The 288358-nt window shown below is 50.3% G+C and overlaps 1 protein-coding gene, 2 long non-coding RNA genes and 1 pseudogene across 4 annotated transcripts; 1 reads left to right on the top strand and 3 right to left on the bottom strand.

Moving 5' to 3' along the window:
• Positions 1 to 60986: 60986 nt before the first annotated feature.
• LOC140384710 (uncharacterized) lies at positions 60987 to 184504 on the bottom strand. 2 transcript variants are annotated; one of them, XR_011933129.1, is made up of 5 exons: positions 184393 to 184504; positions 178396 to 178664; positions 91042 to 91103; positions 68868 to 69028; positions 60987 to 61979 (listed from the first exon to the last, which is right to left on the bottom strand). It is a non-coding gene; the product is annotated as an uncharacterized lncRNA (long non-coding RNA). The 2 variants fall into 2 exon arrangements; XR_011933128.1 differs by lacking the exon at positions 60987 to 61979 and having other exon boundaries at positions 65626 to 69028.
• A 1767-nt stretch (positions 184505 to 186271) lies between these two features.
• On the bottom strand, positions 186272 to 187744 carry LOC140384711 (potassium voltage-gated channel subfamily A member 4-like). Its single transcript, XM_072466660.1, has one exon. It carries the CDS (start codon positions 187742 to 187744, stop codon positions 186272 to 186274), a length of 1473 nt encoding a protein of 490 aa, XP_072322761.1.
• Positions 187745 to 214051: 26307 nt separating this feature from the next.
• Positions 214052 to 223775, top strand: LOC140384940 (uncharacterized). Its single transcript, XR_011933234.1, has 3 exons — positions 214052 to 214178; positions 222226 to 222280; positions 223648 to 223775. It is a non-coding gene; the product is annotated as an uncharacterized lncRNA (long non-coding RNA).
• A 23082-nt stretch (positions 223776 to 246857) lies between these two features.
• Positions 246858 to 247891, bottom strand: LOC140384779 (putative nuclease HARBI1; annotated as a pseudogene).
• Positions 247892 to 288358: the final 40467 nt, after the last annotated feature.

Below are 288358 nucleotides of genomic sequence, written 5' to 3' on the forward strand. Positions count from 1 at the left end.
CCTATCCCTGCAACACAGTAACCCCACCTAACGTTTTTTGACACGAAGGGCAATTTAGCACGGTCAATCCACCTAGCCTGCACATCTTTGGACTGTGGGAGGAAACCGGAGCACCCGGAGGAAACCCACACAGACACGGGGGAAACTTGCAAACTTCGCACATTCAGTGACCTGAGCCGGGAATCGAACCTGAGTCCCTGGAGCTGTGAAGCAACAGTGCTAACCACTGTGCTACCGTGCCGCCCACAATTATGAAACCGGCTTAACCCACTCACGTCTTGGCGGTGAATGAAATTAGGTTATTCGATCAGCTGTCCCACATGGCGGCCATCATAACCATTTACGTTTCTCTCCATGAATCATCCAGCAGGGGCCATTGTACCATCAGATCAAAGGTTTGCCCCCTCCCAACACGAGATTCAGTGTCCAGCAGGAAGGAGATTTCTGTGAAGATAAACTCGCACCTCACAAATTCTTGATTCACCTCAAGCGTAGCAATTGGGTGAAATCGGAGAGAGAAAGCAGTCGAAGGAAGAACAGAATGAATCATCAGCATTAATGATGGGTTAAGCAGGAAGAATGGAAAAAAAGAGGGGAATTTAGTGAAGGAACAGAAGCAGGGGAAGGAATATCCCGCCATTACTCACGAGGCTGAATCACCTCACACATCATCAAGAAAAGAAAGCTGACTCAGGTCAAGTGACGAGTGGAATTTTCCAGCCATGCTTCATATGTTGAATGTAATACTGTCAGAGACTTTCCACAGAAAGGGGCCAGAATTAAAAAATAATTTCAGAAAAATCCATTCAAAAAAAAAGTTCCATTCTGTGGAGAAGAATGCTGATTAGGTCAAAGGGATCCTTCCAGTAAACCTCTGTATGTTCTTGTGAGGATTTGCAAAGAGAATCTGAGCACCGGTCATCGTTGCTATCATACTGAAAGATTGCACTGCACAGATATAGGTAGGTGGGTGAGCCAGTGGGAGGGCTCGGGTGGGCCGACAGACAGGCTGGCAGGCAGACAGGTAGGTGGGCAGCTAAGCAGGCAGGCAGGTTGGCAAGCAGGTAGGTGGGTGAGCGGGAAGGTGGGTAGGTAATTGTTTACTGAGAAATCATCAAGGCAGCAAGTGACAAATTATAACGACAACACAAAAAAATCATAATTAATGAAGTAGTCATAGGCAATCATTAAAACAAAGTATAGAAATGAAAGGATTGCTCAATTATGAATGTTCAACATACAAATAATTAAAATGCATTGCGAAGTGAGGGTCTCCTTAATTTACACAATGAAAACAAAAGGTCCACTACACGCTGTATTCTGTATTAAAGTTCATCAGGTTGTGTTAATTGAACTCACAAGTTTTTACATACTATTCATGAGTTTTGTAAAGTGGGGTATTGGACTATTTTAAATATATTCTTTTTTTTTAAAAATTAGAGTACCCAATTATTTTTTTTCCAATTAAGGGGCAATTTAGGGTGACCAATCCACCTGCCCTGCACATCGTTTTGGGTTGTGGGGGTGAGACTCACGCAGACACAGGAAGAATGTGCTAACTCCACGCGGACAGTGACCCTGAGCCGGGATCGAACCCAGGTCCTCGGCTCCGTGAGGCAGCAGTGCTAACCACTGCGCCACCGTGCCAGCCATTAAATATGTTCTGTATCTTTTCTCCTTAATTCCATCACACAATTACCGTTGTGCCGTGGTGGCAACAGTTAGTGGCAATGAGGGGTGGGGTTCAAGAGGTTTCTAGCCAAGTTCAGGCAGAGCTTTCTCCACCTTTCAGCAAGGGAACACATAGGCATTGTGCCAGACTGTGTCAGAGTAGCTTTGGTAGGGGTGAGACAAGATCACTCGTCTCAGAGATTTTGAGCTTGTCACATGCTCATTGATATGTCCAGCATTTCAGACAGGCACCATGCATTCAGCAATGGGTCTTAAATAATTATTAAACACAGTGAACATAGGAACATAGAAAATGGGAACATGAGCGGGCGGCACGGTGGCACAGTGGTTAGCACTGCTGCCTCACAGCGCCAGGGACCCGGGTTCGATTCCGGCCTTGGGTCCCTGGCCGTGTGGAGTTTGCATGTTCTCGCCGTGTCTGTGTGGCTTTCCTTTGAGTGCTCCGGTTTCCACCCACAAGTCCCGAAAGACATGCTGTTAGGTGAATTGGACATTCTGAATTCTCCTCTGTGTTTCCTCAAACAACTGCAACTGGCTTATGGGGCATGTACTAGCCCCATGTACCAGTCCCGTACCAGCCTCCCCGAACAGGCGCCGGAATGTGGCGACTAGAGGCTTTTCACAGTAACTTCATTTGAAGCCTACTTGTTGCGATTTTCATTTTTTCATTTTCATGTTTTCCCTATCAGAAATCCAACTCTGCCCAATCCTACCACAGTTTTCTCAGTGTTGAGTTATCGCTTTCTTTACAATAGATTCCAGCATTTCCCCGATTATTGACGTCAGGTCAACTGGGCTGCGGTTCCCTGTTCCCCTCTCCCTCCTCTCTTAATTAGTGGGGTGACATTTGCTACCTTCTGTGGTAGTCACCACTGATGTATATATTAGGTGATTTTTGATAAGGCCCTGTACTACAGGTACGGGGGTAGTTCCCTGCCTGCTGGCTCCGCCCAGTAGGCGGAGTGTACATATGTATGCTCCCCATACAGCAGCCATTTCGCCAGCTGCTGTCGGAGGCCACACATCTTTGTGTAATAAAGCCTCAGTTGCATTCAACTCTCGTCTTTGTGTAATTGCTCGTGCATCAATTTATTACACTAAAGTTTTCAGAAGATGGACCTCCACATCAAGCCGGATCGCCTGCAGCTGGACCCGCAATCAGGCAACGCCAAAAAGGACTTTGAACATTGGCTAGTCTGTTTCGAAGCTTACATCAGGTCTGCACCAGACACAATTCCGGAAGCTCAGAAGATTCAGATCCTCTACACGCGGCTGAGCTCCAACCTCTTTCCGCTTATCCAGGACGTGCCAAACTACGACAAAGCCATGGCGCTACTGAAAGAAAACTACGCTCAGCGGACTAACACGCTTTATGCCAGACACAACTTCTCCATGCGCAGTCAACTCCCTGGTGAGTCAGTAGAAGACTTCTGGCATGCTCTAATTTCCCTAGTCAGAGACTGTGATTGTCAGGCCATCACGGCCATGGAACACTCGAATTTGCTTATGAGGGACACTTTTGTTACAGGGATAGGGCCAGATTAAATCCGCCAACGCCTTTTAGAAGGGGCCACGCTCGACCTCGCGGCAACCAAAAAGCTTGCGTTCTCACTGATGGTCGCCTCGCGCAACATCGAGGCCTACACCCCCGGCCGCGTGGCCCAGCCCTCCTACGCATCGTGGACTCCGTAGACGGCCACCCCATCGGGGACCCCACTCAGCCAACCCCTCGCCTGAGCCGCGCGGCAGCCAACCAAACCTGGGGGCCCCAAATGTTACTTCTGTGGGCAGCCAAAACACCCCTGACAATGCAGCCCGGCCCGCAGCGCCCTTTGCAAGGCCTGCGGCAAGAAGGGGCACTTCGCGGCGGTGTGCCAGGCCCGTTCAGTCACCGCTAGTGTTCCGCCCACCCCCCCCCCCACCCCACCGTACGGCCAGTGGGCACCACCATCTTCCCCTCCTCGGACGACGTGTGGCCCGTGGGCGCCACCATCCTGTTCAACCCCTACCACGTGCGGCCTGTGGGCGCCGCCATCTTGTCCTCCCCAGGAACATCAAGCGCCGCCACCTTGGCTCCCCCACGGCACGTGCGGCCTGTGGGCGCCGCCATCTTACCAGGACCCATGCCCCCCGGGCACCCCATCGTCTGCCACCATCGACGATCAGCCGCGTCTTGCCTCGGTCACGATTGGCCAGTCTCGCCCACGCAACCTAGCAACCGCCTCTACAAACGTGAAAATCGAAGGGAACGAGATCTCATGCCTGCTGGACTCCGGGAGCACTGAGAGCTTCATTCATCCCGATACGGTAAGGCACTGCTCCCTAGCGGTACACCCCGCCAATCAGAGAATCTCCCTCGCCTCCGTGTCCCACTCCGTGGCGATCCGGTGGGACTGCATCGCCACTCTCACTGTCCAGGGCGTTGAGTTTACCGGCTTCCGCCTCTACGTCCTCCCTAACCTCTGCGCTGCCTTACTACTCAGCCTGGACTTCCAGTGCAACCTCCAGAGCCTAACATTGAAATTCGGCGGGCCCCTACCACCCCTTACTGTGTGCGGCCTCGCGACCCTAAAGGTCGACCCACCTTCCCTATTTGCAGACTTAATCACATATTGCAAACCCGTCGCCACCAGGAGCAGACGGTACAGCGCCCAGGACAGGACCTTCATCAGGTCCGAAGTCCAGCGACTGCTTCGGGAAGGCATCATCAAGGCCAGCAACAGCTCCTGGAGAGCCCAAGTGGTAGTGGTGAAAACTGGGGAGAAACACAGAATGGTCGTGGACTACAGCCAGACCATCAATAGGTACACGCAGCTCGACGCGTACCCCCTCCCATGCATATCTGATATGGTCAATCAGATTGCACAGTACCGGGTCTTCTCAACTGTGGACCTTAAATCCGCCTACCACCAGCTCCCCATCCGTAAGGCGGACCACCCATACACTGCCTTTGAGGAAGATGGCCGCCTTTACCACTTTCTCAGAGTTCCTTTCGGCGTCACCAACTGGGTCTCGGTCTTCCAACGGGAGATGGACTGAATGGTTGACCGGTACGGGTTGCGGGCCACTTTCCCGTACCTGGACAATGTCACCATCTGCTGCCACGATCAGCAGGACCACGACGCCAACATTGCCAAATTTCTCGACTACCTCCTTCAACATTCTGGGATGTAGATCATCAGGTCCAGAGGACTCACCAACTTTCAGTCCCATTCATTTCTCCAGTGCTACTTTCTTTAAAAAATACTGATTTCTTTCAATTCTCGATACTTCCTTATTTCTCTACTATTTCGAAGAGGGTTTTTTTGTGCCTTCCTCCATGGCGACAGAACCCATTTCCTTATTACTCATTATAAATTATCCTATCTCTGCCTGCAATGCATTTGTCTTTACTAATCTTTCCCTTTTTGCATACCTACGGAAGCTTTGACAAATGGTTTTTAAGTTTCTCACTAGTTTACTTTCATATTCTATTTTCTCTTCCTTTATCAGCTTCTTTGTCCTCCTTTTCTGAACTCTAAAGAGCTCCCAACCCTAAGACTTTCTTGGCAACTTTATGAAACTCTTCCTTTGACCCAATACAATCTTTAAACTTCCCTTGTTGGTCACAGTCAGATCTCTTTTGCTGTTTGTTTTTGCTGCCTCATGTATATTTGTTGTAAACCATACATTTAAAAAAAATTATTGTCATTGCCTGACCACCATCATACATTTTCATGTTGTTTTCCAATCTATCACAGTCAACTTTCCACTCTTATCTTTGTTTAGATTTAAGATCCTAAATTCAGATTGAACTGCATCACTTTCAAAATTAACGTAAAATTCTATTATGTTATGGTCATTCTTCCCTAAAGACTCCTTTACAACAAGATCATTAATTAGCCCTGTCTAGTTGCACAATATTAATAGCCCATTAAAATAGTCTGTTCCCTCGCTGGTTCCTCAATGAATTGTTCTAGAAAACAATTTTACATAATGTTCTAGGAATTCATCCTCCACAGTTTTGGTGCTAATTTGTTTTAACCAGTCTATGTGTCGACTGAGGTTCCCCATGATTACTGTATTGCCCTTGTTACATGCGCCCCTAATTTCCTGATTTACACCATGAGCTACATTATAATTGTTTGCTGGTCTGAAATCAGTCCACCAATGTTTACTGCCCTTTGCTATTTCTTAGCTCAATACAAACTGATCCTACATCTTGATCTTCCGATCTAAGATTCTCTCTTACTAATGTCCTGATCTTATCCTTTATTAGCAGCGCTACTCCACCTTTTTTTCCTTTTTGCCTTCCCTTCCTAAATTTTGAATACCCTAAAACATTCAATCCCCAGCCTTGGTCCCTCTGCCGCCACATCTCCATTACAGCAATGAAGTCATATCCGTTTAGTTTTGCTGTCAGTTCATCCACCCTGTTGCAAATGCTGTATGTAGTCAGATACACTCGGCTAGATTCTCCGTAGCCCGAAGCTGAAATTGTGTTCGGCGATCGGGCGGAGATTGGATTTCCATGTTGAAATTGGAGTCGGCGCTGTTTGTCACCATTTGACGCTGGTCCGCCATGCTCCACCTCTTCCAAACTGGCGAGTTCGTGACTCGCGCCGCGTGCCTTTTCTACAGCGTTGGCGCGTCACCAGCCGGCCCACCCACGATGCTCCGCTCCTGATGGACCGAGTTCCCGACGGCGCTGGCCGCGTGTCGTCTCAGCGGTCGGGACCCCGGCATGGCAGCTGAGGACTGTGTCCAGCGCCGCCTCACTCAGCCGGCATCCGTGCGGCCGGCCGGGGGAGGCTTCTGCTGCGGCTGGGGTGACTGGTGGGGGGGGTGGCCAGGGGGTGGGCTGTGGGGCCGCGGTTGGCAGGTTGGGGTCGCGCACGGCCGGCGCCATGTTGTACGGTACGACTGGTGCAGGACGTCAGCCGTGCGCATATGCGGCCCGGGACCCTGCCATTCTCTGATTGTTTTTGACGCGATCCGCAAGCGTTTCACGCAACGCCAATGCTAGCCCCTCACCGGTACCGGAATCGGGGAGGAGTTTTCGCCGATTTGCCTGTCGTGAAATACCATGGGACCCACGCCAGCATCGGCGCTTAGCCACAGGAATGGAGAATTCCGCCCACTGCTTTTCATTTTGCCTTTTTAAAATTTTTCCGTATTTCTGGCCCTATTTGATGCTGGCTTTTCATCTGCTGCCTTCCAATGTTGTTTATTACTTTTCATCCTACCATTACCAGATTCATTTCTCTCATGATTTTCATGTGAATAGGTCACTTTGAGATCCAGTGTGATGCTTGGGATTAAGCAGCTGTGAAGTCTTGCGTTTGTTGTCTTACCAGCGGGCAAGGAAACATCAAGGATGCTAATTACCTCTGCTACCTAGGGAGCAACATCTCCAGGGAGAACAGTGCAGAGATTGGCATCCACATGAGAATCAGAAAAACAGCATCTGCCTTCCAGCGGCTCCTAGTGCTCGAGGCATCCAAAACCGTCAACCCGGCCTTGAAGCTGCAATTCTTCATGTCCATAGTAGCATCAACAACAGTCAATGGAAGAGAACAGCAAGAGTGTCACGTAAGTTGTGCGTCTTCCACCAGTGCTGCCTCCGTAAGATAAAATATTAAAACATGTTGCTGTGCAGAGGGACCTGGGTGTTCTAGTGCATGAGTCGCAAAAGGTTGGTTTACAGGCGCAGCAGGTGATTAAGAAGGTTTTGTCCTTCATTGCTGGAGGGATGGAGTTTAAGACTAGGGAGTTTATGCTGCAATTGTATAAGGTGTTAGTGAGGCCACACCTGGAGTATTTTGTTCAGTTTTGGTCTCCTTACCTGCGAAAGGACGTACTGGCGCTGGACGGTGTGCAGAGGAGATTCACTAAATTAATCCCAGAGTTGAGGGGGGTGGATTACGAGGCGAGGTTGAGTAAACTGGGCTTGTACTCGTTGGAATTTAGAAGGAGGCGGGGGATCTTATAGAAACATATAGAATAATGAAGGGAATAGATAGGATAGATGCGGGCAGGTTGTTTCCACTGGCGGGTGAAAGCAGAACTAGGGGGCATAGCCTCAAATAAGAGGAAGTAGATTTCGGACTGAGTTTAGGAGGAACTTCTTCACCCAAAGGGTTGTGAATCTATGGAATTCCCTGCCCAGTGAAGCAGTGGAGGCTCCTTCATTAAATGTTTACAAGATAAAGATAGATAGTTTTTTGAAGAATAAAGGAATAACGGGTTATGGTGTTTGGGCGGGAAAGTGGAGCTGAGTCCACAAAAGATTAGCCATGATCTCATTGAATGGCGGAGCAGGCTCGAGGGGCCAGATGGCCCACTCCTGCTCCTAGTTCTTATGTTCTTATGTAAGACCTTGGGCATCTTAGGGAGAAATAAAATCACCGATGAGGAAGTGCTGCAGAGGACTGGGCACTGGCACGTGTGGGACATTGTGACGGAGCGAGGACTGATGCTGGCAGGACACATCCTTCACCTCACGGATGTACGCCCAGCCAGAGTGGCAGAGTGGACATGACCAGGTGGAAGGAGAAGACAAGGCCAGCCGAAGAAGACTTGGCGAAGTACATTTAAGGAGGACCTCCTAGAGCTGGAAGCCACCTGGGCTAGAGGGAAAGAGAGTACAATAGAGCGGAGCTGGTGACAAAGTCTTGCTGCTCATTGTCCTGCCTGGGGCCAGAGGAGCTAAGTCGAAGGGCTGATAGATCCTGCAGAAAAACTTCTGTGGTTTAACAGAGGAAAGCAAAAATAATGAAAATGTTGAAAATCTGAAATAAAGCAGAATGTGCTGGAAGTACTCAGCGGGGGCCTGCAGTGCCTGTGGAGAGCAAAACAAGAGTTAGCGTTCGGGTCGCGACCTATCATCAGAACTGGGAGAAAGCAGGAACGGAATCGCGTTTATGTAGGTGAAATGGGGGAGGGTGAATAAAGAACAAAAGGGACGATCTGTGCAGGCGGAAGCAAACTGAAGGTATTAAGTGACAAAAGAATTGGTTGTGCACAGCCAAATGGAACAAATAAAGAAACTAAAGGTGGGTCCAGAGGAAGTGTGAATGTCAGATTAATTAGAAGTTGCAAAGCAATAAGAACAAGGTAAAGGTTGAAACATGCAAAGCAAAGGAAACAAAATGGTGAAGCGAAGATTGCAATGTAAAACCGTTGAACTCAGTATCTAGCCTTGACTGTCGTAAAGTGCCTCATTGAAAGATGAGGTGCCGTTCCGCAAGCTTAATTGGAACACTCAATACAGGCTGAGGACAGAGATGTCAGTGTGACTGACAAGGTCGAGAATTAAAATGGCCGGTGACCAGATGCTCGGGGCCATGCTTGCGGGCTGAATGGAGATGTTCCACCAAGTAGTCACCCAATCTGTGTTTGGTCGTCCCAAAATAGAAAAGACCATCTTGAAACCATAAAAGGGCTGGTTTAGCTCAGTGGGCTAGACAGCTGGTTGGTAATGCAGAACAAGGCCAGCAGCGCGGGTTCAATTCCTGTACCATCTGAGAATTGTGAATTCTCCCTCTGTGTACCCGAACAGGCGCCGGGCTATGACGACTACGGGCTTTCCACAGTAACTTCATTGCAGTGTTAATGTAAGCCTACTTGTGACAATAAAAAGATTATTATAAAACGTAATTTTAGAATCGGCTGGCTGGAATCCCGAGTTGAATTTTTGAAGAAGAAACTAAAGCCACATGCCAAAGACTTGGAGACAGCAACCCAAGATGGCGGCACAATTTTCATTGCTGTACACCGATACCTTCCACATTCCAACGTCATCGAGGTGGAGACGAAAGCCTGGATTTGCACTGTGTCTGGATGACCTGGAAGTCCCTAAAGAATGGCAGATTGCTCCCGATTTATGGATTCATGACTCCATTCCTGGGCTGCCTGATTTTTGAAACTGCCATTTAATGGTGCAGGCTTGGTCCTGTCAAAGGTCCTCATTTGGCCGGCTCCATTGTGGAGATAGGCCCATCCCACTCCTCTACAATTCCCATGGCGTCGGCCAGATTTTTAATGAGTCATGATTGGTGTGGGTGGAAGTGTAGAGCTTGGTATGTGTGCATCAGGGATCAAGGGGGTGGGTGGGTGGGGGGCTGGGGCATGAGGTGGGGTGGGTGGGGCATAGTGAGTATTTGGACAGTGAAGGGCAAGGGCTGGAGGGTTTTTGTGTTCTTATTGTAACGGGGATGAAGTCCCACGACATTGAATCGATGTTTTTAGACTGACCCTGTGGCTGCCTCCAAGATCCCAGATAAACTGGCCTGATCTCAGCCCACTACCCGCCCCCCCCCCCCCCCCCCCCACATCTCCTGGCCCACGTGAACAAACCACACATCTACGAGCCCATTAGCACAAAGTCCAGAGACTCACCTGGATTCTCAATCGAGATGCAGACAAACCATTAGGCATAATCATTCAGACAACGGGACCCTGGCTGAGAGAGGGATTCCCAGACATAATCAAACTAAATTGCAATTGGGGCACCCTGGCCATGACTTTACTTGGATTCCTGGGCAGTTGGAGAGAGGAGGTCAGGTGAGAAGCCGACCTTTTGTGTGTTTTAAGCACCACCTTTCTCTGGAGACCAATCTGCGCCCTATGTAGAGGAACCGGCGCCTTTGCTCCGGCCTCCCATCGTTCTCTGGTCCCTGTGCCGGGAATCACATGGGCACGGATCATTGGTAGTCTCAGCAATCCCCCTAAGGCCCACCAAACCAGGGCCACGCTGGTAGAAACCATCAAAGACAACCCAAGGGCCTTCCCCAACCAACAATGCACTGCCTGCCCACACCTCATTTCGCCGAACCCCATGCCCCACCCCACAGAGACCTCTATAATAACGAGACACCCAGGGACCCCTAAAATAGGGAGACCCACCCAGGGACCCTTGTAATAGGGAGACCCCCCTAGGGACCCGTGTAATCGGGGTATCCCACAGTGACCCCTGCCTAATGGATCCCCCTCCACAGGGGCCCTGGGATGACCCCCTATCACAGGGGTCACCGAGGGCCCCCCCTATTACAGGGGTCCCTGGGTGGGGGTTGAGTTACCCCTGTACCAGAGAGTGGGGGGGGGGGGTGGCAGGCAGGCAGGCAATCCAGGGGTGGGGGCTGCTGTGCAGTGGGGGGAGAGGTCAGGGCCAACTTGCGGTGCGGGGAGGGGGGATGTCGTGGCCAATTTGCGGTGTGGGGGGATTGGCCAGCCTTGGGACCGCGCTATTGGGCCACCCACTCAACATGACAGCCCTCCAACGGGATTCCCTGGGAATCCCTCATATTCCATGCCTAGCATAAATTTGCATGGCGTGGATCACTGCATCCCACATTACAACCACAAGGAGATCGCAAAATTAGTGCAATTCAGCTGCGGCAGGAGAACAATAGTCTCTCAGACGGAGAAACCCACACATTCTGTTTTCTGATGTTAACATTCAAGAAAACCTGTCTGACTGCACCTTACATCATCACGGTGCATTAAACACTGAAACACACGCTGAGTTGGCAAGTATGTCCGTTTTAATTTTTAAAATCCTGTTGCGGTCAAACAAGGAGGGAAAAGAACATAGAACATACAGTGCAGAAGGAGGCCATTCGGCCCATCGAGTCCGCACCGACCCACTTCAGCCCTCACTTCCACCCTATCCCCGTAAGCCAATAGCCCCTCCTAACATTTTTGGTCACTAAGGGCAATTTAGCATGGCCAATCTGCACGTTCTCCCCGTGTCTGCGTGGGTTTCCTCCGGGTGCTCCGGTTTCCTCCCACAGTCCAAAGATGTGCAGGTTAGGTGGATTGGCCATGATAAATTACCCTTAGTGTCCAAAAATGTTAGGTGGGGTTACTGGGTTACCAGGTTAGGGTGAAGGCGTGGGCTTAAGTGGGGTGCTCTTTCCAAGGGCCGGTGAAGACTCGATGGGCCGAATGGCCTCCTTCTGCACTGTAAATTCTATGATTCTATGATTCTATGATAATCCACCGAACCTGCACGTCTTTGGACTGTGGGAGGAAACCGGAGCACCCGGAGGACATCCACGTAGACACGGGGAGAACGTGCAGACTTCACACAGACAGTGACCCAGCGGGGAATCGAACCTGGGACTCTGGCGCTGTGAAGCCACAGTGCTAGACACTTGTGCTACAGTGCTGCCCCGTTATGAGACTCCGAGGGGAGTCACTCGTCCTCACCTCCGCCGATCACAACACCACATTGGGAGCAGCAGATCGAGGATACTCATTTGAAAGAAGTCAACATAAGCAGAGGGTTTGGGCCTTTGCCAGCAGCACAAGTGGAGACATAGAGTTTTGCGTAGCATTCTACAGCACAGAAAGAGGCCCTTCAGACCATTGTGTCTGTGCTGGAAACAGGGCAGGTGGTACATTTCCTGTTTATGCGTGGTTAGGTAACATGGGAAGGTGTTGGGGTGACTTGAGGACTGGACTATGGTGACGGGGAGAGATGGGTCCCTTTGGAGTGCCAAAATGGAAGTGGTGGGGGAGATGGGTAGATGTGATGGAGGTGGCATCACATTGGAGTTGACGGAAAAGGAGGAGGATAATCCACTCGATGTGAAGGCCGGTGAGGTAAAAGGTGAAGGTGGGGGGAACCTTATCGTGGTTCTGGGAGGGAGGGGGTGGGCGGGGGGGGAGGGGGGAGTGGAATCCTTGATGCGAAAGGGAAGGCACCTCAGAATATATAATGCATAAAGTTGGCATTCTCTGGTAAAGTTACTTCAGCTTTGAAGTTGTGATTAACAAGCACTAATGACACCATTCTTTTTATGTATTATTAATTAGTATCTACCTGAAGGGTTTGCCACTTATAGATGAGCTGTGGTAAACATTACTACAGGATTACACCCACTGCATGACTCTAATGCTTATGAATAACTGAGTGATACATTTCAAAGGCAGATCACACAAAAACGGTGGCTCATTACAGACTTTGCGTCATGCTTCAGGAACTGCTTTGAATATTTGCCCTGGCCACCAATAATGTTTTTCAACCTCCTATTTCTCAAAATTCTTACCCGACGTACACACTGATGCCATCAGAAGCTGCCTTCTTTAACTTAAAGTGGCGTCCAACAATAAACGATCACAAATATTTACAGTGCGGTCGGTAAAACCGTTACTTACATCACCAAAGCGGCAGGAAATGTTAGGTTGTTGCAAGAAGCTAGCCGCTTTGACAGGTCAACATAGCGCCAATACCCCTACGCAGTTAAATAAGTGGACAGTTTCAGATCCCCATATGGCTGGTTGAATAAGAAATTTCTCATCCAATCTAGCACTGCGGATTTGAAAGATACATTGGGGGAGAATCAATTTCTCCTGTTGTATTTCAAATGCAGCAACAGAATATACCGAAAATAAATTGATCATTTCCTGGCAGCTTGCATTGGTGTAAGCAACTTGTCATCAAATTAATGTTTGAACCCCTGATGTAAGGCGAGCTGCCAATTGGTCTTCTGTCATATGTCTGTTTCAGACAGGAAACCATTCACACAGGGGACGCGATTCTCCGCTCCCGCACGGTTGGGAGAATCGGCTGGTGCGCCATATTTCCCCCCGCCGCCGGTCTGACGCCCTCCCGCGATTCACCCAAGCGGCGAGAACGGCCCCGTCGAGTTCTGCGCGGCGCAGGCCGGAGAATCGCCCGGGACACCCAAAATGGGGATTCTCTGCTACACCCGCTATTCTCCGGCCCGGATAGGCCGAGCCGCCTGCCCAAAGCGACGGCTTCCCGCCGGCGCCATCCACACCTGGTCGCCGCCAGCGGGAACAGCATGGGAACGCTGGAGGGGGGCGGCCTGTGGGGGGGGCGAGGGGGGTTCTTTCACCGGGGTAGGACTCAAAAGGGGTCTGGCCCGCGATCGATGCCCACCGATCGGCGGGCCGGCCTCTCTGAAGGAGGACCTCCTTTCCTCCGCGCCCTGCATGATCCATCCGACATCTTCTTGCGGGACGGCCTCGGGGAGGACGGCAACCACGCATGCGCGAGTTACGGCAGTTACGCGGCGCCGGCCGCGCCATTTAAGCGGCGCCGCCCGGCGCGCGCTGACGAAGCTGCTTTCGCGACACGCCCCCGAGTTTCTCGCGGCCCCGATCCTAGCCCATTTTCGGGCCCTGAATCTGTCGAGATCGGGGCCGTTTGGCGCCGTCGTGAACCTCGACGGCGTTCACGACGGCGTGGGTACTTAGTCGCGGGAGCGGAGAATCGCGTCCAGGGCTTTTAATGATCCTTCCTGCATAGTTAATGGGACATCATGGAATAGGAATGATCGGGGTTTTACATACAACTGCCCATCTTTCTTTCCATCTGACGTGACTGGCCTACTGGCGATACATCAGTCACTGCAATGTAACTTTTATTTCTCGTGTTTCAGGCACATCGCACTAATTTCACCGCAGTTGGCTGCATGTCTTCTTTTTCCCCTCCAGAGGTATCCATTTTTTAGCCACTTCAGGTTTACAGGCTGGACAACAGACAGCACAGGAGGAGAGTGAGCAATGGGATCACGGGTGTCAGCCAGGGCTCTGTGGTTATTGCTCTTACTTCTGAGTCACAGCTTCATTGCTTCAATTCCACCACAGGCTTCCAACACAAAAATTGAGGCTCCTAACTTTTTCCAGTGCTGAGGGAGCACGCCACTGTTGGGAGGTGCTGGCTCGTATTTTCATGTTTGTGTCGGAACGCCATCCCTATCCCTGTCATGTAGGATTTTCATGGCCCCGAGATGAGGCTGCGAGTTAGCAAGTGCATAATTGCAGTCTCACCATTCCACCGGCCACTTTAAACTCCCCTGCTTTTTCCATGGAGTTGGGTTCATTTTAGTAGGGGAAGTGGTCGACTGCATTTTCTAGCAGCCACCAAGCATGGGCAAGCCTAGCCTGGAGTTGACAAACTTTTGGCAGCTTTTAAAAGTTGTTGACAACTTTACATGGCATATCGTAATATATAATGGAATAGAAACATAGAAAATCAAAGCAGGAGGAGGCTACTCAGCCCTTCGCGTCTGCTGCGCCATTCATTATGATCATGCTGATCATCAACTTCAATACCTTTTCCCCCATATCCCTTGGTCCCTTTAGCCCCAAGAGCTATAATATGATACATATGTTAAATATGTTTGCAATATCGTAATCAATGATCATGCTCTACTTGGAGAAGTTGTGACCATTAAAATAATCAACATTGCGGAAGTGTTCAGATACTTCGAATACTTTATCCAATGGTTAAAATGCTCTTCTGCATTCAATAGCATTAAGATTACGATTTTAATGTGTCGATGTTGTCATAATTCAATCCTTTCCTGATCGACAGTCCAGACATTCATTTAGCTTTTTGACAGATGGCTAGCTGCTCCACTATTTCAAAAAGCTTTAATGTATTGATCTCCAGAGATTTTGTTACAGAAATGCTTTTAAATCACATCATGAATGCTCAGCTGAGCTCCAATTTTTTCCACTGGATTTACCTCAGCAGGGATTGTTATAAAGCTGTCAATGGGATTGTGAGCTTTGCTTTGATGTGCAGTTTTATGAGCTCCTAAGGAGATTAGCATTTTTTGAAAAGGTTTTTGAATGGAAGTTAGTTTTTTTATTTTGGCAGTTTTATGAGCATTCCAAAAATTTCCCAATAGGGCTCATGAGTTTAGTTCATAGTGGATACTGGTTGAGTGAGTTTGGGGTCACGGGTCAAGGGTCACATGTGGATATGTGGGTGGGGACATTGTGGGTGGAGTAGGCCTGGGGGTGTGGAGGGTGCCTGGTGGTGAGTTGGAGGTGAGGGCTAGGGTGCCTAATACTTATTTACAGACCTGAGCCAATGTCACAGTGAATGGAAGTGGGCGTACGAACCTGCCGGCCTCAGCATCCGCCCACTTCTATTCTCTCCTCAGTCCCCTTGTGACTGACCCTTCAACTAAGGGGAACAGCTGTCCCCTATCCACCCTGTCCATGCCCTTCATAATCTTGTACACCTTGATCAGGTCGCCCTTCAGTCTTCTCGACCAGCAAAAACAACCCAAGCCTATCCAACCTCTCCTCATAACCTAAATGTTGCATCCCAGGCAACATCTTGGTGAATCTCCCCTGCACCCCTCCAACATATTGAATTAAGAAAAGCAAACAATGCCAACCAGTCTCCAAATTGGGTGAAATAAAACCAATTATCTGTTTTGTTGGTTTAAAAAAGTGGTTAATACGGCAGTTGTGATCTGGCACATCAGAAGCAATTGCTGATGCAATTCATCCAATATGAACGTGAGATTAGTTTGTTGTCTCTTTATACACAGGGTGCACTGCGTCCTCTATCTAATGCTGGTGCAAAGTATTGATACACCTGGAACAATTTCTCATAAAGTGTATTAATAAAATACCTCACTTTTTTCCAGAGAGTTGCTTTTTAAAAATTAAAATCAATTACCAAAATAAATGAATCGAAGTACCTCGCCCATCTTAGCCATGTTTCTCTCAATTGAGCTTGTGATAAATTGAGCTTAAAGTCGTCTGCTGGTCCAGAATCTCATTACTATTGACTTGTTCAGTCCATTCAAGCTAAAGTGTTCCACATCTGTCTCTTCCTATTTCGAGTTCCGGTCAGATGGAGCTACTTTCTCTATCATTTGATTCCTCGGAATGCTTTATTCATGAATCACTCATCAATTCACTTCAGAATTCAGAGTATGAAATCAAAGGATTATAGGCTAGGGCACAGTAAAGGCCATTCAGACTGCCAATCCTATGCTGGCCCTTTGAAAGAGCAATTTAGCTCGTCCCACTGCCTCACCTTTTCACCGTCACCCTGCAGGTCTTTCACCTCAGGGTGCTTATCAAATTCCCTTTAGAAATCCCTGATTGAAGCGATCTACATGTTAGAATAAAGTAAAAAATTGAATTTTCAGATGCTTTTCTTGCGCTGAAGAGTTTGGCTGGGATCTGTCATGGTGGCGGAAATTCTTTTCCAGCAGAATGGGATCGGGTTTTTTTTGTAGCGCGCAATGTGTTTGGAATGATTTGGGTTACATATCGTAGATTGGAACATTAAACCTCCAGCCAGGTGGATGGTAAGGTAGGTGTCATCTGATTAGCTGCGCATTAAACATTGAAGTCAGAGCAAAGGAAAATCGACTGGGTGTGGAACAAACGGACAATCTGCCACTGCTTGTTTTCTGTTTCAGGTACAGTTTATAGTTCCACCTATATTGTGCTATTTACCTGATATTCGTCTGGTCACTTTACACATGTGTAACATCAGGGTTAATGATGCTGGGTGAATTCCACATTCTATACCTGTGGCTGGGAATTGCAAGGTAAGCTGCAAGGCTACGGACGAGTGCTGGAAGGTGGGATTTGAATGGGCAGCTAGTATTTTCAGCCGGTGCAGACACGATGGGCTGAATGGCCTCTTTCTGGGTCATCCCTCTCCTCTGCTTCTATAGAAATTACCTTGTGAGCAAATACGTGTTAGACATTCACACACGGCTGGCTCGATGGTTTAGCACACTGGGCTAAATCGCTGGCTTTGAAAGCAGACCAAGGCAGGCCAGCAGCACGGTTCAATTCCCGTACCAGCCTCCCCGAACAGGCGCCGGAATGTGGCGACTAGGGGCTTTTCACAGTAACTTCATTTGAAGCCTACTTGTGACAATAAGCGATTTTCATTTCACTTCATTTCATGAGGTAATGGGTTTGCATTGTTAATCGACCTCACAAACCACCCTCAATCTATTGAATTGGTCTGATTAGCAACCTGTCCACTCAGTTGATGGTTACAGGTTGCAGAGGGGTGAGGGCCAAGTTGCTTTGAAGTCTGGTTGATGTGTCCATCTCAGCAGTCAGGCTCAAAGGGCCGAATGGCCTCCTTCAGCTCCTATCTCGCATGTCCGTATGTTCCTGATGCTGAGGGATAAATTCCACGGCGTTCCTCAGTTTGTGAGTTTGTCTTGCACTGTGTGGAAATGGCATACAATCTTAGATAACATTTCACCTACAGATGTTCAAGTACAGATTTCAATCCAGGTGTCTTGTTATTCAGATTTAGAAAAATCTCATATCCTTTTTATCATTTGAATTCAAAGAAAATTTAGATTAGAAATATTGTGATTGAAGTCTGTTTTAAATATTATTCATTCTCGGGATGTGGATGTCGCTGGCGAGACCAACATTGATGATCCAGCCTTAATTGCCCTTGAACGGTTGGTGGTGAGATGCCTTCTTGAACTGCTACAGTCCATGTGGTGTAGGTACACCCACTGTGCTATTGGGGAGTTCCAGCATTTTGAGCCAGCCACAGTGAAGGAATGGCAAATATTTCCAAGTCAGGATGGCGAGTGGTCGACACGTGGCAGTGTCCCCATGTATCTGCTGTGCTTGTCCTTCTAGATGGTATTATGGGCCAGGGATTAGAAACTCCACAGTGCATTGGGCAGCACGGTAGCACAAGTGGTTAACTCTGTGGCTTCACAACGCCAGGGTTCCAGGTTCGATTCCCGGCTTGGGTCACTGTCTGTGTGGAGCCTGCACGCTCTCCCCGTGTCTGCGTGGGTTTCCTCCGGGTGCTCCGGTTTCCTCCCACAGTCCAAAGATGTGCAGGTTAGATGGATTGGCCATGATAAATAGCCCTTCGTGACCAAAAAGGATTGGAGGGGTTATTGGGTTATGGGGATAGGGTGGAAGTGAGGGCTTAAGTGGGTCAGTGCAGACACGATGGGCCGAATGGCCTCCTTGTGCACTGTATGTTCTATGTACTATGTACTATTTTGAAGCTCACTTGACCTATAACTTTTATGTAGAATTTGGCTGGGATGAGCACAAGAGCTTTCACTTCAGGTGTGATTCATATGACTTCATAGGTGTTTTTATCAAAACAAAGTTTATTATAAGAATATAGTTACCATATAAAAACACTTAGCAAGAAGTTGTTCTCTATTACAAACATGCAAAAACACACAACAGCTACGGTAATCCATGTATATAACGCTTAATGAATCCCCCTTAATAGCTGTTCCAATTCAATACAAAATCCAATAAACTGGAAACCCAGCACACTGTAATCTCACTTGAATGGTACTGGTCCTTTCCCTGAGATTCTGGTCCAGTTTACAACCAGCAGATTCAAAATTCCTTCTGGAAAGCAACTCTATCTTGAACGTTACCAAGGCAGTTTGCCACACCCAATGTGCTTTCAGTTCACCGGACAGCTGCAAAATAAAAACAGAGAAAACAGGGAAACACTGCTTTTTCCTTCTGCAGACCAAAGCAACAAACAAAAACACTAAACCCCCTCTGACCTGACATCCAGAGCCCAGCTCCACCCATAAATGACAAAGTCGTGCTACAAGTCATGTGATAAGACAAAACCTTTCTGAGAGGGACACTCACATGACAGTGGCAGACGTCATGGGTTTGGAAGATGCTACGAAAAATATCTAATATATAATATATTTTATATTAATATAAAATGCTACAAATCTGCTATATTAGTTTGAGCTGTTCCATCAATTATTTTTGTTTATAAGCTAAATCACATGGCCTGTTGGTGTTTCTTCTTCCACTATTCCAAGGCTGGAATAATTGAGAGGACTTGCTTCAATTCCATTGAGCCAACTTCAGGATCAAGATTAGAACCTCCGGCAACATTGCAATGCCTGACATTGGGGCAGAAAATTCTAGAATGAGGCCACTCATGCCAAACCCCGTTCGCTAGACTTTCCCCTTGAAAACCCTCTGCTTCAAAAATCTTAACTCCGTGGTAGTGCAGGCCGATACTGGTGCGACACAGGCGATCGGGCACCTGCGAACGTTGTGGCTTTAGTGGAGCAAAGGGCCCTTGGGCCGTTATAAACTCCGGTGCAGCGCGCAAGGGAGATGGGCATGCCACAGGGTATGCATGGGGTTCATTGAGATGATCAGCAGGAAATAACAAATTTTCAAACCAAAAATCAAGGACTTAAACAATCAGAAAGAGGAAAATTAAACAGGTCTATCATAGAATTTACAGCGCAGAAGGAGGCCATTCGGCCCATCGAGTCTGCACCGGCTCTTGGAAAGAGCACCCTACCCAAGGTCAACACCTCCACCCTATCCCCATAACCCAGTAACCCCACCCAACACTGAGGGCAATTTTGGACACTAAGGGCAATTTTGCATGGCCAATCCACCTAACCTGCACATCTTTGGACTGTGGGAGGAAACCGGAGCACCCGGAGGAAACCCACGCACACACGGGTAGAACGTGCAGACTCCGCACAGACAGCGACCCAAGCCGGAATCGAACCTGGGACCCTGGAGCTGTGAAGCAATTGTGCTATCCACAATGATACCGTGCTGCCCCCTAAGGTGAGGTTGGGATGGGGGGGGGGGGCGGTAGAAATTTGCCTGTGCTGTGCACATCTTCGCGTTTAGATAAAGTGTGGACGGGTGTGTACTTGTGGGCATTCTGGGCAGTCACCTAAGAGGAGACCCCGACAAAATGAGGCAATTAATGGAGTGGGCGCCGCTCAAACTTATTTCAGCGACCGCCAACGTAAAATACTTACTTATTTCTTCAGCCAGTCAGAGTTATCGCCCCTTCCTATCGCCTCTTCTTTCGGTGAAGCAAGCGGCACGCGCTGACAACTCGGGTACCGGTGAACAAGGCCCAAAGGCTCATTCCGGGGTAGCCTGGAGCCTCTCGTTTAAGCTGAGGAGAATCGAGCAAAGACGAATCGCTATTTGAAAACAGACCCAGGCTCATTTCAACCCCTACCGGTGCAGAGAAAACAAATCAAATAAAAATACCTTCTCCTTGAAACGTGTGAAAAATATTTGAAGACAAATCCATGCTGGAGCTATCAGATGAATCCTAAATCTGAATAAAACTTATTCATCGCGACGTTGAAACATTTAATTTGCATTTTTTTCAATGCTCCAGTTTAAGCCCAAACAAGCTAACCTAGCTACGGAGTTTGAGTTTGGCATGACCCAAACGGATCCAAATGCATCAGATTGAAAACTAATGGCAAGCAGCTGCAATTGCTATTTTCCCACAACAATGACCAGGGGTAACTTGGCTCTGATCCAGGTTCAGTGATATCAGGAGCACAAACTGAGACATTGGGCGGAATTCCTCCCGAAACATTTCTCCAACGGGAAATGAGGTGCGATTCCGACCAGGTGGATCAGCTCGATCCAGATCGCAACCCACCCACACGAAGAAGTCTTTTTGAGCCAGGAGTGGTTTGCGCTTTGGGACCCGAAGAAACCAGAAAGACCAGAGATCGGAGCGCCCTTTTTAAAGGGCGCCCTCATCTCAGAATAACACAACAGCATTCTAACCCCCCCCCCCCACCCAATTCAATCACTGGCAAGACCACCAGCCCTCACTGCAAGTGAGAAACATGCACCTAAGCCCACACCCCTTTAGGGTCTTCCCTTCATGCCCATGCCCTCTTCAGCAGCGCCCATCTTAGTTCCCCATTCCAGGATGCCAGCTTGAAGGCCAACATTTCAGTGACTGTTGCATGAGGATACCAAGATCTCGCTGAGTATCCCCCCCCCGGCCCCCCCACCAGTCCCCCCCCCCAGCCCTCGCGAACTCCCCCTGTAGTGTTAATGAGGCCAGTCCATAAGAGGGTCATTTAGCAATCTGGTGACAGTGGGGAAGAAGCTGTTTTTGAGTCTGTTCGTGCGTGTTCTCAGACTTTTGTATCTCCTGCTCAATGGAAGAAGTTGGAAGAGTGAGTAGGCCGGTAAGGGCATTGCCTCGAGCAGGACTACCAGTTATAACCCCAGGGGAAACGGGCAGGTGGAGAGGGAGAACGCGACAGTTCCACGATGGCTTGGGCTTCTTTTTCGACCGAGGAGTGTCGAATTTCAGAGGTGGTGAGGATGCGCGAAATAAATGCCACCGGTCTGCCTGCTTGGTTGAGGGTAGCGGCGAGAGCGACCTCTGATGCGTCGCTCTCCAACTGGAAGGGGACGGACTCGTCCACCGTGTGCATCGCGGCTTTGGCGATGTCCCCCTTGTTGCAGCTGAAGGCCTGGCGGGCCTCAGTTGCCTGTGGAAAGATGGTGGCCTTGATCCGTGGGTGGGCTTTGTCCACATAGTTGGGGACTCACTGGGCATAATATGAGAAGAACCCGAGGCACCTCTTCAGGGCCTTGGGGCAGTGAGGGAGGGGGAGTTGCCGGAGGGGTCGCATACGGTTAGGGTCGAGTTCTAGGACCCCGTTCTCCACGACGTAGCCGAGGATGGCTAGTCTGGTCGTGCGGAAAACGCATTTCTCCTTGTTGTAGGTGAGATTGAGGGTTTGGGCGGTTTGGAGAAATCGGTGGAGGTTGGCGTTGTGGTCCAGCTGATCATGGCCGCAGATGGTGACATTGCCCAAGTACGGAAATGTGGCCCGCAGCCCGTACTGGTCCACCATTTGGTCCATTGTTCTTTGGAACACCGAAACCCCGTTTGTGACGCCAAAGGGGACCCGGAGGAAGTGGAAAAGGCGGCCATCTGCCTCAAAAGCCGTGTAGTGGCGGTCCTCCGGGCGGATTGGGAGCTGGTGGTATGCAGACTTCAGATCCACCGTGGAGAACACGCGGTAGTGTGCGATCTGGTTAACCATGTCTGCAATCTGGGGAAGTGGGTACGCATCGAGTTGCATGCACCGGTTTATGGTTTTGCTATAATCAACAACCATCCGGAACTTTTCCCCGGTCTTGACGACGACCACCTGAGCTCTCCAGGGGCTATTGCTGGCCTCGATGACTCCCTCCCACAAGAGACGCTGGACCTCGGACCTAATGAACGTCCTGTCCTGTATGCTATACCGCCTGTTTCTGGTGGCGACTTGTTTGCAGTCGGCGGTGAGGTTCGCGAAGAGTGAGGGAGGGTCGACTTTTAGGGTTGCGAGTCTGCATATGGTGAGTGGGGGCAGGGACCCCCGAACTTCAGGGTTAGGCTCTTAAGTTGCATTGGAAATCTAGTCCCAATAGGAGAGGAGCGCAGAGGTCTGGGAGCACATATAATTTAAAATTTTCGTACTCAGCGCCCTGTATTGCTAGGGTTGCGGTAGTGCACCCTTGGATTTGCACCGAGTGCGATCCAGAGGCGAGGAAGACGGTTTGGTGCGCCGGGAAAATTGGGAGCGAGCAGCGTCTTACCAAGTCCAGGTCAATGACTCTCTCTGTGCTCCCGGAGTCGAAGAGGCAAAGCGTCTCGTGCGCGATTACCCGGACGGTCATCATGGAGTTCTGGAGGTGCTTGGGTCGCGACTGGTCCAGGGGGACCGCGCTGAGTTGCGGGTAGTCGGCGTGGTCGGAGGTGCAGGGGCGGCTCCATGATGGCTGCTCATGTTGATCGTACGCGTCGAGCGGCGTAGCAGATGACGTCCAAGATGGCAGCCCCCGTTGGTCGAGCGTGGCAGACGGTGAGGAGGATGGCGTCCAAGGTGGCGGCCCCCATGGATTTCACGTGGCTGGCCGTGTGGGGGAGGATGGCCAAGATGGCGGCCCCCGTGACTCGCACTTGCTGTGTGGACTGGAAGATGGCTGCTCCCACGGATAGCACGAGGCTGATGAGGGGGCGGAGTCGGCAGACACGCTGCCACGCTGCGGGGTCTGTGGGCCTGTGAGTCTGAGGATCGGGCCTGTGAGTTAGAGCTCTTGGACCTGGCCAGGTAAACTTTGGCGAAATGTCCTTTTCTCCCGCAGCTGTTTCAGTTTGTGTTACAGGCCGGGCAGTGCTGCCGGGAGTGTTGGGACTGGCCGCAGAAATAGCAGGGTAGCCCCCCATGTTGGGTGGGCGGCCTCACGGCACAGGCCTGGGGTAGTCTTTGGTCAGGGTGCACGAGGGGGTTGCGTGGTCAGCCGGGAATGTGTTAAGGCTCTGGAACGCTACTTCCAGAGAGGGGGCTAACTTTACCGTCTCATCCAGGTCCAGGGCCCCCTTTTCGAGTAGGCGCTGTCGCACGTAGTTAGACCGGACTCCCGCCATGTAGACGTCTCGGATGGCGAGTTCCTTATGCTGAGTGGCCGTAACGGCATGGTAGTTGCAGTTGCGTGCGAGGGCTTTGAGGTCGGGTAGGTAGTCATCTAGTGACTACCCAGGACGCTGGCGGCGAGTGGTGAGGATGTGTCACGCGTAAACCTCGTTCACGGGCCGTACATAGAGGCGTTCGAGCTTCGCGAGGGCATCTGTATAGGAGGAGGCTTCGTCAAGTTGAACAGAGATCCGATGGCTCACCCGTGCGTGGAGGAGGCTCAGCTTCTGTTCGTCAGTGACGGAAGGCGTGGAGGCCGCTGCGAGATCGGCCTTGAAGCATCGAAGCCAGTCCGAAAAAATTTCTTTCGCCTCAGTGGCCTGCGGATCGAGTTCCAGTCGGTCAGTTTTGAGGGCCGATTCCATAGTTGCGTTTAAGTTGATTAAATTGATGCAACCATCAACTCACTCGAGACAAGAGTAAAGGTAAACTGTGGCTTTAATCAACTTAGAACAGTGCCGGCCTGCGACTGACACAATACTGTGCGCCGCCTACAGGTCGACTGTTCTTTATACCCCCCTAAAGGGGAGGAGCCATGGGCGGAGCCCATACATGTCCCAACATGTTCCCCTATGGATGATGCCATACAATAGCCCATAGGTGGACCCCACAAGGGCAACAACATAGCATAGATACAGTGGTGTATTATTGGTACAATACATTCACCACAAAGATCATAGCTCAACTTCACTTTCCTGTCTGCCCCACATAACTCTTGATTCCCTCGTCGATCTGAAATCTGTCCAGCTCGGGGATGGCGATTGAGTATGGCGACATTGGCAATGAGGTCTGATCTGCTGAATGTAATGCTGCCAGAAAGTTTCTTGACCTGCCTGTGGGATTGATTCCTCAATTTCGGGCCAGGTCCCCAGCTGTTAGTGAGGAGGACACCGCAGGACTGACTGGGCAGGGCCTGCTTTCATCGTTTCTGATGTTTAGGTTGATGTCGGGCGGTCCGCCATGTTTCTCAACGTTTCTGCAGCAAGTCGACACAGCTGAGTTACTTGCTGGGCCATTGGGCCTGGAGTCATAGGTGGGTCAGGCCAGGTCAGGGCAGCAGAATTCCTTCCCCAAAGAACATTAGTGAACCAGCAGATTTATTAACTAATCAAAGTTAAATTCCAGTGGGGTTTGGAAAGGTAATCTGTGGATTATTAGTCCCAGATCTTTATCACAACCCCACTATCCCCAGGCTGAAACTGGGGAAACGATTTACTACGTGTCACAAAGATACACAATTCACAACATTTAATTTTTTAGCTGTCACATTACAGAAGTTACATAAGTCACACGTAACGTGTGAAGGTGGCACGGTGGTTAGCACTGCTGCCCCCCAGCGCCAGGGACCCAGGTTTAATTCCTACTTCGGGTGACTGTGTGGAGTTTGGACTTTCTTCCCCTGTCTGTGTGGGTTTCCTCCGGGTGCTCCGGTTTCCTCCCACAGTCCAAAGATATGCCGGATCGGTGGGGCTATGGGGATAGGGCAGGGAGTGGGCCTGGGTCGGGCGCTCTTCTGAGGGCGGGAGTAGATCCGATGGCCCAAATCGCCTCCTTCTGCACTGTAGGGATACCACAGTTCTTTTTCGCAGGGTGCTAAAATGCCTCAGCTCACATGGGCTGTGAATTAAACAAACCGTCCAACTTGAGCAGCCACCCAACCAGACACTGATCCCTGACAGCCCGGCCTCCATAACCAGTGGGCCTTGAGCTTCCAGACATCTCATGCCCTCTGGCTTCACAGTGCTGCCTGAGTGTGGTGGGTTCAGTCTGACTGCGCTCCTTCCCCCCCGCCCCCCCCCCCCCCCAGTCTTCAGCCATCATGAGACTGGGAACCACCCTTTGCCAGAGTCCCACAATAAGAACATAAGAACTAGGAGCAGGAGTAGGCCATCTGGCCCCTCGAGCCTGCTCCACCATTCAATGAGATCATGGCTGATCTTCTGTGGACTCAGCTCCACTTTCCGGCCCGAACACCATAACCCTTAATCCCATTATTCTTCAAAAAACTATCTATCTTTATCTTAAAAACATTTAATGAAGGAGCCTCTACTGCTTCACTGGGCAAGGAATTCCATAGATTCACAACCCTTTGGCTGAAGAAGTTCCTCCTAAACTCAGTCCTAAATCTACTTCCCCTTATTTTGAGGCTATGCCCCTTAGTTCTGCTTTCACCCGCCAGTGGAAACAACCTGCCCGCATCTATCCTATCTATTCCCTTCATAATCTTATATGTTTCTATAAGATCTCCCCTCATCCTTCTGAATTCCAACGAGTACAGTCCCAGTCTACTCAACCTCTCCTCGTAATCCAACCCCTTCAGCTCTGGGATTAACCTAGTGAATCTCCTCTGCACACCCTCCAGTGCCAGTACGTCCTTTCTCAGGTAAGGAGACCAAAACTGAACACAATACTCCAGGTGTGGCCTCACTAACACCTTATACAATTGCAGCAGAACCTCCCTAGTCTTAAACTCCATCCCTCTAGCAATGAAGGACAAAATTCCATTTGCCTTCTTAATCACCTGTTGCACCTGTAAACCAACTTTTTGCGACTCATGCACTAGCACACCCAGGTCTCTCTGCACAGCAGCATGTTTTAATATTTTATCATTTAAATAATAATCCCTTTTGCTGTTATTCCTACCAAAATGGATAACCTCACATTTGTCAACATTGTATTCCATCTGCCAGACCCTAGCCCATTCACTTAGCCTACCCAAATCCCTCTGCAGACTTCCAGTATCCTCTGCACTTTTTGCTTTACCACGTATCTTAGTGTCGTCTGCAAACTTGGACACATTGCCCTTGGTCCCCAACTCCAAATCATCTATGTAAATTGTGAACAGTTGTGGGCCCAACACTGATCCCTGAGGGACAATCTGCCCATGCAGCCTGGCATCTCACTGGACGCCACCCAGGGTCCTCACAGTCACCGCCAGTGGGCTGCCCCTGTGGAGTCACTCGCTCCTGCCCACTTTCCAGCTGCCACTCTGGAAGGGCAATTCCTCAGCAGTGATGCCACCTCCAACCCAGCAAGGAGGACATGGGAGGACATTAAGGGGCATTAAGACCTGCGGATCAGCCCACCGAGACTGAGACTGAACACCCCCCCGCCCTACTGGGCCCCCCCCGCAACCTCTCTGGTGCCCCCTCTCAAACTGACACCCTGGAGGACGTTGGCGACCTGAGCGTTTACCTCTGATATCTGCCACCCCCCCCCCCCCCACAGCGGAGAGGTCACCAGGTCCCCATTTTCTTATTTTTATAGAGCTGGTGTAAATCACGCCGCCGTGACGTCTCGCAGCGGCCGATGGAAGTGCAGTGAGGGGAGAAGTCCTGGGGGGGCCTCGCGAGCAAGATGCTAATGTATTAAATGAGGTTCCTGACCTTCCGTGGCGGGATCCTTGTTACATCACCGGGGAGGGAGAGTGGAAAATCGGGAAAGGGAAGCTCGTCGACAAGAATGGGGAAATGCGATTCCCGCTGTATTTCCGCCCGCTGAGGGTTAATACGGGCTGAACCCCCCCCCCCCCCCCCCCCCCCCCCCCCTCCATTGTGCTGAGTTTAGCTCAGTTGGCTGAACAGCTGGTTTGTGATGCAGAGCGAGCGGCTTAGGTTGTGCGACGTAGGAGACTATTGAGTTAAATTAAACAACAATCTAGTAGCTGGGGAAATCTGAGCCAAAAGGAGTTTCTATCAGGCAGGAAAATCTCCAAACCCCACTCGGCGCGGGAGCTGAATCGTGACTTGAGGATGGAAATAAGGAACGGGCTTAGTGAGCAGATCTGTCGAATTATGCTTGGCCACTCTTGTTCCGCGGACACAAATGGAAAATATGTGTCTGCGTTTGTGTCCAATCTGCTTGCCCATTAATCTTTGAGATTGGAATTAATCGCCGGAGCCATACCTCACTGCTTCGGATGCCAAGTTCTTGTCCTCCCACATTCCAGCGAGCACAAATAATTTAGAGTTTTGCAGAACATTTTCACACACAGGCCATTAAGTTCTGATTATCCTCATCTGCACACTGGATGTCAGCTGCCCGCCTGAACCACAGCTGCTCAGGGCGATAGGCGGGCAGCAGTGTTCTGTGCTGCAGTAGAATAGTCGCTGGCGCTCAGGTAAGTTGGAGAAGGGGGTGGAGGGAGGGGGGGTTGGCAAAGTGAGTTTGTGCTTTGATTTCATCTTAATGTCTGTAGTGACTCGCCGCCTGTCCAATTGTGGTGCATTCGGCATCAGTCACAACAGCATCCAAGTGCATTTATATAGCACCTTCGCGGCAGCAAACTGTCCCAGGACACCCGACAGGGACGCTGTCAGACACAATGGGAACCGGTGTGAAGAGCGGTAACCTGAAGCTTACTCAAAGTGAGTGATAAGTAGGCACTGCTCAAAGCAGGAGTACGACCCAGGGAGGTTTAGGGAGAAGAGTGTCAGAGGTTAATTTTAAGCCATCAAAGCACTCTGCTGAGCTGATGTCATTTCTTTGGGGAATGAAGGTTTTTTATGCCACTGAGGGGGAACCGCTGATTCTGGTGGAGTTGGGAGAGGATTCTTGCGAGGCTCATGACGCAGGCCACCGGGTCTGGCACATGATAAGCCACCCACCTGTTTCATGATTCCAGTCATTGGCGCTGGATGCTGAGGGAGAAATAAACTGCTCTCTATCATGATGACAAGTGGAACATCCACCGTGGGCAGTCCAAAAACGTATTTTAATCATTTTGGCCCTGACAATGGGCCAGGATTGGGGCCGCATCATCTACACGCGCCAGGCCTTGTCGCCCGCGTAAAAGCGGCGCCGCATACATGATGCGGCCGGCGCCGCATAACGGACGTCATCCGCGCATGCGTGGTTGCCGTCCTCTCTAAGTCTGCCCCGCAAGAAGATGGGGGACGGATCTTGCGGGGCCGCGGAAGGAAGGAGGTCCCCCTTCAGAGAGGACGGCCCGACGATCGGTGGGCACCGATCGTGGGCCACCCCACATTCCAGGTAAAGCCCGGTGCAAGATCCCCCCTCCCCCCCCCCACAGGCCGCCCCCCCAGCGTTCACGCACTGCCCACGACTGCAGCGACCAGGTGTGGACGGCGCTGGGGGAACCCGCCGTTTTGGCCTGGCTGCTCGGCCCATCCGGGCCTGAGAATAGCGGGGGTGCCGGAGAATCGCCATTTTCGGTGTCTCCGGCGATTCTCCGGCCTGCGGCCCGCGAAACTGGACCGGGCCGTTCCCGCCGCTTGGGAGAATCGCGGGAGGGCGTCGGACCGACGTCCCCGGAAATTTGGGCGGCCCAGGCGATTCTCCCAATCGCGCCCATGAGGTTTGCATATTGGCTGCATGTGTTGAGGGTTCTCAATTTTGGCTGGTGCCCCCACCTCAGACCCTGCGCGGGTGCGGCCCTGCTCCTCGCCAGTCAGCTCAGGGGCTCTCTCCATAAAGGGGATTAGGGTTTCCAGCTCCAGTGTGACTCCAGCAGGAGGTGCCCACGCACAGTGGTGGTGCTCGAGTTTTTCCCACAATGAGACACATGGGGGGCGAAATTCTCCGTTATCGGCGGAAACTCCGCCGATCGGCGCAAAAAACGGCACAAATCCCACTTGCGTCACGTCATAAAAATGGGCCGATAGTCTGCGGCCCGAAATGGGCTAGCAGCGACGTAACGGGATCCGCGCTGGCGCAGTGGTTCACGCCGTGCAGCGTCATACGCGCTGCACGGCGTGACGGCTCATAAGGCCGCGCAGCTCCCCCCCACCCGACCGGAACAGCCGACCGCAACACCCGACTTGATGGCTGGCCGTCGCTCAGCCCCGAGGTTCGAGTCACGCGATGTGGAGGCGCTCCTGGATGCGGTGGAGCAGAGGAGGGACGCCCTGTATCCCGGGCACGGCCGCAGAGTTGCCCCACGCCACAGCCGGCGTCTGTGGAGGGAGGTGGCAGAGGCCGTCACCGCTGTGGCCCTAACACCACGGACAGGCACCCAGTGCCACAAGAAGGTGAACGACCTCGTCAGAGCAGGCAGGGTGAGCGTCCCCCATATCCCCCATATCCCCCATATCTCCCATATCCCCCCTCCCCCATATCCCCCCTCCCCCATATCCCCCCTCCCCCATATCCCCCATATCCCCCCTCCCCCATATCCCCCCCTCCCCCATATCCCCCCCTCCCCCATATCCCCCTCCCCCATATCCCCCATATCCCCCCTCCCCCATATCCCCCCCTCCCCCATATCCCCCATATCCCCCCTCCCCATATCCCCCATATTCCCCCCTCCCCCATATCCCCCATATCCCCCCTCCCCCATATCCCCCCTCCCCCATATCCCCCCTCCCCCATATCCCCCATATCCCCCCTCCCCCATATCCCCCCCTCCCCCATATCCCCCATATCCCCCCTCCCCCATATTCCCCCCTCCCCCATATCCCCCATATCCCCCATATCCCCCCTCCCCCATATCCCCCATATCCCCCTCCCCCATATCCCCCATATCCCCCATATCCCCCCTCCCCCATATCCCCCCATCCCCCATATCCCCCCTCCCCCATATCCCCCCTCCCCCATATCCCCCCTCCCCATATCCCCCATATCCCCCCTCCCCCATATCCCCCATATTCCCCCCTCCCCCATATCCCCCATATCCCCCTCCCCCATATCCCCCATATCCCCCCTCCCCCATATCCCCCCTCCCCCATATTCCCCCCTCCCCCATATCCCCCCTCCCCATATCCCCCATATCCCCCCTCCCCCATATCCCCCCCTCCCCCATATCCCCCATATCCCCCCTCCCCCATATCCCCCATATTCCCCCCTCCCCCATATCCCCCATATCCCCCCTCCCCCATATCCCCCCCTCCCCCATATCCCCCCTCCCCCATTTCCCCCATACTCCCCCCTCCCCCATATCCACCATATCCCCCATATCCCCCCTCCCCCATATCCCCCATATCCCCCCTCCCCATATCCCCCATATCCCCCATATCCCCCCTCCCCCATATTCCCCATATCCCCCCCTCCCCATATCCCCCCTCCACCATATCCCCCATATTCCCCCCTCCCCCATATCCCCCATATCCCCCCTCCCCCATATCCCCCATATCCCCCCTCCCCCATATCCCCCATATCCCCCCTCCCCCATATCCCCCCTCCCCCATATCCCCCATATCCCCAAGTGAATCCAGCCCTAACCTTAACCTCGGCAATGCACGCGCAACCGATGGCGTGCATTCATATACCTGCCTAACACTGTTGCCTTTTACCCCTGCCACCACCCCACCCCCAGGAGAAGCGCGCACACAACAATAGGGAGCATGTGAGGACTGGAGGAGGGCCCGCTGATGAGAGGCCACTGACCGTACACGAGGAAAGGGCCCTGGAACTGGCTGGCGGACCTGAGGACCGGGAGGTTGCTGATGCAGAGGTCGGGGCCCCACGAGCAAGTGAGCCACCAACAGCCCGTCCCCATATCCCCCCTCCCCTATATCCCCCTCTCCCGTATCACCTGATCACTGCCTGATGTCTAACCATGCATGCTTCATTGTGTATCGCAGGACCAAACGTCCAGGCACCCATCCCCGCAGATGCAGACCGCCCGCAGGATGCCCCTCGGAGACCACGGGAGACGGAGAGACCCGCACCCTCCAGCATGCGACGCCCGCAGGATGCCCCTCCGAGACCACGGGAGACGGAGAGACCCGCACCCTCCAGCATGCGACGCCCGCAGGATGCCCCTCGGAGACCACGGGAGATGGAGAGACCCGGACCCTCCAGCATGCGACGCCCGCAGGATGCCCCTCGGAGACCACAGGAGACGGAGAGACCCGCACCCTCCAGCATGCGACGCCCGCAGGATGCCCCTCGGAGACCACGGGAGACGGAGAGACCCGAACCCTCCAGCATGCGACGCCCGCAGGATGCCCCTCGGAGACCACGGGAGACGGAGAGACCCGAACCCTCCAGCATGCGACGCCCGCAGGATGCCCCTCGGAGACCACGGGAGACGGAGAGACCTGGAGCAACAGGGAGACGACACCCCCGTCACGTGCGGGAGCGACCACCCAGCGATGAGGGGGGCAGCCACAGGCCCCCGTCACATCCGAGCCAGGACACCACTACCCAGGACACCACTATCCAGGACACCCCTACCCGGGACACCACTACCCAGGACACCCCTACCCGGGACAGCACTACCCGGGACAGCACTACCCGGGACAGCACTACCCAGGACACCCCTACCCGGGAAGACGAAAGACCGGACAGTGACTCAGAGTGGATGGGTGGAGACGAACCCCCACCCCAAAGTGCCATGGACTCAGAGTGGGACGAAGAGCACGACACAACGCCACTGCTGTCACCAACACCCTCCACCATCGCAGAAACACTCACCACGGTTGGGCACTTTAGTGATGAGGCGTCTGGTACACTCACTGGTGCGCACAACACAGCTGTCCCGGTACAGCAGGTGGAGGTAGGAGCAGCAGAGGGACCGGGCGGTCGGAGGGCAGCCCAGGCCAAGCGAACATCTGCCGCCCAGATGGATCCTGGGTTCCTGCAGTTACCACACCCACACATAGATCCGATGCAACCACCGACACGGAGACGAGCGAATAGGGTGACGGGTGGCTTGCGGCGGCTGCGGTCGCAGGTGGAGGAGTCCACCCGCGTCCAGGAGCTGGGAGTGGTCCCGGTCATGCGTGCCACCCAGGCTGACACCGCACGGGTGGCGTCCGCGGTGGAGGCAATGGGTGCGACGGTGTCAGACATGGGGAACGGTTTGCGAGGCCTGGGGCCTTCCGTGCAGGCGGCGTCTGTGGCCCAGGAAATGGCTGCCCTCTCACAGGAGGCCATGAGCCAGTGCCAGCGCCAGATGGCAGAGGCGCTCAACGCCATAGCCCAGTCTCAGCAGGCCATGGCCCAGTCTCAGCAGGCCATAGCCCAGTCTCTGCAGGCCATGGCCCAGTCTCTGCAGGCCATGGCCCAGTCTCAGCAGGCCATCGCTGAGGGCATCGGCGCCAGTGGCCATGTGCGAGCTGGCGTCGCACTGTCGCAGACAGGGTTCGACAACCCCCTGGGCTCCATGGCTGCAAACCTGCAGACCCCTGTCGATACCAGCACGGGCCTCCAGGACTGGCAGCGCCAGATGTCGGGGGTGCGTCGGATGGCCAGTCCGTTCGCATCCCCCACCCATGTAGAGGCCTGGGGGCCATCGGGCACCCCGAGGGAGGAGGAGGTGGTGTGGTCCGTCCCGGCTCCCTCTGTAGGGGAGGTCCCGGTACACCGCGACACCTCGGACTCCCCCCCTTCCGTCCCAGGTGCATCGGGTGGGCAACGGGCAGGACAGGCTGGCAGCTCGCCATCCCAGTCGCCCGGGCCGCAGCCTGGCCCATCTAGGCCAGGACGCCCCAGGAAACGGCCGCCAAAGGGATCCAGTGTCAGAGGGCAGGAATCACAGGAGTCCACCTCCAGTTCTGCTGTACCGTCTGGGGAACCACGTAGACGTAGTCAAAGGGCCCGTAAGGCCAAACAATTAGACACTGAGTAAGTTGGCACGGGTGCAGGGCACAGATGAGTTTTAGGCGCTAGGGCACGTGCATGAACTCCTTTGGTTATTAAAGTCAATGTTACACCTACCGAAGCTGCCTTTGTGCTCTGTCCAAAGTGTGCGGGGGTGTCATGTACGTTGAGCGCAAGTGTGTGTGTGAGGGGTGGTCTTACCTCAGCCCCAGGTGAGTCTGCCCCCTTCCCCCTGGGCCGCCATCAACATCCCCCGGGCAGAGGACGGGACCGTGCGCTGCAGTGTCACAGCCGCATGCAGGGATGGTCCGGGTGGATGGTGGTACTGTGGCCATGGGTCAGACATAGTCCAACGATGTAGAGCCAGGAGCTCATCGGAGGCGGGTTGTCATCATTCTCCATGGCCTGCGATAGACACGCGTCCACCCGCAACTGGGTGAGCCCGGCCCGTTGTGCCGCCGGTGGATCGGCAATTGGGAGTGGGGGGGTGGTGTGCATGCGGGTGGGGTGTGTGGGGTTGGGGAGGGGGGTGATGGTGCTGGGTGGATGGATGGGTGGGGGGTGTGGGTGGTCGGCTGTTGTCATGGTGTGCGGTCTGTGGCCATACTACCCGATTCCCACGCCCATCTAGTCAGTGAAGCGGGCGTCTATCAGTCTGTCCCGTGCCCGCTGGGCCAGCCGGTAACGGTGGACAGCGACCCGTCTGTGTCTACCCCGTCTGCCCTGACCATTGCCCCCATCCCCCTCATCTGGGGAGGACTGGGCCTCTTCCTGCTGCTCCTCCACTCCGCCCTCCTCTGCCTGCGGCACATCGCCCCTCTGCTGGGCTATGTTGTGCAGGACGCAGCACACCACAATGATGCGGCCGACCCTATCTGACCGATACTGGAGGGCGCCCCCAGAGAGGTCCAGGCACCTGAAACGCATCTTCAGCACGCCAAAACACCTCTCGATCACTCCCCTTGTCGCTACATGGGCATCATTGTAGCGGTTCTCCGCCTCATTGCGTGGCCTCCGTATAGGCGTCATCAGCCACGATCGCAATGGGGAGCCCCTGTCGCCCAGCAACCAGCCCCTCAGCCGGGGATGGCGTCCCTCGTACATGCCGGGGATGGATGACCGCGACAACACGAATGAGTCGTGTACACTGCCTGGGTAACGGGCGCAGACGTGCAGGATCATCATGCGGTGGTCGCATACCACCTGTACGTTCATCGAATAGGTCCCCTTCCTATTAGTGAACACGGCCCTGTTATCTGCAGGTGGCCGCACGGCGACGTGCATCCCATCGATCGCGCCCTGGACCATGGGGAACCCGGCAATGGCAGAGAAGCCCACGGCCCGGGCATCTTGGCTGGCCAGGTCCACGGGGAAGCGGATGTAGCGGTGCGCCATGGCATAAAGGGCATCTGTCACTGCCCGGATGCACCGATGCACCGATGTCTGCGATATGCCGGACAGGTCCCCACTCGGTGCCTGGAATGACCCCGTTGCATAAAAGTTCAGGGCCACCGTAACCTTGACGGACACGGGGAGAGGGTGTCCCCCGCCAGTGCCACGCGGTGACAGGTGTGCCAGCAGGTGGCAGATGTGTGCCACGGTTTCCCGGCTCATCCGGAGTCTCCTCCTGCATTCCCGGTCCGTGAGGTCCTGGTATGACTGCCGGGGCCGGTACACACGGGGCGCCCTCGGGTGCCTCCGTTGCCGTGGGGCCGCGACGTCCTCCTCCCCCTCCTCGTCCTGTCGGTCAGGTGTCCCTCCAGCCTGGGCGGCTGCCGCCTGCCCCTCTGCGGCAGCCTGCGCCGCCTCTCTGGCACGCTCCTCCTCCTCCTCCTCCTCCTCCTCCTCCTCATCCAGGGCAACATAGACATGAGCGGCTGCCACCACGGCGGCCAACATCGCTGGATGATCTGAAAACATGACGACCTGGTGGGGGGGAGGGGAACGACGACATGTCATCATTGCCCATATCCCCTCCTCCCCCCAGCCAGGTGGCATGGACCGCATGGGTCCAACTGTTGGAGGCTGGCACCTGGCCAGGTGGACCAACTCATTTGCCCTCCCATCACCCACCCCGGCACGGACCCCCTCCCCAACCCCCAACCTCCACCCCGGCATCGAACCCCCTCCCCAACCCCCAACCTCCACCCCAGCACGGACCCCCCCCCCAACCTCCACCCCGGCACGGAACCCCTCCCCAACCCCCAACCTCCACCCCGGCACGGACCCCCCCCCAACCTCCACCCCGGCACGGAACCCCTCCCCAACCCCCAACCTCCACCCCAGCACGGACCCCCCCCCCCCCCCCAACCTCCACCCCGGCACGGAACCCCTCCCCAACCCCCAACCTCCACCCCGGCACGGACCCCCCCCCCCCAACCTCCACCCCGGCACGGACCCCCTCCACAACCCCCAACCTCCACCCCGGCACGGACCCCCTCCCCAACCTCCACCCCGGCACGGACCCCCTCCCCAACCTCCACCCCGGCACGGACCCCCCCCCAACCTCCACCCCGGCACGGACCCCCTCCCCAACCCCCAACCTCCACCCCGGCACGGACCCCCTCCCCAACCCCCAACCTCCACCCCGGCACGGACCCCCTCCCGGCACTCCCCCGGAGCCCAGCCTACTCTAACCACCCCCCCCCCCCGCCGCACACACACACAAGCCGAGACACACCTCTCCTCAGGCAATCAGTCTGCGGCCACGCCATTTCCTGCCCAGAGCCAACCCCCCAGGCCGTCACTCACCTCCTCGCTGGTCGGCGTGAGCCTGGAGCACCGGGTCACGCCGATGAAAAGGAGGTTTGATTGACGTCGACGTGAACGATCATCACGTCGACGGGACTTCGGCCCATCCGGAAGGGAGAATATCGGCAGGCCGAAAATCGGCTGCCTTGCGCAGACCCATGACATTCTCCGCGGCAGCGGCGCCATTAACGCCCCGCCGACTTTTCTCCCTTCGGAGACTTCGGCGGGGGCGGGGGCGGGATTCACGGCGGCCAACGGCCATTCTCCGACCCGGCGGGGGGTCGGAGAATGACGCCCGGGGAGAGTGAAGTTGAGAATCCTGCCGGGTCCTGGCTACATTTTTCTCACCGATTTTAAAGTTGCGCCCGATCTGCAAGAAACGTCTACTTTCCCCGGACCCCCACGCCATGGAGGACTCACTCACAGGTTTTGTGGTGACCCTCCCCCCCGAACCCCACAACCACAGAGGTACCAGGGGGCACCCCTTCTCCACACCCCAGCGCGTTCATTGGCATACACACCCCTCTCCCACCAGACATCAGGGGAAGCTTCCTTTGCCCTGGCAGTGCCCACCTATTATCCCACCTCAGTGACTCTTGCTGTCCACTGGCACTACCAGGGTGCTGGGGCAATGCCCAACATCGGCGCTCCACCCCAGGACCTCCAGGTACCCTCACCCCCCCCCAACATGGTCACCATGACCGGTTCTCCTTTTCGAAAACCAGTAGTGAATGGCGCTGGCACAATCACGCCCCTGCGGGGCGACATTCCAAGCGGCCGGATGCACCGGCGTAAAGCTGTTGATATTGAAATGCACGTAACTTTATAGGAATCATAAATCAGGTCACCAGCGGGGGAGGGACAGAGGGGAAGATCTCAAACCGAGATCGCCCCGGCACAAATCTCGTTATGGCCCTCTCGCGACATTTAGCAGTCATAATGGGCTGTGCCCATGGCGAACGGACTGAATAATCGCGCCCTACAGTTTCCTGGGGTGAGGGAATCGGACGCAATCCACCATGAGCGCGGCGTGAAACAAGTGGCAAAAGCTTCTTGTTAAAGATTAGGAATACACGGTGGGTTTTCCTGCCATCAGCGCCGGCGGGATTCTCCCCGGTTTTGTCGCCGGGACCGACACTTTGAAAAAATATCGGAAAATTCCACCCGAAGTTTGCGATACGAAAAAAAAAGACCATGGGTAATAAATGAAAGACAGCAACAATTTGCATTTAAATAGAGCCTTTTTAATGTAGAACCCATTTCTAGCTGCTCTAAAAAGGGCGACGGGCGGGGGCGGGGGGAAGGTCAACCAAATAACGGACACCGAAGTATAGAGGGACAATCTGGGGTTTAGGGGGCTGGATTCTACAATCCTGCGGCTATGACCGCAGATCCATCTGGTCTTACGACCAGAAAGTCGGCGCCGCCCCCCACACCGATCCTCCGCCCGGTGGGGGGGGCTAGCAGCCACGCTGCGTAAAGCCCCCAACAACATGGTGCCGTCCGCCCGCAGACCCGGCCTGCCAAAAACTGCCCCCTCTCGCCACCCCTGGACCACTCCCCACCAGTCCCCCCAGCCCCCACCAAAGCCCCCCTGCCAGCTGAATGGCTCCCCCCCCCCCCCCCCCACCCACCGAATGTGGCAGTGCTGGACACAGTCCGCAGCCGCCACACGAGGTCCCCGAACGTCGTGAACACGCGCACCCCACGCCATCGGAGACTCCGCCCACTGGGGGCGGAGCATCGTAGGAGGGCCTCAGGTGACGTCCTGAGGCCGTCCATACGCCGTGCAGCGTACTCCCCGAGTACGTCGTCTTTGAGAGGGCGGTGCATCGCAGAAACGGCGCCGCCCCAACTTGCAGCCTAAACGTGGATTCTCCGGCCGATCGCCGAACGCGATTTCAGCGTCAGCATCGGAGAGACCCGCCGAGGAGATTGCGGGAGCAAGCTCCAGAAAGTGTGCCTGGATTAAATGAGCTGTATTCCCGTTACGCCGGCAGCACACCCATGCCCGGGGCTTTTCCGGCGGCGTGGGGCTGACCATAATGGGAAATCCCATTGGCCGGCTGGCGGGACGGAGAATCCTGCCCAAGAATCTTTCTATATTTGTAAGGCTGGGAGAGGTGGGGATAAGGTGGAACATACTCACGGGATCTGAAGTTGAGAATGGGGATTTTTGGTTCAACGAATTAGAGACAAAGAGCCAAGAGGAGTCAACAAGGTCAAGAATTAAGGTCTTAGTTCAGCACAAGATGCGCGTAATTGAGTTTTCGGCAAGTTGGAGTTTGTGAAGGGTGATGCGCAATCAATTACTCTCAAGACAAAGTGATTCATAACTGAAGGCTTTAATCTGCTAGAACTCTTCCCCAGCAGCTTCGATACAGAAAGTGAAGGCTGCTGGGATGGCACCGGTTCTTATACTCTGCCTCTCAGGGCGGGGCTATGTACAACAGCCAATGGTACACTCCTGGGTCTAGCCAATGGTCATCCACCTCTTAGGTACCGCAATACCTGGTACTACCACATTCACCCCCTGTTAAAAAAGAGCCCGGCGGGGGTGGTGGCCAGCGTTAATAGTCGCCTTTAGCATGGTATGACCAGGTATGGAGGTACCGTGATATCGAGGGAATTTACAAAGTGTTCATAGTGCAGCAATCAGTCGATCGGGTGGCCTGGTCGTCCTTCTGGAGCGTCTGGGCCTCGGCGGTGATTCTGATGAGGGTCCCGGCGGTTGCGACTCCGGGAGCGTGATGTCGTCCTCCCTGGCAGCTTCGTCACCCCTAGGCGGCGCTGTTGGGGCAAAAGGTGGACAGGGGGGAAAAGCGCCTGTAGGGGGCGTCAGTGTGTGGTCGGGCCTAGGCAGGAGCAGCAGGAGTACTGACCCTCCAGTCAGGTGCTGCGGGGAGGTTGGGGGTGGGGGCAATGGTTCGGGTGCGCGTGGGGCTCCAGCGGGCACCAGGTCCCGAAGGGAGACTCTGTCCTGCCGGCCATCAGGGAACGCTACGTAGGCGTACTGAGGGTTAGCGTGCAGCAGGTGGACCCTCTCGACCAACGTGTCCGACTTGTGCGCCCTCACAAGTTTCCGAAGCAGGATGGGTCCGGGTGTCGCTAGCCAGGTAGGGAGCGAGGCCCCGGAGGAGGACTTCCTGGGGAAAACAAGGAGACGTTCATGAGGTGTCTGGTTTGTGGTTGTACAGAGCAGTGACTGGATGGAGTGGAGGGCCACCGGGAGGACTTCCTGCCAGCGGGAGACTGGGAGATTCCTGGACCGTAGGGCCAGCAGGACGGTCTTCCAGACCGTTCCGTTCTCCCTCTCTACCTGCCCGTTTCCCCGGGGGTTGTAACTGGTCATCCTGCTCGAGACGATGCCCTTGCTGAGCAGGAATTGACGCAGTTCGTCGCTCATAAAGGAGGACCCCCTATCACTGTGTATGTATGCGGGGAAACCGAACAGTGTAAAGACACCCTGGAGAGTCTTGATGACGGTGGTTGTGGTCATATCTGGGCAGGGGATGGCGAATGGGAACCGGGCGTACTCGGCAATCACGTTAAGGAAGTACGTGTTGCGGTCGGTGGAGGGGCGGGGCGCCTTTGAAATCCATACTGAGGCGTTCAAAGGGACGGGGAGCCTTTATCAGGTGTGCCCTCTCTGGCCGGTAGAAGTGCGGTTTGCACTCCGCGCAGATTTGGCAGTCCCTGGTGACGGACCTGACGTCCTCGATGGAGTAGGGCAGGTTGCGGGTCTTGATAAAATGAAAAAAACGAGTGACCCCGGGTGGCAGAGGTCCTCGTGGAGGGATCGGAGGCGGTCCACTTGTGCGGTGGCACAAGTGCCGCGGGACAAGGCATCAGGAGGCTCGTTCAGCTTCCCCGGACAGTACAAGATCTCGTAATTGTAGGTAGAGAGTTCTATCCTCCAACCTAAGATCTTGTCGTTATTAATCTTGCCCCCCTGCGCATTATCGAACATGAAGGTAACCGACCGTTGATCCGTGAGGAGAGTGAATCTCCTGCCGGCCAGGTAGCATTGTGGATAGCACAATTGCTTCACAGCTCCAGGTCCCAGGTTCGATTCTGGCTTGGGTCACTGTCTGTGCGGAGTCTGCACGTTCTCCCCGTGTGTACGTGGGTTTCCTCCGGGTGCTCCGGTTTCCTCCCACAGTCCAAAGATGTACAGGTTAGGTGGATTGGCCATGATAAATTGCCCTTAGTGTCCAAAATTGCCCTTGGTGTTGGGTGTGATTGCTGGGTTGTGGGGATAGGTTGGAGGTGTTGACCTTGGTGGGGTGCTCTTTCCAAGAGCCGGTGCAGGCTCGATAGGCCGAATAGCCTCCTTCTGCACTGTAAATTCTATGATCTATGATCTATAATGCCTCCAATGTCGCACAGCTTCTACTATGGCCTGGGCCTCCTTTTCGACCGGAGAGTACGGGAGAAGAAAGCCACAGGCCTGCCTGCTTGGTTGAGGGTGGCCGCCAGAGCTACGTCGGACGCATCGTTCCAGACCTGGAAGGGGAGGGACTCGTCGATGGCGCGCATCGTGGCTTTTGCAATGTCTGCTTTGATGCGGCTGAAGGCCTGGCGGGCCTCTGTCGACAGGGGGAAGGTTGTGGACTGGATATGGGGTCGAGCCTTCTCTGCGTAATTGGGGACCCATTGTGCATAATAGCTGAAGAACCCGAGGCAGCGCTTTAGGGCCTTGGGGCAGTGAGGGAGGGGGAACTCCATGAGGGGCGCATGCGCTCAGGGTCGGGGCCTTTGACTCCACTTCACACTACGTAGCCTAGGATGGCTAGACGGTCAGTGCTAAACACGGATTTATCCTTATTGAATGTCAAATTAAGGATTTTCACGGTGTGGAAAAATTTGCGGAGGTTGGTGTCGTGGTCCTGCTGGTCATGGCCGCAGGTAGTGATTATCCAGATACGGGAATGTTGCGCATAAGCCGTCCCGGTCAACCATTCGGTCCATCTCTCGCTGGAAGACCGAGACCCCGTTCGTGACACCGAAGGGAACTCTTAAAAAGTGATAGAGCCGCCCGTCTGCTTCGAAGGCAGTGTACTGGCGGTCACCATTACGGAGGGGTAGCTGGTGGTAGGCAGACTTGAGATCCACCGTGGAAAAAAACCTTGTATTGCGCGATCCTGTTCACCAGGTCGGCTATACGGGGAAGAGGGTACGCATCCTGCTGCGTAAACCTGTTGATGGTCTGACTGTAGTCAATGACCATCCTATTTTTCTCCCCGGTCTTTACCACCACTACCTGAGCTTTCCGGGGACTGTTGCTCTCTTCGATGACCCCTTCCCTCAGCAGCCTCTGGACCTCCGACCTGATAAAGGTCCAGTCCTGGGAACTGTACCGTCTGCTCCTGGTGGCGACGGGTTTGCAATCCGGGGTGAGGTTCGCAAACAGGGAAGGCGGGTCGACCTTAAGGGTCGCGAGGCCGCAGACAGTAAGGGGGGGTATAGGGCCACCAAATTTAAAGGTCAGGCTTTGCAGATGGCACTGGAAATCCAGCCCAAGGAGGGTGGCTGCGCAGAGGTGCGGCAGGACGTACAGGCGGAAATTGTTGAATACCCTGCCTTGGACAGTGAGGTTCGCTAGGCAGAACCCCTTTATCTCCACCGCGTGTGACCCGGAGGCCAGGGAGATCCTTTGATTTACGGGATGGGTGACAAGAGAACAGCGCCTTACCGTGTCAGGGTGAACAAAGCTTTCCGTGCTCCCGGAGTCGATCAGGCAAGACGTCTCGTGGCCGTTGATGGAGATCGTCGTTGTAGCTGTTGCAAGCGTCCGGGGCCGACTTTGGTCCAGAGTCACCGAGGCCAGCTGAAGTAATTGAGGGTTCTGGTCGGGCAGCGTGTAGTCGGCTGTGCTGGGGGCCTGGGGCCCCATCCAAGATGGCGTCACCCATGGGTCACACATGGTGTCCGGGGATGAAGAAGATGGTGGCGGTGAGGGACAAAATGGCGGCACCCACCCGTCCAGCATGGTGTCCGGGGGGCAAAATGGCCGTGCCCGCGGGTCGCACGTGGCCTTAGGATAGGGGGGTGTCGGTGAGCGCTGGGCGGTAGGAGCCTGAAGGGGGGGTTGCCTATAGTCGCTGGAGACCGCGGCCACGGCGCGGGCCTGGCAGACCCCCACATAGTGGCCCTTCTTGCCGCACCCTTTGCAGGTGGCAGTGCTGGCCGGGCAGTGCGGGCCGGGCAGTGCGGGCCGGAATGATTCGCCAGCCCGCAGAAGAAACAGCGGGGTCCGGCGGCGTTAGCGGGCCGTCTCGCCGCGCAGGCTTGCGGGGTCAGGGGGAAGGTCTGAGGTGCTGCCGCTGCGGGATACCACGCAGCCCAGGGGGCCGCCGCGCAATCGGGTGCAAAGGACAGCGCGTTTATATAGGCAACATCCATGGAACCTGCCAGGGCTCGTGCCTCTGTAAGTCCCAGCGTGTCCCGTTCTAGGAGCCTTCGGCGGATATCGGGGGAGGTCATACCTGCCACGAAAGCAACCCTGATCAAAAGTTCCATGTGCTCGCTCCCCGAAACTGGCGGGCAGCCACAGTTTCGGCCCAGCACCAGCAGCGCCCGATAGAAGTCTTCCAACGTTTCTTCGGGGCTTTGCCTCCTAGTCGCCAGCAGGTGACGAGCGTAGACCTGGTTCACAGGGCGGATATAATGTCCTTCTAGCAGCTCGATCGCGGCAGCATAATTCGCCGCCTCCTCGATTAGAGGTTAGATCCCAGGGCTGACCGGTGAGCGTAGGAGATGCATCTTTTGTCCTTCCGTGGGGGTGTTGGCGGCCGTGTCGAGGTAGCCCTTAAAGCACACCAGCCAATGTTTAAAAATAGCGCGCAGAGTTGTCCGCGTGGGGGCTGAGCTGAAGGCACCCCGGTTTGATACGGAGATCCATCCTTCCAACTGAAGTTGTAGCAGATTAAATTCTTACGCAATCAATTACTCTCAAGACGAAGTGATTCATAACTGAAGGCTTTAATCTGCTAGAACTCTTCCCCAGCAGCTTCGATACAGAAAGTGAAGGCTGCTGGGATGGCACCGGTTCTTATACTCCGCCTCTCAGGGCGGAGCTATGTTCAACAGCCAATGGTAGACTCCTGGGTCTAACCAATGGTCATCCAGCTCTTAGGTACCGCAATACCTGGTACTACCACGAAGGGTGAAGGATAAGCATTGCTGACTAAAGCTTGAACAAGGGTTTGAGATGTAGACAGGCTAAGGGAACAAGTGAATGTATTGATGATGGGTCGGATATTCGAAGCCCGGATACCAAGATTCGAAGCTTCAACAGGATACCAAGGTGTTGGAAAGCCTGACTCAGTCTGAATGAGTGTCTACAAAGTAGAATGGAATCAATTGCAAGGGAATGGAGATTATGGCAAAAGATGGTTTCAGGTATCCAATGTCCAGTTGTAGTAAATTTTGACTCATCAATAATTTAATGTCGGCAGGCGGATAGGGCTGTGGGAACTGGTGAAGAGGGAAAAAAGGAAAGACTTGCATTTATATAGCCTCCTTCATGACCACAGGGTATCCCAAGCACTTGGCAGCCTTTAGAAGGGCAGGGCAGAACTTAAAAGGTATGACCAGGGTTCTGCCCATTGGCTGGAGAATCAGTGGGGAACCCCATGTCACTTCTCTCTGATAGGCCCAAACCCATTACCAGGCAACCAGACACCTACCTGGACAGAGTAAGGCCTCCCACCCCCGGGAGCTGTCGGCCAATTACATAGGGCCATCTTGAGGATTGTCACTGAATCCCCCTTTAGAGGTGAATATTAGTGGGATGGGGGGGAGTTGCAGAGAGGGGGTCAATTGTGATTGGCGGGGAGAGTTATGGGAGGCAAGGGCAGAGGGTTGGCCTTCCCTTCTCGATGCCGGGTTCCTCCGTCAGGCACAGAGTTCTTGAAAACCAGGTCCTACCCACCCCTCCAAAATAGGCCAGACGCAAACCTAACAGGGAGGACTAGACAGTCCTCCCGCGTGGCGATTTGCCTGCTGCTGCAATTGAATACCGGTGACTGCTGGATGATGCCCTCAAGTGACTCTTAAGTAGGCACTTAAGGGCCGCAACTGGCCTCTGGAAGGAAGGCAGCTCTGCACCGTTCCCACCCTGGGCTCGATCTGGGAGAAGCAGGAAAGTGGCGGCGTCCCCACCTCAAATCCTACCGCACGATCAAACGCCCGTCCCCATCTCCAAAATATCTGCCTCGTGACCCTCCAAAGCCTGTAAACCATCTACAAGGCACAAGACAGCAGTGTGATGGAATACTCTCCACTTGCCTGGTTGAGTGCAGCTCCAACAACATTCAAGAAACTTGACACCATCCAGGACAAAGCAGCCCTGCTTGATTGGCAACCCCTTGCACAAACATTCACTCCTTCCATCATCAATGTGCACGGCAGCAGCTGTGTGTCCCATCTACAAGATGCACTGCAGTACCTTCCATACCCACGACCACTGCCATCCAGAAAGAAAAGGGCAGCAGACACATCTTGTGGAAGTTTCCGTCAGAGCCATACACCATCTTGACTGGGAAATAAATCGCCGTTCCTTCCCTGTCGCTGGGTCAAAAATGGAATTCCCTCCCTAACAGCACTGTGGGGGTATCTACACCATAGGGCCTGCAGCTCCAAACCTCCTTCTCAAAACAATTAGGGATGGGCAATAAATGCTGGCCTAACCAGTGACACCCCCATCCCAGGAATGATTTTTTTTAAAGTCAGTGTTAGAACGGAGTTGAAGGCAAGCATGAAAATTGCATCTTAATAGTCCTCGGGCTCAAAGATGGCCATCAAGCTCTATCAATCTGTGTTTTATGTGCATTTATCTATATTTTCAAATCCATCTGTCATTTTTATCTTTGTCCGCTAATCCCTTTGATTGCCATCAATTATAATTATACTCATTGCTGTATCGATGCCTTGTCCTCTGATTCTGTCCACTTGAGCATCGCTGATGTCAATCATTCCACCATTGGTCGCTGCGCCTTAAGCTGGCAGCGCCCTCAGCTCTGAAATTTCCTCCGAAACCTTTGACCGCCTCTAACTATCTTTGCTCCTTTTCAACATCTTTCTTAAAATCGTGTTTTTGACCAAACGCTTGGTCACCAATCCTAATATCTCCCTACGTCTCGGTGTTGCATTTTGCTTTGTAACACTCTGTGAAGCAGGTGTTATTGTGTTTAAATGCTTCAGAAAGTTCTTCCTGCTGTCACCATGACTGGAAATTCATTTTTTTTTAAAATATATTTTATTGAAAATATTTGGTCAACCAACACAGTACATTGTGCATCCTTTACACAATATTATAACAACACAAATAACAATGACCTATTTTATAAACAGAAAATGAATAAAAAATAAATAACAAAAATGAAAACTAACCCTAATTGGCAACTGCCTTATCACAAGTAACACTCTCCAAAAATATAATTTAACAGTCCAATATATAATTATCTGTAGCAACGACCTATACATATTATACAGTATATATTAACAACCCTGAGAGTCCTTCTGGTTCCTCCTCCCCCCCCCTCCCCCCCCCCTCCCCCGATCCTGGGCTGCTGTTGCTGCCTTCTTTTTTCCATTCCATCTATCTTTCTGCGAGGTATTCGACGAACGGTTGCCACCGCCTGGTGAACCCTTGAGCCGACCCCCTTAGGACGAACTTAATCCGCTCTAGCTTTATAAACGCTGCCATGTCATTTATCCAGGTCTCCACCCCCGGGGGCTTGGCTTCTTTCCACATTAGCAATATCCTACGCCGGGCTACTAGGGACGCAAAGGCCAAAACATCAGCCTCTCTCGCCGCCTGCACTCCCGGCTCTTGTGCAACCCCAAATATAGCCAACCCCCAGCTTGGTTCGACCCGGAACCCTACTACTTTTGAAAGCACCTTTGTCACCCCCATCCAAAACCCCTGTAGTGCCGGGCATGACCAAAACATATGGGTATGATTCGCTGGGCTTCTCGAGCACCTCGCACACCTATCCTCCACCCCCAAAAATTTACTGAGCTGTGCTCCAGTCATATGCGCCCTGTGTAATACCTTAAACTGAATCAGGCTTAGCCTGGCACACGAGGACGACGAGTTTACCCTGCTTAGGGCATCTGCCCACAGCCCCTCCTCGATCTCCTCCCCCAGCTCTTCTTCCCATTTCCCTTTTAGTTCATCTACCATAGTCTCCCCTTTGTCCCTCATTTCCCTATATATATCTGACACCTTACCATCCCCCACCCATGTCTTTGAGATCACTTTGTCCTGCACCTCTTGTGTCGGGAGCTGCGGGAATTCCCTCACCTGTTGCCTCGCAAAAGCCCTCAGTTGCACATACCTGAATGCATTCCCTTGGGGCAACCCATATTTCTCGGTCAGCGCTCCCAGACTCGCGAACTTCCCATCCACAAACAGATCTTTCAGTTGCGTTATTCCTGCTCTTTGCCACATTCCATATCCCCCATCCATTCCCCCCGGGGCAAACCTATGGTTGTTACTTATCGGGGACCCCCCCAAGGCTCCAGTCTTTCCCCTATGCCGTCTCCACTGTCCCCAAATCTTCAGTGTAGCCACCACCACCGGGCTTGTGGTGTAGTTCCTCGGTGAGAACGGCAATGGGGCTGTCACCATAGCCTGTAGGCTAGTCCCCCTACAGGACGCCCTCTCTAATCTCTTCCACGCCGCTCCCTCCTCCTCTCCCATCCACTTACTCACCATTGAAATATTAGCGGCCCAATAATACTCACTTTGTAGATCCCCAAATTTCTTTCTCTGTCAGTCTGGCCTCAATAAAAGTTGAGATGGATTCGCACGTAAAAAGAAGTTATTTATTTAGCTTGCAAGCTTGATTCATTTCATAGAAATATAAGAGACATCCAGTTTCCTATATCCCAGAAAGCGAATGAACAAAGAAACAAAGGGATCTCTGCAAATCAATTCAAATGGTATCAAGTTTCACATACTCGACAGACATAGGTCAGCCTATGTCCCTCCTGACCTGTTCGATCTATTCTGATTGGCTCACTTCCAATCCCTTTCTCTGGCCCCTATCAATGCAGCATCACTCTCATAGACACACCTCTTCCTGCTTTTTCCATGCGGTCTCAAACCCCTTTGTCCCTAACTGCCAGAATCAAAGTGGCTTATTTCTACATTACATTAACTAGTATCTCTAAAGTAACTATTTTATATCACATTCGTCAACTTAGACTCGGTAGTGCCAGCCCCCCCCTATCCCTGCTACGCTGTAAGAATCCCTTCCTCACTCTCGGGGTCTTCCCGGCCCACACAAAACCCATGATGCTCTTTTCGATCCTTTTAAAAAAAGCCTTCGTGATCACCACCGGGAGGCACTGAAACACAATGAGGAATCTCGGGAGGACCACCATCTTAACTGCCTGCACCCTCCCTGCCAGTGACAGGGATACCATATCCCATCTCTTGAAATCCTCCTCCATTTGTTCCACCAACCGCGTTAAATTTAACCTATGCAATGTGCCCCAATTCTTGGCTATCTGGATCCCCAGGTAACGAAAGTCCCTTGTTACCTTCCTCAACGGTAGGTCCTCTATTTCTCTACTCTGCTCCCCTGGATGCACCACGAACAACTCACTTTTCCCCATGTTCAATTTATACCCTGAAAAATCCCCAAACTCCCCAAGTATCCGCATTATTTCTGGCATCCCCTCCGCCGGGTCTGCCACATATAGTAACAAATCGTCCGCATACAAAGATACCCGGTGTTCTTCTCCTCCTCTAAGTACTCCCCTCCACTTCTTGGAACCCCTCAACGCTATCGCCAAGGGCTCAATCGCCAGTGCAAACAATAATGGGGACAGAGGGCATCCCTGCCTTGTCCCTCTATGGAGCCGAAAATATGCAGATCCCCGTCCATTCGTGACCACGCTCGCCAACGGGGCCCTATACAACAGCTGCACCCATCTAACATACCCCTCTCCAAAACCAAATCTCCTCAACACCTCCCACAAATAATCCCACTCCACTCTATCAAATGCTTTCTCGGCATCCATCGCCACTACTATCTCCGTTTCCCCCTCTGGTGGGGCCATCATCATTCCCCCTAACAGCCTCCGTATATTCGTGTTCAGCTGTCTCCCCTTCACAAACCCAGTTTGGTCCTCGTGGACCATCCCCGGGACACATTCCTCTATTCTCATTGCCATTACCTTGGCCAGGATCTTGGCATCTACATTTAGGAGGGAAATAGGTCTATAGGACCTGCATTGTAGCGGGTCCTTTTCCTTCTTTAAGAGAAGCAATATCGTTGCTTCAGACATAGTCGGGGGCAGTTGTCCCCTTTCCTTTGCCTCATTAAAGGTCCTCGTCAATACCGGGGCGAGCAAGTCCACATATTTTCTATAGAATTCGACTGGGAATCCATCCGGTCCCGGGGCCTTTCCCGCCTGCATGCTCCTAATTCCTTTCACCACTTCTTCTACCTCGATCTGTGCTCCCAGTCCCACCCTTTCCTGCTCTTCCACCTTGGGAAATTCCAGCCGATCCAAAAAGCCCATCATTCTCTCCCTCCCATCCGGGGGTTGAGCTTCATATAATTTTTTATAAAATGTCTTGAACACTCCATTCACTCTCTCCGCTCCCCGCTCCATCTCTCCTTCCTCATCCCTCACTCCCCCTATTTCCCTCGCTGCTCCCCTTTTCCTCAATTGGTGTGCCAGCAACCTGCTCGCCTTCTCCCCATATTCGTACTGTACACCCTGTGCCTTCCTCCATTGTGCCTCTGCAGTGCCCGTAGTCAGCAAGTCAAATTCTACATGTAGCCTTTGCCTTTCCCTGTACAGTCCCTCCTCCGGTGCTTCCGCATATTGTCTGTCCACCCTCAAAAGTTCTTGCAGCAACCGCTCCCGTTCCTTACTCTCCTGCTTCCCTTTATGTGCCCTTATTGATATCAGCTCCCCTCTAACCACCGCCTTCAGCGCCTCCCAGACCACTCCCACCTGGACCTCCCCATTATCATTGCGTTCCAAGTACTTTTCAATGCACCCCCTCACCCTTAGACACACCCCCTCATCTGCCATTAGTCCCATGTCCATTCTCCAGGGTGGGCGCCCTCCTGTTTCCTCCCCTATCTCCAAGTCTACCCAGTGTGGAGCGTGATCCGAAATGGCTATGGCCGTATACTCCGTTCCCCTCACCTTCGGGATCAGTGCCCTTCCCAGCACAAAAAAGTCTATTCGCGAGTAGACTTTATGGACATAGGAGAAAAACGAGAACTCCTTACTCCTAGGTCTGCTAAATCTCCACGGGTCTACACCTCCCATCTGCTCCATAAAATCTTTAAGTACCTTGGCTGCTGCCGGCCTCCTTCCAGTCCTGGACTTCGACCTATCCAGCCCTGGTTCCAACACCGTATTAAAATCTCCCCCCATTATCAGCTTTCCCATCTCTAGGTCCGGAATGCGTCCTAGCATCCGCCTCATAAAATTGGCATCATCCCAGTTCGGGGCATATACGTTTACCAAAACCACCGTCTCCCCCTGTAGTTTGCCACTCACCATCACGTATCTGCCCCCGTTATCCGCCACTATAGTCTTTGCCTCGAACATTACCCGCTTCCCCACTAATATAGCCACCCCCCTGTTTTTCGCATCTAGCCCCGAATGGAACACCTGCCCCACCCATCCTTTGCGTAGCCTAACCTGGTCTATCAGTTTCAGGTGCGTTTCCTGTAACATAACCACATCTGCCTTAAGTTTCTTAAGGTGTGCGAGTACCCGTGCCCTCTTTATCGGCCCGTTCAGCCCTCTCACGTTCCACCTGATCAGCCGGGCTGGGGGGCTTCCTACCCCCCCCCCCCTTGTCGATTAGCCATCCCCTTTTTCCTGCTCCTCACCCGGTTCCCACGCAGCTGTACCTCCCCCAGGCGGTGCCCCCCCCGCCCATCCCCTCCCATACCAGCTCCCCCCTATCCCCAGCAGCAGCAACCCAGTAATTCCCCCCTCCCACCACCCCTGCTAGATCCCCCGCTAGCGTAATTACTCCCCCCATGTTGCTCCCAGAAGTCAGCAAACTCTGGCCGACCTCGGCTTCCCCCCCGTGACCTCGGCTCGCACCGTGCGACGCCCCCTCCTTCCTGCTTCTCTATTCCCGCCATGATTATCATAGTGCGGGAACCAAGCCCGCGCTTCTCCCTTGGTCCCGCCCCCAATGGCCAACGCCCCATCTCCTTCACCTCCCCTCCTCCCCCATCACCACCTGTGGAAGAGAGAAAAGTTACCACATCGCAGGATTAGTACATAAAACTCCTCTTTCCCCCCTTTTTAACCCCCCTCTTCGCCCCCCACATTCGCCCCACCACTTTGTTCAAACGTTCTTTTTAATAACCCGCTCATTCCAGTTTTTCTTCCACAATAAAAGTCCACGCTTCATCCGCCGTCTCAAAGTAGTGGTGCCTTCCTCGATATGTGACCCATACTCTTGCCGGTTGCAGCATTCCAAATTTTATCTTCTTTTTATGAAGCACCGCCTTGGCCCGATTAAAGCTCGCCCTCCTTCTCGCCACCTCCGCACTCCAGTCTTGATATACGCGGATCACCGCGTTCTCCCACCTACTGCTCCGAGTTTTCTTTGCCCATCTAAGGACCATTTCTTTATCCTTAAAACGGAGGAATCTCACCACTATGGCTCTGGGAATTTCTCCTGCTCTCGGTCCTCGCGCCATCACTCGGTATGCTCCCTCCACCTCCAACGGACCCGCCGGGGCCTCCGCTCCCATTAACGAGTGCAGCATCGTGCTCACATATGCCCCGACGTCCGCTCCGTCCACACCTTCAGGAAGACCAAGAATCCTCAGGTTGTTCCTCCTTGCATTGTTCTCCAGTGCCTCCAACCTTTCCACGCATCGTTTCTGATGTGCCTCATGCATCTCCGTCTTCACCACCAGGCCCTGTATGCCGTCCTCATTCTCGGCTGCCTTTGCCTTCACGACCCGAAACTCCCACTCCTGGGTCTTTTGTTCCTCCTTTAGCCCTTCGATCGCCTGTAGTATCGGGGCCAACAGCTCCTTCTTCATTTCCTTTTTGAGCTCTTCCACACAGCATTTCAAGAACTCTTGTTGTTCAGGGCCCCATGTTAAACTGCCACCTTCCGACGCCATCTTGGTTTTTGCTTGCCTTCCTTGCCGCTGTTCTAAAGGATCCACTGCAATCCGGCCACTTTCTCCTCCTTTTTTCATCCATATCCAGGGGGGATTCCCTTCTGGTTTACCGCACAGTGTTTTTAGCCGTCAAAATTGCCGTTGGGGCTCCTATCTAGAGCCCAAAAGTCCGTTTCACCGGGAGCTGCCGAAACGTGCGACTCAGCTGGTCATCGCCGCACCCGGAAGTCCCCTGACTGGAAATTCATAATATCACGGTACGGGCGGCACGGTATCACAGTGATTAGCACTGTTGCTTCACAGCTCCAGGGTCCCAGGTTCAATTCCCACGTGGATCATTGTCTGTGCGGAGTCTGCACGTCCTCCCCGCGTCTGCGTGGGTTTCCTCCGGGTGCTCCGGTTTCCTCCCACAGTCCAGAGGTGTGCAGGTTAGGTGGATTGGCCGTGCTAAATTGCCCTTAGTTTCCAAAAAAAAAAGCTTAGGTAGGGTTACTGGGTTACAGGGATAGGGTGAAGGTGTGGGGCTTGAGTAGGACGCTCCTTCCAAGGGCCGGCGCAGACTTGATGGGCCAAATGTAACGGCGCTGTAAATTCTATGATCACAGAAAGGACCTTCTTCATAACAGCAAAATCCCCAAAGCCAACCCAGGCCACAGGATCACATGAGCAGGCAGGTTCTCGCCGACTATTTCTAAGAATGCTCATTCCTATAATTCAATTCTCAGTTCCAGATGTTTCCAGTTCTTTATTTGATTGAGCTGGTGCGCACAGCATTAACAATCACCTCATCGTCCTCCAAATCCAGCGCTCTGAAACTGAGGTGGATGAAAACCTTTCTTGAGCTTTGCTACGCTTGATTCTTCTGCACGAACAGTGAAAATTAAATAATGTGCGTGCACCTATAATATTAATGCCTCTCAACAACCAGCATCCACTGCAATGTTCTCCCAGCTCATTTGCATACCAATACTATGTTTAAAGGTATCACTTCCATCGGAATCACAAGGTATATTTCACTTGCATCCTAAAGTTACAGCCTTGAATTTTAATCTCTCCCTGCCATCTAGGATGTTTGCAATGCTATTACTATTTTGATTCACTTAACTAGATTGTTTATGGCAGTTGATGTTGCATAGTCTTATTATAGTCAGTGTCAGATTGTTTGTAAGCAACATAGTTCATTAAATAATTGCATTAAAGAGGGAAAATGAGCAAATCGATCCCACTTTGGGCTCCAATTTCAGCCCGATGGAATTCTTCTTGCGCTATTTGCTATTTGAATGTTACGCCGTTGAGCTAGGCAACTCTGAAAGATTACTGATACATTCATGGTGGTTCTGAGCAAATTAAGAAATGGCAAATTTAATGAATCTGACTAAATGCAAAGTAGCACATGTTGCTGAGAGGAGCAAGAAACATATCGATACCCAGAATGGCAAAAACATTTGCGTATGATTGTTAATTATGTATTATTGGCATGAGGTTATTGTCCGGATTCATTCATCGCTGGGACGCAGTGTGTGCATTTGGTCTCAACAGATTACTAGCATGTTATTTGAAGTTTTGGGCAATATCCCATCAAGGAATATCGATACCTGGGAGAGGGTTCGAAAGAAAAGCAATGGCCATGATTCAGGGACTTGACTGAGTTGTGAAGATGGACCTGCAGAATTGAACTTGTTTGGTTGAAGGCAAAAGATGTCCAGAGATGAGCAACATTTGAAGAATGTGCAGGGTTACCGGGGAGACGACGAGATGATGACACTGGGTGAATTTCTCGTTCTGAGAGCCGGTGCAGACATGGCAGGTTGAATGGCCTCTTCCTGCACTGCAAGAATTCTGCGATTTTGACCCATACCTGCCTGGTGAGAACTAGGAAGACAGGTAGCTGCAGGAGTGGTCGAAGGCTTCCCACAGTATTCCTGATGAATTTGCATCGGCCATCATTTTAACCTCGTTAACTCTGGTCGTGCCCACCATAGGCTCGCGTGAACGCCAACGATATTTTGAAAGTGGTGGCCTTCTTACTTGGACCCGAATGCAATTAAATGACATCACTGTATGCAATTCTTAATCCTGAAACCATCATTGATAGCTGGCCGCAGAAAGCATGGGGTCAGAAGAGGCCCAAGTAAGTTGGATCTTTTTTTAAAGGACATTTTGGACTTCTGTCCTGAGTTTCCACTCGCAACCCTGATTCTCACCATACTCTCCTTGCTAGTGTAGGCCCAGTGCCAAGAAACCTTCTCTCCGGTCTCAAGGAGCATCGTCCTGTCCCCCCCAAAAATCCCACTCTAACCAGCCAGTCTCCTCGATGCTCCCAACATGTTTAGGCAGGAGTAAGCGTTTCAACATTTAGATGAGGTCCATGCCTCACAGCACCATGATCATAGCTACGTCCTACATGCTGTACTTATTGCCTGACTTAAAACCATGACTTGTTAATCAGTTTCTTAAGATGCTGAAGGCATTGATAATTGGGCCACAACTTCCTCGGAGTGGCAATCAGCAACGGATTGCCACCTCGTACCCACTTACCTGAGCTAAATTGTTTCAGTGCCTGTCTTGCCCAACCTTCCTGATTCAGGCTGGGTGAGAGGCAGGTAACGCTGCGGGTCCCTGGGACCTGCGTTGGAGTCTAAAAGAAGTGGAGTAAAGGAGGGCATGCCCCTTTTTTAGAGCACGTGCTGCCTTAAAGCAGGTGAGTTTAAATATCCCAATTAAAATAACAGGCCAGGGAGAAGGTAAGTGTCTAAAGTATGTTAATGTTAATGAGATTTGGGAGGTGGGGCGTTGGACGTGGCAGGGGTCGGCGTTGGGGGGTGGGAGTCAGATATCTGAGGGTTGGAGGGGTCGGACATGTGGGTGAGGGGTTCAGACTTGGGGGTTGGGGGTCTGGTCAGGTCAGGTTGTCGGGGTGGGGGGGGGGCGCGGTCAGGTTGGGGGAGGGGATGCGGGGAGGTGATGGAGGGCTGGGCCAGATCTGGAAGGGGTCAGGTTGAATCGGGGCTGGTTAGGTTAGTCTGTTCTGACGGGATTCAGGGGGTGCAGTTAGAGTATTTTGGGGGTGGGGGGTGGGGGGGGGGTGCGGTAAGTCCCATGCGGCTCCAGTTTGGGTATTTAAAATAATTACACTGAAGTTATTTGTGTTATTCATTTCCTTCTGACTCAGAATAACTATTGGTCTAAAACTAGCAGAAATATCTGAAGTTAGTGATTTAAATCACTTTGTCGGACCAGCTCAATTGTCCAGGGGAAATATACACTTCTGGACAATTGTCATGTATACCCTTAACTGGGAACGTGTGAGAGGGATTCCCAATGCATCTTTGGGGTGACCCCCATATCTGATGCTGGGCAGCCAGGAAGTTATATAACTATTTATTTCGCTTGCATTTTCAGTACTGAACTAGAGACACGACTATAAGAAGAGACCTCAACAAAATCCTTTGTCAATTAACTTGTTTCAAATGGTAGTATAGTGTAGATTTTCCAGTGCAGAAGGAGGCCATTGGGCCCATCGAGTCTACACCGGCCCCTGAAAGAGCACCCTACTTAAGCCCACACCTCCACCCCATCCCTGTAACCCAGCAACCCCACCTAACCTTTGGACACTAAGGGGCAATTTATCATGGTCAATGCACCTAAGCTGCACATCTTTGGACTGTGGGAGGAAACCGGAGCACCCGGAAGAAACCCACGCAGACACGGGGAGAAAGTGCAGACTCCGCACAGATAGTGACCCGAGGCCGGAATTGAACCCGGATCCCTGGAGCTGTGAGGCAGCAGTGCTAACCACTGTGCCACCGTGTTGCCCCAAAACGCCAGTGGAGTTTCTGGGTAGGTTGAAAGTTCCCCGAGGGGGAATTGAACCCATGACAGGCGGGGATACTAACCACTATACTAACGAGGAACTGAGCAAATATTGGTGTTGCAAAACACAAAGGCATTTTCGACTGGCAGGTGTGAACACGCTCAAGTATGTGCACAAACTATTTTACTGGTGTAACGGGAATAAGCAGGAAATCTGTTCTCTATTACTGCCATGTCTGAATTATTCATTATGAGAGGCAAACGTGTTAGCCGATGTAAGGATTGGTAAACTGACTCCACTCTTTAAGATACTTTACTCATAGTATCAAATGAAAGAACTCAACACCATAGAGCATTATTGTATTCAGTCTTGAATAACTGGGGTTATGAAATATTAATTTGAATTGTAATATAAAATTCCAACTTTTAAAGTGCAGATGGCTAAATATTTCAATCCAAATAATATGTCAATTGTCAATAGTTTCTTTGGAAAATGACTAACATCAGCTTTGGGGAACTTGCTGGAGTCTGTCATTAAGAAGAGAGACACTGTGCACTTGAACAGATATAAAGTGAGAGAGACAGCCTGGGTGGGATTCTTTGTTTTGGGGGCTATGTCCCCACACCGTCGTAAAGATTGTGGACTTTCATATTCCGAGCACTGCAGGGGGCTAGTTGGGACCAGGCGTAAATCTAGCAGCTTTTGCTGCAGATACGGGCTCCCGCACCTCCGGGTCGGAGGGCGCGCATGCGCACAGCGGCAGTCTTCAGCGACCGCGCCATGCTCCATGGCGGACTCAGACTGCGAAGCTGGACAGTGAAATTAGACCCCCTTCCCCCCGATCGGCCGCGCGCCCGACCCTGACCGCCCACACAAAACTTTCCCGGCCACTTTTAAGGTGCACCCCCTGCCCTCCGATCAGCCCGTCCCCAATCAGGGCGACGGCGGACTGAGTCCACAGCCGCCATGTCAGTTCCCCGACTGGCCAGATCATGAGTGGGCCACCCCATCGGGACTTCGGCCGGATGGGGGCGGAGAATGGCGGAGCTGGCCTCCGGCAATGGCCTCGGGTAGGTGCTGCGTGGTGTGGCGTTATTCCGCTTTTCGGGCCCCGGAGAATCGGGGAACCGGCGCTAGTCCTGATTCTGTGCAGGGAACTGGATTCTCCGCCCCGGCGCTGGCCACGATTTTGGCGCCGGGGTTTGGAGAATCCAGCCCCCTGGCTTTGTCTCGTCTGACAAACGTAGTCGAATATTTTGAGCAGGTCATAGAACATAGAATTTACAGTGCAGAAGGAGGCCGTTCGGCCCATCGAGTCTGCACCGGCTCTTGGAAAGAGCACCCTACCCAAGGTCCACAACTCCACCCTATCCCCATAACCCAGTAACCCCACCCAACACTAAGGGCAATTTTGGACACTAAGGGCAATTTAGCCATGGCCAATCCACCTAACCTGTACATCTTTGGACTGTGGGAGGAAACCAGAGCACCCGGAGGAAACCCACGCACACACGGGGAGAATGTGCAGACTCTGCACAGACAGTGACCCAAGCCGGGAATCGAACCTGGGACCCTGGAGCTGTGAAGCAATTGTGCTAACCACAATGCTATCGTGCTGCCCAGGTCCCTGACTAATAAAGTAAAAAAGGAAATGCCGGAGATGGTATCGAAGTGAGTTTCCAAAAGGCATCCAGTAAGAGATTATTTGGAAAGATGAAAGCACGCAATCGGAGGCAACCTCATGACTTGGGTTAAGTATTTGTTAGGTGACGGGAGAGGGCTGGATTCCCCAGCCTCCCAGCCCCGTGTTTCCCGGAGGCGTGCCACTCACTTGCGGAGGAATTCTCTGCTCCCGCCGCTGTCAATGGGACATTGAAGCCATCCCACGCCGTCGGGAAACTGGGCGGGCGAGGGTGCGCTGCCAGTGGGACCAGAGAATCCCACCGCCAGTGAACAGTCGGAGAATTCTGGCCTAAGATACATCGTCAGACAGGCATAACGTGGCATGTGGCGTCCCTCAGAGATCTCTACTGGAGGCTCAGACTTTACCATATTTACTAATGACCGGGGTGAAAGAATAGAAAGTTGTATATCCCGGTCATCAGATGACACTCAGGGTACAGGAACCAGAGGCCGGATGGCCTGAAATACTGGCGCAGGCAGGTGTTTCAGCTCTGCCATTCTGTGGACGGTGTGAAGACCTGAACACAGGTAGGCAGCATCAATCATTGGGATATGAATCTCTGCAGGAAGGATGGAACACCAGGCAGCAGGAGGAAGCTGGGATGGATCATTCAGGTAGCATTTCTGGCTGGGTATGATTGAAAATGCTTGTTTTTTCTTTTGCATGGTGTGCTGGGCTGTACTATCATTGGGGACGGCGATGTTCATGAACCCTCCTCCTCTGGTCGATTGTGTAATTATCCATCACCATTCGCTGGGAATCGGACCTGGGTCCCTGGTGCTGTGAAGCAACGTGCTAACCACTATGCTACCATGCCATTATTAGGTTGAAAGGCAACTTAGACTTTAGGAGCCAGAGGTGCAATTATAACCATCATTAAAAAACCTGGGTGATGCAATTTTATTTTGATTAAGGGGATTCCCTGGGGTGTTAATTAGTTTTCAGCTGGGTGAGATTATGTCAATGTGGAGTGGAGCTAAGGCATCAGGCATTTTGAGAAAGCAGTGTCGTTCTGAGCTGAATGAAGCTGTGTGCACAAGTGAGGTAATCTGCTCCCGCTGGAGGTTAGTTAAAGAGATTAACTGTATTTAAAGCAGTGCAGACTTGTCTGCAGACAAAAGGAGCTGAAACAAGCCAGTTAAAACAGCTTTTGAAGACACACAGCCAGAGTTTCTGCATGGTTCTGATCGGAGTCAGATCTTTTCTGTAAAGCAGTGTCAAGAGATCTCTCTTATCTGTAAAGCAAATATTCCTCTGTGCCATTGGTATTTAAGGTGGATTGATAGTTGAGATGTTTTTTCCCCTTGTTTAAGTGGGAATAAGGATAGCAATTAAGGATATTGTATTCACTGTATTGAGTAGTATTTTTAAGGGGTAATTGTAAGCTATTTTCAGTGTGATGTTAAAAGATTTTAATACCATATTATTAATAAAGTTTGTTTTAAAATACCATGTCCCAATTTCTTCAAAATAATAATATAATAATCTTTATTGTCTCAAGTAGGCTTACATTAACACTGCAGTGAAGTTACTGTGAAAAGCCCCTATCCCAATTTTTTCATGTAATCATTCCTAGAGCGAGACATCCTTTTCTCATAGTCTTAGAAAATTAAGATAAAATATTGGCATTTCTGTCCTGTATCCTAGCCACTGTTGGGCTCTATTCAGGGATTGTAATAAAAGTTCAGAGGGGAAGTCTGAAACAAAATAAGCAAAGCTCGTACGTGAAGACTGGTAGCTACAGGAAAGCAAATCCAAAATCCTTTGATCAGTATCAGCACATGAATAATAAGGGAATAAAAGGAGTGATTGGACGGTATAGGGACCAACAAGGGGATTTATGCATGGAGGTAGAGGACATGGCTGAGATACTAAATCATACTTAGCATTTGTCTTTACTAAGGAAGAAAATGCTGTTAAAGCCATGGGAAAAGAGGAGGTAGTTGAAACACTGGTTGGCCTAATATTTGACGAAGAGGTGGGTGGCACGGTAACACAATGGTTGGCACTGTTGCTTCACAGCGCCAGGGTCACAGGTTTGATTCCCGCTTGGGTCACTGTCTGTGCGGAGTCTGCACCTTCTCCCCGTGTCTGCGTGGGTTTCCTCCGGGTGCTCCGGTTTTCTCCCACAAGTCCCGAAAGACGTGTTTTTAGGTGAATTGGACATTCTGAATTCTCCCTCTGTGTACCCGAACAGGCGCCGGAGTGTGGCGACCAGGGGATTTTCACAGTAACTTCATTGCAGTGTTAATGTAAGCCTTCTTGTGACACTAAAGGTTATTATCTTTTAAAACATGATTACAGCAGTCAAACATAGTCTAATCCAGGTTTTTAACCCATACGCCACTAAATAATTATAATAGACATACGCTGTCACATCTTCTGCTTCATTTTGCTCTCTGTCACTTTCACCAAGGGTAGCTTTGTTTGACCTGCCTTTCCCCTTCCTAAAATGTACCGTAACTGTACCTGCAATATCTCCTCACTGTAATTTCCTTTATATCTCTCCCATTAATTGGCAGCCTATAGAATGCATCCAGTAATGTATCTCTATTTTTCTTAGCTCGGAAGAGATAGATTCTGTCCTTGATGCTTCCCGGACTAATTCTTTCTCCAACAGTAATACTCTCCCGAATCAATATTGCCTCACCTCCTCCTTGCTTTCCTTCCCTGAATATCCTATATTCAGACATGTTTGGTACTGTACCCAGTCTTGCCTTTTTGTGAGCCATTTATTACCACAAATTCCTATTCCCCTGTACTTACCTGCATCTCTAGCTCACCAACATTATTTACTACATTCCACGCGTTCACATAAAAAGCACCATAATATCTGGATTATGCATCTTAACATATTCTAAAACCTCATTGACGTATTGGCCACGTTTGCTGAACTTCATTGGTTTCCTTCTGACAATTTTAAAATCATCATCCTTGTTTTCAAAGCTCGCATGGCCTTGTCCATTTCTATCTGTGTGGCCTCCTCCAGTCTTACCAGCCTTCAATATCTCTGTGCCCCTCCAATTCTGATGCCCTGCACATCCAATGTTAATTGTCTTGCTTTCACCTTCCTTTGCCCTGGACTGAGGAATTCCCTCCTTAACCACCCCCCCCCCCCCCCCCCACCTTTTTCAAAGATGTTCCTAACAACCTACCCAATTGAGAAATTTTCCATCTTTCGTGATTTATTTTCCTTCTTGTGCCTTGGTGTCAATAAATGTCAAAAATGTTGTCAGAAATGTCAACTGCTTTTCTGAAGAGCCTTGGGATATTTTACCATGTGTCACGACAACAGGAAATTATGACTGAGACATCTAAGTATAACTTCACCAGCCAACCAAAATTGTATGAATTGTTTAGAGGACCTTTTTTCAAAAAATGCAAGAAAATACACTAATCAGAAATGGCTGCCACAAGATGTCTGGAATTGTAAGTGGACAACTGACATGTTGCTCATGGAAACTTTACACCTCGGGGTGTCAACACTTCAAAATGTACTTGTGAAAGGAATGGACAAGTGATCTGTATATTTATGAGTTTATCTCTCCAGCAGAGACCGAGCATCCATCAAGACAATGGGGATCTGCTAGCCAAAAAGGACAAATATCCAAAAGGCTCAAAACCCCTGTGAACGACGAAATAACCCCATCTCCTTTTGGTCTCTACTATCTGGAAATATGTCAAAAGTTTCTGAGATGAAACAACATAATGTGATTACTTGTTCTACAATAATGCCGAAAGCAGACATGGAAATCAACCTTGTTTAGAATGTACAGCGAGCAGGACTTCAAGGACTGGGTTTGCCAAGCAGAGGGAGAGGAACCTGGAGAATATGCTGCGGGAGCTGTGAGGAATCTCTCTCTCTTCTATATCTTCTATATCTACCCTCTCCAAGGAACCAGATAACTTCAATCAACCACGATGCTTAATCATCTGCACCTCAAAGACTCCTAACCGTATAATCTTTTAACCTTTGTTTGGACTCTTTAACTTTCAGTACTTCTGATACCTGTATGTGTGTGTGTGATGTGGCATTTTTATTGTTTTTCCCCCGGGATTAGTGGCTAATAAACTTGCTCTTTCCTTGACTCCTCTGAAAAGCTTCTGATTGCCTCCTTATTATTCACTGCACAGATAGCAAAAAAAAAAATACATCTGGATTTGGAAAAAGGCACCTGGGGGGGGAAAGAAAAATGTAAAAACCTTTGTTGTGACCGAGAAAGCTGAGTAGAGGGCAGCAACTTCATTGCTCCTCACCCGAGTGTGACATGTGTTTAATGCACTATATAAATGTAAGATGTTGTTGTAAACAGCTTAGGAACAGTTCTGGACGTGTTCCCTTTTTTCTACAAAGGATTTATTGCACGCAGTCCTTGACAGCTCATTTTTAATTATTTTATTTTGCATTGCACATATCCCTTTTATACAACATCTCTAATATTGCTGATTTTAATGCTTATAAACATGGAGATTTATTTTACTTTACAAAATAAGAGGGTTCCAAATGCCCACTTACAGTAGCACCCAAATAAATAAAACATTTGCTGTATTTACACATCTCGGCAGGCAATGAGAGTGGAAAACAAATTGCATCATGCAATGTAAAGCTCTCTCTCTCTCATGACTCATGTGGAGCACCACATACCAAGGGGAGAAGATTTCGTCAAACATATATAGAAAAGTGAAGATTTGGAATTTAGAAACAGTCCTGGTGATCCAGTACCTAAAATAATTTTGCAGCAAATCAAACACTGTCCAAACCATCCTCAAAACACATTCAAAATGTTCCTTATAATAATACACTACAGAATTTGTACATAATAATGAATATACAGAATTATTTATTACCATAGTATATGCTATTGTTTTGAGCTTTAGCATGATAGCCTTGTTTCCTGCAATTAAGTCAAATCATTATTTCATTTTATTTACACTGCAATTACCTCTGACTTTGTACAACCGGGACAACCCCTGAATGTAAAGTTACATTTTCCATGTAAACCAGGTAATATCTGTTTATCTACATTTGTGAAAAAATATATTACTTTTTCACTACACTACTTTTCTTGAATTCCTTTTTACAATATATATCACGTGATTTTGCACATAGCAAATTTCATAAGTAAAGCTTTTTATAATACATTTCTTTTAAAAAAAAAGTGACTTTGGTATTTTTGCCTCTTTTAATGATAAAACCTTGATCGAAAATTGCTTTCTTAAAGCCTGCAGCTCGCATGCTCTAATTGAGAAAGTGCGATGTAAAGTGATGCCTCACAGTCGACAGATTATTTCTGACTTCTTGGAAGGTTACTATAAGCAGTAAAATTAAACTGCAGGCGAAACCACATAACGTAATATCAAACCTGCTGAAACGAAAATACAAACAATAAGAATTAAACCCAAGTGGAACAATCAGTGCCGGCTTTGAGTATTACATCGATGCATGCATTCCGATAAATTGCTGGCATTTAGCATTCAAGGTTTAAATTATCCTGTGGTGTGCCTTTTAACAACTGCTTGAATAATATACTGCAGTAGCCTCTTCATCCCCTCAGTACTTACCACCAAGCTACTCTTAAAGTCCTCTGCCTCTTTACTCTATGCACGTGTATACGTAGATAAAACCTCTACAAGACTGGTTGTAAAAAGCATGTTAATTTTGTTGTTGTTTTGCTGTTCTGTCATTGGCCAATGTAATAAATGGTATTAATTACTATACTCATTTAATGATAATTTCAGGGCCCCCCGACAAGATATGGGACTGGATTTCACAAGGCACCAGATCCCCCACATTCCACTGAATAAGAAATTGGGTTGGGGACCTGCCCAGGCGAAGAAAGACTGTCCTGCAGCCAGTTCTTTTAAAATTCACTCATGGGATGTGGGCGTCGCAGGCTGTGCCAGCATTTATTGCCCATCCCTAATTGCCCTTGAGGGGGAAGTATAGAGTCAACCACATTCATAGATTATCATAGAATTTACAGTGCAGAAGGAGGCCATTCGGCCCGTCAAGTCTGCACCGGCTCTTGGAAAGAGCACCCTACCCAAGGTCAACACCTCCACCCTATCCCCATAACCCAGTAATGCCACCCAACACTAAGGGCAATTTTGGACACTAAGGGCAATTTATCATGGCCAATCCACCATCTTCGGACTGTGGGAGGAAACCGGAGCACCCGGAGGAAACCCACGCACACACGGGGAGGATGTGCAGACTCCGCACAGACAGTGACCCAAGCCGGAATCGAACCTGGGACTCTGGAGCTGTGAAGCAATTGTGCTATCCACAATGCTACCGTGCTGCCCTACATTGCTGTGGGTCTGGGGTCACATGTAGGCCAGACCAGGTAAGGACAGAAGATTTCCGTCCCTAAAGGACATTAGCGAACCAGATGGGTTTTTAAGACAATCGACAATGGTTTCATGGTCATCGTTGGACTTTTTAATTCCAGATATTTTATTGAGTTTGAATTCCATCGCCTGCCATGGTGGATTCGAACCCAGGACCCCAGATCATCATTCTGGGTCTCTGGATTACCTCCATTTGATGGAGGCGCGACTTCCACCATTTTGGCAGAGTCTTACAGCACCATTGTGGTGTGGGTGGGAGCAGAAAATGTGGCGAGCTGTTCAAAACTCCATCGACTTCAGTGGGCCTGTAGAATCCCTCTCTTTGGATGAGCTGGAGTGCGGGTGTTTTTTTGGGGGGGGAGACGGTGGTGGACAGGCTGGCTGGGGCAGGGGCCAAACAACCAGGAGGAAAGTGGCACATGGGGGGGTCCTCCGATAATCCCGGGAAGCCTATTAAAGAGGGACAACGCCACATCAACCCATGCAGGGGGGAACCTGCCAGGCTCACCGCTTGGCATGGGTCTCTCCGCAGGAGGATGAAATCCTTAAGTGGGAATTAATTGTCCACTTACGGACCTCAATTGTCCCACTGGTGGGTGGACGGCTGACAGACACGCCCCGCCACTGGTACAGCTGCGGATGGGGAAAAGGGTGAGCAGGTCACCCGTTGGATTTAACGCCCCCCCCCCCCCCCCCCCCCCCCCGCCCCCATCCTCAAACCACCAGTAATGGAGTGTTCAATCCAGCCTGTGGAGTTTAACTTCAGTCAAGCCAGTGTGAGCTTGGGTATTAGCGAAGAGGGTGAGACCAGCAGAAGTAGATAGCCTCATGTTGCTGTGCCTTTGCACAGTAGTTGCAAAGTGCCCACAACGCCTGTGAAGAAACATTTTTGAATTTTCGCATAAAAATTCACCAGGACAATTTAGCATTTTTTTTAAAAACGAAGTGCATTTGGAAACTGAGGTAAAAGTTTTTGTTTAAACTCTGCTGACAGCATGTGAGACTCAAGAAGATTCACGTCGGACTTCCCATGAGCTCTAGAAATCTGGGCGGCACAGTGGTTGGCACTGTTGCCTCACAGCGCCAGGGACCAGGGTTTGATTGCAGCCTCGGGTGACTGTTTGGGATTGCACCATAGAGTCATAGAGAGTTACAGCATGGAAACAGGCCCTTCGGCCCAACTTGTCCATGCCGCCCAGTTTTTATCACTAAGCCGGTTCCAATTGTCCGCATTTAGCGCTCTCTCCGTGTCTGCGTGGGTTTCCTCCGGGTGCTCCGGTTTCCTCCCACAGTCCGAAGATGTGTAGGTTAGGTGGGTTGGCCAGGCTAAATTGCCCCTTTGTGTCCAAAAACATGCAGGTTAGGTGGACCTACCGGGATTAGGTAGGGTCGGTGCAGACTCGATGGGGCAAGTAGCCTCCTTCTGCATTGTATGGATTCTATGGTATTTTACAAATCCAACTTGTTTTAAACATTTTGGCGTCTTCTATGTTATTAGCAACAGCAGTCCATATTTTGAACGAACTATGATCCAGTATTGGTTCAAAGCATTTTCAGAAATTGTAGAAATGCGTTTTAAAATGTGAAGGACAGAGAGCGGAACTTTCCGAAATAATGGCAGAAATAGGTGACACACCCAATTTGATAATTATGTGCACTGGAACATTCAGCCTGCAACAGTACAGACAGGCTCAAAGGGTCAAGTGGCCTACTCCTGCTCCTATTTTCTAAAGCACTTTTAATAAATATGGAATTGATTGAGATTAATGTTTATGGATTATGCTGTGGTGCAGAGGCACACTGCTATAACTGCAGTTATATTAAAGTTAAATGGTTTAGACTATGAATTTTGCATTGGCTAGATGATAAGTTAACAATACAGTGAAGTCCCACTGTTTGCCAGGGTTACATTCCTGCCAAACCTCGCAAACTGCAAAATGGACCATTTTTCTGAACGGGACTCAGTTAGATAGGTTCCAGCCGAGCGAGGCAGCTTTGGTTTGGGTAGTTACAGTACTCCACTGTGTTTCTCCTCACTGAAGCTGCTGAACCTGCTGTGTACACTCCCTGGGCTGGATTCTCCGCCCCGCCGCACAAGATTTCTGGGGCGGGATTTTCCCCTACCCGGTGGGGCGGGGGGTCCCGGCGTGATGCAGTGGCGGGAACCACTCCGGCGTTGGGCCATCCCAAAGGTGCGGATGTCTCCGCAACTTTAGGGGCCAAGCCCTCACCTTGAGGGGCTAGGCCCGCGCCGGAACGATTTCCGCTCCACCGGCTGGCGGGAAAGGCCTTTGGCCCCACGCCAGCCGGTGCCGAAAGGTCTTCGCCGGGCGACACGGGTCCACGCAAGCGCGGGAGCGTCAGCAGCTGCTGACATCATTCCCGCGCATGCGCAGGGGAGGGGGTCTCTTCCGCCTTCGCCATAGTGAAAACCATGGCGCAGGCGGAAGAAAAAGAGTGCCCCCACAGCACAGGCCCGCCCGCGGATCGGTGGGCCCCGATCGTGAGCCAGACCACCGTGGGGGCACCCCCCGGGGCCAGATCGCCCCGCGCCCCCCCCAGGACCCCGGAACCCGGCCGCGCCGCCTTGTCCCGCCGTTCAAAAGGTGGTTTAATCCACGCTGGCGGGACAGGCATTCCAGCAGCGGGACTTAGGCCCATCGCGGGACGGAGAATCGGCGGGGCTGGGCCTGCCGACTGGCGCGATTCCCACCCCTGCTGACCGGCGCAGCGCGATTCTCGCCCCTGCCGAATCTCTGGTGGCGGAGAGTTCGGGACACGGCGGGGGCGTGATTCACGCCAGCCCCCGGCGATTCTCCGACCCGGCGTGGGGTCGGAGAATCCCGCCCCTGGTTCAGCACGCCGGCGGGATGCTCCGTTTCGCCGGCTGGTCAATGGGGTTTCCCATAGTGGGGCAGCCCCACGCCGTCAGGAACTCCCCGCCCTGGGCTGCTGGCAAAATGGAGCATCCCGACGGAGGAGAATCCAGCTCCCTATTTTTGCTTCTCGTTTACGATTTCCTGCGCTGTCTGTTTTATTCGCAACACATATAAAGATCACAGTAAATGGAAAAGGGAAAAGACCAGGGCCAGCGAGGTGTAAAATATACCCCGGAAAATTTCACTCCGAACCATACCCGCTTTCCCCCTGAGGTCACTGAAATCAGCCAATGAGATCACATGAACCAAGGATTCCGGAGATTTATAAAGACACTTACATTCCGTATTATGTGATTTCAGCCCTTGGCAGAAACTAGTCCAGATCCTTCTGGAAGTATTCGGAGAGTCAACGCCTACCACACCAGCCTGTGTTATATTCCGGAACCTCACTATTTAGACAAACCTTACTTGAGCATTTGCAAACTCCAATTGTAAACTAAAGGATTTTTTACAAAAGAAATTAATGATGAACCTTCAGAAAAGAGGCCATTCGGCCCATCGAGACTGCAACGACCCTCTGAAAGAGCACCCTACATAGGCCCATGCCCCCACCCTATCACTGTCACCCACCTAAACTTTTGGACACCAATGGCCAATTTAGTGTGGTCAGTCCATCTAACCTGCACATCTTTGGACTGTGGGAGGAAACCGGAGCACCCGGAGGAAACCCACGCAGAACGGGGAGGAAGTGCAAACTCCACACAGACTGTCACCCGAGGCTGTAATTGAACCTGGGTCCCTGGTGCTGTGAGGCAGCAGTGTTAACCACTGTGCCACCCTGCCGCCCACGGATATCTTCGGGTAAATTAACTGATTCTGCGCTCAAGCTGTGTTTGAAAGGTGAAGAATTAGTGAAGAGGTTTAGACACTTCAAGAGCGGATAAGGGAATATCGCTCGAGCGGTGGATGACGTGGTATACAAAGTATGGGTAATTGAAAATGTGAACAAGGAAATCACGAAAGGCAGGATTTTACCATAATTAGCAGATTCAAATTTACATTTAACATATCGAAGTGAACTGTAAGTGAAGCACAATGGAAAGAACAATATCATGCGTCAGAAAAGAAGAAGGAAGGTTTACGATGCTTCTAGATGACTAAAAACCTGCATATTCTAAAGGACTCTTTTTGTCGAGGTAAATGAGGCCCAGCAAACCAAAGAGGGCCTTCTAACCAGCCTGCACTCACCCAGGCACCCACAGCACCGGCACCAGACTCGAACCCTACCCACCCTTGGCTCACGAAGATGAAAATGCTTTGAGAGTGCAATGACTTCACGAGTTTTGGAATGTGAAGTCAGGAAATGGCCCAACTCACAGTTCCCAATGCTGAGGAGAAAACTTGGCCCTGTATTTTAATCTCTTAGGACGGCTGAAAATCTTCCATGAGACCTTTTCTTAGCTGTGCCAAACAAGCTTCTATGGTCTTATCTCCAGGCCTTATTACCCCCTTAGTCCAAATGTGGACAAAAGAGCTGAATTCCAGAAGGGTTACGGAGGCTGCCCATGACACCAAGGCAGCATTGTTCAGAGAATGGCATCAAGGGACCCTGGCAAAACTGAAGTCAATAGGAACTTTGACTTCCTATTGGTTGGAGTCATATCTAATGTAATGATTGTTTTTGTTGGAGGGCCTATATTCTGAGCCCAGTACATCGCTGCATCGGTTCCTCAGGTTGCTGTCCTCATCCCAATTCATCCACATCTGCCTCATCACTGCCAGTGCATGGTGGCAGCAGTGTGTATCATTTACAAGATGCACTGTAGCAACTCGCCTAGTTCATAGCACCTTCGAAACCTGCGAGCTGTATCGCCTTCACAAAACAAGGGTGAAACAAGACACTTGGGAACACCGTCACCTGCAAATTCCCCCCTGACTCATTCAACACACTGACTTGGAACTGGATTACGGTTCCTTCACTGTTGCTGGCTCACGATGTTGGAACTCCTTCCCCAACAAATTTATGGACATGCCAATGCCACATGGATGGCAGTGGTTCAACAAGGCAGCTCTCCACAACCAGCTCGAGGGCAATCAAGGATAGGCAATGAATGCTGACTTTATCAACAATGTTTGCATCCCTACTAAAATTGGGAAAACCTCTGTAAGACTACGGAAATACTAGTAAGAACTGTACACTTGTATAAAAAAAAGTATAAAAGCAATTGCCATGGCGATATGGTATAACTGTAGTACAATATCTACAACTGAAACCTGTCACTTCCTGAAATATTTACACGTACGTATGAACTTTATCCACATATTGGGCATGTTTACATAATTGCATTCATGTATTTCTGTTTCAGGCATGGAATGCATGCATAAAGGTAATACAAAATGGAACAATTTAATTAACTCTGGGGTAGATTTGAACTATTCAATGGCTAACCAGTGGAAATATACCAGTGGGCTGATGCTGCGTTAGGCGGTCTGTTTCATTTTGAAGGGTGGACTTTGTCAACTTGGTGCCGGTGAGTAATGGACGGTAAATCCAGCCAGGGTCTGGATGGTGCAGCTTGCGAAGTGGGAGGAGCCTGGGTGGGCAGTGGCCCATATCGTTCTTGTGGAGCCAGGAGGGGCATCTCTGCTCGTCCTGGCTCCATAAACAGTTTTCAGAAATATCCTTCTTTGCGCACCTACTGCTATATCTTCTGATGCAATTGGGAGGCAGGTAAACGTCTGTCAAAATTGCAACTGGACTTATGTACGTCACATAATTGTGATTTGCATATTAAAAAGGGCCCCACCACCTCAAGCAGGTGAGCAGGCCAGCTGCCCACCAAGGATGGCAGTGGCCAAAGTGCTGATCTCAGCCGGTTTTGGACCATAACCACCCTGTTTATACCAGCTCATCAAACTTGGTATCTACCCTCTAGTTTTGGTAGCATTTTTAAAATGCTGTTACACCAGCAAGTCAGGAAGCAAATTCTTATGAAAACAACTGATGCCACATTGATCACTCACTAGCCTATTACATCAGGTTTTGTAATCTGCAAATTCCTCCTTTGTCCTTCTTACGATGTTGGTTAATTTGGTAAGAGTTTCATTTGTCTGTTGTGTCCGGTGTTGATGGTAGATTCCCAGTCTAGTTGATTTGTGCCATTGCTTTGAAGTTCATAGAATTCCTAAAAGAGATAGAAATACGATTGTCTTAGCAATGTAGGATAACATGAATAGAATGCATATTTTGTAGATCACCAAATCATGGCAGACTACTAATCCTGCCATAGTCTGGATAGCACTACTACTTATTACATAAATAATTGAGCATCAAGAGAGCTACACCCCAGTTTTAAAACTGCAGGTTAGCTCCATGGTATCTTTTCAAATGAAGTTATAGCTTTGTTCGTATTACATTTCTCAATGTATTACAATGCAGATAAACTATGTGACTGCGATTGAAATGCTAGAAAGCAAACTGCTTCCTTCAAGTTTATCGGTGGCACGGTGGTTAGCACTGCTGCCTCGCGGCACCAGGGATTCCAGCCTTGGGTGACTATCTGTGTGGAGTTTGCGCATTCTATTCCATCTTGACAAATACATGAATAGGATGGGAATAGAGGGATGTAATAGAATTTGCAGTGCAGAAGAAGGCCATTTGGCCCATGGACTCTGCACCGGCTCTTGGAAAGAGCACCCTACCCAAGGTCAACACCTCCACCCTATACCCATAACCCCACCCAACACTAAGGGCAATTTTGGATACTAAAGGCAATTTAGCATGGCCAATCCACCTAACCTGCACATCTTTGGACCGTGGGAAGAAACCGGAGGAAACCCACGCACACACGGGGAGAATGCGCAGACTCCGCAGTGACCCAAGCCGGGAATCGAACCTGGGACTCTGGAGCTGTGAAACAATTGTGCTATCCACAATGCTACCGTGCTGCCCCAGAAGTGTAGAAGGTTTTAGTTTAGACAGGCATCATGATCGGTGCAGGCTTGGAGGGCCGAAGGTCCTGTGCTGTATTGTTCTTTGTTCTTCTTTCTTTGTCCAAAACTAGCTGCACCATGCACCATGTTGCACTTCTTGAGTTCCCCATTCTCTCTGCTGCTTGACTTAAAGATACAAGTCCATTAAGCACCCATGGATCAAAATGATCATGGCAAAAATAAAGAACAAAGAACAATGCAGAACAGGCCCTTTGCCCTTCAAGCCTGTACCGGTCATGATACCAGCCTTGGCCAAAACCCTCAGCACTTCCTTGTGCCGTATCCCTCTATACCCATCCTATCCATGTATTTGTCAAGATGCAAAAAATGTAATTGATTAAAGTTGAATTGTCCCAGCAGCCATTGAACCCACGACCCCAGGGCATTAGCTGGGCCTCAAGGTGAGTAATGACATTACCACTACACTACCATCTCATCTCAGAAAGAAAGGAGAAATAAGGGAATCAGCAGCAAGGACCCTTCCACCATTGCTTTTAGAATGGCATTTTGCATACTAGCTCCCTCTAAATATAAAAATTTTAATTTCTCCCCTCATTCTTTTGAGTTTTCAATGTCGACAGGAAATACTCAGGGTTTACCAGTCTACTTGTTAACTCCACTGGGAGGCTGAAACGTGACAGAAATTCAGTCTCCGCCATTTCTGGGGTTTCTGACGTACTATATAACTAGACTAGTACTAGACGTACTATATTGGGCAGCACGGTAGCATAGTGGTTAGCACAATTGCTTCACAGCTCCAGGGTCCCAGGTGTGATTCCCAGCTTGAGTCACTGTCTGTGCAGAGTCTGCACATCCTCCCCGTGTGTGCGTGGGTTTCCTCCAGTTTCTTCCCACAGTCCAAAGATGTGCAGGTTAGGTGGATTGGCCATGCTAAATTGCCCTTAGTGTTGGGTGGGGTTACTGGGTTATGGGCATAGGGTGGAGGTGTGGGCTTCGGTAGGGTGCTCTTTCCAAGAGCCAGTGCAGACTCGATGGGCCGAATGGCCTCCTTCTGCACTGTAACTTCTATGATTCTATATAAGGAGAAGACACTCCATTTCCCCTTACAGAACAATTGTATTCGGGATTAGCAATTGTATTCATAAATGCCCCACCTTGTCAACCTGCCACTCGCCTGAGATCCTCAGTTTAAATCACCACTAGTCAGCTCTCCCCCTCAAAGGGCAAAACAGCCTATGGTCATCTGGGACTATGGCGACTTTATCTTTATTAGGGAACCAGACCCAGGATGGGTCTCGTACTCTGGACGCCTTGTCAGCCTGGCTCAAGTGGGATTCAGCCCTTAGCTGAAAGCTGGTATGTCAGGTTAGTTGATAGGCTTGAACATCCAAAAAAAACAATTGCATTCCTTTCTGCTTTAACCACTGCTTCTTGCAAAAACTAGCCATGGAAACAGACAAAGGTCAGCCTGAGTGCACCATGAGATGCGGGAAGGGAATTGAAACTTACAAAGGGGACTGAGTGATGTGCCATCAATGAACACAAAACAAGTAGTGAACATAACTGAGGCTTTAATAAACTAAACAGCAAGTCTCCTGGCCTCTGATCACGAACTGGGTTAGAGGCGGAGACCAGCCACTTTTATACCGAGCCCGAGGGGAGGCGGAGCCATCGGGCAGTGGTTTACCACATTACATGCAATACCGTAGTCGTTTACCACAATACACATATTATATACTACAGTGGTTTACCACATTCACCCCCTGTTAAAAAAAAAGAGTCCAGCGGGAGTGAAGTGGACTTAAAGATCAAGTCTGTCGGGGGCCTTGATCTTCCGCCGTGATCGCCTCAGTCCCGGCTGTGGTGTGGGCACCAGTGTCAAGGCCTGCGCGTCCGAGAGCGTGTTGTCCTCTTCTTCACCCAGTAGTTGAGTCGGTGGAGGGGGGGGGGGGGGCGGTGTATGGGCGGGGGTGGTGGTGATGGTCGCCGGTGGGCCTGCGGGTGACAGTTCATGAAGTAGCTAGGTAGTGGTGGAGGGAAATGGTGTAGGGTCGGGGGTGGTCGCTGGGGAACCTGCAGATGCCAAATCCCGGAGGGAGACTGTGTCCTGTCGCCCGTCATGATGTGCCACGTAGGCATATTGTGGATTGGCATGGAGGAGTAGGACCTTCTCGACGAGGGGATCTGATTTATGACTCCTCGCATGCTTCTGGAGGAGGACTTCCTGGGGAAGGCAAGCATACGTTTGTGAGGGGTCTCATTGGTGGCAGTGCCCAGGAGCGACCGGATGGAGTGGAGCGCATCGGAGACGACCTCCTGCCAGCGGGAGACTGGGAGACTTCTAGACTGTAGAGCCAGGAGGACGGCCTTCCAGACCGTCGCGTTCTCCCCCTCCACCTGTCCGTTGCCACGGGGGTTTTAGCTGGTCGTCCTGCTGGAGGCGATGCCCTTGCTAAGCAGGAACTGATGCAACTCGTCGCTGATGAAGGAGGAATCCCCATCGCTATGGATGTAGGTGGGGAACCCGAACAAGGTGAAAAGACTGTGCAGGGCCTTGATGACGGTGGCAGCGGTCATATCAAGGCATGGGATGGCAAAGGGGAATCGTGGGTATTCATCAACAATATTGAGGAAGTACACGTTACGGTCAGTGGAGGGGAGGGGCCCTTTGAAGTCGAGGCTGAGGCGCTCAAAGGGGCAGGAGGCCTTTACCAGGTGCACCCTGTCTGGCCGATAGAAGTGCGGTTTGCACTCCGCGCAGGCCTGGCAGTCCCTGGTCACGGTCCTGACCTCCTCGATGGAGTAAGGCAGGTTGCGAGCCTTGATAAAGTGAAAAAAAACTGGTGACCCCCGGGTGACAGAGGTCATTGTGGAGGGCCCGAAGTCGGTCTACTTGTGCAGGATAGGGCATCTGGGGGCTCATTGAGCTTCCCAGGTCGATACAAGATATCGTAGCTGTAGGTGGAGAGCTCGATCCTCCACCTCAGAATCTTGTCATTCTTGATCTTGCCCCGCTGTGTATTGTTAAACATGAAGGCAACCGACCGTTGGTCAGTAAGGAGAGTGAATCGCCTGCCGGCCAAGTAATGCCTCCAATGTCGCACAGCTTCTACAATGGCTTGGGCTTCCTTTTCGACGGAGGAGTGTCGAATTTCAGAGGCATGGAGGCTTCGGGATCAGAGGCCAGGAGGCTTTCTGTTTAGTTTATTAAATTGATGTGCCATCAGTGAACACAAGACGAGTAGTGAACGTAACTGAGGCTTTAATAAACTAAACAGAAAGCCTCCTGGCCTCTGATCCCGAACTGGGTCAGAGGCGGAGACCGGCCACCTTTATACCAGGCCCGAGGGGAGGCGGAGCCATTGGGCAGTGGTTTACCACATTACATGCAATACAGTAGCCGTTTACCACAATACACATATTGTATACTACAGTGGTTTACCACACTGAGGTGACCATAATTGGGGTCTGAGGTGGATGATACTGGATCCTCCAACCATCGGGAGTAGACAGGCACCAAAGGTGAGAGTTTGGGGGTGTGCTGGGATCCAGCATCCAGGCAGGCTATGGGGCCCTCATTGTCTGTCTGGCCACAGCTGCGGAAGGATTTCCCCTCCAAATTGGCAATGTTAATTTGGCCTACTGCCAGCTGAATGTTTGGTGGGCTGGGTAAGACCTCTGCTTTCACATCCATGCGTTATCATATCCAAGTGATCGTCAATCACTATATTCCAATCCAGAGTCTGATTATATGATTATCAGCTACGTATCTGGAATAAACTTCCAATTTCACGTTTCATGGTCGGGTTATTTTCCTTAAATCTCAAAGGGTCTGAGAGTGAGACGTAAACATAATCCTCGTGATGTACCATGACAGGAATTGAAATAACTACACACCAGTAACCTTGGGCCAATATGCAACACTTCGATGGTATCTTAATGTAATATGAATTTGCTAATAACTCTTGTTCACATTCATTTAGTTCCATTTATAATACACTATCAGTCTCAGATAGAAGTAATTCGACAGAACAGTGAAGCGGCAAATTCTTTCAGGTTTCACAGGCAAGTTCAAACAGCAAGACATTGTAACAGAGGCAGGACAACTGTGCATCTGGGCCACCTGTCAGTAAATAATAATTAGCACCTTTGGCTTCAACGGGTGAAGTAATGAAGAAACACTTGGAAGATACTGTACACAACCTGTGCTCTTTAGCAATATTAACAAGCTTATCATTTTTTGCAGTTTTTTAATTATTTCTAAGTTGCACTGTGTTCGTATATTGTTCCAGGACCCAACCTGGAAATAAATAACCCCCTCCCTCCTCACTGTTCAAGACCCCGGGTGGATTTCTTTCAATCTGTTATATTGGGCGGGATTTTCTGGCTGTTCACGTCGGTGGGACCTTATGGGCTCACCGACCGCGTACCCCTGCCGTGGGTTTTGCGGTGGCGATGGGTGGGTTCAACCAGAAACCCCGTTGATGATGGCGGGACCAGAAGATCCTGCCACCGGCCACTGCCGAGCCACCCTGCGCCGCTGCAGAACACTGCTCTGCACATGTCACACCAAACGCGGATTAAGGGCAGCACGGCAACACGGTTGGTGTGTTGCCTCCCAGGTGCCAGGGTGCATGATGTCTCAGATCGTGTTTTCGGGATCCTTAAGGGACAGGGGGAGCAGCTCCAAATCGTGGTCCACATAGGTACCAACGACATAGGTAGGAAAAAGGATAGGGATGTAAGGCAGGAATTCAGGGAGCTAGGATGGAAACTTAGATCTAGGACAAACAGAGTTATTATCTCTGGGTTGTTACCTGTGCCACGTGATAGCGAGACGAGGAATAGGGAGAGAGAGGAGTTGAACACGTGGCTACAGGGATGGTGCAGGAGGGAGGGTTTCAGATTTCTGGATAATTGGGGCTCATTCTGGGGTCGGTGGGACCTCTACAAACGTGATGGTCTACACCTGGACCAGAGGGGTACCAATATCCTGGGGGAAAATTTGCTAATGCTCTTCGGGAGGGTTTAAACTAGTTCAGCAGAGGCTTGGGAACCTGAATTGTAGCTCCAGTATACAGGAGGTTGAGAGTAGTGAGGTCATGAGTAAGGTTTCAAAGTTGCAGGAGTGTACCGGCAGGCAGGAAGGTGGTTTAAAGTGTGTCTACTTCAATGCCAGGAGCATCCGGAATAAGGTGGGTGAACTTGCGGCATGGGTTGGTGCCTCGGACTTCGATGTTGTGGCCATTTCGGAGACGTGGGTAGAACAGGGACAGGAATGGTTGTTGCAGGTGCCGGGGTTTAGATATTTCAGTAAGCTCAGGGAAGGTGGTAAAAGAGGGGGAGGGGCGGCATTGTTAGTCAAGGACAGTATTACGGTGGCAGAAAGGTCGTTTGATGAGGACTCGTCTACTGATGTATGGGCTGAGGGTAGAAACAGGAAAGGAGAGGTCACCCTGTTAGGGGTTTTATATAGGCCTCCGAAAAGTTCCAGAGATGTAGAAGAAAGGATTGCAAAGATGATTCTGGATAGGAGCGAAAGCAACAGGGTAGTTGTTATGGGGGACTTTAACTTTCCAAATATTGACTGGAAACGCTATAGTTCGAGTACTTTAGATGGGTCTGTTTTTGTCCAATGTGTGCAGGAGGGTTTCCTGACACAGTATCTAGATAGACCAACGGGAGGCGAGGCCATATTGGATTTGGTACTGGGTAATGAACCAGGACAGGTGTTAGATTTGGAGGTAGGTGAGCACTTTGGTGATAGTGACCACAATTCGATTAAGTTTACTTTAGTGATGGAAAGGGATAGGTATATACCGCAGGGCAAGAGTTATATCTGGGGGAAAGGCAATTATGATGCGATGAGGCAAGACTTAGGATGCATCGGATGGAGAGGAAAACTGCAGGGGATGGGCACAATGGAAATGTGGAGCTTGTTCAAGGAACAGCTACTGCGTGTTCTTGATAAGTATGTACCTGTCAGGCAGGGAGGAAGTGGTCGAGCAAGGGAACCGTGGTTTACTAAAGCAGTCGAAACACTTGTCAAGAGAAAGGAGGCTTAGGAAAGATGAGACATGAAGGTTCAGTTAGGGCGCTCGAGAGTTACAAGTTAGCTAGCAAGGACCTAAAGAGAGAGCTAAGAAGAGCCAGGAGGAGACATGAGAAGTCTTTGGCAGGTAGGATCAAGGATAACCCTAAAACTTTCTATAGATATGTCAGGAATAAACGAATGACTAGGGTAAGAGTAGGGCCAGTCAAGGACAGTAGTGGGAAGTTGTGCTTGGAGTCCGAGGAGATAGGAGAGATGCTAAATGAATATTTTTTGTTAGTATTCACACAGGAAAAAGACAATGTTGTCGAGGAAAATACTGAGATTCAGGCTACTAGACTAGAAGGGCTTGAGGTTCATAAGGAGGAGGTGTTAGCAATTCTGGAAAGTGTGAAAATAGATAAGTCCCCTGGGCCGGATGGGATTTATCCTCAGATTCTCTGGGAAGCTAGGGAGGAGATTGCTGAGCCTTTGGCTTTGATCTTTAAGTCATCTTTGTCTACAGGAATAGTGCCAGAAGACTGGAGGATAGCAAATGTTGTCCCCTTGTTCATGAAGGGGAGTAGAGACAACCCCAGTAACTATAGACCAGTGAGCCTTACTTCTGTTGTGGGCAAAATATTGGAAAGGTTTCTAAGAGATAGGATGTATAATCATCTGGAAAGGAATAATTTGATTAGAGATAGTCAACACGGTTTTGTGAAGGGTAGGTCGTGCCTCACAAACCTTATTGAGTTCTTTGAGAAGGTGACCAAACAGGTGACCTTTTCCTCACAAACCTTATTGAGTTCTTTGAGAAGGTGACCAAACACGTGGATGAGGGTAAAGCAGTTGATGTGGTGTATATGGATTTCAGTAAAGTGTTTGATAAGGTTCCCCACGGTAGGCTACTACAGAAAATACGGAGGCATGGGATTCAGGGTGATTTAGCAGTTTGGATCAGAAATTGGCTAGCTGGAAGAAGACAAAGGGTGGTGGTTGATGGGAAATGTTCAGACTGGAGTCCAGTTACTAGTGGTGTACCGCAAGGATTTGTTTTGGGGCCACTGCTGTTTGTCATTTTTATAAATGACCTGGAAGAGGGCGTAGAAGGATGGGTGAGTAAATTTGCAGATGACACTAAATTTGGTGGAGTTGTGGACAGTGCGGAAGGATGTTACAAGTTACAGAGGGACATCAATAAACTGCAGCGCTGGGCTGAGTGGTGGCAAATGGAGTTTAATGCAGAAAAGTGTGAGGTGATTCATTTTGGAAGGAATAACAGGAAGACAGAGTACTGGGCTAATGGTAAGATTCTTGGCAGTGTGGATGAGCAGAGAGATCTCGGTGTCCATGTACATAGATCCCTGAAAGTTGCCACCCCGGTTGAGAGGGTTGTTAAGAAGGCGTAGTGTGTGTTAGTTTTTATTTGTAGAGGGATTGAGTTTCGGAGCCATGAGGTCATGTTGCAGCTGTACAAAACTCTGGTGCGGCTGCATTTGGAGTATTGCGTGCAATTCTGGTCGCCGCATTATAGGAAGGATGTGGAAGCATTGGAAAGAGTGCCGAGGAGATTTACCAGAATGTTGCCTGGTATGGAGAGAAGATCTTATGAGGAAAGGCTGAGGGACTTGAGGCTGTTTTCGTTAGAGAGAAGAAGGTTAAGAGGTGACATAATTGAGGCATACAAGATGATCAGAGGATTGGATAGGGTGGACAGTGAGAGCCTTTTTCCTCGGATGGTGATGTCTAGCACGAGGGGACATAGCTTTAAATTAAGGGGAGATAGATACAAGACAGATGTCAGAGGTCGTTTCTTTACTCAGAGAGTAGTAAGGGAGTGGAATGCCCTGCCTGCAACAGTAGTGGACTCGCCAACACTAAGGGCATTCAAATGGTCATTGGATAGACATATGGGCGATAAGGGAATAGTGTAGATGGGCTTTAAAGTGGTTTCACAGTTCGGCGCAACATCGAGGGCCGAAGGGCCTGTACTGCGCTGTAATGTTCTATGTTCTATGTAGCACAACTGGCTAGCACTGTGGCTTCACAGTGCCAGGGTCCCAGGTTTGATTCCCTGCTGGGTCACTGTCTGTGCGGAGTTTGCACGTTCTCCCCGTGTCTGCGTGGGTTTCATCCGGGTGCTCGCGTTTCCTCCCATTGTCCAAAGACGTGCAGGTTAGGTGGATTGGCCATGATAAATTGCCCTTAGTGACCAAAAAAGGATAGGAGGGGTTATTGGATTCCGGGGATAGGGTGGAATGAGGGCTTAAATGGGTCGGTGCAGACTCAATGGGCCGAATGGCCTCCTTCTGCACTGTAGGTTCTATGTTCTAAGTGTCCGCCTTGCTCCATCCAGTTTGCAAATATAACCCTGATCGTCCAATTGCTTTTCATTTTAATTCTCCACCTTGCGTCTACTCTGATCTTTCTGCCATTGGTCTCCTGCTGTGTTTCAGTCATCATCAACCACATCAAAGAGAGTTAAGTGCATTTCAATTGCACCCCTTCACGCTTGAGTGATTTTGAAATGCAGAGCTGGAAATTGACAGCACTTAACTCTCTTTGATGTGGTTGATGTTTGCAAACATTATGGTTACAGCACTTAGAGTGAATCAGATGAATGAATCAAGGCTCACAGCTGTTTTGTGGAAGCAGTCAATCACAGCCCAGTACCAGAAATGAATGAATGGTTTGAAGCTAATGGATCTGAGGGGTTTAAACACAGGTCACAGTTTTTCTCTTTCCAGGAATGGACACTTGGCGCTACCACATGAGTGTTACAACTGTAATTTTCTTCACTGCACTGTCTGGACTGCCCTGTAGCTTCGAGACAGAAGTCTCTTTTTTGAGGGAGGGGTTATCTGGGGGCCTTTAGTTAGGGCGGCTCTGAGGGTGGGTCCCTTTAGTTAGGGGTCCGTGTGGGAGTTGCTTTAATTAGGAGAACCCCGTCCCTTTAGTTAGGAGGTTCCTTTAATTAGGAGATCACTGTCCCTATAGTTAGGGGTCTCTGGGGGGTGGGGGTTCCTTTAGTTAGGGGTCTCTGGGGGGGGGGGGGGTTCCTTTAGTCAGGGAGTCCCTGTGGGGCGGGTTCCCTTTAGGTAGGTGGTGTCTGGGGGGTGGGTGGGGGTAAGCATATCTGGCATTGTTGCAGGGGAGGGTGGTCCTCGGTGGACTTTGGGGCCAACCCTCTTAAGGGGTTACCCCCTTGGCCCACGTCGCGCTCCACCACGTCAGGGCCACGTTTGTCTATATCTGTTGCAATCCACGCCCATCTGATTCCCGTCCCAGAGGACCGGAAAATCACGCGAGCCCAGAGAATCTGGCGGCCGGCCCACCAAGTGGATGCATCCTCCCACTGGCGTCCGGCAAGAACCCCAATCCTGTTGCAAGCGGGGCAGTTGGAGCATTGCAGTCGGTTTGGTACCCGGCGCAAACCTCGGACGTCGTAAATGAACGTGATTGTCAATTCAGATTCTTTGGAACAAACTTCATTTGAGTAGGTGGGCTTGGCCTTCATAAACTTGTCTGCAGTACAGAAATACAAGATTTTAAAACTGTTTTTGAATTTCAACTGAAGTGTTCTTTCAAAACAAAAGTTACAGACACGACAATTCGTTGATCAGAATAAAATAAAAAATATGGTCTGGATTCTCGGCGTGTGTCCGCCATTGGAATTGTTGAACAGGTTTGAGGTTCCCTCAGCTTATTTGGATGAGAGTGGGGGGGGAGGCTACGGGATGAATGAGTTGACTAGCTATGGCACTGTGGTACTGGAAACCATTCGAGTTGGGGGAAGCACATAAGGATGGCAGTGGTAGTAGGGAACAGTATAGTAAGGATGATTAGACCCTCTCCAGTATAGAATGAGGCCATTCAGCCCATCAAATCTGCACTAACCCTCTGAAAGAGCATCCTATCTAGGCCCACTCCGCCACCTTATCCCCATAACTGCACCTAACCTGCACATCCCTAGACACTAAGGGGCAATTTATCATGGCACCTAACCTGCACATCTTTGGATTGTGGGAGGAAACCGGAGCACCCGGAGGAAACCCGCGCAGACACGGGGAGAATGTACACACTCCATACAGACATCACCCGAGGTCAGAATCGAACTGGGTCCCTGGCGCGATGAAGCAACAATGCTAACCACTGTGCCACTGTTTTCTGCATCAAAGAGCCAGAGTCCAGATGGCTGCGTTGCCTGCCTGGTGCCAGGATTCGGCACATCTGCTCCGAGCTGAAGAGGAATTTGCAGTGGGAGGGGGAGGATCCCGTTGTCATGGTCCACGTAGGTAATAATGACATAGGTAGAACATGGAAAGAGGTTCTGCATGGCGAGTTTGAGGAGCTAGGTACTAATTTAAACAGAACATCCAAGGTTATAATCTCTGGATTAGTGCCTGAACTGTGTGTAAATTGGCATAGGGCACATAAAATTATAGAGATGAATACATGGCTCAAAGACTGGTGTGGGAGAGGCGGCTTTCAGTTCATGGGCCACCTGCATCAGTGCTGGGGAAAGTGGGGGCAGTGCCGCTGGGACGACCCACATCTGAACTGTGCTGGGACCGGTGCTCTTACAAACTACATGACTAGGATGTAGAGCGGGCTTTAAACTAAATAGCGGGGGGGGGGGGGGGGGGGGGGGGATGGTTCTGGAGAGGGGATACGTCGGCTTACAAAGGATACAGGAGCACTGCAAGGCAGCTATTTAGGTGACGATACCCAGAGTGCGACAGCAAGGGACAGAGTGTACAAACAGTAAAAAAACACAGGAAACAGGGTCGGGGGAATGGTAAAAAAAATGTAAAATGAATTGGTCTTTACTTAAATGCACGTAGTATTCAGCAAAAGATAAATGCATTAACGGCACAAATTGAGGTTAATGGGGTTTATCTTATAGCCATTGCAGAGACGTGGTTACAAGGAGATCAAAACTGGGAACTAAATATTCAGGGGTATGTGAACCTTTGTACAGACAGGCAGGAAGGAAAGGGTGGTGGGTAGCTTTGTTAGTACGACATGGAATAAGTATGATAGAAAGAAATGATCTTGGGTGATGACGTGGAATATCTATGGGTGGAAATAAGAAATAACAAGGGGAAGAAAACACTGTGGGTGTAGTCTATAGGACCCCTAACACTAGCTATATTGTAGGACGGAGCATAAATAAGGAGATAATGAGGGCATGTAAAAAAGTACATTAACCATGGAGGACTTTACTCTTCATGTGGATTGGGAAAATCAAATTGGCAAAGGTAGCCAATAGGGAGAATTCATAGTGTATTTGGGACAGTTTCCTAGAACAATATGTTGTTCTCGGGCAGCACGGTAGCACAGTGGTTAGTACTGTTGCTTCACAGCCCCAGGGACCCTGGTTCGATTCCCGGCTTGGGTCACTGTCTGCGGAGAGTTTGCACGTTCTCCCCATATCTGCGTGGGTTTCCTCTGAGTTCTCCCTCGGTGTACCCGAACAGGTGCCGGAATGTGGCGACTAGGGGCTTTTCACAGTAACTTCATTGCAGTGTTAATGTAAGCCTACTTGTGACAATAAAGATTATTATTATTATTGTGGATCCAACCAGGGATCAGGCTACTTTAGATCCGGTAATGTATAATGAGGCATGTTTAATAAACAATCTCAGAGTAAACAGTGACCAAAACATGGTAAAATTTAGCCTGTACTGGTCATGATACCACCCTTGGCCAAAACCCTCAGCAGTTCCTTGTGCCGTATCCCTCTATACCCATCCTATCCATGTATTTGTCATGATGCCTTTTGAATGCCGTTAATGTATCTGCTTCCACAATCTTCCTTGGCAACGCGTTCCAGGTACTCACTACCCTCTGTGTAAAAGACCTGCCTCGCACATCTCCTCTAAACTTTGCCCATGGACCTTAAACATAAGCCCCCTGGTGACTGACCTCTCCATCCTAGGAAAGAATGCCTGCCCATCCATTCTATCCATGTCCCTCCTAAACTTATAGACCTCTATCAGGTCATCCCTTAACCTCTGTTGTTCTAATGAAAACAGTCAGAGTCTATTCAGCCTCTCCGCATAGCTAACACGCTCCAGGCCAGGCAACATCCTAGTAAATCTCCTCTGCACCATCTCCAAAGCCTCCACATCCTTCTAATAGTGTGGCGACCAGAACTGTGCGCAATATTCCAAGTGCAGTGTAAGTAGCAAGTATTCCAAGTGAAGAAGAAGGATTCTAAGAAGGAAGTTAAAATATTATTAAACTGGGCAGCCCTGCTGCCTCACGGCGCCGAGGTCCCAAGTTCGATCCTAGCTCTGGGTTACTGTCCATGTGGAGTTTGCACATTTTCCCCGTGTTTGCGTGGGTTTCGTCCCCACAACCCAAAAGATGTGCAGGGTAGGTGGATTGGTCACGCTAAATTGCCCCTTAATTGGAAAAAATGAATTGGGTACTCTAAATTTTTTTTAAAAATAGTATTAAACTGAAAGAGTAAACATACAACGTGCCAAAGATTAGTGGTAAGCCAGAGGAATGGAAAGTTTTAAAAACTAACAAAGGATGACCAAAAAATAATCATGAGGGAGAAGACAAACTCCTCGCAAGTAATATAAAAATGGACAGTAAGAGTTTATTGAAATATATAAAAAGGAAGAGAGAGGCCAAAGTGAACATAGGCCCCTTAGAGTGAGACTGGGAATATCATAATGGGAAGCCAGGAAATGGCAGAGAGTTAAAAAAATACTTTGTGTCAGTGTTCACGGTAGAAGACACTAATAACACCAAAAATACTAAATATTCAAGGAACAAAAAGGAGTGGAGGAAATAAATACAATAACTTTCACGAGAGAAAAAGTCCTAGGGAAACTCATGGGGCAAAAGGCCAACAAGTCCCCTGGACCTGGTGGGTTGTATCCTGAGATATTAAAGGAAGTAGCTAAGAGATAGTGGAAGCACTGGTAGTAATCTTCCAAGAATCCTTAAATTCTGAAAAAGTCCCAGAGGATTAGAAAGCTGCCAATGTAACACCCTTATTCAAAAAGAGAGGGAGACAAAAACGAGGTAACTATAGGTTAGTGAGCTTAAAATCTGTCATTAGCAAAATGTTAGTGTCCATTATAAAGGTTGTGATAGCAGAGCATTTAGAAATGCATAATACAATCAAACAGAGTCAGCATGGCTTCATGAAGGGGAAATCATACCTGACAAATTTATTAAAAATCTTTGAGGTGGCAATGAACAGGATAGATGCAGGAGAACCAGTAAATATAATCTACTTGGTTTTCCAAAAAGCGTTCGATAAGGTACCGCACAAAAAGCTACTTAATGAGAGCCGATGATGTTGGGTGTAGTACATTAGCATGGATAGAGGATTGGCTGATTAACAGAAGTCAGAGGGCGTGATCTTCCCAAATGGGAATAAAGTCCCCCAGCGAGCTGGTTTAGCCGCATGTTTCCTGACACTCGCAGTACTGAGAAACGCACGGCTATTCAACGCTACTCGCATTGAACAAGGGGCCTAAATGGGGAACGCACGGCCAAGGCCGCACGCACATAGCCCTGTTTTTTTACAATGGGAGAGCTGTGCTCACCTGAGCTCCCCATTGCAGCAAGAGATCGGGACGCCATTTTTAAATGGTGTCCCGATCTCCAAGGCCCACAAAAGAAAATCCCAGACCTCCCCCCCAGTCGGAAGGGTCCCCGGCACCCCCACCCCCACCCCCAATGGACACAACCCTGGCCCAATTGCGCACATGCATAAAATGCCAGCTTGGCACCCTGGCAGAGCCAGCTTGGCAGTGCCCCACCAAGACAGTGCCAGGATGGCACCCAGGTGACACTGGCAGGGTGTCAGGCTTGCAGTGCGAGGGTGACCAGGTGGCACCAGCAGTGCCAGGGCACGATCCTGTCCAAAGGGCACGCAGCTGGAGGTCTTCGATCCCCTGGAGACCCCGTTGAGTGGCATTCCACCTGCTCCCCGTTTGTGGGGACAAAGAACAAAGAACAAAGAACAAAGAAATGTACAGCACAGGAACAGGCCCTTCGGCCCTCCAAGCCCGTGCCGACCATACTGCCCGACTAAACTACAATCTTCTACACTTCCTGGGTCCGTATCCTTCTATTCCCATCCTATTCATATATTTGTCAAGATATATTTGTCAAGACCAACACCAAATGGCACTCGCCCAAGGGGATTGAATCCCAAAGCCTCAGGTACCTCGGGAATCTGCACTTTAGAGTGAGGCTTACTGCCTCGCTCGAATATGCAGATTTGCCAAAAGGTGACCCCGTGGATTCATCTTGCAACGTCACGCGATATTGCATTGTATCTTGCGAGGCATTGCGAGCCGGGTGGATCCCGGGAGCGTGGTCTCCTGGCTTTCACCGGCCACGCTGCACCGCAGCGAGATGTTTTTCCGGGACAGCGTGGCCATATGATCATGCCCAGAGAGTTGGAATAAGAGGCACATTTTCAGGATGGCAACCTGAATAATGGAGCGCCACAGGGATCAGTGCTGGGACCACAATTATTAACAGTACATATTTCACTTGGATGAGGGAAGTGAATGTACTATTGCTAAGTTTGCAGGTGACACAAAAATAGGTGTTAAGGCAAGTGATGGGGATGATACAGAGTCTACAGAGGGATATAAACAGGTTGGGTGAGTGGGTAAAAATTGGACAGACACAAAAAGGCAGCACGCAAGTTCAGCAAGTAATTGGGAAGGCAAATGGAATGGTGGCCTTTATTTCAAAGGGAATGGAGCATAAAAATAGGGAAATCCTGCTGAAGCTATACCAGGCACTAGTTAGACCACACTTGGGAAACTGTGAACAGATTTGTTCCCTTTATCTAAGGAAAGATAGACTGGCATTGGAGGCAGTCCAGAGAAGATTGACTCGGTTGATCCCGGATATGGAGGGATTTTCTTATGAGGAGAGGCTGAGTAGGTTGGGACTGTACTCATCGGAGTTAAGAAGAATGAGAGGATGTCTCACCTTGTGGGAGAGTCTAGGGCAAGAGGGCATACTCTTAGAGTAAGGGGTCACCCATTTAAGATAGTGATGAGGAGGAATTTATTCTCTCAGAGGGTAGTGAATCCATGGAATTCCTTACCACAGAGAGATGCAGAGGCTGGGCCCTTAAGTATGTTCAAGGCTGAGATAGACAGTTTTTTAATCAGCAAGGGAATTAAGTGCTATGAGAAGATGGGAAAGTGGAGTTAAGGATTATCGCATCTGCTCACGGTCAACGATCTTGTACGGCGGACGGAGCAGATTCGATGGGCTGAATGGCCTATTTCTGCTCCCACGTCTTAGGGTTAAAACAGTTTTCATTTGATCTCACTGTGTACGTACCATGAAGGGAATCCAGCTGTTAACGTACATAAACAGAATTCAGAACTAATTGAAGTTGCATTGAACAAGTAGCATCTGATAAAAGTGGGACCTCAGTTTTTAAAATGTGAAGTCACAACTTGGCACACCGGCTAAAAATAACATTGTAATTGCACTGCACATTAGGGACCAGATCTAACATTAGTCACGGAATCAGAGAATCACAGAAAGCTTACAGCACTGCAAGCGGCCACTTGCCCCATTGAGTCTGTGATAGCAGAAACATTGTGAAAAATAACCCTGCAGTTTACGGCACTTCAGGTGCACATTACGAAGCCGCATACGTAGCACGAGAAGGCAGTGACCGAATGGCCCAATTGAATGTAACTTCTGGTCGAACGCTTTGGAAACAGTCAAGAGCTGTCTTTTGTTGAACATTCTTTCCTGTTAATTCTTAGAGCAAAGGATTGTGTACTTTGAAACCCGGCTAACACCTTTGAGTCAGCACATCAGTGCAGTCACTATGGGTCGTTGCGCGCGAAACCCATCTCCCAGCTGTCAAAAAGTTAAAATGGAAAGCCTCTTGTCGGTGGGAGAGTCTCGGGAATGGTTTATTCTCTAAAGTCATTCTCCTTCCCGGATGAATCGGGTTAGTTTTCTCTTGACAGAATCAGTTGTCCCTGCCTGGGGAAATTAATCTTTCTGACGGTTAAAAAAAAAACCAAATTTATAAATAAACTGCATTCACTCAGGACTGGTTATGTTTAAATTACAATAGAGAGCAAAAACAGGATTGGTGCAATCCAATTCTAAAGTCATCCTGACGCAGGGTGTACAACGTTTTATTTTTAAAAGGGTGTAAGACAAAGCGCTGAGCATTCAGATTAATTACTAATTAGCTCAACTCATTATTTTGTGCCAGTAACGTGCTGGCGATGCCCAATTGTTATAACCCACAAGTGTCTTACGGGGTTTGAGCAATTAACTTCCCCATGAATTTTGCAGAATATGAGCTCCCCTGTTGTGGGGGTGAGGAACCTCTAAACAATGTGCAGTTGGATGGTATATAAAGTCTGACATATATATATATATAAAGGCAGACCCAGTTGTGATCTACCGTGTGATGTACATAATTGTTACTGTAAATGTAGCACAGTGGGTAGCACTGTTGCTTCACAGCTCCAGGGTCCTAGGTTCGATTCCCGGCTTGGGTGTCAGTGTGGATTTTGCACGTTCTCCTTGTGTCTGCGTTGGTTTCCTCCAGGTGCTCCGGTTTTCTCCCACAAGATGGCAATTTGGACATTCTGAATTCTCCCTCTGTGTACCCGAACAGGCAGAATGTGGCGACGAGGGACTTTTCACAGTGACTTCATTGCAGTGTTAATGTAAGCATACTTGTGACAATAAAGATTATTGTAATAAACTAAAGCTTCTTTGAACTACTCTGTGTGGACTCCTTCGTGGCCTTGTAAAACCAATGTTACTAAAAAGTATCACACATTAATTATTTGTCTGAAGCCACAGAGTCAGGCTTGAGAGCCAAACTCTACAATGCTCCAGTACATTATGGAGGAATGGGATATGGATTTACGTCCAGGTCACACGGTGAGTTCCAACATGTAGAGTTGCCAGGCGGTCATATCAGTTATGCAGTGAAAACTGAAAATAAACCTCGTCCCCTCTCCAAACAATGCCCCCTTTGCTCCCTGTTACTGCACAGCATTGAAAGGAGAGTGAATAGCAGTGAGTCTTCCAGTTTTATCACAGGTGTGGCGGCTGTGGGCAGAAACTCAAAGCTCATAATGCGGCAAGTCCACAGCAAGCCTCAGATGCGGATGAAGTCTTTCCTTAGACTTACAAATATCATTGTTATAGAATCAAAATTCATGGTGTGGTTTGCTGTTAAGCTGATGAAAATTAGGCAAACTCTGTAAAGGTTGTGGAATCGAAACAGCCAGTTTATCGATCACTCAGAGGGTGAAAATAGAAATCTACCCAATAATTTCTCAGTCCTCAGCCAGTTCTTCCTTGACTTTCCTACGATGCTTGAATATAACCTGTTAGATCTTGGCACTGGATTCCCCATTAGCTGCATTAACCTCTCTCATACTTCCCTTATATGGATTGTTATGACATCCTGGGTCAGTGCCAATTGCACTTGACCCGGAGTCGCAATTCGGTTCTAATTAACTTTTATTTTAGAATATCCGAGGTCTTCGGCTAGTCAATAACTACAGTCACCAGCACATTTGCAAATTTAAACACAATTAACTTTTTTTATCGTTGACAATAATTAACTATAATTAAATAGGTAACAAATACAACTGGTTAACTACTACCAGCCAATCTCAAACCATTTTAACTCACCCCACCCTCTACACACACAGACAAACACAGAGGGGAAAGAGGAGTGTAAAATAATGATGAAAGTAAAAGGTTAAGAGTCTTTGTTTCAGATGGGCAACTTCCAGTTAGTTTCTTCTCCAGTCAAACTTTCAGATGGACGTTACCTTTCCTTTCATTCACGCAAATAGCAGGCAGCCAGCATTCAAGAGAGTGAGAGTGAGAGAGCGGGCTTCTGCCTTCATGCATTAGGCAGCAGAGCAGAGAGAGAGGGCTGGATTCTCCACATCCCTACGCCAAAATCGTGGCCGGCGCAGGAGCGGAGAATCCATTTTCCCCGCAAGGAATCAGGACCGGCGTCAGTTCCCCGATTCTGCAAACCCCGGAAAGCGGCATATCCCCCCCTGCAACCTACCCAGGGCCATTGCCAGAGGCCCGCTCTGCCCCCGATCAACCGAAGTCCCAACAGCGTGGAACTAATGTGCTCCAGCTGGTCGGGATACTCAGGTACTCAGTCCGCGGCCACCCTGGTCGGGGGCGGGCCAATCGGAGGGCGGTGCCTTATAGGCGGCCTGTAAATGCTTGTGCGGGCTTTAAGGGTCGGGTGCGCGGCTGATTGGGGGGGTTTGTTTTTGGGTCCAGCTCTGTGGGTCCGGGTCCGCCATGGAGCACGGCTGGAGGCCGCGGCCGTGCGCATGCGCGGTCTCCGACCCGGAAGTGCGGGGGCCCGTATCTGCAGCAAAAGCTGCGAGAGCTACTCCGGGGCCCTGCTAGCCCCCTGCAGGGCTAGGAACGCATGTTTCTTTGATGCCAGTGTTTCTGACGTGAAACTCTACCGATTTGATGCCGGCGTGGGGACATAGTCCCAATAATGGAGAATCCATCCCAGAGAGTTGCTTCCACCATTAGGCTCCAGTGGTTTCGCTTGAATTCTCTGAAAAATCACACCTGACAGGAAACGGTCGCTGTCATTTGCCAGGTAGAATACTGTCCCTGACCAATTCATTAGCCACTAGCCAATCAATCTAAACTAACCCCTCCAATCTCTTGACTGTCATAAAGTCTGAGTTCTGCCCAAAATCCAAAATTTTATAACACAGTACACTCTTGAGTTCTTTACTTCCTCTGCTCGACTTAAAGGTATGTCGCCATTAATGATGGATAGGCCAAAAATGATAAAGACAATATATTAAAAATAACTAAGGGAATCAGCAGGAAGGGCCCTTATAGGATTATAATATTTCTCATTGAACTTCTTACCAACTTAGGGTTTACCACCTTCCCAATATCCATCCCTTCTGTGGACATTTGTATCCTGGCAATTTCTATGTTTACTCTCCTCACCATTCTCTCCTCTCAGGGACTTCACCTCATTACATTTCTTATTAACATATTTGCAGGACAGTTCGTTTCTCCTTTATAAGCCTGAGGAAAGTGGACTGACACCTAACTTCAGTCTGGTTTTTCATAGATAACTAAGGATACCATGGACTCTGGTTTTGGAACATGCCAAAATCATAATTTGGTCAATGATGAGTATTATACATGTGGTGGACTGCATGTTCTAAATAGCGTGACGTTTTGGACTGAACTGAACAGACAACACCTTTCAAAATAACTGCTATTAACAACAAGGTACAACAATGATTACTGACATGGATCAAATAGCACTAGCCCATAATATTTTCCACTGGCATCAGTAATTTCAACGCATATCAGGACTTGATTATTCATTGAACAAGGAATAAGAACAACAGCCGTTCACATAATCCACAAGTCAAAAAGGAGAGGGGATTACGTAGACAGGACTTTCCAATTTATCATTTTTTTGGAACATCAAGCCCCATATAATACCTTACTTATACTGGGCTGGCTGGAAACTATAATTAAAGATTATGATGTTTGGTCGCTTGTCAGAATCTTGAAGTTGGAAAATTATCCCAAAGAATTTACCCAGTAAGTGACGGAGCTCGACAGACAAAAACATCCCAGATTCAATTCCCATTCTGTGTTGAGTTAACTGGTCCCTTTGGTAAGGCTGATATAATTTGCCTTAGAACTCCTGGGGTTCAGGAGTGATAATAAGTTTGGGGAGTTCGCGTCCTGGCTAACCAGGGCTTCCCGTTGGCATCATGACCGTGCAGGCAGTCAGCACAGTTACTTTTTCCAATGTCCAGGCACCAAGAATCACTGGGCCGGGTGTCAAATAGGCAAACAACGTGCATGCAGAAAGGATGAACAGCTTGACGAATGCCACTGCCCCCATTCACACACAATGGGCGCAAAACGTCATTTGGACATAATGATGAGCACTTATGCATCATTAGGTTGGCTCAAGTAGAACAGGAAAAAAATGTGGGAACAGTCATTTAAGTTGCTGAGTGAAATGTGGGAGGAGGTAATTTTGAAAACGGTCACCTGTCAGATATGCATTGCAGGTTCAGCAAATGACACAGCTCCAACACTTATCGGGAGGCATCTTGGGATGATGCAAAGCCGTTTCTGCCCAATGCAGCCTTGCCACTTGCTGCAATGATAGTTTGATGGCTAATTTCTCATTTTCATTCCACTTTCACCAAACCGCCGTCTCATAATAATTAGAAATTAAATCATGAAAGGCCGATGGTTACTCGTAAGGCCGACCGGTGGGGTGCGGGGCGGGATTCAATTGTAAAAACGGAATTGACAATTGAAGCACTAATTTAAGATTCCAATTTTATTGTCACGTGGCTTAGCTGGAAAGGGTAAACTTTCTCTCCACTCACACTCGTTCCACCTTAAGAGGGGCACAAATGTTTGCTTTGAAATGAAACATACATGAGGCTTGCTGGGAAGCAGACTTTCACCAGCAGTATTCTTCATTGATGTTTGATGCGGGGTGGCACTGTGGTTAGCACTGCTGCCTCATAGCGCCAGAGACCCGGGTTCAGTTCCGACCTCGGGTGGCTGTCCGTGTGGAGTTTGCATGTTCTCCCCGTGTCTGCGTGGGTTTCCGCCAGGTGCTCGGGTTTTCCCCTACAGTCCAAAGATGTGTAGGTTAGGTGGATTGACCATGCTAAAATTGCCCCTTAGTGCCGAACGGTTAGGTGAGATTACGGGGATGGGGTAAGGGAGCGGCCTAGGACGGGTGGTCTTTCAGAGGGTCTGTGCAGACTCGATGGGCCGAATGGCCTTCTTCTGCACTGTAGGCATTCTGTACCAGCTGTTGGAATACATCCCTCTGGTTCATGTAGGTCACTTCATCAGGGGTCCAAGTGGCAAGATGTGGACAAAACTGTGCAGCTTTGGTTAATGTGATGCTGGTCAGTTGCAAAAACATTGAAGTTATTACAGAAAACTGACTTAGACTGGATATGTCACCAGTGATTTCCTAAACCTGCACAATACGCAGAAACCAAAAGGAATGGTGCTTTTGATCTTTGGGGTTGGTGTGTAGCAGTTTGGTCATGTGAATGATTCGCGGACTTTGACATTGGTTGCATAAACGCTATGGCAAAATTCAAGACATGAGCTTGTCTAAGAAATTGATAAACATGCCACACTCACTGAGTTGGGAATCACTGGCCCCAGGCACATGGTAGGAGGTCTGGCTGGGCTTCTCTTTCTGGCTGTGAATAGCGAGGGATAGAACATAAAGAAAGCAGAGGGAGGAAGTCAGGTTTTAAACCACAATGTTGCACAGGTAGTCAAAAAACAAAAGGTTGCAAGAAGGTTGAAATGCATTAAGACCAGCATTAGAAGTCAAGCAAAACAACCAACCAGAAGGCATTGTATATTCATTATTTCTGCATCACTACCTGAAGTCTAGTCGTACTAATTGAATCAATTGCCATTCTGTATGTTCACTCTCTATTTCATAATTTATATCAAAGTTTGCCAGAGTTTTGTTCAGTTCAGTTCTGGAGAGACAGAAGGGCTACAGAAGCAAGAGATGTTTCCTTCATGAGAAAAGTGATTTCACTTTGAAAGTACCAGATTGGTTGTAAAAGATTCTGCGGTGCCCTCAGGATATCAAAGGTGCTATATAGAGGCAGGTATAAAAGTAAGATGTTCAGACTTCTTCTGGAAGTAACCAATACCTCTGCACTCAAGCTGATTCTATCATAGATCTGAAGTTTGTAAAAGTTTCATTCACCTCATCAAGTATGGGGTGGCACCAATAAGACTTGTGAGGCTGAATGCAGGGTCAGGAGAGGTCACCTAGTCACATCTTTGCATTCATTTGTTCGGCTGCAGTTAGTTACTCGCTATATCTTCATATTAAAGCTATATTGCACGCTAAGCTGAAACCCTCCTCCATACCTTTGTTACCTCTAGGCTTGACTACTTCAATGCATTCCTGGCCAGGCTCCTATGCCCGACCCTTCACAAACTTGAGGTCATCCAAAACTCTGTTGCCAGTACCCTAACTCACTCCATGGGCGAGATTCTCCGACCCCCCGCCGGGTTGGAGAATCGCCGGGGGCTGGCGTGAATCCCGCCCCCGCCGGTTGCCGAATTCTCCTGCACCGGAGATTCGGCGGGGGCGGGAATCGCGCCGCGCCGGTTGGCAGGCCCCCCCCCCCAGCGTTTCTCCGGCCCGGATGGGCCGAAGTCCCGCTGCGGGAATGCCTGTCCCGCCGGCGTGGATTAAACCACCTGTCTTACCGGCGGGACAAGGCGGCGCGGGCGGGTTCCGGGGTCCTGGGTGGGGGCGCGGGGCGGGGCGATCTGGCCCCGGGGGGTGCCCCCACGGTGGCCTGGCCCGCGATCGGGGCCCACCGATCCGCGGGCGGGCCTGTGCCGTGGGGGCACTCTTTTCCTTCCGCCTTCGCCATGATCTCCACCATGGTGGAGGCGGTAGAGACCCCCTCCACTGCGCATGCGCGGGGATGCCGTGAGTGTCCGCTAACGCTCCCGCGCATGCGCCGCCCGGCAGTGTCATTTCCGCACCAGCTGGCGGGGCACCAAAGGCCTTTCCCGCCAGCTGGCGGGGCGGAAATCAGTCCGGCGCGGGCCTAGCCCCTTAAGGTTAGGGCTCGGCCCCCCAAAATGCGGAGGATTCCACACCTTTGGGGTGGCGCGATGCCGGACTGATTTGTGCCGTTTTTGGCGCTGGTCGGCGGACATCGCGCCGATAACGGAGAATCTCACCCCATGTCCGGTTCATCCAATGTCCCCTTATGCTCGCCAACCTCCCGGTAATGTCTCAATCTTAAAATGGTCATCCTTCAAATTCCTCCATGGCCTTTAGCTCACCCAATCTCTGCAATTTCCTCCAGCTCCACATCACTTCAGGAAATCTGCACTCCTCTAATTCTGGCCTCTCGAGCGTGCCCAATTTTAGGGGAATTGCTAATGGTGCTTTTACATAGGAACATACATAGAAAATAGAAGCAGGAGGAGGTCATTCAGCCCTTCAAGCCTTCTCCTCCATTCATTATGATTATGGCTGATCATCAAGTTCAATACTCTGATTCTGACTCCCCCCCATATCCCTTGATTCCTTTAGCCCCAAGAGCTATATCTATTTCTTTCTTGAAATCACACAACGTTTTGGCCTCAACTACTTTCTGTGGTAGCGGATTCTACAGATTCACCAATCTCCAGGTGAAGCAATTTCTCCTCACCTCAGTCCTAAAAGGTTTACCCCTTATCCTCAAACTATCACCCCTAGTTCTGGACTCTCCCATCATCGGGAACATTCTTTCTGAATCTACCCTGTCTAACCCTGGTCGGATTTTGTAAATGTCTCTGAGATCCCCTCTCACTCTTCTAAATCCCAATGAATATAATCCTAACCAACTTAATCTCTCCTCATGTGACAGTCCCGCTATCCCAGGAATCAACCGGGTAAACCTTTGCTGTACTCCCTCCACAACAAGAACATCCTTCCTCAGATAAGGATGCCGAAACTGCACACAATCCTCCAGGTGTGACCTCTACAACCCCCTATACAACCTTGCGAACTGAAGCAGTTCAATGCCTTCCTGGGAAGCTTCACGTTCTTCGCATTCTGTTGAGCTCACTCTTCAGCCCACTTCCTGTCCTGCAGCGAGATGCTCACTACCCTGCCCTTTTTGACCTCGTGCCTCCCAGTGCCCCAACACGTCATATTTAATGCTCCACCTTTGCCAGGCGTGCCTTCAGCTGCTGTAGCCCTAAGCTCTGAAATTCCCTTCCTGAACCGCTTTGGCTCTTTTTCCTCCTTTGAGGTCATCCTTAAAACTTACCTCTTTGTTCACCTGCTCTAACATCTCCTTGTGTGATTCCGTGATTCAAGATCTGTGGAACTGCTGCCAATTACATTTCTCTCCGTAGCCCTTCTCTCGAGTGCTGCAGACTGTTCCCGATCACGGCATCCTGTTAGACCCTCAAGCTAAATTTCCAACAGCATCGCACAGACTGTTAGCTCCACTTCCATTACGTTGCCTACGATCATCCCTCCTCCTAATGGTGCTTTAGCGAGCTGATGTCTTCCAACGCCTTCCTGGGAAGCCTCACGTTCTCCACATCTTGTTAAATTCAGCTCACCCCCTATGTTGCACCCCTATCCTTTTTGACCTTGTCCATCCCAGTGCCCCAAAACGTCACATTTAAAATTCTCATTACCGTTTTAAAATCCCGTGAGACCTCTCCCATTCATTACTTCCCCCAATCTTTGTTCCCTGAACTCTCCATTTTTTTGGACGAGCTTTTTTGTAGACCCTCCTGCCCATTTGCCTTGTCCCTGATCGCTGTTCTGGCCCTCGCTCTCTGGAATTCCCTCCCAAACCCCTTTAAAATACCCCCTAAAACCCATTGCTTCGACCAAAGTCAGCTCACTCTCTTATTCCCTCCTCTCTAACTTGGTGTTCACTTTATGAAAATTACAACTCTGCATTTTCAGACGTTTTTCTGTGTCAATTTAAGTAAAAACAGATAATATTGGCAGCAGGTCGCGTCTGCGGAGAGAGACAGAGTTAACAAAATGATAACAGAATGTTGGCTCTGTTTCTCTCTCCACAGACGCTGCCTTAAATATTGAGCATTACGAGCATCTACCAGTCCTTATTTCACATTTGCAGTGCCTGCAATATTTATCTTCGCCACAAATCATAGAATTTACAGTGCAGGAGGCCATTCGGCCCATCGAGTCTGCACCCTAAGCCCACATCTCCACCATATCCCCGCAACCCTGTAACGCCCACCCAATCTTTTTGGACACTAAGGGCAATTTAGCGTGGCCAATCCACCTAACCTGCACATCTTTGGACTGCGGGAGGAAACCGGAGCACCCGGAGGAAACCCACGCAGACACGGGGAGAACGTGCAGACTCCGCACAGACAGTGACCCAAGCGGGAATCGAACCTGGGACCCTGGAGCTGTGAAGCTAACCACTGTGCCACCCAAATGTAAGTTGTTATTTTGTTGATTATTTAAAATAAAAGTACGAACATAGAAAATAGGAGCAGGCGGAGGCCATTGGGTCCCTCGAGCCTGCACCTTCTAAACTTCCAGTCTGCAACCCAAATTGTTGTTTCAAACAGTCACAAAGTTCCCTCCGGAAATATTTTTTTTTCCCCAGAAAGTTGTGTTATTAATTCCCCACACTGACAAGTTAAATCCTTCAGCGTTCAATTCTTTGCCAAGAAAATTAAACCAGCTGACAGATATGTCAAGCAGCTAGCTGAAAAACACACGGACATTCATTTACAAATGTGCTGTGTTCACTTTCAGATCACAGACTCCAATTCAATTTGCCCTCACTCCATTCTTTGGCCTGACAGGGTGGTCGGGGAGTGGGCGTTGTGATCGGAGGGTGAGATAAAGGGAATGGGGAGGGGTTGAGGGAGGGGAATGGGGTGCGGCGAGGGAGGGAAGTGGGAAGGAAATGGTGGGTTAAATTGGGGGGGGGTGAGGAAGGGAAATGGGGGGTGGGGGAGGGTAATTGGGGTGTGGGGGTTGGGCTGATGGCACAGCCTCGTCCTAGGAGAATCTGGAGATGATGAGGGCCTCCCTGGTCCTCCTGGCATGTCAGGCCCTTGCCGCTGCCGGTCCTCCATCCTCCAGCTCCTCCTCAGGCTTGTCCTCCAGCCCCTCCTGAACCGCCTCATCATCCTCCAACTGTGATGGAGCCACATGTCCCTACGCCTCCTCCTGCTCCGGCATGTCACCCTTCTGCTGTGCCAGATTGTGCAGGGCACAGCAGACCACCACAAGGCGGGAGACCCTCTGGGGGGTGTTCTGCAAGTCACCGCCAGAGCGGTCAAGGCATTGGAGCCACATTTTCAGCAGCCCGCTGCCCTGCTCAACGACAGCACGGGTGGCAGCGTGGGCCTCATTGTATCGGGTTTCTGCTTCGGTCTCAGGCCTCCGCACTGGCAATGACCTCAGCGGGTAGGCCTTGCCCCACGCCAGCCAACCCGTCAACCTGGGGTGGTCCTCAAAGACACCGGGATTTCCGACTGCCCCAGGATGTAGCTGTCATGCATCCCGCCAGGGTAGTGGGTACACATGTACGTGATTCTGCGGTGGTGGTCACACATGATCTGAACATTCAAGGAGTGGAACCCCTTCCTGTTAATATAGGGCACTCCTTGATGCCCCGGTGCTCAAAGGGTGACATGCATACCATTGATTGCCCTCTGGACCTGGGGCGTCCCAGTGATGGCAGCAAACCCTGCAGCGCCGGCATCTTGGTGGGCCTGGCTCGAAGGTGGTATAGTCTGATGCCTGGGCATACAAAGCATCCGTCACCTCCCGGATGCACCTGTGGACGGATGAATACGATATGCCCCACAGGTCCCCGCTCGAGCCCTGGAGTGACATGGTGGCATAAATGTGTAAGGCTGCGGTGATCTTCACGGCCACTGGGAGCAGTTTCCCTCCTCCTCTGCAGGGTGCCATGTCCGCGAGGATCTGGCATAGGTGCCGCACTGTCTCTCTGCTGAGATGGAGTGTTCTGCGGCACATGCTGCCTGTCAGTTCACGGAATGACCAACGTCGCCTGTAACATTGGGCCATCACTGGCCTCTCCTTCTGGGTCCCTTCTCAGCCTGCTGGGCGGCTGGGTCTCCAGGGTGGGCGGCAGTCCCCTGCACTTGGGGTGCCGCCTCCAGCATGAATTGGCGTTGCTGCCTTTTACGCCTCAGTTGCCACAAGCACTGTGAGGGCAGCAGGATCAACACCAGCAAACATTGATATATCTGGAAGGAATTGGAGAAGGAAACAGACTGACAATCAATTGGGGCTTCCATCCTGGAACCCTCAAATCCCCCAAGCCTCCCCACCCTTACCGTGACTGTCCTGCCTTCTCTCAGAGTGCCATCCAGCGACCCGGCTGTGCTGGCAAAGCTGGCTCTGCACACTCACCCCCAGCCTCATCAGGTGAGCCTACACCCCAGATTTCTGCCAATAGGGAGCATGTTCTCAGCTGCCCTCCGCTCATCCACAAACATACCCTTTGGCCGCGAGAGGATCCTCAGTGGGGAAGCCCTGCTCTTCCATGTTTCATTGTTGGCAGCTGCCTCAATGGTGCTGACGCTCCTCGAGTACAGGCACACTGGTCAGGCATCAATGTTTGCTGGATATGCAGTACGCTAATCATCCTCTGAGACACGGCACCAGTGCGTGCGAGGAGGCACTTGAGTGTTCAGGAGCGTGAAGTGCTTCACAACTAACAAGGCTAATTCCTCACTTGAAATAGCCCTCAGCTGTGAAGCTAGAGGCTGCTCTCAGTCAAAGGGAGTGAAATTGCTTTTCAGGGGTGAAGCCGCAGCAGGGCTGTGTCCTGGAAGAGTTCGGCAGTACAGACAGGCTGCAACTGTGGTTGCTCCAGTTATGGGTCTTCACAGTATTCAAAGATGGCTTGAAGGCTTCACAGGCGCAAAGTCCCTCAACCACCCCCGGCCTAGGGGCGACCGCTGACCTGGAATTCTCCAGCTACCCGACCAAGTCCAACCCCCTGAAGGCACCCCCCCCACCCCCCCCTCTCACCCCCATCCCACCCCGAGCAGTGGGGCAGTAGCTCTGGTGCCCTTGAGCTGCGTGCCGGAATATGGAAATGGCTACTCAGCTCTTCAGTTCCCATCAGAAACCATTGCGCTCACTTCACGTTTTAAAAAGGAATACTAAATGCCGCCTATTTGACATCCTATGTGAGCTGGGGAGTCGAACAGTTCCCAGGAGGCCACTGCATTTGACTTCAATCTCGTTAATGAGATTGAAATGAATGCAAATTAGGGTTTTAAAAAAAATAAATTTAGGGTGCCCAATTATTTTTTTTCCAATTAAAGGGCCACTCCACCTATCCTGCACATCTGTGGGTTGTGGGGGGTGAGATCCACGCAGACACGGGGAGAATGTGCAAGCTCCACACCAAGGGTGACCCGGGGCCGGGGTCGAACCCAGATCCTCAGTGTTGTAACGCAGCATGCTCTGAATTTCATATTTGGGGAGAGCCAAAGTCAGCCTGGGGCGGGAGCGGATGTGAAACCCGCTCCTCTCCGAGACTGCACTGTTGACGCGATATTAATGGCCACCGAGCATGGAACATGCTCAGTTATTGACTGAGTGCGAACGTGGAGGGCGGGAGCTGTGAGGAGGGAGGGTGCTTCCAATAAGCTCCCTCCAGGGGGCCGCCGCAGTGCAGCTGTTGGAGGGAGCTGCTGCCCTGTAAGTAATAAATATCATCAGAAAATTACAGGTGTCTGGGCAGAACAATCGTACACAGACCTCCGTCCCCAGGCACAGTCTGTCAATTTCACTTGAGCCCTGAATTTCCTCACGCCCTGGATCGAGGTTCAAGCTGAAAGGTAGAGGGCACCTTGCCAATCGGACAACCCGGCACCGCAATGGCAGACGGGCAATGTAAAATCCCAGACAATTGCTGTTTCATTAATTTAAATTGCCTTTTTGGATGGCGGCAGGGGTGCTTCTGACCGGTGCGCGTCTGCCGACTGAAACATTGTGTGAGAGCGCGATGATGCCAGGATGTGTGCCTGCCGCCTGCTCGCACCATCTTCCGCGCCCTGGGGTCAGGCGCGCCCCAGCCTGAGCAACGTAAAATTCTGGTCAATGGTTGTTATTTAACATCTCTGACGAGCACAAATCAGGGCGGCATGATAGCACAGTGGTTCACACAGTGGTTAATGATAATGATCACTTATTGTCACAAGCAGGCTTCAATGAAGTTACTGTGAAAAGCCCCTAATCGCCACATTCCAGCGCTGTTCGGGGAGGCCGGTACGGGAATTGAACCCGCGCTGCTGGCCTTGTTCTGCATTGCAAACCAGCTGTTTAGCCCACTATGCTAAATCAGCCCCTAATTAGCACTGTTGCTTCACAGAGCCAGGGTCCCGGGTTCGATTCCCGGCTCAGGTCACTGTCTGTGCGAGTCTGCATGTTCTCCCCATGTCTGCGTGGGTTTCCTCCGGGTGCCCGGGTTTCCTCCTACAAGTCCCAAAAGCCATGCTTGCTAGGTGAATTGGACTTTCTGAATTCTCCCTCAGTGTACCCGAACAGGCGCCGGAGTGTGGCGATGAGGGGATTTTCACAGTAACCTCGTTGCAGCGTTAATATAAGCCTACTTGTGACAATAATAAAGATTATTATTGTTAAATGTGTGAATGTTCCTGTCCTTAAACATACATGGATTTATCCAGAGCACTTTGCCTGAGAGATACTGAAACAGGACAGGAAAAGGTTTTTAAAACTGCTTGAATTATTTATTTGAACAGACGAACTTGAATTGAAAGCTTTTTAATTTCCGATTCCATTTTAAGATTTTCTGTCGTGAAGATTTGCGTGGAAATAAAATGTGTTATTATTAAGTTATTTCTGATGGATAAGATTTAGCAGATGCAAAATGAGCCATGAGAACAGCACTGGTCCCATGAGGGGCATTAATTAATTGGAGTTTACTTTCTAATCTCACGATATCAAGTCTGACATCATAAAACCAAAATTAGAAGTCATATTTCATGCGTGGAGCGTACGCCCAGTTGAGGACAACAATCTCAGTGGGCTTAATTACAAATAAAAGGTTCAGTTAAGAATTATGACACAGAGAGATCGTTTGCGCAATTTAATTTTGTGGATCTTTGCTTGAAAATGCAAACAACCTCAGATAAAGTGGTGCTTCTGGTAGAAACGAAATGGGAGTTTGATTTTAAAGCATATTCTATGTTAATACGATTTTGTTTTTCTATTCTACACACTGGGATGCATAAATTAACTCCCCAGGACCATGTTGCAATGAGATAGTGCACTGGTAATAAAATTCCAATTTGAATTAGTGTTGTTATTCTTCAATAAATTTCAGTTCAGGTCACTAATGAAAAAGATTTTTTAAAAAGCCATCTTTTTTCAATTACTGGAGCAGAAAGTAAGTATAATACATCAGTAGAATACGTAATTCAGAACAAGGTGGAGCTCACAAATTTCTGTGGATACCTTATCCGTAGAATTTAATCCAATTGATGATGTCCGGAAATCTTAGATCAATGGGCTGAATCGTTTAACACTCACCCACTGGCGGGTTCGAAGGCAAGTGAGACATACTGGGCGGGATTCTCTGACCCCCCCCCCGCCCGGGTCAGAGAATCCCAGGGGGGGCGGCGGCGGGAATCCCGCCCCGCCGCCCCAATGCTGGCTGCCGTATTCTTTGGCGCCGGTTTTCAGGCAGTGGCGGGATTCATGCCACGCCGGTCGGGGGAAGTTGGCAGCGCCCCCCACCCCCCGGCAATTACCAGGGGCCCCGGTGGGCCGAGCGGCCGCCCGTATTTGGCCAGTCCAGCCGGCGTGGATTAGACATGGTCCCACACGACGGGATCTGGCAGGGGCGGTCAACGGGGGGGGATCAGACGCCGAGGGGGGTAGGGCCCCCACGGTGACCTGGCCTGAGATCGGGGCCCACCGATCTGCGGGCGGGCCTGTGCCATGGGAGCACTTCTTCCTTCCGCGTCGGCCCATGTAGGGCTCCGCCATGGCCGGTGCGGAGAAGACAACCCCCTGCGCATGCGCCAGTCAGTCTGCGCATGCGCGGAACCACGCCAACGTTCCGCGCATGTGCGGGATCACACCGGCCCTTAGGCGCATGCGCTAACTCATGCAGTTCCTTTCGGCGCCGGCTTGCACGGCGCAATGCCTCCGCTGTCCACCAAGAATACCACACTTTTGGGGGCTGGTGACGCCAGAGTGGTTCACGCTAGTTTTCCCGCCGGTGTGGGGCATTAGTCCCCGGAAAGGAGAATCCCGCCCATTAAATCTGGGCGTGTCCAGAACCAGGGGTCACAGTCTGAGGATTCAGGGTAAACCATTTCGGACAGAGATGAGGAGACATTTCTTCACCCAAAGAGTGGTGAGTCTGTGGAATTCATTACCACAGGAACTAGTTAATGCTAAAACATTGAATATATTCAAGAGGTGGCTAGATATAGCCCTTGGGGAGAATGGGATCAAAGGTTATGGGGAGAAAGCAGGATTAGGCTACTGAGTTGGATGATCATATAGGGCGGAGCAGGCTCGAAGGGCCAAAAAGCCTCCTCCTGGTCCTAGCTTCTATGTATCTAGCAGGCGGTCTACCTACTGACGCACCCCCCACAAACTCCCCCTCTCCTCAGGCCCCCACTGGCACGCATCCTCTGGGATTAAATTTGTGACTGGGACACAGCCTGCCTGCCAGTGGGCCGGCAATTAATTCCCTCGTCCCGCTGCTGCGGATAGAGAGGCCCATACCGAGTGCCCAGCCCAGCAGGTTTATCTGCGCATGTGGGGGTAGAAGGCAGCCCTCCTGAGGCCGCAGAGCCTGGCGAGAGCCCTTCCAAGGTGTACGCTCTCCAGTTTCTGAAGTCCAGCTTCTAGACTTTTTGGCCCAGGAGCGGTAGGGGAAGAGCTATGCAGGGGAAACTCCAGTGACCCATTAGTCCAACACCATGGTTTTATTTAATTAAAAATACAATAAACTTAATTCTAGCCTTTTTGTGTGTCAATACTTTTTCCGGTTTTGGAATTCACGGCTGTGAAAACTGTATTGAAGTGGACCGCCTCTGATCCCTCCACGAGGATCTCTGCCACCCGGGGGTCACTTGTTTCTTTCATTTTATCAAGACCCGCAACCTGCCCTACTCCATCGAGTAGGTCAGGTCCGTCACCAGGGACTGCCAAATCTGCGCGGAGTGCAAACCGCACTTCTACCGGCCAGAGAGGGCGCATCTGGTAAAGGCTTCCCGTCCCTTTGAACGCCTCAGTCTGGACTTCAAAGGCCCCCTCCCCTCCACCGACCGCAACACGTATTTCCTGAACGTGATTGACGAGTACTCCCGGTTCCCATTCGCCATCCCCTGCCCAGACATGACCACAACCACCGTCATCAAAGCCCTCCAGGGTACCTTTACACTGTTCGGTTTCCCCGCATACATTCACAGTGGATGGGGGTCCTCCTTTATGAGTGACGAACTGCGTCAATTCCTGCTCAGCAAAGGCATCGCCTTGAGCAGGATGCCCAGTTACAACCCCCGGGGAAACGGGCAGGTTGAGAGGGAGAACTGCACGGTCTGGAAGACCGTCCTGCTGGCCCTACGGTCTAGGAATCTCCCAGTCTCCCGCTGGCAAGAAGTCCTCCCGGTGGCCCTTCACTCCATCCAGTCGCTGCTCTGTGCAACCACGAACCAGACACCTCATGAACGTCTCTTTGTTTTCCCCAGGAAGTCCACCTCCGGGACCTCGCTCCCAATCTGGCTAGCGACACCCGGACCCATCCTGCTTCGGAAACATGTGAGGGCGCACAAGTCGGACCCGTTGGTCGAGAGGGTCCACCTGCTGCACGCCAACCCCCAGTACGCCTCTGTAGCGTTCCCTGACGGCCGCCAAGATACGGTCTCCCTTCGAGACCTGGCGCCCGCCGGAGCCCCACACGCACCCGCACCAGTGCCCCCACCCCCACCCTCCCCGCAGCACCTGACCGGAGGGTCAGTACTGCTGCAACTTCGTTCCGCAACCCTTTCAAACCCCCCGGGAGGAACAAATGGAGGAACAAGATGAAGAGGAGAACAAACTACGGCCGGCACTGTAGCACAGTGGCTAGCACTGTTGTTTCACGGCGCCAGGGTCCCAGGTTCGTTTCCCGGCTTGGGTCACTGTTTGTGCGGAGTCTGCACGTTCTCCCCGTGTCTGCGTGGGTTTCCTCCGTGTGCCCTGGTTTCCTCCCACTAGTCCCGAAAGACGTGCTGAAAGGTAATTTGGACATTCTGAATTCTCCCTCAGTTTACCCGCACAGGCGCTGGAGTGTGGCGACTAGGGGCTTTTCACAGTAACTTCATTTCAATGTCAATGTAAGCCTACTTGTGACAATAAAGATTATTATTATTACAGGATGTGTGACTGGTAGTACCGTTGCCAGCTGCCACAGCTCCGTCCAGCACCTCTCTGAGAAAACATAATTTTCACTATAATCTGTTGGGCAGGTTTTTCCTGCCCAATATCCAACTACAAAAGAGCTTGATCCAAGGAAATGTAACAGAGAACGCTGACTCCATACACCAGCTGTTGAAATATAATACAGGCTGCCATGTAAATTCTCCTCTCTTTACGGAAAGCTGGCTGAATAAGCACTCTACTAAGACCAGGCAAGGCTTTGAACAAATAGCTGGTTTATTTACATAAAAGACGTAATTGGACAGTATACAGACTGACAGAATGAGAACGCATATTCTCTTATGCCCTTGGGTTATGAAAACAACAAAGAATCAACTTGCTTTCTTCCTAGACTGGGACTCAGACAAAATGAAACTACGTTCCCCGACTTTAACCCTTTGAAATTATATAATTTAATAATAATAATCTTTCATAAACAAGTAGGCTCACATTAACACTGCAATGAAGTTACTGTGAAAATCCCCTAGTCGCCACATTCTGGTGCCTGTTCGGGTACACTGAGGGAGAATTCAGAATGTCCAATTCACCTAACAAGCACGCCGTGGGCGATTCTCCGATATGGAGCCCAAGTGTTCGCGCTGTCGTGAACGCCGTCGCGTTTCACAACGGCGCGAACCGGGCCCGGGTACGACGATTGCACGGCGCTGGAGTGGTTCACGCCCCTCCAGCCTCCTATTGGGCGCCGCGCCAACCCGCACATGTGCAGTTGGGCCGCGTCAACATGCTCATGCGCGGGGGACTTCTTTAGCGCGCCGGCCCCGACTCAAGATGGCGTCGGTGTGCAAGGGCCGGGCGCGCCACCAAGTGGGCCGGGGGGGGGGGGGGGGCCGGCCCACCAATCGGTGGGCCCCAATTGCGGACCAGACCCCATCGGAGGCCCGCCCTGGTGAAGGGGCCCCCCCTCCCCCCCCCACAGGCTGCCCCCCGACCGTTCCTGCAGAGTTTCCGCCGGTAGTGACAAGGGGTGAAGGGCGCCGGCGGGACTCTGTCGTATCGGCGCGGCTGCTCGGCCATCCGGGCCGGAGAAACGGCGGAACCGCCGATTCCAGCGGCCCGCCAAACACGGCGGCGCAAATGGCGCCGATTCTCCGCACCTTGGAGAATCGCGCGCCGGCGTCGGGGCATCGTGGCGCGGTCACGGCGATTCACCGGCCCGGCCTAGGGCTCGGAGAATCGCGCACGTCTTTCGGGACTTGTGGGAGGAAACCGGAGCACCCGGAGGAAACCCACGCAGACACGGGGGGAGAACATGCAGACTCCACACAGACAGTGACTCAAGCCGGGAATTGAACCTGGAACCTGGCGCTGTGAAGCAACTGTGCTAACCACTGTGCTACCGTGCCACCCTGATTCAAAAGTTAATGTACTAACAACTGGGGGCAGCATGGTGGCGCAGTGGGTTAGCTCAGCAACCTCACGACGCAGAGGTCCCAGGTTCGATCCTGGCTCTGGATCACTGTCCGTGTGGAGTATGCACATTCTCCACGTGTTTGCTTGGGTTTCGCCCCCACAACCCAAAGATGCGCAGGGAAGGCGGATTGGCCACGCTAAAATTGCCCCTTAATTGGAAAAAATGAATTGGATACTCTAAATTAAAAAATATATATACTGACAACACTTTTCTTCAAGCATGGGCCGTCTCATTCAGAATTTACTCCAGTATTTGCTGTTCACCCCTGCCAGGGGGCATGCTCAGGACCCGCATTATGTCACCTCAACTCTAGTCTGTAAGGGTTATTCTAAAAGATGGAATTTTGACCAGTCGCAGAGTAGAGAAGACGAGGATCAATTTCAACATTAGAGTTGAGATATAGAAAGGCTTCACCCTGGTTGACCAATGTCTCCATTAAAACCCTGCTGGGGGTTGTGAGGCACGATCAATTTGGCTGGAGACGAAGTTGAATTCAAACTGAGGCTTTATTAGTATCTGAAGTGTGGCCTCCTACAGCAGCTGACGAAATGGCTGCGAGCTGAAGGCCACGCATATTTATAACCCGGCTCCTGGGCGGAGCTAGCATGCAGGGGCCCAGGTGAACCTGTAGTGCAGGTTCTACCGTACAACCCTTAATATAGGAACACAGTGGTTTACCACATTCACCCCCTGTTAAAATTGAGTCCGGCGGGGGTGGTGGATAACTATATACAATTCGCAATCTTTAATATTTACAGAACAGTGAAAAAAAAATGTCTCTGGTCATCCGGTGGACCGGTCAGATCGACGAAGTGGAGCCGGCGATGTTGGTGCTGTTGTGGTCGAAGTTGACTCCGGGAGCGTGCCGAAATCCTCTTCATCAACGGGGGCAGGGGGAGGGCGGACGGTCCTAGGGGGGGTGATGGGGGCAGCAGGGGAGGGGAGGGTGGTGCCGGGGGTGGTGTGGAGGTGGAACCTGCTGGTGCCAGGTCCCTGAGGGAGACGGTATCCTGGCGGCCGTCGGGGAACGCCACGTAGGCGTACTGTGGGTTTGCGTGGAGCAGGTGCACCCTTTCCACCAACGGGTCCGCCTTGTGGAGCCGCACATGTTTACGGAAAAGCACGGTTCCCGGAGCTGTGAGCCAAGTTGGGAGTGATACCCCGGATGTGGACTTCCTGGGGAAGGCAAAAAGGCGTTCATGCGGTGTACTGTTAGTGGCGGTGCAAATTAATGAGCGAATGGAATGTAGTGCATCAGGGAGGCCCTCTTGCCAGCGGGAGGCCGGGAGATTTCTGGACCGTAGGGCCAGCTGGACGGCCCTCCATACCATCCCATTCTCCCTTTCTACCTGTCCATTTCCCCGGGGGTTGTAGCTCGTCATTCTGCTGGAGGCGATACCCCTGCTGAGCAGGAACTGGCGTAGCTCATCACTCATGAATGAGGATCCCCTGTCACTGTGGATGTAGGCGAGGAAGCCGAACAGAGTGAAGATAGAATTAAGGGCTTTAATGACGGTGGCAGACGTCATGTCGGGGCATGGGATGGCGAAGGGAAAACGGGAGTATTCATCGATCACACTGAGGAAATACGTGTGTTGGTCGGAGGAGGGGAGGGGGCCTTTGAAATCCACGCTGAGGCGTTCAAAGGGGCGGGAGGCCTTCACCAGATGCGCACGGTCCGGCCGGTAGAAGTGCGGTTTGCACTCCACACAGACCTGGCAGTCCTTGGTGACCGTCCTTACTTCCTCGACGGAGTAGGGCAAATTTTGTGCCTTAATGAAGTGGTACAACCGAGTGACCCCTGGGTGACAAAGGCTGTCGTGCAGGGTCCGGAGTCGGTCTGCCTGTGCGCTGGCACATGTACCTCGGGATAGGGCGTCTGGGGGCTCGTTGAGTTTGCCAGGGCGATACTTAATCTCATAGTTATAGGTGGAGAGCTCGATTCTCCACCGGAAGATTTTGTCATTTTTGATCTTGCCCCGCTGCGTGTTGTTGAACATGAAGGCTACCGACCGTTGGTCAGTGAGGAGAGTGAATTTCCTGCCGGCCAGGTAATGCCTCCAATGTCGCACAGCCTCAACGATAGCCTGGGCCTCCTTTTCGACGGATGAGTGCCGAATTTCGGAGGCATGGAGGGTGCAGGAAAAGAATGCCGTGTGCCTGCCTGCCTGGTTGAGGGTGGCGGCAAGGGCGACGTCCGATGCGTCGCTTTCTACTTGGAAAGGAAGTGTTTCGTCTACAGCGTGCATTGTGGCCTTGGCAATAACAGCTCTGATCCGGGCGAAGGCCTGTTGGGCCTCTGCGTCAGGGGGAAATGAGTGGACTGTATGAGTGGGCGGGCTTTGTCTGCATAGTTTGGGACCCACTGAGCGTAATACGAGAAGAACCCCAGGCAGCGTTTGAGGGCCTTGGGGCAGTGGGGGAGGGGAAGCTCCATGAGGGGGCGCATGCGGTCGGGATCGGGCCCCAGAACTCCGTTCTGGGCCACATAGCCGAGGATGGCTAAGCGGTTTGTACGGAACACACGCTCCTTGTTGTACGTGAGGTTGAGGAGAATGGCGGTGCAGAGAAATTTAGCGAGGTTGGCGTCGCGGTCCTGCTGATCATGGCCGCAGGTGGTCACATTGTCTAGGTACGGAAACGTGGCCCGCAAGCCGTACCGGTCGATCATTCGGTCCATCTCCCTTTGGAAGACCGAAACCCCATTGGTGACGCCGAAGGGGACCCTAAGGAAGTGATATAGCCGGCTGTCTGCCTCGAAGGCGGTGTATGGCCGATCCGTTTACGGATGGGGAGCTGGTGGTAAGCAGATTTCAGGTCCAGCGTTGAGAAGACCCGGTACTGTGCAATCTGGTTAACCATGTCAGATAAGCGTGGGAGGGGGTACGCATAGAGCTGCGTGTACCTGTTGATGGTCTGGCTGTAGTCCACGACCATTCGATTTTTCTCCCGAGACTTAACCACTATCACTTGAACTCTCCAGGGGCTGTTGCTGGTCTCGATGACTCCCTCCTGAAGCAACCGCTGGACCTCAGACCTGATGAAGGCCTTATCCTGAGTGCTGTACCGCCTGCTCCTGGTGGCGACGGGTTTGCAATCTGGAGTTAGATTGGCAAAGAGGGAAGGAGGATCGGCGTTTAGGGTCGCGAGGCCGCACACAGTGAGGGGTGGTAAGGGTCCGCCGAATTTAAGGGTCAGGCTCTGGTGGTTGCACTGAAAATCCAGGCCAAGGATAAGTGCAGCGCAGAGGTTAGGGAGGATGTAGAGGCGAAAACTGTGGAACTCTACGCCTTGGACTTTGTGCGTGACCGTGCAGTACCCCCGGATGCGCCGCGATGGGATCCGGAGGCCAGGGAGATACTTTGATTGGTAGGGTGTACCTTAAGGGAGCAGCGCCTTACCATATTTGGATGTACAAAGCTCTCGGTGCTCCCGGTGTCCAGTAGGCAGGAGGTCATGTGGCCATTGACCTTCACGCTGGTGGATGCGTTGGTCAGAGTGTGTGGTCTGGACTGGTCGATTACCATGGATGCGAGTCGTGGTTGATCGTCAGGTAGTGAGGCGGCCGCTGTGTCGGGGTCCTGAAACGCAGTTGGTCTCCATGTGCTGCGCGGTGGACAAGATAGCGGCGCCCGGAGGTCCTGGGGGTCACAAAATGGCGGCGCCCATGGAACGCCGTTACAGGGGGTGGAGCAAGATGGTGGAGCCCATGAAACGCATGTGTTATGTGGGGAAGAAGATGGCAGCAGCCATTGCTCGCACATGGCCTGTGGAGGAGGGGGGATAGCGGCGCCCATTGTCCGTGACCGGTGGGGTTGGGGGCGACCGCTGCTGCTGAGCGGGCCTGGCACACTGCTGCGTAGTGGCCCTTCTTCCCGCAGGCCTTACAAAGGGCAGCGCGGGCCGGGCAGCGTTGGTGGGTTGTCTTTGTTGGCCTCAAAAATAGCATCGCGGCCCCCCGGAGATCACCGGCTGGCGCGTAGCGCAGGAGTATTGGGTGCGTAGCGCTCCCGCTGGGGCGGCTGCCTGTGGGGCCCATGAAGCGTAGGAGGAGTGGGCCGCGCAGTTGGGGGCGTAGGACTGTATATTGCGCAGGGCGACCGTCATGGAAAACGCTAGTGTTTTAGTCTCTGCGAGATCGCGCGTGGCCCCTTCTAGGAGCCGCTGCCTGATAACATCGGACCCAATCCCAGTTACAAAAGCGTCCCTCATAAGGAGATCTGAGTGCTCCTTCGCTGTAACGTCCTGGCAGTCACAGTCCCGCACTAGTGGGATCAGGGCCCTCCAGAAGTCCTCGATTGACTCACCCGGTAGTTGAGTACGCATTGCGAGCGCGTGTCTGGCGAAGAGCGTGTTCGTCTTCTGCTCATAACTCTCTTTGAGTCGAGTCATAGCGTCAGCGTAATTGGGTGCATCCTGGATCAGCGGGAAGATTTTAGAGTTGAGTCTGGAGTACAATATTTGAATCTTCTGAGCCTCTGGAACAGGGGTCGGCGCCGCGTTAATATACGCTTCAAAACAAGCTAGCCAGTGCTGAAAGTCCTTTCTGGCGTCGCTTGTGTGTGGATCCAGCTGCAGTTGATCTGGTTTAATCCGGAGGTCCTGAATCAGACACTAATAAATTGAGGCACGATCAATTTGGCTGGAGACGAAGTTGAATTCAAACTGAGGCTTTATTAGTATCTGAAGTGTGGCCTCCTACAGCAGCTGACAAAATGGCTGCTAGCTGAAGGCCACGCATATTTATAACCCGGCTCCTGGGCGGAGCTGGCATGCAGGGGCCCAGGTGAACCTGTAGTGCAGGTTCTACCGTACAACCCTTAATATAGGAACACAGTGGTTTACCACATGTTGTGAGGGTGTGGAAGGACACACTATTCCCCAGAACTGAGGTGGTAGTGGTGGTGGAGGGGGACTAGTAGAGAACATCTAAAGGCAGTAAATAAAGAACGTATTGTCAGAGGTTGCCCAGGAGGTGATCAGTAATAGTGTTATGTCATGTACCTCAATACGGTTCAGGAAATGTTTCAATGACCCGATCAAGTTGAGAATAGTTGCACATCCCCCTACGTCTGGCTGCATGCACATCTTCCCACCCTTCTCAGTTTGCCTCTCAAATCTCGTCCATTGCAGCACTCTTCACACACACTTAACTTTGTGGGTGCGCCCATCAGTCTCTGTCGACAGCACTTCCTCACATTGTCATCTATCTATCCACCACAAACACAACCTTGCCCTTCGACAATTTCAAACCTCTCCCTGATACCCTCCCTCACGCAATGCCCTGCTTTCATTGGGTAAAGGCATCATTACACTAATGCATTGGCCCTGATCTCTCCCTCCTGGCAGAAGCGAGAGGGAGAAGGCTGGAAGTGCTTCTCCAAACACCTCACAACTGACGCACAAAGAACAGGCAGGTATTGGAGATCAGTGAAGTTCTGGCATCCCTGGCTGTCAGAGAGGGGGAGTTCCCAGCGATTTGATGAAACAATTAATTATCAGCACCTCATGTCGTATGTCACTCAGTCATGTTGACTTAATTTTGAGTGCTGGACCTTCACACTGGAGACAGGAAACAGGAGTCTTGTCTGTGTTTATGTCAGACATGTGGCTCCGCTGGGACCAACTAAGTGTTGCATTTTCCCAGGGGTGAGCCTTAATTGGGATAAAGACGGGATCCGTGCCCCATTAAAGCTCGTGGGGCAGGAATGGAGACAGGTTTCAGACAGCCATCACTTAGGCCGTTGCTTGTCCTAAGGCAGAGAGTTTGTACAAAAACCTGCTCCTGATGGCACAGAGGAGCCAGGGGACTGGCACTCATGAGGGAGGAGAGAGGTCCTCTTCCGGGATGGTGGCAGGAAGTCAGGCCATCATGCAGCAGGGCACCTTTCCCTTCAGCACCATACACCTCTGCCTGAGAGGATTACAGGGCACCACCTAACTATTCCAAGCACTGAGCCCAGTGCCCTCTGTCACCTGGATAATGCACCATTGTGCAACCATCTGTGAGATGCCGCAGTGGTCTGCAGCTGGCGTGGGCGTAGATGTTTTGGACAACCTGTTTAAAGAGTGGCAGTCTCCTTTGGCACAGCTCTCAAGCATGTATAGCGCTGCCCATGGATCCTGTGCTCACGGTGGTCACTCATTTCCTCTTGGGCCCTCGTCACTCTTGTCTGATCTGATGCCCAGTGCTCCGCCCTTCCTGTTCAGGTTGCAGCGTCTCAGTTTCAATGGCCTCTATTTCTGAGGGGGCGGCAGCTTCCTGGTGTCCGGGTGGAGCCCAAACAGTCCTGACCACTGCTCCAATGCTCAGACATCAGAAGGATGACGGCCCTTAGTGCTGGCAACATTTTTAATGTCGGGTTCTTCCCCTCACTTTTAATGGAACTTTAGCTAAAAGGCTAAATTTTTGAAAAAGTTTTTTTTACTTACCTTTTGAAACACTTCCTGTCTCAAAGAAATGTCCTTGCCCTCCATGTAGCTAATCTGACACCAAACAGCTCCTGAAATCTGGCTGTCACCCTGAAATTCAGAAACTTACCAGACACGGGTTCTTAATGAGCCCATAATGAAGCAAATTAGATCCTTCATGGGGGCAGGCATGTTCTGAGGCCTTCTCACTTTCCTGCCGTCAAGAAAATGGGAAAGGGGAACACGTATGTGCAGCACGGTAGCACAGTGGTTAGCATAGTTGCTTCACAGCTCCAGGGTCCCAGGTTTGATTCCCGGCTTGGGTCACTGTCTGTGCGGAGTCTGCATGTTCTTCCCGTGTCTGCGTGGGTTTCCTCCGGGTGCTCCGGTTTCCTCCCACAGTCCAAAGTTGTGCAGGTTAGGTGGATTGACCATGCTGAATAGCCCTTACTGTCCAAAAAGGTTGGGTGGGGTTACCGGGTTACGGGGATAAGGTGAAGGCATGGGCTTGGGTAGGGTGCTCTTCCCAGGAGCCGGTGCAGACTCGACGGGCTGAATGGCCTCCTTCTGCACTGTAATTTCGATGATTCTATGATGTTGGATGGACTTCTGGCCTTACAGCTTGGCTGCCACTTTCTCCTCAGATCCACTTCTGCTTCCATCCAATTGTGGCTGAAAAATATGGCCAGGGTAGTGAATGAAATTTGATCACCTACATAATAATAACTTGTGGCATATTCTTATCTTTCCAGTTATGTATTTTATCACCCACAGGGGACTTCACAAACAGTGCATGCCCAAATGCAACAAGACCTGGACAATATCGTGGCTCAAGCTGGCAAGTGGCAAGTAACAGTCATGCCACACAAGTGCCAGGGCATGATTACCTCTAACCAATGTGAACCTATGCCATCACCCCATGACATTCAATGTCATTACCAATACTGAATCGTCCACTATCAACATGCTGGAGGTTACCATTGACTAGAAACTGAAGTGAACTTGCCATTTAAATATTGCCAAGAGCCAGTCAGGAATCCTTTGGTGGGTAACTCACCTCCTGACTCTCCAAACCATGTCCACAATCTGCAAGGCACAAGTAAGGAGTGTGATGGGATATTCGCTCCTTGTCTGGATAAGTGCAGCTCCAACAACACCCAAGCAGCTCAACGCCAGCCCACGTGATTGACACCTCATCCGAGAATATTCATGCCCTCTGCCAACGACGCACAGTCACACCATCTACAAGATGCACTGCAGGAGCTCACCAAGGTTCCTTAGGCAGCACCTTCCAAACTGATGACCACTCCCATCTAGAAGGACAAGGGCAGCAGATACCTGGCAACACCACCACCTGGAAGTTCCCCTCCAAGCCAATCACTATCCTGACTTGGAAATATGTCGCCGTTCCTTCACTGTTGCTGGATCAAGATTTTGCAACTCCCTTCCTAACAACCGTGTGGATGCACCTACACCGCATGGACTGCAACGGTTCAAGAAGGCAGCTCACCATCACCTTCTCAAGGGCAATTAGGGATGGGCAATAAATGCTGGCCTAGCCAGCGAAGCTCACATCCCTTGAATGAATAAAAAATAAATGTAACAGAAGTCAGTGAATGTTATAGATGATGATTCCTCTGAGGAGCTGAGCCTTTCTGACGGTACACCATCACACAACTCATGCAGACCACGCAGAAGCTCAGGTGCCCACACTTCAATGGGACCATGTAGGCAAATAGATGAGATTTTCACCTGGTGACTCAAACTTCATATGATAAGCAACAGCAAATGGTGATGACAAGGACTAACTGAGCAGTCATTGGGGACACAAGTTTCTAACCAGCTGAACACAGATGCTGGAACCCACAAACCACCGATGAAGAATTGTTGTACAGCAGCAGTGTGCGATGCTCTGACAGGCCTTCAAAGCAAAGTGACCACAAGTGCTGACAGAATGGAGGTGTCCACCACAAGCATATGTAGGTTAATATTGCAGGGCATCGCAATGATGTCTTCTTGCGTGAATAGAGTGGCCAACACGTGGAACATCACGAGTGACTGATTTCATGCCGAACGGGACCACAGATGCACAGGCTCTGGGTGACAGCATGTCAGCCACCCAATAGAATGACAGATAGCTTAGCCTTGACCTCACAGTGGCACCAAAGTACACATCAATGCAGCGGTATCTTGTGAAATGCAACTGGGACACTTGAGGGGGATGGCAAAAGGGGGCTTGTAACTGGGAGAAACCCTTTCCTGTGAGCCGATAAGAAACTAGCTGTGAATACTGAATATTCATTGCAGTATTGCCTTGGATTTCAATAAGGCCCCTCAATTATGTCTGTGCTTTCGCCCTGTCCTGTGTTCACTGAAGACCATGAAGAAACCTGGAAATCATGTACATTAAATTAAGTTTGAGAGTGAGTTGGAATATCACTCAAACTAAGAAATTAACTTAAGGTAAAGGCTCTCCCGAGGGGGTTGCATGAAAGCATTGTAATGCTCCCCAGTTGAATCCCAAAGTCAGTGGGGGACAAACTCTGAATGCACTGACAATTTCACTGATCTTAACCCCCTCTACCACAGCCAAACCCATACGCTCCTCCAGGTTAAAACTCCCCTTGCTGATTCTGAGAAAGACATACTGCTTGTGCATTGATGCACTATCAATTACGACGAGACGAGAGTAGAGTGTAATCGAGGCTTTATTAAGCAGAGATGTGTAGCTTCCTGCAGCTGTTGCCGAAATGGCTGCAGCTCGGTGAGCACAGACATTTATACTCCACCTACTGGGCGGAGCCAGCAGGCAGGGATCTACCCCCGTACCTGTAGTACAAGAGCCTTACCGTATTACATCTCATATGTGATATATACAACAGTGGTGACTACCACATGCATTGTGTCCACCCTCCCGTTAAGACATTTGATCAGTCACTCTGCTGAATGCAAAATATTCCATTAACCATTATTATCAGTGTTAACTACATTCAATTTATTTTTCAGCTATTGAAGTGGTTTCCAGTTAGAATTGTGCTCAAGGCAGTGATTAGCCTCCTGGAAATCCCTATGTGGATCCCCCGGGGTACCCAGGCCCCAGTTTTTCAACAACTGACAAAGAAGAATCAGTGATGATGAATCATGGTGCTTTAAGGGTTATTTCAGCAGGAAAGACTTGCTGATTTCTGTAACAATTACAGTCATCCAGGAGGCAGAATTTATTAGAGATTAAAGAAGGATTTCAGGTAGTCCCTCCGGCACACTGACCACATACAAACAATAGGCCAAGAACTTTAGAAGTATCTATCTAAGAATGATAGGACTAAGTTCACTGATCTGTTTTGGACTATTTATAGATCAAACATTGTACTAACAAAAGAGCATCAATGTTCATTGATTTATCCTGTTGCCCCATGAGGGAACCACACTCAAAACAGTTACAAACTAGAGAAAGAGGTACAACTAGTCCCCTAACACATAGTCCATTCAAAGATGGTTTACTGCTCTGTGCGATTGCTAAATTTGTCCTGAAATAGATAATAATCTGATTTCTTTACTGATGCTGTTGTGTTTATGGTTCTTCAAGATCACACTTCTTTAATAGAGATTCACTCATTAAGAAGTGGTGCGAGGCTGCATGGCTGTGTGCACATTCGGAACAGACATATATAATGTTAAAAAGAAGCACTTGTTTGTTCCTGCATCATTGTTGTATCCAACAAAACATTCTATAAACTGTTGTGTTCTGCTTCTTCATGTAGCATAAGCTGCTTCCTTGATGTATACTCTGACAAAGGAAGGTTCAGACTTGGAGACAGGCTCAACACATTTCTTGAACAGTTAACAATTCTCCTTCTTGAGTTCGACTCTCCTGCTAATCTTACTATAGTAACTCATACTAACTAACCAGTCTGCTCTAATCCATGCGGTGGGTGTGATGCTCTGATCTGCCCCTGTGTCTCTCTGAGTGTCGCCTATGGAAAGAGAAAGAGCATGTGTGCCCTGTCCTTTAATATGGGTAGCCCCCTTGTGGTAGTGTCACCTCTGGTTGTGTCTTGACTGCCCATTGGTCGTGTCTTCTCTTACTGACCTATTGGTTGAATGTCTGTGTGTCATGATGTCTGTGGTGCTCCCTCTAATGTTTATTTAGTCTTAGTGTATTTGCATTAGCCCCCTGTGTATTTACAGTGATGCATATCACCACATAAACTTCTTTAGTTTCTACAGTTGTTATGATCCTCAAACAGGCTCCAGAGGTTTTGGTAAAATCCTGGTAGGAACATAGGAATTAGGAGCAGAAGTCGGCAATTCAGCCCTTTGAGCCTGCTCCACCATTCAATCAGATCATGGCTGATCTCTTCCTGGTCTCAAATCCACCTCCCCGATCCATTCCTCATATCCCTTTAACCCATTTTAAAAATGAAATGTAAATCGCTTATTGTCACAAGTAGGCTTCAAATGAAGTTACTGTGAAAAACCCCTAGTCGCCACATTCCGGCGCTGTTTGGGGAGGCTGGTACGGGAATTGAACCGTGCTGTTGGCCTGCCTTTGTCTGCTTTCAAAGCCAGCGATTTAGCCAAAATCTGAAATATATCTAGCTCCTTCTTGAAACCATTTAATGACTCAGATTCCACCGCACCTTGAGATTCCACATATGCACCATCCTCTGTGATAAGTAGCTCCTCCTCATCTCAGTTCTAAATCTACTGCCTCTGAACCCAAATCTGTGACCTCTCGTTCTAGATTGCCCGACAAGGAGTGTGATAATATAATCAGGGCCTAGTTTTAAGGCCGATTAAACTGAATATCCCAAATTTAAAAATTGGGCAGATAAAATCAAACACAGTCAAACCTCGGGCAGGCCAGACTTGATTAAGGTCAAATATACAAAGACACAGAAACATGTCTGGGCCTGTCCCATCAATCACCCATCAAAGATCATCGCATTCTACCGAGCCCCAGCAGGAGACCCTCGCACTCCATTGAAATGCACCGGCCTACTGTTAGAAGCCCAGATCGGGCCAGACTTTCTGTCACCTAGAGTTCCTGCCGTTACCTTGTATGGCAACAGGTTACATGTAAGCAGTTCCATGGAGATTGACACCTGGGGATGGCCCTGGTGTCCCGTCAGGCAGACATCAAGAAACCCATTGGGTATTGGGAACTCCGCCCGAGGACTCATTGGCCGGAAGCCAGAGAAGTTTCTGGAAAGGCAGGAAGGGAGGGGGATAAAGATATGCATCTCCAACACACCAGCGACAAAGACGAGGGGCGCAATTCTCCGATCGCAGGACAGAGTGTCCACGCCGTCGTGAACGCCGCCGAGGTTTGGCTGTGGAGAGGCCGGCCCGCCAATTGGTGGGCCCTGATCGCGGGCCAGACCCCTTCGGAGTGCCCTCCCCCCCCCCCAAGGGACAGAGACCCCCCCACAGGCCGCCCCCGACCCTTCGTGCAGAGATCCCGCCGGCAGCAAACAAGTGTGGACGACGCCGGCAGGGCTCAAAGCTTTTTCCGCGCGGCCGCTCGACCCACCGAGGCCGGAGAATCGGCGGCCATGCCGCGTACAGTGGCCCGTGACCGGCGTCGCGCCGGCACAAATGGCGCCGATTCTCCGCAACTCGGAAATTTGTGCGCTGGCGTCGGGGTGGCGTGGCGCCGTTGCAGCGATTTTCCGGACCGGCGCAGGGCTGGGAGAATCGCGCCCTAGGTGTCCGAGGTGACTTCGACCAGACCAGAAGGAAGGAAGGGAGCAAGGAAGAGATCGCCAGCGAGAACCATCTTTGTGAAGACGGGTCAGAGAAATTCTAGTGATCAGCTCTGTAGCCTACCAAGCCAATTTTACTTGAATCTGGGGTATCCTCTTATTTTATGTGGGTAATTTAAGGGTTAATAGTATTATTATTACTAAACTTATTGAACCTTTACTTGTGTTTATCCTTTGTCCATCTTTCAACTAAGTGCACCTGGGTAAAACTTTGATTGATATACTGGTTGAAGTAGCTGAGATTTAGCACATACCCAACAAGAGAAATATTTGGTCTATGTTTACTTTATCAATCCCATTTAGTATTTTATACACCTCGATCAGATTCCCTCTCATCCTTCTAAACTCCAGTGAGTGTTAGCCCAAACTGTTTAATCTCTCCTATACGTCAACCCCTTCATCCCCAGAATCAACCTGGTGAACCTCCTCTGAACAGCCTCCAATGCCACCACATCCTTCCTCAAATAAGGAGATCAAAACTGGACACAATATTCCAGATGTGGTCTCACCAACACACTGTACAATTGCAACAACACTTCTCTACTTTAATACTCCAGTCTTATTGCAATAAATGCTAACATTCCATTTGCGTTTTTAATTACATGCTGTACCTGCACAGCGACTTACTGTGATTCATGAACAAAGACACGCAGATCCCTCTGCCCAGACGTATTTTGAATCTTGCTTTCCATTTAGATAATAATTTGCCTTTTTTTTTTGGTCAAAATGGATAACCTCACATTTATCCACATTAAACTCCATCAAATTCTGGCCCAACCTCCTAGCCTATCTATATCCACCTGTAAAATCTTTATCGCCTCTTCACGACCTGCTTTCCAACCTATTTTAGTATCAACAAATTTTGCTACGTTACACTCTGTCCCTGCTTGCAAATCATTTATCTCTAGTTAGTGAACAGTTGAGGACTGATTAGTAACATTCTGTTTAAAAGTAGACAGAGTTTGAGATTCAAGACACTAGCACAGTGAATAAAGTCACAAGATTCCACAGATTTTGAGGAAACAAAAATAAACTTTACTATACAATATCAGAAAGATAAATAATTTCTAATATCTATCTTGTACGCTAACATTCAGAGTATGAGGTACATGTGAATTAACAAGCAAACTGTGATGAAACACACCACACTGTGCAATAAATGGCAGATGTGACCAAGCCTGGATTTCTCAACAAGCCATCCAGATGTCAGTAACGCAGTGGGCCAACCAATGGCACTGAAACTCTGGACGGGATTCTCCGACCCCCCCGCGGCGGGGGCGGGAATGGGGCCACGCCGGTCGGCGGGCCCCCCCCCCCCCGCGATTCTCCGGCCCGCGATGGGCCGAAGTCCCTCTGCTGTAATGCCGGTCCCGCCGGCGTGAATTAAACCACCTCCCTTAGCGGCTGGACCAGGCGGCGCGAGCGGGCTCCGGGGTCCTGGGGGCGATCTGGACCCGGGGGGTGTCCTCATGGTGGCCTGGCCAGCGATCGGGGCCCTGTGCCGTGGGGGCACTCTTTTACTACGCGTCGGCCGTGTGGGTCTCCGTGATGGCCGACATGGAGGTGACCCCCCCACTGTGCATGCACGGGGATGACGTCAGCAGCCGCTGACGCTCCCGCGCATGCGCGGAATTCCGCCTGCCGGCGGAGTCCCTTCGGCCCCGGCTGGTGTGGCGCCATGGGCCTTCCACGCCAGCCGGCGGGACGGCAACCACTCCAGTGCGGGCCTAGCCCCTAAAGGTGAGGGCTTGGCCCCTAAAGTTGCGGATTTCGGCCCGACACTGGAGTGGCTCACGCCACTCCATCCCGCCGGGTAGGGGAGAATCCCGCTCTCTGTCTCTCTCATGAGGAACTCCAGTCATCACCTTCAAGGATCTAACCTGGGAATTCTCTCCAAATGTTGCTCCAATTTGGATGGCATAAACATTGGCCCCTCTCACAGGTTTCAATCTTGTCTCCTGAGATTCCTTTCCCCCGGATTCCCGAGTAGACACCCAATCACCAACTCGTGTGGGCAGCACAAATGGATAGCACTGTGGCTTCACAGCGCCAGGGTCCCAGGTTCAATTCCCCGCTGGGTCACTGTCTATGTGGAGTCTGCACGTTCTCCCTGTGTCTGCGTGGGTTTCCTCCGGGTGCTCCGGTTTCCTCCCACAGTCCAAAGACGTGCAGGTTAGGTGGATTGGCCATGATAAATTGCCCTTAGTGACCAAAAAGGTTAGGAGGGGTTTATTGGGTTACGGGGATAGGGTGGAAGTGAGTGCTTAAGTGGGTCGGTGCAGACTCAATGGGCCGAATGGCCTCCTTCTGCACTGTATGATCTATCTATCTGTCTAACTCACATGCACAACTTTGGCCGTGCTGGGCAGGACACTGCTACTCCAAAGGGGTACCTTTACCCCAACGGTCTGCAGCACCGAGTCATCAACCTTTGGTTGCCTTCTTCATTTAAGAGTGAACTCTTTTCCCATTTGAAGTCTGTTTCTCTGCTCCTCGCTTTTTACCTAAACTTCAATTTCCAACAGACCTGGACCTTTTGTGATGCGCAGACCAGGGTCAGGCAGCACATGCTCAGATTTGGCATTTCTGCTGCTGACCCTTCTTTGGGACTTCACCTACCCCCATCTACTTTTGGGCCCAATCCCTGTCCCATCTCCCTCTCTTGCATGGCACTGTGCACCTGGTCACATCGCCCAGGTTTTCAGGTTGTTTCCCTTCGTAGCACGGGCACACTGGGCCCAAGGAAGCTAAAAATGCCAAATCTGAGCATGTGCTGCCTGACCCTGGTCTGCGCATCACAAAAGGTCCAGGTCTGTTGGAAATTGAAGTCTTAGACCTCTGTTCCCAACACTAAGTTAAGTTTGACTTTCATAGCACAGTAAGAGGCGCCAGATGCATCTTAGCACCACAAAGAACAAAGAACAATACAGCACAGGAACAGGCCCTCTTGGCCAAAACTCTCGGCAGTTCCTTGTGCCGTATCCCTCTATACCCAACCTTTCCATGTATTTGTCAAGATGCCTTTGGAACGCCGTTAATGTATCTGCTTCCACAACCTTCCCCGGCAGGGTGTTCCAGGCACTCACCACCCTCTGCATAAAAAAACCTGCCTCACACATCTCCTCTAAACTTTGCCCCACGGACCTTAAACCTATGCCCCCTGGTGACTGACCCCTCCACCCTGGGAAAGAGTGCGTGCCCATCCACTCTATCCATGCCCCTCATAATCTTGTCGACCTCTATCAGGTCGCCCCTCAACCCCCGTTGTTCTAATGAAAACAGTCCGAGTCTATTCAGCCTCTCTGCATAGCTAGCACACTCCAGACCAGGCAACATCCTGGTAAACCTCCTCTGCACCCTCTCCAAAGCCGCCACATCCTTCTGGTAGTGTGGCGACCAGAATTGTGCGCAATATTCCAAGTGCAGCCTTACCAAGGCTCTATAAAACTATAGGATGACGTGCCAGTTTTTATACTCGATGCCCCGTCCGATTTGATGATCTTAATTATATAACAAATCATGTGATTCTACGGGCTTTATTATGTTGCTTCTTATTCTTGGTTTATGAATTACAATGGCACAATATAGAATCTTTACCTCAAACATTCCTGCTTCACTCAGACCTGCGCATGCAATTGGGAAACTCAGTACGCGACAATTCATGTTTCCCAGAATTTCCTATCTATCAGCTTTCAGGGAAATCATTGTGGGAAATCATGGAGTATAACCTTGGGTCGACAATGCGCATTCAGGAAATCAGGCCTTTCATGTACAGGTGAGTTTTGAATTGGGTGCATGCCCAGGATCTTAAAATGTGTTTCCAATGTGCAAAACCTCACACCAGGACTGTTAAAAATGAAGATTTGCCCTATTTATAGATGAACAAATTCCTTAGAGGATAAATGGTTATTGGTCTTAAACAGTGTCAATGAACAAATGTCTGCAGGATAACCACGCAATTGGTTACATTTTATGTAGCAGCAACAAGTCATTCACTCCCAGCACATATCAGGAAACTATGTGGATATTTAGCACTGAACAATGATAGCACGTTCTGAGTGACACATATCAGTTGAATTATCAGTGAGTGATGTACAATTACTGCAGGATACCAATATGTGATGTCTATGCACTCCAGTGCTTTTAGTAATTGAGACAATCGTTCGCATACATAAAATATTTGCTGCTTTAAGAACTGCTGCTCCTTTCTCTTTGAGAAGTTACTAAAATTTAAGAAACAAGTCAACAGAAGATAGTCAAAGTTGGCCATGAAGAGGGCAGAAGGGCAGCACGGTCGCACAGTGGTTAGCACTGTTGCTTCACAGCTCCAGGATCCCGGGTCCGATTCCCAGCTTGGATCACTGTCTGTGTGGAGTTTTTACGTTCTCCTTGTGTCTGAGTGGGTTTCTCCCGGGTGCTCTGGTTTCCTCCCACGAGTCCCGAAAGACATGCTGTTAGGTAAATTGGATAATCTGAATTCTCCTTCTGTGTGCCCGAACAGGCGATCGGGGCTTTTCATGGAATGTGGCGACCAGGGGCTTTTCACAGTAACTTCATTGCAGTGTTAATGTAAGCCTACTTGTGACAATAATGATTATAAAAAAAGGGGAGAGAAGCTCGGGAAAGGTTCAAGGATGAGGAGGAGGAGGCAGGGCAGGCGGAGATGCGGGGGAGTTTTGGCTGGCTGGACAAAAGGCAATGGGGGGGGATATGCAGGTGAAGAAATGACAGATGGTTTCGACTATGACGAAATAGAAGCTCAAAAACTTCCTGTTGGAGACGAGGCTAAAGGAGGCAGAGGAATGGGGTTTAATGAGGATACAGCAGGTAGTTGAGAGAAGTTGGCTGTTATGCTTTCTCTCCAGGGCGAACCTGTGGTCGTGTTTGAGCTAAGCGGAGAAGGCGAGGTTGTCATTCAGTCATATCTAAAGATCATCGGTTGGAACATGATAAAACATGGCTGCCTTGTGCGTCCTGGAAATTTTGTTCCTCTACTTCCAAGTTGACAGGGGTTTTGAAATGTTTTGCTTCCTCATCAAACAATCTTTCTTCCGAGCAAATTCCTGCACAAAGCAGAAATTCTCTTGGCACACTTAAATCAGCTTTCGGTTCTTTTAATTTCTGCAGCAAGGTAATAATAATAATAGTTGCTAATTGCCACAAGTAGGCTTCAATGAAGTTACTGTGAAAAGCACCTAGTCGCCACATTCCGGCACCTGTTCGGGGAGGCTGGTAAGGGAATTGAACCCGCGCTGCTGGCCTTGTTCTGCATTACAAGCCAGTTGTTTAGCCCACTGTGCTAAACCAGTGCTCAATTACAATCTCACCTCCACCTTTGATGTCCTTTGTACCCAGCAAAACGCTCTCTTAACCTGGCCATTTCGCTGGTTATGACCCCTCATCTCCTTCAAGTTCAAGGAATGCAGACTTGACCTTAATGGGGGACACCTGGTTAACCAACCATCTGGCTGGACCACATAAAGCAGTATCAAGCCCTGCCCGCCTCCGTCAAAGCTGCTCACTATTCCAGGGTCATCCTGGATAAAAAGACAACTCCTGACTTCTCTTTGCCCCATTACAAACTGTGTCTTAAAGCCCTCTCCCCCGCCTCCTCCATTCTCACTTCCAACAACTATGCACTCCTGCGATTTTGGGCTCTTAGGCATCTCTCACTTTAGTTGCACCACCGTCAGCAGTGTGCGTTCATCTGCACAGGCCCGAACTTTTGGAATTTCCTTTCTAAACCTCTCCACTTCTCTGCCTCTTTTTCCTTCTTGAATGCACTCCCGAAATGTTATCCTTTTCACCAAGCTTTTGGCCATCTGCCCAAAATCTCATTATCTGGCTCTGTGTACAATTTTGTTTGATAACACTGCTGTGAAGCACCTTGGGACGTTTTAATACATTAATGGCCCTGTGTAAATGCCAGTTGCAACTGTTGTTTTAAGCCCATCGCTTTGCTGAACGATTAAGCCCATGGAACCATTTCAAAGGACCGACCCCCTAGTAATTAGTTCCTGGATTTACTATGCATGCAGATTCTAGGTTTTCCACCCAATTGAAATGGGTGGATAGTATAAACTGGTAGAAATTTAACCAAAAGCCAAATTCTCACTCAAAACTCAATTCAGCACTAGAGCAAAGTAGTCAGTGAAATTGCTGGCAAGAGATGATGCTATTATGTTCAATGTGGGCAGCACGGTAGCACAAGTGATTAGCACTGTGGCTTCACAGCGCCAGGGTCCCAGGTTCGATTCCCCGCTGGGTCACTGTCTGTGCGGAGTTTGCACGTTCTCCCCGTGTCCGCGTGGGTTTCCTCCGGGTGCTCCGGTTTCCTCCCACAGTCCAAAGACGTGCAGGTTAGGTGGATTGGCCATGATAAATTACCCGTAGTGTCCATAAGGGATGGGAGGGGTTATTGGGTTGCGGGGATAAGGTGGAAGTGAGGGATTAATGTGGGTCGGTGCAGACTCGATGGGCCGAATGGCCTCCTTCTGCACTGTATGTTCTATGTAATTCTATGTAATACTTCAGGCAATCTCACCATAGTTCTATACACAGCAATTTGTTTGTGTGTACAAATTAGAAGTGTAGAATTCCTACAGTGCAGAAGGAGGCCATTCGGCCCGTTGGGTCTGCACCGAACCTTGGAAAGAGCACCCTAACCCAGGCCCACACCCCCACCCTATCCCTGTAACCCAACCCAACCTAACCTTTTGGGCACAAGGGGACAATTTATCACGGCCAATCCACCTAACCTGCACATCTTTGGACTGAGAGAGGAAACCGGAGCACCCGGAGGAAACCCTCGCAGACATGGAGAGAACGTGCAATCTCCACGAAGTCACCCGAGACTGGAATTAAACCCGGGTCCCTGGCACTGTGAGGCAGTAGTGCTAACCACTGTGTCACCCTATATATAGTATACAAAACAATATATTTTTTCCCATGGCTGTCTGGGGTGTATATATATGTATACATGTCTCCAGGTTTTTCTTACTGAAGAGCCCTCAGGGCAAATTATCCTAGGCATCTGTATGTTGGTTTATTTTTATCTATGTCATTGCCAGTTCACCTTTTAAGGCAGACTTCACATGAATCAAGAGAATTGAACCTTGAAACACCCCGGGTAATTTTTTTTTTTTTAATACAGTTTGCATCTCAAGTAAAAAGTCTACAGGGGTAGAAATTGGACAGGGCTTCAAATCAAGCGTGATTCCAATAGTAAACAGCGACCTGTGCATGACTGCATGGGCAGAAGGTTCGTCCTCGTGGCTCCTCATCATAATTTGGGTGACGCATTGCCAAGGGGCTGGTTTAGCACACTGGGCTAAATAGCTGGCTTTTAAATCAGACCAAGGCAGGCTAACAGCACAGTTCAATTCCTGTACAGGCCTCCCTGAACAGGCGCTGGAATGTGGCGACTAGGGGCGTTTCACAGTAACTTCATTTGAAGCCTACTTGTGACAATAAGCGATTTTTCATTTCAATTAGGCACACTTGCACAACTGTCTGTCAAGGCATCGAAGTTCACAATTAATTCACGGGCTGTGATGATGGCAGGCAATTGAGAGGGGACAAGGACGAGCCTGTAGTGGCCCACAATTATTTTATGGGGCCAGGAAAAACAGACCTGTTCCTTCTAGTTTTCTACTCATACCTTCAGGTTTTGATCGCTGTTGTGGACATTTATTTTTCATTGATAATTCATTTGTTAAAAAAGTTTTTAAGTCTTTCTTTCAATCTCTTCTCTCTCTCCTGCCTCAATCCAATCTTTCTTTCAGTCACTCGCTGGTACAGGATTTGAATATTGCTGCAAAGGGAGATATATTGCCGAAGCTTTTCATCTAGCACTCATCAGGACAAACTCAAGAAAGCCAAATTTCAAACGACCACAACAATTTATACCACCTGAAGGAAGGGGATGCTGACTGGCCATCAATTCAACTATGATTGACGGAGGAAAAAGCATTGAGGAACTACAGGCTCCCCTTGCTTCTTGAGTAACTAAAAAAATGCACTAGGACAGATCATAATCCTTTTACTTGCAGAGGACGGGTTCTTGCCTCTGAATGTATGTCATTTCCAGCAAGCGTGAATGAGGCATGTTACGAGCTTGACTGATTATCTTAAATTGGTTGTTAGTGTAGCCATGAATGCATGCAGGATTTTTCAGTAAGTCCAATAGCAGAACCACAATGAACAGTAGACTTTTTACTTTGGGTTTTGAGAACGCGGCCAGGATTCTCCAACCCCACGCCGGGTCGGAGAATCGCCGGGGGCTGACGTGAAGCCCGCCCCCGCCATGTCCCGAAATCTCCGCCACCAGAGATTCGGCGGGGGCGGGAATCGCGCCGTGCCAGTCGGCGGGGACGGGAATCGCACCGCCCCAGTCGGCTGGCCCAACCCCGCCGATTCTCCGCACCACGATGGGCTGAAGTCCCGCTGCTGGAATGCCTGTCCTGCCAGCGTGGATTAAACCACCTTTTGAACGGCGGGACAAGGCAGAGCGGGCAAGGTCCGGGGTCCTGGGGGGGCGCGGGGCGACCTGGCCCCGGGGGGTGCCCCCACGGTGGCCTGGCCCGCAATCGGGGCCCACCGATCCGCGGGCGGGCCTGTGCCGTGGGGGCACTCTTTTTCTTACGCCTTCGCCATGGTCTTCACTGTGGCAGAGGCGGAAGAGACCCCCTCCCCTGCGCATGCGCGGGGATGACGTCAGCAGCATGACCCCCTCCCCCGCGCATGCGCCGACCCGTGTCGCTCGGTGTAGACCTTTCGGCCCCGGCTGGCGTGTCGCCAAAGGCCTTTCCCGCCGGCCGGTGGAGCGCAAACCACTCCGGGGCGGGCCTAGCCCCTCAAGGTCAGGGCTTGGCCCCTAAAAGTGCGGAGACGTCCGCACCTTTGGGGCAGCCCGACGCCGGAGTGGTTCCCGCCATTCCATTACGCCGGAACTCCCTGCCCCGCCGGGTAGGGGAGAATCCCGCCCCCGGTTGAGTACAGTCTGTCCTCTGTCGATTCTAAACAACTGAAGGAACATATTTTTTCATATGATCAGATAACAATTGAGCAACATTGTGCATAGATTTCCAAGCTGGTGTGATGCACACGGCATAGTAGCAGTGTGAAATGTTTTATTCGTCTCGCCTTTCCAGGGTGATTTGAAGTCACCGGGCATTTTGCCGGTCTGAAAGTAGCCCATTCACGAGTGCAAAATACGCATCGAGCAATGACCTGGTCAAGGTGGCCAAGACTATGGAAAGCACTCCTATTCTTCATCCCGACTGGAATAACCCCCACGAGGCCCATGGGGAAACCATAATTGATCTCCCTGTGGGGCCCATGGAGTACGAGCTTCCCCAGTAGTGGGTGGAGCCTCAGTCAGCTGGAGCTCGCAAGAGCGAGCATAAAAGCCGGCCCAAGCAGGGACCACTGACATGTTGGTTGTCCCAACAGGGACTGTGAAGTGTAAATAGTTACTGCCATGGGCAGGTTTTATGTTCTGTTAAATAAATCCCTTTGGCATTCATACCCCTGGCTTCCAGGTCATTATCTAAACCAAGGGAGATCTCCGGCTAGGTGCCGATTACCAAGCACTCCCTCCTTCCTGGTGACACACAGAGTGTGCAACAAGGTGGAATAGCAGTTTGGTATTTACTCTTTTTCAGGGACATCCTCAGAGAATTTCTGGAATAAGTGTGGCTCAATTGTTTAAATGTCTCAGAAAGATTAATGTGTTTTAGAGGTCCTCTTCGCAACATCAGCAGCAAATGCCATGAAACGGTGCACATTCTACCAAATGATAAGTCCCCCTTTTAAGCAGCGTCGGAAATGGGCAGCAATGCCACGTTTACTTTCACACAGCTGGTCAGCGGACATTAGTTGAAGCGCCAGCCATCAAAATGCCACGCAGCCTCTTTAATAGGTGCTGCCAGACATTTGAAGTGGCAATCAACTGTTTAACTAGCCACCGAGCAGCCATTTCAAACCCTGGTCTCTCACTTCGTTTTCAAGATGGCGTCTTGGGCCAAATAGGTGTTTCAGCTTCAGGTCTTGTTATGTGAGAGTACCTTTAAGAAATGGGTGTTTACTACTGCAATTATGTCAGAGTGTGGGTGGAGCTGGGCTGTCCGTCAGCTTTTTACTTTCGTTTTAGGCTGTTTGCTGCAGAGTGTGTTCTAGTTTTGTTTTCAGTGTTGGAGCTGAAGCCAGACCAAGCAGGTGTACTGCTGTTCTCTCCGCCATCAAAAGACTATCTCTTGATCATTTGGTGAATTCAGAATTATAAATGTTTTCAGTAGTGACTTTAACCTGATGTGCTTCTGTTAAAGGTTGTTTTTTAAGTCGTATGGATGTTAAAAGGAAAGCTTAAAGGATTACTTAGTGTTGTATTCTTTGGGGGTTGTATTTGAATTAATGGTTGCTAAGATGTTCACTGTATGTTTTAAAAAGGTTAACTTGAGTTCATAGAATAAACATTGTTTTGTTTTTAAAAATACTTTTCCATTTCTGCTGTACCACACCTGTAGAGTGGGCCGTGTGCTCCCCATACCACAATCTAGTAAAAGTTGTGGGTCAGGTGAACTACATGATACACTTTGGGGTTCTCTAAACCCTGGCCCATAATAGCCTCTTCTTCAGCACCATAGGTAATTGGCAAAAACCACCACCAAATCTCTGCCCCAAACTAACTTTCAAATTAAAGTTTACCATAACTTTAGACATTCTCGATAACATTATTTGATAATACATGCAAGTCTATCAAAATATAATTCACACAAGTAATTAATATTTAAACGCTGACCATTCTCCTTGTCATTCAGCATGCAGTTACGTAAGAAGCCAGCCCCACTCACACAATGCTTACAAAGTTTTATACATTTTTGAAGAGGATTCTCTGGAGGTTCACTGGAATAATTAGATTAAGGGCAACATCTGCAGCCTTGTAATGTGATTCTAAAGCCTTAACACTAACCATGGTTAAGTGCTTACGGTGTCACCTGCCTTTTGCTAAAATTCCGTTGTTGTACGTTTCAGGTTCTTGTTGTAAGTTAAACTACCTTCACACTTAAATTACAATGGATTTGGATCAAATTTACAACTAATACCTTATTAATAGTGGTATTGATGGCAGATTAGTGAGTGTCTGTGATCCAGCCTCTTAACATCTTACTGCAACCCAACCGAATGCACTTGTACTTTCCTTTCCACTGGTAATAATAACCAAATTATGGTTACTAACACATTCCATAATTGATTGAACATGTTCATGCAAAAATCTAAATATTGATGAAAAAAACATATCAGCTTGCATTATGCTGTGAAAACGCACCCAAATTCAAATTACCCGACTCTTCAGGTATGGCAACTGCTCAGCCAAGACTGTAGGAAACTACAGAGTCGTGAACACAGCCCAGTTCATCACGTGAACCCGCCTCACATCCATTGACTGTCGACACCTCCCGCTGCCTTAAGAAAGTGAGCAGCATAATCAAAGATCCCTCCCACTCAGGTTATTCACTCTTCCAACTTCTTCCATTGAGCAGGAGATACAAAAGTCTTAGAACATGCACTAACAGGTTCAAAAACAGCTTCTTCCCCACTGTTACCACACTCCTAAGTGACCCTCTTACGGACTAAATTGATCTCTTCATACATCCCCTCTACTGAGTAGTACTGCATTCCTGTATGCTTCACCCGGTGCCTGTGTCTATTTACACTGTATATTATGTGTGCTCTATATGTTTTTTCTTTTGTGTACGGAATGATCTGTCTGGACTCTACGCATAACAGTACTTTTCACTGTACCTCAGTACACGTGACAATTAAACAAAACAAATCTTCATGCCCGCAAAAAGGCTGCTCCAATTTTAGGATAAAGGTGACAAGGGATGGGCACAAAATGAAAGAGCTGACTACGAGGTGAAAACGCACACGATGCAAGTGGTTGCAAACTAGCCGTACATTGAGCAAGTGAGTTCAATAGCGATGCCAGATTGTTGACAGGGGGCACATAAGGCAAAGTGCGTATGTCTGTTGCACCCTGCGTAAGCCGACCAGCGCTCTTTTCTCCTACCCCATAGGGAGAACATTTTGGTTTCTCTCCCGTTATGGAGCACCTCGGTAACCTCTCTGCCACTGCGGTGAACAGTAGGTACCTCTCATACATGAATCTCACCACAGAGCAATGTGTGAGAAGTGTTCTCTGAACAAATACCAAATAACAGCAAAGTTAAAGCTCATAAAATGAAAATTGCAAATTGGCTGACTGACAGCAAACTGAGACTATTGATTAACAGTTTTATTTTGGACCGGAGGAAGGTTCTTCGTCAGGTACCCCAGGAGTTGGCATTAAGACTCCTATTTTTTCTGAAATTTATAACTTAGGACTTTGGAACAGGAGTAGGCCATTCGGCCCGGTGTGTCTCCTCTCCCATTCGATAAGGTCATGGCCGACCTGACAGTGATCTCAACTCTCTTTCCCGTTTGCAACCCCCTCCCCGCCCCCCCACCCCATAAGTGCCCTGGAATTTAAAAGATATATAAATTAAGAGCACCCAATTCAGTTTTTCCAATTAAAGGGGCAATTTAGCGTGGCCAATCCACCTAGCCTGCACATCTTTGGGTCGTGGGGGCGAAACCCACGCAAACACGGGGAGAATGTGCAAACTCCACACGGACAGTGACCCAGAGCCGAAGTGCCCTGGAATTGAGTGCACGGGACACAATCACAACAATTTTGGATGACACAAAATGTGAACTGTGAGAAGGATGGTGTTCAACTTCAAAAGGACACAGATATGGGAGATTTGGTCTCAACTGGAGTACTGTGTCCATTTCTGTGCACCACACTTTAAGAAGTCTGTGAAGGCTTTAGGGAGGGTGCAGAAAAGATTCTCGACAACGGTTCCAGGGAGCATCAACTTCATTTGCAAGCATGGATTGGAGAAGTTCAGGCTGTTCTCTGTAAAGTCTCTCCAGTGCAGAAGGAGGCCATTTGGCCCATCGAATCTGGACCAACCCTCCAAAAAAGCACACCACCGAGGCCCAGTTCCCCACCCAAAGCCGGAATCGAACCCGGGACCCTGCCGCTGTGATGCTTCACAACTGTGCCATCCTGCCACCACCCAGAAGAGAAGGTTGAGAGAAGATTTGATAAGAGTTGGATAATTATTCTAAGAGGAAATATTTACAGGGCTACAGGGAAAAGGCAGTGGAATGGGATTAGGTGAGCTACCCTTGGAGCGAGACGGCACAGACACGACTGGCCGAGTGGCCTCATGTGCTGTAAACCGTACTGTCACTCTAGGTTAATCAGTAACCTGAAGTGATGAACCAGTAACTAGCCTATAGGTTCCATACGATGCGTGGGAATATCCGGCCATTCCAAGCGGCGGGATCTTCTCTCCCGGCTGCGGAGGGTGTGAACGATGTGAAATCAAGCTGACAGCGGTGGGACTGGATGGCCCTGCCGCCGGCGAGCCGCAGGGGAGGGCGGAAGGCCGCCGCAATGTCTTCAAATGGTGCTGGTGAGGCGCCTCCCAGTGGTTAGTGTTGTGTGTTATTGGTCAATTCAGCACAGGCAGAAAACAGACCCCTTTTGGCGGTTTCCAGTGGGCCCAGGAAAAACCCAGGCCACGTGGCCAACGCATTTAATCTGAAATCTGTCGGAACTCTATTTGAAATTGCCGATACCATAAATAATGGGTTGAAACAGCTTTCGGTACTGCAACACAAAGCAATAGAGAAAACTAACATAAACCAAGCCGTATCCTCTGGAAAATTGCATTGTAATGAGGTCAATACATAGTTTAGATAGAAGCATTTATAGCAGGATGCGGCCATACATATAGAGCAGAGTCATATAGCAGAGGAGGAAGCCATTTGTCAGCCTGTGCCAACTTTCTGATAAAAAAAAGTATCCAATTAATGCTCTCGCCTATTCATCCCCCATAGCCATGCAATTTATTTTTCCTGAAATTACTACTAGATCTGCTTCCACCACCCTTTCGGGCAGTGCATTCCTGATTGCACCATACTAGTAGAAAATTGATATGGACAAGGGTGCCTGTTTGTGCTCGAGAGATTTAAAAAATATACAATTATACCAAGTGCAGTCGCTAATCTAAATGAGGCTCTCAAGTCTGGCTAATGCAACGCTTCCTATCGATTTCCGCAGCATTTAATTATGGAGTCAGTTTACAACAGAAAAGCTCAAGGTCTCTATTTTTCCTCATTCATGGCACAGCAGAAACTTTCAGCACAGAAAAAGGCCATTCAATCCATTCTGTTTGTGCTGGTTCTTTGGGAGAGCAGTGGCGCAGAGTCGCTCAGACCAGCTTTTGCCGTAACCCGCTAGGTTCCTCATCTTCAATTACTTGTCCAGCTCCCTTTGGACACTGTTTATGGAATCAGCTTCCACCACCATTTCAGGCAGAGTGTACCAGTCCCCAACAACTCTCTCTCCCCTCATCTCCCTTCTCAATCTTTTGCCAATGATTTTAAATCCATGAACTCTTATTGTTGAGCCTCCCAACAAAGGTGAATGAACATCTTGAAGGCCTCTAATAGGTCACCAATTAATCTTCTCTGTTCCATGGATACCTTAATTTTTCCAACCTACCCATGAATGAACTCTCTCATTCCTGGTAACATCCTGCTGCTAAACCTCAGGACCAGGATCAGAGAACCCCGACAGTGCAGAAGGAGGCCATTCGGGCCATCGAGTCTGCACCGACCCTCTGAAAGAACACTCCACCCAAGCCCGCTCCCCTGCTGTATAACCCATAACCTAACCTGCACATCCCTGGACACACTAAGGGACAATTTAGCTTGGCCGATACACCAAACCCGAAAATCTCTCATCATCCCAACTAGTAAGCAAGGTCCTTTTTTCAGTGACACCCTTGGCCGAATGAACATTAACAGAACTGTTATCCACATAGCATTATATGGGCAAACCTTTCTCAGATTGATCCTTGTATAGGATTTCCTTCAGTGTATTAGATTAGTAACCACAATATCCATTGCTTCTACTAATGCCAGTGTTTCAGCAGCCAATGTCCTTTTACAGTAAGAAGTCTTACAACACCAGGTTAAAGTCCAACAGGTTTGTTTCAATGTCACTAATTAATTACCCTTTTAATTACCCTTTTTACTTGCTTCGGCTTCCCAGACTAATGGGCAAGATTACTTTTTCCCACCAAGAATATGATAAACACTGGTGCACTAAAGAATCTATCCAGAAGACTGGCATGTGGAGCATCACTAAAAACCATTAGCAAAAGATTGAGAAGGGAGATAAATGGGAGATTTAGCCGAGCGCCAAATTCTCCATCCTCGCTAGCAGCAGTGGGGCAGCAATATAGCACAGTGATTAGCACTGTGGCTTCACAGCGCCAGGGTCCCAGGTTCGATTCCCGGCTTGGGTCACTGTCTGTGCGGAGTCTGCACGTTCCGCCCGTGTCAGCGTGGGTTTCCTCCGGGTGCTCCGGTTTCCTCCCACTGGTACCGAAAGACGTGCTGTTAGGTGAATTGGACATTCTGAATTCTCCCTCTGTGTACCCGAAAAGGCGCTGGAATGTGGCGACTAGGGGCTTTTCACAGTAACTTCATTGCAATGTAAGCCTACTTGTGACAATAAAGATTATTGTTATTATAGTTGCGGAGTGATAACGGAGTAGTAACGATGAATCCCGGCCCATATCTCCTGGATAACCCAAGGCTGGAACGTGAGTGCGCAGTTCACTGGATTTAATTTCTTTAATGATTTATTTATCCTCAGAACTTCCTCAACTGCAACATGTTTCAGTTTCAATACCTCCTAACTGGCATCAGGTCTAGTCTGAGTGCACAGCCAGTTCAACTGCCCAATTTGACTCCTTGATTGGTCGGTTTCTTCGTTGGTGCTGGATCTTCTTTTTTGTGAGGACCTGGCCCAATTTATTCCAGCATGGTTGACATTTTCTAAGTAAGACTCTTCATTCAAGGTCAGTCTGGACAAATTCTGCTTAATGTCTAACCCTACATATTTAAAGGCCCCCGAAGCCTGGCTCCCAAACTCAAATTCCTTCTTTATTTTATCTATCACCAATTGCCCAAATTCTGCAAAACCACCCCACAGAAAATCATCGACATGCATGATAAAGATGCCTGCTGGCTTCTCCTTGTGACACCAATAGAACATTTAGCTGAACACAAACTGTTTTCGGCAGGATGGATCTAACTGACAAATGCCCCATCCTTGACGCATCGTCAATCCCATAAACACACTTGGTTAATTTCCACCGTTTCCTTCCTATTTCGCCAGCTTCTTTAGGTGGTTCCAACAACACTTCCCTTTGAAATTTCTCACACTCCAAAAAAAATGCAGCTTTTACATCAATCGGTTTTCATTCCTGGGAATGTGTTGTTAACAGAGCTAAGGAATTCTTCAAGCTCACTTTTCATGAAGTGGGTGAATCCACTCTGACATCTTGATCGGCAAGGCTCTCTTTAAAACACTGAGCTACTCACCCGGCTTTAGCCTTACACCTGCCGTCAGGAAGTACCTTTTCTTTGCATATCCACCTGTGTATACACCAAATCCTTTCCAACTTTTTCTGTTTGCTACCCTTTATCAACTTATCTTCTAATTTGTTAGTAGCGCCTAAAACTTCTCGATTGCAGGGGCTTCTACTTCTAGTGGCATTCCTAGCCTGTTCTACGGACCGTTTTGTCACCCAGCTATGTCCTCTGCTTGCCCTCCTGTCTCTATCTGAACTACTGCTTCACGACCTCTCCCACCTGCCATTGTGCTGCCTTTTGCAGGTCTGTGATCTTTTCCAAGGATGGTGAATACTTCACGGCCCCCTTTCAAAACTCGCACTGCATTTTCTGTATTAGCCAGTGTTTGTTCCTGCCCTCCCCAATATGGTGGTGTCCCTCTATGCACTGGCCCCCCCTACTGGCATATATGCTACTCCAATGACAGCTTTTGGTATTTGTCCTTTGCGATAAATAGTCTTATCCTACTTTCCAGTGTTCCAAGTGATGTTATATATTCTATATTGCCATGGCTGGGCAGCTTGGGTGGTCAGCTAATACTTTGTGAACATCTCCTCAATTGCTGCATGATTTTTTTTTACAAATCACATAACTAAATGGGCTTTCCACCGTTATGTACATTACTTTGGTGTACATGTTTTCGACATTTACATTTCAATTCATCGTTGGCAAATTTTCCTCCATTGTCAGTTAGGAACATTTTTCCATGATCTTGCCCACAATTACCTTTTTGTTACGACCATATACTGGTGTGACAGACTGAATTTAATTGCCATGTCTCTGAAGTATAAGACAAAAATGTCTTTCTCCTTATGCCATACATTCAAGTCCATTGCTACAATTTCGTTCACATCTCTGGCTAATGGGAGACTCACCAAGAGCCTTGATGGTGGCCGACTATATTTTTTTACATATAACACTGAACTTTTCAATAAGTTTAGTATGTTCATCGCCCATTACCCTTGCATCCTTCAGTAGAATTCTTAGCCTATGACAAGATGGCTGGCAAAATGCTGAAGTTGTTTTCAAATAACTGGGGCTGGATTCTCCATTGGCAGGATCCTCCGCTTTGCCGGCAGCGCACTCACGCCCACGGATTCGGCGTGGGGGTGCCCACAATGGGAAACCCCATTGGCCGGCTGCCGGGACGGAGGATCCCACTGCCAGCGGAGGCGCGCTACACCAGAAAACGGGTCTGGCGGGACGGAGAATCCCGCGCCTTACCTTTTATCCTTTAAATTACAACCCACTGAAGAGATAAACTAAGGTCTTGTTAAGGAGATACAATAATGTCCCAATTGTGTGTACTCTGAATCTACAGATTTCTCAAAAATAATCGCCTCATTGAGTTCCACATCTAATTTCATCTGAGCCCTTTTCACAAGACAGCTTATTGAACAGTTAGAGTGTTTCACTGGATACCACATCCGTGTTGATAAAGCGGTTTACCCCAACAATTTCACGTGGAATCACCACTCCCCAATGATTTCATTGTATTATCACCCTGGAACCTGAAGTTGAACTTTCATGTACGTTAACCTTATTTCGCTTTTTACTATTTAGGTAACATTTTAACCAATCCAATCCACATAATGTGGACATACGTCCACTACCAAACACAGCACAATTGAATGAGTCCACAACGAGAGCACCCATCACTGGACTAAGACTTCTGGTGATCTGTCTTCTGACTGGTCAGTGAGATCATCTTCCCTTTCCGATCCTCCCTTGCCGTGCGTCATTATTGCCAGCCGGGTCACTGCCGCCTTTCCCGCCCATTATCGGCCTCTGCCGATATTTGGGAAAATTCGCCCAAAGGCCAACAGTCATCCACCCCACCAGTGTTCCAACTATCCCTATTTATAGATGAACAAATACCCATGACCTGTTTGCCAATGTAATTACCAATAATATGGACACCCGCCACCGAAGTTAACCCGAGAGGCCTGCGCCTCCCTGATCTGTCATTCTTCATATTTCTACAATAGTGGTCTAACATCAACAACCCTCGAGTAATAATTTATGGACGGCACGGTGGCGCAGTGGTTTATACTGCTGCTTCACAACGCCAGAGACCCGGGTTTAATTCCAGCCTTGGGTGACTGTGTGGAGTTTGCATGTTCTCCCCAGGTTAGGTGGATTGGCTATGCTGAAATTGGCCCGTTAGTGTCCAAAGATGTGCAGGTTGAATTGGGTTGCAAGGATTGGGCGGGAGAGCGGGCGGGGGGTGGTGTGCTATTTTGGAAGGTCGGTGCAGGCTCGATGGGCCAAATGGCCTCCTCCTGCACTGTAGGCATTCAATGGATTTAGTACGTCAGCCATGCCCTATTTCTCCACAAAGGTTTAGCATCCTTCATGGGCCCAACATTTACAAAACTAACCTCTTACAGTTTAATACGTCCCTCATAGACATAGCTTACTTAATTTAATGTTTTACACGCGAATGAAGTATATGCAAGAGGCAGGAAAGTGCCAAATAGCTCACTCTTTTCGTGGCCATGGTTTGAATTCCAAAATTCAATGAACGTTATACTTGGAAGTACGGGAATAAGGGATGGCAAGCAGGTTTTGGGTTTGGAAAGAACGTTGTGACAAATATGCTGACAGCAAAAAAGTGTGACGGCAGACATCTCAAGGCACTTCATACAGCTGTAATTTAAAATGGATACTTTCTTGGGCTGAGCAGTGTTTTATAAGCAGGGTGTCAAAGGAGGTGAGGCTTGGGTGGAAGAGTTTACAGAAAGAATTCCAATGACGAGGTGGCTGAAGGCGCAAGCACCAGTATCAATGAATAATGCATCAGAGTGCAAAGTCAGTGCAAAATACTCTTTTGGGGATTGGCAGAGGAGGGTTGGGGAGGGTGATCAAGGCGGTTTTTGGGGGGTGCAGAACCAGAGTGGTTAGAGGCTCAAGGTGAAATTTAATGTACTCTCCTGTGACGGGTTTGGTGCCAAAGTTGGCATTTAATTGGGCAGGAAGGTGATGGGTGAGGGTTCTGCCCAACTAAATGCCACCTTCCCGTCACTTAAGTCTGTGACAGGAAAGCTGCGGACGCCCTTTCCGCCCCACTACCAAGTGGGCAATTAATGTCTATTCAAGGCCTCATTCCACTGCTTTTGGCAATCACCAAGTAGTGGATGAGGTCTGGCCATGTGAACAACCTGAAAAACTAACCATGTCAGAGATGTCACTCAGGGCCTGATCAAGGGGCCCAGCAACAGAAAGGGTAACCCACTGAGAACCACCCTCCTTGCTCTTACCCCCAAACCCCATTCCCCTCCTATCCCCACCCTACGACCCAAGCATTCACCTGTGCCTGAGTCCAGGGGCCACCCTCGTTTCGGATGGATGCAGTACCGGCAGCAGCCACTGCTTCTCCAGCAGCGCGGCTGAGCAATGAAGAGCTGCCAGCCTGCGATTCAGACGTTCACTCTCGGGATCTTTGGTCCCATTGAAAGCCACCCCCATGGCCCGGTTAGGTGTCTCTTTGGCACCATATTGGTGGGCCTTCCAAAAGGCTGAAACTCCGGGCTCTCCCTGCCTCTGCAGCTCACGGGCGAGACCCCAGTCACTTTCATTTAGCACCAGCCAGGGAGCGAAGAGATAAGTCAGCCGGACGTATTGCTGATGGGTAGAGGATAGTAGGTGAACAAGGTAAGATGAAGGGATCTAGAGGATGACGGCAGTACTGTCCACCTTTGGGTCTATCTCAAGATGTAAGCTGGCAGAGTCCTTATTGGGCCTTGAGTCCGCCCACATTTCAATTCTCTCCGATGAGTGTGATCTCAGACAATGACCCGCACAAAGCATAGAAGGGAGGGCCAACAGAGGCTGCAAATACAGCCATGTCCCACAGAGTGGTCAAGACCAACACTGGACACTGGCGTGAGCTTTCAATAAAGAATGAACAAAAATAAGCAACATTGTTTCTTCCACAATAAACAAAATGTCCCTAATTCACCTATAACCATCAATGCCTGCCAACCATGAGGTAATTTTTCAGCTCATTGACATCAACGATGTCACGATGGTGCACACATGAATGAAGTGTTATTCACAGGTTAAATTTAATGCTGAAAAGCACAGTGCCCTCTTTGTGCTCTCAGCAAGTCGTACGTTCATGGCAAAGAGGCTGGGGAGAAAGTTACGGCCATGATGCACAGCCTCCCAGTTTGCTCAGAAGATTCTTTTACAGCCTGCCCGTACCTGTCGCACTGTCAGCTGGTGGTGGTTTTGACCATGTGGTAATCACCACTGTTGTACATATTAGAAGATGTGTGGTAAGGCCCTGCACTACAGGTACGGGGGTAGTCCCTGCCTGCTGGCTCCGCCCAGTAGGCGGAGTATAAATATGTGTGCTCCCTATACAGCAGCCATTTCGCCAGCTGCTGTAGGAGGCCACACATCTTAAGAGTAATAAAGCCTCAGTTGTATTCAACTCTCGTCTCTGTGCAATTGATCGTGCATCAGACCACTGAAGAGTTTCCTCCGCCATTTGGCCGCACAGGTCTGCGACCTACCGGGCCACACTTTAAATTTTAATTGTGCGAGCACTCTCAAAAAGCAAGAAACCAGATTGGTGGCCCATTTTCCTGGCCGCCGTCGGGAACAACAGGCCACAGTTAAGATTCCGCATGGGTGTGGAATTCATTTTGACTGAAGCTTTGTTGTGCAACTATGAAAACCAGTGTGTGAGAAAGACTTTTCAAAACTCCGTTATAACTGGAGTGCAACAAAACAAAACTGCTATTGCTTTACCAACGATGGCCTCATGGGTATCTGAAACCACCCTGGATCCAGGTTAATACACCATCCAGCCATATCCTGCCCCAATATTCTTGAGGGACATTGCACAGGATTCAGAGGTGCAACCAGTATATTGTAGTTCTGAGTGACTGGAGTAAACATTATAAATTGTGGCGTCATTCTCCGCCTCACGAAGCCGGAAACGTGAATCGTGATCGGGTGTCCTGCAAAAATTGAGGTTTGCACTCGCCGTTGATTTGGTCGCCATGCAATGGTCCCTCCCTGGTGGCCAAAACATGGTTTGCTTCCCCCGCACCAGGTAGGAAGGGACATGCAAAACCAGCTTTGCATGGATTTAAATGTGATTAGCGGGTTGGATACAGTATGCTCCACGGTTTCCGCAATGCTCCACCCCTCTCCGGCGGAGGTCATGCGGGTGAGAATTAGTACAAGTATTTACAAACAGGGACTGTGCGCCGTGGCTGCAGAGGAGGAGCGGGAGGCTAAACAACATTGAAAAACTGTTGGGCTTGTTGTGGAGGGGCTGCCCGGGCCACGGACTCGGGTATGCCCCCTCAGGATCCGGGTGTCCCGGCTCGGACCGCCATTGCTGCAGTCTGACTTTTAAACGCACCCCTTGGTGCTACTTACAGGCTCCTGGCTGCTCACACTGCTGAGTGCTGCCTGTATCCTTTGAATGCTCAGAGAGCATCAGGTCATCTGGGAGCCCACCCAGGTCGTTCCTCCGGACACCCTCACACCCCAGCTGTATCATCAAGGGAATGGGCGCGGCCAAGCTCAATCAGGGGCCCACCAGATGTTGACACTCCTCAGAAGCGCTGCCCCACGACAGAGGAAGCAGGGGTTCGGCAGAGCTCACCTCATCCAGAGGACATCTGCACGGTGGCCTTTGGAGGCCTCTTTAGTTCTCCACCTCTCTCATGGCAGAGGCTTTACTGAATAGTGCCCAACGGGAACGCGAACCGCACACAATTCAGTCCAGGCGTCAATACTAAGGGCGCGATCCAACAGCCACACTGTCGATGAAAAGCAACTCTCCATTGTGGCCGTGATCACTTTTAGCAAATCTGCACATTGGAGCGAGACAGCTAGACTCACTTTAATATGCAGTTCTCAAGGTACCGAGGCATTGGGATTTATCCCCTTCACCTTGGGGATCTCGGGCGAGCGCTGTTCCATCCTGGTCTCTCCAAACGGGGATCCAACGGACTGACACTCATGGGGGTTCTCCCAGGGGATTAGAGGCCCCTATGTACATGCCCTTTTGGCGAGGTAGTACCCTGACAGTTGGCAGTGCCAGACTGACACCCTGGCAGTGCCACCTGGGCACCTGGGACTGACACCCTGGCATTGCTCAGGTGACACTGCCAGCTGGCAGAGGCACTGCCAGGGTGCCAACCTGGCGTTTTCTGTGTGCTGGTGATTGGGCTGGGGTGCCCTGCACCGGTGTTGTGGGGTGCAAGGGGGCCCAGGGACTCTTGCATAGTGGGTTGGGGTGTGAGTGGGTCGCATCAGAGCCCTCGGAGATCAGGCCATCATTTAAAATCAGGCTATGTGTGGCCTCGGCCACGCACTCCCCGAGCGCCATTTTATAGCCATGTGCTTCTCGGCTCTTTGAGTGCTGTGAAATACACAGCTAAACACACTCGCTCAAGGACTTTGTTCCCATTTAGTTGAATCACACCCTGACAGAGAATCCTGCCCTGTTTAAGAGAAACAAAAACACTAAATTAACCTATGGTAGAATTAAGGAGAAAGGGAAAGATTCTATTCATTTTGTATTGTCTCAAAATGTAGGAGCAATTTTGTTCTCCATTGTTTCCCTTTAAAAAGCCTGTATAAATATTTTGAGCCTACAAAATGTGGGAGACTTTGCCTCTGTCTTCCCTTGTTATGCAAGAATGTTAAAGGTTTTGTTTTGATGTGGAACCTAAGTCTTTTTTCTGTTATATTCGGTTCTTTTACATTCTCTTGAAATTACATAATTGAGTCTGCTAATCCAGTTTCCAAAGGGAAAACAAGGAAAAAAGAAACATGACATCATTCATATTTTGTTTTGCAAACACATGGGGCGGGATTCTGCATCCCACCTCACCAGTTTTCTGGCTGCGGCGCACCCCCCCCCCCCCACCCGCCGGCAGCGGGATCCTTTGTCCCGGCAGCCAGCCAATGGGGATTCCCATTGTGGACACTCCCACACCGTGGGGAAATCCGGTGGGGGGGTGGGTGAGTGCGCTGCCAGCGAAGCGGAGGATCCCGCCGATGGAGAATCCAGCCCATGGTATTTCATTTTCTGTTACCTATTCTGTCTTGTGTTCAGTTAATAAATATCGGCCTGAATTGAACTGGAACTGAAGTTAACTATCCTGCTAACAGCCTGGTTATCTGAGAGAATCTCATTCTGGACTCGGGACTAGCGCATGTAAAAAAAATGATAGTTTTGGATTTCTGAAATGATTACGGGTTTGAATTGGAATTTTGGAACATTTAACCTATGTTTTTTGTATCTTCCATATGATATTGGCCATTAAAGTTCCTCCTGGGCTCGTGAACGAAATAGAATGGTAATAAGTGGTAACTATTATGTAAAACTGAATGAGAGGAAGTGATTGACGATATATAAAGTAGAGAAAGGAAAACTGCTCCACCAAATGGGAATGCTACAAAAATAATTTTCTCAGCTGAATTGGGACCAAATCACCTGCGGACAATTCAACAAGAGATGTTAATGTGGTCTCAATGTACATTCTTTAAAAGTCATACAAGTGTAGCTGGGACTGATAAATTAAGGGTTCCTCTTGGAGACGTATCCTTGTCAATGAATGAACCTTTTAAGCAAACCTCTACGACCCAAGACACGCAGACCATGTGGGCGGCGATGATCGTGTGCACGCAGATGTGATTTATTACATGTTAAGCCACTGACATGCGGAAATGCATGGTGAAATTGAACTGAAGAACGAGTCTCAGACATGCTCAATTACTTGACAACAGTACAACATGAAATGGTTAATGTGGCTTCGGAGTGTGAGACAACTTGTTGAATCATCAAGGCACTGACACATACAGTACTCCACTGGGAAACTTTCTCATTAATGAAACAATGCTGAGAGAGTTCAAAACAATGGTACGTATCAGAGGGATTCAAATAGATGTTGAGGCAGAGAGGGATATCCTGCAGGATTCTCCATTCCCGAGACTGTTGACGCCGGGGCAGGATAGAACATTACAGCGCAGTACAGGCCCTTCGGCCCTCGATGTTGCGCCGACCTGTGAAACCACTCTAAAGCCCATCTACACTATTCCCTTATCGTCCATATGTCTATCCAATGACCATTTGAATGCCCTTAGTGTTGGCGAGTCCACTACTGTTGCAGGCAGGGCATCCCATACCCTTACTACTCTCTGAGTAAAGAACCTACCTCTGACATCTGTCTTATATCTATCTCCCCTCAATTTAAAGCTATGTCCCCTTGTGCTAGACATCACCATCCGAGGAAAAAGGCTCTCACTGTCCACCCTATCCAATCCTTCAGCTGAATGATTCGTGGTCTTCCACGCCAGTAAACCTGGCGCCTCACCTGGACCGATTCAGCGACTGTTAAGCGGCTAGCAGCGGCTTGTGGAACACAATCGATTCCAATGAACAAAATCCCACTGTGGGCGGGATCACTTTTGGCAAATCTGCATATTAAAGCGAGACAGCTTATGTGCAGATTCTCGCGGTACCCGAGGCTTTGAGATTCATACCCTTTGCCTCAGACAGCTATGGCAAGTGCTGTTTGGTACTGGTCTTCACAACTGGGTACCAGACAGAAAGGCATGTGTGGGCCCCCACCCCAGCTGCATGCTGTTTGGGCAGGGTGGTGCCCAGAAACTTCTGGTGCCAGCCTGGCACTGCCAATGTGCCCAGGTGGCACTGCCAGGGTGCTGGGTTGGCACTGCCAAGCTGGCATTTTCTGCGTGTGTGTGATCAGGCTGGGGTGCCTAGCATTGGCATTGGAAGGGGCTGGGGACCCTCCCATAGTGGATCCAGGCGAGGGGGAGTCAGGGTTGCTTCGGGGGCCTCAGCGATCGGGATGCCATTTTTAAATGATGCCTGATCTCTCGCTGGGGAGTTCCAGTGCGCGGAGCTTCCCAGTGATCAAAACGGGGCCATGTGCGGCTTTCCCAATCAATCAGAAAGTGTGGGCGGGATAATGCAACAAATATGTCGAAGGAAGGATACCTACTTAAAGGGAGCCTGGCAATCGGTCAGAATGTCTGAACTGTCCATTGATACTTGTGGCTTCAGCAACCAAAGGAGATCTGGCTGCAGGATCTGAGGGACTGAAGTGAGATGATGTTTCCCGAGGGCAGGAGGAAGAGGCCAAAGTGTCAAATTAAGCAGGCATAGATGGAAGTGGTCAAAGGAATCAGCAGTGGGAACGCGGTCCACTGAAATTGTAATGTCCAAAGAGGTTCAAGGATCTCAAGATGGCAGGACAGCTGTGTGGCATAACACGTTCACTCCAACCCTTCACTCTTGTCCATCCCTCCTCTACAAAAGTATCTATTTCTTACCTTCACGACCAACTGCTTTCACCTCCTTGCGAGGAGAACTCAAAACTCCGAGGAGAGGCAGAGAAGCGGGAGGGTGGAGCTCCAACGGTTGCAACTTAGTGGCCGCAAACAATGCAATCCCAACTGGTTCACTGTGAAGGAGGGCTTATTTCCAGAGGCTGCAAATGTCAGCAATGATTTGCCATTAATGTTTGAGCCTCCTCGCGCGCTACTGTTCTCACACATTGGGAGGACCGATCCTCTGTCTGCAGACCCTTGTTGGGGACCTCCCTTGATTTGGATCTATGTATCAAACCCCTCTGTCATGTGGGACTGCATGTGGCAGAAGAGGAGATGGGTGGTGCTGCTTCTAGTATGGTTGGTGTTGCTGCCGTTGTTCCTCTTGTTCATCATCAGAGGTGCAAGATTGAGCGCATGTGCTGCCCCACGGCCGCAGAGAAGCCGCAGGGAACTGCAGCTGAAGATGAACGAAGTCTCAGACAAATGAAATGATTCCCAAGCAGTTAGACGTCACTTGTTACGCCATGAGCGCACATTCTCAGAAATGCTGCGAGCACCAGCCTTTGATTTAGATGTGGTTGCAACAATTTGGCTTCATTCTTAGAAGACTTCCCAGCCTGACAGTTGAAGAAACCTTCCCCCGGTCACCTGGCCGCTTTGACAAAGCGTCATCGGACTCGAAACGTTAGCTCTTTTCTCTCCCTGTAGATGCTGCCAGACCTGCTGAGAATCTCCAGCATTTTCTCTTTTGCCCCCGGTCACCTGGTGGATTCTGGCGAGTTCCAGACAGTTCAATGAGCACCTGCACTGGCTGCAAAAGCCTCAATGCTGGGTGAAATCCTCAGTTAATTGCCTTTGGAATCTTGTAATTAGGGCCGGGATTCTCCCCTACCCGACGGGGCGGGGGGTCCCGGCGGGATGGAGTGGCGGGGGGTCCCGGCGGGATGGAGTGGCGGGAACCACTCCGGCGTCGGGCCGCCCCAATTCGCCGCCCCGGGTTTCTCCGCACCTTTAGGGGCCAAGCCCTCACCTTGAGGGGCTAGCCCTGCGACGGAGTGGTTGGTGTGCCGCCGGCCAGCGGGAAAGGCATTTGGCGCCACGCCAGCCGGGGCCGAAAGGACTTCGCCGGCCGGCGGAAGTCCGTGCATGCGCGGGAGCGTCAGCAGCTGATGACGTCATTCCGGGGCATGCGCGGGGGGGGTGCCTCTTTCGCGTCGGCCATGGTGAAGGCTGTGACCGAGGCGGAGGGAAAAGAATGCCCCCACGGCACAGGCCCGCCCGCGGATTGGTGGGCCCCGATCGCGGCCAGGCCACCGTAGGGGCGGCCACTGTGGGGGCACCCCCCGGGGCCAGATCGCCCCCCCACCCCCAGGACCCCAGAGCCCGCCCGCACCGCCAGGTCCCGCCGGTAAGAGAGGTTGTTTGATTCTCGCCGGCGGGACTGGCATGACAGCAGCGGGACTTCAGCCCATCGCAGGTCGGAGAATCGCTGGGGGGGGGGGGGGCTCACCGACCGGCACGGAGCGATTCCTGCCCCCGCCGAATATCCGGTGCCGGAGAATTCGGCAACCGGCGGGGGCGGGATTTACGCCAGCCCCCGGCGATTCTCCGACAAGGCCTGGGGTCGAAGAATCCCGCCTTAGATACCTGACAACTCTCTGGGATGGGGGCACGGTTCCTCAATCACCCTTCAAACCCACTGGGTTAAACCATTAAATGAGCAAGATTCTGTTAAGCTCCCAGCCCGCACCAACTTTTGGGACTTTAACCACCACCCCCCTGCGCAAATCACCCCCCTCCCCCCCCCGCACCCCCCCCCCCCCCCCGCCAACCCGCATCTGAACCAATCTACCCTTGCCAGTTAAAATTCTGCCCCATATATCCACTCATCTCCGGTGGGAAAAAGTGTTAAAATAGCTGTGCCTGATAGATGTCTTAGTCGTTTAAACAAGATATGCGTGGGTGAGGCAGAAGATGGAAACCTGAGTAACCAGGGACATTATATGTAACATGTTCTGAAATGGATATTGGAGTTTTGGGTTAAACCAGTGGTTTGTTTCACAAGGATCAAAGGTTTCTGAATTGCAGAGATATAAGATTGGGGTCCTGACCGACAATCAGAGCGATCAGACACATAGAAGACTGGCTAGACGCAAGAGGCGGAGTGCATGAACAGTTACGAGTCATGTCTTATAATGGTAATGGTTGGGGATGTGAAGAGCAGTCTGTGCTGGAGGTGTTTGGGCTATGATTGGATCGGAATGAATGGAATGGGGAAGATAGTCCCCTAAGATGATCAACAGAAGAGAGGCATTGAAGGAGGATGCTGTGGCCATTCATGTCAAAACAGTGAGAAAAATTAAAGGGAATAATTTACCACGGCCACAGACAGAGAGGATTTTGTAGAATCCCTACAGTGCAGGAGGCCATTCGACCCATCGAGTCCACACCGATCCTATGAAAGAGCACCCTACCCAGTCCCAATCCCCCGCCCTATCCCCGTAACCCCACATCTTTGGACACTAAGGGGTCATTTAGCACAGACAATCCACCTAACCTGCACATCTTTGGACTGTGGGAGGAAACCGGAGCACTCGGGAGGAAAGCCACGCAGACACGGTGAGAATGTGCAAACTCCACACAAACAGCCACCCGAGACCGGAATTGAACCCGGGTCCCTGGCGCTGTGAGGCAGCAGTGCTAACCACTGTGCAACCGTGCTCCTGTGCGTATTTGCTTCGGGTTGTTTCTGTGTTGCTGTGGGGGCAGAAGCTTGATTGGTAAGATTCAACTAAGGATTGAGGGCAAGCCGGGTTTGCGAAACTGCTGACTTAACTTCTTAAACATTGTATAATGTGAGGTTTAAGCTTAAATGGTATCGAAATAGAGAGACTGGCAGCTGTTTGACTTGAAGGCATGGCTGAATAATTGATGACAGCAGTTTTGAAAAAGATATCTTGGATGGTGAGTAACATGGGAGGGAATGTAGTAAAGGGAGTGGGAGGTGAATCCTACGGATGAATGAGCTTGAGCGGGGTACAATGAAAGATAGAAGAGAAATTAAAGAGAGAAATGGGTTCACACCTAGGGCAGAGAATCGTGGCTAATAAAAGGCTTGGTAGCTTAAGTAGAGGGGTATACTTTAAATTACTTGGGTGAGAGTTTTTCTTGAGATGGTGCAGAACAAAGTGAGGTTGGACTGGCAATACAGGTGATGAGAGATAAAAGGAAGTGATCAAGGATAGCCATGAACGTGAAGGAGACCATGAAATGCCGTGGTAGACAGCAGTGTCAAAGAAGTGGCTATGAATTCACAGGTTATTCAGGGATATTTAGGGAGGAAGAGAGATGTCCATGAATTTAGACAACAAGGGGAAACTTAAAATCGCTGTGGGTGAAAGGTGACTCAGTATAGAGATTGAGGGTGGAAATGAAGTGACTACTTCAGGCAGCAAGACAGGTTGGGCTTGGAATTCAAGCTCAAAGTCTTCTAATGGTCTCAAAATCAGTTGGAAGTGCAACTTGAGGGAATGCGTCATTGTACTTTGTTGAGAAGATAGATGGTTGAGAGGACTGGGAACACCACCACCTGAAAATGTTCCTCAAAACCAGACAGCATCCTAACTTGGAACTATATCACCGATCCTTCAGTGTCACTGGGTCAAAATCCTGGTACTCCCTCGCTAACAGTCAGCCGTTCAAGAAGGTGGGGAGCAATAAATGCTGGCCTAGCCAGCAACGGCCACGACCTGAGGAAGAAAAAAAACGTTTGGTGCAATCCAGTGACTTTGGGAAGAATTCCCGCAAGCTCCCACTGGCGTGTTCGATGGCAGGCATGGTGGGAGAATATGGCGGGAGGAGGCCCAGAAATTGGTCTCGACACTGTGAACATACAGCGGGATCCTCCGTTAGTGCAGGCCATGGCGAGTTGGAAAAACCCGCCAGAGGCCGGCGTGAACCTCATTTGCATTTCGCGATGGAGATCCGTGGTGCCGGTGGGAAACACGGCAACATCAAACACATTTGGAACAACGTTGGCGAGCGGGTGCCAGGGGCTCCCACCGGAGTTCAGGGTGGAAACCGCCCGCAACCTTGGACCCTGGAACAGCACAACAGTGGGTGGGCGGGTGAGCATCTCAAGTTGAACCCTGCAGATTAGGGGTCCTGGAGGGGTCCATCTTCCAGCCTCAGAATGTTCCAGGAGATCTATCTTCATTTTCAGAAAGTCCACTTTCTTTCTTTAGCAGTGAACCAATTATGTTGGGCGCCTTTTTAAAATGGCACCCGGACACGGTTGCGGAATACACGTGGTCCAGGTCACTGAATACAATGTAAGGCACACGGATGCATGATTAATGAGGTCGGGGCCGGAAGATCTGGCGTGTTTTCCCGCCAGACGCCAGTGGGAAGCCACAGCACTTAGTCTCAAAATGGGAGCATCCTGACCGTTATCTTTTAACCAGAGTTCAAACAATAGGATTATACTTATTATGTTAAAATTAATCTAATGTGCTCACAGTGACTTTCTTGTAAGACTGTGCGGGGTAATTATGTTTTTCAAGTTAAAACCTACAACCTACATTCTGCCTGGACTTATCATAAGCAAAATTCAATTGTCTATGTTAAGTAAGAAACATCTGCTGTTCTCTGGTAAGAGAAAATAAATAATGATCAATGTTTATCGTTATTATCCCTGCATGCGCATTCCTTACGTTCTGTGGACCCACACCCGCTGATATTGAGCATATCTATTTTGTTTATTCTCTGCTTTCAAGATTATTTTCTGCACCTTATAACTGGATTGCAGACTTTCATAGAATTTACAGATTTCATAGAATTTACAGTGCAGAAGGAGGCCATTCGGCCCATCGAGTCTGCACTGGCTCTTTGAAAGAGCACCCTACCCAAGCCCACACCTCCACCCTATCCCCATAACCCAGTAACCCCACCCAACGCTAAGGGCAATTTTGAACACTAAGGGCAATTTGTCATGGCCAATCCACCTAACCTGCACATCTTTGGACAAAAGCTTTCACAGCTAGCCTCCAGCCAAACGGAGCATCGGTGGCCGTTTTGCGCCGAATTTTCCGTCGGAAAATGCCACCGTTTCCACGCCCACATGAGGACATAGCCTCTGAATCGGAGAAACAAGCCCATGAAGTTCTTCCTTTGTTAATAAATCACTTTGTGATTTAACACCGCCTCGTCGTATTCCCCCCACGCTACAAAATTGTCGAGGAGAATAATTCAGACCAGTCCAAAGGAAAGTCTTTGACTTTTGGAAGGGGAGAAGAGTGGCCTCTTGATGTCCTGAAAAAGATAATGAATAAACCACAGTCGAATAGCTGTGCCACGTTCAGGAAAATCTACCCATTCGATTCGGAGGTTGAAAGTTAAGGCCGAGATGTTGAAAGGCTTCAATACTTTTTCGCTGCCAATTAAATCACGGCAGAAGACAAGCAAAAAATTATATCACTCACAGTTTGCAGCCCAGAAACCTATAACCGCGTGAGAAACCTAACATCTCGGAGGCTCCAGAGATCAAATCCTTTGATCGCCTCGTGCAACTGGTGAGAGACCATTACAATCCGTGGCCATCCATTATAATGCAACGTTCTAAATTCCATTCAGCCATTAGGGCTCCTGGAGAAACAGTATCCACTTTTGTAGCCAGGCTTCGACAGATGGCTGAACATTGCAAATTCAGTCCATCTCAGTGATATGCTAACCGACCGCTTGATCTGCGGCGCCAATATTCAGAAGAAGTTGCAGAAATCAGAATATCCTTAGACAAGGCAGTTGAGTTGGCTCAAGCGGCTGAAAGCCCTGAAGAAAGCCCTTTTGAACTGCAAGGCTTGCAAAGCGAGGTAAATCAGTTATGGCGGGAAACGGCGGCCGCCCGATGTACCCTTAGTGAGGATGAGGCACAGCCTGAGAAAGGCCATCAGTCATAAGGTCTAGAGGCTTGTTATCGTAGTGGGGGAGACCATCCCCAAGACAGATGCAAATGTAAAGAGTTTGTTTTTTTATGATGTAATAGAAAAGGCCATATACAAATCAGATGCTGAGCCAGATGCCGTGTCAGATAATCTACACCTAGTTCCCCAAAATAAAACGTTGGCGACTCCAGTGAATAAGCTTATGGAAGACCCCAAAGAGAAGTCGGAGGTCAATAAGCTCAACACGATGATGTTAAGACACCCTCCATCAAAATTGTCCTTTTTGTTAAGGGCCGTCCATTAAATATGAAGGTTGATACAGGTGCTGCTGCCACGGTGGTAGGAGAGCAGACATATAAGTATCTACAGGGAGGAAAGCAACCCTTGAGTCTCAATAGTGCAACAGCCACTTTAGCCACCTATACTGGGAAGGTGATGGGCACGATGTCAGCACCATTCTCATACGAACACCTGTCGCCCAGCTGCCCTTAACTGTAGTAAAAGTACAGAGACCAAGCCTCGTGGGGCGAGATTCGCTGAAGAAAATCAAGCTAACCTGACTGGAGATATTCAGCATCACGGACGGTGCTTTCCAGTGACCTCTCTTTCAGAGAGAGCATAAAAGGGCTAAAGGCCAAAATCTACATACAGCCTGATGCAACACCAACATTTGTTAGAACCCAACCTTATGCTCTAGAGTCCTAGATGTTTACAGCATGAAACCAGACCTTTCGGCCCAACTTGTCCATGCCGTCCAGTTTTTACCACTAAGCGAGTCCCAATTGCCTGCATTTGGCTCATATCCCTCTATACCCATCCTACCCATATAACTGTCTAAATGCTTTTTAAAAGCCTCTGGCAGCTCATTCCAGACACTCACCACCCTCTCTGTGAAACATTTGCCCCTCTGGACCCTTTTGTATCTCCCCCCTCTCACTTTAAACCTATGCCCTCTAGTTTTAGACTCCCCTACCTTTGGGAAAAGATGTTGACTATCTACCTTATCTATGCCCCTCATTATTTTATCGACCTCTATAAGTTCACCCCTAAGCCTCCTACGCTCCAGGAAAAAAGTCCCAGCCTATCCTTATAACTCAGACCATCAAGTCCTCGTAGCATCCTCGTAAATCTCTTCCGCACTCTTTCCAGTTTAATAATATCCTTCCTGTAATATGGTGACCAGAAGTGTACACAGTATTCCAACTGCACCAAAATGTTGAAGTGGAGCTGAAATGCCTGAAAGACCAGAGGATAATTACACCAGTGTAGTTTTTGGATGGGCAGCACCAATAGTCCCAGTGTTAAAGCCAAATCACACAGTAAGGATTTTCAGCAATTGCAAAGTGACTGCGAACAGGGCTGCGAAAGGAGATGGATATCTTATTCCTGGGATAGAGTACCTCTATGCAAAATTGGCAGGAGGCGTCAAGTGTGGTAAATTCGATCTAAATCATGTGTACCAACAGCTCGAGTTGGAGGAAGAATCCAGGAGATTCGCCACTGTGTGAGTGGGAGAGAGTATGTGTGAGTGGGAGAGATTGTGAGAGTGGGAAAGAGATTATGTGAGTGGGAGAGATAGTGTGAGTGAGGAGAGATAGTGTGAGTGGAGAGACTGTGTGAGTGGGAGAGATTGTGTGAGCGGAAAGAGAGATTGTGTGAGTGGGGAGATAGTGTGAGTGAGGAGAGATAGTGTGAGTGGGAGAGAGATTGTGTGAGTGGGAGAGAGATTGTGTGAATGGGAGAGAGATTGTGTGTGTGGGAGAGATAGTGTGAGTGGAGAGAGATTGTGTGAGTTGGGGAGAGATTGTGTGAGTGGGAGAGATTGTGAGTGGGAGAGATTGTGTGAGTTGGGGAGAGATTGTGTGAGTGGGAGAGAGATTGCGTGTGTGGGAGAGATTGTGTGAGTTGGGGAGCGATTGTGTGAGTGGAGAGAGATTGTGTGAGTGGGAGAGATTGTGTGAGTTGGGGAGCGATTGTGAGAGTGGGAGAGAGATTGTGTGAGTGGGAGAGAGATTGTGAGAGTTGGGGAGAGATTGGGTGAATGGAGAGAGAGATTGTGTGAGTTGGGGAGTGATTGTGTGAGTGGGAGAGAGATTGTGTGAGTTGGGGAGAGATTGTGTGAGTGGGAGAGAGATTGTGTGAGTTGGGGAGAGATTGTGTGAGTGGGAGAGAGATTGTGTGAGTTGGGGAGAGATTGTGTGAGTTGGGGAGAGATTGTGTGAGTGGAGAGAGAGTGTGAGTGGAGAGAGTTTGTGTGAGTGGGAGAGGGATTGTGTGAGTGGAGAGAGAGATATAGTGTGGGTGGGCGAGAGAGATTGTGTGAGTGGGAGAGAGATTGTGAGTGAGGAGAGATAGTGTGAGTGGAGAGAGAGATAGTGTGAGTGGGAGAGAGATTGTGTGAGTGGAGAGTGAGATTGTGAGAGTGGGAGAGAGATTGTGTGAGTGGGAGATAGATTGTGTGAGTGGGAGAGAGATTGTGTGAATGGAGAGAGGTTGTGTGAGTTGGCGAGAGATTGTGTGAGTGGGAGAGATTGTGTGAGTTGGGGAGAGATTGTGTGAGTTGGGGAGAGATTGTGTGAGTGGGAGAGAGATTGTGTGAATGGAGAGGTAGATTGTGTGAGTTGGGGAGAGATTGTGTGAGTGGGAGAGAGATTGTGTGAGTTGGGGAGAGATTGTGTGAATGGGAGAAAGATTGTGTGAGTTGGGGAGAAATTGTGTGAGTGGGAGAGAGATTGTGTGAGTTGGGGAGAGATTGTGAGAGTTGGGGAGAGATTATGTGAGTGGCAGAGAGATTGTGTGAGTGGGAGAGAGATTGTGTGAATGGAGAGAGAGATTGTGTGAGTTGGGCAGTGATTGTGTGAGTGGGCGAGAGATTGTGTGAGTTGGGGAGAGATTGTGTGAGTTGGGGAGAGATTGTGTGAGTGGGAGAGAGATTGTGCGAGTTGGGGACAGATTGTGTGAGTGGGAGAGAGATTGTGTGAGTTGGGGAGAGATTGTGTGAGTTGGGGAGAGATTGTGTGAGTGGGAGAGAGATTGTGTGAGTGGAGAGAGAGATATAGTGTGGGTGGGCGAGAGAGATTGTGAGTGGGAGAGAGATTGTGAGTGAGGAGAGATAGTGTGAGTGGAAAGAGAGATAGTGTGAGTGGGAGAGAGATTGTGTGAGTGGAGAGTGAGATTGTGAGAGTTGGGGAGAGATTGGGTGAATGGAGAGAGAGATTGTGTGAGTTGGGGAGTGATTGTGTGAGTGGGAGAGAGATTGTGTGAGTTGGGGAGAGATTGTGTGAGTGGGAGAGAGATTGTGTGAGTTGGGGAGAGATTGTGTGAGTGGGAGAGAGATTGTGTGAGTTGGGGAGAGATTGTGTGAGTTGGGGAGAGATTGTGTGAGTGGAGAGAGAGTGTGAGTGGAGAGAGTTTGTGTGAGTGGGAGAGGGATTGTGTGAGTGGAGAGAGAGATATAGTGTGGGTGGGCGAGAGAGATTGTGTGAGTGGGAGAGAGATTGTGAGTGAGGAGAGATAGTGTGAGTGGAGAGAGAGATAGTGTGAGTGGGAGAGAGATTGTGTGAGTGGAGAGTGAGATTGTGAGAGTGGGAGAGAGATTGTGTGAGTGGGAGATAGATTGTGTGAGTGGGAGAGAGATTGTGTGAATGGAGAGAGGTTGTGTGAGTTGGCGAGAGATTGTGTGAGTGGGAGAGATTGTGTGAGTTGGCGAGAGATTGTGTGAGTGGGAGAGAGATTGTGTGAATGGAGAGGTAGATTGTGTGAGTTGGGGAGAGATTGTGTGAGTGGGAGAGAGATTGTGTGAGTTGGGGAGAGATTGTGTGAATGGGAGAAAGATTGTGTGAGTTGGGGAGAAATTGTGTGAGTGGGAGAGAGATTGTGTGAGTTGGGGAGAGATTGTGAGAGTTGGGGAGAGATTATGTGAGTGGCAGAGAGATTGTGTGAGTGGGAGAGAGATTGTGTGAATGGAGAGAGAGATTGTGTGAGTTGGGCAGTGATTGTGTGAGTGGGCGAGAGATTGTGTGAGTTGGGGAGAGATTGTGTGAGTTGGGGAGAGATTGTGTGAGTGGGAGAGAGATTGTGCGAGTTGGGGACAGATTGTGTGAGTGGGAGAGAGATTGTGTGAGTTGGGGAGAGATTGTGTGAGTTGGGGAGAGATTGTGTGAGTGGGAGAGAGATTGTGTGAGTGGAGAGAGAGATATAGTGTGGGTGGGCGAGAGAGATTGTGAGTGGGAGAGAGATTGTGAGTGAGGAGAGATAGTGTGAGTGGAAAGAGAGATAGTGTGAGTGGGAGAGAGATTGTGTGAGTGGAGAGTGAGATTGTGTGAGTGGGAGAGAGATTGTGTGAGTGGGAGATAGATTGTGTGAGTGGGAGATAGATTGTGTGAGTGGGAGAGAGATTGTGTGAATGGAGAGAGGTTGTGTGAGTTGGGGAGAGATTGTGTGAGTTGGGGAGAGATTGTGTGAATGGAGAGATTGTGTGAGTTGGGGAGAGATTGTGTGAGTGGGAGAGAGATTGTGAGTTGGGGAGAGATTGTGTTTCTGTGGGAGAGAGATTGTGTGAATGGAGAGAGAGATTGTGTGAGTTGGGCAGTGATTGTGTGAGTGGGCGAGAGATTGTGTGAGTTGGGGAGAGATTGTGTGAGTTGGGGAGAGATTGTGTGAGTGGGAGAGAGATTGTGCGAGTTGGGGACAGATTGTGTGAGTGGGAGAGAGATTGTGTGAGTTGGGGAGAGATTGTGTGAGTTGGGGAGAGATTGTGTGAGTGGGAGAGAGATTGTGTGAGTGGAGAGAGAGATATAGTGTGGGTGGGCGAGAGAGATTGTGAGTGGGAGAGAGATTGTGAGTGAGGAGAGATAGTGTGAGTGGAAAGAGAGATAGTGTGAGTGGGAGAGAGATTGTGTGAGTGGAGAGTGAGATTGTGTGAGTGGGAGATAGATTGTGTGAGTGGGAGATAGATTGTGTGAGTGGGAGAGAGATTGTGTGAATGGAGAGAGGTTGTGTGAGTTGGGGAGAGATTGTGTGAGTTGGGGAGAGATTGTGTGAATGGAGAGATTGTGTGAGTTGGGGAGAGATTGTGTGAGTGGGAGAGAGATTGTGAGTTGGGGAGAGATTGTGTGAGTGGGTGAGAGATTGTGTGAACGGAGAGATAGATTGTGAGAGTTGGGGAGAGATTGTGTGAATGGAGAGATTGTGTGAGTGGGAGAGAGATTGTGTGAATGGAGAGATAGATTGTGTGAGTTGGGGAGAGATTGTGTGAATGGAGAGATTGTGTGAGTTGGGGAGAGATTGTGTGAGTGGGAGAGAGATTGTGAGTTGGGGAGAGATTGTGTGAGTGGGAGAGAGATTGTGTGAATGGAGAGATAGATTGTGTGAGTTGGGGAGAGATTGTGTGAATGGAGAGATTGTGTGAGTTGGGGAGAGATTGTGTGAGTGGGAGAGAGATTGTGAGTTGGGGAGAGATTGTGTGAGTTGGGGAGAGATTGTGTGAATGGAGAGATTGTGTGAGTTGGGGAGAGATTGTGTGAGTGGGAGAGAGATTGTGAGTTGGGGAGAGATTGTGTGAGTGGGAGAGAGATTGTGAGTTGGGGAGAGATTGTGTGAGTGGGAGAGAGATTGTGAGTTGGGGAGAGATTGTGTGAATGGAGAGATTGTGTGAGTGGGAGAGAGATTGTGTGAATGGAGAGATAGATTGTGTGAGTTGGGGAGAGATTGTGTGAATCGAGAGATTGTGTGAGTTGGGGAGAGATTGTGTGAGTGGGAGAGAGATTGTGAGTTGGGGAGAGATTGTGTGAGTGGGAGAGAGATTGTGTGAATGGAGAGATAGATTGTGTGAGTTGGGGAGAGATTGTGTGAATGGAGAGATTGTGTGAGTTGGGGAGAGATTGTGTGAGTGGGAGAGAGATTGTGAGTTGGGGAGAGATTGTGTGAGTTGGGGAGAGATTGTGTGAATGGAGAGATTGTGTGAGTTGGGGAGAGATTGTGTGAGTGGGAGAGAGATTGTGAGTTGGGGAGAGATTGTGTGAGTGGGAGAGAGATTGTGTGAATGGAGAGATAGATTGTGTGAGTTGGGGAGAGATTGTGTGAATGGAGAGATTGTGTGAGTTGGGGAGAGATTGTGTGAGTGGGAGAGAGATTGTGAGTTGGGGAGAGATTGTGTGAGTGGGAGAGAGATTGTGAGTTGGGGAGAGATTGTGTGAGTGGGAGAGAGATTGTGTGAATGGAGAGATAGATTGTGTGAGTTGGGGAGAGATTGTGTGAGTGGGAGAGAGATTGTGTGAGTGGAGAGAGAGAGATAGTGTGAGTGGGCGAGAGACATTGTGTGAGTGGGAGAGAGATTGTGTGAATGGAGAGATAGATTGTGTGAGTTGGGGAGAGATTGTGTGAATGGAGAGATTGTGTGAGTTGGGGAGAGATTGTGTGAGTGGGAGAGAGATTGTGAGTTGGGGAGAGATTGTGTGAGTGGGAGAGAGATTGTGAGTTGGGGAGAGATTGTGTGAGTGGGAGAGAGATTGTGTGAATGGAGAGATAGATTGTGTGAGTTGGGGAGAGATTGTGTGAGTGGGAGAGAGATTGTGTGAGTTGGCGAGAGATTGTGTGAGTGGGAGAGAGATTGTGTGAGTTGGGGAGAGATTGTGTGAGTGGGAGAGAGATTGTGTGAGTTGGGGAGAGATTGTGTGAGTTGGGGAGAGATTGTGTGAGTGGGAGAGAGAGATTGTGTGAGTTGGGGAGAGACTGTGTGAGTTGGGGAGAGATTGCGTGAGTTGGGGAGAGATTGTGTAAGTGGGAGAGAGAGATTGTGTGAGTGGAGAGAGAGAGATAGTGTGAGTGGGCGAGAGACATTGTGTGAGTGGGAGAGAGATTGTGTGAGTGGAGGGAGATAGTGTGAGTGGGAGGGAGATTGTGTGTGTGGGAGAGATAGTGTGAGTGGAGAGATTGTGTGAGTGGAAGAGATTGTATCAGTGGGAGTGTGATTGTGTGAGTGGGAGAGAGATTGTGTAAGTGATGCACTATCAATTACGATGAGACGAGAGTAGAGAGTAATCGAGGCTTTATTAAGCAGAGATGTGTTGCCTCCTGCAGCTGCTACTAGAAATGGTAGCAGCTCGGTGTGCACACACATTAATACTCCGCCTACTGGGCGGAACCAGCAGGCAGGGATCTACTCCCGTACCTATAGTACAGGAGCCTTACCGTATTACCTCTAATACACATGTTATACAAACAGTGGTGACTACCACATTCACCCCCTGTTAAAAAAGAGTCCAGCGGGGGTGGTGGAAAAACTATTTACAAGTATGTGAGAATTTAAAGTTTACAGTCTTTTGAAAATTTACAAATGTAGCCGGTCGGGTGCCTTGATCCTCCACTGAGAGCGCCGCAGTCCCGGTGGTGATGCAGGCGCCGGCTTGGTCGCCTGTGACTCCGGGAGCGTATTATCCTCATCTTCATCCCCGGGTGGAACCAGTGGGAGGACAGATCGTCCTGGGGCGAGGGCTGTAGTGAGGTGCGCTGGGGGGAGGGTGGGTGGCGCCGGGGCAATCGGAGGGGGGGTGTTGAGTGGTGTGGTGGGGATCCAGCTGGTGCCAGGTCCCTAAGGGAGACTGTGTCCTAGCGGCCGTCAGGGTACACCACGTAGGCATACTGCGGGTTCGCATGCAGCAGCTGTACCCTTTCGACCAACGGGTCCGCCTTGTGGAGCTGCACGTGTTTGCGGAGGAGGACGGGTCCTGGAGCTGCCAGCCACGTTGGGAGCGAAACCCCAGAGGTGGACTTCCTAGGGAAGGCAAGGAGACGTTCATGGGGGGTTTCGTTAGTCGCAGTGCAGAGTAGCGATCGGATGGAGTGGAGCGCGTCGGGGAGGACCTCCTGCCAGCGGGAGACCGGGAGATGTTTAGACCGCAGAGCCAGCAGGACGGCCTTCCAGACCGTCCCATTCTCCCTCTCCACCTGCCCGTTTCCACGGGGGTTGAAGCTGGTCGTCCTGCTCGAGGCAATGCCCTTGCTGAGCAGGAACTGACGCAGCTCATCACTCATAAAGGAGGATCCCCGGTCGCTGTGGACGTAAGCGGGAAAACAGAACAGGGCAAAGATGCTGTTGAGTGCTTTAATGACCGTGCAGACGTCATATCGGGGCATGGGATGGCGAAGGGGAATCTGGAGTATTCATCGACCACGTTCAGGAAGTACGTGTTTCGGTCGGTGGAAGGGAGGGGCCCTTTGAAGTCCATGCTGAGACGTTCAAAGGGGCAGGAGGCCTTCATCAGGTGCGCGTGATCTGGCCGGTAGAAGTGCAGTTTGCAGAGACCTGGCAGTCTCTGGTGACAGCCCTGACCTCCGCAATGGAGTAGGGCAGGTACGGGCCTTTATGAAGTGAAAGAATCCGGGTGACCCCCGGGTGACAGAGACCATCGTGTAGGGCCCGGAGTCGGTTCACTTGTGCGCTGGCACATGTACTTCGGGATAGGGCATCGGGGGGCTCGTTGAGCTTACCAGGGCAATACAAAATCTCGTAATTGTAGGTGCCGAGCTCGATCCTCCACCTTAAGATTTTATCATTTTTGATCTTGCCTCGCTGCGTATTATTAAACATGAAGGCAACCGACCGTTGGTCAGTGCGGAGAGTGAACCTCCTGCCGGCCAGGTAATGCCTCCAGTGCCGCACAGCTTCTACGATGGCTTGGACCTCTTTTTTGACGGAGGAGTGCCGAATTTCGGAGGCATGGAGGGTGCGGGAAAAGAATGCTACGGGTCTGCCTGCCTGGTTGAGGGTGGCGGCCAGAGCGACGTTCGATGCATCGCTCTCGACCTGAAAGGGGAGGGTCTCCTCGACCGCATGCATCGCGGCCTTGGCGATGTCAGCCTTGATACGGTTGAAGGCCTGGCGAGCCTCAGCCGTCAGGTGAAAAACTGTGGAGTGGATGAGTGGGCGGGCCTTGTCCGCATAGTTAGGGACCCACTGGGCGTAATAGGATAAAAATCCAGGCATCGTTTGAGGGCCTTGGGGCAGTGGGTATTCCATGAGGGGGCGCATGCGGTCGGGGTCGGGCCCTAGAACTCCATTTTCCACAACATAGCCAAGGATGGTTAAGCGGTTGGTGCGGAACACGCACTTCTCCTTATTGTACGTGAGGTTCAGGAGTTTGGCGGTGTGGAGAAATTTGAAAAAGTTAGCGTCGTGGTCCTGCTGGTCGTGGCCGCAGATGGTGACATTATCTAGGTACGGGAAGGTGGCCCGCAGCCCGTACCGGTCAACCATTCGGTCCATCTCACGTTGGAAGACCGAGACCCCGTTGGTGACGCTGAAGGGAACCCTAAGGAAGTGGTAAAGGCGGCCGTCTGCTTCGAACGCAGTGTATTGGCGGTCAACTTTGCGGATGGGGAACTGGTGGTAGGCAGATTTCAGGTCCACTGTGGAAAAGACCCGGTACTGTGCAATCTGATTGACCATATCAGATATGCGTGGGAGGGGGTACGCGTCGAGCTGCGTGTGCCGATTGATGGTCTGACTGGAGTCAATGACCATCCTGTGTTTCTCCCCAGTCTTAACTACTGCCACTTGGGCTCTCCAGGGGCTGTTGCTGGCCTCGAGGATGCCTTCCCGCAGCAGCCGCTGGACCCCCGACCTGATGACGGTCCTGTCCTGGGCACTGTACCGTCTGCTGCTGGCGGCAACGGGTTTGCAATCCGGGGTGAGGTTTGCAAACAGGGAAGGTGGGTCGACCTTAAGGGTCGTGAAGCCGCAAACGGTGAGGGGTGGTAGGGGTCTGCCGAATTTTAGAGTTAGACTTTGGAGTTTGCACTGGACGTCCAGGCCGAGTAACAAGGCAGCGCAGAGGTTGGGGAGGACGCAGAGCCGGAAGTTGCTGAACTCTACGCCCTGGACGGTGAGGGTGGCGGTGCAGTACCCCCGGATCACCACGGAGTGGGATCCGGAGGCCAGGGAGATTTTTTGGGTAACGGGGTGTACCACGAGGGAGAAGCGCCTAACCGTAGCGGGATGGATGAAGCTTTCCGTGGTCCCGGAGTCCAGAAGGCAGGATGTCTCGTGCCCAACAACTTTCACCGTCGTCGTCACAGTTGCGAGGTTGTGCGGCCGGGACTGGTTGAGCGTGATGGAGGCGAACTGCGGCTGATGTTAGTAGGCCCCGGGCTGGTCGGCGGCAGGCGATGAGCAGCCAGATGAGGTGTTCGACGAGCAGGTATCCTGATGTGCGGTCCAAAATGGCGCCAAAGATGGCGGCGCCCACAGACCGCACGTGGCGGTAAAGACGGCGGCGCCCACGGGATGCACGTGTTCTTCTGGGAGGAAGATGGCGGCGTCCACGGGCCGCACGTGGGCTGCGGGGTGAAAATGGCGGTGTCTGAAGGAGGACCTCTCCTTCAGACACCGCCTGAAGGAGAATGTCCTCTCTGAAGGAGGACCTCCTTCCTTCCGCGGCCCCGCAAGATCCGTCCCCCATCTTCTTGCGGGGCGGACTTAGAGAGGACGGCAACCACGCATCCGCGGGTTGGTGCCGGCCAACCCGCGCATGCGCGGATGACGCCCGTTATGCGGCGCCGGCCGTGTCATCTATGCGGCGCCGCCTTTACGCGGGACAAGACCTGGCGCATGTAGATGACGCGGCCCCGATCCTGGCCCATTGTCAGGGGCTGAATCGGTCGGGACCGGGGTCGTTCCGCGCCGTTGTGAACCTCGACAGCATTCCGCACCTTTGGGACGGCGCGATGCCCGTCTGATTTGCGCCGTTTTGGGCGCCAGTCGGCGGACATCGCGCCGTTTCCGGAGAATTTCGCCCCAGGTTCCAATCAGATCAGCCATGATCTCATTAAATGGCAGAGCAGGCTGGAGGGGTTGCAGGGCCTACTCCTGCTCCTTGGAGGCACCTAGGGGCTAGTTTAGCACAATGGGCTAAACAGTTAGCTTGTAATGCCAGCAGCACGGTTCAATTCCCGTACCAGCCTCCCCGAACAGGCGCCGGAATGTGGCAACTAGGGGCTTTTCACAGTAACTTCGTTGAAGCCTACTTGTGACAATAAGTGATTATTATATTATTATTATTGTTCGCATGTTCAGTTAAAAATGTGTTTATTACCGAAAATAAACATTTTTAATAAAACTGTCTAGTCCTCTGTCTCTCTGTAGATTGATTTAAAATCAAAGAATTACTAAGTGGCATGGTGGTACAGTGGTTAGCACTGCTGCCTCACAGCTTCAGTGACCCGGGTTCAATTCCGGCCTCGGGAGTTTGCACGTTCTCCCCGTGTCTGCGTGGATTTCTTCCCGGTGCTCTGGTTTCCTCCCACAGTCCAAAGATGTGCAGGTTAGGTGGATAGGCTGTGCAAAATCTATAGGAATGGGCAAGCGGGCCTACGTAGGGTGCTCTTTCAGAGGGTCAGAGCAGACTTGGACGGCCAAATGGCCTCCTTCTGCACTGTAGGGGTTCTCCGAACCATTTATTAGTGTACACGAGTCAGTTTTCTTTTACTAAATTTAACATATTTTGATATTGGGAGGGTTAGTGGGAGGCACCTGATTCAGGCAAATTGAAACTTGAACCAGCCTGAAAGATCACAGAAAGCACAAGCGTAAATTATTCTGGGAATAACTTGAATGCATTTCATAATTAGCGGATCTTCTGCACGGCATCAGTAGAATCTGACTACAAAATTAGTGGAAATGTACTCCCCCCACCCACACCACCCCCTCGATCCCCATTCAAATTACTCATCGGAGATCTTGGCTGCATTTTCAAAGGGGCAGGACAAAATGGCTGTTCCAGAGGTCATGTCGGCATCCCATCGCCTCAGGTGCAGTTTTGAATTTTTGAAGGGACGACGGGGGCGGGGTGCGACACAGCGGGGCCTGTCCATTCAGCACTGCAATTCTCAATGCTTTTCATGCGAGCCCAAGCAATCTTCTGCACCTTGTTGTCTAGCTGTCGGGTACCCCCGAGGAATCCAAATAGGATTCTATGTCGTTAATATTTTATTCAGATGTGTGGCACCAACTTGTGCCGTCACAAGTTCCGTTCCTTAACCTTGTCATTCACGGTTGCAAAATACTTGACAAAGTGGGCATTTTCAGTGAAGTCAAATGGATCTTATCCATTGCTACTTTCCAAAAATAGTCCCCCTAAAAATACACGCCACAGAATTAAACCTGTATCCAAGGCAGCGCAGTTTTTCATTGGAATGTTCCAACAATTTTACCCAGAGCAACAATCTATTCCCTAAATTCGGCTGCACTAGGGGATGACGATTGGATCACAGTTCCAAGCTCAGTCGTCAGGTTGATCGAATCTTCCAATCTCAGTCCATGTTACAATTTGTTATTTTCATACCTTTTCCTTAATCCAGCCGCAAGATGATCATTCTTCCTCTATGTCATACGATTCATGAAAAAAATAAAACTAACTGTACAGAAGGAGGGACTAACCCGAAACCTGAATCGTATGAGTTCATAAGCAGAATTTCTCATGAATGAGCTCTTTTGGGCAGCACAATGGTTAGCATTGCTGCCTCACGGCGCCGAGGTCCCAGGTTCGATCCCGGCTCTGGGTCACTGTCCGTGTGGAGTTTACACATTCTCCCCGTGTTTGCGTGGGTTTCACCTCCACAACCCAAAGATGTGCAGGGTAGGTGGATTGACCTTGTTAAGTTCCCCCTTAATTGGAAAAAAAGAATTGGGGACTCTAAATTATTATTTTTTTAAATGAATGAGCTCTTTTATGGACTGACCGGATTAATACTATACTCCTGTGTGTTTCACCCGATGCCGGTGTCTATGTATTTACATTGTGTACCGTGTGTTGCCCTATTATGTATTTTCTTTTCCTTTTATTTCATGTATTTAATGATCTGTTTGAGCTGCTCGAAGAAAAATACTTTTCACTGTACCTCGGTATACGTGACAATAAACAAATCCAATCCAATCCCATATGCTAATAAGCATTACAATCCCAGACCAGACCTCAACAATGGCTCGGGCACTGGACTGAAACCCCAATAATTTAGCTTATTTGTAAGACTGTGCGGAAAAAATGATTTGCTCCATGAGTGACTGCATGACGAAATAGGGATTTGGTATTTTTATGACAAAACTTTATTATGAATACAATATTAAACTCTTTAACTTCACACTCAAAAAGAACAACTTACAATTATCCCTTAAACACTGCTACACAATTCCCCATTAAACAAGACACATACAGCTCTCAATCCAGCGTAAAATCGGCTTGGCAAAGAGTAATACTTGCTTTACTGAACAGATTTGGACTCCTGTTATAACCCCTTCAGACTCTGGCTGAATATCTTCAAAAAGCTGGTACACCTAGCGTGTTTCAGCTTCTTCCTTGTCCTCAGACAAGACTGCTCTGCTTTAAATTGTACTACTCTTTTATCGCTATCCTGCTGGGAGAGAAAATCGCCTTTACTTGTGGCTAAAACAAGGGTTTCCAGAACAGGCTTCAATTCTTCTCCAAAGCTTTCTCAAAATACCCTCTCTGAATCCTTAGTTCCACCCAGCAATGACATAATCCTGCTCGGCTGGCGATCAGCAGCACCACCCACAGCTGCAGACTGGCTTGCTGACCTCTCGGAATGTCTCCACTTGGAGAAGTTTAAGTATGACATCCGAGGGTCTGAGGAAGGCCTCCTGGATACTTGGGGGCAGTTTGTCGGCCTGTTCCAAAACCTGTTTGAGGCCAGCAACGTGGAGTAAGTTAAGAATAAAAACCTAAGATAGATGAGGAACGACAAGGACTGCGCAACCCAGTGGGGAGAGGAGGGGGGAACGGAAGGAAGGTGGAGAAACCACAAAAAGAAGAGAAGAGGAGGGAAGGAGGGCCCCTGAAAATAAAAGCAAAGCACAGATGAAGCCAACGGGGGGAGGGGTGTAAGGGACAGGGGGAGTACGAAAGGGAAAGGGGGAGCGGGGGGGCACCATAGACCGACCCAGAGGGCAGCAAAATGTATATTGAACCAATCAAAAGAAAGACAAAATAAACCGTTCTGTACAATAAAGCAACCTAACGCGGGTATGAAAAATCTGATGTATATACATAATTGTTTATAAATATGAGAAATGCCAATAAAAAGATTTCAGGGAAAAAAGCAATGACATAATCTCCCCAAGCCTGAAAACAAATTACCTCACCAGTCTTAAAGCACATTAACTCCCTGGGGACTTTCCTCAGTTAAACCACGGTGCATTATCCCAGACTGAAAAACACATTCCTCTGGTCAATTTCACCTTCTGGCTCTTAAAAGCTCTCAGGCCCTGCAAACAAGTTTCTTTTTGAAAAAGAAAACATGACCACTGCAGGCACACACACTGGGCGGAATTCTCCCCCCCCACGCCGGGTGGGAGAACCGCTGGGGCGCCGCGCGAGTCCCGCCACGCTGCCCCGGCAGCCCCACACGATTCCCCCGCCCCCCAAACCGGCGTGGCGAGAATCACGGCTGGCCGCTGGGAGAACCGCCGCTCGCCGTTTGTAACGAGCGAGCGGCAATTCTCCGGCTCGGATGGGCCGAGCAGCCTGCCCAACACGACGGCTTCCCACCGGCGCCGTCCACACCTGGTCGCTGCCGGCTTGGGGGGGGGGGGATTCCTACACCGGGGGCGGCCTCAAAAGGGGTCTAGCCCACTTTCGGTGCCCACCGATCGGCGGGCCGGCCTCTCTGAAGGAAGACCTCCTTTCCTCCGCCGCCCTGCAAGATCCATCCGACATCGGGGCGGCCTCGGGGAGGACGGCAACCGCGCATGCGCGGGCTAGCGCCGGCCAACCCGCGCATGCGCGATTGACATCATTTACATCATTTGTTGAGTCTGGAGAAGGGGGTGTAGATAGCCTGGGTCACATTGTGATCCAAAAAGACGAGGTGTTGGGTGTCTTAAAAAATATTAAGGTAGATAAGTCCCCAGGGCCTGATGGGATCTACCCCAGAATACTGAAGGAGGCTGGAGAGGAAATTGCTGAGGCCTTGACAGAAATCTTTGGATCCTCGCTGTCTTCAGGGGATGTCCCGGAGGACTGGAGAATAGCCAATGTTGTTCCTCTGTTTAAGAAGGGTAGCAAGGATAATCCCGGGAACTACAGGCCGGTGAGCCTTACTTCAGTGGTAGGGAAATTACTGGAGAGAATTCTTCGAGACATGATCTACTCCCATTTGGAAGCAAATGGACGTATTAGTGAGAGGCAGCACGGTTTTGTGAAGGGGAGGTCGTGTCTCACTAACTTGATAGAGTTTTTCGAGGAGGTCACTAAGATGATTGATGCAGGTAGGGCAGTAGATGTTGTCTATATGGACTTCAGTAAGGCCTTTGACAAGGTCCCTCATGGTAGACTAGTACAAAAGGTGAAGTCACACGGGATCAGGGGTGAACTGGCAAGGTGAATACAGAACTGGCTAGGCCATAGAAGGCAGAGGGTAGCAATGGAGGGATGCTTTTCTAATTGGAGGGCTGTGACCAGTGGTGTTCCACAGGGATCAGTGTTGGGACCTTTGCTGTTTGTAGTATATATAAATGATTTGGAGGAAAATGTAACTGGTCTGATTAGTAAGTTTGCAGATGACACAAAGGTTGGTGGAATTGCGGATAGCGATGAGGACTGTCTGAGGATACAGCTGGATTTAGATTGTCTGGAGACTTGGGCGGAGAGATGGCAGATGGAGTTTAATCCGGACAAATGTGAGGTAATGCATTTTGGAAGGGCTAATGCAGGTAGGGAATATACAGTGAATGGTAGAACCCTCAAGAGTATTGAAAGTCAAAGAGATCTAGGAGTACAGGTCCACAGGTCATTGAAAGGGGCAACACAGGTGGAGAAGGTAGTCAAGAAGGCATACGGCATGCTTGCCTTCATTGGCCGGGGCATTGAGTATAAGAATTGGCAAGTCATGTTGCAGCTGTATAGAACCTTAGTTAGGCCACACTTGGAGTATAGTGTTCAATTCTGGTCGCCACACTACCAGAAGGATGTGGAGGCTTTAGAGAGGGTGCAGAAGAGATTTACCAGAATGTTGCCTGGTATGGAGGGCATAAGCTATGAGGAGCGATTGAATAAACTCGGTTTGTTCTCACTGGAACGAAGGAGGTTGAGGGGAGACCTGATAGAGGTATACAAAATTATGAGGGGCATAGACAGAGTGGATAGTCAGAGGCTTTTCCCCAGGGTAGAGGGGTCAATTACTAGGGGGCATAGGTTTAAGGTGAGAGGGGCAAGGTTTAGAGTAGATGTACGAGGCAAGTTTTTTACGCAGAGGGTAGTGGGTGCCTGGAACTCGCTACCGGAGGAGGTAGTGGAAGCAGGGACGATAGGGACATTTAAGGGGCATCTTGACAAATATATGAATAGGATGGGAATAGAAGGATACGGCCCCAGGAAGTGTAGAAGATTGTAGTTTAGTCGGGCAGTATGGTCGGCACGGGCTTGGAGGGCCGAAGGGCCTGTTCCTGTGCTGTACATTTCTTTGTTCTTTGTACACGGTGCGCGTAAATGACACGATGCTGCTACTAGCCCCCCGGGGGCGGGAGAATAGGGGGCTGGGAGCGGCCTCCGACGCCGGAGTGAAACACTCCAGTTTTCACTCCGGCGTCGGGACTTAGTCTCCCGATGGGAGAATTGCGCCCACTATATCCCCAAGCTTGTAACTCTACAATTGCCTCAATATTTAGAATCCAATATCCCTAAAAGCCAACATTCGTTAAACAAGAACTCTGTAACTCTTTGGGCAGTATTTTGCTGAAAGGGAGGACCCTGATGTCAGGGTCCAATTTGGATTTGGTGGGTGGCGGAAAATAATTGCTGATCATCCCATTGATGACCAGCAGGGGTAGGTGCCAACCAGTGGCAGAAGGAGGTCCTGGTAGGTGCCATATTTAAAGGGAAGGCAGCAATCATAACACAGACATCACACACAGAGGCAACTGGAAGGAAGGCTAAACAAGGGAGACTATGCAATGAGAGGAAGGTGTGTTCAACAGCTTGATGTGCCGCACTTAATGTTTGGGTGAAGAGAGTTAGTTTCTACCTTTCATTGCTGTTTTGTTTCTCATCTTCAGCCAATATTGCTGGCTAGCAGCAATGCGAGAGAGAGCCAAATGTGTAAGTCTCCTCCAGTCAGTACGCAGTCCCTCCATCGTCACGTCCTCAGCCGTGCCTCCTCATGGTGACCCACGTAAACTGGTTCCCTTTCGACCCCAGGCTAAAGCTTCACAGAAGCTCGGAGAAAGTTTAGACCCCCCGACGTGCAATGTGCAGGCTCACCAGCAGGTGGACACACCCTGGCTCACAAAGAAACATAGCAAATAAGAGCAGCAGTAGGTCTTTCGGCCTTTCGAGCCTGCTCTGCTACTCAATGTGATCATAGTTGATCCTCTGTGTCAACGCCATAGTCCCTCACTCTCCCCATACCCCTAGATGCCTTCAGCCTAGTAATCTATCTACTTCTTTCTTAAATATTCCAGCGACTGGGGGCTGGAATCTCCGCACCCCGACGACAAAACCGTGTCCGGCGCCAGGGCGAAGAATCCATTTCCGCACATGGAACCGGGACCAGCGCCGGTTCCCCGATTCTCCGGGCCCCGGACCTGACCGGCCGAATTCCCGACGCCGTGGATCTAACATGGCCCTGCTGTTCGGGATACTAACGTGGCGGCTGCGGACTCAGACCGCGGCTGCCATGGTCCATGGCGGGCCAATCAGAGGGCAGGGGGCGCCTCATCCGGCACCGGGCTAATTTTGGCCAGGAGGTCCGATGCCTAATTTTCGGCTCGGCGCGGCCGCTGGAGGTAGCCACCGTGCACATGCGCGGCCTCTGACCCGGAAGTGTGGAGGCCCGTATCTGCAGCAAAAGCTGCGAGCTTCCCGACGGGTCATTGCTAGCCCCCTGCAGGGCTATGAATATATGGCCCTTTCATGACAGTTTTTCTGGTGTGAAAGGCCACAGTTTTTACGATGGTGTGGGGACGTGGTCCCAAAAACAGAGAATCGAGCACTTGGTCTCCACGGCTTTCTGTGGAGAATTCCATAGGTTCATCACCCTCTGAGTGAAGACGTTTCCTCATCTCAGTCCTACATGGCTTACCCAGTATCCTGAGACTGTGTCCCCTTGTTTTAGACAACCGCAGCCAGAGGAAACAATGAGCGGTGGTTCAGCGATCGCAGTCAGCACTGGACGATAGCTAGTCATCCGACTCGCTGCGGCCGACCCTGGTTGAGATCCTGGTCTCAGTTAAACACCCGGATGCTGGACGCACCCACGACTCAACGGCCGTGCCTACAAGACCTCGCCAGGGCACATTTAGCCCTGGTTCATACAAATGAGAAACAGGTGCAACGGCACGTCAGAGAATCTCACAGAGCATTAGAGAACACCAGGTGGTCAGGGGGCAGGGCAGGGTGGTACCCTGCAAGGTCCCCTGGCACTGCCAGGGTGCCTGGGTGGCATTTCCAGGGTGCCTGGATGCCCAGATGCCAGGTTGGCACTGCCAGGGGAGGGGGGGTTGAGGAGGCCTTCCCAGGGTTGGAGGGGTAAGGGGAATGGGGAGAGCATAAATCAGGGCTGGAGGAGGGGGCTGAAAGCGGGAGGAATGATCGGGGCTGCTGCTCAAAACAGCCGTTCCTGCTGGTGAGGTCAGCTCGCCAGCAGGAAATCGCTCTAAATGCCAAAGAAAAGGACAAAGTGCCGGTGAATAGTGAGGTGAATACTGCAGCAACAAAGAAACACCTGCCAAATGCACCCAAAACAGACTTAAACGTTTGTCCGCTGAATCGCACCCAACATCTCCGCAGCCAGCCTGTTCAGCCCTGCCAGAATTTTTGACATTTCAATGAGATCCCCTCTCATTCTTCTAAATTCTAGTGATCAAAGACCCGGTTGATCCAACCTCTGCGCACACTACAATCCTGCCATCCCAGGAATCCGTCTTTACGGCAATCCCTCTGTGGCAAGTATATCCTTTCTCCGGTAAGGAGACTAATAACTATAGACACTACAGACGTGGTCTCACCAAGGCCCTGTGCAGCTGCAGTAAGACATGCTTGCTCCTGTACTCAAGTCCTCTTGCAACAAAGGCCGACTTGCCAATTGACTTCGTAGTTGCTTGCTGTACCAACATGCTTGCTCTTAGTGACCCAAGTTTCATGCTTCAGTTTCAAGAACCAAACTCCCACCTATGGGCAAATAGCTCCATGGCCTTGTGGATACCTCGGGAGAGTTGAAGGCTAAGGGGGAAACCCTGACAAAAATTTTGGAGTGGAGCCCAAAGGCGACTGATGTATAAATACGTCATCTTTCTGGCATCTCCTACAAACGAACATAGATCTTTGCATTCCTGTGGATTCATCTCCAGAGGTCGGAAGGCAGACCCTGGATCGATGGTCTCCATAAATTTTGCACAGGCTTGAGTCTTGGAGAGGACACTCCAGTCTTGCTACAGAGCTTGAACACAACACAGGAGACAGGCTTAACGCAGAGTTGAGCACCACGATGCACGCCATCATTTTACGAGATGGAAGGCTGACGCAGAGGAAGGATGGCTCCAAGGTTTAGTGGTGGCCCCTGGAGGTACTAAGAGCACCGAGAGCTGCGCTTCCCAGTTGACTGGTGGAGGAGGCCAGCAAGGCTCACCAAGAAGGCATGGCTGGAGATCACAGAGGAGCTAAGCAGACAAAGGATCTATGGCCTGGTTCCGTCTGACACATAATTGAGTTCATAATGCAAGCCTTTAGCCCTGTCCCGCATGTGCCAATGAAATGTGAGAGATAGTTGCCAACCCATGCATCAGGCATGACCAGGCACCAAAGTCCACTGAGAAACGTATAATAGCCATACACTGGATAGAAAGAGTCAATTGCTGCATTGCCAAGACTGAATGGCCACTTAAGAGTTATAAGAATCATAAGAAACAGGAGCAGGCCATTCGGTCCATCAAGACTGTTCTGCCATTCACCAAGATCACATTTGGTCTGTTTGCCTTAACTCCATTTTCTTGCCACAGGCCTGCCAGTGGCACAATGTAGGTCACTGGCACAGACTGACGAGTAAAGCTGAGCTGTGTGAGCTGAGTCACACTGTCTTGCGTTTGCAGAAGCTCACAATGGCAAGCCCCAGATTTAAAATCATTGCAACATATTGGTTAGATACCTGTTTAACCCTTCCATATATCTGCGTCATAACCCCCCCTACCAGTTTTCTTAATTTCCCTGCTGAGTTTGCACACTTGCAGGGATGGAAGTATTTGTAAATATTGATATTCAACACATTTTCTAAATGCCGGTTTCCATTTAAATGAAACCCAATAGTGTTATCTGGTTTCTGCATTTTTCGAACACCTTGCAAGCAAAACATTTTCCGCAACGGCTCTTGCAGGAATTTATTCAAACTCTTGCAGGATATGTAATTTTACATTAAAAAAAAACAAAAAGTGCAGTAAATGTCCCTGTCTAGACATACTGTCATTATTCACTGCACAAAGTAACTTAAATTCACCACCAACAAACTCTCAAAGAATACTCAGCAAGCAAATTAAATGGGAATCCATTGCGCCAGTGTTGATTTTAACCAGGAGCATGTGGGCCAATGCAAAATGTACTCATTGGCCTGAATTCCATTCCAGGATATTTTAAGTTCCTAGCCTCATTTAAATTTTACTGATGGGTTTTCCATAAGATTTGGCCGTGGTTATAAGGTGATCAAGGTTGGGAAATAAATATTCCAATGCACACATTTCAAAAAGACAGGCAGAATGGAAAAGGAGGAGTAGCTCTCACAATAAAGGCTGACATAAGGACAGTCATAAAAAATATCGTGGGCTGGATTCTCTGATTTCCAGGTCATGTCTGGAGGATCCGTGGCGTTTTACGTCAAAAAAATCTGCGGCGCCCCAGCACCAATCTACCAACCGGTGAGGGGTTAACAGCCGCGCCACGTAAAACCCTGGCCTCCATGACAAAACCGGCCGGAGAATTGTTGGGGCCGTGACCGCGCATGGCGATGACAACATGGCACCGGCCGTGCACGGACCACGACCTGCCAGATAGTGCCCCCCTGGACACCCCCTGGCTTCCCCCAACCAGTCCCCCCCCCCCCCCCCCCCGCCCTCGCCGAAGTCCCGCTGGCCAGCAGCACGGGCCCTGCCCGACTGTGGTGGCACTGGACACTGTCCGCAGCCGCCACTCCGGGTTCCCGCCTGCTGAGACCACACGTCCCCCACATAGTCGAGAACTCGGCCCTTCGGGGGCGCAGCCTCAGGGGAGGGCCTTCAGGTGACATACTGAGGCCGTCCTAACGGCATGCGGCGCAGTCCTCGATGACACCGTTTTGGACGGGGCGGAGAAACCAAAATCAGGAGCTGCCCCCGATTCCATCGTAAAAAGGGATTCTCCGCCCGATCGGCGATTACAAAATTGGCGTTGGGTTACGGAGAACCCCATCTCCTGACTCAGATGAGGGAGTATCATGAGTATGGGTGGAGGTTAGGAATACCAAACACTTCTAAAAGTGGTTTGCAGGCCTCCTATCAGTAGTTATACCATTGGGCAGAACATTAAACAAGAAATAACTGGAGCTTCTAAGAACTTAGGAACTTTATTTTCATCGTATATGTGGGGAAAGTTAAATGAACAAAAGTCATGTGGAAAATGAATTTGTCGATTGCTTTCACGATAGCTTCCAAGAACAATCCACTGTACAACCATCTAGGGGGACAAAGCTATTTTTGTAATAAGGCAAGGTTAATTAGTATCTCATAGTAAAAGACCCTCTGGGAAAAAGTGATCATAATACAATTGAATTCCATATTAAGTTTGAGAGCAACATTCTTGAATCCAAAACAAGAATATTAAACAAAGTTAATGACACAGGTTGAGGGAGAGCTGGCTATGTTTAATTTGGTAAATAAACCAAAAGAAATGGGGTAAATAAACAATGGGAAATATTTTTATAAATGATTAAATACAATTCAATTATCAAAAGGCTTGATTTTCAATTGGAGGTTCAGAACCCAACTCTCAGATAATTTTCGGATGCTGGCTTCATGTCGCATCTGTGGAGCTCACCTGATGGCCATCATCTGATGCATCAATGGCTCCGAAGTGGAGATGGTCGATAGCTTTAAGTTCCTGGGGGTCACCATCACCAACAGTCTGTCCTGGTCCACTCACATTGATGCAACAGTCAAGAAAGCCCAACAACGTCTCTACTTCCTACGGAAGCTAAAGAAATTTGCCATGTCTGCATCGACTCTCACAAACTTCTACAGATGTGCGATAGAGAGCATCCTATCCGGCTGCATCACAACTTGGTATGGCAACTGCTCGGTCCAAGATCGCAAGAAACTGCAGAGTGTGGTGAACTCAGTCCAATGCATCACACAAACTTGCCACCCCCACATTGATTCTGTACATACCTCTCGCTGCCTCAGGAAGACAGACAGCATTATCAGAGACCCCTCCCACTCAGCCATTGCCTTCTTCCAGACCCTTCCATCAGGCAGAAGGTACAGAAGTCTGAGGACGCGCACATCCAGACATAGGAACAGCTTCTTCCCCACAGCTACTAGACTCCTCAATGACTCCCCCTTGGACTGATCTGTTCCCTGTAAGAACACTATTCACAACGCCCTATGCTGCTCTTGCTCATGTATTGCTTTGTTTGGCCCCTTGTTCCACACTGGGAATCACTGTTTTGTCGATGTACCATTTGTCAATGTTCCTTGTGTCTACTATGTACGTACTGTGTACGTTCCTCGGCCGCAGAAAAATACTTTTCACCGTACTTCGGTACATGTGACAATAAATCAAATCAAATCAAATCGTGTTCAAATGTAGATGGCGATGTAAATGTAGCAGCAAAATTGGTCTCCTATCAGTGGTGTCCAATTGGTGATGCCAAGCTCTGCCAGGAGATGGGAGCTGCCTGCAGAACGCAATCATCAAAGACAGGCAGAAGCTAGGACAGGGCCCGCCGCTGTCTTGTGGAATGAAGAAGGAAGAAGGTCCAGCAACCTTGCTGCTCAGTGAAGCAGCCAAATGTCCAACTGCACAGTTGGACACAGAGAAAATATAACGTAAAATTGGGAATCATTATGAAACACGTGATTGGATAATTTCCAGAAAAGAATTAATGGTACACCGAGGTAGCTCCCAATAGAATTGCGAAAATAAAGTAAGACAACAGAGGATAAATCCTCAGGTTTACATCACAGAAGCAGGCCGTCGTGACTCTGCCAGCTTTTTGCTGGAGCAATCCAAAGTTAATTGCACCATTAAGCTCACTCTATGTAGCCAAGTGCAGAACTATAATCACAATTACATTACGTCGCAAGTATTTTTAACTATATTTTAATTCTTCCTCCGAATTAAAGGCGACAATGACTTAATAATACCGGTTTCTCAACTAATTCCAGCATTGGCACTGCCTGTTACTCAAAGCGGATCACGAGGAAGGACTCTCGTCTATGCTGCACCTTTGAACAATACAGAATACAGAATCCCTTTGTAAAGCAACAGTCAAAATTTGCCGCCCACATCACGGATGTGGCACCAGCACCTTATTTGAGATTGATTCCGGCGAGTAAAACACGGCATCCTTGCATTCTGGTCAAGATTAGGTTGCCTTCAGACTTAAGGTTCTAGAAACAATGTGCATCACGCTGCATTTTAAGCATTCATATTGCCGTCCTGACACCAACTTTGCCGGCTCGTTTTTCAGCTCAATGGTATTTCTACCCTTTTGCCAGTGAGAGATGTACACTGACCTTGCGACTTCTGCGTGAACTGTTCTTGCTGCTGCTAACAGCAAAATCATCCACAAAAAGGTTTCTATTTTTATACTCCAACAAATATTTGAGGAGCTTTGTTGCCAAGTACTTTCTTTTTCCTGCCTTAGTTGGCAAAAACTGGAGAAAATATTAGGTTCTGATGGTTCGAAAACATTTACACGTTGAATAGCAATTTCACAGCAGCTACTTCCTGCTTTGACATTTGTTGTGCGTTTTCTGAGATAAATGAACCTTTGGACGAGGACTTTTGAACATTTTGGCACTTAAAAAAACAATGCTCATTAGTGACCGAAAAGAACTACATTTTTTTCTAAAAAGCCAAATAATTATTGCAATTCAAAACGTTTCAATCAAATTACATGAAAAACTGACATTATCTTCTAATCACAATTATTGTATTAATCTAAGTGAATGGATAATATCTACTTAACTCTGCCATCCGATGAAAATCACATTGTAACTGCCCCTGTGATTCTGTACTTTTTGACTTAAATAATAACAATAATAAAAATCTTTACTATTGTCACAAGTAGGCTTACTTTAACACTGCAATGAGGTGACTGTGAAAATCCCCTCGTCGCCACATTCCGGCGCCTGTTCGGGTACACTGAGGGAGAATTCAGAATGTCCAATTCACCTAACAACACGTCTTTCGGGACGTGTGAGAGGAAACCGGAGCACCTGGAGGAAACCCACGCAGACACGGGGAGAACGTGCAGAATCTGCACAGACAGTGACCCAAGCCGGGAATCGAACCCGGGACCCTGGAGCTGTGAAACAACAGTGCTAACCACTGTGCTACCGTGCCCCCCCTAATGATATTTCCTAATATTGCATCAAATATGTAATTGGCAGGTTGCTCTAGGCTGAACAAGACTATATTGGTGTGAACAGGGACCAGAAAGTGACAGATAATCAAAGGCTGTATGTAATACTACGGCACAGTGGCACAACTTATTCATTCAAACACTTTATGATTTTCAAAGCTTTTTACTCATTGCAATTATCTATCCAACAGTTACAAGCACTACTGACATTCAAATTTATTGTGACACCTAACCAAAAAGGACATTACCCACAATATTCTTTGATGTCATGCTGCTGCTGTTTTTATCGATGAGTGCGTATAAGGCTGCTTTGAAAATATCATATCCATCGTTCTTATCATTTCTGCCAATCCAAGTATAAAAATGAACGATCTAAGCAGGTAAGAAATAAAGTTCTTGCTACACAGAAACTTCTCCTATCCAGTTACGCCTCAACTGCGGAAAGTGGCAGTGAGTCAAAAGCAATATCACTGGGGCAGAGTTCTCCCATGCCCCCGTCTGTGGAGGGGAAAGGGGAGTGAGGGGGAGGGGGGGGAGAACAGAATACGGTGGGAGTCCCAAAGATTGCTTTCACCTTGGCTTAAAACTTTCCAATGCTGCCCGCTTTGGTGGATCGGGAATTCCACTGGAGGCTAGCTAATGGGATGAGATTCTTCCTCCATGCCCAATTTTCCGCTACGTTGGCAGGAAAACGCACCAGTCCAGAACACGTCTGGACCAATATGGCATGCGGAAGTCAGGATTTACCTGAAGGAGGCCTGGGGCAGCTTACGGAGTTCAGGATGGAGGCCACCAGAGGCCCTGGATCACCACAGTAGTGAATGGGGGGGGGGGGGGGGGGGGGGAACGTATCTATCAGTGGATCTTCAGTGTCGATATCATCAAGGACGTCCATCTTACAGCCTCAAGAGCGTTGAGTCCGTCTTCTTTCCTAAATGGTGGATTAGTGATGTAGCACGGCTTTATATGGCACCCAGGTATAATGGCGGGACGCGCACAATCAAGTCTGCTCTGCCACAGAAGACAGCACAAAACCCCTGGATGCAAAATTATTTACACCGGGGATGGAAGATGCGGCATTCCCACCCCCATCCCCACAGCGGGAAGCATTCCCCATCCCACCACAGGACTAAGTCCCAGGTGGAAGAATTCCACCCTGGGTCTTTAATGTTGACACTTACATCTTTCTTTGTTTTACACATTATCAGACTGCAATATGCAAAAGAGAAAGATGTTATAACGTTTACTGTCGGATCTCACTTTCTTTCATGAGCTTAATATAAAGTACCAGCTAATGGATGATTACAGTTTTCTTAACTGTTTAAAGTTGAACCAAAGTTCAAAAGCATTTCCTTCCAATTGAAAAGCACTTGGCAAAATCGTAAACACATTTGAAAAATGCTTATGTGAACTCAATATGATAAATTATGTACAGAGCCATTAATAGTGGCTTTCTCTTCTCCCCACCTTTCTTTTTACATTGTTTCAGGAGGAGCTGGTGGGCTCGAATATATCAACAAAGAATGACCATACAAATTATGAGCGTCTATTTAATTGAAAGTAATATTACACTGGGAATTCAGCTTATTGTTTTTTAAGTCTGAACGTAAAGCCATTGGTGGAGAGATTTATATCACAACATGAAATATATAGAATTGTGGGATATATCTCAGAGCCATCTAAAGGGCGACACAAATGCAAGCTCTTTCGGCCATTCCACTAAGAAAACGGAAACATGGATTTGTATTTTTTCAAAGATTCCTATTTTATTTTTTTACAAGATTTCAATAATTGAAGTTACCTTAAATGGGCAGCACGGTAGCATAGTGGTTCGCACAATTGCTTCACAGCTCCAGGGTCCCAGGTTTGATTCCCGGCTTGGGTCACTGTCTGTGCGGAGTCTGCACGTTCTCCCCGTGTCTCCGTGGGTTTCCTCCGGGTGCTCTGGTTTCCTCCCACAGTCCAAAGATGTGCAGGTTAGATGGATTGGCCATGCTAAATTGCCCTTAGTGTTGGGTGGGGTTACTGGGTTATGGGGATAGGGTGGAGGTGTGGGCTTGGGTAGGGATATGGTGCTCTTTCCAAGAGCAGATGCAGACTCGATGGGCCAAATGGCCTCCTTCTGCACTGTAAATTCTATGATTCTAGGGTGCACATGCATGCAAACAGCTCTTATAAATTATAAGTGCAAAAATCAATTAATAAATAAATTTGTGGAAGACTAAGAACTGTGAAAGATATGAACAGGAAAGTAGCTAGCAGTTTCAGAGTTGCTGTACCTGTTCCGAAATGTTCACATTGCTGAAAATAGGCAAATGTTGCCGAAGCTTTACGTCTTGCACTCATCAGGACAAATATAATGCCAAATTTCAAATGATCACAACAATTTATACAAGATTGGCCTGATGAGCAATTTTGTCTATAGGACCCCAGCCATTTTCCCACCTTGTAAGCTCCATGCAGAAACATAGACATCAGAGCTATACTGCAGGACAATGGCTGTCCTGATCAGATCATTGTTCGCTGTATATATCGTGCAAACTTGCAAATGGGCCAATTGCCACCACTTTTCGGTCCACCTCAAATTATCCTGGAAGGGCAAAGTTTCCCAAATCTTGAGCAACAGCAAGTTAAGAAAGCCATTTCATGCCACTACTATGCACTGGCGACATGAGCGGTATTTTCCACCGATAGGAAACTGCCATCAGTCCAAAAAGATATTCTGCCTAACACAACAAGTATTTCCTGTCTATCATGTTGAGGCCCCTCATAATTGTGTACAGCTCAATTAGGTCGCCCCATAGCCTCCTCTATTCCAAGGAAAACAACTCTAGCCTATCCAATATTTCCTCATGGCTACAATTTTCGACATAGTGGCAACAATCCTGTTAATCATCTCTGTCCTGTCTCCAGAGCAATTATGTCCTTCCTGGATTGTCATGACCAGAGCTTGACACAAAATTCCAATTGTGGCTTAACCAACACTTTATACAGTTCCTGCTTTTGTATTCAACACCTCGCTCAATAAAGGAAAGCATTCCATATGCTTTCGTTCCCACCTGCCCTGCCACCTTCAGAGAAAGAAGGCATATACCTTTCTCACAAGGACTGAAGGAGGAGGACACTCATACTCCGTGAGGAGGTCTGACTGGAGGTTAATGGCTGTGGGTTTTTCCCACAAACATGGGTATAATGACAGAAGCACTTCATCAGCCTCATGAGGGCTGGCAAGGTGAATGAAATGCAAGATGGCATTCCTGCATATGCAGTAAAATGGCCATGACACGCACTGCATCATGAAAGGCCTGTGCATAGGTACTTAACAAAGACAACTTTGTGCATCTAGACTGAGGGTAATTTCACACTTGAGTACCATGGTAAGAGTACAGAAGCAACATGGGGATCTCAGCTGAATCTAACGTGGATGAGCAAGATGCACGTTTCTCTGTCGTGCGTGTTAATGGCCACAGCCAGTGGTGCCTTCTGAAACATTGGCTGCATGTTCACGCTCCACATCCCCTTCCTCCTTTTCATCAGACCTCATAGAATGCCAGTTCCACCCCTCTCTGCGGTGCGCAGAGTGAAGTACACCAAAGTATGGAAGACCCCCGAGGGGGCATTTTCAAACCGCTCCCCCAGAATAGTCTCAGAATCTGCAGCAGTTTCAAAAGCCCGATGGCCTACTCAATAGTCGTTATTATCATTAAAGGGATATGCGTTTCACGTGCCTCGTTGATGGGTTCCGCAACAATGTCAGCAGCCACATCTTCAGCTGAAGACCCGTTACCTAGGAGCCATCACGAAGGCTCTCCGGTGGAACAAACAGCTGAGGCTCCTGAGACTGTCCCAGTATGAAAATGAGTCATTGCAGCTTCCAGGGATATCACTGCACACTTGCATAATCCGTTTGCGATGGTTGCATACTATTTGCACATTGAAGAGGAATCCCTTCCTGTTGAAAAAAGTACCTGCTTGCTCTGAGAGATACCTGCTGGCCACATGTGTACAGTTTAAATAAGGTAAAGTCGCCATAATCCCAGATGACCAAAGGTTGCTCTCCCCTTTGAGGGGGAGAGCTGACTGGTGGTGGTTTAACCGGAGGATCACCACACCTCAGGCGAGAGGCAAGGTTGAGAAGGCAATGCGTTCATGAATAACCTCATATTTAAAGTTTATGGACCTGAGCGAATCCTGCCAAGGTGGCAAAGCCAGCTGCCCTATCAGCCTGACAAGCATCAACTGTCCAAAATGATCTGGTTCAATAATGATCTTCACAACTGGGTGGTAATATCAGCTTCTCGCCTTACAAACAGCAGCAGTGAAGATTGTACTAACATTGGTAGCCAATGGTTGTTTGGTATTACCTTAATTTTGTTTGTGAAGACACGAGTTGTTAGCTCGTAAGGGGTGTTTTTGTGTTTTTAGAGACAAAATTATGTTACACCTCACAAAACCTTTCACAATTCAGCTCTAAATTGGTGGTCTGACTATGGAAGTGCCTTTGACAGGAGGACTCCCATTGGAGACACTTCCATAGTCAGACCACCGATTTAGAGCTGAATTGTGAAAGGTTTTGTGAGGTGTAACGTAAAATGTTTTTCTTTGTTCATGGGACGTGGGCATCGCATTTATTGCCCATCGGGGAAGTTAAGAGTCAACCACATTGCGTTGGAATCACATGTAGGCCAGACCAGGTAAGGATAGCACATTTCCTTCCCTAAAGGCCATTAGTGAACCAGGTGGGTTTTTACGACAATCGCAATGGTTTCATGATCATCATTAGATTTTTAATTACAGATTTTTATTGAGTTCAGATTTCATCATCTGCAGTGGTGGGATTTGAACCTGGGTCGCCAGAGCAGTATGCTGAGTCTCTGGTTTACTCGGCCAGTGACCATACCACTAATCCACCACCTCCCCCCATAGGGTTGAGTGAACAATGAATGTAGCATTTTTACAGCCCATAAAGGGAGGAGACTTTTATTCCAGAATCTAGTTAGACTCAAATTCAGATTCTAGGTGAAAAAAGATATTGGGGGTCATTTTTAACATACCCAATGCAGAAACAGGTGTATAAGAAACAGATATTGGAAATTTACACACAGTTGAGCCACTTTGTGTGTACATTTGACTATCGCAATTATTTTGTTTGTCTTGCTAGATTTAGCAAGCATAATCTAGCTTTATGATTTGCTAGATTATCTTCTTACTGTAGTTACAAATAAAGTATTTTGCAGACTTACCACCAAAGCATGCAACATGAAAACCTCTTGCTCACAACAGCTCTGAAATGTAATTAGCACTCTGCCAGACATATTCATCGTACTAAGTAATACTGTAAAAGTTTAGCACAATATCAGTAACAAATATGTATATACAAATCTCTACTTGTAGTCAGGCATTTCAGGGTTGCCAATTCTAAGTTCAGACATGAGAACTGCTGAGAGTAGCACGATAAGACAGTAAGAAGTGTAAAGCAATTGTCCTTACCTTGGTTCCTATAGAATCCATTTGTAGCATTATCCTGTTGGATATTCGCTGATGTTTATTCTTGCAATTTTGTCTTCTATCCCTTCAGTTTTCTTATTAAGACATTGATTAGAATCCATTGTATAGATTTTTTTTTTAATGTAAATTGTTTTTCAAACTGATGCAGCAAAGCCTGTCATCTGAAATCCAAGGAATGGCTATGAACCTTCTGGAGTCACATTGGCATGTTTGAATATTGTATGTGCACACAATGTCTACTGTCTTGTTCACTGTGAACAGAAATGGAAGGCCACAATCAAATAAATGCCCCGAAAGACAATTATAGTTACTTCAATAGTTTCACAGTCTATTGTATAAAATATATGAGGCAGGATTCTCCGCCCTGCCGGGGCACATTTTTGCCCCGACCTGTCGGCAGGATTCTCCGTTACGTCAGCCGGTCAATGGGGTTTCCGATTGTGGGGCAGCCCCACGCCATCAGGAAACCCCCGGGCGCCAGCAAAACGGAAAATCCCGCCCATGGTTACCAGCACAACTGAGATTGATAGACAATAACATTGGAGTGAAATACAAAAAATATTTGATTATTTTTTAACATCTTATACACAGTGGTCTCAAGTAAAATAAAAACGTATCAAATATGATCATTAATAACTTTTGTGGCATGTTTTTAAAACTGAGAAACTATGGTATGGGGCAAATTTAGGGGCAGCACGGTAGCATTGTGGATAGCACAATTGCTTCACAGCTCCAGGGTCCCAGGGGCGATTCCGGCTTGGGTCACTGTCTGTGCGGAATCTGCACATCCTCCCCGTGTGTGCGTGGGTTTCCTCTGGGTGCTGCGGTTTCCTCCCACAGTCCAAAGATGTGCAGGTTAGGTGGATTGGCCATGATAAATTGCCCTTAGTGTCCAAAATTGCCCTTAGTGTTGGGTGGGGTTACTGGGTTATGGGGATAGGGTGGAGGTGTGGACCTTGGGTAGGGTGCTCTTTCCAAGAGCCGGTGCAGACCCGATGTCCAAATGGCCTCCTTCTGCACTGTAAATTCTCTGTAAATTCTATGAAATGCGATTGCACAGCGTAAATACCGGAGCAACTTTCCATCGTTCCACTGTCAGCATTTTGTTTTTAAATTTAAAGTAGCCAATTTGTTTTCCCAACTAAGGGGCAATTGAGCATGGCCAATCCACCTACCCTGCATATCTTTGGGTTGTGGGGATGGGACTCACGCAGACATGGGGAGAATGTGCAAACTCCACACGGACAGTGGCCTGGGGCCGAAATCGAGCCCGGGTACTCGATGCCCCGAGGCAGCAGTGCTAACTATTGTGCCACCGTGTCGCCCCGATCCACTGTCAGCACTGAAAGTTGCTAAGAGTCAGCATGGGCCAAGGATCAGACAAAATCACCGTAGCTCCAATTCTCCAACCTCTTAGTGAGACTTTAAGCTGGCAATGGTGCCACACAAAATAACCCACATTAGTCATGGTGGCACAGTGGTTAGCACTGCTGTCTCACAGCGGCAGGGACCGGTGTTCAATTGCGGTCTTAGGTGACCGTATGCATGGAGTTTGCACGTTGTTCCTGCATGGGTCTCCTCCGGGCGCTCCGGTTTCCTCCCACAGTCCAAAGATGTGCAGGTTTGGTGGATTGGCCATGATAAATTGCCCCTTAGTTGTCCATAGATGTACGGGTTAGGTTAAGGGATTATCGGGATAGGGCGGGGAAGTGGGCTTGGGTGGAGTGCTCTTATCAAGGGACGGTGCAGACCCGATGGTCGACTGGCCTCCACCTGCACTGTATGGGTTCTAAGATTAGTCAGAAAGTAGGAATTAGGGAGTAACACCTTGAGTTTAAAATGTTTGTTTTACAAGCCTGAAGATATTTGGAGGAAGGGAAGACTGAGAGAGGTAAAAAGTTCTAGTTTTAGGTCATATATAAGAGTCAGCTCGGATAAGGAGATTGTGCCTTTAAGATGATCAGTTCATAGAACATTGAATTTACAGTGCAGAAGGAGGCCATTCGGCCCATCGGGTCTGTACCTGCCCTTGGAAAGAGCACCCACTTAAGCCCCACACTTGCACCCTATTTCTCCGGGCGCTCCGGTTTCCTCCCACAAGTCCCGAAAGATGTGCTTGTTAGGTGAACTCGACATTCTGAATTCTCCCTCAAGTGTACCCGAACAGGTGCCGGAATATGGTGACTAGGGGCTTTTCACAGAAACTTCATTGCAGTGTTAATGTAAGCCTACTTGTGACACTGATAAAGATTATTATAAATGCGCTGCGCGTCGGCAGGATTTCTCATGGAATGCTAAGTTTCTTTGCCCAAAAAAGTGAGTGGCCGTGGTTTATTCCCATCATTCTGGTGGGGCAGGGCATCATTTAACCCGGAACCAGCTCCAAGCAGACCAGGGAGCCATCTTCAAAGAGCGCCCCAACCAGCGCTTCAGTCCTAACAGCCCTCAGCCCACATCATGGAGGTTTCGAGGGCTCTGCCCGAATCCCTCGACATTCATCGCCGGCATCCCCCTGCCCACAACACATATGCCCCTCACTCCCCCACCATGGGTCTCCCACCCCGGTACATGTTATCACTGCCACGTCGGCACTGCCAACCTCTGCTAGATGCATGTCCGTCCGTCCCCCCCTTCCCCGCCCCCCCCCCCCCCCATGGGCTATGCCTACCTCTGCACCCTCGACTGCTTCAAGCTGGGCAAACCTGTTGCAAATGACACACCGGTGCCCGGTGAATATTCTGTGAGGGAGGGAGCTCTGAAGCGAGTGCTTGCCAATGACATGTATTGAAATGAGGTTTCCGGGATCCCACAGCACAATTCGCGCTACTCTACCAGACAGGGGGACGGACGAAAATTCAGAAACCCAATTCACACTAGAGAGAACCGTGTTTTTCGATTCTCACTGAATTGGCGGTGAGCGTGGGCTCAAAATCACCCCCACATTGATCCCAGACTTTACACGCAAGCATCATGAATGGAACGGAGGTGAGATGGAGTTGGATTTGGTGTCGGACAATTTGCATGGAATTCCCCTCCCTTTTTCATTTCTTCAGAAATTCTGACCATGGTTGTCTCCTCATAGGCGGATCGAGGCTCTGGCAAGTGTGCAAAATAAGCCATACAACATATTTCCCTTCATTTGTGCACGGGCTTCAAGCGAATCAGGAAGACTCTGGACACTGGAGATGTGCAGAGGAGGTTCACTAGGCTGATTTCAGAGTTGAGAGGATTGGCTTATGACGAGAGACTAAGTAGACTGGGACTATATTGGAATTTAGAAGAATGAGGGGGGGATCTTATAGAAACATATAAAATTATGAAGGGAATAGTCAAGATAGAAGCAGGGAGGTTGTTTTCACTGGCAGGTGAAACTAGAATTATGGGGCTTTGCCTCAAAATAAGGGGGAGCAGATTTAGGACTGAGTTGAGGAAGAACCTGTTTGCTCAAAGGGTTGTGAATCTGTGGAATCCCCTGCCCAGTGAAGCAGTTGAGGCTACCTCGATGGATGTCTCTAAGGCAAAGATAGGTAGATTTTTGAACAGTAACGGAATAAAAGGTTACGGCGAGTGGGCGGGTAAGTGGAGCTGAGTCCACAAAAAGATCAGCCATGATCTTACTGAATGACGGAGTAGGCTCGAGGGGGCAGATGGCCTACTCCTGCTCCTAGTTCTTATATTCTTATATTTGCCCTGGCCTCCAGCATTTTCCAGACAGAATATAACATTTAGAAAGCCATACAAAGCCTACAACCACATTTCAGAAACGGTAAAACCAATAAGTGCTCAATTTAATCCATATATTTTGCTCTGTTGCTACAGCTGTGTGGGTCATTTACAGGGCAGACAAGTGTAACAGTGAAGTGAATTAACCCATTGGACTTTATACACATCTGGAACATTGCTGAAATGCTGCTTCCTATTGGTCAGTTAGAACATTGCAAACCTATATTTAAAAATGGGCATTCCAGTTGTGTGTCAGACTAAACCCATCAATGACCAACTGTCTTTGATCTATGGGCAGATAGAATTTTCACTCCACCAGTTTTCCCAAAAATAAACAATCCCAGAATTTAATCTCCAATATTTTCATTGCTGAATTGAACGATATGTAAAGTATTTTGCAGTAATTCTACCACCGCTTTGAAAGAGGACTGGAGTTAAGGACTGGAAGAGTTTGATCTGCAGGGAATTTATAGCTGTTAAGTGCAATCATCAGCGACAGCAGAGTCAGGACTAAATGAAGAGCCTCTGGGCAGATTTCATATTCTCCCGCTGGTGGGTTTTCAGGCAGCGATGCTGGAGGTCCTCGTATGGCCTTCCCACTGCACGCCCTCACAATTTTACTGTTGTATGGATGAGGCCTAAGCCTACCCACCTACCCTTTCCGCAACTGAGGCCCCTAAGTAACCAATGAAGAGCTGCTTCCCACCCATCCTCAATGTTCAGTGTCAGGAGGGAAGTCTGGAAGGTAACCTTGCTCAGGATTGAAATGGGAAGGGGAGAGGGTGCCTCCATAAATAGACTCCTTTCAGCTTTGGACACCCCATCAACACTGCTCATCATGATTTCCCTGCAGGTGCTCCCTTCCATTCTGTCTCCCCCCCCCCCCCCTCCACCAACCACTGGCTTCTCCACCAACACCCTCAACACTCTTTTCCTTGGACCTCGTCGCCTCTTCTCGCCCTGAGGGTTTGCCTCCTACGTTGACCTCGGCATTGGGGTCGGATTCAAAACCTGAAATCCTGCCACAGTTAATTGAATGAAAGTTAGGTGTGTGCCAATAACAGCAGCACACATACAACAATTTGAGAGAAAGCTAAGTAGCCATATACAGATCCTTAGGAGCATGCCATTTAATGAGAAATGCCATACCCTATCAAAGGAATTAGCAAACCAGTGAATGGATTGTCTTTTTTGAAGGGTGGGGACTTGCCTCATGTTCTAATGTGTGTAGTTGCTAGCCTTCAGAGGCATGGTGGCGCAGTGGTTGGCCCTGTTGTCTCACGACGCCGAGCACCCGGGTTCGATCCCCGGCCCAGGGCCACTGTCCGTGCGGAGTTTGCACATTCTCCCTGTATCTGTGTGGGTCTCACCCCCGCAACCCAAAGATGAGCAAGGTAGGTGGATTGGCCACGTTAATCATAGAATTTACAGTGCAGAAGGAGGCTTTTCGGCCGATCGAGTCTGCACCAGCCCTCGGAAAGAGCACCCTACCTCCACCCTATCCCGTAACTCAGTAACCCCACCTCACCTTTTTTGGTCACTAAGGGCAATTTAGCACGGCCAATCCACCTAACCTGCACATCTTTGGACTGAGGGAGGAAACCGGAGCACCCGGAGGAAACCCACGCAGAAACGGGGAGGATGTGCAGACTCCGCACAGACGGTGACCCAGGTCGTGAATCGAACATGAGGTCCTGGAGCTGTGAAGCAACTGTGCTAACCACTGTGCCACCATGCCGCTAAATTGACCCTTAATTGGAGAAGAAAAAAATGGGTACTCTAGTAATTGCGAGCCTTTCTTCTACTTGTTCACACCATTACAAATGACACCTTAAACTTTGCAAGAAGTTTGGCATACATTAAAACGGTCCCCTGTGTCCCAACAGCACCATCCCAAAGCACCAGCTCCTTCAACTGAATGACTTTATGCTTTCCTACAGTAAGCTCTTGCATTCCATAAGCTTTCTGACAAACAGGATACGTTTAAAAAACAAATTGCACGTTATATCCAGCCAAAGAGGGAGGGGGAGGGAGGCATTCCAGCAGTGTTTCAGATGTGGAAGAAGTGTAATACTCCATTCAGGAAGCGTCTGCTCATTATGGCACAGGGCAATTTTGCAACCCAGCAGTTTGAAATCCATTCGTCCATCATGCGCTAGTCCCCCACCCCCCCGGCACGAATGGAAACCCCGATTCCCGCTATTCGTCAGCCCCCCTCCCAAAACAAAAGAGGAACAGTGAAAAACCCTTTCATACCTTCTCGGTTCACCGTCAATGCGTCGCTCCCTTCACCTGGGACGTGGAGGGCCATTCATTCAAAGTACATATTCCACAACACGCACCCTTTTTCTCCAGGGCGAGGGGAGGGGGGGGGGGGGTTGATGTTCATCCTGTGCTGGCGTTTCGTAAATTCCATGAAGAAAAAAACGCCCAAAGGCATCGTCCAGTCTGGAGGCAGGCAAAATAAATAAAATCCCATTTCCTGGGCTGATATCCACCTTTCGAAAAGTGCAATTGGATCCAATGGAGTTCGCTTCAACAGGGAAATGTGTAACTGGTTCCTCCCGCTAAACTTTAGGAAGAGAAGGGAAGGTGTGTGTCTCGGGCTGGATTCGGCTTGGTAGCTGGGGGTCCTCGAAGCCGGAAAGCAGGCTTCCAGAAAGTGCAAGTCCAGCTTCCAGCTTCGCTGCATCTGCTCGGCTCTTCAGCTGGCGAGTTCGCCACATCTTCCGCAAAATTGGAGCGATTGCCTCCGTGACAATCTTCCTCGGTCGCCGCAGAAGCGGACCGGCGGCAGTTAAAACAAGATTGAAGGGGGGGGGGGGGGGGAGTTTCCAGAAGTTCACAGTTTTCGAGAGGCAGAGTAGTTAAAGTGTGCAAAAAAGCAAGTTCGTGCAGCTGTTTTGGGAACTTTGTCTAAACGGTAACCTTCCCATTTGGATTAGGTGGACGTTATTCTGACACTTAAATGTCCCCCTCCCCAAAAAAACATCCCCAGAAATTAGTTAACGCAGGAAGCGCTCTGTGTGTATGCCGAAGTTCGACAGAGCTGAGAAAGTTTGAGACGACCTTTGCATAAGTCGTGTGGTTTCCCCCCTCTCCTGTAAACATTATTAATATCCCCCTCTGCTGGAGCACTCCACTGAATTTTCAGGAATATATGTGTAACGGGTCCCCCCCTTTATTTCCCCCGGCAGTTCCTGATTGACACTCGGCTGGCTGCTCCTGACTTGAAGCTCTTGTATGCTGCAACTCGCTTCTTGTTGGGGTTTAATTTTTAAAACCAGATGTGTCATTTTGGAGCACTTGATAAGAGGCCGACTCCAGATTATACCAAAATCCCTCGATAGACCTGCTGTGTTCAAACACATTTCGACTTTGGCTCTTTTAAAAATATATATATAATAGTGCTGTATTACCAGAAGTTAACTGGAGCAAATGCAAACAGTTTGATCAGGGTTTTTTTTAAACAAAACAAGTCGGTTAAAAATCCCCCCAACAGAGAGCGAGAAAAGGAGCCTGATTAAATCCTTAGTTCAAACTATTAGACAGCCTTCCGGAGATCACCACGATTTAGAAACCACCTTGGACATCGAAAAGAACAAGGGGTATCGGGGATTTTGTGTGTGTGTGGATATATCACTCGGAAAGTTCAGTGCAAAATGAATGACATTCCCGTACAAAGTTAGCAAGTGTTGTCTGTGTGCACTGTCTCGGAGTTGAAGGAATCTGCCACTCACACGCAACCCTTGGCTGGCCAGAGTTTAAAAGTTGCCTTCTCCTTCGCTGATGGGGTGGGTGCAAGACCCTCCTGGCCGTGCGGGGCCACCCAGGTTCTTTTTAAGAACCCCCCCCCCCCCCCTCTCCAGTCCGCAGGTACTGCCCACCTGGTTCTTCCTTGACGACGACTCCCCCCCCCCCCCCCCCCGTGTTTTGTAAAAAGATGAACGTATTGCCTACCGAGTCAATTGTCTGCCAGTGCTGGCTGAAGCACCGAGCACAGCTCACCCCTGGAGGGAGCGGAGGAGAAGGGTGGTGGTGGTGGGAGGGGAGGGGGGGGGGGTAAGTAAAGAGGAGCAGGTGAAAGGCGACCCCCACCCAAAAAACCTAGCCTCCCCCACCCACCCCCCCTCAATCACACATCAGTCTCCACCGCTCTGAGCTGCAGAGAGTTGGGCTGGGCGTTCTCCGTGCCGTTGTTTTTGGATTTAAGACAGAGGGTCTGCTTCAAGCCTTCCTCCATCTCGAGGTATTCGGACTTGTTGCCCAGGCTGGAGGAGGAGGAGGAGGTGGTGGAGCTGCGGAACTTCTTGAGGAGGTTACCCGGGAGGTAGGGGCAGCTGGCGGCGGGGCTGAGCTGGGCTTGCTGCTGCTCCTCGTTCTCCCGGTGGTAGAAGTAGTTGAAGTTGGAGACGATGACGGGCACGGGCAGGGCGATGGTCAGCACGCCGGCGATGGCGCAGAGCGAGCCCACGATCTTGCCGCCCACCGTGATGGGCTTCATGTCGCCGTAGCCCACCGTGGTCATGGTGACCACGGCCCACCAGAAGGCGTCGGGGATGCTGGTGAACTGCGAGCGCGGCTCGTCGGCCTCGGCGAAGTAGACGGCGCTGGAGAAGAGGATGACGCCGATGAAGAGGAAGAAGATGAGGAGGCCCAGCTCCCGCATGCTGGCCCGCAGCGTGTGGCCCAGGATCTGCAGCCCCTTGGAGTGGCGCGACAGCTTGAAGATGCGGAAGACCCGCACCAGGCGGATGGTGCGCAGGATGGCGAAGGACATGGCCTGCTGCCCGTTGGCCTGGCGGTGCGCCAGCTCGGTGCCCAGGGTGATGAAGTAGGGCAGAATGGACACGATGTCGATCATGTTCATGATGTCGCGGAAGAAGGCGGGCTTGCTGGGGCAGGCGGCGAAGCGCACCAGCAGCTCGAAGGAGAACCACACGATGCACACCGTCTCCACGATGAAGAAAGGGTCGCCGAAGGTGGCGGCCAGGCGCCCGGCGGGGGGCGGGCGGGTGGCGTTGGCGGGAAGCTGGCCGGCGGGCGGCAAATCGCGGTCGTCGCGGAACTCGGGCAGGGTCTCCAGGCAGAAGATGACGATGGAGATGAGGATGACCAGCACCGAGACGATGGCGATGCCCCGCGCCGGGCTCGAGCTCTCCGGGTACTCGAAGAGGAGCCAGACTTGGCGCCAAAACTCCCCTCGGGGCAGCGGCTTATCCGCCTCCTTGACGAAGCCCTCCTCCTCGCGGAATTTGAGCATGGCCTCGTCCCCCAGCTGGTAGAACTTGATCTCCTCGGCGAAGATGTCGAAGGGCACGTTGACGGGCCGCTTGAGGCGCCCGCCGCTCTGGTAGTAGTACAGAATCGCGTCGAAGCTGGGCCGGTTGCGGTCGAAGAAGTACTCGTTGCGCAGCGGGTCGAAGTAGCCCATGCGGCGGGCGGGGTCGCCCAGCAGGGTGTCCGGGAACTGCCCCAAGGTCCGCGCCTGGGTCTCGAACCGCAGCCCCGACACGTTGATGACCACCCGCTCGCCGCAGCTCCAGCCGGCGGCGCCCCCGCCCCGCGGCGGCGCGTCTCCCGCCGAGGACGTCTGCTCGCCCTCCATCGAGTGATGCCGCTGGCGGCGGCGGGGTGCCCCCCGCTCCTCCTCCTCCTCCTCCTCCTCCGTCTCCTCCTCCCGCTCCACCTCCTCCAGCGGGAGGCGCGGGTTGCCCTGGCGACGCCGCCCGCCCCCGCCCTGGTTGTGGGCGGATCCCGCCGCCGCTGCCGCCACGGCGGCCGCCGCCCGCGAGCTGGCCAGGCGCTCCCGCCGCTGGGCGTAGCCGTAAGGCGGGTGGCTGTTGCAGCCGCCGCCCTCCACGCTCACCATGGCCACCTCCATCTTCCCTTGGCAATGGCGCCAGCCTCAGGCCACGCACAATCTCCCCGGGGGTTTGCTCTCCCAAGCGGCCACTCCTCCCCTCTCTCCTCTCCTCTCCTCTCTCTGGCGGGGGGGGGGGGGGGGGCGCTCAGCACTTTCCAGGACGCCCCATTCTCAGGCTCTGCAAAAACAAAAAGAGGAGAAAAAAAAACACAATGAAGAAAGTTGCCTCCAAGACATTGCCACGTTCAGTCTGGGCACATGGACCCAAAGAAAGCACTAAGGACATAGAACATACAGTGCAGGAGGTGGCCATTCGGTCCATCGAGTTTAAGCCCTCACTATCCCCGTAACCCAATAACCCCTCCTAACCTTTTTTGGACACTAAGGGCAATTTAGCACGGCCAATCCTCCTTAACCTGCACGTCTTTGGACGGTGGGAGGAAACCGGAGCACCCGGAGGAAACCCACGCACACACGGGGAGAACGTGCAGACTCCGCACAGACAGTGACCCAGCCGGGAATCGAACCTGGGACTCTGACGCTGTGAAGCCACAGTGCTAGCCACTTGTGCTGCCTAAGGTGGGAGCTTGATTTGCAGCATTTCGCCTGGACCAAATATTCTTTCTTTGCACAGTGCATAGATAAATACAACTCTGAATTGACCCCAGCTCACTGTAATAGGCACATCATTGTGTGTGTTTGTTTGATGCGGCCACCCCTTTCTCTAGACTGATTATTATGGGGGGGGGGGGGGGGAGAAGGGGTGCAGATGTTCTTGTTCCAACCAAGAAGTAGGACTTCTGCAAAGGGTATTGGTGCAAAGTCATCCCGTGTGCCCCTTCCTCCACCCCACCGCCCCTTCCTTGCTGTTGCAATGATGGTCAACCTCGCATTGTAACCACGGCATACACCTCGGCTGGAAGGGCCAAAAGGCCTCCTCCTGCTCCTATCTTCGATATATATATATCTCAGCCCGACAGCTTCAAAGCAGGAGTTAAGTTGTGTGGGGGGAATCACTGCGATTTTCATGCCAGTGTGGAGAGCTGCAAAAATATAAACTTAACCCCCTCCACCCCACAGGACGGGCGAAGCCACAAAAGCAGTAGAAGCGGTTTTAATTGTTGATGTGAAACTAAACCAGCGGGGCCAATGTAATCGGCGTGTGCGTGTGAAATAGAGGAGGACACGGGCGAGATTGGTTAGACTGTGTGTGTGTGTGTGTGGTACAGCAACTGAAGACTGTCACATCACCCCAAGCAGTTCAATTCCGTTCAGATCAGGTTTGCTTTCTCGACACACCACCCGCCGCCGTGCACGCTGACACACTGGAATCCAAAACAGCAACGAAGACATAGACACAGGTACACCAGAACATGCAGCGAAGCACAAGAGAGAGGCAGAAAGGCCAAACATACTCACCATTTACCCCCGATAGATAGAATGGAGATTCAAGTTGTGCCTGCAACCCATGGCGTTTCTGGATTCTGTTAGTCACTCCCCAGTCTTGCTCGGTTTGTGACAAGCACTAGCGACCGATGAACAGAGCCAGAACCGGCCGCCACAGCCACTGCACGGCCGTCCTGACCGCTCTCCAGTTAAATCTCAAAAGACATTGATTTTTGTTGTTGTTGCAAAGGAGAAGCAGAGAGTTGTATTCCCGTGCAGGCGGCCGTGGAGAGAGAGAGGTAGACAGGGAAAACACACACACAGAGAAAAAAAAGCCAGGAGCATCGTCCGTGCATTTCCAACCTAACGTATTACTGAAACGATGGCAGTTTTTTTTGTTGTTGTTATGAGGAAAATAATTAATAATAATCCCTCCCAAATCGCTGCAGCTGATAATAACATTGCCGGGACCGGTTTCATGGTGACTTTTTCCTGCAATACAGCATTTTCTTTCCAGATTTATTCGCTTCGAAGGCAAAACACCTATAATGATCACGCGTCAGTGAATACTACATTTATGTACGTCTTACTGTTGCTGCTTTCAACTCCAGTTGTGCTGTGCATCGTCAAGGGCAAAACAAACCACTTTCTCACCTCGTTCACAACAGCCTTATATCCTCCCTTACTGGTGGGAATAGAAACTGCAGTTGGAAATAACTTTTAAAATTAGCCCGGCACTTACATAACGTGGTACATATAGTATATATATACTTTTATGCGTGTGTGTGCAATGCTAAAATGAGAACCGAACTGTAACAAAGACAGACTTCCTTCCCTCAATGGCCAACAGAGTTGACGCTGTGTACTCTCCCCGGCGCAAACTTTGCTTGCTTGACACAGCAACAAGTTTCAAAAAGTCCAGCGCATACCACAACATCGAATGGGCCATTGAGTTAACATAGGAATGGTCCTCGTTGTTCGGGGTTTGAATTGTAACTTTTCATTCCGCCAATTCTAATATGTAGGGTGCAAACTTTAATTTATCAATCTTCTTTAGATACATTTATCCCAATAACTCACCCTGTTCAGCTGAAATAGATGTGAGGGTTTTTCCCTTAGTGCCCGATGAGTCATAGAACGTCCAGTCATCAATCGAAGTAGTAAAAGTACTTCTATAAGACCATAAGACATAGGAGCGGGAGTAAGGCCATTCAGCCCATCGAGTCCACTCCACCATTCAATCATGGCTGATTTCAACTCCATTTACCCGCTCTCTCTCCATAGCCCTTAATTCCTCGAGAAATCAAGAATTTATCAACTGTAGTACTGTACTAGCTTTAAAGAATCATAGAATTTACAGTGCAGAAGGAGGCCATTCAGCCCACCGAGTCTGCACCGGCCCCTTGGAAAGAGCACCCTACTTAAGTCCACACCTCCACCCTATCCCCATAACCCAGCAACCCCACCTAACCTTTTTGGACACTAAGGGTGATTTAGCATGGCCAATCCACCTAACCTACGCGTCTTTGGACTGTGGGTGGAAACCGGAGCACCCGGAGGAAACCCACGCAGACACGGGGAGAACGTGCAGACTTCGCACAGACAGTGACCCAAGCCGGGAATCGAACCTGGGACCCTGGAGCTGTGAAGCAACAGTGCTAACCACAGTGCTGCCGTGCCACCCGTAGAACATTTTTTAAAGATGTGAGTTTATAAAGTTTGAAATATCAAGCGCACGTATATTTGCACAAATATATTGGTCTATGCCAGATTTGTCTCCCAGGGGTTTGGGGTGTGGTGAGGGGGCGGTAAAGTAGAATTGAAGATCCCAGAGCAGCCATGAGGGTGTTGAATGGCAGTGCAGGTTGGATGGGCTGAATGGTCTACTCCCGCTCCTACCTCTTGTGCTCTCCGCCTGGCCCAGTGGTAAAATTAAGAGTTCCGGTAGGAATGGAGGAATGACAGGGAAGGAGGATTCATTCGTGTGAAATCAGGAAAAGAAATAGAAATAAAGAGAGGGGAAGAGGTTTGATTAAGATGGAGAAAAAAGGAGTCAGAAAAGGGAAAAAAAAGCACCAAAAATGTATTTAAAAAATTGAGGCCATGAAAGACTGAGACTCAACAGTTCAATTTGTTCCTTTTTGGGCTGGAAATTCAATTGCCATTGCATTAACAATGAACATGTTGTTAAAAAGGTACTTATGCTATTAATTGTGAGTCCTAACTTTTCTGTGCTGAACTTAATGTGCAAATCCAATAAATCTGCAGCACAGTGGTTAGCACTGCTGCCTCACAGTGCCAGGGTCCCGGGTTCAATTCTGACCTTGGGTGATTGTGTGGAGTTTGCACTTGCTCCTCGTGTCTGCGTGGGTTTTCTCCGGGTGTTCCGGTTTCCTCCCACAGTCCAAAGATGTGCAGGTTAGGTGAATTGGCCTTGCTAAATTGCCCCTTTGTGTCCAAAGATATGTAGGTTAGGTGGGGTTATGGGGATAGGGCAGGGGAATGGGCCTAGGTGGGGTGCTCTTTCTGTGCGTCAGGGCAGACTCGATCGGCCGAATGGCCTCCTGCACTGTAGGATTCTATGGGAATGATGGGGAGGAGAAAGGTAAGATGCCATTCGCGTACAGCATAAATTGGCTAGCAAATTGTGGAGATTTACAACGCATGCGGCACAGTGACACAGCGGTTAGCACTGCTCCCTCACAATACCAGGGACCCGGGTTCGATTCCGAACTCAGGCGACTGTGTGGAGTTTTGCACATTCTTCCCATGTCTGCAGGTTAGGTGGATTGGATATGCTAAATTGTCCCGAGCTGGGGCTACAAGGAAAGGGTGGGGGGTTGGGCCCAGGTAGGGTGTTCGTTCAGAGGATCAGTGCAGATATGATGGGCTGAATGGCCTGTCAGGATCCCACATTACACCACTGTGTCTCCTAAAATTGATCGAGTCAAAATGTCTAATTCCTTCATATAAAATAAGAATATTTATTGTTCCAAAGGCTTTATAATAGCTTCATTTAGAATAAAATCACCGGGGTCAGGTGGTACCATAGTGTCAATGTCACTATATGTGACATCCAGAGGTGTTGGTCTGGTGGATATGGGTAAACATCTGCAGTGTATAGCTAGTCTCCGGAACGGTGAACATGCCAACTATCGTTGATTGTTGTCAACGACAACAATCCCACGGGGACGCGGGGAGTGTGCGCGGGCTCTGCACGGGCGGTGGTTCGGAGCCGGGATCGAGGCCGGGTCCTCAGCGCCAGGGGGCAACAGTGCTGACCACTGTGCCACCGTGCCGCCCGTGAGAAAACATTTAAAAGCGAAAAGTTCTTCCGAACCTTTTTGAGTCACTCACGTCCTTTAGCGAAGGAAATCTGCCATCCTTACCTGGTCTGGCCTGCATGTGATTCCGTGGTTGACTCTGAGCTATCCTCAGTTTCAGGACAATCAGGGATGGTCAACAGATGGTGGCATTACCTGTGTCATGTCCATTCCCTGAAAATATATTTCTTTTAAAACTGCATTTCAGCAGGACAAATAAAATAGTGAGCAGGTGTGTTCCTTTCAAAAAGTGTTACAGCTTCATGAACCAGGTACGTATTTTTATTTTCACGTTCTAACAATATTATTTTTCAAGAACATACAAGAAATGCTCGTTTACCATTTTGAAAAGATGTGTTTTAAAATGAAGTACTTTTTTTCAAATGTTGAATGATTGTTTTTGGTTGCAGGTATACTGGTTGTATACAAGAAAGTTATAGTATAGTTATAATGCAAGTATTGGTTTCAGTGTTATGTTGAGCCAGGAAATCCAAGTTATACTGTCGGCAGTGGCTGCAGCTTACACGGTATATGACAAAAATAGCAGATTCAAATGCCAAATGGAAACACAGTAAAGTAGTAAATATGTGAAAAGGCGTTTATTCAGATTGTTCGCATGTTACAATAACCTGACCCTGAAAAATGTTTGGGCTTTCAATTTTAAAAGACCAGCGGTGGGATTCTGCATCCAGCAAAGCTGGAATTGCGAAGCAGGATCGGGCGGGGAATCACGCGCCAGCTGAAAATCGAGGCCCGCCGGGTGCCCAGCGCAATACCATGCTCCGGTGCCTTGACAGAGGCGTGAATGCATTCTACTCCGCACATACAGTAAACGCCATTGGCATATTATTAATGTGCCTGCCGCGGTATTCTTTAGCACACTGGGCTAAATCGCTGGCTTTGAAAGCAGACTAAGGCAGACCAGCAGCACGGTTCAATTCCCGTACCAGCCTCCCCGAACAGGCGCCTGAATGTGGCGACTAGGGGCTTTTCACAGTAACTTCATTTGAAGCCTACTTGTGACAATAAGCAAGATTAATTAATTCATTCTTATCTTCTGTGATGCTCCAACTCCGCCAGGAGCAATTACCTACAGCAAGGTTCACTTGTGGTTTTCCGAATTGGGAAACAGGCACCACGGCTGCTGAGGGAGAGACCGGAGGTGGGTCATGTTCTCAATGGCGCAGCCATGGGCTATCGGTCCTGCAGCTGACAGGGGGGGGCAACTGCCAGGGCCCAGGGGAGTAGCGGGGTGTGACTAGGGGATGGGCCGTGGGGTCGGGTGACCCCCCAGGACCGGGGTGTCCAGGCATGGACCACCACTGCCATGACCTGCAAGGCAGCCATCTTGTTTCGCACCCCACTGACCGCCCACTGGTCCGTGGTTAAGCAGAGTGACACCGGCTGTCTGACACCGCCCCCCCTCCCCGCCCCACAGACCCCACCTCCCCCGGGCGCCACCCTGCCGGCAGAGTACCATGTGGCCCACCCAAGGGGGAATACCCACAGTATCGCCTTTAGGAGGGCCCCGAATAGAGGCTGCAGAGCGTACCGTTAATATGGGTAGTGCTAGCCACCGGTACCCCTGCGGCAGGGATTGGTGCCCCGGGGCTAGAGGCCCCTGCAGTACCGGGCAACAACCGCCACAGCCCTGGGAGATGCACTGAGACTGTATGAGCTGCAGCTGCTCAGGGAGGGCCCTGCAGTAACGGAGCCTGTCCCAGAGGAACAGGAGCCAGCCAGTGAGGACGGAGAGCTAGCCACCCAATAGGCCGAGGAGGAGATGGGAAGGAAGTGCCATATTAAGCCTGTTGTGTACCGGCAGCGCCTGTCATTTGAGGATCTGCCGGACCGAGCGTGTTGTCAAAGACTCCGGCTGAGCAGGAAGACCATACAGCATATCCACTGAATCATGGCGCACCAGGAACCGCAGGGAAATGGGGAGGACACACGCTCAACTTGGCCATCAAGGTGATCGTTACCCTGAAAGTTTTCGCCACGGGGTCCTCCCAGGTGCTGAGTGGGAACCTGTTTGGCATCTTGCAGACCTCGGTGCACAGGTGAATCCGTGCTGTCACGGAGGTCCTATGTGCCCAATCGGCACAATATATCAGCTTCAGTATGGGCCGAGCCCACCAGGTTGCCCGGGCAGTGGAGTTTGCAGCTATTGCTGGGATGCCCCAGGTCCAGGGGCTGTTCAATGGGACGCATGTTCCGCTACAAGCACCGGCGCATGAGGGTGTGGGCCTCACAATCTAAAAGGGGTTCCACACCATGAACGTGCAGCTGGTGTGTGACTATGGGATGCACATCTGCGCCTGATTCCCAGGCAACGTGCAAGGCGCCTTCATACTGGCATGGTTCCCTGCACATTTGAGACGCACCTCCGGATAAGGGGTTGGCGCTTGGGGGAAAGGGGATATCTGCTGCAGTCGTGGTTGATGACGCTTATCTGGAGGCCACAGACCAATGTGGAGAACAGCTACAATGGTGCCCATGCATGCTAGGGTGTGATCGAGTGGTGCATCAGCGTCCTGAAGATGCGGTTCAGGTGCATGGACTGCTCTGGAGGTGTCCTCCAGTATAGCGCTAGGAGAGTCTCCCACATTGTGGTGGCCTGCTGCGCCCTCCACAACAGGATGGGCAGGACATGGGGCTCAGTCAGGCCCAGGAGGCCGCCCAATGTGTTCACCTGATGAAGAAGCTGCACTCCGAAAGCTAGTGATAGAGACAATGATTCAGGGTGGAACCTTGGGTACAAGATTCTTTTGTTTGATTTATTTGTGTGTGTTTCCTGACAAATGCAGGTCTTTCAGCTTAGGAACAGACAGAGGCAATTTTGGCTCTGCTTTTGTGAAAACTGCATCATGAGAGCCAACAAGAAGCGATAGTCAGTTAAGCCTGCGTTTGAGGCGGTGAAAATAGAACTTCAGCATTGACTGCGTGGTATGCGGGTGGGTCTGTATCTGAGTTTGGATTTCAAGAGGGAAAAGCAGTTGGAAGATTTGCTTTAGCTTTAAACTGATGGAGGAGATCTACAGTGGTCCTCACAGAGCCTTGTGGCAGAAAGCAGTCTGCAGATTTAACTTGGAAAGTTTTCAGAAGACTGTTGCACATCAGCCAGCAACCCAAACAAGGATCTGAAGACTTCACAGTTGTGAGATCTGTAAAAAAAAAAGTGGAGGATAATTTAACCGAAAGCTAAAGGAAAGATCTCCATTGAGTTTTTACCTCAAGGGATAACTGGAATACTAAGGCGAATTAAAGTAAATTCCAGAGGGCCCTGACATATCTTTTGGATTGGTCCCAGGAAAAGTGAATGAACCTTCAAGATTTTGTAAGATAAGGGAGGTGGTGGGGTGGTGCAGGAGGGTAGTAAAAAGTAGACCTGAGTTTACAGCATCAGTCTTTATAAACTATAGCATTAAGTTAAATATCTTTACTTTGCTTCATTCTTTTTCGATATACAATAACGTTTATTTTTTGTTCAATAAGTGTAAAATCTTGTAGCATAGTTCTGCCGGCTAATTTCTGGGCAATCAGATTTCTTCTTTCAACATTAACAGTCCCAAACAGGATCTCAGCAACATTGGGGGCCCTTGGTGGGATTTCAGATTGACAGTCTGATACAGGTACACACGCATATTGGCGAAGGTTTAAGCTAACAGGATTTCACAGTGAACTGTTTTTGTACTTTGTGATAAGCAGAAACACTGAGGTGCAATTTTGAACTTGCTTCTGGTGGCGAAGAACCTTGAAAGTTTAACTCTTCGCAATTGACTTGAAATAGACGTATACATCCAGAGGAAGGTGGAGCAACTGCAGAATTGGTTGAGACATTTGGATTTTCACAGTAACTTCATTGCAGTGTTAATGAAAGGTTACTTGTGACAATAAGAAAGATTATTATTGTTATTTTGTTTTGGGATTTTGCCATGACAGGAACAACAAACATGCAGGATAGTGGCCAACACTGAAAAGCAGAAACATTTGAGTTCAGTTGGAAGCAGGTAACCCAGAAGACATTTAATAGACAGTGAACATAAAAACGCGATATTGTTTCTTTCACAAAACAAGTGCCCCTTACTCCCCCGTAACCATGAACGCATGCCAACCATGAGCTGTGCCAGTTCATTCAGCTCTCTGATTATGCTAGTCCCAACAAATAACAATGCTGCACACGAGTAAAGTGAAACCAAGGTGATGTAAAATATTTACAAGTGAAATTTAAATCTGGAAACCACCCGTGCCACCTTTGTGCTCTCAGCAAGTCTTAAGTTCATATCAATGGAATTGGGCAGCAAAGCCGCGGCCATTTATCCAGGAGGCTCTTTTCTGCCTGCCCGCACTCGCTGCATTGTCAGCTGGTGGTGGGTTTCACTATTGAGAAGCTTCCCTTGCCACGTGTCTCCACACGGGAACCAAGAAAGTGAAAGGGTGCAAGGAGTGCTCCCACATCCTGTTCCACCATCAGGAACGGTTAAAACTGCACCCACGGGGTTCGGGGAAAGGTTGGCAACTCCATTAGCACCACTAATTAATCATACTGGTTGCAGAATCAAAGGAAGGATTTTCCAATCCCGTTATTTTTTTTTGGGGGGGGGGGGTGGAGTGGTGGCAGGAAATCCCCTGGGGGGGTCCCAAAACAGGGTTTACTCCGGCGGGATTTCCCGTTCTGGTCGTCCCTGCACCCCGCCAATGACGTAACGGGAATCCCGACCCTTCCAATCATCAGGCCTTGATACCTGATAACACCATAGTTGGTCTCTCACAGGTACAGGGCCCCATCGATGTCACTAATGTGGCTCTACACACCACATGGCATCAGGGATTCCTGTTTATTAACAGGAAAGAGTTCCACACCCTTGATGTGCAGATGGTCCGTGACCACCAGATGAGGATCATGCACGTGTATGCACATATTCCAGGGAGCATGCATGATAGAATCATAGAATCTTCGAATTTACAGTGCTGAAGGAGGCCATTCGGCCCATTGAGTCTGCACCGGCTCCTGGACAGAGCCCCCTACTTAAGCCCACGCCTTCGCCCTATACCCGTAACCCAGTAACCCCACCTCACCTTTTTTGGACACTAAGGGCAATTTAGCAGGGCCAATCCACCTAACCCGCACATCTTTGGACTGTGGGAGGAAGCCGGAGCACCCGGAGGAAACCTACGCAGACACGGGGAGAACGCGCAGACTCCGCGCAGACAGCGACCCAAACCAGGAATCGAGCGTGGGACCCTGGAGCTGTGGAGCAACTGTGCTAACCACTGTGCTGCCATGCTGCCCCCTGGTGCTACGGGATAACTTCATCCTTCAGTAATCTCAAATCCCTGGGATATTTGAGGGTCAACCCCGGCTGCAGGGTTGGCTCGTTGGGGTCAAGGGATACCCGCTGAGGTCTTGGCTGATGACCCCACTGTGGAGGCCTGAGTCCGATGCAGAGGCCCATTTTAACAAGATTCACAGTGCCACCCAGCTTGTGAATAAACATTGCATCGTGGCTACTTAAGAGGCTCCCCTGCCTTGACAGGTCCGATGGGACCCTGCCATACAACCCCCAGAGGGCCTCCCGCATCGTTGTGGTCTGTTGTGTCCGACTTAACTTGGCTAGCATCCTTGATGATGATGAACAGGAGAAGCGGAACGTCTCTTCTGATGAGGAGGAAATCCAGGAGGAAGTGGAGGGAGAGGCTGAAGGGGAGCCAGAACATGGAGGCCAGGAGGGGTCGAGGGTTTGCATGGACAGAAGAACACGGAGTGCCCTCGTCGCTTCTCGCTTTGCACAATGGGACCGTTCTGCTGTCCGACAGCTGCACAACTGCCCTCCCTCCCCTCCCCCAGCCCCCACCCCCAACCCCACAGTGCCTCGTGATCTCTGCAATAAAGGGAGGAGGTCCACATGAAAACCACAGCTTCGGGATGCTCGGCCTGGGGAGGCATTGGGCCTGTTTAGCCGGTCAATGCAGGAGGGAGATGTCGCTGCCACCCCAGCTCATGTGTGAGTGAGGTTCGGGCCTACATCCCTTTGTCCTGTAACACCAGAGGAGGATTAGGAGCGAGTGTCTGGGATTCACCGATTAATGCCAGAGTCCTTCCAGGATGTGTATGACTCTCGGCTTGAGTGGGACTAATTGTTTCCCTTACATTGAAGGCATGTGAGAAAAGCTGTGTTCAGATGGGGGTGGAGACGGAACTCAGTGGGAGGAGTGGGTAAAAGAGAGTGAAGCCTTAATATTGTGAACAAGAGGTTTCAATAAGGTGACCAATGCAATTGTGACATTTCATTATGACCCCCAACTATCTGTGCCTAACTCCACCTGTGCCCATTCGGTGCACCTACAGCTTCTTACTCTTGTGAGCCCTCCCACTACATCTCAGTGTATCCTCAGAAGTGGAGGCAGCCCGCTGCCTTCCACGTCGTGTTGCCTCAGATACCCTGGTGTCCTCTGGAAGGCAGGGACCTGGAGAACACTGGTCTACTTTCGGTGGGCACTGGTGTTGCCACGTCATCCTGTTCTGCCTGCTGCCTCTGAGATATGCCAGTATCAGCAATGTACATCGCAACAAACCTGTTGGACTTTAACCTGGTGTTGTAAAACTTCTTACTTTGCTCACCCCGGTCCAACGGCAGCATCGCCACATCATCAGTATCAGCAATGTTTTTAAAGGGCTTCCATCATAGAATCATAGAAATTACAGTGCAAAAGGAGGCCATTCAGCCTATTGAGTCTGCACCGGTACTTGGAAAGAGCGCTCCACTGAAGCCCACGGCCTCCACCCTATCCCCGTAGCCCAGTAACCCCATCTAAACTTTTAGACACTAAGGGGCAATTTATCATGGCCAATCCACCTAATCTGCACGCCTTTGGACTGTGGGAGGGAATTGGAGCACCCGGAGGAAACCCACGCAGACACGGGGAGAAAGTGGAAACTTCACGCAGACAGTCACCCGAGGCCAGAATTGACCCAGGACCCTGGAGCTGTGAGACAGCAGTGCTAACCACTGTGCCACCGTGCCGCCCATTAATTTAGAGTATCCAATTCTGTTTTTTTCCCATTAAGGGACAATTTGGCATGGCCAATCCACCTACCCTGCACATCTTTGAGTTGTGGGGGTGAGACCCACACAGACATGGGGGGGAATGTGCAAACTCCACACGGACAGTGACCCAGGACCTGAATCGAACCCAGGTCCTCAGCACCATGAGGTAGCAGTGCTAACCATTGCGCCACCGTGCCACCACGTATTGAAACCTCTTGTGTTCCCTGCCATGTGTTGCCCCCTGTAGCAAACTCCCCATCCCCCCTCCCCGCCGATGTGGTGTCACATTGGCAAAGCTTACAACAGCTTCTGCAAAATAATAATAATAATCGCTTATTGTCACAAGTCAGCTTCAATGAAGTTACTGTGAAAAGCCCCTAGTCGCCACATTCCGGCGCCTGTTCGGGGAGGCTGGAACAGGAAATGAACCCGTGCTGCTGGTCTTGTTCTGCATTACAAGCCAGCTGTCTTAGCCCACTGTGCTAAACCAGCCCCTGAATCTGTCAAGGGGAACTGGCCAGGGTTGCAAAGCTCTGTATAGCCCTCAGGAGTGAGGGGAGGGGGGAAACATTCCTGGGCGATGTCTTGGTACTGCCCCCTCACAGCCTGGCAGTGTCAACCTGGCAGTAGCAACCTCTTAGAAGCAATCTGGGGCCTGTGCCAGGGCAGGCCCTCTGAGAAGCACCATTGAGTTGGGGTTTTCCTAATGTGGGAGGGTGGAAATTGTGTCCCACTGCTTGTTGGGGGGTGGGGTGAGGGGTGAGGAGTCACCCTTTGTTTGAGGGGAGGGGTGCCCAGATGTTTGTTTGGTGGGAGGGGTAGTTGCCCCAATGCTTATGGGGTGAGGGAGTCGGTGACCAGAAGATTTTGTGATGGGGGGACCCTGATGCATGTGTGGGGGGAAGGGTCCTTGCTGCTTGCGGTGGGAGGGCCCCCGTGTCCGTAAGGGGTGGGGGGAATTTTCTTCTCAATGCTGATCATTGCCCTTTAAAGATGGCGCCCCGATCTCTGTGAAGCTGGCATTGCCAGCTCTATCAGGCTCACCCCACCGTAGTGCCAGCAAAAATCAGCACTGAGCGGAATATTCCACCCTATGTTTCTGTAATTCCCATTGAGTTAAAATATGAATTCAGAGAATGGACTTGAATGCTCCATGCATGAGTCTGGGAGTGTTATATCTTTGAGTTTGCCGCAAAGAAGAAAAGGTATGGAGATGCCCACACTCCTGATTCTTACAAACACAATGAGATGTTTTATTAGGGATGTTGCTCATAAAACTAAAAATGGAGAACTGAAGCCAGTGTAAACACTCACTGCTGACATCACTACAAATCAGGTGATGCTTCAGCAGCAGGGATGTATTCTCTGATACATAACACCCCTCTCCCTTCACTTCTTTAATGTAACGACAACAACTCGACGTTTGTACAACAGGCCCACTTGTGGATTATCTCTAGACACAACGTACAACTCAGTAAGACAGTCTTCCGGGTGTTCCTTTTAGGTTGTATTGGACGCTCTGGAATCTGGCTACTCGAGACCTTGTAATGTTACAACACCCTGGGCTGGAGCACGGTCAATTCCAGCCCCACAGGCCCCGGAGACCCAACACAAGTGAACTAACCAATAATCCGTATATAGTCTTTGTGATCTTTGACCCTTGACTGCTCCCATGACTTACAGGCACCAGATTTGTAAGCAAACCACTGTAACTGTTCATTTATAACAAGAACAGAGATAAACATTTTACCAGGATGTTGCCTGGAATGGAGAGTAGGTCTTACGAGGAAAGGTTGAGGGTGCTAGGCCTTTGCTCATTAGAGCGGAGAAGGATGAGGGGCGACTTGATAGAGGTTTATAAGATGATCAGGGGAATAGATAGAGTAGACAGTCAGAGACTTTTTCCCCAGGTGGAACACACCATTACAAGGGGACATAAATTTAAGGTGAAAGGTGGAAGATATAGGAGGGATATCAGAGGTAGGTTCTTTACCCAGAGAGTAGTGGGGGCATGGAATGCACTGCCTGTGGAAGTAGTTGAGTCGGAAACATTAGGGACCTTCAAGCAGCTGTTGGATAGGTACATGGATTACGGGAAAATGATATAGTGTAGATTTATTTGTTCTTAAGGGCAGCACGGTAGCATTGTGGATAGCACAATTGCTTCACAGATCCATGGTCCCAGGTTCGATTCCAGCTTGGGTCATTGTCTGTGCGGAGTCTGCACGTCCTCCCCGTGTCTGCGTGGGTTTCCTCCGGGTGCTCCGGTTTCCTCCCACAGTCCAAAGATGTGCGGGTTAGGTGAATTGGCCAATGATAAATTGCCCTTAATGTCCAAATTGCCCTTGGTGTTGGGTGGAGGTGTTGAGTTTGGGTAGGGTGCTCTTTCCAAGAGCTGGTGCAGACTCAAAGGGCCGAATGGCCTCCTTCTGCACTGTAAATTCAATGATAATCTATGATTAATCTAGGACAAAGGTTCGGCACAACATCGTGGGCCGAAGGGCCTGTTCTGTGCTGAATTTTCTATGTTCTATGTTCTATCTAATAGTGATATCAGAATAACGGCCTGTTAATCTAATTATTCCCCCTTGTTACCACCCCACCCTCTACAAAAACACACACAAGACAGACGCACAGAGAGAAGGGGAAGGGTCAAAAAGTGATTAAAAGGGATGAGAGATGAGTGTCTTTGCTGCTGGTGTTGGCAGCCTTTGTAGCCGGCTATCTTCCCTGGATTCGGAGTGCCGAAACCACCAGCTGGTTTGGAGATTCTGGCTGGAACCTTCAATTAGAACTCTCAGGCTGGAAGACCTCCTCTGGGGAGTTACTTGCACCTATACTGACCTGGATTTTCACTCAGAACATCCCCCTAACGTCTGTTCAGTTCAAACTTGTCTCCATCAGATTGACTATCAACCTCACTGAGATAAGACGAGAGCTCTTCACATGAGAATTTTAAGAGGGTTTCGAAACAGCCCCTCTGCCTGCAGGTGCTGCTGGACTGGATCCTCCTGCAGATTAAACCTGACGACTTGCCAACAGCTTCACAGGCTGTGCAGAGGGAGAAAGGTCTTTAATCACTGGCCATCACGATGAGAGTGAGATCCGAGCTGTTGCTCCCCAATCACTTGCTCAGAAGTGAAGCTTAAACTCTGCAAGGTGGAGCCTGCCTGTGTGTTTCCAGAACATTCCAGGACCAGCCCCAAACAGGATCGAGAGCTAGTCCTGGGAAATGAAAGTAGCCGATTGGCTGCCAGCCAAGTCCGTCACAATATATCATCACTGGACCAAACCAAATAGCACATTGCCCCAGGACTCCTTGGGCCAGACCGCGTAACATCTTCTACCAAGGTTCCTTGGTTTTAAAATTAAAGGTTGAAATCCACCTGAAGGGCATACGGTCCAGCAACTATCTAGGCAGACAAGTTTCCAGGCAGTGAGTTTCCTTCATAAGTGCTACTTCCTGGGAAGTTACTCCAGTGTCCATCTCTATAGGTATTGGTCAGTCCTCAGAAACAAAATCCGAACTTATCTCTGTGTCTGACCTCTGTTCTGAAGTGTCACTGTCTGCATTGTCCAAGGGAAATACATCTTGAGAAGTTTCTGCAATTTCACTTTGTGAAGCTCGTAGCTGGTTAGTATGTAATTGCCAAACTCTTTAATCAACCTTCTGTGCGGTGTATGATATTGGACCTGTCTCACTCTCACTACTCGCTTTTTAGAATTCTATTCTCTTCTAGCAATCTGTCTTTTTGGTGGCGTTTGACAATTTCTGAAATATTAGCTGATACTAACAAATCAGACTGTGTTTGCAATTTCCTCCTGAACAGCAGCATTGCTGGTGAACTCTGTGATGCGTGTGCGGTGTTTCGACAAGACATTAAGAATTTGTTTACTCTTCTTACTCTTGTTTACTCTTCTTACCCTCAATATGAAGTCTTACAACACCAGGTTAAAGTCCAACAGGTTTGTTTCGATGTCACTAGCTTTCGGAGCGCTGCTCCTTCCTCAGATGACATCTGAAACCTCAATATGTTGATGGAATGTTTCAATGATTGAACGAAACGTTGAGCCAACGCCTCTGTTGCAGGATGTCACAAAGCTGACTTTACGTGCCGTATACCGTTCTCCCTTCAGTAGTCCTCGAACCCCTTCGAAGTGAACTGAGAACCATTGTCACTTACGACCTGCTCCGGTGTACCAAATCCTGCAAATATTTTGTCCAGCTTCTCAATGGTTTGTTTGGTCGTCATGAATTTCATGATAAGGATTTCTGGCCGTTTAGGGTGTGCAATCAGTAGGAACATGTGACCCTCCACGGGACCACCATAGTCGATGTGTATTCTCTGCCTGAAGGCATTATATGTGAGACAACTGCACCAACCCCATAGGGTGATGCATCGCAAGCAATTTGTAACTTCAGCTTGGGAGTGTCGTGAACCAAAAACTTTGACTTCTGTAAGAAGCCGTGGCTGTGTCAGCCATTCCCACAAATGTAATGGTTACAGTCGTGGAGCGTTTCTTAGTTTTGCACAGGACTGACTGCCTCTTTGATTTGAGCACCTCATCCTGGCCACCAAAAATAACTTCATGACAGTTCCTTCACCCTCACCACACCATGTCATACCTCATGCTGTTGGTCAAGGGCTTTACTATGCAAGCATGGAGCAATAATCACTTGGCTTCACCATAATAAAGTTCCATTCTGAACTGTCAACTCAAGTCTTTGTGTGGTGTAGTCTGAATTTTTACGACGAACACCTGACCATCGTTCCTTTTGGACCATCACCTTCCCCATCGCTGGATCAGTGTTTGCACACCTCTATACTTAAGGTGAAGTCACAGGTACATTATCCACGAGTGAGAAATACAGGATGTTGATTAAATGCTCTCCAAGTTCTTGTTTGACTTGTGTAGCCATCTGGGATGGCCCAGTCCCGATTACAAAATGGACACCCGCAAAGAATGCAGGGAAAATTGGACAATGCTAAGAAACAAGCAGGTGTAAGCTCTGTCTGTTGATTAGAACCTTAAACTCTCAGACAGGACAGAAACAACCAAGCAATCTACATACTAATGAGCCATCTCCGGGGACAAAAGGGAAACATTTAGATACACAATGTTAGGACAGACTCCCCGGTGCCAGAAGAAGCTAAGACAAAGCAGACTAACAGTCACCAGGACACGCCCAGCGATTACGGAACCACCCCTCTATTGGAGGAAAATCGATACGACTGATTGAGAAAGACCCAATTAGTTGAGGCCAAGTTCAAGGCACGCCCAAAAGCGCGCAAAGCCCTTTTCAGTATAAAAGATATTCCCAAATATAAGGGAGAATCTTCCTCCTTTGGCAATGGCTCTCACCGAAGAGAGAGACCAGCCAAGCAGCTGCAGCAGACCAAGTAAGTTCCAAGTCAACGCACGCTACGAGATAGACGCTCCTAGTTGCTACCCTGTAAACAGCTCAACCCAACAGCCTCAGAACCGAGCAACGGCCATTGTTCCTCTGACTGAGTGGGCACCCGAAGCTAAGTATAGGCTTTGGTAATAGTGGTAGTTTAGTTTGTAGAGTTTATGCATGAGTAGACTTGACAGTGTGTAAATAAATGAGCATTGCTTTTGACCTTACTAACTGGTGTATCGAGTTATTGATCAGTATTTGATTCTGAACCTTGTGGCGGTGTCGAAAGATACCTGGCGACTCTTCAGGAAACATAATTAAACAGAGCCAAATTAAGAGCCAACCAAACATTAACAACATTTACTGGCGAATCTGGTGGGACCCAACTTAGAAGTGGCCTAACCACTCCGAGAGAACACAAAATTTGAATTGAGAATTCAATTGGGAACAGGAAGAAAAACCACAAGCGTCAAAACAGTTCTGATCAAGCCTCTGAGATTCGGAAATGTGTTAATGCAGGCGTACTAACAGGGATATACAGTAAGCCTGAGAGATTTTGTTGGGTAAAACTGTCGGGAGTTTTGTAGGCCGGAAATTAGCGTAAGCCGTACCCGTGTTTACATCACCACTTTATCACCCCTTGTTCCAAATTCAGTAGTGAACCTAGATAGAGAGAATGGCAATGAAGGCAATGGAACGCCTTATGCACCCCTAGGAATTCGAAGTCGCAGCAACCAGTAGAGTAGGACAGTGTCCCTTTTGGGAAGATGAGATCAGGAAATATCTTAAAGGGAAAGAATGGCCCCTTTGGAGTGAATTCTGCAATAATGAGGAAACAGGACCCGGGAGTATAGGACATACTTGGTGGGAGAACCTGTCAGAGATCCACAAGAAGAGCTTGGGAAAGGCTTGCAAGCCGATGGCAATCGAGTCCTGTTTGGCACAATTGCTAGGCACAGAGGAGGTCGTTAGGACGCTCCGTACAGAGATAGAGGAGAGAGACAGAACCAGTGAGGTAGACGTGAGTGAGGTAGAGAAGGAGAATCAAGATTTTTAAAAGCAGTTAGCAGCAAGGGACAGAGGGTAGATGATGCCAGGAGGGCACATCAGTCTTGTCTCGCTCTTTTGAACAGTTTTCAGACGCAATATGATGAGGCCTACCAGGCCACACAACGTGTGGTCTTGGTAAGACAAGAGACAGAACAGCAAGTCGAGAAATTGCATAAACAATGCAATGATTTAAAAGCAGCCCTACGAGCGCTCCATACGTCCACAACGGAACAAAGGCAGAGCTCCGTAGACCACGCAATGTGCCGGAAGCAAATTGCAGAATTGCAATCTCTGCTTTCCGTTCAAAACGGATTTCAAAGTATTTTCGGAACCCAATTAGATCAAGAAAACGGCCACGATTGGCAGGAATTAAACGAGACTGCCCATAGGAACGTACATGGATCATGTACGCAGGAAAAACCCCAGAAAAGGAAAGCGCTCCAACCCCCAACCGAACAGGTAGAACACCCCCCCATGAATCCTGTAACCACACACCGCAGGGCCGCAGGAGAAGGAGAAGCAGATTTCCTTTACAAAACCCCGTTAACCGTGACCCAATTACGGGACGCGTGTGGAAAAATTACACCATTCCTTCCCACATCAGACCCCCACCAATTTTTCGTGAAAGTCAAACAGCAGGCTACCATGTACGGCCTGGACGAAAAGGAGCAAGTGAAGCTCACAGTTTTAAACCTCGACCCTTCAGTCGTAGCAGCCCTTCCCGACCCACAGAATATAGGAGGGGGCACACTCCAAGAGATGCACACGGCGATCCTTGATGCGATCGGCTTTAACAGAGGAGACCCCGTAGAAGGCCTAAATAAGTGCAGGCAAAAGAATACAGAGCACCCCAAGAGTTTGCTGGATGCCTGTGGATCCACTTCACCGCAGTTTTTGGAGAGTTAGCCCGCGCCCATTTGTCCCCAGATAATATGGCCAAATGGACCTGAATTCTAGTCTCCCAGCCACAGAAGCAGGAAGAAAAGCTTGCGCAAATTATGACCCCTCAGATAAGGCCCACAATGAAAAATGGGTTTTGAAGAGATTGTCCCACGCTTGGGAGCAATCAATTGCAGGCAAAAACGCATTTATAACACCCGATGAAGAGCAGGCAGAAATGAACCCAGTTAAAGCACACCAGAACCCCACATGGGTAAATGAGGGCAGGAACAGCTCACCACAGCCCAAAACTCAGGAATGCGACAACTGTGGACAGCTAGGACACTTTGCATGAGAGTGCAAAACTCCCCAGAAGCAGCAGAGAAACCAACAGACAGGCACCCTAAACAAGAATAGGGCAAAGACGATCCATAGCGTTAGCGCCCGTTCAGAGAATGCAAACATGAACGGCACCGACTGACGGTGTTCGGGCTCCCCAACTTGGGTCTGCGACACCCTTTGGGACAAGTCCGGTAGACCGGTAGTAGCAGGCAAAGTCCAGGGTCAACCCGTAGAATTTCTTTGGGACACAGGAGGGTCCCGCACCACACTCAATTCCTCCACGATGTTCCAGCGAGACACGTGGCCCACAACAGACACCATTACACTCAGCGGTTTTACAGGCCATTTACAACAGGGACACATCACAGCCCCTGTAGCAATACAAATAGGGAACATCACAACTAAGCACCCTGTAGTTTTAGTTGATCTACCCCAGACAGCAGAACATATCCTTGGGATCGATTTCATGAGCTCCCATAATCTTTTGTTTGATCCAGTTAACAAGTGTGTTTGGAAAATGGCAAAGGCAGCATGAGCTCCCGCCACGCTCACAGTAGGAGAGTACGTAAATAGGATTAGCTCAGTAGGAGACTTCTGGTTCGACCCTCGAGCCATTAGTGCAGACAAAAAGGTTAGGGCAGTCCTGCAGGAACATAAAGCAGCATTTGCACAGCACAAGCACGACTGTGGCAAATTGACTGACTTTGTGAACATTACAGGTCCCGACCCTAAACCCCAGAAGCAGTACGGATTTCCCCAGGAATCAGAGGGAGAGATCTCCAAAGTCATAGAGAGTTTGTTGGATCAAGGCGTACTCAGATCAGGAGCCTCCACAAACAACGCGCCGATTTGGCCCGTCAGGAAACCGGATGGATCATGGCGACTGTCCATTGATTACTGGGAACTGAACAAAGTAACCCCAGCAGCAGCCCGCACCGTAGCCACGAGTCCCGAGACCATACTCAAACAGGGACTCCAGTCAAAAACATTTTTGGTTTTGGACATTAGTAATGGCTTTTGGTCCATTCCATTGGCTAACGCGTGCCAGTACAAATTCGCCTTTACATTCCAAGGGTAATAATACACGTGGACCTGCCTTCCACAAGGCTTCCACAACTCCCCCTCCATTTTCCACCGACAGCTGGCAAATGATTTAGCAAAATTTTCCCGCCCCGATTGTCTGGTCCAGTATGTAGACGACTTGTTACTACAGACAGACACAAAGGGAGAGCACATTTTGCTTCTCGCCGAGCTCCCAGCACTCTTAAAAGAAATTGGTTGTAAAGTCAACCGCAAGAAGGCTCAGATTCTGAAAGAGAAAGTGATTTACTTAGGAACAGTGATCACTCATGGTAAATGCGAGATCGAGCACAAGCGAATTGACTCGATCGTCAAATTGCCCCTTCCCCACAATGTCTCAGCCCTCCGGTCATTTTTAGGACTGGTTGGCTGCTGCCGAAACCATATTGACGGTTTTGTCACTAAAGCAGCGCCCCTATCCGAACTTCTCAAGAAGCAGGCACCTTGGGAATGGCTTCCACAGCATACGGATGCTGTGGATGCTTTAAAAAGAGCACTCAGCAGAGCCCCCGCACTACAGGTCCCAGATCCACTTTCCCCATACGCAATCGAAGTTGCAAGCACCGACCGAACCCTTTCGGCCATGCTCCTCCAGGAATGCCATGACCAATTACGCCCTGTAGCATACGCCTCACACGTGTTAGGCCCCATAGAGCAAGGTTTTCTGCCTGTGAAAGGCACCTGCTCGCAGTTTTTTGGGCAGTACAGTACTTCGCCTACATTACAGGACTCAACCCCATCACCATCCTCACAGAATACACCCCAACACAGCTATTGTTAGACGGCCGACTTAAGGATGGCACAGTCAGCCAAATCCGCGCAGCCCGTGGGACCTTCTTTTACAGGGACGGGACATCACGGTTAAGAGAACCAAAACCCACACATTCCTTGCCGATAATTTGCAGTATGTAGGAACCCCTCATGAATGTGAAATCATCACCAAAAAACAGAACACAGGCCCATTTATTCCCACCCCCCCCCCCCCCCCAGGAAAACACGTAGTACACCCCAGAGACCCCAGCCCACAGATACATGCGCACTCCTGAGGATTTATGTCGATGGCTCCTCCACAGTGTTAAATGGAGAGAGAATTACCGGTTGCGGTATATATGTAGAGGACGCGCAGGGACGTGCCCTAAATGAAATTTCCTTGAAGTTGCCAGGACACTTAGGTTCGCAGGCAGCAGAGCTGGCAGCGATTGCATATATTGTAGACCACCCAGACTCGTTCCCGACTCCAGCAGACATCTATTCAGACAGCTTGTATGTCTGTAATAGTTTGACAGAGTTCCTACTACTCTGGGAAACAAGACGATTTGTTTCCGCGGACGGTAAACCCCTACCCTCAGCCCCATTACTCCGCCATATCTTAGAGACAGCGAAGGATAGGAAATACGGAATAATTAAGGTTCGCAGTCATCACCGTTCAGCAGGGAAATGCTGGAGGAGAGAAAATAAGTGCAAGAACTATTGCAAAAAGGGCCATACTGCCAAGGCATGTTGGGCTCAGAAACCTCACCGATACCAAAGGTGTGTAAGAAAACAAAACACATCTAAACATATTAGATATGTTCGTAAATTAGTAGAAATGTTCAAGGCCATTCAGACGAGCAAATACCTGAACAACTGCAGGAGTTGAAACTGGGTGTCTTGTCAGAGAATCATAGAATTTACAGTGCAAAAGGAGGCCATTCGGCCCGTTGAGTCTGCACCAGCACTTGGAAAGGGCACCCTTTCCAATCCCACACTTCCACCCTCCCAGTAACCCCACCCAACCCAAACTTTTGGAACACTAAGGGCCATTTAGCATGGCCAATCCACCTAACCTGCATATCTTTGGACTGTTGGAGGAAACCGGAGCAGCCGGAGGAAACTCACGGTGTGGGGCGATCAACAGCATTTCTGGGAATTTGCAAAACTTGTGACAATAAGCGATTATTATTATTATTATATAGGACTTATCTGCTGGATTTGCTGGGCGAATATGTTTGGTAGCAGCATGAAAGTTTTACATCCCACCACCTGTGAAATGTTGCGACCTTTAGGTTCCCCGGTGTTTGACTTGCTGTGAGATCTAATTGGAATCTTTCCTTGTATGAGTTCCAAGTCTCTCAGTCTTCATCAAATGCATCCATGGCGCTTGTTTTCCCTCTGTTTCTGGCTCCTGGCTCCTATAGTCTATAGTTCAACCAACTTCCTCCCTTCCAATCCTTTTGAATGTTCGGTACAAGCAATCCCCTTATCCGCCACTTCTGAATCCCTGTTCCCGTAACCCATTTAGCATCACCACATGTGCAATTTCTGCAATCCAGATTCTGTCCCTTCAATGGTAGGCAGGTTTTCGAACTGTCGTTCGTCTTTCCCCACAGTTGTAGTCGATTTTCTTTATGGTAAAAGCCTTCAGCATTGGCGGCTTACTTCGCCCGCTGTGTGCGTGTGAGTCCTGTCCCGAGAGTCTTCTCCGCTTTCAATGCCATCTCCGCCGATTTTGTCGCCAATCTTTTTTTGTTTATTCAGCAATTCTGTTTTCTTGTCTCAATCCCCATTGCCAGATTTCTCTTTTATAATATCTTCGTTAAGTTCGCCGTAAATTGAAAAGGTATGGAGGTGCCCACACTCTGGATTCTTACAAATACGATGAGAGGTTTTATTAGGGATGTTGGTCATACAAACTAAGATAGATGTGCAAACATTCACTGCTGACGTCACTACAAATCACGTGACACTCCACCAGCAGGGATGTATTCTCTGATACATAACAGGAGGTTTGCTCTATTTATTACCTAGTCCATTTAATTTTAGTTAATGCTACTATAAAGCAAATTAGTTTCCAAGTATCTCACAGTGATACTTTTACAGGAGTGATCTTGATTCGTTCAACATCAGTTTCTGAAATGCGAGAACCAATCATTCACTGATAAGATTTAACCTGAAGTATATAATGTGCCCAGAAGACAAACAATGGTATGATACACTAATCATAGGTTTTTAAAACAATTATTATAGAAATGTTGTCGCTATGGTGAAAACCACAAAATGTTTTGTTATCATTGTCTTTTAAAGGGGAAATGTATCTGGTGATGTTTTATTTTAGCTTATTAGGATTTTACATTGATTGCAAAAGAGTTCAACTATTTCAGCTACAAAACCCACGCAAAGCCTATTGGGATATACTGAATAGGAGTGACTATCATAACGTTTCAAACTTAACTGGGATTTAAAAGAAGAGCATTTTAATCAAACACACTGTAAAATCTTACAACCTTAATGAATGCAATCTGTGTGCGCCAACAGATGCATTGTCGTTGGCGCCTTCAACAACAATCTGTGCACAACAACAACTTGCATTGACATGGCGCCTTTGACACGGTGAAGTATTTTTTTTCATAGAATTTACAGTGCAGAAGGAGGCCATTCGGCCCATCGAGTCTGCATCGGCTCTTGGAAAGAGCACCCTACCCAAGGTCAACACTGCCACCCTATCCCCATAACCCAGTAACCCCACCCAACAGTAAGGGCAGTTTTGGAGACTAAGGACAATTTATCATGGCCAATCCACCTAACCTGCACATCTTTGGTTCCATATGAACCATCCATGGTTCACAAGTGCACAGCGAGATAAAACATTTCAGAGGTAAAGGCAGTAGGACACGTTATCAAAAGTTTGGTGGAAGTTGTTGGCTTTAAGGTGCACTTAGTGGAAAGGTTTGGGAGGGTATTCCAGATTTGGGATGTGGGGGTTGCGGCCTCGGCTAGGGTTTATTGTCCATCCCTAATTGCCCTTCAGAAGGTGGTGGTGAGCTGCCTCCTTCAACCGCTCCAGTCCCTGGGGTGTAGGTACACCCACTTGGCACGTCATAACATTAAAGGCAATGGGCCAAGTGCTGGCAAATTTGAGGTGGATCAGGTGTTTTCCATGTGTCGGTGCAGACCCGATGGGCAAAAGTGCCTCTTCTACACCGTATGTTTCTCTGATTCTGAGTGCTGTTGGGGAGGTAGTGCCAGGATTTTGACCCAGCGAAAGTGAAGGAAAGGCAATATAGTCCCAAGTCAGGATGGCTTTGAGGGGAACCTCAAAGTACAGACAGCAGACTCCAAGATCACTGACACCAACCTTGACCCCCCCACCTCGAGATTAAAGCCTTCTGCCCTCACCCGCTAGACTCCACAGTGGATATAAACAAGGCGTTGAAGGGTTTTGATGCAAATTTATACAGTCTGACAATGCACTGACACTAATCGAGTGCCTCCTCTCTTCAGTTAAGCTCCCAGCAATCTCTGAGGACCAAAGGGTGGTCCTAAATTCTCCTGTTTCTATAGGAGAATTGGCTCTTGCATTGAAGGAGCTTCAATCTGAGAAGGCCAGGACTGATGGTTTCCAATGTGAGTTTTAAAGGGAATTTAGCAGCTTGTGGTTAGATCAGCTGATTGCCATGAATTGTCACTCATCTGAAGCAGGGCTACTGCTGCGGACTCACTGGGAGGCGAACATTTCCTTAATTCTGAAGGCAGGCAAGAATCCAGAGAGTGCGCACCCGAACCTTTCTATTCCCCCTATTAATGTGGTGGACAGATTTAGCCTTTTCTCGGGCTACAAAATTAATTTTACAAAGTCTGAGGCACTGCCATTGTGTGGACTCTGAGGGAGACCTCCCCCCTTTCCCAATCTGCCATTCAAATGGTCCCCTTCGTGTTTTACTTATCTGAGTATAATGATTACCCCCTCCTTTAAACATTTGTATGGGGCAAACTTCCCTCATTAATTGCATCTATTAGGCTGCCTGTTGGCAATCCTTGCCGATTTTGTGACTGGACAGGATGGCGCTGATGAAGATAAATGAGTTGCGTCGGTCATTGTATCCTTTACATAAGCTGCCAATTTTGCATTCTGCTAAGATTCTAAAATAAATAAATGGGATGCTTAATTTTTTTACCTGAAAAAGATTTTGTTTAAAAGTAGCCAAACTGCAGCTTCCCAGTTCAAAGTGGGCGGGGGTGGGGGGGGGGTGGGTTAGGGATGGTGATTATTAAAATGCATCAATTAACCTCACATCTTAGGTTTGTAAGGGATTGAGTCAGAGAGGACCCTCATTCATTTGGCTCGACATTGAGGCAGGCTCCTCTGGAAACTCCTTGCAAGCCCTGTTGTTTAACAGGGATTTAATAATAATAATAATCTTGAATTGTCACAAGTAGGCTTACATTAACACTGCAATGAAGTTACTGTGAAAGGCCCCTGGTCGCCACATTCCGGCGCCTGCTCGGGTACACAGAGGGAGAATTCAGAATTCTCAGCCGGTACGGGAATTGAACCCGCGCTGCTGGCCTTGTTCTGCGGCACAAACCGGCTGTCTAGCCCACTGAGCTAAACCAGCCCTGTTCAAGGTTGGCTCTGCAAGTGTGAGAATCCTATAATTATTAATAGTGCTAGAGCATGGAGGGTGGTTCACCAGCTGGAAGGGAGATCAAAATTAACTTCTACTCTTTTCCCCCATTCAGGGCAGCCTGGATTTCCCACCAGGTCATATGGGGCGTTGATTCGATATACAGAGAGATAGAGGCATACGAAGGCTGGAAAACATGTTCAGTGGTGCTTCCATGTCATCATTTGAGCAGCTATGCCAACAATTTATATCCCAAGGCACTCTTATTTAAGACATCCTCAAGTGAGTGACTTTATTTTGAATAAGACTATGATGTATCTTGATGCTCCAGTCTCCTCTCGTGGAAAAAAAATCCTGGGGCGGGATTCTCTCAGCCCTGGACCGGGCTGGAGAATCCCCACGACCGGGCCACGCCACCCCGACGCCGGCACGCAATTGGCGCCGGTGTGGTTGGCGCAGCGCCAGTCGCCGGCCGCTCTAAGCGGCCGGCCGGCCGAATCTCGGGCTGAGGTGGGCTGAGCGGCCGTCGTGGAAACGCTGAGTCCCGCCGACGCCTACTCTCAGCCGGCGGGAACTCAGCGTGGAAGGGTCAGGGGGAGGCCTGTGGGGGGGGGGGGGGTCCGACCCCGGGGGGAGGGCCTCCGATGTGGCCTGGCCCGTGATTGGGGCCCACCGATTGGCGGGCCGGCCTCTCTGGCTGGGGGACTCATTTCCTACGCGCCGGTCCCTGTAGTCCTGCGCCATGTTGCGTCGGGGCCGGCGCGTTGAAGGAGGCCACTGCGCATGCGCACGTTGGCGCTGGTGCCACTGCGCATGTGTGAATCCTGCGGCAGCCAGTTAGCGCTGGGATCAGCAGCTGGAGCCGCGTGAACCGCTCCAGCGCCGTGCTGGCCCCCTCTAGGGTCCAGAGTTAGTCCCGGGGGCGGGCCGTTCACTCCGTCGGAAAACGCGACGGCGTTTACGATGGCGTGGACACTCTGCTGCGGGATGAGAGAATCCCGCCCCTGATTTGTGCAGAACCTAAGCGGTTAATTAGCAAGTTTTATGACACTTTGTGTTTAGAGCCTGTGTGAGTGGATTAGAGACATTGCAGTCTTGGACAAAGAGCTTGCAGTCAATACTGATTAGGAGACCTGGCGGAATCTATGGGAATATGCAAATAAAATTTCACTCTGGAATAGAACGAAGGAGACTCAGGTCAAAATGTTACACCATCTGCATGTCACACCCGGTTTTGAGACACAGGTTTGATCCTGCTATATTCTCATCATCCGCAAGGTAGTCAAGGGTGACTACATACACTGTGTGTTCCTGCGTCAAGATTCAGTCTAACCGGTCTGGTGTATTTAAAGAGTTTTAGAGGATATTTGGTATTGCCTTAGAAGTTGATCCTCTATTCCTAATCCTGGGGCTCCCTCATAAGGCCACAAGACCATAAGACATAGAAGCAGAATTAGGCCACTCGGCCCATCGAGTCTGCTCCGCCATTGAATCATGGCTGATATTTTCTCATCTCCATTCTCCTGCCTTCTCCCCATAACCCCTGATCCCCTTATTGATCAAGAACCTATCTATCTCTGCCTCAAAGACACTCAATGATTTGGCCTCCATAGCCTTCTACGGCAAAGAGTTCCACAGATTCACCACCCTCTGGCTGAAGAAATTCCTCCTCATCTCTGATGAAAGGATCGTCCCTTTAGTCTGAGATGGTGTCCTCTGCTTCTAGTTTTTCCCACAAATGGAAACATCCTCTCCACGTCCACTCTATCCAGGCCTCGCAGTATCCTGTAAGTTTCAATAAGTTCCCCCCTCATCCTTCTAAACTCCAACGAGTACAGACCCAGAGCCCTCAACCGTTCCTCATACAACAACTTCTTCATTCCAGGGATCATTCTTAGATACGGGGCCCAAAATTGCTCACAATACTCCAAATGGGGTCTGACCAGAAGCTTATACAGCCTCAGAAGTACATCCCTGGTCTTGTATTCTAGCCCTCTTGACATGAATGCTAACATTGCTTTTGCCTTCTTAACTGCTGACTGAACCTGCACATTCGCCTTAAGAGAATCATGAAAATCGCTTATTGTCACAAGTAGGCTTCAAATGAAGTTACTGTGAAAAGCCCCTAGTTGCCACATTCTGGCACCTGTTCGGGGAGGCTGGTACAGGAATTGAACCGTGCTGCTGGCCTGCCTTGGTCTGCTTTCAAAGCCAGCGATTTAGCCCTGTGCTAAACAGCCCCTATCATGAACAAGGACTCCCAAGTCCCTTTGTGCTTCTGATTTCCTAAACATTTCCCCATTTAGAAAATAGTCTATGCCTAAATTCCACCTTCCAAAGTGCATAACCTCACACTTTTCCACATTGTATTTCAGTTGGCGCTTCATTGCCCACTCTCCTAGCCTGTCCAAATCCTTCTGCAGCCCCTTGCTTCCTCAATACTACCTGTCCCTCCACAGATCTTTGTATCATCTGCAAACTTAGCAACATTGTCTTCCGTTCCTTCTTCCAGATCATTTATGTAGAGTGTGAAAAGTTGTGGTCCCAGCACCGACCCCTGAGGCACACTCCCAGATAAGAGAAACATTGACTTTAATGAAAAAAGGCTGCATGATATCCTAAACGCTGTGACACGGAAGAAACCCCTTTGCTCGTGGATCAGCAATACGAATCCTTCAATTCAAAATTGGCATAAAATTATTATGGAATGTATCCCAGTGGAGTTCCTGACTTGCATTCTCCATTCTAAATCGGATGCATTACAAAAAGTATGGGACTCCAATCTCAAAGAACAAAGAACAAAGAACAAAGAAATGTACAGCACAGGAACAGGCCCTTCGGCCCTCCAAGCCCGTGCCGACCATACTGCCCGACTAAACTACAATCTTCTACACTTCCTGGGTCCGTATCCTTCTATTCCCATCCTATTCATATATTTGTCAAGATGCCCCTTAAATGTCCCTATCGTCCCTGCCTCCACTACCTCCTCCGGTAGTGAGTTCCAGGCACCCACTACCCTCTGCGTAAAAAACTTGCCTCGTACATCTACTCTAAACTTTGCCCCTCTCACCTTAAACCTATGCCCCCTAGTAATTGACCCCTCTACCCTGGGGAAAAGCCTCTGACTATCCACTCTGTCTATGCCCCTCATAATTTTGTATACCTCTATCAGGTCGCCCCTCAACCTCCTTCGTTCCAGTGAGAACAAACCGAGTTTATTCAATCGCTCCTCATAGCTTATGCCCTCCATACCAGGCAACATTCTGGTAAATCTCTTCTGCACCCTCTCTAAAGCCTCCACATCCTTCTGAAATCTCATATTTATAGGTTCCGCTATGCCTGACTTGCTTAGCGTGTAATTAAAAAGGCAAATGGAATGTTATTTTATTGCAAAAGGACTGGAGTATAAAAGTGGAAAAGGGTTGTTGCAATTGTATAGAGTGTTGGTGAGACCACATCTGGAGTATTATGTCCAGTTTTGGTCTCCATATTTGAGGAAGGATGTGGTGGCATTGGAGGCAGTTCAGACGAGGTTCACCAGATTGATTCTGGGGATGAAAGGGTTGACGTATGAGGAGAGATTAAGCAGTTTGGGCTTATACTCGCTGGAGTTTAGAAGGATGAGAGGAGATCTGATCGAGGTGTCTAAAATATTAAAAGGGATTGATAAAGTAAATGTACACCAAATGTTCCCCCTTGTGGGCAATCTAGAACGAGAGGTCACAGATATAGGTTGAGAGGCAGTAGATTTAGAACTGAGACGAGGAGGAACTACTTCTCGCAGAGGGTGGTCAATTTGTGGAACTCGCTGCCCCACATTGCAGTGGAACCTGAGTCATTAAATGGTTTGAAGAATGAGATGGATATATTTTTGATTTAAAAAACAGGTTAAATGGATATGGGCAACAGGTGGGGAGGTGGATTTGAGACCAGGAAGAGATCAGCCATGATTTGATTGAATGGTGGAGCAAGCTCAAAGGGCTGAAGTGTCTACTTAAGCCCCTCATTCCTATGTCCCGATGTACAAGGTTTTCCATAACTAATGTAGCACCATTTTGAATTCGCTGTACATGAAGGTGTGCATCATATTACCATGTTTACATGGCCCTATTCTCTTCTCCCCTATTCTCTAACTTATCCACTTATTCCTATTATATGGTTGGAGGCACTAAGTGTAAAACCCAACTTGCTGCTCTCCTGTTCCTTTCTGTATTTATGTTTGCAGAAGCATTTATACTGTGCTGTACCAGTTTGGAGAGTTTGTTGCGCTATTTGTAAAAATGAAAAAACTAGAATAAAAATATATATTTTTTAAAGAATCATCTAATGCCCTCTTCAACACGTCGATTGAACCTGCCGCCACCACAATTCTGGCAGAGCACCTCAAACCTGAACCACTCGTGTGAAATTTTTTTTTCTCACATCACGGGCGGGATTCTCCGATATCCGGCGGGAGGGCCGTACCAGCGCCAAAGAGTGACGTGGACCACTCCGGCGTCGGGCCGCCCGGAAGGTGTGGAATCCTCCGCACCTTCGGGGCTAGGCTGGCGCTGGAGGGGTTGGCGCCGCGCCACCCGGTGCCGAAGGGCCTCCGCTGGCTGGCGCGAGTTGGCGCATGCGCAGGAGCACCAGCGTGTTCCCAGAACCGCTGGTGTGATTCTTGCACATGCGCAGTGGGTTTCTTCTCCGCGCCGGCCATGGCGGAGCTTTACAGCGGCCTGCGCGGAGGGAAAGAGTGCCCCCATGGCACAGGCCCGCCCGCAGATCGGTGGCCCCGATCGCGGGCCAGGCCACCGTGAGGGCCCCTCCCGGTGCCAGATCCCCCTGCGTCCCCCCGAGGACTCTACAGGCCGCCCGTAGAGCCAGGTCCTGCCGGTACAAACCTTGTGTAATTTACGCCGATGGCACTAGCCGAAAACGGGCGGCCACTCGGCCCATCGCGGAGCGGAGAATTGCTGGGGGGGGTGGCACTGCCAACAGCCCCCGACGGGCGCTGCACGATTCCCGACCCGGCAAAAAACCGGCACCAGAGAATTCAGCAGCCGGCGTCGGGGCGGCGGGGCAGGATTCACGCCGCCCCCCCCCCCCCCCCCCCCGGCGATTCTCCAGCCCCGCGGGGGGTCGGAGAATCCCACCCCACATGTTTGCAAATCACTTTAAATCCACACCCTCTCATTCTCGATCCTTTTACGAGCGGGAACAGTTTCTCCCTGTCTACTCTGTCCAGCCCCCTCGTGGATTTTGAACTTCTCGATCAAATCACCTCTTAACCTTCTTCTCTCCAACATGAATAGTCCCAAACTCTACCATCTATCCTCACAGCTGAAGTTCCCAGAACTGCAACCATTCCTATAAACGTCTTCTGCATTCTCCTCAATGCGTTCTCTTCCTTCCAATAGTGTGAAGCCCAGACTGTGCACAATACTCCAGCTGAGCTCTCACTAGTGTCCTAGCCCTTATGTGCTATACCCCTATTAATAAAGTGAAAATTACATTATGCAATATTAACTGCCCTGTTCACCTGCCCTACCACCTTCAATGATCTATACACATATACACCCAGGTTCCTCTGCTTCTGTACCCCTATTAGAACTTTACCTCTTATTTTATATTGTCTCTCCATGTTCTTCCGACCAAAATGCATCACCTCACACTTCTCCCCATTGAATTTCATCTGCCACCTATCTGCCCTCTCAACCAACTTGTCTAAGTCCTTTTGAAATTCTGTACCATCCTCTTCACAGTTTAAAGGTATTAAATTAAACTTTCAAGTTTTGTATCATCTGCAAACTTTAAAATTGTCCCATGCATACAAGATCTAAATCACTAATATATATCAGGAAAAGTAAGGGTCCCAATACTGACCCCTGGGAACACCATTACAAACCTACAAACCTTCCTCCAGTCCGAAAAGTATCCATTGACCACGACTCTCTGTTTCCCATTATTCAGTCAATTTTGCATCCATGTTGCCACTGTGCCTTTTTTTCCGTGAGCCACCTTCTCAAAAAATTCCAGCAAGTTAGGTGAACATGATTTCTCCTAGAGAAATCCATGCTGGCTGTTCCTAATCAACACACATTTTTCCATGGGATTACTAATTCTATCCCGAATAATTGTCTCTCGACGCTTGCCCACCACTGATGTTAAGCTGACTGGCCTGTATCTGCTGAGGATATCCTGGCAACCTTTTTTGAACAAGGGCGCAACATTTGCAAGTTTCCAGTCCTCTGGCACCTCACCGAGTCTAGAGAAGACTGGAAGATTATGGCCGGCGCCCCTGCAATTTCCTTTCTCACTTCCTTCAATATCTTTGGATGCATCTCATCTGGTCCCGGTGCCTTGTCAATTTCCAGTGCCGACAGTCTATTCAACACATGCTCCTTTTCAATTTCAAACCCTTCTAGGGACAGAGTTTCCTCGCCTGTCACCACGCCCTGGGTGCATTTTCCTCCATGGTAAAGACGGATGCAAAGCATTAATTTAATACCTCAGCCATGCCCCCCCCCCCCCGGTGCCCTTCTGTAAAATCCCTTTTAGGTCCATAATCATCCCTACTCCTCCTTTTACCACCCTTTTACTATTCATACGCCTATGGAAGACTTTGGGATCTCCCTTTAATGTTGGCTGCCTGTCTTTTCTCATAATCCCTCTTTGCTTCTCGAAAGAGCTTTTTCACCTCCCCTCTGAACCTTCCGTATTTCTCTTGGGTCTCAAGTTGTATTTCCCACTTGATGCCTGTCACAAGCACACTTTTCATCCCTTATCTTAATTTCTATCTCCTTTTTCATCCAGGGAGCTCTGGATTTGTTTGTTCTACCTTTCACTTTTAAGGAAATATCCCTTGACTGTGTCCGGACCGTTTCTGTTTTGAAGGAAGCCCATTGTTCAGCTACAGTTTTTCCCACAAACTTCTCATTCCAGCCTAACCGGCCCAGCTCTGTTCTTACCCCATTGAAGTCAGCTCTCCTACAGTTAATTACTTTTACTCTGGATTGCCTAATATTCTTTTCTATCATCATCCTAAACATTACGATATGATGATCACTGTCTCCTAAATGAGTCATTCCTTGACCCTTCGAGGCCAGCATTTGCTACCCATCCCTGATTGCTGTTGAGAAGATGAGTTACCTTCTTCAACGACTACCCTCCATCTGATGCAGGTACACCCAGAGTGCTGCCAGGAAGTGAATTAGAGGATTGTGATTCAATGACAGTGAAGGAACGACAAAATATTTCCAAGTCAGCATGGCGTGTGATTTGGAGAGCAACCTGCAGATGGTGGTGTTCCCCTGCATCTACTGTCATAGAACATAGAACATTACAGCGCAGTACAGGCCCTTCGGCCCTCGATGTTGAGCCGACCTGTGAAACCACTCTAAAGCCCATCTACACTATTCCCTTATCGTCCATATGTCTATCCAATGACCATTTGAATGTCCTTAGTGTTGGCGAGTCCACGACTGTTGCAGGCAGGGCATGCCACACCCTTACTACTCTCTGAGTAAAGAACCTACCTCTGACATCTGTCCTATATCTATCTCCCCTCAATTTAAAGGTATGTCCCCTCGTGCTAGACATCACCATCCGAGGAAAAAGTCTCTCACAGTCCACCCTATCCAATCCTCTGATCATCTTGTATGCTTCAAAGGTCCTTGACCTTTCAGAGTTTAGAAGCCATGGGTTTGCAATGTGCTGTCAAAGGAGACTTGGCAAGTTGCTGAAGTGCATCTTGTACGTGGTACACATTGCTGCCACTGAGCATCAATGTTTAAGTACTGGTGTCAAGTAATGCTGTAGTCTGCAAACACTTTTCAGTATTTCAGGATCACCCTAAAATGCAAAGTAACCTCCAGTTTCTTTAGTCTACTGAAAACCATTTTCTGAAACCACTCTCCCCTGCCTGCCCCACTCTCGCCTCGAACTTGCCCAGTGAGGGAGATAAGACATAGGGAAGGCCATACACTAAAGAGGAAGAAATATGTATAAAAGACAGGCAGATTCACAGAATCGGTATTAGCTCTCTCTCCTGCTAAGGGTGCAGTCAAAGTTCTGTTCCTCACTCTGCTTCATCAAACAAAGACCATCGTGGTTTTTGTAAGTATATTCTATTAAACTTTTGGGAAATGTATCAGAAATTGACATGAGATACTTTAGGATTTTCCTTGTTTAGATGTATCCTTCTCTTACAGAAGTTATACTTTAAAAAGATAACAAAGGACTGTTAATCAATTCATTTTTAACTCTGCAATTCTGTATGTATTAATTGAGAGTATCTTACAATAAAATATTATTAGAAATTAAACTGTGCAGTCTTACTCCCAATTAGATCCTGGACACCCATTTAGGAAATCTTAAATGACAAGGATCCACAACCGACAGAGGTAGGGGGTTTAGTCATGAGTGACGTATCTGAACATCGCTCATTAGGAAGTAACTGAAATCCTGTTTAACTGTTTGGGACGTAGAAAAGTAACCTCCGCTCGTGAGAACTATTCGGAGTCTTAACAGAGAAACCAGGGGCGGGATTCTCCGACCCCACGCCGGGTCGGAGAATCGGCGGGGATTGGCGTGAATCCCGCCCCCGCCGTGTCCCGAAGTCTCCGCCACCAGACATTCGGCGGGGGCGGGAATCGCACAGCGCTGGCCGGCGGGCCCACCCCCGCCGATTCTCCATCCCGCGATGGGCCGAAGTCCCGCTGCTGGAATGCCTGTCCCGCCAGCGTGGATTAAACCACCTTTTGAACGGCGGGACAAGGCGGCGCAGGCAGGCTCCGGGGTCCTGGGGGGCGCGGGGCGATCTGGCCCCGGGGGGTGCCCCCACGGTGGCCTGGCCCGTGATCGGGGCCCACCGATCCGCGGGCAGGCCTGTGCCGTGGGGGCACTCTTTTTCTTATGCCTTCGCCATGGTCTTCACTATGGCAGAGGCGGAAGTGACCTCCTCCCCTGCTCATGCGCGGGGATGACGTCAGCAGCCGATGACGCTCCAGTGCATGCGCCAACTGCGTCGCACGGCATAGACCTTTCGGCCCCAGCTGACGTGGCGCCAAAGGCCTTTCCCGCCAGCCGGTGGAGCGCAAACCAATCCGGCGCGGGCCTAGCCCCTCAAGGTGAGGGCTTGGCCCCTAAAGATGCGGAGACGTCCGCACCTTTGGGGCGGCCCGACGCCGGAGTGGTTCCCACCATTCCATTACGCCGGAACCCCCCGCCCCGCCAGGTAGGGGAGAATCCCGCCCAAGTTTTCCTCTTTTGGTGGCTTAGCCTGATATAGGCTTGTAAGATAGTCCCTTCGGATCCGGAATACCTAAACCGCTCACACCTCTTGAGCAGCGCTGATTTTAAGCACTTCACCATTAGTGGCCATAAATTCAGTTGCCTAGAATTCTCACCTGAAACCTCGATTTCCTTTTTCACGGCACGCCTAAATCCTACCACATTGAGCAAGCTTTCGGCCATCTTATCTAAGGGCTGGTTTAGCTCAGTGGGCTAAACAGCTGGTTTGTGATGCAGAACAAGACCAGCAGCGCGGGTTCAACTCCCGTACCAGCTTACCCGAACACGTGGCAGAATGTGACGACTAGGGGCTTTTCACAGTAGCTTCATACTTGTGACAGTAAAAGATTATTATTTTATTTTATTGTATGTCTTTATGTGGCTCACTGTCATATTTGTTTTATAATGCTCTTGTGAAGCACCTACATTCAAGGCACTGTAAAAATTCAAGCCTTTTTGGTAACTTGGTTTTTAACAGCTCAATGAAGCCATTGATGAATTTTTGGTGACCAGCAGAACTGGCTCTGAAAAACAGATTTTACGTTGCTGATTTAACTATTGGAGTGCTGTTAAAAGGAGGCCGGTTCATGCCTGAAAAATGCACACTGCACAGACAGGTTTCCAGACAATTATTTGACCATTCATCCATTTTCTGTTTGTGACACTGCACTGTTTCCAAATTTGTTGACATTCTCCCGCATTGTTGACTGCACTTCAAAAATGATTAATTGATTGCAGAGCACTTTGAAGTATCTGAAGGACGTGAAATGTACTCAATAAATATAAGTGCTTTCTTGCTGCATGTTATGATTAGGCAGACTGTTTCTTCATACAAAGCCAATTGCTTAATTTATCCTTGTATAACAGTGATTGGCTTATTGATGGATTGCAGTGTTTAGGTGCAAATCACTTAAATTACAGGGGGCTTAAGTAATAATTGTAGAATGTGGCTTGTTTTCGAGAAATTAAGTGCCAGATCTGTAGCGCAAAGTAACATATATTGTCAACTTTATGCACTGTAGTGCAAATGATTATTTTTGTATGCTGAAACGTGAAGCTTCACTTCACTAAACATAAAAGAACACTGCATTACTTCTAATTGTTACAATATTTAATGTAATAATACTTAAGAGTTCCATTTCATGCATTGTTTTATTCATGAATAGGATTATCAATTCAGTTCTCGGGACGACTGCACTTGCCAAATCCCTGCCCCGCCTTCTGTGAACCTGATTCAGCAATAGCTGCACGAAGTCGCAACACATTTATGGGTACTAACAGCAGGGACTGGCTGATTCGCTTCTCAAGCATTATTTGGAATTGAAAGAAAACATTGGTTGAAGCGGGGAATGTAACCTGGTTCAGGAATATGGAGAGACTGGGAACACTCCTATTGGAACGCAGATCTGTACATATCACTGTCTCTCACACCCTCCCTTTGAGAGAAACTAAGAGCGAGTGAGACATCAGGAATGCCTGTTGCTTTCTGAGAAAATACCCATTTACAAAAACATTATCCGATATTGCAGAAAGTGCTGTCTTAGGTTTGGAGAATGTCCTCTATGCTTGAATAAAAGTAATTGTTGCAACCAATCTAGTACAGTGGGTAGCACTGTTGTTTCACAGCGCCAGAGTCCCAGGTTCGATTCCCGGCTTGGGTCGCTGTCTGTGCGGAGTCTGCACGTTCTCCCCGTGTGTGCGTGGGTTTCCTCCGGGTGCTCCGGTTTCCTCCCACAAGTCCCGAAAGACATGCTGTTAGGTAATTTGGACATTCTGAATTCTCCCTCTGTGCAGGCAAACAGGCGCCGGAGTGTGACGACTCGGGGATTTTCACAGTAACTTCATTGCAGTGTTAATGTAAGCCTACTTGTTACAATAAAGATTATTATTGTTGAATCCAATATCCAACTACGTGTAAGTGGTACATCTACCTGTATATGGTGTGTATGTGATATGTAGTGTGTGCATATGGTATACGTGTATCGTGCTTGTATGTTTGTACGCCTCTGATTTTCATGATGGTCATGTGTGTTTTGTGACAGTTGTAAAACTTATCTGCTGCATCTGAAAACAGACTCAGGGTATTTTAACTCCAATGTCTTTGTAATTTTATCTGTAATGTGGGCCGGGAGTTCCCCGCTTCAGCAAGGCAGGCCCTGCCATAGCAGATGCAGGTGGGCCATCCAATCTTCCAATCTTGGAGGGTCTTCAAAAGTCCAGCCATTGACTTCAGCAGCTACAGCACTCAAAAGGGAATTCTCCCTCCCTCTGTTGGGCATAAACTGAGTGCAGCGTAAGCTAAAGTTCAAGCGGTGGACCTCTTGCGCTTTTCCTGTCCCTTAGTCATTTTAACATTGTTATTTCTTCAGATCGTAAGAACGTCAGAAATAGGAGTAGACCACTCGGCCCATCTAGCCTGCTTCATCATTCAATACGATCATGGCCGATCTTAGGCTTCAACTCATTTTCACGCCCGTTCCTGTATCCTTCAATTCCCTGAGACCAAAAACTTTGATAAGATCTGATGCAATTGGGTGGTTAAGGCTTACAGTCTGCAGCATTTGCCATGAACACAAAGAAAGCTTCTGCCCCCACATTGCCAAATGTGTGGTCGGAGGACACGTAATGAATGGGCAGAGCCTCCAGATTCGACGCAGAGAACTCCATCCAAGGCAATCACAGAGATCACCGCGAGCCAGGACCTTGCACGTGGACACCCCGGATGCGGAGGACTGTTTGATACAGCTCAACTGCGCCGCCCCGAAGGTAGCGCCAATCCGGGTCACGTTACGAGTAAATGGTCATCCACTAGTGATGGAAGTGGACACTGGAGCTGCCGTCACCATCATGGACCGTCAGACGTTCCGGCGGCACCGCGCAGGAATCATGCCGCCGATGTTGCCCGACACCAAGGCGAGGTTGGCAACCTCTTCCGTCAAGCCCCTCAGCATCATAGGGTCCACTGTAACTCCGGTAACACAGACAACAGTTGGTCTGACTTCCCTTGGTTGTGGCACAGGGAACGGGGCCCAATTTGCTGGGGCGTGATTGGTTGCGAGCTCTCCCTTTCAAGTGGCAACAGGTTTTTCGGATGGGCAACGGGAATTTGCACGACGTGCTGAGTAAATACCTCAAAGTGTTCAAGGAGGGTCTGGACGAGATAAAAAGGGCGCAGGCCCATGTCCAGGGGGGTCCTAATGCTCAGCCCCTGTACTTTAGGGCGAGGCCTGTCCCCTACGCATTGCTTGCCAAGGCTGACATGGAGTTGCAGCGCCTGAAGGACCTGGGGGTTTTAGGCCCTGTACAATTTGCAGAGTGGGCCGCACCCATGGTGCCGGCAATGTAGTCTGACAAATCTGTCCAACTCTGTGGGGATTACAAGCTCACGGTAAGCAGAGTTTCATGCCTGGACCAGTAGCCGATGCCGGGAGTGGAAGGTTTGAACGCAAAGCCAGCTAGGAGGTGTTCTTTTACAAAACTTGAAAGGATCCATGTCTATTTAGAGGTGGAGCTAGATTTAGCATCTAGAAAGTGACCATAAACACCCGGTGAGGGTTATTTTAATACACCCGCCTCCGTTTGGGGTCTCATCTGCCCTGGCGATTTTCCAGCGTGTAATGGAAAGTATCCTGCAGGGTCTGCCAAAGGGGGACATCCATCGAGATGCCGTGCTCATCACAGGCATCATGGCAAAGGAGCATAGGATCAATCTGCAGGAAGTGCTCAGATGGTTTTCCCATGTGGGCGCCCGGCTAAAGCGGAGCAAGTTTGTGTTCCATGCTAGAGCAGTGACCTATTTAAAATACAGGGTGGGCAGGGATACTCCACCCCCAGTGGAGGACAATGCTCGGCCATAAAAGTGGCCCTGACCCTGAAGAACACCACTGAACTCCGGCCGTTCCTCGGCCTGTTAATTATAGGGGCTGGTTTAGCACAGGGCTAAATAGCTGGCTTTTAAAGCAGAACAAGGCAGTACAGCAGCACGGTTCAATTCCCGTACCAGCCTCCCCGAACAGGCGCCGGAATGTGGCGACTAGGGGCTTTTCACAGTAACTTCATTTGAAGCCTACTTGTGACAATAAGCGATTTTCATTTCATTTTTTCAATTATTATGGAAAGTTCATCACCAACCTGGCCACCTTATTGGCTCCACTCCACATACTGTTGAAGAAGGACCATAAGTGGTTCCGGGGTGCCGCGGAAGACAAATCATTCTCCGGGGTAAAAGAGCGTCTATCATCCACACAGCTCCTCACTCACTATGATCCAGCTCGGCCGCTAATTCGAACATGCGATGCCTGCCCCTATGGCATTGGGGCAGTGCTGGCCCACAGGTGGGAAGATGGCACGGAACGTCCAATCACTTTCGCCTTGAGGACCCTAGCTGACTCTCAACGACGATATGCTCAAATTGAGAAGGAGGGCTTGGTGGTAATATTTGGAGTCAAAAAATTCCACCAATATGTTTAGGGGAGGTACTTCTCTATTGTGGCTGACTGCAAAGATGTTAAGGAAGATAAGGGAATCCCGCCCATCACATCAGCCAGAATTCAGTGTTGGACGCTTCTACTCACTGCTTTCTGAATATTTGTTTCAACACCGCCCGGGTACGCAGATTGCCCAGGCCGAAGTCCTTGGTGATCTACCATTGCCCATGAGTCTCCAACCCCGCCAGTGGCAGGTGAAGTGGTGCCAACTCTTAATTTTAACAAACCCTTGCCAGTGATGGCTGCTGAGATGCGAGCATCAACGCAGCGCAATTCGAGACTGGTGAAACTCCGCCAAGTGCTTTTGAGCAGCGGAATTCTGGGGGCCCCTCCTGTAGCCCGACAGCCTTTTTCCCCACAAGTTCTGGGAGCTCAGCGTGGAGGATGGTGTCATACTGTGGGGAGCTCGGGTAGTCATCCCACCGCAGGGTCAGGAGCCCCTGCTGAAGGACCTGCACAATGGTTGCCCGAGTGCCTCTAAGATGAAGATGTTGGTCCGTAGTTATGTCTGGTGACCCAACATCAATGGGGACACTGACAGGGTCATGGGCAGATGCCCAGCATTTCAGGAGCATCAGAAGCTCCCGCCGGCGGCCTCCCTTCACCCACGGGAATGGCCGGGACGTCCATGGGTACCACTACATGTAGACTTCACAAAGCCTTTCGTGGGGTCCATGTTTCTCATCACTCGAAGTGGCCTGACGTGTACAAGATGGCCTCGACGACATCCACAGCCGCTGTAGAAAGTCTCCGGAGTTCATTCAACATCCATGGGACCCCTGAGGTGCCGGTGATGGAAAATGGGACACCCTTCTCGAGTGAGGAGTTTGCAACGATTACGAAACGGAACGACATCCGGCATATCAGAATCCTCTTCTAACGGCCTGGCAGAAAGGGCGGTCCAGACTTTCAAAGGGGGCCATACAAAAACAAACCACGTGCTCCATGGACACATGACTGCCATGGTTCCTTTTTAACAACCGCACAACACGCCACACGTGACAACAGGGATAGCACCTGCAGAACCGCTGATGGGCCGAAGGCTCAGAACCCGGCTGATCCTCACGTTTCCGAACCTCAGCGGGAAAGTGGAGGTGCAGCAGGAGGCGGAGAGGTGGCACGGCGACCGGAGGGGACGCAGTCTATGCTGCAACATTGGAGACAGGGCACTTTCACTCCCAGGTGTTGTGCTGGAGAGAACTGGACTGGTCTCAAGGGAGAGGTCAGCAGCGGAATTTCAACCACCTCAAGAGCCAGTCGCCCCGCGCCACACGACGCCCAACTGGCAGCATTGATGTCCCCTCCGTGCCTGGAACCGCCCCTCAGCCAGGGGACACAGCTGCCTGTATCCCAGCACCCGGACCAGCAGGATGTGGATGAGTCCGGCTCAAAATGGACATGAGGAAGTATCCATGCAGATGGACGACATCATGTCCAGGACCGAGAAGTCCCGCTGACAAGGCGGCTGATGAACCAATACACTCCGCCCGAACCAGAACCACCGCAGGTTGAAGCACAGCCTCCGGCAAAGCGCAGCTGAAGGCCCCCGACATTGGTGGCTGAAGGGGAGCTTTCGGACTTTGGGGCTGAGGGGTGTCATAACCCCAACGAGGACCACAGGAAAACCATTCTCGATCTCCCCCGGGACTCGTGGAGTACGAGCTTCCCAGGTCAGGTACAGAGGCCTCCCAGCTGGAGCTCGTTAGACCTACAGATAAAGCCGACCCAAGCAGGACCCGGCGCTGGTCTACTTTAAAAGCCAGCGATTTAGCCCAGTGTGCTAAACCAGCCCCTTGACCTCCCTCTGACAAAGCTGTGTTGACTATTCCTGATCAAACCTTGCCTCTTCTGACAATACAGGGGCAGTGGAGGAGACAAGAGCAGTGGTGGAAAATTGGAGCAAATATGTAGAAAATGACTCCTTCAGCAAAAGGCAACATGAATAGTGAGGAGTCATTGGATCGGAACTTTGTGGGTCTGTAGAAGTAATCATATGCGGATGTGGGAAGAAAAGCCATTGCCAGAGATACTCTCACTATGTTCAAACGCCACAACAACAAACAATAACCAACCAGCAATGTAAAGGGAGATTCCACTCGGCTGGGTAATGTAAAGGTGTTGGACGAGGATATGGTGTGCTTTTTTATTCTTTCATGGATGTGGCCTTCGCAAGCGAGATCAACAATTGTTGCCCGTCTCCAAATGACCTTGAACTTAATGGCTGGCTAAATCATTTCAGAGATCAGTTAAGGGTCAGCCAAATTGCTGTGGGTTTGGTGTCACATGTCGGTCAGATCAGGTAAGGATGGCAGATTTCCTTCTCTAAAAGACATTACTAAACCAGATGGGTTTTAACGCCAATCGATGATAGTTTCATAGTCGCCATTACAGAGACCAGGGGCGGAATTCTCTGACGCTGAGGCTAAGTGTTTACGCAGTCGTAAACACCGTCGCGTTTTACGACAGTGTCAACAGGCCCCAGGCGCAGCGATCCTGAGCCCTACAGGGGGCCAGCACAGCACTGGAGCGACTCACGCAGCTCCAGCAGCTGATACCGGCTTCAAACGGGCGCTGCGGGACTGCGCATGCGCCTGCGGCCTGCGCGAACCCGCTCATGCTCTAGCTATCTTCTCAACGCCGGCCCAGAAGCAACATGGCGGAGAGCTACAGGGACCGGCGCGGACTAAAAGAGGCCCCACTAGGTGAGGCCGGCCAGCCGATCGGTAGGCCCCGATTGCAGGTCAGGCCACGATGGAGGACCCCCCCCCCCCCCGGTGTCGGATCCACCCTCCCCCCACCAGGCCGCCCCCCCACAGGATGGACGCCGAGGTCCTGCTGGCTAAGACCGCATGTGAACGGCGCCGGCAGGACCCGGGCTATCTTGGCGGCCACTCGGCCCATCACGGGCAGAGATTTGGCGGGAGCCGCTCGGCGCCGTGGCAACCGCACTGGCGCCAATGGCGGCGATTCTTCAGTGACTGGAGAAGCGGCGGACCGGAATCGGGGCGTCGTCGCCTGAATCGCGCCCGGCCCGGCGACTCTCCGACCCGGCCCTGGAGTCAGAGAATCCCACCCCAGAGGTGGGATTGTCCGTCCGTTCATGGCAGTGGGATTCTCCGGTACGTTGCGGTGAATGGGAGATTTTGGTGAGCGCCAAATTTTCCTTCCCCTCTAGCAGCGATAGTGGGACAGACTGGCAACGGAGAATCCTGGCCCAGCTTTCAATTCCAGCAGCTGCTTTGGAGAGAATTAAAACCCCGGCCTCAGTTCATTAACTGGGCCTCTGAATCACCAGTCTCCCCTTAAATCGTATCAAAGGATTCTGAGAGGTGAAGGATGGCAGTCCATAAATATCATTTGTGAATTTGGACAGTGTTGTTTCAGTGATGTGGCGGGGTAGAAAGCTGAATGAATGGATTCAAGCATGCAATGGCTGGAAAGGTGGACACATTGCTCTTTGGAGAAGAAACATTTGACGGAGAAAAATTGCTGAATAGCATTTTTTTTAAGACCTTTCCCTTCTTGCCTTAAATGTTTTCTTTCTCTCAATCCATTGTTCAATGACAAAAACCTATTACAATCATTGCCCTCTGGTTAATGGATGCTGCTTTCCTGTGTCTAGAAATTTCATTTCTATCTTTTGATGCACTAGTACTTGTGGTAACATTACCATTGCTCCGATCAGTCCAAATGGTTTATTTTCACCCTACTTTCCCATTTAAATCTTCACATTCGAGCGCAGTGACGTCCGGCCGCATCTTCATTTCCCAAAGGCACGATCCCGCCTCATGTCTGGCACTGCCCGCCCACACCATCTTCACAGCTGGGTGGTGAGGATGGGCTAGAGTCAGGGCTACTCCATAGCAGATCCAAGAGGGAGAGGAAGGTGGGCAGGTGCCAAGGCAACTAGGTTAAAAGGCTTGGAACGTCTGTACAGTTCAGGCACTGAGTGTGTGTCCCTCCCCCCCCTCCCCAATCCTCATACGCCTACCTCCATCACCCCCCCCATATGCCAGCCTATATCCCTCATAGCCCCTACCATTCCTACCACCTCAATCCATACTCACTACCCATTTATCCCCACCCCTTACCCTCTCTGAGCCCCATAGCCTTTACCCCTTAAACCCCTTCATGCCCCTCTCAATTCTTCATACACAGTTACCCAGTAACCACTGTATCCAGAACTCACAAGCTCTACAATAACATTCAGAAGTTTTTCAGAAGCTCTTAAATCTGTCAAAATAAGCAAACAGGACTGAAAACCTACTTTAAAATCCATACTACTCTTAACTGCTCATAAATCTGCCAAAATGATCAGGAACACGGTACTCTTGGCAGCGTGTCAACAAATTCTGCTAAATTGAATCTATTAGTGGATTTGGAACTCAGCCAAGCATTTATAATGAGTTGCCTATTGACAACTGTATGGACAACCACTGCTGAACGTAAGCTATTCATGGGTTCAGATCACAGTCAGGCATTCATAAAACCTCCAGAGTGAATACATTAAATAAAGCCTTTGAATTCAAGCAGTAGCTCAGTCATCTGTCAAAGCTTTGGAACAGCCAAACAGATTGCTGAACTTAAATTCAAGAACAGTGAAAGTTCAGCCATCTTTAATGGGCATTGAAACAGCCAGTCAGATGCTGACACAGCCACATGTAAATTTCACTATTGTGCAATGCAGAATAACATTTTACCCAGTGGATCATGTACGCTAATACATATGAAGACATTCCATTTTAATAATGTTATTTGATTTAATGGTCAGTTATATCCTCAAAACAAATAACTGTCATCAGTTACTGAATTAAAAGCATACATTAAGTATCATACAACATTTCATGATGACAAGTTGACAATACGTTTTCCTGTGATTCATGACGCCAAATCATGGTTCACTATGGCTCACAGCACCTCGGACCTGGTGTCAACCATGTCACCTTCAAACGTCAGTCCAAATCCATCAGAAATTCAGTAAAGGCACACTTCCACATTAGAGCTCGCATCATTGGGACAGCTGGATGTGAGCTTGTTACACGCCCCTTTATCCAACAGCAATCAGAATTGCCTACCTGGGGATAACATTATCCAGCCAGCACTGTGTCAGAATGAGAAAATCCAGCATATTGTCTTAATAAATTAATGAATACATCTTTTTTTCTGTCTTCGTACATCTTGGAAGTTTTATACGAATGAAATTACTGGAGAGAATTCTTCGAGACAGGATCTACTCCCATTTGGAAGCAAGTGGACGTATTAGTGAAAGACAGCACAGTTTTGTGAAGGGGAGGTTGTGTCTCACTAACTTGATAGAGATTTTCGAGGAGGTCACAAAGATGATTGATGCAGGTAGGGCAGTGGATGTTGTCTATATGGACTTCAGAAAGGCCTTTGACAAGGTCCCTCATGGCAGACTGGTACAAAAGGTGAAGTCACACGGGATCAGAGGAGAGCTGGCAAGATGGATACAGAACTGGCTAGGTCATAGAAAGCAGAGAGTAGCAATGGAAGGGTGCTTTTCTGATTGGAGGGCTGTGACTAGTGGTGTTCCACAGAGATCAGTGCTGGGACCTTTGCTGTTCGTAGTATATATAAATGATTTGGAGGAAAATGTAACTGGTCTGATTAGTAAGTTTGCAGACAACACAAAGGTTGTTGGAATTTCAGATAGCGATGAGGACAATCAGAGGATACAGCAGGATTTAGATCATTTGGAGACTTGGGCGGAGAGATGGCAGATGGAGTTTAATCCAGACAAATGTGAGGTAATGCAATTTGGAAGGCGTAATACAGGTAGGGAATAGACAGTGAATGGTAGAACCCTCAAGAGTATTGACAGTCAGAGAGATCTTGGTGTACAGATCCACAGGTCACTGAAAGGGGCAACACAGGTGGAGAAGGTAGTCAAGAAGGCATACGGCATGCTTGCCTTCATTGGCCGGGGCATTGAGTATAAAAATTGGCAAGTCATGTTGCAGCTGTATAGAACCTTAGTTAGGCCACACTTGGAGTTTAGTGTTCATTTCTGGTCACCACACTACCAGAACGATGTGGAGGCTTTAGAGAGGGTGCAGTTGAGTTTTACCAGGATTTTGCCTGATATGGAGGGCATTAGCTATGAGGAGCGGTTGAATAAACTCGGTTTGTTCTCACTGGAACGAAGGAGGTTGAGGGACGACCTGATAGAGGTCTACAAAAATATGAGGGGCATAGACAGAGTGGATAGTCAGAGACTTTTTCCCAGGGTCGAGGGGTCAATTACTAGGGGGCATAGGCTTAAGGTGCGAGGGGCAAGGTTTAGAGGAGATGTACGAGGCAAGTCTTTTATGCAGAGGGTAGTGGGTGCCTGGAACTCGCTGCCGGAGGAGGTGGTGGAAGCAGGGACGATAGTGACATTTAAGGGGCATCTTGACAAATACATGAATATGATGGGAAAAGAGGGATACGGACCCCGGAAGTGTGGACGATTTTGGTTTAGACGGGCAGCATGGTCGGCACGGGCTTGGAGGGTCGAAGGGCCCGTTCCTGTGCTGTACGCTTCTTTATTCGTTGTTCTTTAAGACACTTTGTTCTTTGTTCTTAGATAGGTTAAATTGTGAATTCTGGCTCAACCGCTGCTAAATATCAATCATTACCATGTTTTCTTTTGCTCTGTGCATTAATGTATGTAAATTTCCATAGAATCCTGACAGCATTCAGGCAGAAGTAGCAAGGAACATTCGGCTCACACAAATATCAAGAATAACAATCTCAAACAAGGGAGGATCTAACCATCGCCCTTGACATACAATGGCTTTACCACATTGAATCCCGCACAATCAACATCTTGGTCATTATCATTGATCAGAAACAACCATTTAAATACTGTCGCTAAAAGAGCAGATCATGGGCAAGGAATTCTGTGGTGAACAACTCACCTCCCCAAGGACTGTCCATCATTTCCAAGGCAGAGATCATGGCCGGGATTCTCCGCCCCGTCGCGCCACATCTCTCCCCCGACCGGCTGGCGGGATTCTCCGTTAAGCCAGCCGGTCAATGGGGTTTCCTATTGTGGGGCAATAACACACAGTGTTGTCATCCAATCCAATCTGTCGTCTACCTTCTGTTTCATTCCACGGGAATGAACATAACGGTTCTACATTTAACAGTGTGCTGTGCTTGTGCATTTATGACATAGCGGAAAGGCTGGCCCCACAGTAGATGCTGGGTTGTACAGACTGATGACAAGGGAACACCAAGCAGAAGGGTTTATTCGACAATCTAAGCAGCTCTTAAATGGTCTGTGTCTGCCTGTGCTGGGGGAGGACTCCCACGCGACTGACTCGTCACTTCCTGAATCCATGTCACCCCGATGTGATCACCTGGTCCACAATACTGACTTGAATCAAAAAAGTGGCTTCTTGACTACCTTCTCCACCTGTGTTGCCCCTTTCAGTGACCTGTGGACCTGTACACCAAGATCTCTGACTGTCAATACTCTTGAGGATTCTACCATTCACTGTATATTCCCTACCTGTATTAGGCCTTCCAAAATGCATTACCTCACATTTGCTAATTCAGAGGGCAATTAAGAGACACCCAGATTATTGTTGGTCTGGAGTCGCATACAGGTCATAACAGGTAGACAGCGAATTTCCTTCCAAAAAGGATATTAATGAATAAGATTTTTAAAAAATAGTAATCCAGTAGTTTCACCATTATCATTACTGATATAAGTTTTTATTGCAATTTTTTTTAATGCTGCCACTGTGGGATTTGAATTCTTGTCAGTTGACCTTGTCCAAATCTCCGAATAAACTTGCTCAAAGTGAATCTGATAACAGAGGAGCCGGAGTGTGGCGACTCGGGGCTTTTCACAGTAACTTAATTGCAGTGTTAATGCCAGCCTACTTGTGACAATAATAAAGATTATCATTATTAAAAAGTTCACAATTTGCTGCCTAATCAGATTCAAGTCAAGGTTTTGGGACCCACCATAGCAGCAACTTGCAACCTTTCCATCATGTCCCTCAGGGGTTGTCACAAAGATTTCAGTTTAGACCCAGTAATTAAGGTTCTGCACCACTGGATATAATTTAACAATCAGATAGTTCGGATTCAACTCAAGAACAGTTTGATACAAACAGTTCTGCAGCTCAGCTCAGCTCCAGCAAAGAGTGAGAACCTGCCATTGTGCGCCAGCAGAGGGAGGAAGAATGCGGCCAGATTCAGCAGACAGTGTAGTGGAAACTGGAACACGGCGATTGCAAAGTGTAAAAATGTCAGAAGGCTGGGGCAAAATGAGGTGTGGCAGATTGGCAGTGATGTAGAGGTCGAATCAGGCAGAAGTACCACCAGCTGTGTGATAAGCAACAGCACAGAAAAATGTTCTGACTTGTTGGTGAAAAGGTCTGGCTTGCTCCTGAGTCTAGTGTTCGACACATGCAATAAGCAAAACGTGCATGAGAAGTAATTATGCAAAGTTAAGCACCTTGTTGTTGACCTGCAGGCGACACATGACACATGCTGGGACATAGTTTCACAGCAGGTATGCAATTATAATTATACAAACATGCAAATATTCATCTCCCCTGACTTGTATTTCCGTGTCTTGGACTGTTCACCGTATAAATAGATCCACGATCACAACTTTATAGAGAGTGAAAAGTTTGACATTCTGCATCCGTCTGCATTCTGCGATCCCTTATCGAGCAGCTACGCTGTAGCAGCAGCCAGGTAAGCACAGTCAAAATGGGGACAGGAGGGAGGAGGTGAGAGAATGGAGGGTGAGGGAGGAGTTAGTAGGGACAGATGAAGGCGGGATAAGAATTTGGGAGAAGTGAGTGGGCATGGAAAGGATAATGAGGGGCCGGTTGAGGCAGTAGCTCTCCCAGCAGGGACCTGGCCAGCTGGCTAAAATATGACTTCCTGGAGCTCATTTCTCAGAAAGGTGCTTCTGTTTTGCTTGTGCAGGAGGATGTTGAGAAACTGATACGCTGGAGCTGGGAGCACTCACAGCTCAGAGCGGGCTGCCACGTGGCACCGGGAGCACTCACAGCCCAGAGTGGTCTGCGAAGTGGCACCGGTAGCACTCACAGCCCAGAGCGGGCTGCCACGTGGCACCGGGAGCACTCACAGCCCAGAGCGGGCTGCCACGTGGCACCGGGAGCACTCACAGCCCAGAGCGGGCTGCCACGTGGCACCGGGAGCACTCACAGCTTAGAGTGGGTTGCCAAGTGACACCAGTAGCACTTACAGCTCAGAGCGGGCTGCCACGTGGCACCGGGAGCACTCACAGCCCAGAGTGGTCTGCCAAGTGGCACCGGGAGCTATCACAGCCCAGAGCGGGCTGCCACGTGGCACCGGGAGCGCTCACAGCCCAGAACGGGCTGCCACGTGGCACAGGGAGCACTGACAGCTCAGAGCGGGCTGCCAAGTGACACCGGCAGTGTAGTGCACAAAGACTCCGTCCTTTAGTCACGCTTAATATATTGTAGCGCACAAAGACTCCGAGAGACGAATAGAGTGAAGTCGATGAGGCTTTATTAAGCGTGACTGTTCCCCCGCAGTTCAGTAGTAGACTGCCTGCGGGGGAGGACTCCTGGTATATATACTCCGCCTTCAGGGCGGAGCTAGAGGTCAACGTCCAACCAGGACCCGGGATCTGTCAGCCAATTACATCACGGCTTCACAGTCCCACATGACCCCTAATGCATACTACCACAGGCAGTACTCACAGCTCAGAGCGGGCTGCCATGTGGCACCAGGAGCACTCACAGCTCGGAGTGGACTGCCAAGTGGCACAGGGAGCACTCACAGCCCAGAGTGGGCTGCCATGTGGCACAGGGAGCACTCACAGCTCAGAGCGGGCTGCCAAGTGGCACTGGGAGCACTCACAGCTCAGAGTGGGCTGCCAAGTGGCCCCAGGAGCACTCACAGCTCGGAGTGGGCTGCCACACGGTACCGGGAGCACTTACAGCCCAGAGTGGACTGCCAAGTGGCACCGGGAGCACTCACAGCTCGGAGTGGGCTGCCACACGGCACCGGGAGCACTCACAGCACAGAGTGGGCTGCCACGCGGCACAGGGAGCACTCACAGCTTGGAGTGGGCTGCCACGCGGCACCGGGAGCACTCACAGCACAGAGTGGGCTGCCACGCGGCACCGGGAGCGCTCACAGCCCAGAGTGGGCTGCCACGTGGCACAGGGAGCACTGACAGCTCAGAGCGGGCTGCCAAGTGACACCGGCAGTGTAGCGCACAAAGACTCTGTCCTTTAGTCACGCTTAATAAATTGTAGCGCACAAAGACTCCGAGAGACGAATAGAGTGAAGTCGATGAGGCTTTATTAAGCGTGACTGTTCCCCCGCAGTTCAGTAGTAGACTGCCTGCGGGGGAGGACTCCTGGTACTTATACTCCGCCTTCAGGGCGGAGCTAGAGGTCAACGTCCAATCAGGACCTGGGATCTGTCAGCCAATGACATCACGGCTTCACAGTCCCACATGACCCCTAATGCATACTACCACAGGCAGTACTCACAGCTCAGAGCGGGCTGCCACGCGGCACTGGGAGCACTCACAGCTTAGAATGGGTTGCCACGTGGCACCGGGAGCACTCACAGCTCAGAGCGGGCTGCCATGCGGCACCAGGAGCACTCACAGCTCGGAGTGGACTGCCAAGTGGCACAGGGAGCACTCACAGCCCAGAGTGGGCCGCTACGTGGCACCGGGAGCACTCACAGCCCAGAGCGGGCTGCCATGTGGCCCCAGGAGCACTCACAGCTCGGAGTGGGCTGCCACACGGTACCGGGAGCACTCACAGCTCAGAGCGGGCTGCTAAGTGGCACCGGGAGCACTCACAGCTCGGAGTGGGCTGCCAAGTGGCCCCAGGAGCACTCACAGCTCGGAGTGGGCTGCCACACGGTACCGGGAGCACTCACAGCCCAGAGTGGACTGCCAAGTGGCACCGGGAGCACTCACAGCTCGGAGTGGGCTGCCACACGGTACCGGGAGCACTCACAGCCCAGAGTGGACTGCCAAGTGGCACCGGGAGCACTCACAGCTCGGAGTGGGCTGCCACACGGCACCAGGAGCACTCACAGCACAGTGTGGGCTGCCACGCGGCACAGGGAGCACTCACAGCTTAGAGTGGGCTGCCACGCGGCACCGGGAGCACTCACAGCACAGAGTGGGCTGCCACGCGGCACAGGTAGCACTCACAGCCCAGAGTGGACTGCCAAGTGACACCGGCAGTACTCACAGCTCAGAGCGGGCTGCCACGCGGCACCGGGAGCACTCACAGCTTAGAGTGGGTTGCCACGTGGCACCGGGAGCACTCACAGCTGAGAGTGGGCTGCCAAGTGGCACCAGGAACACTCACAGCTCAGAGAGGGCTGCCACGTGGCACAGGGAGCACTCACAGCTCAGAGCGGGTTGCCAAGTGGCACCAGCAGTACTCACAGCTCAGAGTGGGCTGCCATGCGGCACCAGGAGCACTCACAGCTCGGAGTGGACTGCCAAGTGGCACAGCGAGCACTCACAGCCCAGAATGGGCTGCCACGTGGCACCAGGAGCACTCACAGCGCAGAGTGGTCTGCCATGTGGCACAGGGAGTACTCACAGCTCAGAGCGGGCTGCCAAGTGGCACCGGGAGCACTCACAGCTCGGAGTGGGCTGCCAAGTGGCACTGGCAGTACTCACAGCTCAGAGTGGGCTGCCAAGTGGCCCCAGGAGCACTCACAGCTCGGAGTGGGCTGCCGAGTGTCACCGGGAGCACTCACAGCTGCGAGTGGGCTGCCACGTGGCACCGGGAGCACTCACAGCTCGGGGTGGGCTGCCACGTGGGACTGGGAGCACTCACAGCCCAGAGTGGACTGCCAAGTGGCACCGGGAGCACTCACAGCCCAGAGAGGGCTGTTGAGTGGTATCGGGAGCACTCACAGATTAGAGTGGGCTGCGACGTGGCACTGGGAGCACTCACAGCTCAGAGCAGGCTGCCATGTGGCACCGGGAGCACTCACAGCTCAGAGCGGGCTGCCACGTGGCACTGGGAGCACTCACAGCCCAGAGTGGACTGCCAAGTGGCACCGGGAGCACTCACAGCTCGGAGTGGGCTGCCACACGGCACCAGGAGCACTCACAGCCCAGAGTGGGCTGTCGAGTGGTATCGGGAGCACTCACAGCTTAGAGTGGGCTGCCACGTGGCACCGGGAGCACTCACAGCTCCGAGCAGGCTGCCATGTGGCACCGGGAGCACTCACAGCTCAGAGCGGGCTGCCACGTGGCACAGGGAGCACTCACAGCTCGGAGTGGGCTGCCGAGTGGCACCGACAGTATTCACAGCTCAGAGTGGGCTGCCACGCGGCACCAGGAGCAGTCACAGCTCAGAGCGGGCTGCCACGTGGAACAGGGAGCACTCACAGCTCAGAGTGGGCTGCCGAGTGGCACCAGGAGCACTCACTGTTCAGAGTGGACTGCCAAGTGGCACCGGGAGCACTCACAGCTCAGAGTGGGCTGCCACACGGCACTGGGAGCACTCACAGCACAGAGTGGGCTGTCACGTGGCACCGGGAGCACTCACAGCTTAGAGTGGGTTGCCACGTGGCACCGGGAGCACTCACAGCTCAGAGCGGGCTGCTGAGTTGCACTGGAAGCACTCACAGCTCAGAGCGGGCTGTCCAGTGGCACCACGAGCACTCACAGCTTAGAGTGGGCTGCCACGTGGCACCGGGAGCACTCACAGCTCAGAGCAGGCTGCCATGTGGCACCGGGAGCACTCACAGCTCAGAGCGGGCTGCCACGTGGCACTGGGAGCACTCACAGCCCAGAGTGGACTGCCAAGTGGCACCGGGAGCACTCACAGCCCGGAGTGGGCTGCCACACGGCACCAGGAGCACTCACAGCCCAGAGTGGGCTGTCGAGTGGTATCGGGAGCACTCACAGCTTAGCGTGGGCTGCCACGTGGCACCAGGAGCACTCACAGCTCCGAGCAGGATGCCATGTGGCACCGGGAGCACTCACAGCTCAGAGCGGGCTGCCACGTGGCACAGGGAGCACTCACAGCTCGGAGTGGGCTGCCGAGTGGCACCGACAGTATTCACAGCTCAGAGCGGGCTGCCACGCGGCACCAGGAGCAGTCACAGCTCAGAGCGGGCTGCCACGTGGCACAGGGAGCACTCACAGCTCAGAGTGGGCTGCCGAGTGGCACCAGGAGCACTCACTGTTCAGAGTGGACTGCCAAATGGCACCGGGAGCACTCACAGCTCAGAGTGGGATGCCACACGGCACTGGGAGCACTCACAGCACAGAGTGGGCTGTCATGTGGCACCGGGAGCACTCACAGCTCAGAGCGGGCTGCTGAGTTGCACTGGAAGCACTCACAGCTCAGAGCGGGCTGTCCAGTGGCACCACGAGCACTCACAGTTCAGAGTGGACTGCCAAGTGGCACCGGGAGCACTCACAGCTCAGAGTGGGCTGCCACACGGCACTGGGAGCACTCACAGCACAGAGTGGGCTGTCACGTGGCACCGGGAGCACTCACAGCTCTGAGTAGGTTGCCACGTGGCACCGGGAGCACTCACAGCTTGGAGTGGACTGCCAAGTGGCACCGGGAGCACTCACAGCCCAGAGTGGGCTGCCACGCGGCACCGGAGCACTCACAGCCCAGAGTGGGCTGTCGAGTGGTATCGGGAGCACTCACAGCTTAGAGTGGGCTGCCACGTGGCACAGGGAGCACTCACAGCTTAGAGTGGGCTGCCCAGTGGCACCGTGAGTACTCACAGTTCAGAGCGGGCTGCCAGGTGGCACCGGGAGCACTCACAACTTAGAGTGGGCTGCCAAGTGGCACCGTGAGTAGTCACAGCTCAGAGCGGGCATCCAAGTGGCACCAGGAGTAAAGTGTAGATTGCCACGTGGCACTGGGAGTAGAATGTGCTTCTGGAGTGGGAGGGTATAATTACGTGCGACCCTTTCGCATGAACAATTTGCATTAAAAGTGTGGATACAGGAACTTACAATGGAACAGATGGTGACAATAGTATGGTACAGGTAGGAACTACAGCAAATATAGGGGATGGAATTTTCCAGCCATTGGGATTATCTTATCCTGATGGTAGTGCACCCCCACCCACTGGTTTCCCGGCGGCGTGGGGCGGCTTAAATGGCAAATCCCATTGGCAAGCGGCGGGAAGAGAGAATCCTGCTGCCAGCGAACAGCACGGCGTCGAGGAACACGCGGCTGGAGAATCCAGCATTTCAATACGATAGAAATAGATTTTTGTCGCTGTATCCAGCTGCAGACCACTGCCCTCAAATAGTCACAGGCTGGCACTTGGTTTTGTGACACCTACAAATATCACTCAAGTGAAAAAAATGCTGCGAAGCTCCTATCACAGTGCCACCTACAGGCATCACAGGCAATAAAGACTTTTGACTTGACAGGTGGTGCGAGGTACATGGAGACTCCAAAGAAACACACAGTATATATTGGCTTGACATTACTAAATAAATACAACAGACCTGAATGTCCGCAGGGCTCTCATTCTGGTGAATCCGCCCATTGGGAGCTCCTGACTGTTGACCCTGCGTGAGACTTTGAGGTCAAGGCAGCTTCCTTATTGCTGATACCACAGCGGAATAGCCCTAAATAAACAGGTCCATTTCCAAAGGTTCTGCGCAATCCTCTTGTCGGATATCCCCAGCCCCATCAGAAGCAAATTCTTCTTTGTCCGAAGGCCTGGCTTCCTAGTCAAGGGTCGTGTATGACCAACAAACCGCTCATGATTACAAGTCAGGTTGATACAGTTAACCACGTTGTTGTTATGCAGGCAATACACATTTCGGAAACATAGCTGGGCAGTAAGTAGGCATGCAATTCTCATTGGAAAAATATGCAGACTTTCCTGTCCTCCAACTTCACTGTCAGCTGTGCTCTAGACTGCTTACCAGATCAACAGCTACCCTTAATGAGGGTGAAGTGGGCCTACTGTATCCGGCTACTGAGATTTCTCCAGAAGGCAACCTGTTTGGGAAAAGAGACAAACATTCGTTGAATGAGCAGACACTTTGCCCTGTACAGTTTAGGCAGTAGCACAGTTTCAGTGTACTGTACATCAATTATTTGAATAAAGTATCTTACCCTTGGGAAGTTTGAGACTATCCTGAATGCTGATTATAAACGTGAAGGTGTGTATGCATGAGTAATAGTTGTCATTCCAGTTCCTACTGTTTTGATCCTGCGGTGTGAGTGCTCAACAATGTCCATTACTCCCCTTTGTGCTGAAATAGCAATGGGTTACAGGAACAGTTCGGATTACACATCTTAAAGGAAACTCCTTTGCAACCTGCCTTTTGTTTTAATTGACATCCATATTTGCCCACAACCCTTGATAAGTTTGTCCACCCTCATTCTCATTTCTCATTTTGATACTTTTCATCTCACCTGTCCCTCTCTTTCAAACAATCTTCCGTCCTGTCCTGTGAGTGATGCCTAGTTGTTCTCCTGCGCAATAGCTCCCCTATACCTACTTCACTCTCTTGGGCCCTGGAGGCTTGTCACGTTTTCCGACCCAAATGTCTGGGTAGAGGATAGGGCCACATAAATATGGTTAAAGAAAATAGCGAAGAAAACATTTTACAGGCGTTCAAGCAAAATTATTTCAACAATAGTGGGGCCTTAACATTCAACTGCAATAGGGAGTCTATTTGTATTCACATAGTCGCTTCCGTAGAATTTCATAGCTTTGCATGTCTGTCAGATTTTTGTTCTGACGCTGCACATTTCAAGTGCAATGTCTTTGGCTCATTATTGCTTAGGATTCATGTTAGATTTTGAAATAATGTTGGTATCTACTGCTTTAGCCCAAGTGTTTCAGGTTAGATTTTAAGTATTAATTCTCCCTCTGCTTAAATGCAGTTGGCTAAAATATTCCTTACTATTTCGTGCCAGTTAGTATTTGTATTGGGCAAGTTAAATTCCTGGAGGGAGAAATTCGTTTCTGTCCATTACACGCAGCGCTTGGCACTCAGTTCTGTTACAGTAAGTTGAATTGAAATTTAGGCGCTGTGTAGAATAGGCAGCTGATCATATATGCCCTCTTTGCACCACCACTACAGACAAATGGCAACCCTGTATTTCTCTTATTTCTCTGGAGTTAACTGCTGTTATGCATTTTAGTATTTATTTTAATGCTACCTGTCTGGTTCACCCTCTGATGTTAACAGACAAGGAGCAGCGTAAATACGCTCTGCCTCCAGGTCAAGACTCAAGGTCTGGACCGCAAACTGGGCTATACATGGGGGGCATGTTCTGAGTCTTACACACATCAGTGAACAGGCTCACCCTTGTGGACAGTTTTAACTTTACCGACTTGCTGCTTTTCTCCCTGAAGCAGCATCACAGCTGCATGATAACACATTGCCCAACACAATCATGTGTCTTGTTTAAAATAACTTGTTCTTCAGCTTACAGCAAGCAGTGCCTCACCATTCATTTCAGGTGTGGGCTACCGATCTCTTGGCTGGTGGCATGCAGCAACATTTAGAAGACCTGGTAGTTTTGTGACAGTGGGAACATATTGATGAGCCATAATCTGGTTACTATGATCGGTTAGCCTGGATTTGCCAATCTTGTTTCATACCTTCTTTGGTACTAAATTAAGCTTACCCTTCAGGGCAATACCAAGGGAGTGCTGTACTGTCAAAGGTGTGGTCTTTTAGATAAGATGTTTTCTTAAATTAATTTTTACGGGATGTGGGCTTCGCTGGCTCGGCCAGCATTTGTTGCCCATCCCTTATTGCCCTTGAGAAAGTGGTGGTGAGCTGCCTTCTTGATCCGCTGGAGTCCATATGGTGTAGGTACATCCACTGTGATCTTAGGGAGGGTGTTCCAGGATTTTGACCCAGCGACAGTGAAGGAGCAGCGATATATTTTCAACTCAGGATGGTGAGTGACTTGGAGAGGAACTTCCAGCGGGCGGTGTTCCCGTGGATCTGTTGCCCTGGCCCTTCTAGGTGGCAGTGGGTGTGACTTTGCAAGGTGCTACCTGAAGTTGGGGGGGGGAGGTGTTCCTGAGATGAGACCCCTTAAAACAGGATAGCTAGGATAACACGAGAATAGCTCTATATAAGTTAGTTTATTGCGGATTGAAACTAATCATAGAAAGTATTTTTTTTATTCGTTCATGGGATGTGGGCATCGCCGGCTGTGCCAGCATTTATTGCCCATGAGGAGGGAGTTAAGAGTCAACCACTTTGTTGCGGATCTGGAGTCACATGTAGGCCAGACCAGGTAAGGACGGCAGATTTCCTTCCCTAAAGGACACCACTGAACCAGTGGGTTTTTACGACAATCGGCAATGGTTTCATGGTCATCATGAGACTTTTAAGATTTTTATTGAATTCTGGTTTCACTGTCTACACTGGCGGGATTCGAACCCAGGTCCCCAGAGCATTACCCTTGGGTTTCTGGTTTACTCGTCTAGTGACAATCCCACTACACCGCCGCCTCCCGTTCCTCCTTGATCAGATGCTGTTCTGGAGGCTTCATCAACCTGTCCACCTCTCATAGATTATCATAGAATTTACAGTGCAGAAGGAGGCCATTCGGCCCAGCGAGTCTGCACCAGCTCTTGGAAAGAGCACCCTACCCAAGTCAACACGTCCACCCTATCCCCATAACCCAGTAACCCCCACCCAACACTAAGGGCAATTTTGGCCACTAAGGGCAATTTATCATGGCCAATCCACCTAACCTCCTCATCTTTGGACTGTGGGAGGAAACCGGAGCACCCGGAGGAAACCCACGCAGACACGGGGAGGACGTGCAGACTCCGCACAGACAGTGACCCAAGCCGGAATCGAACCTGGGACCCTGGAGCTGTGAAGCAATTGTGCTATCCACAAGGCTACCGTGCTGCCTCTCAAACCACCATTGCAAACAAAATACCAGTTCTGCATCCTGATGGGTAGAAACTGTTGTTAGTTGAGAGTTGGGACGTGGTGACTGTCTGTGCGGAGTCTGCACGTTCTCCCCATGTCTCTATGGGTTTCCTCCGGGTGCTCCGGTTTTCTCTCACAGTCCAAAGGTGTGCAGGTTAGGTGGATTGGCAATGCTAAGTTGCTCCTTAGTGTCCAGGAATGTACAGGTTAGGTTTCGGGGATAGAGAGGGTCGCTGCAGACGAGAGGGGCTGAATGGCCTCCTTCTGCACTATAGGGATTCTATGGTTTTATTCCATGGTTCTAGGAAACCTATGTAGACACAGGGAGAATGTACAAATACCACACAGTCACCCAAGGTCTGAACTAGACGCGGGTCCCTGGTGTTGTGAGGCAGCAGTGCTAACTAGTGTGCTAGTTACCCATGTTAAATATGTTTCTGCCTTGTTTACTTCGATTATCTTATTCATTTATCATTATCTCAAAATTCAGTGTTGTGTTCTGATGTTTCAGTAAGACATTTGGAGAAGGTTGTAAATTTAAATGTAAAACATTTCTGAACAAAAATTTTTTTTTTTAAATTTAGTGTACCCAATTCGTTTTTTCCAATTAAGTGGCAATTTAGCGTGTTCAATCACCTACCTTGCACATCTTTGTGTTGTGGGGACGAAACAAACGCAAACACGGGGAGAATGTGCAAACTCCACACGGACAGTGACCCAGAGCCGGGATCGAACCTGGGACCTCGGCGCCATGAGGCAGCAGTGCTAACCGCTGTGCCATTGTGCTGCCCCCTTTATTAACAAAAATAATTTTATAAATACAAAACTTTTAAACCAATTAACATTTAACTTAACATTTCACTTTATCAGCTGAACAATGACACAAAACCACCTCAACTTTTCTTGCAATTAAATGTATTTTCTCATTTAATCACAGTGGTCATTAAAATATATGTTCCCACGTAAACACAACTGTTCTGTCTATTTGTAAAGATGATGTGGAGATGCCGGCGTTGGACTGGGGTGAGCACAGTAAGAAGTCTTACAACACCAGGTTAAAGTCCAACAGGTTTGTTTCGAATCACTAGCTTTCGGAGCACTGCTCCTTCCTCAGGTGAATGAGGAAGGAGCAGCGCTCCGAAAGCTAGTGACATTGAAACAAACCTGTTGGACTTTAACCTGGTGTTGTAAGACTTCTTACTGTATTTGTAAAGAGGAGGGGAGGGAAGGGGACAAGGGGAGGGAAGGGAGGGTTTTGATACATCAATTGTTAATTTTACAAGCTCAATGTACGAAAGTAGCAGTTGCAAGGCAATTTCGAAAGGCCCTTGCATCACCTGGAGGCTGGGCTTGCATACCTGCACCAGGAGGTATACCTGTATCAGGCTCCATATCACCTCCCTCAAGCTCGTCCATTTCTGGTGGCAAGAGATCTTCCGGATGAATGCTCAGTCCATGCTGAATGGCAAAATGGTGCAATACGCAACACACGACAATCTTTGCGACTATCTCCGGTGCATATTGTAATGTGCCCTCTGACCTGTCCAGACATCGAAAACGTGATTTTAAAACACCAACTGTCCTCTCCACTACCTGGCCTGTTGCTACATGTGCATGGTTGTAGCGATTCTGTGCTTCATTGTTGGTCCTCCGGAATGCTGCCATAAGTCATGTTCTCAATGGGCATTCCTTATCGCCCAGTAACCATCCTTTAATTCCTGATGGCGTTCTCATGGACCGGTGTAACATTGAGCTGGAGGACAAATGAGTCATGGGCACTTCCCCAGTTGTTTGCATTTGCAGTCAGGTTCCTCATTTGTGCATCACACGCCATCATCGCTTTTAAAGAATGGAACCCCTTCCTGTTGATGAATGAAACAGTGTCGTTTCTTGGTGCCTTCAATGCAATATGTGTTCCATCGACAACCCGGTTTACTTTTGGGAAACCAGCAACCCTGTAGTATGCGATGGACCTCTCCTTCATCTTCACAGGTGATGTGTCAAAGATAATCAGCTCCGAAGCCTTATGAAAAATCGCATGCATTACCTGGCGAATGCAGGTCCGCGCAGCATTCTGTGAAATGTTACAAATGTCACTAATGCCATGCAGAAAGGGTCCAGATCCCCCCAAAATTCAACGCTGTTGTGAGTTTCATTTCCACTGTTAAGGCAGTGCGGCAGTTAGATTTCAGCTTCAGGTCTTCCTTCAACATTTCACAAAGGTGTCCCATTGCTTCCTTGCTGAAGTGCAGTCTCCTGGCACACATGTCCTCTGACATAATTTCATATGATGTCCTTTGTCTGTACACTTTTAGGGGTGGGTAATTGATTCATTTCCTTGTCAGGCGAAGATGTCGTCTGACTCTTAACTCATGATCCCTGTGCAGGCGTCGAAGTCTCAAAAAGAATTCAAGGACTTTCAGAAGCAAAGCTATGAGTGTGATGCCCCAGGAGGTGAAGCATGACAACAGATTTTTAATCTGCACTGGATTCTGCAATACCTGCCAGAGAGATAATTATCATTAGCTTACAGGAGGCTTGCATATGTCAACTCAGGCATTGTTAATGTTAAAGCATTTGAAGTAATCACTGAAGCTTGTACGGATGAACATTACACGAGGGAGACTTAAAACAACACTGCTTAAGTGACATTGCAAAATCCAAATGTACTTCAGTTCTGAATCAGCTGTGAAGACAGGCGTGCTACCATTAGTGTTCTTGAAGGAGTCAATAGCTCCCGTATCGAGGCCATGATCATCTGAAATCAGCTCCGCTGGGTCGGTCAAATGCTTATGATGTCAGAGTGCCAACTGCCAAAGCAAATCTTCTTCACCCAGCACCAGGAAGGATCCCAGAGAAAAGGAGGACAAAGGAAGTTCTTTAAAAACACCCTGAAGGTTTACCCCAAGAAATGGACATAGACGTCAATGCCTGGGAGACCCTTGCTCAGAGGAGACCTACTAGGAGGAACCTCCCGATTGAAGGGGCACAATTAATGGAGAACACCCGACGGCAAGAGGAGGCCCGGAAAAGGAGCCTGAGAAAGGAATACCCGTGACCTGGAGTCCAAGGACCAATCCCACCTTTTGGAAACTCCTGCCAAGTGAGTGATTGATGATATGGCTCTAGGATCGGATTCATCAGCCAGGCAAGGACCCACAGAACCCGTGACCAGAAACACGGAGTATCTTAGGTGGATAATCATACCCGTTAGCGAGTGATCACCGCTTTCTATCCATTACACTTCCTTTCATGGAATTAACATCCTCATGACACACCAAAGTTTAAAAAATATAATTCTTTCATCTTCTGTGACTTCTCACTTTTCCAGTAAAGTACCCTTTTAATGGAATTAGCAGCCTCGTGCCAAATCAAAATTTAAAAAAATATACATATCTTCCTTTCATTTTATTTGCACTTTAAACATATTTATAAACGCTAAAAACAAATAATATAAAATATTAACCTCCCAGAAATGTCTCCCGATGTCTCCTTCCTCTGCTGGACTGAAACATTTCCGTGTCAAATAAAAAGGTATAAAAATTGACCAGATACCCAGGTAAGTGGCCCACATTAACGCTGCAGCTGGATGTTTCCTTCAGCAGCTCAGGGCTCCAAGCTGGGAAAATAAAACCTGTCGGGAATGTGAACGTCGCACACTTTCAGCACATGTCTGAACATCCGCACCTCTGGGTCGTCACGCCACACCTGTGCGATGCACAAGCAACTTAAGTCGCGAATCCTGCAGGACTTTACGGGCCATTAATTTTGTCCCGAATGCTTTGTGCATTTAGATGCAAAGCTTTTACATGTGTTCTATTATCAAATTTCCCTACTCTTTTCCAATTCCTTGTCGCAAAAAGAGATTCACCCGTTCTGTCCCTCCCCTTTATTTTCTGGTGACCATCCTCCGCATCGCCAAGCTGCACTCCCACCTCTTCTTTTAATTTTGGTTTTCTAATTTTTCCTGAAACTGAACCCCCCACCCCTCCATGAACCCCCACCACCTATTCAGTTTAAAGCCCCATCCACAACCCTCGTTATGTGATTCGCCAGGACTCTGATCCCAGCTTGATTCAGGTGAAGACCGTCCCATCGGAACAGGTCCCCTCTTCCCCAGTACTGGTGCCAATATCCCACGAATTTGAACCCATTTCTCCCACACCAACCTTTGAGCCATGCATTTACCTCCTTAATCCTATTTACCCTGTGCCAATTAGCTCGTGGCTCAGGTGGTAATCCAGAGATTATTACCTTGTTGGTTCTGCGTTTTAATTTAGCCCCTAGCTGCTCATATTCCCTGAGCAGTACCTCTGTCCTTATTCTACTTATGTTATTTGTACCAATGTGGACCACGACAATTGGATCTTACCCTCCTGCTCCAAGTTCCTCTGCAGCCCGGATGAGATATCCTGAACCATGGCACCAGGTAGGCAACACAATCTTCGGGTCTCTCGATCCTGGTCGCAGAGAACAGTGCCAATGCCCCTAACTATACTATCCCCAATTATGACTACATTGGGCAACATGGCAGCACAGTGGTTAGCACAGTCACTTCACATCTCCAGGGTCCCAGGTTCGATTCCCCGCTGGGTCACTGTCTGTGCGGAGTCTGCACGTTCTCCCCGTGTCTGCATGGGTTTCCTTCGGGTGCTCCGGTTTCCTCCCACAGTCCAAAGGTGTGCGATTTAGGTGGATTGGCTGTGCAAAATTGCTCTTAGTGTCCAAAAAAAAGGTTAAGATGGGTTACGGTGATAGGGTGGAGGTGTGGGAATAGAGTGACAGTATGGGCTTAGGTAGGGTGCTCTTTCCAAGGGCCGTTGCAGACTCGATGGGCCAAATGGCCTCATTTTGCACTGTAAATTCCACGATTTCTCTTCTCCACCCCCCCCGCACAACTTGAGTGGCTCCCTGTATCACGGCACTGTGGTCAATTTGCTTATCCTCCCTGCAGTCTCTGTTCACGTCCACACAGGGAGCAAGAAAATCAAACCTGTTGGACAAGGACAAGGACTGAGGCTCCTGCAACCCTCCCTCCCAGATCCCTCTACCTGCCTCACTCACAGCCACACCCTCCTGTCCCTGACCTTTGGTTTAATTCCTCACCCCAGAGATGGCAGCTCTTCTGAAGAAGCATACTATGCAAATTATCATTCACATTTGTGGTTTGTGTGTGATTACTTGTTTATGATTAAGTGTGACGAGCTTCCATGCTAGCACGACACTCTTATTTAAAATGCTGTTGAATTCTCAACCCTGGCTGAATTAGCATTAGCTACAAAAATAATCTCATCTTTTATCGGAATTATCTCCATTCTTTAGGAAATTTCTCCATTTGGAGTAGTTATCAGGAGTGCGCTTGCTTGTGTATTCAGATTGTAATCAAATTAATTTCACTGCACAACTTCTGGCAAATACAATTATTTTATAATTAGAAATGAATTTTAATGTCACTACTGCTTACTGCCTTTAAGCAGATAGGAATTATTTATCTGGAAGGAAACAATATATTTGATCACTTCCTCCCTTTGCTTGCTCCAGGCCCAGAAGCAAAAGAGGCAGCAGCATGCAAATACACGGCTTCCAGACATTAAACATCGAATAGTCGGTGGTACAATAAAGTCACCAACTACCTGCAAGAGCAGTTCTTTCAGTACCTTCAGGAAGTTACGCAGTAAAATCGGTCCACCCATTTCCCTTCTCCAGCACCGGCAGTAGGACATTATACTCCCTCCCTTACCTTACTCCAGGCCCCAGAAGCAAAAGAGGTGGCAGCAAACAGACACACAGCCTCTAGGCTGCTGTGGCAGAATTTGGGTCACTCTGCCTCTCTCTCCCCCTCCTGCAGCCCCCAGCAGGGATCATCATACCAGAAAGCCACACTGGCACAGAGCACAACAGAAGAGTGATGAAAGAGCACCCCATTCCCCCTCTCCCGTTCTGGTAGTCAGCCAGCTTAAATCCTCCCTTTGCCTTATTCCAGGCCACACAAGCAGAAGAGGCAGCAGCTCACAAACAGGAGGCCCTCAGGCATTACAACCACAAGCGGGAGCAAACAGCAAATACACCCTGCAGCCGCTTGAGAATATTTTTGTTTATCGAACAGTAAACAATACCTGTTTACAAAAAGATAAAACAAACTACAGAACAGTCCATATATCACATTAACCGTCAAGGAAAAGGTATTGATCCAGCACGGGCAGCACGGTAGCATTGTGGATAGCACAATTGCTTCACAGCTCCAGGGTCCCCGGCTCGATTCCGGCTTGGGTCACTGTCTGTGCGGAGTCTGCACGTCCTCCCCGCGTGTGCGTGGGTTTTCTCCGGGTGCTCCGGTTTCCTCCCACAGTCCAAAGAGGTGCAGGTTAGGTGGATTGGCCATGATAAGTTGCCCTTAGTGTCCAAAATTGCCCTTGGTGTTGGGTGGGGTTACTGGGTTGTGGGGATAGGGTGGAGGTGTTGGCCTTGGGTGGGGTGCTCTTTCCAGGAGCCTGTGCAGACTCGATGGGCCGAATGGCCTCCTTCTGCACTGTAAAATTCTATGATTCACACACACATTTTCGCATTGACTTGACTAGATTGACCATCATACTTTGAGTTTTGCGCCCACAGTGCATTTCAGTACAATTCTTTACATATCTATAGTTTTCATATCTTTAATCTTTATGTTCCATACTACCACTGTGAGACAGGTCACATGCACAGAGTTACCCCAACCGGTCTACACTGATTAATATAAAATAAATAAGAAAATGGTTACATGGTTAAAAAGTGATTGTTTTTAAAAGGTAAATAATAGTTTGGCTCACATGTCGCTCAATTTTTTTTAGATACGACACTCTTCCAGGGTAATCTGGAGTGGACTCAGCATTTCTCAGGACACATAGTGATGGCCTTTGGCCCATTCGTGAGCTTGCGCGATTCACAGCGATCAGAGTTGCCATTATCCTGCAGGATAGCTTTGGGATGTGATTCTCTGTCCCGCCAGCCCCGGGTTCCTGCGTGGCGTACCCTCGCGGCAGCGGGATTCTCCGTTGCCACAGCCGGACGATGGGGTTTCCCATTGCGGCTACCCCCACGCAGTCGAGAAACCCACGAGCGTGGGTACGCTGCCGGCGGAGTGGAGGATCCCACCGATGGAGAATCCCACGGTTGATCTGCCCAATTCCAGTGCCAAGCTAGCACGGTGAGCAAGTGGCGCGAACCTTAATTATGAGCTTGCTGATCAGGCCAATGTTGTAGTGCATGGAGCTGTAGGAGTCCCAACCTATATGTGGACAAGAGAAAATGATTATCATTGGATTCAGACAGACGTTAAAATAAATAAAAACAAACTTAAAAAAAATATATATTTTTAAACATGTAGAATATTTTTCCACTTCCCCTCTCCAGTTTCTCACAGATTTTGCTTGTGCAATGAGATGATCTTGTATACTTTGGCTTTTTGCAAAGGTTGCTTACAGTTTTTAGCAGACTTAATTACATGATTTTGCCTCACACCCTATTTGATGGATTGTGTGTCATTACTGCTACAACAGCCTTGCCAGCTCCCAAAGTAACATCCCCTGCGTGGGCGGAATTTCACATTGGCCCCAAGCCCTGAACCCTCCCTTGGGTGTTGGTGCCCCACAATCTGAGATGCCCCGTGGAATTATCCTCTTTGCCCTTTATCACGGCGTGGAGGGGTTTCCTGTATGAGTTCTGTTACACACCCTTTTCCTTCGCCTGCCGTCCAGCCACACCTTGTTACGGCTTGTCGCCGTCCAATAGTGCAGGTTCCTCTCTATGAGGGAGCCTCCCCCCTTGCCATCGGGCCTGGGGTGGAGGGTGCAGCATGCAGCAGTCCCATACAACCGTAGGTGGTGTTGGTCCATGGGCTCCCAAGATGCGTGTGTCTTTTGCAGCCTTGTGGAGTCTGGCCCACACACAGCTAAGTTGTTCTGGACATCGCCCCCTTTTTAGTTTTCTAAAAAAATCTGTTACTTCCTTTTTGGCTGCACTTTTAGTCCCACGCTCCTGATCTCCGAGCACCCAGTGTGGAGGGGGACAGGAGGGAGGGGGACAGGAGGGAGGAGGACCTCCTCCTGCACCTGCTCCGAGGCCTGGTCAGGCTGGCCATTAATAGGCAATCGGGGCGGCCTGTCCGTCCTGACTCTCTCTTCCACAGCTATGTTTGCTGCTGGATGTCCCAGGAAGGAGTGTGTGCAGTATCCGTCGGAATGATCGAAGCCCTCCATACCCATTGGGCATCGTCGGGACTGGGCTGGTTTATTAACCCGTTTAATCGCACTTTTGTGTGAAGGTTTTACTTTTCCTGTGAGATTCCGTTTACGTTGATGCAGTTACGGGCTGCATTTTAATTTATCCCTCAATTTGATTGTTTTAACTTCTCAGCACACAAAATATAATCACAGCCAAATTCAGGGCAAGCTAACACATGTGAGCTATGGGATAAAACACCATATTCAATACATTCTCTCACACCATTTGTTCTGGGAATATTTTTCAACGTCGCATTGACTATTCTGACCACCAGATGGAACTGATACACTTGTATAGCACACTTGCCATCCACTGGTCCAAGTTCAATGGTTGGTTCAGCATCCCACTTTGTTCAAGAATCCTGTGCCCCGAACTGCTCTGTTCATTTTTGTTCCTCCGTGTGAAATAACCCTTGCTTTCTGCTCAGAGGGATTTTTCAACTCATTGGTAACTTTTGCTGGGGGTGGGGGGAGGGACGGAAATCAAGACCCAGCACTGAAAAGGGAGAAAGGGTGTTTCACCAAGAACTGGGAGAGTAAAGCAATGATGGGGCTTTAGGTAGGGTCCAGGCCAAGAGGGAAGGCGGCAACGTCTAAATTAGGTTGAGGGCGAAGGTGCAGGGACACAGGAAGCATGATGAACAAGGTTGGTGAGTTCCAGGCACAGTGAGAGACACATGGGACTACACGGCTGAATTTTACATCTGGTGGAAGCGTGCAGAATCATGTGAGAAGAGACATGCCAATGTCATCATGCACTTGTGCCATATCACAGTTGGTAGTGTGGTGCGGTAACTGTCAGCACTGCAGGAACGGTAGCATAGTGGTCAGCACTGTTGCTTCCCAGCTCCTGCGTCCCAGGTCCGATCCCGGCTTGGGTCACTGTCTGTGCGGAGTTTGCACGTTCTCCCCGTGTCTGCGAGGGTTTCCTCCGGGTGCTCCCGTTTCCTCTCACAAGTCCTGAAAGACGTGCTGTTAGGTAAATTGGACATTCCGAATTCTCCCTCTGTGTATTCGAACAGGCGCCGGAGTGTCGCTGCTAGGGGATTTTAATAGTAATTTCATTGCAGCCTTAATGTAAGCGTACTTGTAACAATATTAAAGATTATTATTATTATTAGAATGAAGTGTCGAGAGTAGCCACTAGAGGGAGCTACAGTTACAATTGTATAAGGCAGTGATGCTGAGCCTCGTGGGGAGAGTGTGTGCAGGAGTTAGTCAGAGTTTAGGTATTATTAATCAACTGTCTATTCTTTAGGAGTAAGTATTGAATCCAAGTTAGTAGTGTTAATAAATTTACAGCTTTGCTTAAGTTCAATCTATTTTGTGGTCTTTGTGAATACTACACCAACCGTCGTGAAATAAGCAACACAAAGAACACCACAAGTAGGAGCGGGGGTTGGCTACATGCCTGTCGGCAATTAAGCAGCTAGTTAGGTATTTAAGAGTCCAATCGACTTGAATTTTGCATCGCCGGTGTGATTTTTAGCTTGCTGAATCACTGGGCATTCCTTCTCAGAAGTCCCTAATAATAATAATCTTTATTAGTGTCACAAGTAGGCTTACATTAACACTGCAATGAAGTTACTGTGAAAAGCCCCTCGTCGCCACATTCCGGTGCCTGCTCGGGTACACAGAGGGAGAATTCAGAACGTCCAATTCACCTAACAGCACGTCTTTCGGGGCTTGTGGGAAGAAACTGGAGCACCCGGAGGAAACCCACGCAGACACGGGGAGAATGTGCAGACTCCGCACAGACAGTGACCCAAACCGGGAATCGAACCTGGGACGCTGGCGCTGTGAAGCAGCAGTGCTAACCATTGTGCTACTGTGCCGCCCTATGAGTGAGACGACCCTACATTCTTTTCATTCTGATGGAGGGGCAGTGTTTGCTGACTTTTATTCAAAGGGCAGGATAACAAAAAAGAGATAGGAGCAAAATGCAGGCTGAGGTGGTTGGAGTCAGCGAGAGGTGGTGCGGGATTAGAGACTTGTCATCGTTTTCAGTCCTTTCTTGTGAGTTTTAAGCACATTTTCTGGACTCTTTAGGACTCTTTAATCTCGTCAGATCTCTCTGAGAATTTCAGCAGTGCAACCGGCCAGCCCCGTGAGCGTCTCAGCTGATGAATATTTTTTACTCAGGAGGTGACACCTCTGAATAGGGGCTGGTTTAGCAAGGGGTTGGTTTAGGACAGTGGGCTAAGACTTGTAATGCAGAACAAGACCGGCAGCGCAGGTTCAATTCCCATTTCAGCCTCCCCGAACAGGCGCCGCATTGTGGCGACTAGCGGCTTTTCACAGTAACTTCATTGAAGCCTACTTGTGACAATAAGCTATTATTATGAGGGGCTGAGGCGAGAGGAGGCCAGGTGGTCACAGGTACCACCACAGGGGAGAGGCATAGGCACAGAGTGTGCAGGGCCAGCAAGGAGGGTAAAGGAGAACATGCCCACGGAAGATGGCACCACCCAGCTGTCAGGGTCTACAGGGTCCAACTGCCTTGAAATGACAGAGATCCAGTGACACAGGAGGCTCCGCCTTTGAAGGGAAACTATCACATCCATGTGCCAGATGATTGAGCGGGGGTCTCCCGCGGCTATTGCAGGGTGTTCCTTCATCCAGGGTGCCATCGATTGCACCCATGTGGCCACAAGGCTCCAGCCAGTCAGCTTGGCGCCTTTGCCAATAGGAAGGGGGTTCCCTCCGTGAATGTTCGGATAGTGTTCGAGCACAGGACCCAGCAGAGAGAACCATTCTCTGCTGTGCACGCGAGCAGGAAAATACTGAGGCAGGTGCCATGCCTCAGAGGTGGAATCCAGTGATGATTCAGATGGGAGGCTGGCAGGCACAGGGTGGGGATGAAGAGCAATGCTTGAGAAACGTTCAAAGAGGAAGGGACACCAGAGAGGCCGTGATTCAAAGCTTCTTCTGCAAGGCTGCCGGGACGACATGCACAGTGACATGCTGAGCACTCCTCAGTCACTCCCTCACAGACTCACTCCCTCACTCAGCCTCACACACTCACTCCCTCACTCACTCCCTCACTCAGCCTCACACTCACTCCCTCACTCAGCCACACACACTCACTCCCTCACTCCCTCCCTCACTCTCTCACACACTCCCTCACACACACCCTCACTCACTCTCTCACTCAGCCCCACACACTCACTCCCTCACTCACTCCCTCACTCACTCCCTCACTCACTCCCTCACTCCCTCACACACACCCTCACTCACTCCTCACTCAGCCTTACACACTCAGTCCCTCACTCACTCCCTCACTCACTCCCTCGCTCACTCCCTCACTCACTCCTCACTCAGCCCCACACACACTCCCTCACTCAGCCTCACACATTCACTCCCTCAATAACTCCCTCACTCACTCACTCAGCTCCACACTCACTCCCTCACTCAGCCTCACACACTCACTCCCTCACTCACTCCCTCACTCACTCCCTCACTCAGCCCCACACTCACTCCCTCACTCAGCCTCACACACTCACTCCCTCACTCGCTCCCTCACTCACTCCCTCACTCAGCCCCACACTCACTCCCTCACTCAGCCTCACACTCACTCCCTCATTCACTCACTCCCTCAGAGCCCAAAACAGTCACTCCCTCACTCACTCACTCCCTCACTCACTCCCTCACAGCCCAACACACTCACTCCCTCACTCACTCCCTCACTTACTCCCTCACACACTCCCTCACTCAGCTCCACACACTCACTCCCTTAGTCCCTCCCTCGCTCACTCCCTCACTCACTCCCTCATTCACTCCCTCACTCACTCCCTCATTCACTCCCTCACTCACTCCCTCACTCAGCCTCACACACTCACTCCCTCACTCACTCCCTCACTCAGCCTCACACACTCACTCTGTCACTCACTCCCTCACTCACTCCCTCACTCGGCCCCACGCACTCACTCCCTCAGTCCCTCCCTCGCTCACTCCCTCACTCACTCCCTCATTCACTCCCTCACTCAGCCCCACACACTCACTCCCTCACTCAGCCTCACACACTCACTCCCTCACTCAGCCTCACACACTGACTCACTCACTCACTCCCTCACTCACTCTCTCTCACTCCTTCACTCAGCCCCACACACTCACTCCCTCACTCACTACCTCACTCAGCCTCACACACTCACTGCCTCACTGAGCCCCACACTCCCTCCCTCACTCACTCCCTCACTCAGCCTCACACACTCACTCCATCACTCACTCCCTCACTCAGCCCCACATTTACTCCCACACTCAGCCTCACACACTCACTCCCTCACTCACACCCTCACTCACTCAGCCCCACACTCACTCCCTCACTCAGCCTCACACACACACCCTCATTCACTCACTCCCTCAGAGCCCAACACAGTCACTCCCTCACTCCCTCACTCACTCACTCCCTCACAGCCCAACACACTCACTCCCTCACTCACTCCCTCACTCACTCCATCACACACTCCCTCACTCAGCCCCACACACTCACTCCCTTAGTCCCTCCCTCGCTCACTCCCTCACTCACTCCATCATTCACTCCCTCACTCACTCCCTCACTCAGCCTCACACCCTCACTCACTCCCTCACTCAGCCTCACACACTCACTCCGTCACTCACTCCGTCACTCAGTCCCTCACTCAGCCCCACACACTCACTCCCTCAGTCCCTCCCTCACTCACTCCCTCACTCACTGCCTCATTCACTCCCTCACTCAGCCCCACACACTCACTCCCTCACTCACTCCCTCACTCAGCCTCACACACTCACTCCCTCACTCAGCCTCATACACTGACTCCCTCACTCACTCCCTCACTCACTCCCTCACTCACTCCTTCACTCAGCCCCACACACTCACTCCCTCACTCACTCCCTCACTCAGCCTCACACACTCACTCCCTCACTCAGCCTCATACACTGACTCCCTCACTCACTCCCTCACTCACTCCCTCACTCACTCCTTCACTCAGCCCCACACACTCACTCCCTCACTCACTCCCTCACTCAGCCTCACACACTCACTCCCTCACTCACTCCCTCACTCAGCCCCACACTTACTCCCTCACTCAGCCTCACACAGTCACTTCCTCACTCCCTCACTCACTCCCTCACTCACTCAGCCCCACACTCACTCCCTCACTCAGCCTCACACACTCACACCCTCACTCAGCCCCACACTCAGCCCCACACTCACTCCCTCACTCAGCCTCACACACTCACTCCCTCACTCACTCACTCACTCCCTCACTCAGCCTCACTCACTCCCTCACTCACTCCCTCACTCACTCCCTCACTCACTCTCTCACTCAGCCTCACACTCACTCCCTCACCCTCACTCACTCCCTCACAGCCCAACACACTCACTCCCTCACTCACTCCCTCCCTCACTTACTCCCTCACAGCCCAGCACACTCACTCCCTCACTCAGCCTCACACACTCACTCCCTCACTCACTCCCTCACTCACTCCCTCACTCATCCCTCACTCACTCCCTCACTCACTCCCTCACTCAGCCCCACACACTCACTCCCTCAGTCCCTCCCTTGCTCACTCACTCCCTCATTCACTCCCTCACTCACTCCCTCACTCACTCCCTCACTCAGCCTCACACACTCACTCCCTCACTCAGCCTCATACACTGACTCCCTCACTCACTCCCTCACTCACTCCCTCACTCACTCCTTCACTCAGCCCCACACACTCACTCCCTCACTCACTCCCTCACTCAGCCTCACACACTCACTCCCTCACTCACTCCCTCACTCAGCCTCACACACTCACTCCCTCACTCAGCCTCATACACTGACTCCCTCACTCACTCCCTCACTCACTCCCTCACTCACTCCTTCACTCAGCCCCACACACTCACTCCCTCACTCACTCCCTCACTCAGCCTCACACACTCACTCCCTCACTCAGCCTCATACACTGACTCCCTCACTGACTCCCTCACTCACTCCCTCACTCACTCCTTCACTCAGCCCCACACACTCACTCCCTCACTCACTCCCTCACTCAGCCTCACACACTCACTCCCTCACTCACTCCCTCACTCAGCCCCACACTTACTCCCTCACTCAGCCTCACACAGTCACTCCCTCACTCCCTGACTCACTCCCTCACTCACTCAGCCCCACACTCACTCCCTCACTCAGCCTCACACACTCACACCCTCACTCAGCCCCACACTCAGACCCACACTCACTCCCTCACTCAGCCTCACACACTCACTCCCTCACTCACTCCCTCACTCACTCCCTCACTCAGCCTCACTCACTCTCTCACTCACTCCCTCACTCACTCCCTCACTCACTCTCTCACTCAGCCTCACACTCACTCCCTCACCCTCACTCACTCCCTCACAGCCCAACACACTTACTCCCTCACTCACTCCCTCCCTCACTTACTCCCTCACTCACTCACTCCCTCACTCAGCCTCACACACTCACTACCTCACTCACTCCCTCACTCACTCCCTCACTCATCCCTCACTCACTCCCTCACTCACTCCCTCACTCAGCCCCACACACTCACTCCCTCAGTTCCTCCCTTGCTCACTCACTCCCTCATTCACTCCCTCACTCACTCCCTCCCTCACTCCCTCACTCAGCCTCACACACTCACTCCCTCACTCACTCCCTCACTCAGCCTCACACTCACTCCCTCACTCACTCCCTCACTCACTCCCTCACTCATCCTCACACTCACTCCTTCACTCAGCCTCACACACTCACTCCCTCACTCACTCCCTCACTCACTCCCTCACTCACTCCTTCACTCAGCCCCACACACTCACTCCCTCACTCACTCCCTCACTCAGCCTCACACACTCACTCCCTCACTCACTCCCTCACTCAGCCCCACACTTACTCCCTCACTCAGCCTCACACAGTCACTCCCTCACTCCCTCACTCACTCCCTCACTCACTCAGCCCCACACTCACTCCCTCACTCAGCCTCACACACTCACACCCTCACTCAGCCCCACACTCAGCCCCACACTCACTCCCTCACTCAGCCTCACACACTCACTCCCTCACTCACTCACTCACTCACTCCCTCACTCAGCCTCACTCACTCCCTCACTCACTCCCTCACTCACTCCCTCACTCACTCTCTCACTCAGCCTCACACTCACTCCCTCACCCTCACTCACTCCCTCACAGCCCAACACACTCACTCCCTCACTCACTCCCTCCCTCACTTACTCCCTCACAGCCCAGCACACTCACTCCCTCACTCAGCTTCACACACTCACTCCCTCACTCACTCCCTCACTCACTCCCTCACTCATCCCTCACTCACTCCCTCACTCACTCCCTCACTCAGCCCCACACACTCACTCCCTCAGTCCCTCCCTTGCTCACTCACTCCCTCATTCACTCCCTCACTCACTCCCTCACTCACTCCCTCACTCAGCCTCACACACTCACTCCCTCACTCAGCCTCATACACTGACTCCCTCACTCACTCCCTCACTCACTCCCTCACTCACTCCTTCACTCAGCCCCACACACTCACTCCCTCACTCACTCCCTCACTCAGCCTTACACACTCACTCCCTCACTCACTCCCTCACTCAGCCTCACACACTCACTCCCTCACTCAGCCTCATACACTGACTCCCTCACTCACTCCCTCACTCACTCCCTCACTCACTCCTTCACTCAGCCCCACACACTCACTCCCTCACTCACTCCCTCACTCAGCCTCACACACTCACTCCCTCACTCAGCCTCATACACTGACTCCCTCACTGACTCCCTCACTCACTCCCTCACTCACTCCTTCACTCAGCCCCACACACTCACTCCCTCACTCACTCCCTCACTCAGCCTCACACACTCACTCCCTCACTCACTCCCTCACTCAGCCCCACACTTACTCCCTCACTCAGCCTCACACAGTCACTCCCTCACTCCCTCACTCACTCCCTCACTCACTCAGCCCCACACTCACTCCCTCACTCAGCCTCACACACTCACACCCTCACTCAGCCCCACACTCAGACCCACACTCACTCCCTCACTCAGCCTCACACACTCACTCCCTCACTCACTCCCTCACTCACTCCCTCACTCAGCCTCACTCACTCCCTCACTCACTCCCTCACTCACTCCCTCACTCACTCTCTCACTCAGCCTCACACTCACTCCCTCACCCTCACTCACTCCCTCACAGCCCAACACACTTACTCCCTCACTCACTCCCTCCCTCACTTACTCCCTCACTCACTCACTCCCTCACTCAGCCTCACACACTCACTCCCTCACTCACTCCCTCACTCACTCCCTCACTCATCCCTCACTCACTCCCTCACTCACTCCCTCACTCAGCCCCACACACTCACTCCCTCAGTCCCTCCCTTGCTCACTCACTCCCTCATTCACTCCCTCACTCACTCCCTCCCTCACTCCCTCACTCAGCCTCACACACTCACTCCCTCACTCACTCCCTCACTCAGCCTCACACTCACTCCCTCACTCACTCCCTCACTCACTCCCTCACTCATCCTCACACTCACTCCTTCACTCAGCCTCACACACTCACTCCCTCACTCACTCCCTCACTCACTCCCTCACTCAGCCTCACACACACACCCTCATTCACTCACTCCCTCAGAGCCCAACACAGTCACTCCCTCACTCCCTCATTCACTCACTCCCTCAGAGCCCAACACAGTCACTCCCTCACTCACTCACTCCCTCACTCACTCCCTCACAGCCCAACACACTCACTCCCTCACTCACTCCCTCACTCACTCCCTCACACACTCCCTCACTCAGCTCCACACACTCACTCCCTTAGTCCCTCCCTCGCTCACTCCCTCACTCACTCCCTCATTCACTCCCTCACTCACTCCCTCATTCACTCCCTCACTCACTCCCTCACTCAGCCTCACACACTCACTCCCTCACTCACTCCCTCACTCAGCCTCACACACTCACTCTGTCACTCACTCCCTCACTCACTCCCTCACTCAGCCCCACGCACTCACTCCCCAGTCCCTCCCTCGCTCACTCCCTCACTCACTCCCTCATTCACTCCCTCACTCAGCCCCACACACTCACTCCCTCACTCAGCCTCATACACTGACTCCCTCACTGACTCCCTCACTCACTCCCTCACTCACTCCTTCACTCAGCCCCACACACTCACTCCCTCACTCACTCCCTCACTCAGCCTCACACACTCACTCCCTCACTCACTCCCTCACTCAGCCCCACACTTACTCCCTCACTCAGCCTCACACAGTCACTCCCTCACTCCCTCACTCACTCCCTCACTCACTCAGCCCCACACTCACTCCCTCACTCAGCCTCACACACTCACACCCTCACTCAGCCCCACACTCAGACCCACACTCACTCCCTCACTCAGCCTCACACACTCACTCCCTCACTCACTCCCTCACTCACTCCCTCACTCAGCCTCACTCACTCTCTCACTCACTCCCTCACTCACTCCCTCACTCACTCTCTCACTCAGCCTCACACTCACTCCCTCACCCTCACTCACTCCCTCACAGCCCAACACACTTACTCCCTCACTCACTCCCTCCCTCACTTACTCCCTCACTCACTCCCTCACTCAGCCTCACACACTCACTACCTCACTCACTCCCTCACTCACTCCCTCACTCATCCCTCACTCACTCCCTCACTCACTCCCTCACTCAGCCCCACACACTCACTCCCTCAGTCCCTCCCTTGCTCACTCACTCCCTCATTCACTCCCTCACTCACTCCCTCCCTCACTCCCTCACTCAGCCTCACACACTCACTCCCTCACTCACTCCCTCACTCAGCCTCACACTCACTCCCTCACTCACTCCCTCACTCACTCCCTCACTCATCCTCACACTCACTCCTTCACTCAGCCTCACACACTCACTCCCTCACTCACTCCCTCACTCACTCCCTCACTCACTCCTTCACTCAGCCCCACACACTCACTCCCTCACTCACTCCCTCACTCAGCCTCACACACTCACTCCCTCACTCACTCACTCACTCCCTCACTCACTCAGCCCCACACTCACTCCCTCACTCAGCCTCACACACTCACACCCTCACTCAGCCCCACACTCAGCCCCACACTCACTCCCTCACTCAGCCTCACACACTCACTCCCTCACTCACTCACTCACTCACTCCCTCACTCAGCCTCACTCACTCCCTCACTCACTCCCTCACTCACTCCCTCACTCACTCCTTCACTCAGCCCCACACACTCACTCCCTCACTCACTCCCTCACTCAGCCTCACACACTCACTCCCTCACTCACTCCCTCACTCAGCCCCACACTTACTCCCTCACTCAGCCTCACACAGTCACTCCCTCACTCCCTCACTCACTCCCTCACTCACTCAGCCCCACACTCACTCCCTCACTCAGCCTCACACACTCACACCCTCACTCAGCCCCACACTCAGACCCACACTCACTCCCTCACTCAGCCTCACACACTCACTCCCTCACTCACTCACTCACTCACTCACTCAGCCTCACTCACTCCCTCACTCACTCCCTCACTCACTCCCTCACTCACTCTCTCACTCAGCCTCACACTCACTCCCTCACCCTCACTCACTCCCTCACAGCCCAACACACTCACTCCCTCACTCACTCCCTCCCTCACTTACTCCCTCACAGCCCAGCACACTCACTCCCTCACTCAGCCTCACACACTCACTCCCTCACTCACTCCCTCACTCACTCCCTCACTCATCCCTCACTCACTCCCTCACTCACTCCCTCACTCAGCCCCACACACTCACTCCCTCAGTCCCTCCCTTGCTCACTCACTCCCTCATTCACTCCCTCACTCACTCCCTCACTCACTCCCTCACTCAGCCTCACACACTCACTCCCTCACTCAGCCTCATACACTGACTCCCTCACTCACTCCCTCACTCACTCCCTCACTCACTCCTTCACTCAGCCCCACACACTCACTCCCTCACTCACTCCCTCACTCAGCCTTACACACTCACTCCCTCACTCACTCCCTCACTCAGCCTCACACACTCACTCCCTCACTCAGCCTCATACACTGACTCCCTCACTCACTCCCTCACTCACTCCCTCACTCACTCCTTCACTCAGCCCCACACACTCACTCCCTCACTCACTCCCTCACTCAGCCTCACACACTCACTCCCTCACTCAGCCTCATACACTGACTCCCTCACTGACTCCCTCACTCACTCCCTCACTCACTCCTTCACTCAGCCCCACACACTCACTCCCTCACTCACTCCCTCACTCAGCCTCACACACTCACTCCCTCACTCACTCCCTCACTCAGCCCCACACTTACTCCCTCACTCAGCCTCACACAGTCACTCCCTCACTCCCTCACTCACTCCCTCACTCACTCAGCCCCACACTCACTCCCTCACTCAGCCTCACACACTCACACCCTCACTCAGCCCCACACTCAGACCCACACTCACTCCCTCACTCAGCCTCACACACTCACTCCCTCACTCACTCCCTCACTCACTCCCTCACTCAGCCTCACTCACTCCCTCACTCACTCCCTCACTCACTCCCTCACTCACTCTCTCACTCAGCCTCACACTCACTCCCTCACCCTCACTCACTCCCTCACAGCCCAACACACTTACTCCCTCACTCACTCCCTCCCTCACTTACTCCCTCACTCACTCACTCCCTCACTCAGCCTCACACACTCACTCCCTCACTCACTCCCTCACTCACTCCCTCACTCATCCCTCACTCACTCCCTCACTCACTCCCTCACTCAGCCCCACACACTCACTCCCTCAGTCCCTCCCTTGCTCACTCATTCCCTCATTCACTCCCTCACTCACTCCCTCCCTCACTCCCTCACTCAGCCTCACACACTCACTCCCTCACTCACTCCCTCACTCAGCCTCACACTCACTCCCTCACTCACTTCCTCACTCACTCCCTCACTCATCCTCACACTCACTCCTTCACTCAGCCTCACACACTCACTCCCTCACTCACTCCCTCACTCACTCCCTCACTCAGCCTCACACACACACCCTCATTCACTCACTCCCTCAGAGCCCAACACAGTCACTCCCTCACTCCCTCATTCACTCACTCCCTCAGAGCCCAACACAGTCACTCCCTCACTCACTCACTCCCTCACTCACTCCCTCACAGCCCAACACACTCACTCCCTCACTCACTCCCTCACTCACTCCCTCACACACTCCCTCACTCAGCTCCACACACTCACTCCCTTAGTCCCTCCCTCGCTCACTCCCTCACTCACTCCCTCATTCACTCCCTCACTCACTCCCTCATTCACTCCCTCACTCACTCCCTCACTCAGCCTCACACACTCACTCCCTCACTCACTCCCTCACTCAGCCTCACACACTCACTCTGTCACTCACTCCCTCACTCACTCCCTCACTCAGCCCCACGCACTCACTCCCCAGTCCCTCCCTCGCTCACTCCCTCACTCACTCCCTCATTCACTCCCTCACTCAGCCCCACACACTCACTCCCTCACTCAGCCTCATACACTGACTCCCTCACTGACTCCCTCACTCACTCCCTCACTCACTCCTTCACTCAGCCCCACACACTCACTCCCTCACTCACTCCCTCACTCAGCCTCACACACTCACTCCCTCACTCACTCCCTCACTCAGCCCCACACTTACTCCCTCACTCAGCCTCACACAGTCACTCCCTCACTCCCTCACTCACTCCCTCACTCACTCAGCCCCACACTCACTCCCTCACTCAGCCTCACACACTCACACCCTCACTCAGCCCCACACTCAGACCCACACTCACTCCCTCACTCAGCCTCACACACTCACTCCCTCACTCACTCCCTCACTCACTCCCTCACTCAGCCTCACTCACTCTCTCACTCACTCCCTCACTCACTCCCTCACTCACTCTCTCACTCAGCCTCACACTCACTCCCTCACCCTCACTCACTCCCTCACAGCCCAACACACTTACTCCCTCACTCACTCCCTCCCTCACTTACTCCCTCACTCACTCCCTCACTCAGCCTCACACACTCACTACCTCACTCACTCCCTCACTCACTCCCTCACTCATCCCTCACTCACTCCCTCACTCACTCCCTCACTCAGCCCCACACACTCACTCCCTCAGTCCCTCCCTTGCTCACTCACTCCCTCATTCACTCCCTCACTCACTCCCTCCCTCACTCCCTCACTCAGCCTCACACACTCACTCCCTCACTCACTCCCTCACTCAGCCTCACACTCACTCCCTCACTCACTCCCTCACTCACTCCCTCACTCATCCTCACACTCACTCCTTCACTCAGCCTCACACACTCACTCCCTCACTCACTCCCTCACTCACTCCCTCACTCACTCCTTCACTCAGCCCCACACACTCACTCCCTCACTCACTCCCTCACTCAGCCTCACACACTCACTCCCTCACTCACTCCCTCACTCAGCCCCACACTTACTCCCTCACTCAGCCTCACACAGTCACTCCCTCACTCACTCCCTCACTCACTCAGCCCCACACTCACTCCCTCACTCAGCCTCACACACTCACACCCTCACTCAGCCCCACACTCAGCCCCACACTCACTCCCTCACTCAGCCTCACACACTCACTCCCTCACTCACTCACTCACTCACTCCCTCACTCAGCCTCACTCACTCCCTCACTCACTCCCTCACTCACTCCCTCACTCACTCTCTCACTCAGCCTCACACTCACTCCCTCACCCTCACTCACTCCCTCACAGCCCAACACACTCACTCCCTCACTCACTCCCTCCCTCACTTACTCCCTCACAGCCCAGCACACTCACTCCCTCACTCAGCCTCACACACTCACTCCCTCACTCACTCCCTCACTCACTCCCTCACTCATCCCTCACTCACTCCCTCACTCACTCCCTCACTCAGCCCCACACACTCACTCCCTCAGTCCCTCCCTTGCTCACTCACTCCCTCATTCACTCCCTCACTCACTCCCTCACTCACTCCCTCACTCAGCCTCACACACTCACTCCCTCACTCAGCCTCATACACTGACTCCCTCACGCACTCCCTCACTCACTCCCTCACTCACTCCTTCACTCAGCCCCACACACTCACTCCCTCACTCACTCCCTCACTCAGCCTTACACACTCACTCCCTCACTCACTCCCTCACTCAGCCTCACACACTCACTCCCTCACTCAGCCTCATACACTGACTCCCTCACTCACTCCCTCACTCACTCCCTCACTCACTCCTTCACTCAGCCCCACACACTCACTCCCTCACTCACTCCCTCACTCAGCCTCACACACTCACTCCCTCACTCAGCCTCATACACTGACTCCCTCACTGACTCCCTCACTCACTCCCTCACTCACTCCTTCACTCAGCCCCACACACTCACTCCCTCACTCACTCCCTCACTCAGCCTCACACACTCACTCCCTCACTCACTCCCTCACTCAGCCCCACACTTACTCCCTCACTCAGCCTCACACAGTCACTCCCTCACTCCCTCACTCACTCCCTCACTCACTCAGCCCCACACTCACTCCCTCACTCAGCCTCACACACTCACACCCTCACTCAGCCCCACACTCAGACCCACACTCACTCCCTCACTCAGCCTCACACACTCACTCCCTCACTCACTCCCTCACTCACTCCCTCACTCAGCCTCACTCACTCCCTCACTCACTCCCTCACTCACTCCCTCACTCACTCTCTCACTCAGCCTCACACTCACTCCCTCACCCTCACTCACTCCCTCACAGCCCAACACACTTACTCCCTCACTCACTCCCTCCCTCACTTACTCCCTCACTCACTCACTCCCTCACTCAGCCTCACACACTCACTCCCTCACTCACTCCCTCACTCACTCCCTCACTCATCCCTCACTCACTCCCTCACTCACTCCCTCACTCAGCCCCACATACTCACTCCCTCAGTCCCTCCCTTGCTCACTCACTCCCTCATTCACTCCCTCACTCACTCCCTCCCTCACTCCCTCACTCAGCCTCACACACTCACTCCCTCACTCACTCCCTCACTCAGCCTCACACTCACTCCCTCACTCACTCCCTCACTCACTCCCTCACTCATCCTCACACTCACTCCTTCACTCAGCCTCACACACTCACTCCCTCACTCACTCCCTCACTCACTCCCTCACTCAGCCTCACACACACACCCTCATTCACTCACTCCCTCAGAGCCCAACACAGTCACTCCCTCACTCCCTCATTCACTCACTCCCTCAGAGCCCAACACAGTCACTCCCTCACTCACTCACTCCCTCACTCACTCCCTCACAGCCCAACACACTCACTCCCTCACTCACTCCCTCACTCACTCCCTCACACACTCCCTCACTCAGCTCCACACACTCACTCCCTTAGTCCCTCCCTCGCTCACTCCCTCACTCACTCCCTCATTCACTCCCTCACTCACTCCCTCATTCACTCCCTCACTCACTCCCTCACTCAGCCTCACACACTCACTCCCTCACTCACTCCCTCACTCAGCCTCACACACTCACTCTGTCACTCACTCCCTCACTCACTCCCTCACTCAGCCCCACGCACTCACTCCCCAGTCCCTCCCTCGCTCACTCCCTCACTCACTCCCTCATTCACTCCCTCACTCAGCCCCACACACTCACTCCCTCACTCAGCATCACACACTCACTCCCTCACTCAGCCTCACACACTGACTCACTCACTCACTCCCTCACTCACTCCTTCACTCAGCCCCACACACTCACTCCCTCACTCAGCCTCACACACCCACTGCCTCACTGAGCCCCACACTCCCTCACTCACTCCCTCACTCAGCCTCACACACTCACTCCATCACTCACTCCCTCACTCAGCCCCACACTTACTCCCACACTCAGCCTCACACACTCACTCCCTCACTCACTCCCTCACTCACTCAGCCCCACACTCACTCCCTCACTCAGCCTCACACACTCACACCCTCACTCACTCCCTCACTCAGCCTCACACTCAGCCCCACACTCACTCGCTCACTCAGCCTCACATACTCACTCCCTCACTCACTCCCTCACTCACTCCCTCACTCACTCCCTCACTCACTCCCTCACTCGCTCCCTCACTCAGCCCCACACTCCCTCACTCAGCCTCACACACTCAATCCCTCACTCACTCCCTCACTCACTCCCTCACTCAGCCCCACACTCACTCCCTCACTCAGCCTCACACTCACACCCTCATTCACTCACTCCCTCAGAGCCAAACACAGTCACTCCCTCACTCCCTCACTCACTCACTCCCTCACAGCCCAACACACTCACTCCCTCACTCACTCCCTCACTCACTCCCTCACACACTCCCTCACTCAGCCCCACACACTCACCCCCTTAGTCCCTCCCTCGCTCACTCCCTCACTCACTCCCTCATTCACTCCCTCACTCAGCCTCACACACTCACTCCGTCACTCACTCCCTCACTCACTCCCTCACTCCACCTCACACCCTCACTCCCTCCCTCACTCAGCCTCACACACTCACTCCGTCACTCACTCCCTCACTCACTCCCTCACTCAGCCCCACACACTCACTCCCTCAGTCCCTCCCTCGCTCACTCCCTCACTCACTGCCTCATTGACTCCCTCACTCAGCCCCACACACTCACTTCCTCACTCACTCCCTCACTCAGCCTCACACACTCACTCCCTCACTCAGCCTCATACACTGACTCCCTCACTCACTCCCTCACTCACTCCCTCACTCACTCCTTCACTCAGCCCCACACACTCACTCCCTCACTCACTCCCTCACTCAGCCTCACACACTCACTCCCTCACTCAGCCTCATACACTGACTCCCTCACTCTCTCCCTCACTCACTCAGTCACTCACTCCTTCACTCAGCCCCACACACTCACTCCCTCACTCAGCCTCACACACTCACTCCCTCACTCACTCCCTCACTCAGCCCCACACTTACTCCCTCACTCAGCCTCACACACTCACTCCCTCACCCCCTCACTCACTCCCTCACTCACTCAGCCCCACACTCACTCCCTCACTCAGCCTCACACACTCACACCCTCACTCACTCCCTCACTCAGCCCCACACTCAGCCCCACACTCACTCCCTAACTCAGCCTCACACACTCACCCTCTCACTCACTCCCTCACTCACTCCCTCACTCACTCTCTCACTCAGCCTCACACTCACTCCCTCACCCTCACTCACTCACTCACAGCCCAACACACTCACTCCCTCACTCACTCCCTCCCTCACTTACTCCCATACTCACTCACTCCCTCACTCAGCCTCACACACTCACTCCCTCACTCACTCCCTCACTCATCCCTCACTCACTCCCTCACTCACTCCCTCACTCAGCCCCACACACTCACTCCCTCAGTCCCTCCCTTGCTCACTCACTCCCTCATTCACTCCCTCACTCACTCCCTCCCTCACTCCCTCACTCAGCCTCACACACTCACTCACTCACTCCCTCACACAGCCTCACACTCACTCCCTCACTCACTCCCTCACTCACTCCCTCACTCAGCCTCACACTCACTCCCTCACTCAGCCCCACACACTCACTCCCTCACTCACACCGTCACTCACTCCCTCACTCAGCCTCACACACTCACTCCCTCACTCACTCCCTCACTCACTCCCTCTCAGCCCCACACTCACTCCCTCACTCATCCCTCACTCACTTCCTCACTCAGCCCCACACACTCACTCCCTCAGTCCCAACCATGCTCACTCACTCCCTCATTCACTCCCTCACTCACTCCCTCCCTCACTTCCTCACTCAGCCTCACACACTCACTCCCTCACTCACTCTCCTCACTCAGCCTCACACTCACTCCCTCACTCACTCCCTCACTCCCTCACTCAGCCTCACACTCACTCCCTCACTCAGCCCCACACACTCACTCCCTCACTCACACCCTCACTCACTCCCTCACTCAGCCTCACACACTCACTCCCTCACTCACTCCCTCACTCACTTCCTCATTCACTCCCTCACTCACTCCCTCACTCAGCCTCACACCCTCACTCCCTCACTCACTCCCTCACTCAGCCCCACACACTCACTCCCTCAGTCCCTCCCTCGCTCACTCCCTCACTCACTGCCTCATTCACTCCCTCACTCAGCCCCACACACTCACTCCCTCACTCACTCGCTCACTCAGCCTCACACACTCACTCCCTCACTCAGCCTCATACACTGACTCCCTCCCTCACTCCCTCACTCACACCCTCACTCACTCCCTCACTCAGCCTCACACACTCACTCCCTCACTCAGCCTCATACACTGACTCCCTCACTCACTCCCTCACTCACTCCCTCACTCACTCCTTCACTCAGCCCCACACACTCACTCCCTCGCTCACTCCCTCACTCAGCCTCACACACTCACTCCCTCACTCACTCCCTCACTCAGCCCCACACTTACACCCTCACTCAGCCTCACACACTCACTCCCTCACTCCCTCACTCACTCCCTCACTCACTCAGCCCCACACTCACTCCCTCACTCAGCCTCACACACTCACACCCTCACTCACTCCCTCACTCAGCCCCACGCTCAGCCCCACACTCACTCCCTCACTCAGCCTCACACACTCACTCCCTCACTCACTCCCTCACTCAGCCTCACTCACTCCCTCACTCACTCCCTTACTCACTCCCTCACTCACTCTCTCACTCAGCCTCACACTCACTCCCTCAGCCTCACTCACTCACTCCCTCACAGCCCAACACACTCACTCCCTCACTCACTCCCTCCCTCACTTACTCCCTCACTCACTCACTCCCTCACAGCCCAGCACACTCACTCCCTCACTCAGCCTCACACACTCACTCCCTCACTCACTCCCTCACTCACTCCCTCACTCACTCCCTCACTCACTCCCTCACTCACTCCCTCACTCAGCCCCAACACTCACTCCCTCAGTCCCTCCCTTGCTCACTCACTCCCTCATTCACTCCCTCACTCACTCCCTCCCTCACTCCCTCACTCAGCCTCACACACTCACTCCCTCACTCACTCCCTCACTCAGCCTCACACTCACTCCCTCGCTCACTCCCTCACTCACTCCCTCACTCAGCCTCACACTCACTCCCTCACTCAGCCTCACACACTCACTCCCTCACTCACTCCCTCACTCAGCCTCACACTCACTCCCTCGCTCACTCCCTCACTCACTCCCTCACTCAGCCTCACACTCACTCCTTCACTCAGCCTCACACACTCACTCCCTCACTCACTCCCTCACTCACTCCCTCACTCAGCCCCACATTCACTCCCTCACTCAGCCTCGCACTCACTCCCTCATTCACTCACTCCCTCAGAGCCCAACACAGTCACTCCCTCACTCACTCACTCCCTCACTCACTCCCTCACAGCCCAACACACTCACTCCCTCACTCACTCCCTCACTCACTCCCTCACACACTCCCTCACTCAGCTCCACACACTCACTCCCTTAGTCCCTCCCTCGCTCACTCCCTCACTCACTCCCTCATTCACTCCCTCACTCACTCCCTCATTCACTCCCTCACTCACTCCCTCACTCAGTCTCACACACTCACTCCCTCACTCACTCCCTCACTCAGCCTCACACACTCACTCTGTCACTCACTCCCTCACTCACTCCCTCACTCAGCCCCACGCACTCACTCCCTCAGTCCCTCCCTCGCTCACTCCCTCACTCACTCCCTCATTCACTCCCTCACTCAGCCCCACACACTCACTCCCTCACTCAGCCTCACACACTCACTCCCTCACTCAGCCTCACACACTGACTCACTCACTCACTCCCTCACTCAGTCCCTCACTCAGCCTCACACACTCACTGCCTCACTGAGCCCCACACTCCCTCCCTCACTCACTCCCTCACTCAGCCTCACACACTCACTCCCTCACTCACTCCCTCACTCACTCAGCCCCACACTCACTCCCTCACTCAGCCTCACACACTCACACCCTCACTCACTCCCTCACTCAGCCCCACACTCAGCCCCACACTCACTCGCTCACTCAGCCTCACACACTCACTCCCTCACTCACTCCCTCACTCACTCCCTCACTCAGCCTCACTCACTCCCTCACTTGCTCCCTCACTCAGCCCCACACTCACTCCCTCACTCAGCCTCACACACTCACTCCCTCACTCAGCCCCACACTCACTCCCTCACTCAGCCTCACACTCACACCCTCATTCACTCACTCCCTCAGAGCCCAACACAGTCACTCCCTCACTCCCTCACTCACTCACTCCCTCACAGCCCAACACACTCACTCCCTCACTCACTCCCTCACTCACTCCCTCACACATTCCCTCACTCAGCCCCACACACTCACTCCCTTAGTCCCTCCCTCGCTCACTCCCTCACTCACTCCCTCATTCACTCCCTCACTCAGCCTCACACCCTCACTCCCTGACTCACTCCCTCACTCAGCCTCACACACTCACTCCGTCACTCACTCCCTCACTCACTCCCTCACTCAGCCCCACACACTCACTCCCTCAGTCCCTCCCTCGCTCACTCCCTCACTCACTGCCTCATTCACTCCCTCACTCAGCCCCACACACTCACTCCCTCACTCACTCCCTCACTCAGCCTCACACACTCACTCCCTCACTCAGCCTCATACTCTGACTCCCTCACTCACTCCCTCACTCACTCCCTCACACATTCCCTCACTCAGCCCCACACACTCACTCCCTTAGTCCCTCCCTCGCTCACTCCCTCACTCACTCCCTCATTCACTCCCTCACTCAGCCTCACACCCTCACTCCCTGACTCACTCCCTCACTCAGCCTCACACACTCACTCCGTCACTCACTCCCTCACTCACTCCCTCACTCAGCCCCACACACTCACTCCCTCAGTCCCTCCCTCGCTCACTCCCTCACTCACTGCCTCATTCACTCCCTCACTCAGCCCCACACACTCACTCCCTCACTCACTCCCTCACTCAGCCTCACACACTCACTCCCTCACTCAGCCCCACACTCACTCCCTCACTCAGCCTCACACTCACACCCTCATTCACTCACTCCCTCAGAGCCCAACACAGTCACTCCCTCACTCCCTCACTCACTCACTCCCTCACAGCCCAACACACTCACTCCCTCACTCACTCCCTCACTCAGCCTCACACACTCACTCCCTCACTCAGCCTCATACACTGACTCCCTCACTCACTCCCTCACTCACTCCCTCACTCACTCCTTCACTCAGCCCCACACACTCACTCCCTCACTCACTCCCTCACTCAGCCTCACACACTCACTCCCTCACTCACTCCCTCACTCAGCCCCACACTTACTCCCTCACTCAGCCTCACACACTCACTCCCTCACTCCCTCACTCACTCCCTCACTCACTCAGCCCCACACTCACTCCCTCACTCAGCCTCACACACTCACACCCTCACTCACTCCCTCACTCAGCCCCACACTCAGCCCCACACTCACTCCCTCACTCAGCCTCACACACTCACTCCCTCTCTCACTCCCTCACTCACTCCCTCACTCAGCCTCACTCACTCCCTCACTCACTCCCTTACTCACTCCCTCACTCATTCTCTCACTCAGCCTCACACTCACTCCCTCACCCTCACTCACTCACTCACAGCCCAACACACTCACTCCCTCACTCACTCCCTCCCTCACTTACTCCCTCACTCACTCACTCCCTCACAGCCCAGCACACTCACTCCCTCACTCAGCCTCACACACTCACTCCCTCACTCACTCCCTCACTCACTCCCTCACTCATCCCTCACTCACTCCCTCACTCACTCCCTCACTCAGCCCCACACACTCACTCACTCCCTCACTCAGCCTCACACTCACTCCCTCACTCACTCCCTCACTCACTCCCTCACTCAGCCTCACACTCACTCCCTCACTCAGCCCCACACTCACTCCCTCACTCACACCCTCACTCACTCCCTCACTCAGCCTCACACACTCACTCCCTCACTCACTCCCTCACTCCCTCAGTCCCTCCCTTGCTCACTTAGTCCCTCATTCACTCCCTCACTCACTCCCTCCCTCGCTCCCTCACTCAGCCTCACACACTCACTCACTCCCTCACTCAGCCTCACACTCACTCCCTCACTCACTCCCTCACTCACTCCCTCACTCAGCCTCACACTCACTCCCTCACTCAGCCCCACACACTCACTCCCTCACTCACACCCTCACTCACTCCCTCACTCAGCCTCACACACTCACTCCCTCACTCACTCCCTCACTCACTCCCTCTCAGCCCCACACTCACTCCCTCACTCATCCCTCACTCACTCCCTCACTCACTCCCTCACTCACTCCCTCACTCAGCCCCAAACACTCACTCCCTCAGTCCCTCCCTTGCTCACTCACTCCCTCATTCACTCCCTCACTCACTCCCTCCCTCACTCAGCCTCACACACTCACTCCCTCACTCACTCCCTCACTCAGCCTCACACTCACTCCCTCACTCACTCCCTCACTCACTCCCTCACTCAGCCTCACACTCACTCCCTCACTCAGCCCCACACACTCACTCCCTCACTCACACCCTCACTCACTCCCTCACTCAGCCTCACACACTCACTCCCTCACTCACTCCCTCACTCACTCCCTCTCAGCCCCACACTCACTCCCTCACTCAGCCTCACACACTCACTCCCTCATTCAGCCCCACACTCACTCCCTCACAGCCTCACTCATGTGGTAATACCAGGTATTGCAGTACCTGAGAGAGGAATGACCATTGGCTGGACCGCGGGCTCTACCATTGGGTAATGTACATAGCCCCGCCCTGAGAGGCGGGGTATAAGAACCAATGCCATCCCAGCAGCCTCCACTTCTGTAACATCGCTGCTGGGTACAGTTCTGATTAAAGCTGAATCGATATGACGCCTCATGGTCTCAAGAGTATTGATTGTGCATCAATATAATCAGATAAGTACTTTGAAGGATGGATCTCCGCATCAAGCCGGCGTGCCTTCAGCTCAGCCCCCACGCAGACAACTCCGCTGCTATTTTTAAGCATTGGCTGGCATGCTTTCGGAGCTACCTCGATACGGCTGCCGACACCCCCACGGAAAGGTAGAAGATACACCTCCTACGCTCGCGGGTCAGCCCGGCGACCTACCCCCTGATCGAAGGGGCGGCGAACTATGATAAAGCCATGGAACTGCTGGAAGGACATTACATTCGTCCACTGAACCAGGTCTATGCCTGTCAACTGCTGGCAACGAGACGGCAGAGCCCAGATGAGACACTCGAAGACTTCCACCGGGCACTGATAGTGCTGGGCCAAAACTGCGGCTGCCCAGCGGTGACGGGGAATGAGCACACCGAACTTTTAATTCGAGACGCTTTCGTGGCAGGTATGGTCTCCCCCGACATTCGCCGAAGGCTACTCGAAATGGACACGCTGGGCCTCACCGAGGCCCGGGCCCTGGCTGGGTCCATGGACGTGGCGTACAAGAACGCCCTTGCGTATGCCCCCGCGCGCACCGCCTGTCCCTGGGCTGCGTGGCACCACACCGCGGCAGCCCCCCAGACTTACCCGCTTAACCCCCAGACTTACCCGCTAACTCCGCAGGCCTGCGCGGCAAGGCGCCCCGCTACAGCCGCCGGCCAGCCCTGCTTCTTCTGTGGCCAGGCGAATCACCCGCACGCGTTGCCCGGCCCGCACCGTCACCTGCAAAGGGTGCGGCAAGAAAGGCCACTATGCCGCGGTCTGCCTAGCCTGCGCGGTGAACACGGTATCCAATGAGTACCCTCAGCCGTTCTTCCAGCCACCCGCTGTGCAACCACAGCGGTTTTTTCAAGTCCCAACCGTCCAAGGCCCACCGCCGCACTCCTTTTTCCCAGCCCCGCCGGCCCAACGCGCACCGCAGCCTTTGTCCCGCCAGGCAGCGTCGCAGCCACGGCCATTCTGCCCCCCGGCAACCATGCTGGAGGAGTGCGTGCAGCCGTTTTGTCCCTCGCCGGTCCAATCGTCGGGGTCTCCGTCCCCAAACTCCATGTGCGATCCATGACCGGCGGCATCTTGGATGGGGCCTCAAGCCCCCAACACGGCTGACGACGCGCTGCCCGACCAAAACCCCTTGCTTCAGCTGGCCTCCGCCACGCTGGAGCAGTGTGCGCCGCCATTTTGTTCCTCCCCGCCGCCATCTTCGGAGTCCCCGGACTCCATGTGCGATCCATGGCCGGCGCCATCTTGGATGGGGCCTCAAGCCCCCAACACGTCGTGCCTCATCGACTCCGGGAGCACGGAGAGTTTCGTCCACCCCGACATGGAAGTCCTCCTTGGGGACCTCGCTCCCCACCTGGCTAGCGACACCCGGAACCGTCCTGCTGTGGAAACACGTGCGGGCGCACAAGTCGGACCCGCTGGTCGAGAGGGTCCACCTGCTGCACGCTAACTCCCAGTGCGCCTACGTAGCGTTCCCCGACGGACGCCAAGATACGGTCTCCCTTCGGGACCTGGCGCCCGCCGGAGCACCACGCGCGCCCGAGCCACTGCCCCCCCCACCCACCGCACCTGACCGGAGGGTCAGTACTGCCGCCAGAACCCCGACCCAGAGCCGAGCAGGCACCGACGCCCCCGACAGGCACCCCTTCCTCCTGCCCATTTTTCGACCCTACAGCGCCGCCTAGGGGTGACGAAACTGCCTGGGTGGAAGACACCACGTTCCCGTCGTCACAACCGCCAGGGCCCTCACCAGGATCGCCGCCGAAACTTAGACGCTCCAGTCGGACGACCAGGCCGCCCGGTCGTCTGATTGCAGCACCATGAGGAAAATTAACAACACAAGAACTTTCTCCGCTCCTCTCAACAGCAATGTACCTGCCATACCTGCTCCTACCATGAAAAGGCGACAGTAACACTGGCCATCACCCCGCTGGCTCTTTTTTTAAACAGGGGTTGAATGTGGTAATACCAGGTATTGCAGTACCTGAGAGAGGAATGACCATTGGCTAGACCATGGGGTCTACCATTGGGTAATGTACATAGCCCCGCCCTGAGAGGCGGGGTATAAGAACCAATGCCATCCCAGCAGCCTCCACTTCTGTAACATCGCTGCTGGGTACAGTTCTATCTGATTAAAGCTGAATTGATATGACTCCTCGTGGTCTCAAGAGTATTGATTGTGCATCAACTCACTCACTCCCTCACTCACTCCCTCACTCACTCCTTCACTCAGCCCCACACACTCACTCCCTCACTCAGCCCCACACTCACTCCCTCACTCACTCCCTCACTCAGCCGCACACTCACTCCCTCACTCAGCCCCTCACTCAGCCCCACAGACTCACCCCCTCACTCACTCCCTCACAGCCTCACTCACTCCCTCCCTCACTCACTCCCTCACTCAGCCTCACACACTCACTCTCTCACTCACTCCCTCACTCAGCATCACAGACTCACTCCCTCACTCAGCATCATACACTCCCTCCCTCACTCACTCCCTCATTCAGCCCCACACTCACTCCCACTCACTCCCTCACAGCCTCACTCACTCCCTCCCTCACTCACTCCCTCACTCAGCCTCACACACTCACTCTCTCACTCACTCCCTCACTCAGCATCACAGACTCACTCCCTCACTCAGCATCATACACTCCCTCCCTCACTCACTCCCTCATTCAGCCCCACACTCACTCCCTCACTCACTCCCTCACTCACTCCCTCACTCAGCCCCACTCACTCCACCAAAAACCCTCCCCCACTCCCACTTACCCACTCCCACACATGCACACTCACTCAGCCTCATACATGCACACACACTCATACACACACACATACACACTCACTCACATCCTCCTCACACACATACTGACCCAGACACACACACGCACAAACAGACACACACACACACACTCACCCGCACACACAGACACACACACACTCACCCAGACACAACACGCACACACATACACTCATCCAGCACACACGCTCACACACCCTGGTTCACTCACTCACCCAGTCTCACACACATTCACTCCCTCAACCTCCCCACCCCCACACAGCCACACACAAGCTCACTCAGCCCCACTCACTCAAACACAGGCAGTACAAACCCAACAGAGGTGGTGACACAGTCGGGGGACAGCAGGCAGGTGATGCTGAGCGAGGCCAACAGCATGTGTTCAATTCCCGTACCAGCTGAGGTTATTCATGACGGCCCCGCCTTCTCAACCTTTGCCCCTTGCCTGAGGTGTCGTGACCCTCAGGTTAGATCTCCACCAGTCAGCTCTCCCCCTCAAAGCTGAAAGCAGCGGATGGTCATCTGGGACTCTGGCGACTTTAGTTTACTTTACAGTGGGGAGGGAGTTGTCTATGGAGTCTTCAACATTGACTCCAGACCCCATGAAGTTTCGGAACATCAGGTCAAACATGGCAAGGAAATTTCCTGCGAGTTACCAACGGCCGGTTTCCTTCAGCTGATGAATCAGTACTCCTTCCTCCGTGTTAAACATTACTTGGAGGAAGCACTGAGAATGGCAAGGGCACAGAATGTACTCTGGGTGGGGGACTTCAAAACCCATTATCGCAAGTGGCTCGGCAGCACCACCAGATTAGCCGGGTCCTAAAGGACATCGCTGCTCGACTGGGACTGCAGCAGGTGGTGAGGGAACCAACAAGAGGGAAACACATACTTGACCCCAGCCTCAACAACCTGCCTACCACAGATGCATCTGGCCATGGCAGTATCGTTAGAAGTGATCACCACACAGTCCTTGTGGACACAAAGTCCCGTCTTCACATTGAGGATACCCTCCATCATGTTGTGTGGCACGACCACTGTGCTAAATTGAATCGACTTGGAACAGATCTAGCAAGTCAGGGCTGGGCATCCTTGAGGCGCTGTGGGCCTTCAGCAGCAGAATTGTACTCGACCACAATCTACAACCTCATGGCCCGGCATATCCCCCACTCTACCATTACCGCCAATCCAGGGGATCAACCCTGGCTCAATGAAGAGTGCAGGAGGGCATGCCAGGAACAGCACCAAACATCTAAAAATGAGGTGCTGACCTGGTGAAGCTACAACACAGGACTACGTGAAAGCCAAACAGTATAAGCAGCAAATAATAGGCAGAGCATTGCAATTCCACAACTAATGGAGCAGATTTAGATTTATTGTCACGTGTACCGAGGTACAGTGAAAAGTATTGTTCTGCGTACAGTCCAGGAAGGTCATTCCATACATGAAAAACGTAGGACTACGATAAATACACAATTGGGTGAAGCATAAGAAGTGTATGCTACAACAGTAAATAAGATGCGTAGCGAGATCAGTTCAGTCCATAAGAGGAGTCTGGTAACAGTGGGGAAGAAGCTGTTTTTTGAATCTATTGGTGCGTGTTCTCAGACTTCAATATCTTCTGTCCAATGGAAGAGGTTGGGAGAAAGAATACCACGGGTGGGAGGAGTCTTTGATTATGCTGCCTGCTTCCCCAAGGGACGGGAGGCGAGTTCACATGATGGGCTGGTGTCCACGACTCTCTGTAGTTCCTTATAGTCTTGGGCCGAGATCTAAGCTGTGCAGTCCTGCCGCACCTGTCATGAATGTTGATGGACAATTAGTAACTCACAATTAGTAATTCCGTAAATATCCTCATCCCCAATGATGGAAGAGTTGAGCACATCAGTGCAAACGTTAAGGATGAAGCATTCGCAACAATCTTCAGCCAGAGCTGCTGAGTGGGTGATCCATCTCTGCAGGATCCCAGAATCACAGATGTCAATCTTCAACTAATTTGATCCACTCCACATGATATGAAGAAACGGCTGAATGCACAGGGTCCTGACAGTTTTCCAGCAAAACTCCGAAGACTTGTGCTCCAGAACTTGCTGTGTCCTTAGTCAAGCTGTTCCAGTACAGCTACAACACTGGCATCTACCTGTCAATGTGAGAAATTGCCCAGGTTATGTCCTGTACGCAAAAAGCAGAACAAATCCAACTCTGCCAATTAACACCCCATCAGTTGACCTTCAATAATCAGTAAAGTGATGGAAGCGCTCATCAGTATCAGGTGCTATCAAGCAGCACCTGCTTAGCAATAACCTGCTCACCGACGCTCAGTTCAGATTCTGCCAGGGTCACTCAGCTCCTGATCTCATTGGTTCAAACATGGACAAAAGTGCTGAACGCCAGAGGTGAGAGAGACTGCCCTTGATATCAAGGCAGCATTTGACCGTGTATGGCATCATGAGCTCTAGCAAAACTGGAGTCAATTGGGATCTGGGGGAAAACCCTCCGCTGGTTGGAGTCATACCTGGCACAAAGGAAGATGTTTGTAGTGCTTGGAGCTCAATTATCTATAATAATCGCTTATTGTCACAAGTCGGCTTCAATGAAGTTACTGTGGAAAAGCCCCTCGTCGCCATATTCCAGCGCCTGTTCGGGGAGGCCGGTACGGGAATTGAACCCGCGCTGCTGGCATTGTTCTGCATTACAAGCCAGCTGTTTATCCCACTGTGCTAAACCAGCCAAGTTCCAGACCCGAGAACCGTGCCAGGTGCCAAAACCGTTTGCGATGCAACCGGCCCACTCCCGTAGATGTAATCGGGATCTCGCCGTAGCGTGTCAAGAAACCAATAATCACCACTTAAGCCCTATTTCCATACAATTAACGGGAGCCACCCCATATCCAATGGCCGCCCATGATCCAGCGGCCACCCAGCAAGTGGTTACGCGGGCGGCGATTAGCACTCCTTTTGAGAAACGTGAACCTGGCGGAAGGGCTTCTGTGGGGAGCCGAAGAGGTGATTAGCCATCTTTGCTCACAGGAAAAGAGCCCGGGGGCACTGGGCCTGCTGTCCCTGTGCTCGGAGGGGGGTGGGGAGGCTGTGGTAAACCACTGTGTTGTAGTGTACTGTTGTACTGTTACATGCCTGGGCTTGTCCCTGCTGCCTCCGAACCGCTGTAGTATATATTATGTGTTTGTGGTAAACTGCCACAGTATTATATGTAATGTGGTAAACGACTGCCTGCTGGCTCTGCCTCCTCTGGGCTCGGTATAAAGGTGGCTAGGCTCCGCCGCTGCCCCACTTCGGGATCTGAGGCCAGGAGGCTTTCTGTTTAGTTTATTAAAGCCTCAGTTACGTTCACCACTCGTCGTGTGTTCATTGATGGCATATCAGAGGCAGCCGGGGGAGGAGGCACCCTCGGTTGGGGTGGTCCGCCATGGAGGGGGGGATATCGGAGCTGTGGGGGGAGGGGCTCCCCTGGGGCGGAGACCGCACGCGGCTCTTCTTCCCCAATCCCTGGAGCGTGTGCCCATTATGGTCCCTGCCTGTCTGCCCCCGATCACCCCTAACCCCCATTGGCCGCGCAGGCCTCTGGCCATGCAGCTGAATGCTATTGTTATTAAGGAATTGGCAATTGTATTTAAGTGAGCACTTCACAGTTCCCAAGTGGATTCCTTTGGGTGGGTGGGCCATTTAGCATGTGGGAGTTATTGCCGAACATCCCAGTCAGACCATGATGCCTGAACACTGTGGGAGATAACACGTCGGATGCAGCAACCAACATCCGACCTGCAATGGGGTGGGCCCGAGCCCCAGTGACATGTCCGCGGCTGGAGGATGGGTCAGTGCAATGGGGAGTGCTCCAGTGCCTGCTCCAGGTGACGATATATGTGGGTGTCAGGGGTACTGCGTCTGGGGTCTATAGCTTGGCAGAGGGGGGAAGGGGGAGGGTGGAAGGTCAGAGCTTGGTGCAAGGATACATACAAACATTTGGATTAGGAGCAGGAGCAGCCCATCGAGCCAGCTCCGCCATTCAATAAGATCATAGTTGGTCTGATTGTAACCTCACCTCCACATTCCCACCTACCCCTGATCAGTTTTCACCCCCTTGCTTGTCAAAAATCTGCCTAGATCCGACATAAAAATATTCAAAGACTCACTTTCCATGGTCTTTAGAGCAAGGGCATTCCAAGGACACACCTCCCTCTGAAACATAAACTCCAGTCTTGACCTCGAAGGTTTCTGTCTCATTTCCGTCAGTGAGGACTGTTGTCGCCATCTTGTCATAGAGGAGTTGCAGGGTGTTCATGGATTTCTCTGGACGGCCGGCCTTTGACAGGGTCTTCCATAGCACCTCCCAATTAACTGACACAAAAGCCTTGGTCAAATCGATGAAGGTCATGTGGAGTGGTTGATGTTGCTCCTGTCATTTCTCTTGACGTTGTCAAGCAGTGAAAATCATGTCCGTTGTTCCACGGTTTGGTGGGAAGCTTTCCAGAAGCATTTCTTCAAAGACTGGTGTTATGGGCCAGGGTTTAGAGAACCCCAAAGTGTATCATGGAGTTCACCTGACCCACAACTTTTAATAGATTGTTGTATGGGGAGCACACGGCCCACTCTACAGGTGTGGTAGAGCAGAAATGGAAAAGTATTTTTTTAAGCAAAACAATGTTTATTCTATGAATTCAAATCAACCTTTTTGAAACAAGCAGTGAACATCTTAGCAACCATTAATTCAAATACAACCCCCAAAGAATACAACACTAAGTAATCCGTAAGCTGTCCTTTTAACATCCAGAAGACTTTTAAAAAACCCTTTAAATAGAAGCACATCAGGTTAAAGTCACTACTGCGAGCAGTTATTAGTTTTAAATCACCAAAGGATCGATTTACATTCTTTAGATTACAGAGAGAGACTCTAATTCACCTTCTGGCTGTGACTGCAGCTATCCAGCTCTGAAAATGAAATTAAAACACACCCTGCAGAAACCAGCCTAAAATGAAAGTAAAAAGCTGCCACACAGCCCAGCTCTACCCACTCTTTGACATCACTGCAGTAATAAACACCCATTTCTTAAAGGTACTCTCACTATAGATACTTATATACACACCCATTTATAAACACCCATTTCTTAAAGGTACTCTCACATGACACCTCCCCCCAAGAAAAAAAATAAACCATCAACTTCTAGATAGTTTCATTTTTCACCTTTTCACTATCTTTTAAGAAATGCACACAGTAAATATACTTTTTTGTTTAAAAAAAGACACACAAACAGGTACAACAATATAGTCCATTTTTTGTTTTTCCTCCTCCAACTGAAATCCTTCTCGATTGACAGTCTCATTGAACAAGAAGGTCTCTGCACGATCCGTCCATTGCTCTACGCCTCGGCATGTCTCTTTAAAGTCAGATACTTTAGTTCAATCTGATCACAGAGTCCCTTGCAATTCTCCAACACAGGAGCATTGGTTTTCACAGCTTTCAGGCAGTCAAATGCCTGTCGAAAGTCCGCGGTCCACTGACATTTTCAACGTTTCTTCAGCAAATCCATCAGTGGAGCAACCACGCTATAAAAATGTTTCACACATTTTTCGATCAAATCCACTCATGCCAAGAAATCACATTATTTCTCGTCATCTTGAGGGTACCGGAAACTCCTCAATAACTGTTGGTTTCACATCCCGTGTGACCATTCGACCCTGTCCGATTGTATGGCCAAGGACAGTGACTTGGGCTTTTCCAAATTCACTTTTGGCTAGATTTATCACAAACCCGCCTCCTGAAGTCGACCAAATAACTTCATCAGATGTTTTAAATGTTCTTTCCATGTCTGGCTGAAAATTATCAGATCGTCGATGTATACCACACAATTGGGTAATCCTGAAACTATTTTGTTAGTTAACCGTTGAAATGTGGCTGGGGAGTTTTTCATACCAAATGACATAACTTTGAATTGGTATATACCATCTGGACTCACAAAAGCTGAAATCTCCTTTGCCCTTTCGGATAAAGGTACCTGCCAGTAACCTTTAAGTAAATCCAGTTTGGAAATAAAAGCAGATTGTCCCACTTTCTCAATGCAATCCTCCAAACGTGGGATAGGATAAGAGTCCGTTCTTGTAACTGCATTAACCTTTCTATAGTCCACACACAATCGTTGGGTACCGTCTGGTTTAGGTACCATCACTATGGCTGAGCTCCATTGGCTGCAACCCACTTCAATTATGCCATTTTTAAGCATACTCTCAATCTCTCTGTTAACCTGTGCCAATTTTAAAGGGTTAAGTCTATATGGATGTTGTTTGTTTGGAATAGCATTTCCCACATCTACATCATGTATAGCCATTTTAGTACTTCCCAATTTATCTCTACAAACTTGCCCATGTGATATCAATAACTCTTTCAGGTCAGTTTGTTTTTCCTCTGGAAGGTAACTCAACAATTTATCCCAATTTTTAAGAACATCCTCGTTTTTCAATTTAATTTGAGGTATGTCAAATTCACAGTCATCTGGATTTGGTTCGTCACTTTGAGTGAGAATCATTAAAACCGCCTCCTTTTTCTCTCCTTCCCTTTCAAAGTACCTTTTAAGCATATTCACATGACACACTCGGTGGGTTTTCCTTCTATCTGGCGTTTTTAACCACATAATTCACCTCACTTAATTTCCTTTCAATTTGATAAGGTCCACAAAACCTAGCTTTTAAAGGCTCACCTACCACTGGTAACAACACTAAAACTTTATCCCCACTGGCAAAACTACGAACTTTGGATTTCTTGTCAGCTACCCGTTTCATCACATTTTGTGCAACTTTTAAATGTTGTCTAGCCAATTCACCTGCTCTATTTAATCGTTCCCTAAAATTTGACACGTAATCCAATAATATAAGTTCTGATTTCTCACTCACCAATTTTTCCTTAATCAAATTAAATGGTCCTCTTACCTCATGACAAAAAATTAGTTCAAAAGGACGAAATTTGGTTGATTCATTAGGTGCACCCTTAATTGCAAACAATATGAATGGGATTCCTTTATCCCAATCCTCTGGATAATCTTGACAATAAGCCCTCAACATTATCTTTAATGTCTGATGCCACCTTTCTAACGCTCCCTGCGATTGTGGATGGTACGCAGTTGATTTAAATTGTTTTATTCCTAAGTTATCCATAACTTCTTTGAATAACCTTGAGGTAAAATTTGATCCTTGGTCCGATTGTATTTCTGTGGGTAGTCCATATCTAGTAAAGTAACACCTCCACAATCTTTTTAGCTGTAATATTACATATTGGAATGGGCTCTGGAAAACTAGTAGACACATCCATTATCGTCAAAAGATATTGATTCCCACTTTTTGTTTTAGGAAGCGGTCCTATGCAATCAATTAGGACCCTTGTAAAAGGTTCCTCCAATGCTGGAATGGGTATTAAGGGCACTGGTTTTATCACTGCTTGAGGTTTCCCTATCACGTGACATGTGTGACATGACTGACAAAATTTAACTACATCTTTATGTAGTCCAGGCCAATAAAAATGTTTCTGGATTTTAGCTTGAGTTTTCCTTATTCCCAAATGACCTCCTACTGGTACCTCATGTGCAACTCACAACACCTCCTTTCTATACCCTACCAGCAATACTACTTGATGAACTCCTGCCCACTTTTCATCCACCTGCATATGTAAAGATCTCCATTTTCTCATCAAGACATCACTTTTACGTTAACAACACTCTGGTATACACTCAGATTCCTCTTCCGTGTATGCTTTCTGATACATCCTTTTTATTTCTATATCTTTTTGTTGTAACTCTGCCAATTTTCCTGAACTAAAAATATCCGCCTCATCCTCCACCTGGTCTTGTTCTTTTTCAACCATCTGATCAAAAATCGTTTCTGATAATTGCATTTGAACTTCATCTTCACTCTTTGATTTCTCCTCTTTTCTTAACCTGTGACTTTGCGACCTTGTTACTACACAATCTGGAAGAATCCCAGGATATTCGTCCTTCAACACTTCAGTTGTCTGATTTTCCACTGGCCTATCAACCACAGTAGGCATCACTCCCACCTGCGATCCAGCGATATCATTACCCAAGATAAACAGTATTCCTGGACAAGATAGTTTCTCTATTACTCCTACTACCACTTCACCACTCTTCACTGGACTTTCCAACCTTACCTTATATAATGGAACACTACTCCTCTCACCCTGAATTCCACATATTACCACCTTTTCTGGCAATATTCTTCCCGGACTACATAACTCCTCATCTCTTACCATTAAAGATTGACTAGCTCCCGTATCTCTTAGAATTGTGACTTCTTTACCTGCTCCTCCTGATACACATGAGTAAACTTACCCACACAAGTAAATTCTTTAAAGAGATCTGGCACCTTCTTATCAATCTCCTCTTGATCAGGCTGTACAATCTTTTGCCCCTCCTTCGCTTCACTTGGGCTTTCCTTTACCACTTTAACAAACCCCACTGTCTTATCCTGTTTTACCACATCCGCCTTCCCAGTGCTTTTCTTCAACCACCAACACTGTGACTTTACATGGCCTAGTTTATTACAGTGAAAACAGTTGAAACTTTCCATGTTTCTTCCACCCTCCTGGATTTCTTTTTTAATCTGAGGTACACTCTCCTTATTATCTCCCATCAGATCACTTGAGTATTTCTCATGTCCCCAGTTTCTTTCCCTCACAGGCTGAAAATAATGTCGGAAACCAAGCTTTGATTTATGAACTAATTCAGAA

The sequence above is a fragment of the Scyliorhinus torazame genome, chromosome 10 (assembly GCF_047496885.1).
Source record: "Scyliorhinus torazame isolate Kashiwa2021f chromosome 10, sScyTor2.1, whole genome shotgun sequence".
NCBI lineage: Eukaryota > Metazoa > Chordata > Chondrichthyes > Carcharhiniformes > Scyliorhinidae > Scyliorhinus > Scyliorhinus torazame.

Excerpts from the sequence above, each read along its gene's own strand:
- LOC140384711 (XM_072466660.1), bottom strand. The coding sequence starts at position 187,744 with ATGGAGGGCGAGCAGACGTCCTCGGCGGGAGACGCGCCGCCGCGGGGC.